This window comes from Hemiscyllium ocellatum, chromosome 12, assembly GCF_020745735.1.
Source record: "Hemiscyllium ocellatum isolate sHemOce1 chromosome 12, sHemOce1.pat.X.cur, whole genome shotgun sequence".
Lineage (NCBI taxonomy): Eukaryota > Metazoa > Chordata > Chondrichthyes > Orectolobiformes > Hemiscylliidae > Hemiscyllium > Hemiscyllium ocellatum.
In genome coordinates, this window is record NC_083412.1 from 29,238,116 (window position 1) to 29,526,473 (window position 288,358).

Here is a 288,358-nt window from a genome sequence, read left to right on the forward strand (position 1 = left end):
CAAGCAGTTTATATTAATCTCATCTCATTAAAGGGCTTGGAATTGATAGAAATTGATCAAATAAAAAGGCCATTGAAATAGTTGATACTGTTCTTCACTCCATCAGGATTGAGACTGTGCGAGAAGCCTGGTGGTATTAGCCTGCACAAATCTAATTTATTCTCTCAATTCCCACTTGACTCCACTGTGTTGATTTGACTTTACATTGCCAATAGATGGGTTGCTGCTCATGAAGATTGATGGTAGTGATTTGATCGAGGAGAGATAGTTGTTCATTGTGAGAAACTGCAATGATGAGCAGTAGTTGGTTAGGAGCAGAAAAATAGAAATGCAACAGTGTGATTTTAATAAAACATATCCTTTTACAGCTGACTGCTTCAGGCTAATACAACAATTCAGCAGCATTTTAGTGTCATATCCTTGGCAGTTAACCTGAGCTTTCAGTTATATATGATAAATACTATTTAATATCTGAAAACCATGGTTATATTGCATAAGATCTAGGCTCCATACTGTAACTAATATTTATACATTGCACTACTTATAAAATACATGGCTACATTCTAACACCTTTAAGAGAGTCTGATTAATTATGTGATACTGCAGGAAATGAGCTTTATCTTGTTGCATTGTTTTCAAAAGGTAATACATCAACTAGAAGCTTCACTACTTCATTTATTCCATTTTTCCTTGCTTCACATGATCTTCTGCTTTACCTTTGAACCTACAGAAGGTCTCCAGGTTATGAATGGATTTCATCCCTGTCTATGTTCCTAGGTCAATTGTAAGCAATTCAGAACATACAGTGCAGTACAAAATATCCATTTGTAACAATATGTAAACGTTTGCACATTGGATTCTTAAAATCAAAAGTAAAATGGGATCTCATTTGTAAATATGTGTGACCGTAAGATCCCTTTTAAAGGACAAACTTGATATTATCTGACAAAATGTCTGAATCATTTAAGGTTCTTTCTTTTAAGAAAAGAGAAGACATGAAAGATGACATAATTAAAATTGTTAAAACTGTGAAGGGTTTTGGTAAGAGAGATAAGGAAACAGTATTTCACTTATGTAGGTGCTAAACCCCTATAAAAGCCCTTTCTGGGATTAAAGGTTCTTGCCCAGATAGTAATGGCACACAACAACTCAGATACCATCCCATTTAACGTGGCACACATTAGCATTAGTACATACTCACAACGACAATGGTTGCCGAAACTTAGAAACTAGGAGGAATAGGCCATTCAGCCTTTCAAGCTTATTCTTGTCATTCAGAAGATAATGGTTGATCCTATATCTCAGTGCCATATTCTTGCTTTCTCTCCATACCCATTCATTCCTTTAAAATAAAAATAAAGTATATATATTTTTATATTGAATGTATTCTGTTACTTAGCCTCCACAGCCTTCTTGGTAGAAAATTCCACAAGTTCACTACTTTTTGAATGAGGTAACCTTTCCATATATCATTTCTAAATAGCTTCCCCTATATCCCAAGACTGGGATTCCTGATTGTAGACCAGCAAAAATATTCTCGCCTGCATCTACTCTGGCCAGCCCTGTTAAAATCTTATATATTTCAATCAGGTCCTCTTCATCCTTCTCAACTCGAGTAATTATGGGCACAGTCAAACCAATCACTCCTCATAGAGCAGACCTGCAAACCCAAAATGTCAATCTAGTGAACCTCCATTGAACTCCCTCAGTGCTAAGTACATCCATTCTTAGGCAGGGAGATAAAAACTGCACCAATACTCCAGGTGTGGTTTCCCCAGGCCCTGTATAACTGCACGAGACATCCTTAGTTCTGAACTCAAATTCTCTTGGAATGAAGGCCAATATGCTATCTGCCTTCTTAATTGCTTGCTACACTGCCTGTCTACTTTCACTGAATGATGTACAAAGACATCCTTTTGTGCATCCACACTTCTCAATATATCACTAAAGAGAATTCTTCAGTTCGGTTTTTCCACACCAAAGTGTATAACTTCACATTTAGCTTCTGCAATGTGGCTGTCCACTCACTCATTGTATTCTTTTCAGAACTTATGATCAAGTTCAGCTTTGTCGTTAGCGAATTTAGAAATATTGCATTTGATTCCCTGTTCCTGGTCATTTATATAGTGTGACTAACTGCTATCCTAGCAATGATCCTTACAGTACTCTATGATTCATTGCCTGTCTTTTGTAAAAAGACTTATTTATTCCTTTTTTTTTCCTGTGTATCAATTAGTTCTTGATCATAGAGTCATAGAGATGTACAGTATGGAAACAGACCCTTCGGTCCAACCTGTCCATGCCTGACCAGATATCCCAACCCAATCTGGTCCCACCTGCCAGCACCCGGCCCACATCCCTCCAAACCCTTCCTATTCATATACCCATCCAGATGCCTTTTAAATATTGCAATTTTAGCAGCCTCCACCACTTCCTCTGGTAGCTCATTCCATACACATACCACACTCTGGCATGAAAAAGTTGCCCCTTAAGTCTCTTTTATATCTTTCCCCTCTCACCCTAAACCTATGCCCTCTAGTTCTGCACTCCCCGACCCCAGGGAAAAGACTTGGTCTATTTTTCCTATCCATGCCCCTCATGATTTTATAAACCTCTATAAGGTCACCCCTCAGCCTCCGACACTCCAGGGAAAACAGCCCCAGCCTGTTCAGCTTCTCCTTATAGCTCAAATCCTTCAACCCTGGCAACATCCTTGTAAATCTTTTTTGAATCCTTTCAAGTTTCACAACATCTTTCCAATAGGAAGGAGACCAGAATTGCATGCAATATTCCAACAGTGGCCTAACCAATGTCCTGTACAGCTGAAACATGACCTCCCAATCCCTGTACTCAATACTCTGACCAATAAAGGAAAGTATACCAAACACCTTCCTACCTGCGACTCCACTTTCAAGGAGCCATGAACCTGCACTCCAAGGTCTCTTTGTTTAACAACACTCCCTAGGACCTGACCATTAAGTGTATAAGTCCTGCTTAGATTTGCTTTCCCAAAATGCAGCACCTCGCTGCAGCACCTCTGTATTAAACTCATCTACCACTTTTCAGCCCATTGGCCCACTATCAAGATCCCGTTTTAATCTGAGGTAATCTTCTTTGCTGTCCACTACACCTCCAATTTTAGTATCATCTGCAAACTTACTAATTGTACCTCTTATGCTTGCATCCAAATCATTGAAATAAATGATGAAAAGTAGAGGATCCAGCACCGATCCTTGTGGCACACCACTGGTCACAGGCCTCCAGTCTGAAAAACAACTCTCCACCATCACCCTCTGTCTTCTACCTTTGAGCCAGTTTTGTATCCAATTGGCTAGTTTTCCCTGTATTCCTTGAGATCGAACCTTGCTAACCAGTCTCCCGTGGGGAACTTTGTCGAATGCCTTACTGAAGTCCATATAGATCACATCTACTGCTCTGCCCTCATCAATCCTCTTTGTTATTTCTTCCAAAAAATCATCAAGTTTGTGAGACATGATTTCCCACGCACAAAGCCATGTTGACTATCCCTGATCAGTCTTTGCCTTTCGAAATTGATCAGGTTCCCGGGATTTATCCACCTTTATGCATTTCAAGACATCCAGCACTTCTTCCTCTGTAATTTAGACATATTTCAAGGTATCACCATCCTTTTCCCTACATTCTACATCTTTGATATCCTTTTCCATGGTAAATACTAATGCAATATACTCATTTAGTATCTCCCCATTTTCTGCGGCTCCACACAAAGGCCGCCTTGCTGATTTTGAGGGGACCTATTCTCTCCCTAGTTACCCTTTAGTCCTTAATGTATTTGTAAAAACCCTTTGAGATCTCCTTAATTCTATTTGCCATAACTATCTCATGTCCCCTTTTTGCCCTCCTGATTTCCCTCTTAAGTTTACTCCTACAGCTTTTATACTTTAATGATTCACTCGATCTATCCTTTCTGTACCTGACATATGCTTCCTTCTTCTTCTTAACCAATTTCTTTAGTCATCCAGCATTCCCTTTACCTACCAGCTTTTCCTTTCACCCTAACATGAATAGACTTTCTCTGGATTCTCGTTACCTCATTTCTGAAGGCTTCCTATTTTCCAGCCGTCCCTTTACCTGTGAACATCTGCGCCCAATCAGCTTTTGAAAGTTCTTGCCTAATACCGATCAGTGCTGATATATTGCCCATAGCTCTTGTGTTTTAATTTACAGTCATAGAGTCATAGAGATGTACAGCACGGAAGCAGACCCTTCTGTCCAAACCGTCCATACCGACCAGCTATCCTAACTCAATCTAGTCCCACCTGCCAGCACCCGACCCATATCCCTCTAAACCTTTCCTATTCATATACCCATCCAGATGCCCTTTAAATGTTGCAATTGTACTAGTCTCTACCACATTCTCTGCCAGCTCATTCCATACATGGACCATCCTCTGAGTGAAAAAGTTGCCACTTAGGTCTCTTGCATATCTTTCCCCTCTCACCTTAAACCTATGTCCTCTAGTTTTGCACTCTCTCATCCCAGGGTATATAGCCTATTTATCCTACCTATGCCCCTCAGGATGTTATAAACCTCTATAAGGTCACCCCTCAACCTCCGACGCTCCAGGGAAAACAGCCCAGCCTATTCAACCTCTCCCTATAGCTCAAACCCTCCAACTCTGGCAACATCCTTGTAAATCTTTTCTGAACCCTTTCAAGTTTCACAACATCTTTCCGATAGGAAGGAGACCAAAATTGCACAGAATATTCCAACTGTGGCCTAACCAATGTCCTGTACAGCCATAACATGACGTCCCAACTCCTGTACTCGATACACTGACCGAGAAAGGAAAGCATACCAAACACCTTCTTCTCTATCCTATCTATCTGCGACTCCACTTCCAAGGAGCCATGAACCTCCACTCCAACGAATCTATGTTCAGCAACAGTGGCCGTGAACCTCCACTCCAAGGTCTCTTTGTTCAGCAACAGTGCATAAGTCTTGCTAAGATTTGCTCTCCCAAAATGTAGCACCTCGCATTTATCTGTATTAAACTCCAACTGCCACTTATCAGCACACTGGCACATCTGGGCAAGATCCCATTGTAATCTGAGGTGACCTTCTTCGCTGTCCACTACAGCTCCACTAAACTTATAAGTGACCTGATCAAAAGCCTTCTAAAAAAAATCAAAATATACTACATCCATTGGTTCTCCCTTATTTAATCTATGAGATTTGTTAAGCCTCATTTGCTTTTCATTAACTCATGCTGGCTTTGCCCAGTCCCTTTAATGCATTCCAAATGTTCATCAATACATTTTTTACAATAAACTAGCATTGTACCCACTCCTGATGTTCGGCTAATTCTGTAATTCTTTCACATTTTCACCTGGCAAGATTATACTTGCCATCCTTCAATCCAAAAGAGCCCTGAGGATAATCAGGGTTAAAAATCTAACATTGTCAAAGCATTTTCAGACTTAGATTTATTAAAAAATTTCAAAACAAATCTCTTCTGTTATACGAATATCTGCCATCAATATATTTTTGCATGATGTAGTACTTGGAGTGAAATTAATATTTTCAATGCATATCGTGGCTTATTTGGAGATTTCTGACTTCCATTCAGCTGCTAATTGCACACACAAGTTATGGTTTGCAACAGCCTTACCTCAGAAGTTAGTGTGCTACATTCTTCCAGGCAATTGCAAAGTAAACCAATGTCATTTGAAAGTTGTTTTTAAGACAGAAAATTAGATTAACATCTTTTTTTAAAAACGTGACAGGAATGGCAATTAACATTTCACACCTCTGTTATGAAAGGTAATTTGTTTAGCCAAGATAGGACCTGGTAAGTAGCTTTAACAAGATGTGAATCAAGACGTTTCATTAACGGACCCAGCAGTGCATCACTATTTATTTCACAGTATAAGAGAAGGATATTTGCAAAGAATTTAAAGTCAGCTGAACAATGACAATAGCACAAATCAAGACAGTTGATGTTTGAAGGAATTGAGAGTCACTTTAGGTGTCGATGATAAAGTTAATCTTCTAACAAAAATTCAGACTGAGTCAATGCAGTTTCTATTAGGTCCATTATTTGTAACTGCATTTAAAATTCTGTAATCACTCAAAACAGTTCCATAAGAGGTGTGAATTCATCTCTTTTGAAGTAGGGCTACCTTCCAAAATATTTTGAAATTTGTTAGTTAATGCACGAAAAAAAATAATATTCACTGCCAAGAGTACAACTATTTGGCAAGGCGTGGAGCAGATTTTCTAATTTGTGCACTTAATAATAGAGCAGAAAGTCATTTTATACTAAAAATACTATTAATCTGATTCCTATCCTTCAGCCTATTTTTATCTGTCCATTGCTACTGTCGCTTATATTCCATGAGCTGTAAAACTTCTCACACATCCAGAGTGTGTTCGTGTACTGGTAACAAAGAAGTATACACACATTAAAAGTCCATTGTACAAATCAATGAAGTTTTTTTTGTTACTTTTAAAGACTGGAAAATAACACCGGCTACACGTGCTGCACAGACTCAGTTATCTGCTATTGTTTGAACCCAGCTAGTTGGACGGTACGGGTAAACTCCACGTAGCATGTTCTGCCACCAACACCTTCTGGCACTGTATACATTTTTGCCTGTCTGGTTTAGTGTGGCTGAGTGTAGCCAATGTGTGGTCTAACCAGACTCTTACAGTAAACATTATACAATTTCTTGCATCTCTGTAACTACTTACCTGTTTCAGGGATGAAGTAGGTTATTCCAGAGAATTTTTGGAGAGTCTGATTTTTGGTTTGACTCTCAGAATTGTTATAGAGCAGGAGGAGGATATTTGGCCCATTATGTCTACACTGGCTCTGTGAATATTTTAACTGAGTGCCATTTCTCACCTTTCTCCCATAACCTTGCATGTTTTGATATTTCAATAATTATTGAATGTCCTCTTGCATGTCTCCATTGAATCTGCCTCCATCACACTTTCAGGCAGTGCATTCCATACCCTAACTACATGCTGCGCAAAGAGATTTTACTCACCTTGCATTTGCTGCTTGTACAAAACATTTTTAATCTATGCTCTCTTGTTCTCAATCCACGTGCACATGGGAACAGTTTCTCCCTATCCAATCTATCCAGACTTCAGATTTTCTCTTATTTCTCCTTAGAGGGAAAAACTTTCTCCAACCTATCCTCCTAGCTGAGGTTTCTCATCGCTGGAATCATCCTCCTGAACCTTTCCTCCATTCTCGCCAATGCATTCACATCCTTCAAACAGTTTGGCTCTCAGAACTGTACACAATGCTCCTACTGAGGTCTAACTAGTATTTTATGACTTTGGAATAATGTCCCTGATCTTGTATTCAATTCTTGTATTAATGAAGTCAGGAATACTGTATACGTTATTACCAGCTTTCTCTCTACCTGTCCTGCCACCTGAATAAATTATATACAAATACACGCAGGTCTCTTTTGCTCCTGCACACCCTATGAAATAGTACTCTATTTTGGTCACTCTCACCATATTCTTTATACAAAATGTGTCACCCACACTAAACTTTCTGACACTAATCCACCCATCCCACTAACTTGCCAATGTGCTCTTGAAGTTCCACATTATCCTCCTCTGTTTACAATGCTCCTGAGCTTTCTATTGCCTGAAATCTTTGAAATTGTCTCCTGCATAACAAAGTTTAAATCAAATTTTTATGTAGGTGAAAAAAAGAGTCTCAATACTGATCGTAGGTGATCTGTTGAGGTAAATTTCATTCTGGGAACTAAATCGTCGACTAATAACGCCAGCTGGGATCACAACAACTGGTTATTGGACACAATGGAAGCAAGGGGTTTTGGGACACAGCGAGATAGTGTGGTTACGGGAGAAGATCAACCACAACCTTATTTCATGACAATGAGCTTTAAGGATCACATTGCCTTTGTTCCCATTTCTGAAGCTCTAATGTACTTAACATACTTGTGAACTGTGGACCATTGTTCAATAAATTTCTATAGTTATGACCTGAAAAATCACAAATATTACAGTAATTCATGAACTAGCATCATTCTAGAATTTGCTTGTTACACATCCCATTCAATTTATCTTTCCACTGATTGCAATGTTGAATGGATTCCCAGGTGGACGAGTAGAAGTAATCACCATGCATTAATTTGAAGAACACAGAGGGAGGAAAGAACATTTCTGTGTGAATCAGTAAAATTTGGACTGAATGGTCTGACTTTGAGAACAGGCCTTTAATCATTTGAAAACAAACATCGAGTCCACTCACCTTTGCAGCACCAAAAATGGCCTCAATGCCCTTTGGTAGGAGAGTAAATTGGCTACTGTTCCTGCTCTTAACTGACATGCAGTAAACTCTGGTGAAACTGTATGGTTGTCCTTCTATGGTAAAATAACCTGCTGCCCTTTAATACAAAAGCTCACACTTGGGTACTTGGATGAAGTATCAAAACAACAATGGTGCCTTGGACACCATGCCCACCAAGAATGCAACGTAAAAGCAGGAAATAAAATATCATCTTGTGTACAAATATAGATCATCAGAGATGTACAGCACTGAAATAGACCCTTCGGTCCAACTTGTCCATGCCGATCAGATATCCTAACCTAATCTAGCACCATTTACCAGCTCTTGGCCCATATCCCTCCAAACCCTTCCTATTCATAGATCTATTCAGATACCTTTTAAATGTTGTAATTGTACCAGATTCCACCACTTCCTCTGGCAGTTCTTCCCATACACGCACCACCTTCTGTGTGAAAAGGTTGCCCTTTAGGTCTCTTTTATATCTTTCTCCTCTCACCCTAAACCTATGCCGTCTAGTTCTGGACTTCCCCAGGGAAAAGATCTTGTCTATTTATCCTATCCAAGCCCTTCATGATTTTATAAACCTCTATAAGGTCACCCCTCAGCTTCCGATGCTCCAGGGGAAAAAAAGTCCCAGCCTATTCAGTCTCTCCCTATAGCTCAAATCCTCCAACCCTGGCAGCATCCTTGTAAATCTTTTCTGAACCCTTTCAAGTTTCGCAAGTTTTGTCCCTACGATAGGAAGGAGACCAGATTTGGATGCAATATTCCAAAAGTGGCCTAACCAATGCCCTGTGCAGCCACAACATGACCTCCCAACTCCTATATCCATTGCTCTGTCCAATAAAGGAAAGCATACCAAACACCTTCTTCACTATCCTATCTACCTACAACTCCAGTTTCAAGGAACTATGAACCTGCACTCCAAGGTCTTTGTCAGCAATGCTCCCTAGGACCTTACCATTAAGTGTACAAGTCCTGCTCGAGGCACCTCGCATTTATCTAAATCAAACTCCAACTGCCACTTCTCAGCCCATTGGCCCATCTGATCAAGATCCCATTGTAATCTGAAGTAACTTTCTTCACTGTCCACTACACCTCCAATTTTGGTGTCATCAGCAAACTTACTAACTATACCTCTTACACTCACATCCAAATCATTAATATAAATGATAAAAGTAGTGGACCCAGCACCGATTCTTGTGGCACTCCACTGGTCACAGGCCTCCAGTCCGAAAAGTAACCCTCCACCATCCTCTGTCTTCTACCTTTGAGCCAGTTCTGTATCCAAATGGCTTGTTCTCCCTGTATTCAATATGATTTAATTTTTCTAACCAGTATCCCATGAGGAACCTTGTTGAACACCTTACTGATGTCTATATAGATTACATCTACCACTCTGCTCTCATCAATCCTCTTTGTTACTTCTTCAAAAAACTCAATCAACTTCATGAGACATGGTTTCCCACCCATAAAGGCACGATGACTACCCCAATCAGTCCTTGCCCTTCTAAATACAAGTAACTCCTGTCCCACAAGGTTCCCTCCAACAACTTGCCCATCACTGATGTCAGGCTCACTGGTTAATAGTTCTCTGGCTTTTCCCTAACACCTTTCTTAAAAAGTGGCACCACGTTATCCACCCAGTCTTCCAGCACCTCACCTGTGACTATCAATGATACAAATATCTCAGCAAGAGGCCCAGCAATCACTTCTCTAACTTTCCAGAGGAGTTCGAAAGTACGCCTGATCAGGTCCTGGGGATTTATCCACATTTACCCATTTCAAGACATCCAGCACTTCCTCCTCTGTAATGTGGACATTTTTCAAGGTATCACCATCTATTTCCCTACAGAATATATCTTCCATGTATTTTTCCATAGTAGAAACTGATGCAAAATACTCGTTTAGTAGTTCCCCCATCCCCTGCCGCTCCACATAAAAGGATCCCTTGCTGATCTTTGAGGGGCTGAAAATGTGTTGCTGGAAAAGCGCAGCAGGTCAGGCAGCATCCAAGGAGCAGAAGAGTCAACATTTCGGGCATGAGCCTTTCTTCAGGAATAGTTCATGCCCGAAACGTCGACTCTCTTGCTCCTTGGATGCTGCCTGACCTGCTGCGCTTTTCCAGCAACACATTTTCAGCTCTGATCTCCAACATCTGCAGTCCTCACTTTCTCCTTGATATTTGAGGGGCTCAATTCACTCCCTAGTTACCATTTTGTCCTTAAATCTATTTATAAATTCCTTTTATAAGATTCGCCTTAACCTTATTTGCCAAAGCTATCTCATGTTCCCTTTTTGCCCTCCTGATTTCCCTCTTAACTATACTCCTGCTACCTTTATACTCTAAGGATTCACTCTATCTATTCTGTCTATATCTGACATATGCTTCCTTCTTTTTCTTTATCAAACCCTCAATTTCTCTCGTCATCCAGCATTCCCTACACCTACTAGCCTTTCCTTTCACCCTAACAGCTGTATACTGTCTCTGGACAGTCATTATCTCATTTCTGAAGGCTTGCCATTTTCCAACTGTCCCTTTACCGGCAAACATCTGCCCCCAATCAGCTTTTGATAGTTCTTGCCCTATACTTTTCTCCAATTTAGAACTTCAACTTTTATATCTGGTCTATCCTTTTCCATTATTATTTTAAAACTAATAGAATTATGGTCACTGGCCCGAAAGTGCTCCTCACTGACACCTCAATCACCTACCCTGCCTTATTTCCCAAGAGTAGGTCAAGTTTTGCACCTTCTCCAGTAGGTACATTTACAGACTGAATCAAAGTTTTCTTGTACATATTTAATTTCCTGTCCATCTAAACCCTTAACACCATGGCAGTCCAAGTCTATGTTTGGAAAGTTACCATACCATAACCACCCTATTATTCTTACAGATATCTGAAATCTTACAAATTTGTTTCTCAATTTCCTGATGACTATTAGGGGGTCTATAATACTATCCCAACAAGGTGATCATCCTTTTATGTCTCACTTCCACCCAAATCATTCCCTGGATGTATTCCCAGGAATGTCCTCTCTAAGTACAGCAGTGATGCTACCCCTGATCAAAAACTGTACTGCCCCTCCTCTCTTGCCCCTCCTTAACCTCTCCCCCCCCACTCCCCCACCCCCGCATCCTTCCCGTAGCATTTGTAACCTGAAACATTAAGCTGTCAGTCCTGTCCATCCATGAGCCATGTTTCTGTAATTGCTATGATAGCCCAGTCTCATGTTCTAACCTCTTGCATTGAAGTAAATGTAGTTTAATTTATCAGTCCTACCTTATTCTCTCCTTTGTTCATGCTTGCCCTGACTGTTGAATTCACTTCTTTTCCCAACTGTACCAATCTCAGATTAATCTCTTTCCTCACTACCTCTCTGGTTCCCATGCCTAAACCCACCCCCGAGCAGTCTAGAAAATCTGCCAGTTTACTAGTCACCTTCCAATTCAATTGCAATCTGCCCTTCTTGTCCACATCACCTCTACCCCGGAAGAGATTCCAATGATCCAAGAAAATGTTAATCTTTATCCCCTGCACCAGCTCCTCAGCCATGCATTCATCTGTTCTATCCTCCTATTCCTATCCTCACTAGCTTGTAGTAGCAGGAGTGATCCAGATATTACTACCCTCAAGGACCTCCTTTCCAAAATTCCTGCCTAACTTTCTATATTCTCCCTTCAGAATCTCATCCTTTTCCCTTCCTATGTCATTAGTTCCAATGTGTACAACGACTTCCTTCTGGTCCCTCTCCCCTGTGAGAACATTCTGCACCCTCTGAGACATCCTTGATCCTGGCCCCAGGGAGGCAGCACACCATCCTGATTTTTAGCTGCTGGCCACAGAAATACCCCTGACTAGAGAGAGTCCCCTATCACAAAGCAATTGCTTGGAACCTGATGTACACCTCATTACATCAGAGACGTTGTTTCAATACCAGAAACTTGGCTGTTCATTCTACCTTTCCTTAACACTTTACAAAACAGCAGACATGTTAGAAATGGAGATAGCCACAGGAGACTCCTGCACTACCTGCCTACCTTTCCTGGAGTTAACCCATTTACCTGACTGTATCTGTGGCTTTTCTCCCTTTCTAAATTGCCATCCATCACACCTCCTAGCTCTTGTAAATTCCTTATTGCCTCTAACTGCCACTCCAACCAATCCATGCAATCTGATAGGATTCACAACCAAAGACACTTGCTGTAGACAATCAATAACATGGAAATTCTCCCTAAATTCCCACATACGAAGAGCATTTCACTGTACTGAAAGCCATCTTTGCTCCTTCACAATCTTCAGACCCAGAAAATAGCATCCACTTTTTACTCCAAAAAGAGTGCTCCAGGCTAACCTAGTCCTTATGGTTTATATTTTCAAAATGTAATCAAGAGACAGATCTCAATAATATATAATCAAGAAAAAGCCTGCTTTACTCATTACTATAGACTTACAGCAAGGTTACATCTAAAAACCATGCACGTATCTGTTCCTGTGCTGTGTTGTCACCCACACTGGTCCCTCCAAGGTCAGCTGTGAATTTTGCAATTTGTTAAATCTTTCCTTGACGCACTTTGATGTCCAGAGGTACATGAACTCAAACAGCAAGTGCAGTAGCTGTGCAGATTCACTGCTGTGTCAGACAGCAGTGTAGATTTCTATCTCTTTCTCTCTCTCCCTCACTGACCATGTGGTCACTGCCTCTTGTATGTCTGCTTCCTTTTAAAAAGTGCCATTGTTTTGATCTTTCTCCCCACTAAAGTTCCAAAACAATGCAACAGCATATAAAAACTAATTACTGCTCCTAGAATTTAGGGAAATCAACTCCAACACTAAAATACCTCAAAAACGAAAAAAAAGGAGCAACTTGTACAGCCACAAGTTTTTTTTATTTGTACAAATCTGCTTAATGATGACAATACTATAACTTAGCACTCAGGATTTGCATTAAGCTCTTTAAAGTAAGAGGCAATATGACCAGCTATTTCTTTGTTCAATTAAGAGTAGAGAGGAATGTCTAGTTCACATTGTTCCAACTTCAAACTCTCTATTCCTCTGCATCCAACTTTCATACTGGATTAGTGTCAAACATGAAGCAGCTTGTATTGTTATGGATAAAGATGTTGACTGACAGATTAGAAAGCACTGCGTGATATTTAAGCTTATGTAATAATACACAGCATGCGGTGGTATCCCTACGGTAATTACATACAAACCATGCTGCTGAATGTCTAAGATTTCAAGTGCAGTGTTTACTAATTTTCTTCACGATTGTTGTGTTCAGTGTTGTACAAATTTTTTTTTAGTATCAAATCAAACAAGCACATAAAACAATACCCATAACATTTACATTTAATTTAGTATTAAACACTGAATGCAAGGTAAATATGCTGAAGAGCATTCGATTCACAAAATGTATAGTCCTCATTTCTCACCATTTATAAAAGTACTCCAATTTATCTATTTTAGATTACTTTACATATTCCCATAATGAACTCCATTTACCATGGCTTGCCCACTCACTTAATCTAATGACATCGCTTTGCAATGTTCTATTCCCATTTGCACTACTTATTGTGTCACTTAATTTAGTGCCATTTGTAAACTTGGATATCTGTCCTAACAGTGCTCTCCTCTCCTGTGGATCACTGAGGATTCAGTGTGGTTGGTCCTCTGATTGGACCAAAACCATACAGAGTCCACCAGCCATCTTAACCGGGCCACACAATTGTGGTAAAATGGCTGAGGCAGCACTGCCACCTTGCTGCTGACAAGAACAAGATCAACATTTGCTTTTCAGCCAGAAATTGTGCTCCTGAGCCTTTTATGCATACTCTGAGTCTTCCACTTGATAATTTCCAACCCTACTCTAATGGCTACCTTCAACTCCATCTGCTCTCATATTTGCAAACATCTGGTGTTGATCCTCACAAATGCTTACTGGAAGTCCATTCTTGTCACATCAGTTCACATGAGAGCCATTCCATTCCATGAGTGCTGTGCCTGAAGTTCAATCATTGGCTTATAATCTGCTGATACTTTATCCGGTGTCTCTTGGCAGTCTTTTTTTGTCATTGGTGGTTTGCCATTGCCTTCCATTCTTAGGGACAGGTTACAGAGGCAGGTCCCAAGACTATCTCAGCCAGAACGGGAATCAAACACATGCTGATGGCATTACCATGATCTACATGCTGGCTATGATGTTAGTAATGTTAGTAACCTTCTTCAAAGATTTAGCTCAATTAGTTAGGCATAACATTATAAAGCTATTTGACCCTCTTATTAAGTTTTTTTTACATAGAGGGTGATTCGCATGAGAAATTAACTTCCTGAGGAAGTGGTGGGTGTGGGTACAATTACAACATTTAAAAGACATTTGAAAAATTACATGAATAGGTCAGGGTTGGAGGGATGTGGAGCAGGCAGGTGGGACTAGTTTGGTTTGGGATTCTGGTTGGCATGAACTGGTTGGTTCAAGGAGTCTGTTTCTGTGCTGTATGACTGAGTGCTCCATCACTTTCATTTAATAGTTTTGTCCACAACTGACTAGGCCAGGTGTGTCAATGATAACTTGGGACAGCTTTTATTTTCCATGTATATTTGTCTTTTAAGATACTCTAAAACATAACTAGAAAAAATGCATAGAATCCCTACAGTGTGGAAACTGACTATTTGGCCCAACAAGTCCACACAAAGAGTATCCCACCCAGGCCCATTCCCCTACGCTATTACTCTACATTTCCCCTGACTAATACACCACGCTTAGACATCCCTGAACACTATGGGAAACTTAGCATGGCCAATACAGCTAATCTGAACATCTTTGGACCGTGGGAGGAAACTGGAACACCCAGAGGAAACCCACGCAGACAAGGGGAGAATGTGCAAACTGTAAACAGGCAGTCGGCAGAAGCTGGAATCGAACCTGGGTCCCTGGCGCTGTATGGCACTGTACCGTCCACAAATGTTGTGGTTGTTAACTTTACGTTATTAACGGTGGTTTTCTAGTATAGTGGAAATTCGAATCCACGTTTTAAAACAATTGCTACACCATAAAAGTTCCAAACCTTATCCTTTCTTGCAAATATTTTCCAAAACAGTACATTCCAATAGATTAATGACTAATGGTTGCTAAACATTATCATAGATTTTTAATAAATAAACTTGGCTTTTTTTAAGATTGCTTTGTGAATGTTAAGCTCAGCAGGTCACCATAAGCTGAATTTCCAAAATCAAAACAGAAGCTTGACTAGGAACTAGAAAATTCATCATAGATTTTTGGAAGAAAATCTATTTGAGTTTTAAAATTTATAGTACTCTTGATCAGATGATTTTAGACATGAATAGGATCATTGACCAATTGCTTGGAACTTGTGGTTGAGCAGGATCTTGAGTTCCCATTTTAAATTGTTTCTACCATGTTAAAACAGATCTGTAAAAGCAGATCAGACAGAAGAGTTACAGTGCAACAAGGTTTTGAATGTGGCCTGTGCTCAGTCCAGCTTGTGCAGGTGATGCACACATATACTGACACTTTATGTCACCATTTTTTACTTTCACTTCAAGCCAGCCTTCAGTCCTATCAACAAGATGACAGATGATTTGCGAAGCTCTGACTGTCATATTTGGAATAATGCCTTGTGCCATACGCCGTGTGACAGCATGAAGGCTATTTTATACAAGCCAGATATTTTTAAATCCCTCAGACAGAATACAAAAAGGCTACTGCATGTGATCCCTGATCATTTTGATCGCAACTGGCAGATCTCTCATGCTTCTGTTCATACTAAGTCAAAGGTGATGGTATTTTGCAAAAGATGGAATCAATACACCATACAATACACAATATATGAATGAACTGTGGATGTGAATCATCACACAGTAAGTATCATCGCTGCAAGTAGTTCCATGCTGAAATCAATTAGAATTTGTTGATTTTTAAATAGATCATCAGGTCAATTACAGGATTTTTCTATATTCTTTATTGATTACCAGTTACTTGTAAATTCCTAGCTCCTTCTTGAAATCATAGACTCAGATATACAGCACGGCACAGACCTATTGGTCCAATTCGTCCATGCCTACTAGATATTCTATATAAATCTAGTCCCATTTGCCAGCACTTGGCCCATATTCCTCCAAACCCTTCCTATTCATATACGCATCCAGATGCCTTTTAAATGTTGTAATTGTACCAGCCTCCACCACTTCCTCTGGTAGCTCATTCCATACATGTACCACCTTCTGCATGAAAAAGTTGTCCCTTAGGTCTCTTTTAAATCTTTCCCCTCTCACCCTAAACCTATGCCCCCTAGTTCTGGACTCCCCCAACCCAGGGAAAAGATCTTGTCTATTTACCCTATCCATGCTCCTCATGATTTTATCAACCTCTGTAAGGTCACTTCTCGGCCTCCAATGCTCTAAGGAAAATAGCCCCAGCCTACTCAGCCTCGGCCTTTAGCTCAAATCTCCAACCCGGGAAATATCCTTGTGAATCTTTTCTGAACATTTTCAAGTTTCACAACATCCTTTCGATTGGAGGGAGACCAGAATTGCACACGATACTCCAAAAGTGGCCAAACCAATGTCCTGTATAGCTGCAACTTGACCTTCCCACTCCAAAATTCAATGCACTGACCAATAAAGGCAACAGATGAATCAAATTGCAAACTATTGCATTTCTTTAAGCCTTCTTTTAGCGAAGTGCAACATGTTGGTTTGCATACCTGACAGTGTGAGGGTTCATCTGTCGCAGACATTTCTCAAAACTTTCTTAGAGATAAGGGGTAAAATCTGGATGTTTGATCATTTTCAATGTAGAAAATTTGACACGTTCCAAAGATTCAATGGAACACTCATGACTTAATTTTCAGTGCACAAATGTGTGCACTCTCTCGACAATATATTAACCAGAAGCATGGACAGAATCTTCCTAGACCTTGAATGTTGTGAGCACAGTGAGAAAATAGTGAACATTAAATGAGATCAGCAGTAGGAAGCCTTTTGATATTGAGCAAAATGTCCTACGTTGCAGGCCGGTATTGAAGGGCAAGATAAGTTTCTCATGAGTGGGTAGAGATCCATCAACATCTCACAATTAATGTCACCTCATTGCTTTGTAGCTTCCCATTCTCGACAATAGCCATCCTGAAAGTCAGAGCAGTTCCTTAGCAACTCCGGCTTACACCTTGCTCCTGTGGACCTCCATGTGGACTGCAGTCAGAGGCCTGTGACCAGTGGTGTGCCACAAGGATCGGTGCTTGGTCTCTACTTTTTGTCATTTATATAAATGATTTGGATGTAAGCTTAAGAGGTTTAGTTAGTAAGTTTGCAGATGACACCAAAATTGGAGGTGTAGTGGGCAGCGAAGGGTACCTCAGATTACAACGGAATCTTGATCAGATGGGCCAATGGGCTGAGACGTGGCAGATGGAGTTTAATTTCGATAAATGCGTGATGCTGCATTTTGGGAAAACAAATCTTAGCAGGACTTGTAAACTTAATGGTAAGGTACTTGGGAGTGTTGCTGAACAAAGAAACCTTGGAGTGCAGGTTCATAGCTCCTTGAAAATGGAGTCGCAGATAGATAGGGTAGTGAAGAAGGCATTTGGTATGCTTTCCTTTGCTGGTCAGAGTATTGAGTACATGGGAGGTCATGTTTTGGCTGTACAGGACATTGGTTAGGCCACTGTTGAAATATTGCATGCAATTCGGTCTCCTTCCTATTGGAAAAATGTTGTGAAACTTGAAAGGGTTCAGAAAAGATTTACAAGGATGTTGCCAGGGTTGGAGAATTTGAGCTATAGGGGAAGCTGAACAAGCTGGGGCTGTTTTTCCCGGAGTATCGTAGGCTGAGGGGTGACCTTATAGAGGTTTACAAAATCATGGATAGAATAAATAGACAAAGTCTTTTCCCTGGGATGGGGGAGACTAGAACTAGAGGGCATAGGTTTAGGGTGAGAGAGAAAATATATAAAAGAGACCTACAGTGCAACTTTTTCACACAGAGGGTGGTACATGTATGGAATGAGCCGCCAGGGGAAGTGGTGGAGGCTGGCACAATTGCAACATTTAAAAGGCATTTGGATGGGTATATGAATAGGAAGGGTTTGGAGGGATATGGGCCGGGTGCTGGCAGGTGGGTTGCGATATCTGATCAGCATTGACGGGCTGGACCGAAGGGTCTGTTTCCCTGTAAACATCTCTATGATTCTATGACCTCAGGGCATACTTCATGGGCATACACCCCATTCACACATGGCATTGGGCATGTATCAGCATTATCGAATCAATATCATTGACACAATTCCCATTCTTCTGCCATTCTGATTGACATTCCAATGCTGAAGTTTGGAGTGCACTGACACCTTTCATTGGAACACTAATGTCAGAATACTTCACACATCACATGGATTCAACTAGAGTGTATCATTGCTCGCCATTAAAGCTGTCACTCACTTTTCATCTATGTTAACACTCAGCATTTCTGCTTTGCCTTGCTGAATCTTGGTTTTGGTGAATTGTACCCTCAGCCAGAGCTGGTTAGAACAGACAAAAGGCCAGGTAGCTTGTCATAGCTGTCAGCTGTCAAGGGGCTAAGTTTGGAGATAGCGAGGACTGCAGAGGTGGGCAAGTAAGAGTTGATAAGGAGTGGAGCTGGGAAAGGCACAACAGGTCAAGCAGCAGCAGAGGAACAGGAGAGTCGATGTTTCAGGCAGGACCCTTCATCAGGAGAGGGGAGGGGGAAGGGGGCTGAGAAATAAATCAGGGGAGGGGGATGGAGCTGGAGAAGGTACTTGGGATGAAGATAAGTGGTTGTGATTGGTCAGTGGTAAGTGTGGAGCAGATAGATGAGAAGGAAGATGGGCAGATTGGGTCAAGTTATGGGGTAGGCAAAGATCCTAATGTTGATTTAGGTAGCTTCCTCAATCTCATGTATTGTGGTGTACACAGCAAGCACACTGCATGTGCTTCACCCAAGTAGATGGAGTAATTCTCAGTCAAAACAAGCTGGACATCCAACAGTCAGAGGTTCCAGGCACAATAAGTGCAGGAATAGGCAATTCAACTCCTTAAAGTCTGCTCCACCATTCTAACAATCATAACTGATCTTACGTTGGCCTCAACACCACTTTCCTGCCTGTTCTCCATTATCTTTAGCCAGTTACTAATTAAAATTCTCTCCCCCCCCACCACCCCCACAAACTTATTCAGTGTCTCAGACTCAAAAGCTGTCACTCATTGCATCGAGAGTGACCGCTGTTCCCTTCCATTGTGATGCAGATTCCGAGTGTGCAATGGGCTTGCAAATGGAGGCCATAACACCCTGAGAGAGGAGGGTAAGAGTTTCTTTCTGTGAGGGGAAGCACTCCCGCCCAGGTTATTAAAGTTTCCAGAAGAAGTAATAGGACAGAGAGTACAGAAAGGTTCATGGATCTTACTTCAAGCATGGCAGATAAGGGGACAGTCAACCCAGGAGTGAGGTTGTTGTACTTAAATTCACACCATAAACATAGTGGGGAGGTTTGCTAGTGCGACTTGAGAAAGTTTAGAGGAGTTTTGGGGGCGGGGGGGGCGGGGTGGAGGTAATCAGAACATGTGGGAGCAGAGTAAGTCAGCCTGTGAGTGAATGAGGAGAAGGTAGAGTTGGCAAGTTGGATACAAACTTGTCTTGGCCAAAGAAGGTAGAGGGGTAGTGGTGGGGAGGGGTGTTTTTGATTTGAGTTATTACTGTCAAGTGTACAGACATAGTGAAAAGTATTGTTTTGCGTGCTAACCAGAAAACTCATACCTTACGTAAGCACTGCAGGGTACCAGAACAAAATGTAGAATGTAGTCTTATGCTATAGAGAAGGATCAACTTTCATTTATGAGAGGTCCATTCATAAGTCTGATAACAGCTGGGAAGAAGCTGTTCTTATCTGTTGGCATATGCTTTCAAACTCATCTAATAGAGGAGAGTGGAAAAGAGTATAAGCAGAGTGGGAGGGGCCTTTGATTATGTTTTTTATCATTGAGTATTTTATTTACATTTATATTAAATTTGACCGGACGTTTATGACCAGTGCTGTTCTGCAGGGATCAGTGCTGGGACCTCTGACTGACTTGAATGAAAAATGTCAGTGGTCTGATTAGAAAGTTTGCAGATGACATAAAAATTGGTGGAGTCATGAGGAAGGTTATCAAAGGATTCAAGCGGGATATAGATCATCTGGAAATTTGGACAGAGAAATGACAGATTGAGGTGGACAAAAATCAGAAAATTGCTGCAAAAATTCAGCAGGGCTGGCAGCATCTGTGGAAAGAAAGCAGAGTTAATGTTTCAGATCCAGTGAGGTGTGAGGTGATGCATTTTGGGAGGTCAAATGCGAGAGGGCAAGTATATGTCCGGATTCTGAGGAGTATTGATATACAGAGTCCAAGTCCATAGATCCCTGAAACTATCAACATCTGTGGATAAGGTGGTTAAGAATACATACATCAGATTTGTCTTCATTGGTCAGAGCACTGAGTATAAGAATTGGCAAGTCATGCTGCAGATGTATGTGACTTTGGTCAGGCCACATTTGGAGTCCTTTACACAGGCAGCTCTGCAAAGAGTGCAGAAGAGATTTATCAGGATGGTGCCTGGATTGGAGTGTATGATAAAGGAGAGGTTGAACAAACTTGAATTGTTTGCACTAGAGTGACAGACGCTGAGGGGTGACCTGATAGGAGTATTTAAAAATGATGAGAGGTAGGGACAGGGTGGATTTGTTGGAGTCTCCTTCCAATGGTAAAAATGTCAAGTAATAGGGGGGCATAGGTTTAAAATGAAAGGGGGAAGGTTGAAAGGAGATGTGCGAGTAAAATATTTTACAGAGTGTAGTAGGTTGAAAAATGCGGTGCTGGAAAAACACAGCATGATGCATCCGAGGAGCAGGAGAATCGACGTTTCGGGCTTAAGCCCTTCTTCAGGGGGCTTATGCCTGAAATGTCGATTCTCCTGCTCCTTGGATGCTGCCTGGTCTGCTGCGTTTTTCCAGCACCAAATTTTTCAACTCTGGTACTCCAGCATCTGCAGTCCTCACTTTCTCCTAGAGTGTGGGAGTGCATTCCAGGCACCTACTAAGGGGAGGTGATAGAAGCAGATATGATAGCAATGTTTAAGAGGCATTTAGAAAGACATGAACAGGAAGAGAACCAACCCACATGCAGGCTGATGGGGTTAGTTTAGAATAGCATGTCAACACGGACATGTTGAGTCAAAGGACCTGTTATTGTGCTGTATTGTTCTATGTTCTTGTTCAATGGTTCTAAGATGTCCCACAAGAGGAAACAATTTCTCAGCATCTACCCTGTCAAGTCCCCTACGAACCTTACATGTTTCAAGATCACTTCTTACTGTAGTATGAACACAGACTAGAAAGACGATGATTTGTTTTAAAACAAGTCACTAACAGATATGAGGGCTTTGTTGTTCCTCTCAGAGGGTTGAGAGTCAGAGTTCCTTTCCTTAAAAGGCCGTGGGTGCAGAAATCTTAAAGCAGAATCCATCTACATCTGCCTTATTTATAGGTTGCAAGATCATTGGGATACAGAGGAATGTGTGGCTTAGATGAAAAATCAGATCAACCATAAATTTTGTTGAATTTTGGAGCAGGTTCAAAGGGCTAATTAGCCACCTCATCTTAAAAATCCCTCTAAATCCTGGATCAACAAGGTGAGCCTTCTCAGATAGTTTACAGTGCCAGTGCCTTGGATAATATGATGAAAACTCTTCACAATATGCCAGGTGTAGTCTACTTGGTTTCTTGTATAGTTTGAGTAAGACTTTACTTTTATATTCCATTTGCATGAAAATAAGAAACATTCCATCCGCCTTTCCGATTACCTGCTGAATTTGCATGCTAACTTTGGAGAGATTCATGCATGAGAATGCCCAAATCCCTCTATGCTGCAGCTTCCTGCAGAACATAAATAATATCCATCTCCTCTATTCTTCCTGCCAAATAGCATCACCTCACATTTTCCCAACTTATATGTATTTTAAACCCGACTCACTTAATCTGTCCCTCTGCAGACTCTTACCAAATGCCTTCCCAATTACTTTTGTGTCATGTGCAAACTTGAGTAAATTCACTTCTCACTCAAGTTCACAAATATATTGTGAATAATGAAGGCCTTAAGCATTCATTTCAATGGCACAAAACTCCACTAGTTACAGGTTACCATCTTGAAAATGCCTGCTAACCCTAATTCTGCCTTCTACTAGTTAGTATAAATTTTGTTGAATGTTGGAGCAGGTTCAAAGGGCTAATTAGCCAACCCACTCCACCTCACCTTAAAAATCCCTCTAAATCCTGGATCAACATAGTGAGCCTTCTTGGACAGTCTACAGTGACAGTGCTTTGGATAATTTTAGCAAGTACAGAGGATTTACGATCTCAACACCCTGGACTCTTCTTAAGCAGCTTTGTGTGGTACCAGGATCATAACCATGTGGAGATCCAAGTATTTTACACCTCCTGGCTCCATGTATCCATCCTGTTTGTTACTTTCTCAAAAAATTGATTACATGAAGGCATGCTGACTCCAATTCTGTATTTCTAAGTGTACCACTATTGCATCCCTCATAGCTAACACTTTCATTTTCCCAATGACAGATGGTATGCTAAGTGGCCTAAAATTAACAGCTATTGGTCTCTTTTCCTGTTTGAAGAAGAGTGTCACATTGGCAAATTTTCAATCCTTGGGGACTTTCCCAAAACTTAAGATTCTTGTAAGATTGCTACCAGGGCTTCACTAATTCCAACTACTCCAATTAAAATCCTCAGATGCAACCTATCAGGTCCAGAGGACATTTTGATCATTTGCTCCATTACTTCCCTATTAATTTTCCCTAGTGTTGGCAGTGTGTTTGTTTCTTTGCTCCATTTTGCCTCTGGGTTATTTAGTATTTTTGAAATATAGTTTGTCTTCAAACTGTGAAGAGTGATGCAAAGTATTTATTCAGCTCCTCTGACATTTCCAAGTTCCTTAATATTATTTCTCCAGCCTCATTCTCTAAAAGATCTATGTTTACTTGGTCTCTGACCTTTTTTTTTAATATTAAAAAAAAGTGAACTCTATTGGTCTCATTTGACATTACCTTGCGAGTTTACTTTCAAAGTTTAATTTCTCCTTTTTTGGGTTATCTTTTGTTGATGCTTAAATGCTTTGCAAATTTCTGGTTTACCACTGATCTTTGCGACTTTAACATGATTGTTAACTTCCCTGGTTAACCAATGTTGGTTCACCCCCTCCCTAGAATCCCTTTCCCTCACTGAAGTATCATTGCAGGGAATCATGATAGATGTTTCGGAAACATCTGCCATCGTTCAATCATCTTTTTTTACTAGCTACCTTATTCTACTAGTTATCTGTCTACTCCAGCCAATTCTGCCCTCATTCCTTCCTATTTACCCTTAGAATTAACCCAAGTTTCACTCAGACTGAATGCTGTATGTTATGGTCACATTTTCCTTGGAAATTTCTTATTCTGAGACCATTTATTAAAACTGCTTCACCACACATTACTAAATTCAAAAATAGCTTGATCCCTAGTTAGATCTACAACATGTTGCACTAGGAAACTATCCTGAATACACTATGAATTCTTGCTCATGTCTACCTCTACCAATTTTAATTTTCCTGATCCACATGAAAATTAAAGGCATCCAAGATTAATGTAGTGCTTTTTGCTTGCTCCAAATCCTGATTTGTTATCGATCCAATGTATAGCTAATCTTAGGAGTTTTATAGATTACTCTCAATGACTCTTCCTCTTATTCGTTAACTCTACTAATAGACATCTGGTTCCTTCCAGCTTGATAAGTGTAACATTTATAATAATTTCCAGTTTGCTGTTTACTGCTACATGAGGAAGGTCCCAGAGTTCCACTCTTGCAAGTGATCTACCTGCCAGCCTATTCACTTACCTCACCCACCCTAATGCTCCTTTCATTCAAGCACAGTGACACCAGGCATTGAAAATTTGCCATATGCAAACTGGTGCTGCAAGACTGTTTCTTTTTACCTGAAATCGTCTAGCACTGCAATAGAGTTCAGAGGGTCACCACACTCCATTTCAAGGGAAGCTGAACTTAAACCAACGGCAAACATGGCACAACATCAGCATGTGGGAAAATTCAAGCAAAACTGCAAACCGAATAGGATTGCTGCTGTTTGAAAAATCTAGACTATCATTTACCGTGATTAACTATCTTCATGTAGCAAGCACATTGCTGGAAGAACTATTTCACAAATCAATTTCTTTATTAGAGTTATGTTAACAAAACCATGATATGAAATACTCTGAAAGGAGGATGAAGTATTGCACCATAATGCTACATGACTACAATGTGAAACGATACACATGATATCAACATTCTTCTGCATAAATGCAAAGGATGGAAAATTCACTTCCATCGTTTGAGTAATGGACCTGTTACTTGAGAGAATTTTTGAAGTCGAAAGTTAATAATTCAGCCTGATGGCTACGAAGATGGAATAAATTAGAATAAACTAGTGCAGGTTGGAAACATGATTTTATGAAGAAATAGGGAGATAAACCAAAATAGGAGTTCCATGTTTTTAATTCCATGTCATTATGCAGCTAATGTAGGAATAATCAAATACAATATTATGCAATGTCACCAGTTGATATGTCTGTAGCTCTTAAATAACATTGCTGTATTTTATAGTGATCAGGAATAAAGCACAAAGAAACTTTTAAGCTAGGATTTGGGTTTTGAAACAAGTATAGTCAGATGTACAGCATGAAAACAGATCCTTTGGTCCAACTCATCCGAGCTGACCAGATACCCTAAGTTAATCTAGTCCCATTTGCCAGTATTTGGCCTATATTCGTCTAAACCCTTCCTATACACATACCCATCCAGATGCCTTTTAAATGCTGCAATTGTACTAGCCTCCACCACCTCCTCTGGCCGCTCATTCCATACCCTGCACTTGATATTCTAACAATGTTTGAATCTAGGCAGACTACACATACAAGAATATCTCTGCCAAAAGACAATTGGATACTACTTGGCTTGAACTTTCACAGGCAGGCAGAGTGCAGAGGTGGAGTGAATAGCCACTTCTGACGTGTCCTGAGAGGAGGTGTATGTGGTTGCTCATCTAGTTGGGTACTTCCATGGAACCACACAGTCTATGAGAGTTAGGGGCACCTGGACTGAGACCTAGGTACAGGTTGCTATGTTTTCATGTCAGAGCTCTAATGGCTAGGGTGATGGAGTGCAGGTATATGTATTTCCCCAGGAAGCCATGAGACTACAGAAGCTGCAAGCTGTCCATTGCAGACAACCAGATTATTCTCAATACAATGGATCTGCACTCGTGCAGCCTCTAGGCCACATCTCCCACATTCCTGTCTGGTGTTCCTGTTCCTCCCTGTGCATGTCAGCACAGCCCCCAATTGTTAATATGAGGTTCCTCTCCTGCCTGGAGCATTTTCTTCCTGAGGAGGGCTGTTTCAGCAAGGTCCAGGTTACAGTCTAACAGGTTTATTTGAAGGCACTTGTGCTCCTAAACATTCCACACCTGATCCTCCCACAGAGAAGCAAAATGAGTTAGCAGGGGGTGATTAGGAAGCAGAGTTGCAATGCTGCCTGAGGCCCATGAACTCTCTTCCTGAGGAGTCAGGAGGCTACCTTCTGGTGAGCCAGCCCATTTCCCCGCTGTTGTCGTGGACATCCTGCTGGTAGCTGAGAGACGAGAAAGAAGGCATCATCGCTTATGGTTAGAAGTGGTATGTAATGAGTGAGACTGATCACAGGGTTACTGTGCAAATGAAGAACAGTACTTACACTGTTGGCAGGACGTGGATGTTTCAGCATTCCTGCAGGAATGGTCCTGGGTCTTCTCCTGCAGAGATCAGGAGTCTCTCCTTATAGGGTGAGGAACTCAACATCAGGCACTCTTCCTCCTGTCTTGGCTGTTATTTTTCCTGCATTGGAAGTGAACGAGGCTGGCACAGCATTTGTTGCTAGTGCCGGAGAGAGTAGGGGTGGATATGTTGAGGTACTCAGAGGGAGAGTAAAGACACCAGGGAGGCCATGGAGGGCTAGCGGGATGGAGAGTTCAGAACCCTGTTACAGAATCACAACTATTTCTCTTTGCTTAACACTTTCCGAATACCTGTCCTCTGCTCAGTAGGATGGCTTCAATATATCAGTACGGAATAGGGAACACCTCTGCCTTGAGATGCCACATGTATATGGATGCTGGTCCTTCAGTAATTATCCTGTGATTGGGTACTGCAAGTGGGGCACCAAAACAATGGGTGGGTACTTTAAGAGGCACATAAGATGCAGTGTGAAAGCCCATTAGGTCTCAGAGATAATACCAGGTTACAGTCTAACAGGTTTATTTGTAGGCACTAGCTTTCAAAGCACTGCTTCTTCATCAGGTGATGAAGAACCTGAAGGTGATCAACCACCTGATGAAGGAGCAGCACTCCAAAAGCTAGTGCTTCCAAATAAACCTGTTGGACGAAAACCTGGTGTTGTGAAATTTTTAGCTTTGTCCACCCCAGTTCAACACTGGCTCCTCCAAGTCAGGTCTCAGAGTATCCCTCCTTGAAACTCAACAAAACTGACAGCCAAATAAAAAGGAGGATACAACCTTTCATCTACTTTGCCAATAACTTAAAGGCTAACCTTTAAGTATGTTGACATCTCAAAATTAATTAGTATTGGTAATGAACAGTGGCTTTGTTTTTAACTTGAGATGTAGCTCTTTTCTTGCAGTGTATGCTTGCGGATTTTTAAAAAAATCCTTTCAGGAGGAGGGCATCATTGTCTAGGCAAACATTTACTGCCCAGAAGGTAGTTCAAAGTCAAAGTCAAATCACATTGCTATGATCTGGAGTTCACATGCTGGCCAGACTAAAACAAGAGAGATTACTTCCCCAGATGGGTTTTACCCAACAATCAATTCATGATCTTCTTTCCAGATTTTTAATTGAATTTAAATTTCACTACCTGCCATGGGAGGATTTGAACCGAGATCCCCAGATATTAGTATTGTCTCTGTATTCATGGGCCAGCAATAATGGCTTTAAGCTGTAGCCTCCCCATTGACTGTTTCAGGGAGAGTTGAAAATGCGTTGCTGGTTAAAGCACAGCAGGTCAGGCAGCATCCAAGGAATAGGAAATTCAACATTTCGGGCATAAGCCCTTCATCAGGAATGCCCGAAATGTTGAATTTCCTATTCCTTGGATGCTGCCTGACCTGCTGTGCTTTAACCAGCAACGCATTTTCAACTGTGATCTCCAGCATCTGCAGACCTCATTTTTTACCCGATGTTTCAGGGGAGATATGATTAATGGTCTTGGAAGGCTTACTACAGGGAACAAAAGAAAATGGAGCAGACAGTCCCAGCCTTATCAAGGCTCCTTTTACTCTTGAATAGGAGAATGGAAATGGTGTCATCATCAATCAAAATCAGATGCCAACTCAAGACCTTAATTATTTAACTATGGTAAATACTGGGTGAAAAGAGTGCTGGACGATATATCTGTGCTCTGACCTCCAGTCAAGACAGAAGTGGAAAATAATTAGCAGCCTATCTTCAAAAGAGTGGATATTTTTAAAATCAACTTGTTCAGAGATGTTATGCCACCTCTGGAACAGGTGGCACATGAACCTGGACCTTCCAGTGATTTGCAAATACTCCAACTGGGAGAAAGTGAGGACGGCAGATGCTGGAGATAAGAGTTGAGGAGTGTGGCTCTGGAAAAGCACTACCAGTCAGGCAGCATCCAGGAAGCAGGAGAATCAACATTCCAAACATAAGCTCTTCACCAGAAGTAACAGGTTAAATATTTTGAATTCCAGGTTAATTAAGAAAGGATATGCTCCTTTCCAGAAAGCCCAGATGTAGGGGCACTCCAACTGTGTCCAGCATTGTGATGGTTACTTATAACAATCATGTGCATGTATGTTCGACGAAAGAGGAGTGCGTGTAAATCAGTAGTTACTAAGCCTACTCACTCACTTCAACAGTTAGTTATAAAATAATCACCAGATTAAAGAGTTAAAAGCTGATTTAGATCAAAATAATTCCTTTTAGCAAATAAAAGGTTTCAATGCTCTCCTTTATTCTCATTGCCTTAAAAGTAACAGCTTTTGTAACTGTGCTACAGTGCACCATTAGATGGCAGCAAATACAGCTCAATTTCCAAACGCATCCATATGGTAATATGAAAACACCGATTTTATTAACAGTATTTCACAGATCAAGAAATTATTAAGCTTTTGCAAGAAAACGAGCCACAGAGGTAATGTGCACACATGGTCAAGTGGTGTGACCTTGACATCCCAATTTACCAGTACACGATGCTGTATTGATAAGCCACAACTGAGGAAGATTCACATTCAAAAGGAAAGCAAGTCATGGTGGGATTTCAAGTTAAAAGCAATTACTTTTCTCATTTATGTCTAAGATCCGGAGACAACAGCTCAATATCATTTAGCCAAATTTTACACAATAGTTCAAACTGGAGAGGTCATGAAAATTTAATAAGATTGCTAAGGACTTGCAAAATAGGCTATCTAATGTGCGTATGCAGACATGGTAACAGTTATTCAATAAGTGCAAGCACTGTAACAATTGGAGGGGAAAAAAAAATGGGTGGCATGTTTAATCCCCGAGACATGTTGAATTAAGTGACAGTTGGTGCTCAGCATCAGTAAGTCTAACAAACAGGAAAATACAAGACAATACTGGGCTGGATTGCCAAAGTAGAGCAGGGAAGTAATGTTTAAAATATACAGCATGTTGCAGGGCCCAGATCTTGATTATGTTTCCTGGTTTTTGTCACAGATGCACAAATGAAGCAGTCAAGCTTTTAGAGAGAGTGGAAAGGGAGACAAAGCAATTGCAAAATCTAAATGCCAAGGATTGATGTGTATTTCTGACTGACCTTTCCAAAAATTCATGGGGTCAAGAGAGTTCCTACATTTAAACGTCTTCAGTGGGAAGGTAATACAAGGCACATAGTTTAAGAAACTCCTGCAGAAGTGTATAAGACTGAAGCTTGACCAGAGAGAGACTGAAGGTGTGGTAGGGACTTCCAAGACACCTCCCAGAGATTTTAGCTAGCCCAAGAACTTCATACAAAGGAAATGTCTAAAATATATTATTTCCAGGCATCAATTCTGTTTTTATCCTGAATTCCAAATTGGACTCTCCCATATGCCAGTTATTCAACAAACAATTCAGGCTCCACAAGAGTATTGTATTGGTACACCACATCCTTAAGTAAATCTGACATACAATATTTACAATCATAAGACCATTCCAGAAACATCAGAACTCCCAGAATAATATCCTACCCAACTTCTATTTGGGATTTGCAGAAATTGTAAATTTTCAGCCTTTGCAGTTTTATTGGGTGTCAGAGGACTCACTTATGTAAAGACAGAAGGGTAGGAAAAAAAGGATATTTTATAAAGATAGATAATATGGTGAATAACAGAAGAGGTAAATCGAGAAGATTATTTGAGGCGCACGGTCACAGCAGAGCAAAGTGAAGCACGTTCAAATTGAAAAACAGCTAATTTAAAATGAGATCCTGAAACCTTCTCTGCAAAAGGTCAGCATGTGGAATAGGCTTTTGGGTAGGGTATTAAAGAGCAGCACATCATTTAAGAGATCATGTTATGGTGGAGAGGTGTGTAGGCTTTGAGATGAATGACATTCTTATTTTTATATGCATTATTTAAAAAAGGTACAAGCTGAATAAATTTGGGGAGGGTCAAAAGCAGCCAACATTTCTTAGAAGTTATTTTTGTCAATGAAAACAGTAATAAAGAACATAATAGACCTTGCAAATCTTCCAAATATGCATTGTTCACCATTTGGGAATTCACCAGATGGAGACTAACATCTTGAAGGGGAAAGAACACAGCAAAGAATTTTAATTCTAAAGCTTTGGGAGTTTTCTGTATTGATTATGCTGCATTACAAAGGCATGATATCCTTCTACTAAGAGGTTTGCTTGATGCAGAACCTTTAATCAAAAATAATGTCCTTCCTTTGGACTGGTTTAAATCATTTGAAGTTTACTCAAGGCATTCAGTATTGTTATAAAGCAGAGGGTGACTCCTCTCTGAAAACTAACACACCTGAAGGAGGTGCACCTGTCCCATAATCTGTAGAAAGTGAAAAGTGAGGTAACCTGCTCTTCAGCAATGTCTAGTGGTTAAAAATAAATCCATGGCACTCACTTTAAAATCAACAAGTAACAACTTAATAATCTAACACTTAGTGAGCAAATTAAACTATTACCACACCAAATAAAATCACTTCTAACAACTATTCACCAATGGAACAACATACCAGTAGGATGTTGTTTTAATAAATGCAAGTCCCACTAACACAAAAATAATTAGAATTTAGTCTCAAAATTATAGTCAGGTTACAGGTGTCCTCCAGAGTGTTTTCTGCCTTCTTCTATCAGGAAGATCTTCGTTGTTGGTACCATTATTAGTTAGATGGTGCTTTCTCTAATACATAGATAACTGAGAACCAATTTCTCTCCTTGAGCCGAGGACTGGCTGATGGCAGTTAGCTCTGGGGTCTTTGTCCAACTGCCCCTGTTTTTTTAATACCTGCAATGACAATATTTCTTACATAGGATTGGCCCTATGTTGTCAAAACCACCAGATTTAAAATTAAATTAGGTGTTTTGTACCCAAGTGCCTGGTTCAAATTTATTGGCTAAATTCAAAAACCTGTTGTCTTGACAGAAAATGCTACTTGGCCTACTAACTGCATGGCCTTTCGATACAAAATGTTCCAGTGCGGGCTGTGTCTTTGCAAAATTCAAGCCGGTGGTCACAGATATCCATTTTAAAAATCTCTAAGCACTGATAAACCATCTTTTCTAAAAATGGACCACACAATGCTTTCTCCATTTTTACAATTTTACTAAACACTGAATTGCAATTTCCTGCCTCCACAATTACTCTACCCAACTTCATAACAGTTTATACCCAGGAATATCTACTGAGCAATACTACTTGAATAAGCTTTCATTGATTATGTGGTCTTTGACAAACACCACACACCAAAAAGTCATTGTTTTGACTCCATTCAATGGATTAATCTTTTGTGAGGCAGCAACCTACTAACATTCTCTTTCAGCATGTTCTACAATTTTCATTTTAATTCACATCTCAAAAGGGAATGAAGCAGCCCTGACAGAACATGAACAATACCCAGACCTGGGCTAACATAGAAGATGCCATTCATACTTTCCAAGCAGTTTGTATTGATCCCTTTTACAAAAGGAATCCCAGCCATCACCTAATGCTCATCATTAACAGTAAAGGTTCCATCAGCATGCAGAAAATCACCATTGATCCAAAACCCCACTGAACCAGCCTACAAACAGTATTTCCCTAATAACTTCTCCACTCTCTGCAAAACACAAATCAGCATTGTGATGGGCTACTCGTCCATCTGTGTTGGTGCAGCTGTAATAATACTTGAGAAGCTTGCATTATCCAAGATGGAGTATTCTCATGACTAGACTTCATCTACCTCTGTCAGGTATCACTAGGAGGACACGTAACTTCAGTTGGGGCATAAAATATAGTAAACAGCTCACCATTAAACATCCCATTCTGGTTGAAATACTTTCAGAAGAGGATTTTGCATGCCATTATATTTTGAAGTATGAACTAGTATAAGAAGGCAACAACAGCTTATAACTCACATGGCAAGACTGTCATATATAGTTAGTCAGTAACATTTTATTTTCAGTATCCATAGTAACAACTACTATATGCTTTAATGCAGCAGAAACACTATAAAAGCCTGCAATAAAAAAATTCAATACTGTGGAAAAGAACAGCTTCAACCAAACAGTTAGTGAAAATGCCTTGTGATAGTTATAAAGGAGGAGTTGACCAATGCCATTGGAGTCCACTACAAATTAAAATGTAATCATTGATTTAAATCAAGTGTATGTGTGGGTCCAGCACAGATGCCTATGGAGTATTATTTCTGACCCTTCACCAATGTGAGCAGGAGCCATTTTCTCCAGTTCTGCTGCTGGTCAAACTTTCTATCTGCATTACTACACTGTAGATCCAGTGACTCCCATTGGAAAATGCTTGGATATTTATGTCAAATAAAAGGGAAGATCAACCTGGTGTGCAAATTCAGCCACATTCAAGTAGCCTGCCAATCATCACTGACTAAACTCACATACCAGAATGACCAAGGGCTGCTATGCCCATGAAACCTTGGATTCAATCTTCAAAACCCAAACACCAACTGCAGAATCCTGTTTAACAAATCAGGAACTCAGCAAAGAAGACTGCACAGACCTCTTACCAAATCCCAGCTAATCTCTCCTGTTTGTATAAAGAGGTGCGTTACTTCATAGAAGTTCTTCCCAAACCTCACCATAAAGCCACAGGCTACCAAAGAGGAAGGTCAGAAACAAAATAAGCTAATGCACACTCTAGCATCTCCCACCTCTAACCATCTGCTGCTCCTAGAACATGGCCAGCATCATTTTGCTGAGTAGGTACCTCATTAAAAGCCTGGCCTGTTTTCAAATCCCAGGGAGGATTCAACACAGGTGAACAGATGCTAGTTAATTAAAGTCAATGGGATCATGATCCTGGTGGTGTAACCTAATAGATTTATTCAAGGCTTCCAGGTGACTGTCAGTTTAATTCTCCACTTGGACCTCTGTCCTCAGACAAGCACTTTCCTGTTTCAATTAAGCTCAGAATTAGCTCAAGAGGCAGCATCTTCTGATTAAATATTCTAAAAACATAGAATTCACCAATTTTACATCATGATTTCTGCCCTCTTATTGGGTATCAGTTGTTGGTAATGCTTTCCCCCTCTGCATTTAGACATCCTTCAGAAGTACCTTTTGTCTCTCAGTAAGCATCACTGATTCAGTAGCATTTATTTGCACATCCCCAACTGCACTTGGGAAAAGGGTGGTGAGCTGCCTTCTTGAACTGCTGCAGTCGTTACAGTGAGACCTACTGGGCTGCTAGGAAGTGGGAGTGTGTGATGACTCCAGGATTTTGACCCAGTGACATTGAATGACTGGATGGTGATATAGTTCCAAGCCAGAATGGTGTGTGGCCTGGAGGGGAGATTGCAAATGTGGCGGTTGCATACATCCACATCTAGTCCTTTGAAGTAGTAAAGGTCATGCATTTAGAAAGTATTGTTGAAGGATCTTGGTGTTTTGCTGCAATGTGCAACTTACAAATGGTACACGCACATGAAGCTGGCCAGTACTTGTGTAGGAAGTGAATGATAAAAGTGATGTCCAGGTGCCAGTCAAATGCACTGTTTCACTTTGATGTTGTTGAACTCTTTGTGGAGCTGCACTTATCCAGGCAAGTGTGGAATATTCCATCACACCCCTGACTTGTGCTTTGTGAATGGCAGCAATCTAGGCACAGGACACTACCCTATGAGATAAATTATATGGGCTGGTCAGACATAACCTTCCCTTTGCCATAGAACTCCTATCTTCTAACTCCTGTTCTTATTTTGGAAGTATTCTAATTTCTCAGATTGCTCCCAGAAGTGTATCAGCATCAACATAACTTGTGAATGTTGCATACCATACTTTCTGGAGTGCACAGACACACCGTTGTATGTAAAAAGCCCAACGATCATTGATTTAATCATACCGGTCATCTGTTGGCATCTCTAGATGGGTTGAGTTTGGCTGAGGAGTTGGGTTATTCTAGTTGTTCACAAGCTTAGAGAAAGTGTTCACATATATCCGCCCAAGCTCATGTTCCAACCCAGTTGTGATGTATCTCGTGATTGGCACTGTTAGCTCTCGTTCCTTCTGATTGAAAAGAACTGATAAAGCAGTCAGCCTTTTTACATAGATGTTGAAGAGAAGTTGAATGGAGGCAGCTAAGATGCTTGGGGAAAAAAGAAGTCCTGTAAAGGGAGAACTTCTGAAAAACCGTAATCTGAAACTCAGCTGAATTTTACCAGGAATTGGCTAATGGTTAATTTCAGGGTGTTTCACAGAGTGTTTCTCTCTGAGAGCTCTAACCAGTTCTTTCACACAATTCTTTGCTGCTTGCCTCATTCTGTGTGTACTGTGTCTCTAGGACATCATTCTCGTGCTACCTTGTGCTCACCAGAGATTTCAGGCATTTCTGCCATTGCCATATTTAAACCCATTGCACACAGATCGATTGCTCCCAATCACTAAAAGCTCATACTGTGGGAGGGAAATGAAAGAGAAAAGCTTCTACGAGCACATAAGTGGCATCAATAAAAACGGAAGCTGACAGTCATAAATTTCCAATTCACATTATCTGATGTCTGACCAACTGTCATAGTGACTGTAGTTACAAGAATCAAGTTACAAAGGCTGCCTATCCTTACCATGTTTAAACCTTGTCTAGGGGAGCATTGTTGTTTCTCAGCATTGCTTTTCATCTTGTTATTAATAAGGAATTACTTTGGCCTGCTCCTCGACTAAGTTTGACATATAGTCCTGATGTTTCAGGCAAAAGGAATTCTTTCCTATGAAGGTCTTTTGCCCGAAACATCAACTTTCCTGCTCTTCAGATGCTGTCTGACCTGTTGTGCTTTTCCAGCACCACTCTAATCTTGACTCTAATCTCCAGCATCTGCAGTACCCACTTTTGCCTATATAGTCCTGACTGTTGAATGACTAGCACCTTGATTGATCTCTGCAAAGCTCCTGATTGACCTGCCATGGCCTAGCCCTGTCAGGTTGCCCATTACCTGTGGGACTGTCAATGGCTAACTCTTGATACCCATCCTCTGGCCCTGACTGCCCCAAGTAGCTGACTGACCATGACCAAGTACCTTGATTGATCTTGGACAGCGCACATGACTTACGGTGCCAGTACTACCTTACTGACGAGGGTTCCCTTTAACCTGACTGAAGAATCCTCCCCTTACATTCACAGACACAGTCACTCAGCTGAAGTACATGCAATATGTTTGTCGCATTAGCTGCTGGCATGTGCACTGGTGTGACATTGATGTATCATAGTGTCATAAAGCAACATATTTGACCCTTGACTGATCACTGTAGCCAGACATAACAAGCTATCTGGCTTTGTGTCTGCACTAAAAGGAAAGGCCAGTGAGATGGAAGGGAAGTCTGTACATTCTGAATGATGCAGCAATGTACAACAAACGATGCTTTGAGTATCCAAGTGAGTGTACAATCAGTGAGCACTGTAAGAGAGCAAGTTAAGACCCATGAGATGAACTCCACTCCGGAATGAGCTGCCAGAGAAAGTGGTGGAGGCTGGTATGGCTGCAATATTTAAAAAGCATTTGGATGGGTATATGAATAGGAAGGGTTTAGAGGGATATGGGCCGGGTGCTGGCAGGTGGGACTAGATTGGGTTGGGATATGTGGTCGGCATGGACAGGTTGGACTGAAGGATAACCCAGGAGATGTGTGCCAGTCCCTGCATATAAAGCAGTTTGCAGCAGGATTGCAATGAAAGATTTACAAGGATGTTGCCAAGTTTGGAGGGTTTGAGCTATAGGGAGAGGCTGAATAGGCTGGAGCTGTTTTTCCTGGAGCGTCAGAGGCTGAGAGGTAACTTTATAGAAGTTTATAAAATCATGAGGGGCATGGATAGGGTAACTAGACAAGTCTTTTTCCTGGGGTGGGGGAGTCCAGAACTCAGCTAGAGAGTGAGAGGGGAAAACGTTAAAAGGGATTTAAGGGGCAACTTTTTCATGCAGAGGGTGGTGCGTGTATGGAATGAGCTGCCAGAGGAAGTGGTGGAGGCTGGTACAATTACAACATTTAAAAGACATTTGGATGAGTAAATGAATAGGAAGGGTTTGGAGGGATATGGACCAAGTGCTGGCAAATGGGACTAGATTACTTTCGTACATCTGGTCAGCGTGGATGAGTTGAACCGGAGGGTCTGTTTCCGTGCTGTACAGCTCTGTGACTCTGTGAAAGGTGTCAGTGCAATCCAAAGTGCACTGTTGACATGTATGGTTGTAGTCTATGTGAGATGGTGGTCTGTCATGGCGATGCGATGAGGTAGGTGCGTGTCCAATGCTAACCTCCATAGGACTGGGAGAGGAGGGAAGCGTAATCGGGTACTCACTACCTGTGATACCGACAAGGCTTGCCCTGAGAAGTAAGGCACTGCCAGCCAAGATGGATTCCCAGAGAAACAAGCAGCTTGTTCTGGTTTCCATGTTGGGAATTGTTGCCACCAGGTTTTTCTCTGCCATGTGCAAGCTGCATACAAATGAGGTAGAGGAAATAATAATGAGATATTACAGCTTGCAGTTCAAATGGTCTGTGCAAAATCAGAGTCTTCCTCTGCAATGGTTCTCACTTTTCTTTACTCGTCATATTTTCCCAACTCATGCACCATTGTCTATGTCATTTGGAACTGGAAAACTTTCACCTTTAACTCTTCATTCTCAGCTGCTATCTGACCTGCTCAGTAGTTCCAGCATTTTATGTTTTTATTATCGATTTCAAGCATCTGAGATATTTCACTGCTGCTTTGAGGTGATTATAATATTCAGTTCAGCTATCCAACTGTACTAAATGGTGTAAACATTGCTTTTCTCACTAAGGCTGAGATGGTGAAGATTAGACCAGTTTTAATAGAATGATGCCATAAATTTTGGGCTGGGGCACAGAAAAATCTATAGTGAGTTATATTAGACTTTAAGCAAACATTAGCCCAATTCACAATAAGCTTCCACTTCAGCATATCGATCTTGTCCAATTGTATTCCACATCTGATCAAGACAAACAATCTCCTGCTAATGCATTTTCAGGATTAATTGTACCTGTTAGACACCTAAGGAGTCCAGTGTGGTTTGTTAGTGCCATTCGTTCAGTAACTGTCTTTAATTACTAATTGGTGGCTGATGTGAGGGCACCAATAGAAAATTGTAACAATCCAACCAGATCAAGTCAAGATTTTTCATAAATTTGACCCTAATTCCAGAAGATTGAAGATTGCAGCAGACTGTGCCATTGATTTGCAGTGGGTTATTTTTCAGTATAAATAACCCTGCAGCTATGGACAGAGGTAAAAGCCTCAAAACAAATAGATAATTGGGGATGAATATATTTATGAGTGCTGAATAAGAATATGGAGAGGTTTTTGAAGCATGAGTGACTAATATAAGTGAAATGGGGGTAAAGAAGGCAGCAAACAGAGACAGGGAAATACAGGCTGATTAGCTTCACTCTCATTCCATTTAAATTTGTGTAATCAATTATCAGGAATAAATTTAATTTTATCCAAAACAATAACCTAATAAATAGGAACCAACATGAATTCAGAAGAGAAGGTAGTGTCTGAGCAAGCTACATAACTTATTTGAAAGAGTAATGTCCTGTGCCTAGATTTCCAAAAAAATATTTGACAAAGAGCTGCATAAAATGCTATTAGATTCCCTACAGTATGGAAACAGGCTCTCTGGCTCAACAAGTCCACACTGATATTCCAAAGAGTAACCCACCCAGACCCATTCCCCTAGCCTATATTTACCCTTGACTAAGGCACCGATCACTGTGGGCAATTTAGCATAGCCAATTCACCAGGCCTGCACATCTTTGTGTGAAGAAGGGTTTATGCCCAAAACGTCGATTCTCCTGCTCCTCCGATGCTGTCTGGCCTGCTGCGCTTTTCAACAATTGTGGGACAAAACCCATAGAGACAAGGGAGAATTTGCAAACTCCACACAGTCACCCAAGGCAGGAATTGAACCCAGATCCCTGGTGCTGTAAGGTAGTAGTGCTAACCACTGAGCCACCATGCCACCCCTGTTCACTAGGTTAAAAGTAGTGGAGAATCAGGCTAAGTCTTGGAAATGAGTGAGTAATTTGCTGAGCATATTGTAATATGTAATGAGCATTTGCTGGAGGTGGTTATGTTATGACAGATTTATTGATGTTCGCACGATTACTCTTCCCATTTTTCGTTATTTAACTGGATTCAAGAATTACATGCGAATTAGGATAAATTTACAAATAATATCAAACTTTGAAAGGAAGTGGGATCAGAGCAGTTAACTTAAAAATCGAGTTGCACAAAATATCTACCTGAGGAAAAACAACATGGTAGATGGAATGCAATTAGACAAGTCCAAAGTCTTCACATTGAATGAATTATATGTCTTCCATCAGTGATAGCTGTGTGAAAATGTACCCTTTACTTCTCACTTACAAATAAAATGAGCTAGCAGAATATTTAATTCAAGACATTTTGATTTTTCTTGTTGAGTTTTTTGTATTGCATCGTTTTATTTCCTGTCATGATACCTGGGGTCTTCCAATATGTTCTATATTTCTCCCTTGATGTATTCTCAAGATCACGGGGTATTAATAGATGTGAAAGGCAGTTCATCAGTTCAGAAAGATCCTGAAGTCCCTTTTGCAATATCTAATTGTTCCTTAAATGGCTTTCAACCACTTGATTTTGTTATTCTATCTGAAAATCTATTCCAAATATTGAGGATGATCTGTGTGGAGAAGAATTTCCTGATATTTTTCCTAAACTTATTTCCCCACAGTTTGTACCAGATTTATTGTTCTATTGATACAATATACAACAAAGGTTCCATGGTTCCCCTTATCTAACAGATATATATATCATCCTCTAAAGATTACAAGAGAGAGCAAAGAGAAATTCTTCAGAACAAAAATAATGTACAATAGTAGTGTAAAGAACAAACGAGACCACAAAGGACCCATTTAAGTAACTTGGTGTAAAAAGGCAGCTTTTCTAATAAGATCTTTTGAAACTATTGTTTGGTAATACTGTTAGGCTCATGTTAAGAAAACAATCCAAACTCAATCATAACTCTCATGTCTGTCAAATCAAGAAGGCTGAAAAGGAACTCAGTGTCACACTTGTATCTGCCCAAGTTGTCAAGAGGTAAAATCTTTGATTTTAATTTTGCTCGTCTCTCAACCCTATTCATTTGACGGAGGTGAGATTATGGTTAGAATTTCCACAATGTTAAACAAAATGCTGTCGTCAAGTTGATTGCGAAAACCACGGCATTCCTCAAACAACCTCAAAATAACAGCACAGGAATTTCAATTCAGGGTCACAACGTGAGGATTGGGATGGAGGATGTAGAGAGATAGTGGAATTATTTCATGTATTTGACAATGGTATACGATTTACAATGAGAGGCTACCAGCTAGCCACAGATATCCTAATGACTTTGACCAAGGTGTAAATCAGGCATAATCAGTAATATTTTGGATGGACTGAGGGATATGCTGTATACTGCAAGGAGAGACCTATCATGTCACCTCTCTCTCCAAGGAAAACAGTCTCCAGCCCCTCAGCCTTTCCTTGTAAGACCTTCTCTCCACACTAGACAACATCCTAGTAAATCTCCTCTGAACGCTTTTCAAAGCTTCCACATCCTTCCTACAATGCGATGACCAGAACTGTACACAATACTCCAAGTGCGACCCCACCAGAGTTTTGTACAGCTGCAGCATGATCTCATGGTTCCAAAACTCAATCCTGCTACTAATAAAAGCTAACATGCCTATCAACCAGGGGTGGCAACTTTCAAGGATCCATGTACATGGACACCGAGATCTCTCTGCTCACCTACACTACCAAGAATCTTACCCTTAGTCCAGTACTCTGCTTTCCTGTTGCTCCTTTCAAAGTGAATCCCCTCACACTTTTCCACATTAAACTCCATTTGCTATCTCTCAGCCAAGCTCTGCAGATTATCTATTTCGCAATCAACTTGACGACAGCATTTTGTTTAGCATTGTGGAAATTCTAACCATAATCTCACCTCCCTCAAATAAATAGGGTTGAAAGACGAGCAAAACTAAAATCAAATATATTACCTCTTGACAACTTGGGCAGATACAAGTGTGACACTGAGTTCCTTTTCAACCTTCTTGATTTGACAGACATGAGATTTATGATTGAGTTTGGATTGTTCTCTTAACATGAGCATAACAGTATTACCAAACAATAGTTTCAAAAGATCTTATTAGAAAAGCTGCCTTTTTACACCAAGTTACTTAATTGGGTCCTTCTGCACAATCCACAATCTACCAACCTCAGTGTAATGCTTACACTAGAATAGTGAACCAAGAACAATAACACAAAACCATGCCAAGATTTATTTGTTGTTAAAAATATAAAAAATTATTCCATTACAGGGCATTTTCACTGAACATGGTGCCCCTGCAGAGCAATTTCAGATTTTCTGTGATCAATATATCAAAACATCCTTTGAGATATGGAACCAGTGTGTGGACATCTGGAGCAGATAAACTCACCAAGTTGGCTTTACACCAAGTACAGGACAACTGTACCATTGCATTTTTCAAAAGTTAGAACTGAAGCTTAAAGTTAGAAAATCTAGATAGTTCATTCAGCTTCTTTCAGTTTTGTAAATAAAGTGTTGACAGTCTAATAGGTCTGACACAAAATGAGAATATCACAGCCTTTTGCCAATGGGTAGACCTCCATAGTTATGGGTAATTCTAAACATACAGGATCTTTCTCACCCCAGAGGCAAAGCCCACACTGCTCTTACTAGAGAGCCCAGGCTCTGCTGTATAACTGGAACATTAATGTTAACAATGTTATCGAATATATTTCTACTCCTAATATCTTATTAACCCAGCTCCATTGTCATTGTTGGATAATTTCCCATTGTCTACTGTAAACCTCACCTTGTATGGATTTTCCAAACAGGGTAAAGTAAGGATTGATTCTAAAGAAGCAAGACAGCTGTTTGCCTTTCAGAAGTGGACTGTCTTGTAGATTTCAAGTCCAATGCCTTTATATCAAGTTTCCAGCAGTTGACCTCTTAAAAGATATCTTTATTCTGAATGAATCATGCTCCATTAACTATCATACTCAGACAATGTGATGTTACTAAATCTTCCTCTCCCAACTCTGTAACATCTAGTTGGTTATGTTTGGCTGCTGTGCGTGGTGAGACTGATGATCAAGGTGATGTCCTTCACCTTTTGCAGTGAATGAAAATTCCCCAGGAGATTGCTTCAAACTCATTCAAGAACAAAAAATGTAAGAGTGATTAATGGCTGCACTAATGTTCTTTATCGCAACCAAGAAAGAACAAATACTTATAACAGCATGAGTGGAGTAGATAGCAGCATGTTTGAAAGAATAAAAGACACTGGTAAGATAATCATTTTGTGCATGCAGGACAAAGGAACTTAAGTAAGTTTAGCGTGCAACTAGATGACCCAATTGTTCATAATTTTCTGAAGAATAATGTCAGGGCCACAAAATGTGAATCAGCAAGATGACAAACACAAGATTGTCAGGGAACAGCCAGGGAATTCCTAGAGGCATGGCATTCATCCACAGATTCAATCAATAAGCACATCGACCTGGACCCAATATACCGGCCACTGCAGCGGACAGCTGGAACTGACAACCGGAAGCCAGAAGAAAGATCACAGAAGCTCACAGGAGGCTCCCAAGAACTGAGGATGTCACCTAGACAGGGGACGAAATGTCTGCAACACAAATTCCCAGCTCGGCGAATAGAAGCACAACAACAAGATTGTCATTTTCAGCCTGAGTTGTGTTGGGACAGGGGAGAGCAAGACATATCTCATGAATATTCAGGTTTTAGAACAATGATTTCGATGATATTTCCCTCCCTCCAGCTGCCACTTTAAAATGCTTCAACAATAAATATGAACAATGTATAATCAAATTAATCCCCATAATCCACTGTCTGCAACAAACAGGCAAACAATTATATCCAATCCATTAGGTTCCCTCACCACTTTACTGATCGTCTCTTAATACCTTGCACTCACTTTATGACTTACTCCCCTTTAGTGAACCCTGGTCTTGTTCCCATGATTGTAATTTCCTTCCTGGATCCAGTGACAATTTTTCTCCATGTCCTATCCCCTTCAAATGTCACCTCCTGCTTCCTGCTCCCAGTGAGTGAGTGAGTGAGTGCAGGATACGAAACCCAACCATAGTCAAAGGTCAATAAAAGAGTTTCCGGGAAGATCATAAAGTTTGAATGAACCAAGACTTCATACACTCAAGCCCAGGGACCAGCCTTTAGATATTTATTTAAAACAAGCTGTTTAGATGTGAAATGATACCGCTATAGAGCAGATGTGGCTTGAACCCAGGCCTTCTGACTTAGATAACAAACACTACCACTGTACAACATCAGGACTCTGGCATTAGTCTTCAGACTTAAACTAACTGCTCTTCACCTCCTATGTCACATGTTTTGGCACAAATACCATTGTGTTGATATGGTCCAATAATTGTTAGCAAAAAGCTGTTAAAACCTACCACATTGTGCCATTATCTTTATTGAAGATAGAGCAAGAACGTATATAACCAACCTTGAAAATAATACTTCTCCATTGATTCATGCAGCGCTCAAACAAAATGGTAAATGATTTTTGAAAATGATCAAATTGGCTTTTCTATTTTGCACCTATGATGATACTTTCCAAAAATGAGTTTGTTTCGCAAAATTATCATGAATATATTATTTTCAATAAGGAAAAGCAGCCCAGAAAACTGAGGGGTGTATTTATCACATGCAAACTGTAATGGCCATTTGTAATGTTGTCAATGGGGCTGTGAGGAGGTGAGCCGCGCAATTACACCCTTGAATAATTAACAGACTTTGTGTTGAAGGGAGGATGTGACATAAGAAATAAGGACAAAAGTAGGTTGAATCCCCCTCAGCCTGCTCTGTCAGTCAAAAAGGTTGTGAAATGAGATGAAAATACAGTAAAAACACTGAAAAATGAAGGGATCGGTTGCGGTCGACTCCATTTTGATGAATACATGCTGAGTTGGATTGCTATTGAATGAAGACCTAATCAATTTAGATGTTCTCAGTAAGTTAATCCCTTCACCCCAGGAGTCAGCCTGGTCATTTGAACTGTCTCTAATGCAAGTGTGTTCATTCTTAAAAAATTATTTGAAGGTGCCATTGTTGGACAGGGATGTGGAAAGTTAAAAATCACACAACACTAGGTTATAGTTCAATGGGTTTATTTGGAAGCACTAGCTTTTGGAGCACTGCTCCTTCATCAGGTGGGTGTGGATTATAAGCTTATTCTCCACAACCACCTGATGAAGGAGCAGTGCTCTGAAAGCTAGTGCTTCCAAATAAACCTGTTGGACGGTGATTTTTATAGTTTTCATCCCTGTATTTAAGAATTTTATGTGGTAGAATGCCTCATCAGTCTTGTATATTTGTAAAATGCCTTTCCTATTTTTAATTTTTGGCCACCCTTGTTAAGATTTATGTGCTTCAGTTGCTGTCACCTCTTTCTGTAGCCCAATCAAATGCAAATGTACAGTTCATTTACCTAGGGACTGCTGCATTTGGCTGGTCTATATCAGGAGTTTTCTTTCTTACATGTTTTAAAAAAATGTTTCTGTCCTGAAACTCATTTTTTAAAAAAACATTCTTTTAATTGGGAGGTTTCAGATTGCCACTTTCTTTTTGTCCTGATTATTTATCGTTATCTTTTGTTCTTTCTTTTATCCCTGCAAATTAGATTCAGATATCAGTCAAACCTGCAAATTGGTTTCAATGCTGCAACCAGGACATATACACAACAGCTGCAAAGGCCTTACTCAATAGCCCAGAGCAAACTAGGCGGCACGGTGGCACAGTGGTTAGCACTGCTGCCTCACAGCACCTGAGACCTGGGTTCAATTCCCGACTCAGGTGACTGACTGTGTGGAGTTTGCACGTTCTCCCCGTGTCTGCGTGGGTTTCCTCCGGGTGCTCCGGTTTCCTCCCACAGTCCAAAGATGTGCGGGTCAGGTGAATTGGCCATGCTAAATTGCCCGTAGTGTTAGGTAAGGGGTAAATGTAGGGGTATGGGTGGGTTTCGCTTCGGCGGGTCGGTGTGGACTTGTTGGGCCGAAGGGCCTGTTTCCACACTGTAAGTCTAATCTAAAAAACCTCTCTTCATGTTTACATTGTCAAGGGACTCCATTAACCTGCAATTCTAAAATTAATAACGAGCTGCTGCTAATCTGTGAAAAATATTTGATTAATGAAATTCTGTCGTTTCACAGGAATGTATCAATGGGAGAGGGATGAAAGAAAAAACAAGCTGCTTTAAAATTTTGGTTTGTATTAGAAATGCTAAACAATAAAAGCAACAGTTTGCAATTATGCAGCATTGGTATCAGAATAAAAAAAAGAATTCCAAGGCATTTGAAAGGAGGGCAATTTAATAAAATGGATAGTGAGTCCAAGGAGCTATTAGAAAAGTCACTAAGAACTTGGTCAGAGAAGTAACTTTTAGGGAGAGTCTTTTGGAGCAGACAGAGATTTGGAGAAATTAAAGAATTAATTCCAGCCTTTACATGTTAAAAGCATAGTGGTCAATAGTGGGACAAAGGGAATGGGGTGCACGAAGCCACATGATGCAAAGTTTGTGATCAAGGTTTAAGATGCTTATTTCAGTCTTCTAATATTTAATTTGAGGAAATTACAGGTCCTGCTAAGTTTGGCTGTGAGAAGTTTGAAAACAGAGGTATAGCAGGGGCCAAGGGTTATGGCATATAGGTAGATTAGAGTGTCTGCCTTCTGAAGGGTCACTGGACCCAAAATGTTAACTCTGCTTTCTCTCCACAGATCCTACCAGACCTGCTGAGATTTCCCAGCTAGTTCTGTTAGTGTTTTAGATTTGGATGTCACTGGTGTACATGCATAGTCTGAACCCACAGCTACGGATAATGCCACCAGGACCTGAAATGTAGATGAGAAGGGGATGAAGGATATAGCATTGGATTAGTTTCAGAGGTAATAATGTAGGGGTAAGATGAGAAGCTATTGCTGAACATGTTCTGGCTTAACTGGATTGGTAAGAGTGGAACCAGCTGAGAATGGTGCCACTCGAGATGGGTAATGGAGGAGAGGTGTTGGACATAGATGGTGTGGTTGACCATCAGGCAGTTTGAAACTGATCAGTGTAGTAAAGTGAAAAAGGTATTTGGAAACTGTTGCACTGTTTGGGAACAGGACTGTCCTATGCAATAGATTCACAGGTTGCCAGGCTATGTGGCATGGAGAAAATGGTTTTGGTTGAATGTTTTTTGTTTGCAGTATCTGTTTAGGGCTGCTTTTAACTTGACCGATTACACTTCAGCCCCACATTCCTAATCTACGAATCCTCTGCGAGGTTGGGGTAGGGGAGGTGGCGCAGGTTGGAGTGCGTGCCTGGGTCTGGCCAAAGTAGCCAAGAGCAAGCCCAGGCCGATATCCCAGTAAGGGATGCGGTACATGGCTGTTTGTCCCTTATTCAGGTCCAGCTGCCCATTGAAAGGATGCAACAATGTCTGCTGGCACAATGGAGGCGTTTAGACACTGGGCACTACAGGCACTGCAGCATATCATCACCCCGATGTTACAATTTCATTTTGATATATTTTTGACATAGTTCTGTAAGTTTCCATTGACTGTTTGATCTTGTTTCAGTTCCAGTGGCCTACAGAGGCTGTTTAACATTTTAAAGTTTTGTTTAAAAAAAAACAAGAAAGATACCTGGAGAGATTCCACTAACTTTATCTTTATATATCAGATCCTTTATTAGTTGTCCCTCCTTGCAAAAAAATCAGTGATCCAATGAGGGAGGACTTACAGTTTCTTACACATGTCTGCACTCAGTGATGGATGAAAGCTCATTTATCTTTGCATGTGTGACAGCATCACCCACATTCTCGCTCTTCAATCCTGCAGCTGCAGTGAAACTTGGGTAGGATGGATTGAGTGTAAAATTGCACAGGTTCAAATTTAATTGACACTCCCTGCAATGTCACAACCACCCCAGTCACAAGGTATCCCGTGGAGAAGCAGCAACAAATGAGGGCACCATTCAGCGATGCCAACTGTGCACCACAACCTTCAGTCTCATTTCTGCTGGCTACATAGCACGCTCCTGTTTGACTTACAATGAATTAGCGGCATGGAGTCGAGAAAAATGGGGTGATAATTTTTTGAATTGCTCCTTCTCCAGCTGGGTTGATATCAAAAGAGACAATAACACTGTCACTGCAGCCTCATAAAATATGCACAGTGAAAGAAGATTTCCTGATCTTTCTGTCAGTCTCACAGCAGAGTGCCTTTACCAGCTGAGTAGGATTAGCTGAATTTTGACTTGTTTGATTATGTCTGGAACATGATTTAATTTCGAAGTGCTCATGTATTTGACATGGTCTAGGATGGCGTTAGACTGATTATTTATGAGCCTACATTGCGCAGGCCTCCATTAATACCTTTGTTGACACTTGCCTGATTCAACCAGAGATTTATTATTGTTAAGTCCCATAAACTCAATGCAAGAAGATTACCATATACTACTGGCTAGCCATGTGAAGGAAGAGGTTGCTTGAACCTAAGAGAGGTTCTGAAATTTATAACGCGTAGAATGACCTTGTGCTTGCTACGAGGGGCAGGTTTATCATATTTTACTGGGCTGTGGTCATAGGGAAAATCTTAGCAATGAGGCATTGATTTCCTGCTTTTTCTGGTAATTCAGTCCAAGAAAGACACTGGGGTTGTTCTTGAAGATGCTTCTGGGGCTGGTAATTACCTTCCAGACAGTACAATATAGAGCAGTTTTAACTAAGAGGGAAAAAGTGTGAAGTTATAGACATATCATTCAATAAAGAAAACTAACAAAAGGGTTCCTCTTCAGTAAAAACTTGTTGTCAAAGGGCAAATCATCCCTTTCCCACATTAAACCAAAAACTGTTCATTAGAGAAAAGCACAGATTTGGAACATAATGCCCACTGCTCAATTTAATAACATTATATATCTTGTGTTCCAAAATAGAAAGAAAGAATCTACACCTCTCACAAGTACAGAATATTCTAAAGTGCCTTAGTTTTGAATGTAGTCCCAATTGTTATGTAGCAAAAGGTGTGCGCTGCCACACCGATGTCTCCTCCCTTTATAGCATCTGCAGATCTTACAGTTTTTATTCCATACAGGTTGAGGTTGTTTTCCTCAAGGTAGTGAAATCTGAGAATGGACTTGGTTGAGGCACAAAATTATTAGGGGCATAGGTAAGGTTGACAGGAGGAAACTCTACCCTCAGTAGTGAGGTCAATGATGTGATGCTATAGGTTAAAAGTAAGGGACAGGAAATTTAGAAGGGATATAAGTTTATTTTGAGCCAGAGGGTGATTGGTATTTGGGACTTATTGCTTGAAAGATGGTGGATGCAGGAGCCATTAAAATATGGAAGAATTATTTAGGTGTACTACTGAGGTCACAGGGATAATGCAGCTTATATCAGAAGCTCATATTCAGTAAACCTCCACTTTACACAAAATATCACTAATCTCTGGTGATTTAATGGGGTGACCGATTCATTGTCAGTAATTCCTAATGGTTTTGAATATTAGTCCTCTTAGCAAAGGTAAAATCACTCGAGTGAACCTTACCAAACCTATCTCAGCCTTATCAGGAAAGACTACAATATGTATCTTCATTTCATTATTTACTGCAGTATTAGCAGAATTAAGGTACCAAATTTACATGGTTGCAAAAAACTTTGAAGTTAAGCAGAGCAAATTATTTCAAACAACTGTGAAAAAAGAATCTAACATAAGAGGTACAGTTAGAAAGTTTGCAGATGATACCAAAATTGGAGGTGTAATGAACAGCGAAGAAGGTTACCTCAGATTACAATGGGATCTTGGTCAGATGGGACAATGGGATTAGGAGTGGCAGAGGGAGTTTAATTTAATTAAATGCAAGGTGTTGCATTTTGGGAAAGCAAATCTTAGCAGGTCTTGTACACTTAATGGTAAGGTCCTGGACAGTGTTGCTGAACAAAGAGACAGGTGCAGGAGTGCAGGTTCATAGCTCCTTGAAAGTAGAGTCGCAAGTAGGTGGGATAGTGAAGAAGGCATTTGGTATGCTTTCCTTTATTGATCAGAGTATTGAGTACAGGAATTGGGAGGTCATGTTGTGTCTGTACAGGGCATTGGTTGGAATATTGTGTGCAGTTCTGGTCTCCTTCCTATTGGAAAGATGTTGTGAAGTTTTAAAGGGTTCAGAAAAGATTTACAAGGACGTTGCCAGGGTTGGAGGATTTGAACGAGGCTAGCGCTGTTTTTCTTGGAGCATCGGAGACTGAGGGGTGACCTTATAGAGGTTTATAAAATCATGAGGGGCATGGATAGGATAAATAGACAAAGTCTTTTCCCTAGTGTGGGGAAGTCCAGAACTAAAGGGCATAGATTTAGTGTGAGAGGAAGTGGTGGAGGCTAGAAGAAGTGCAACATTTAGAAGGCACCTGGATGGGTGTATGAATAGGAAGAGGTTCAAGGGATATCAGCTGGGTGCTGGCAGGTGGAACTAGATTAGGTTGGGCTCTCTGGTCGGCATGGACAAGCTGGACCAAAGGGTCTGTTTTCATGCTGAACATCTCGATGACTCTATGTTGCTGTGGATTCCCCAAAGACTTCACAGTTTCGAATGTTTTCATAACATCTATTAACATTTCAATCCAGATGTGTTGTGCAACTTGGCAGGAATGTGAAATGGGATACTAGGGAGGGTTTAGAGGTAAGGTTGTGGGGATCTCTATTTACAAGTGCACTCATCTTTTTGCCATGGATAGGGTCAGTTGGAGAATTTACAGGAGGTCTGGAGCAGCAATTTAACTTCAGGGCGTTCAGTCCTATACCATTAATTCGTCAAGAATGCATTTCTGCCTCTGCCTCTAACTTACACTCTTTCACTGGCAATACATTCATTCCTGTGATGATTTGTGTTCTCATGTTGTTATAAAGCTCCTCTGTCATTTCTTGATTAAACCTTCTTCTTGCCAGACTGAAGGGAAATGGTGGTGCAAGTTTTCAGAAAGCCATTTTCAAACAAGTTGAGAAATGTCCAGAACGGTGCAATTGCTGCTATTCCAGCCTCACTGCAGTAGGAAGTCCATGTATTTCATTGATCCTAATTTATTTCTGTTCCATTTTCCTTGTTGTAAAGCAAAGATGAGTTCTTTGTAAAACAGCAGTGAGTCTAGATTCTTGGTAAAGAAGCCACCTTTCCTGGAGCTGGGCACTAAATTAAAAAGCAAAGCACAAAGGTTATAATCCGTGGGTTATGACCTTAACCACATCTTCTATCGGTTGCCCCATTAAGAGGACCATGTGAAGGTGCCACCATGCAGGGTCATCCTTTGGCCTAATGCCTCCCACTATTCTGGCACTGTATTCTCCTATAAGAATCTCACCTTGTTCAATCCCTCTCGTCATTCTTCAAAATAATCATTTAGTATTGTCCTCCCAGGTATGTTAATCTTTTTTCAGAGATTTTGTCTCTGCTTTGCTCCCTCAGTGCATTGAAAAACTTCTTGTGGTGAGAGATTTTAATTTCCAATTGAACGCATCATGTTCTTTCTCTTCAGAGTTCACTACCCTCTTATCCCCCCTAAATCTCTCTCTTCATGTAAATTCCCAAACCATATTTAACTCCCACTCTCTTGACTTTACTTGTATGGTCCTTGTCTCCACTCACATCATTCCCAGGATGTAGCTTTGAAATGATATACCTGTAGTGCACAAATGGCTTAGACATTCATCGCCAAACCATGATGGACCATTCAAAACACCACAGGATTCTCCTCCTGTCTACTAAAACTGCTCACTATCCCAGGATCACACTGAAATGTCAAGGTAGCTCCAGTCTTTCTTTCTCAATTGCAGGTCTTTTTCTTAAACCCCAATTCACCTCCTCTTAACTCCAACAACAAGCGTAAGGAACAGTCTCATGAATATCCCTTCTGAACTGCTTTGTCATGAAGATTGAGACCATCCGGTGATGAAACATGGCCTCTGTTACCCTGCCTCCTTTTCACTAGCCTACTTAGAACAAAAGAACAGCAAAGAACAGACAACCATACAGCACAGAAACAGGCCTTTTGGCTCTCTAAGCCTGTGCTTTTTCCCTTCCATACTAAAAACTGACTTTACTTACAGTATCCATAACCCTCTATTCCCTTCTTATTCATGTATTTGTCCAGGTGCTTCCTGAATGCTGCTATTGTGTCTGTTCCACCATTTCCTCTGGCAGCGCATTCCAAGCACTCACCAGTATTTGTATGTAAAACTTGCCTCGCACGTTCCTTTTAAACGTCCCCCCTGCACTGTGTGTATCCTAGTAATTGCCCCTTCCACCTTCGGAAAAGACTTCATACTTGCCGCTCTACCCATGCCATTCACAATCTTATAGACTTCAATCAGGTCGCCCCTCAACCTCCTGCATTCCAGTGAAAACAAACCCAGTCTAGCCAACCTTTCTTCATAGCTAAAATCCCCCATACCAGGCAACATCTTGGTAATCTTTTCTGTACTCTGTCCAAAGCATCCATATCCTTCTGGTAGTGTGGTGACCAGAGCTGTATGCAATATTTCAAGGGTGGCCTAACTAAAATCGAGAAGCTGCAGCATAACTTTATCCTTATACTCAAAGCCCCTTCCAGTGAAAGGAAGCATGCCATAGGCCTTTTTTACTATCTTATCAGCCTGTCTGCCACCTTCAGTGATCTGTGGACCTGCACATCCAGATCCCTCTGCATATCAATTCTCCTAAGGGTTCTGCCATTCACTGTATAATTTCTATCTGTACTTGACCTTCCAAAATGCACCATCTCACATTTGTCTGGATTAAACTCGATCTGCCATTTTTCTGCCCATGCCTCCAACTGATCTATATCCTGTTGTATCCTGTGACAGTTCTCCTCTCTATCCATAACTCCACCAATATTTGTATCATCCACAAACATACTAATTAGACCAGTCATGTTTTCCTCCAAATCATTTATGTAGACCACGAACAGCAGAGGTCCCAGCACTGATCCCGAAACACTACTCATAATTACACTCCATTCCAAAAAGCATCCTTCCACCGCTACCCTCGGTCTCCTATGACTAAGCCAGTTCTTATCCATCACTCATAATACCACGTGACTTCACCTTTTGTACCAGTCTGCTATGTAGGACCTTGTCAAAGGTTTTACTGAAGTCCATATAGACAACATCAACCATTTTTCCCTTCATCAATCATCTTCATCACATCCTCAAAAAACTCAATCAAGTTAGTGAGGCATGACCTAATTCTGCACAAAACCATGCTGTCTGTCGCTAATCACTCCATTTGCTTCTAAATGTGTACAGATCTTGTCCCTGAGAATGTTTTCCAATAATTTCCCTACCACTGATGTGAGGATTATCCCTGCTACCCTTCTTGAATAATGGGACAACATTGGCTCTTCCCCAGTCCTGGCCTCACCTGTGGCCAAAGAGGTAATACTGACACAAAGTACTCATTTAGAATCTCACCTAATTCTTCCAGCTCCACACAGAGATTCCCTCCTTTACCTTTGAATGGGTCAATCGTTTTCCCTGGCTACCCTCTTGCTTTTTATATAAAAGCTTGGGATTCTCCTTCATCCTGTGACTTAGCCAAAATAAGACCATCAGACCATAAGACATAGGAGTGGAAGTAAGGCCATTCGGCCCATCGAGTCCACTCCGCCATTCAATCATGGCTGATGGACATTTCAACTCCACTTACCCGCATTCACCCCGTAGCCCTTAATTCCTTGAGACATCAAGAATCTATCAATCTCTGCCTTGAAGACATTTAGTGTCCCGGCCTCCACTGCACTCCGTGGCAATGAATTCCACAGGCCCACCACTCTCTGCCTGAAGAAATGTCTCCACATTTCTGTTCTGAACTGACCCCCTTTAATTTTAAGGCTGTGTCCACGGGTCCTAGTCTCCTCGCCCAACGGAAAAAATTTCCTAGCTTCCACCCTTTCCAAGCCATGTAAGTTTCTATTAAGTCTCCCCTTACTTTTTTTTTGAATTGGTATTAAATCCCTTTGTCCTTCAGTCAGTAATGAAGTCCAATATCTAATCTGGCTGAATTCAGCATTCATTACACCTCCTGACAATATTGCAAGTAATAGATGGGGCAGAACTAAGTGCAGTACAAATAAACTGTCCCGAATTTCAGACAGGCGTGAGTCTTCCAGACAACACGTGTGAATACGTCAAAGGCATTAAAATACTTTTAATGCCCAATACTACCCTGGCCTAGAACTTGCATCTTTCTTTAGTTTCTCCTCTGTCATACCTCATGCGCTATTTCAGCTTATCGTGCCCATGAGACCCACCTTCGTTTCCGTCAACCCAACTCCCAATAAACTGCTGGCCACTCAACCTCCTCTACAGATTCCCATGTTAATCAATATTGTAAGTGACATCTTTTTCAGGTGCCGTTTGTCTTTTTTTTTATGCTCGCCCTTTCTTCAATATCCCAACACTCGACCCCAACATCCCTTACCAACCATCGTCCCATCTCTCACCAGCTTTCCAGATCTCCTTGAAAATGGCCAAAACCATTTCCATGTTTCCCAGTTAGGTTTCAAACCAGGCAGAATATTGAAACAGCTCCTCACAAAGTTACACCTTACATCCTGCGTCACTGTTGCCAAAGTAAACTGCTCCTCAACTCTTTTTCCAAAGAAGAACCATATCAAAATATTAACGCTGCTTCTTTTTGGGGTCTTTGACATGTTTGACCAGACTATCCTTATCCAAAGCCTCTCCACTGTCATCTATCTGTGTGCGATTACCCACATGCTGTTCCATTCTGGTCTATCTAATTAAAGCCACTTCTGTGGCTTCTCTTTCTGTTACTTCTGGTGTCCCCCGGTCTCCTTTTTTTTCTCTCATCTTCACGGTGCCCCTTGGCTTGCACAGCATAAGTTTTCACATGTTCATTCGCAACACCCAATTCTACTTCACCAGAGCTTCTCAAAAGTCTTTGACTGTTGCTAAATGATCAGAATGCTGATATGATATCCAGCACTGCATAAGCAGAACTGTTTTCCAATTAGATGTGGGGAAGAGTGAAGCCATTGATTTTTGGTCACTGCAGCAAAGTGTGATAATCCAGACAGCTGTGTGCCCGGGTTTGGGACATCTGCTCAGGGCTGAAAAGGAACGTTTAGGCAGAGGAGAAAGGATCCAGTGGTCATGGTCCACGTAGGTGACAAAACTTCATTACAGCAAGGAGTTTTTCTAGTTCTGCACAGAGAGCTTGAGGAGATAGGCACTAAATTGAAAGCAGAACCACAAAGGTTACATTTTCTGGGTTATCTTCTGAGCAAATTGGCAAAGGGCACACAAAATCAAAGAGATAAATACACAGTAGTTGTGGGAGAAGTGACTTCAGTTTCGTGGGCACTGGCATTAGGGCTGGGGAAAGTAAAGGCTGTACTCTTGGGATGGGCTGCATTTGAATCATGCTGGGGCCAGTGTTCTTGTGACTCACATAATTATAGAAGTGGAGAGGGCTTTAAACTCAATTGTATGGTCAAGGGGTCAAATATGGAAAGAAAAATTAGGACTTCGCCAGAAATCAAAACTAGATGCTTTGATGATACAAACTGTGTCCTGAATATTGAGTGATAGATGACATTCAAAAAGAATACGAAACATGGTAAAAGCGGTGGGGTAGCACCATTAATTAAAGATGGCTTTGGTGCAATCTGATCTTAGTCCAGCCGCTCTGGGTGTAGAACTGGTTTGGGTAGAGATCAGGAATTACGGGAAAGAAGTCACTAGTGAGAGTGGTTTACAGACCTCCTAACAGTTATTACAATGTGAGAAGAAGCATATAATAAGAAATACTGAGTGATTGTGCAAAAAGAACAACACTTACGAAGGATAACTTTAATCTGCAAATAAACTGGAAAAATCAGATTGGCAGAGGGAGCCTAGATAAGGAGTTCAAAGATTGCTTTTGAGATAGTTTCTAAGAGCAGTATGTCTTGGAACTGAGCAGAGAGCAGATTATATTAAACTCTAGCATTGTGGATTAATTTACGGCCTCTGAATAAAGACACCCTGAAGTAGTAGTGATCATATGATTGTATTTTACATCCCATTTGAAAGGGAGAAAATTGAATCCAAGATGAGTATTTTTAAACCTAAATAAGGGAAAGAACATTGTCAGCAAAGTTAAGGTTGTTGGTGAACTGGCATATTAGGTTAGTGAGAAGAAAGTGAGGCCTGCAGATGCTGGAGGTCAGAATCGAGAGGGTGCTGCTAGAACAGCACAGTAGGTCAGGCAGCATCCTGAGCAGGAGAATCGACTTTTCGGGCATAAGCTCTTCATCAGGCTAGTGCACAGATTGATCGAGAAACAGAGGCAGTCATTTATGGAGATATTTCAGGCAAGTAGATTCTTATGATAAATAAAAAAACATCCAAAATGAGAACCCTCTATCTGTGGTTAACCAAAGAAGTTAGGAATAGCACAAGCTTTAGGAAAAAGCATACAACAGCTTATAGATGAGTGGCAGGTCAGATGATTGGTTAGACTACAAAGAACAACAGAAAATGTAGCTACGGGTTCTGTAGGCCAGTCAGCATAAGGTATGTTTTTACAAAAACATATTAGAGTCTATTCAAATGGATGTTATAGCAGAATAGTTAGAAATACAAGATATGATCAAGCAGAGTCAGCACAGCTTCACAAAGAGGAAATTATACCTGACAAATGAATTAGAATAAAGTTAACAAGCAGGATATACTAAAGAGAAGAATGTAATATTTATTGTATTTTTAGGTGTTTGATAAAGTTCCAGAATTTGGCTACTTAATATAGGAAGAGTTCTTGGAGTTGGAGGAGTGTATTAGGTTGGATAGAGTATTGGCTAACTAATAAAAGACAGAGAGTAATGAGGATATTTTTAGGCTGGCAACTAGCAGAATGCCATAGAGAACAGACCAAGGGTCATACCTTTTTACAGTATATATTAATGACTTGGATGAGGAAAGTGAATACACTATCGCCAAGTTAGTGGAGAACACAGAAAATAGGCGGGAAGGCAAGCAGTACGCATGACACAAACAGTCTATAGACAGATGATGACAGATTAAGCGAGAGAGCATAACATTGGCAAATAGAACATCATGTGGAAAAACGTGAAGTCATACACTCTGGCAGGAAAATTAGAAGAACTGAATATTATTTAAATGGAGAAAGACCCCAGAAAATTACAACAAGAGGGATGTGGGATTCCTTGTCCATAAATCACAACAGGTTAGTATTCAAGTTCAGCAGATATAGGGAAGGCAAATGGAACGGTGTACAAAAAGAGGGAAGTCTTGTTAAAACCAAGCAAGGCATTAGTTAGATTTCAGTTAGAATACATGAATAATTTTGGACCCCAATCTAAACAACAATATATTGACATTGGAGGCAGTTCAGAGAAAGCTTACTAGGCTGAGCTGGAATTTGGAAGAACTATCTTATAAGATGTGTCGTTGTTCCTCTGCTCATTGGAGTTTAGAAGAATGAAGGACAATCTTATTGAAACATACAAGATCTTAAGGAACTTGACGGGGTAGATGCGGAAAGATTGTTTTCCCTTCTAGCAGAACCAGAGAGCAAAATTTCAGATTAAAGGATTGTATATTTAATCCAAAGAACAGATTCAATGGTCTAAATGGTCTGCTTATGCTCCTATATCTTATGATCTTAAAGTTTCGTCAAGGGGAAATCCTGTTTAGCCAATGTATCATAGCTTTTTGAAGGTGAAACATACATTGTGTATAAACAGGGGCTCATTATGTATCCAGGTGATATCTTATATAATTAAAGATTATTGTGGAAAATAAATGTTCAAGATAAAAGGGGTTACATATTCGAAGATTGGCTGTGAGGAAGAGAACAGAGAATATACATAATCAAATCTTTGTCTGATTGGCAGAATGTGATGAGTGAAGTCCTACAGGGAATGTGCTGGGATTTCATCGTTTTAGAAATTACATTGATGGCTCACGTGAGGGTGGTGAATACATAGTGGCTGAATTCACAGAAGACACCAAGATAGATTGGAAGTATGTTGTAAAGAAGATATAAGGAGGTTGCAGACTAATATACATAGTTTGAGAGAGTGGACAAAAATCTAGAAATGGAGCGTAACATTCCAAACTGTTCACTTTGACAGGAAGACTGAAAAACCATACTATTAATTAAATTGTGATTGACTGCAGAATTCTAAGGTGCAGAGGGATTTAGGTGTTCTAGTGCATTACATACAATTTTTTAGCATGCAGTTACAGCATATAATTAAGAAGGCTAATAGGATGCTCTCCTTTATTATAACAGAACTTGCACATAAATGTAAAGTTGTTATGCTTTGGGGATTTTTATTAATTTAAGGAAGTTGGGATAAGCAGCATTAATTGAATATCTTTAGTGGCGTTTGAGAACATGGTGATGAGCTGCCTTTGCGAGTGGCTTTTGCATGATTGTATGTTCCTACGTACGTATTCCAAACTTTGTTCCCCAGTTAACAAATTTACCCCTTTCCCAGACTGCAATCTATGTTAAATCAATCTCTTCATAACCCACATTTCATAGCTGATTCTGAGATGCAACCTTAACATTACGAACCTTGCCCCTATCTCAGTTGATCTAAACTGAAACCCTCAATATGCCTTCACAATCTCTGTACTTGACTATTCTAACTCACTGTTGGCTGGTTTCCCACACTCTACTCTCTGTAAACTTGAAGTTATCCAAACTCTGCCTGAATTTTAACTCACAGTGAGTCTCGCTCTCCTATCACCCTTCTATTCGTTGGTCTACATTGGTTCCCAGTTAACAAGTCACTGGTTTTAAAGTTCATTTTGTTTTCAACACCGTCCATGTGTGAAACCAAGTTCTGTGTTTGTAAGCATGGACTGATTGATAATGGCTGTTACTTTATGTATAAAGTGAGGTCTGCAGATGCTGGAGATCAGAGCTGAAAATGTGTTGCTGGTTAAAGCACAGCAGGTCAGGCAGCATCCAAGGAACAGGAAATTCGATGTTTCGGGCCAGAGCCCTTCATCAGGAATGAATGGTGAAGGGCCCTTCATTCCTGATGAAGGGCTCTGGCCCGAAACGTCGAATTTCCTGTTCCTTGGATGCTGACTAACCTGCTGTGCTTTAACCAGCAACACATTTTCAATAATGGCTGTTACTTTGTCTATTATAGCCAGAGGGGCATTTTTTTTTCATACAGTCAGTCATTGGAATGTAAGGCTTTCATATTTGACATTCCACCGGCATTGACATTCATCGTAATAATAATCTACACAGTAGAAAGAACACTTTATTTGTTTGACAGCTGCATCCTGTTAGTGGAGAACAGCAATTGTGTGGCTACTGTGCAGTAACAATGTTAAAAGGGAAGCTTTGGTGTACAAATGTTTGGGTAACTTTACTCTTCCCGTGTAAGCTGAGGCATATTCTGGACATTTCAGGATTGAATGCTGTGGCCTTAGGCTCATTCCTGAGTTTGTGCAATACATAATGAGCAAAGATCTGATCACAGTTGTCTTGATGAGCTTGATTTTGGCATCAAGTTTGCGCAACGAGCAAATGGCTTGGTCCATATCACTAGGTTGGGAGGCAGGCGGATTTTATGATCCACAGAAGTGTAGTAACCCCATTGTGTATGTAGTGGAAATAAACTTGCAATAGGCAGTAGTAGGGAACACATGACTAAGTTTCTTAACTCACTTATCAATGAAGCAGCAGTTAAATAAGCTTCCTCTGTCAATGGTGCAGGAGAGAGCCTATTAAGGAGTAAGGAAAGTTTTTTGCATGCAGCAGCAGATTCATATACAGTGAATGGACTACCTATATGTCAAAAATACATAAGGAGTTTTCCTGTATTTCAATTCCGATGAGTGCAATGTGAAAAGCCTTGATATTTTGATTCATTTTTTCAGCCATTCTCAACTTCTGTACTACCAAACAACTGCCTGTATACATGGAAATGCATACAAAGTTTAGTTGCTTTGCTTAATTTATTCATTCAGAATGTGAGTAGCATAAATGGATGTAAGTATACCTGATAGATCTGGCATGATTAGACTCCAACACATCTATGAATAATTTGATAAAGACAAGACGTGAAGTATTATTTTCCTACATTTCAAAAATGACTGTACAAAATCATTCCTTGAATGTGAAGTACATTGTGATGTCCTGGCTCACAAAAGGTGCTCTATAAACGAGTGCAATTTATTTAATATGAAGAGTTGAAGTCACACAATGTCATTGACTAGTAACATGCCCTGCAGAGCTGCTGTTGTCAGTCTCATCAATATCAAACAGAGCACTCGACAGAATGAAGTCAAATTACATCTGTGTGACAGCAGTGTAAAATCATCAAATTGTTAATCTTCATGCAAACACCCTGTCAAGCCATCAACTAATTATTTTGAAAATTTTGACACAAGATTTGAAAGACTGAAAATGGAGAAAGAACTGCAGAATACTAAAATATTAACATTTTCAGAACACAATGCAGATAAGGATTCTGTAAGTGTAAAGTAAATGAAATGAATATTATGGGGTTAGGGAAGCTAGAGGTTATGTTAACCAGTGAGTGAAGGAATGAATAAATGATCAGCCAAGGACACACTCCAAGATAAGGGTTGCATGGTGGCTCAGTGGTTAGCACTGCTGCCTTACAGCACCAGGGATGCAGATTCAATTCTATCCTCAGGCGACTGTGTGTGGAGTTTCCTCCCACAGTCCAAAGATGTGCAAGTTAGGTGGATTGGCCATGTTAAATTGGCTGTGGTGTGCAGCATAGGTGCATTAGCCATGGGAAATGCAGGGTTACAGGGATAGGGTAGAGGACTGGATCCAGGTGGGATGCTCTTTGGAGAGTTGGTGCGAACTCGATAGGTCAAATGACCTGCTTCCACACAGTAGGGATTTTAAAATTCAATTTTCGTAATTGAAATTGCCCCAGTTTAGATTGCTACTTCAGGTTGATAGGTTTAGTTGAACAGTTCAGCATGGAAAGACTGGGAACAAAACCTAAATTTGTGTTTGAGTTTGAAGTCAAAGGGCTGGATCCATCCCATATTAGAAAGTAAGGAAAAATACAAATAATACAAAACCAAAATATTGAAATAAAACTGCTTAAAAAGCAGAGCAGGTTAATCAACATCTGAAATACAGTATTGGTCTTGCTGGAGAAGCTAACATGTTTTTTTTTCTCATGTGCTGATTGTTCTGCTTGCTTTATTCTACAGTTTTGACTCCAAAATCCCTACAGGGAATTTTAGATTAAAGATCTGAATCTGATTTCCTTCAGCTTCTCATTCTGAATGACAGAGTTTATAATGCTGGAAATCAACCTGAATTTCCAGGTGGGCTGCTCTATTCCCTTGTCGGAATACCTGGAATTTTGGTATCATGTTCTAACTACTGCACTATCTTTCATAATGTTCAATGCTTTGTGACAGACCTTTTATCTGATAACTCCACTGTAAGTTTGAAAGCAGTAACCCTTGGATGTTAACTTTGAAGCATATCCTCAAACAACTAATGTAAGTCATACTTTATAGGTAGTGAATTTAACTGGAGCCATACTGTGTTGTACTGCCTACAACAGGCAAAAGTGTGCACTGAGAATCTCCACTCATGGAGCCTGATCACACTGTTTAGTATTTGGCATACATTTCTTTCAAAAATTGTGCAGGCACATGTTATTTATTGTCTGAGCCAACCATTTCCAGCTTCTAACAACCATAGTCTTTTAATAAAGTTTAAAATCTGTACAGGCAATCAAACAGCACAAGGGAGACCATTCAGCCATTGTGCCTGTGTGAGCACTTTGAAAATTTCACTTTTTCTACATAGCCCAATATTATTTTTCTCCTTGTTAAATGTTGTTGGATAAGACTGAAGATAACAGAACTGTTAAGAGACTGTACAATGAGATGTTATGCGAATAGAATTATACTGAGTCATTCAGGTCTACAGGCCATGAGTTAAAACTGCAGGAAATCAGTAACTGCTGTCTCTACCAAATAAAGCATGCATTTAGCCAAAACATTCAGGATGGCTCACGTGCAGAGATACTTCCAAATAAAGTCAAAAAACATACAACACCAGTTTATAGTCCAACAGGTTTATTTAGAAGCACTAGCTTGGAAGCACTAGCTTTCGGAGCTTGGATCCTTCATCAGGTGATTGACAATCACCTGATAATGGAGCAGCGCTCCGAAAGCTCGTGCTTCCAAATAAACCTGTTGGATTATAACCTGGAGTTGTATGATTTTTGCCTTTGTACACCCCAGTCCAACAGCGGCGTCTCCAAATCATGATTTCCAAATAAGGCATATACTTGGTACAGAGCCTTGTATATGAAGAGCCTGTTCAGTAGCACTTCGAAGATTTGTGTAGTGAGAGGTACCCTACACCAGGAGGCGTGATGAAGATGTCAAGCAGAGGTTCAGCCTGGCCAGCTGCCAACTCTCCCAGGTAATAATGTTTGGATTTAGTTACAGAAATCAGGGTAGTGATAGATAGTGATCGAAATATACCTCGTAGTTAAAAGTGTGTGTTATTCGTTCAAGTACTTAATAAATGAATTGTGTTTTATAGAGTTCTAAGTGTCTCCACTGTATCTTCGCCTGTGTATGTACTGTTGTCTCTCAAGTGACAGGTAACAATGTACATCCAAGGCCTTTCTGAAAGTTACTATTGAACCTGCTTCCATCAACACTTCAGACAGTGTGTTCCACAGCATAACAATTCAGTAAAACAAAGCTTCCCTCTGTTTACAACTATCACATGATGTATTCAAATATAAACTCTCCTGTGTATTTTTTTTAAATGGAGAGTAAGAGGTGTCTAGATAGGATGAAGCAATCTGACTGCTCACTCTTACAGCTTCTGTTGACATTCATTTTAATTGCAACAATTCATCATATTATAATTTATCTGAGGATCTCATGCCTGCCTGTGCTGTGTGAATGCTTGTCAGATATTAAATTGAGAGTCAGAAGTTTTAACATGATTTAAACCAAAGCAATCACTTCCAACTCTTGTGTGAAATTTTGTTCGCCTATTGGGGAAGCATGTCATTAATCAAGACCCCCTATTCTTGGAATCACATGAAACGTCAAAGGCTTTTTAAAGTATGTATTGTAATCTAATTTAACGGAGTTTCAGATCAATGTTGACAGAAAGCATGGACCAGGGTTTCTGCACTAAACAAGAATTATTATTTATTATAAGTATTCGAATTACTGCTAATAATAAACACTATGAACCAAAATTCTAAGTCCCTCATGGACACTACCTTACAACTATGTATGAGTGTATGAGAGCAAGATTGTGTATGAGAGAGGGTCTGCGTGAGTGTATGGGTCTGTAGAAATGTGTGTGTGTGTAGTGCAGCCCTCCTACACACAGACCCATACACTCATGCAGACCCTCTCTCATACACGAGCTCTCTCTCATACGCTCACATATATACTCCCACACTCACACACAAACCGTCTCACAGACTTATACCCCTTTACACTCACACTCACTCACATACACATACACACACTCTCACACACTCATACATCCCTACCCCACCATACACATAAGTTTGTGGGGTGAATTTGTATTTGCAGAATTACACTTTATTATGCTCAAAAACTACATGATTTCATGGAAGATTCTATAAATCCCTTTTTAGATTAGAATCAGCTTCACACAGGGAACCTCACACCTTCAATGCATTATCTGGGCCGACATGGCACTTGTTGTTAAATTTCACTTGAGAATGTAACTTAAAGAAAGTTCTGGGATTTACATATTAAAGAACTGAAACCAACATGTTCATTCTAAAAGATGAGAGACTTAACAAACAATCCAGGTCTTTTTCAATATATAATTTCTGTTACATCACACTGTAAACTTTTACAATCAATTCTGTGTCCAACAATTTTATACTCCACAACCACCTAATGAAGGAGCAGCACTCTGAAAGCTAGTGCTTCCAAATTAACCTGTTGGACTATAACCTGGTGTTGTGTGATTTTTAACTTTGTACACTCCAGTCAAACACCTGCACTTCCAAATCAAAAACAGAGTTCACAATAGATAGCAACTTACTGGGAAATTATACAATAATCCTAGTAAATCCCAATTTTCAACACAGTTCTTTTTCTTTGCAGTCCATGGTTTTCAAAGACTCAAAAATACAAAAAAGACATGGTTCTTACAATTTTGAACATCAGCATCCACAAAAACCTACTTTCGAAACCATGTTATCAGTAGTCCAAACCTCCCTTGTAGATCAGGAACAGATGACTGTGCTGTTAAGTTGACCTTTGTTGGCAAATGTTTAGGTCAGAAAAATGGGTTCAACCATGCTATGTTTTGGTCACATGGTATTTTGCATCATATTTAAGTTTCATGACTAAAGTATATTGCCTGATAAAGAATGCAAATAATATTGTTCGCATCGAATCCACTTTCAACCCTGCCTTAATTTACTGTAATCAAAGATGCAACATGATGTTTTTACTTAAGTGAAAGCTACAGTATAAATGATTAAGGTCATAGATTGAATTTGGGTTGATCGATGGAAGTTGACCCAAAACAATAGTTAAAGTTGAGGATCCTTCTGCCTATAGACTAGTGTGCTTTGAGGATAGATGCATGGAAGTTATGTCACTCGACCTGTAATCCCTAGTATTGATAAACTAAGGAATGTAAATTCAGTTTTAGAAATACCTTGTATAAGTGAACAAAAACTCAACCTGCTTATTCATGTTTTGACTCCTACTTACAAATGTAATCATCCAAATTTTCTTAGGTTCTGGGAATGGCCCAGGAAATTGGAAAACTGCAAATGAAATTCAAGAAAGGAGGGAGACACAAAGCAAAGTCACAATAGCCCCACTCTTTTGTTACAGGGAAAAAAAACAGTGGTAGTTTAACCTAAGGGCTCATCATACCTCAGGTAAGGATCAAGGTTGAGAAGGTAGGACCTTCATGAAAACCTCCCCTCTAGCAATAATTGCCTGGTTGTCACCACCCAACATAATAAACCAGCTGCCCAGCCAACTGAGCTAACCAACTCGCAAACCGACAGTTGGACATTGGAATAGCCATCAGTGTTGGAATCCATTACCAAAGAAGTAGTGACCAAACATTATAATGCAATTAGGTAGAGTCAACATGATTTTGTGAAAGTGGAAATATGCTTGACAGCTTTTCATTATGTTGTTTGAGGATGCAACACACAAGTTGGTTAAAGAATACCGGTTGATGCTATGCATTTGGACTACCAAAAGGGCATTCATCAACAAGGTGCCATGAAGGCTGATAAAAACTCATGGTATTAGAAACAATATATTCTTATGGTTAGAGAATTGGCTAACCAATAGACAACAGAGTTTGGAGTATTTGGGTCATTTTTCTGCTTAATCAAAGTGGGCGGCACGGTGGCATAGTGGTTAGCACTGCTGTCTCACAGCGCCTGAGACCCGGGTTCAATTGCCGACTCAAGCGACTGACTGTGTGGAGTTTGCACATTCTCCCCGTGTCTGCGTGGGTTTCCTCCCGGTGCTCCGGTTTCCTCCCACAATCCAAAGATTTGCGGGTCAGGTGAATTGGCCATGCTAAATTGACCGTAGTGTTAGGTAAGGGGTAAATGTAGGGGTATGGGTGGGTTGCGCTTCGGCGTTTCGATGTGGACTTGTTGGGCCGAAGGGCCTGTTTCCACACTGTAAGTCTAATTTAAAAAAAAGTTGTCACTCAACTATTTGCGATCTTCATTAATCACTTAGATGAAGAGATTAACTGTGTTATAATAAAATTTGCATAGATACAAAGATAGGTAAGAAAGCAATTTGTGAAGGTAGAAACAACATGCAAAGGAATATAGATAGGTTTTAACAAGTGGACAAAAGATGGAGTATAATAAGAAAAAATGAGAGGAGGAGGAAGGGCCACTAGATGTGGAATGTTGACTCTGTTTTCTCTTCACAGATGCTGTCAGATCTGCTGAGTTTCTCCAGCAATTTCTGTTATTGTTTCAGGCTTTGGTAAGAACAATAGAAAAACAAAATATTTCTTAAATGAGAAGACTCTAAAGAATGCTGCGTACTGAGAGATCTGAATCAACATATTTGTGCATGAAGCACAATCGCTGAAAGTACAAATATTGAGGAAGGGATGTCACATTTTATCGTGAAGAGGAATAGAATATGGAAGAAGGGAAGATTTGTTATAACCTTACAGGGCATTAATGAGCCCATACCTGGAATATTGTCTATTGTTTCAGCTTTTGTATTTAAAGAGGAACATACCTCCAATAGGGGAAGTTGAATGAAGGTCCATTAAGGTAATCCTGGGGTGAAGAGGTTATTTTATGATGAAAGGTTGAGCAGAGTGAGCACTCATTCATTGGAATTTAGAAGAATGAGCAGTGGCCTTATTGAAGTAGCTAAGTGTCTGAAGAGTTTAACAAAGCAAATGCTTAGAGGATGGTTCCTTTCATGTGGAACCTAAAACCAGAGAGTACAATATCAAAATAATGGGTCTCTCATTTAAGACAGAAATGAAGCAAAATTGTTTCTCTCAGAGGGTTGTTAATCTTTGGAATTCTCGACCCCAGAGTGCAGTGGAAGTTGGGTCATTGAAAATGCACAAGGTTGAGTTAGACAGACAAAAGAGATCCACTTCAGACCATTCAGCATCCTGAGTTGTAAATATATCACCATTCTTTCACTGTTGCTGGATCAAAATCCTGAAATTCCATTCTATAGGCCTTGGTGAACAACCTACAGCCTTGCGAGGTTCAAGAAGGCAGTTCACCAGTACCCTCTCAAGGATGACTAGGGACAGACAATATCTGCTAGCACAGCTGGTGATGCCCCCATCCAAGTAAAAGAAAATGTTACAAAAACTTTATCATTTTGCAGTGCAGCTCAACTGATGAGCTGACACAAATTGATGGGCAGCATGGCTTTCTTATTTGCCCTCCTGTATCAGATATCAATCAGGAATCTTGGTCACTGATGATATTTTCTGTCTAGCCATTGGAAGGGAAGGCGAGGACTTTCTGCTGTTTCCAAGACAGTTCAGCATACAGCTCAGGATGAAATCTTGGATTGTACTTGGAGTGTTCTTCATCTGCGTGGCAAGAGGACTTATCAACTGAATCATCATAGTGTTGCCACATAGATTTGCAACAAAGTATTGAGTATTCCAACGCTATTTTCATTGTATTGCTGTCATCTTTTTACAAAGCTTTTTTTTTCACAGTATTCTGTTGTTTTGCCATTGGACATGTCCCTGCTGCAGGATGGAACCTCACCATTGCTCATCCAGTTATATGAGCTTTCTGGATGACTGGTCAGCATAAGATCCATATGCTACCATCTTCCTCCTTTTAGTTTGGGATTTACAGAGCCCATCTAGTCCAGCATGGTTGGAGGAAAAAAAATCACTTGATGTTGCATTGCTATGACAGACATTCTAGCAAAAGGTTATGGTGGTGAGCTTAGTGCTGGACCTGTTTCTTCTGTGATACAAAGCTGCTCTTCCATTCAAATCCCTCTTACTTCATTATTTTGAGTGATGCTTAATGTAATCCTCAGCATTAATCCTTTCAGAGCCTGACACTATATAACAACAGATCCCTCTTGCTCTTGACAGAGCTCACCTCAACAGGCACTAGCTTTTGTCAATGCTGCTGCTGAGTTGGCTGTGCCATACAATCTGGCACTCTTCACAATGTTGCTCCACCACAAATGGAAACATTCTGCTTTGTCTCCCATTTCTTTAATCCCAACTGAGATTGAAAAGTCACCACATGTTTGATGCAAGGGATGTGGCCATGTGTTGTGTCAGTGAATAAAACCATACTTTGTCACTCGGTATGAGTACCATGAATGAAAATATGGATTTACCATATCTTGAATATTTCATTTTGGCTGGTCACTTTTCTCAAGTAGATATGCAGGAGGCTGGAGGAGCACAGCATACCAGGCAACATCAGGAGGTGGAGAAGTCAGCATTTTGGGTGTAACCCTTCTTCACCTCCTAATGCTGCTTGGCTTGCTGTGTTCTTCCAGCCTCCTGCCTGTCTACCATGGATTCCAGCATCCACAGTTTTTTTTGTCTCTAACACTTTTCTCAAATAGACAGGCTTCATAAACTAGAATGAAGTAAGAGCAGAAATAAATCAGTGAACTCTTAAGGCCAACATGAATAAAGAAAGGAGGTAGATCAACCAGATAATTCATCCAATATATTCTTGCTGATGGCAAACCTGAATTAACATTGGCAGACTCCATCCATACACTACTTCTTGGCAACTAGGCAGGTAATTTTCACCTTCACTGCTTGGGCTATTAACTGGTGGAATGTATTATCCAGCTGTTATGGAACCCGAGGTCAATGTAAATGGAAGTTAGATCAGTTGCATAACAAGCAGTTGACCAGTTAGACCAATTCATTACCTGAGCAGTCACTATGAAAATCACACTCTGTTAGTGGTCAATCCATCCATGCAATTGTTTAATTTAGTGTCATAGGTAAGGATGGGCTTTGTTTGAAGCCAGCACCAGAACATGTTTGAGAGATACAGACCAGAAACAGGAGTGCGACTGGGGAAAAAGGGGATTGACATTCACATACATGTTTCTAATATTAATAGTTGAGGTAAAGCAATGTCCCATGTGCACAATGTCCTGTATTAAGAAACAAAAACAGAATCTGGTCTGAGGAAGGGTCATTCAACCCGAAATGTGAACTCTGATTCTCTCCACCGTTGCTGCAATGGAGCTGCTGAGCTTTTCCAGCAGTTTCAGTTTTTGTTTCTGATTTACCAGCGCCTGGAGTGCTTTTGGTTTTTGTATCATATTAAGAGATTGATGCTTATATCACTCATTTAAAAAAAAACACTCAGTAGGGTGGAGGAGTCATAACATTTAGCAGTGCCACTCAATTCTGTGACCAGCCAGGTCCAGGCCAGCAAACTTGCTCTATGTCACCTGAGTTGATAATTTATGAGAATATTCTGCATGTCATTTTAGCAACATACACAGTTATGGTTTATTGATGACAAGCTATGTAGGCAGCATCTTCATTATTTGCTGATAATGCTCTACGTAAACAAGATAATCCAGGAGGGTTAGTTAAAGAATGAAGTTTAAAATTAATTTTGCGTCAGTGACTATGGTGTCCTTATTACTTTGCCTGCAGTAATTATCTTTTCAATTAAAAAGGAATGAGCTGCAAAAATTAATTCTGATCTTCAATGAAGCTAAGCACTCATGTTCTACAGATCTCGAGCACATAAGTATAAAGGCTTCCACAATTTTAATAATTGATCAGACACCGCAAGTTTGAACTTTCTTGTTTACCATTAAACCCAAGAATTTGTTGCTAAGCGTTTGAGAGCTTCTTCCATAACAATGTGATGTCCTGCTAATTGAGTATCTCCTGATTAAAACTGCCAAAATGAATACCTGCCCTGATAGAAATTGACATTGTCAACACAAGTACAGTTACAATGTTTAAAAGATACTTGGATAAGGTCATGAATAGGAATGGTTTGGAGAGACATGGGCTATATGCAGGCAGTCGGGACTAGTCTAGTTTAGGAACATGGTTAGTGAGGACTGCTTGGACCGAAGGGTCTGTTTCCTTGCTGTGTGACCCCAGGACTTTCAAACGCAGCTTTCATTCAAGTACAGTAACAATGCTATGGAAAATACAAGGCTAGGTGCTTGAGATTATACATTTATAATTTTTATCATAATTTTATATAGTTTATACTTTTAAAATTAAAATAACATATCTCCAGCACTAGTTGGATAGCAATCCAAAAGGTCTGGAATTGAACATCATGTCAAATACAGTTCTGAGACTGCATTGTTTTACAATGCATTGAGTGTTATTGATCTAGTATGGAGAACAGTAGGTTTTTTTATTACAAAGCTTCAGACAGTTCAATCCTTTGCTGCTTACAAATAGAAATGATAGATGTATGCACTATTTGGTGCTTCCTTGTGATATCCTTAAATCCCCATGTTTAATGATGATTTGAGTGATCAAATGACCCTGATTTCACGAAGAAACAAGATACCAGACTGGAATAAGCATGGGAAGAGAGAGGTCTTAGACATGACACTACAAAGCTGTATTTGATAAACTATGATGTATAGATGTAAGTAAAGGTGTGTTAAAGTACATAGAGAGTAAAAACCTTAAAGACTGGGTAACAAACAGGATCAGGGACTGTGTTTTTACAGTAACCCAGCACCCGAGATGCTCCAGACCTCTTAAAGTACAGACAGAAATATTAACTTAAAACACAAGGTGAAGATTGATGGCAGCCAGAGAAAATGAAATATCCACAGCAGGATTTGAATGGAAAACCAAGTCCAAGTGACACAACTGAGAATGGAAGACTCTCAAAGCAGGACAGGACTTCGAAGGTTTCAAAAGTCTCCCTGAGTAAAAAGCAGGAAGACTCTTCCTGAAGAAGGGCTTCTGTCCGAAACGTCGATTCTCCTGCTCCTTGGATGCTGCCTGACCTGCTGTGTTTTTCCAGCACCACATTTTTCAACTCTGGTCTCCAGCATCTGCAGTCCTCACTTTTTCCTAGACTCCAAGGGCAGGCCAAGATCTCAAACATCTTTGAGGGAAATGCTGGAAAAACTGAAGACTCCATGGGAAAGGCCTCAGGAGACTTCAATTACAGAATTAAAAATAAGAAGTGTCCAAAATGAGGGAAAAGGAATCTTGGTACACTAGCCACAAACTGGCAATACTCTGGACAGTAAAAACACAGGATGGGTACACTTCAACAGGAAGAAGGAAACTCCCAATGTTTCAGTTAGGTCAGTCAGTCAGACATATTGTTAAAGAGCTTGCCATCGCTTCAGCTACTTGATAATACATAAGGCTGACAGTGAGAGTTCTGGAAGCAAAAATTTCAATGCTATAAACCAGCCTACTCACAGGGGAGCACATTCCGCCATTCAATAAGATTATAGGTGATCTGCTTTTAACTCTACCGCTACATTCCTGCATACCCCTGATAATTTTTCACCCTCTTGGTGATCAAAAGTCTTGCTATCATAGATTCCCTATTGTGTGGAAACAGGTCCCTTGGCCCAACAAGTCCACATCGACCCTCCGAACAGTAACCTACCCAGATCCATTCCTGTTCATTTACCATCGACTAATGCACCTCGTCTACACTTCCCTGAACACCATAGGCAATTCACCTAACCTGCACATCTTTGGATTGGGGGAGGATACCAGAGCACCCAGAGGAAACCCATGCAGGCATGGAGAGAATGTGCAAACTACAGATAGACAGTTGCCTGAGGCAGGAATCGAATCCAGGTCCCTGATGCTGTGAGGCAGCAGTGCTAACCAATAAGCCACTGTGCAGTCCGGGCTAGCTCTGCTTTAAAAATAGTTTTGAGATTCTTCATCCACTGCATTTTGAGGAAAGGAATTCCAAAGATTCACAATCCCTGAGAGAAAAAAAAGGTTCCTTCACCTCAGAAATAAATGGGAATCCCCATATTTTTAACCGTGACCCTAAGTTTTAGATTCCCCCATAAGAGGAAACATCCACTCAACTCCACCAGGTCAAGTTCCCTCACGATTCTGTATGTTTCTCATATGTTTGTGCATATATCCAGCAGCCCCAAAGTGCACTAGATTTGGCTCTGCATGGCAAATGCCAACCTGTCCATGGAGGTAGCCAAGTGATCATATGCTGGGGAGTACAGAATTTGTCGTGTCCTCCAACCTTCGAGTCAGTTTGTCCAATGCCTCAGACAAACCTGCAGGCTGTTCCTGTGCTTGCCAGTGCATTTTTATGAAGTTATTAATGGCTGACACCATATTGTCCTCATGTGCCTGGTCTTTAGCCATCCTCTGAGTGATCTGGAGCACCTCTTCCTTGACCAGCTGGTGAGACAATAGCAGAGATGTGCCCACGCAGACGTTTAGGGTCACTCTAATCTAGATAAACACCCCACTGAGATGTCAGGATCTGAGCTTCAGGAGAGAACCTTGCTGATGCTCCCTCTGAGTGATTTGTAACTCCTTCCTCAGAGGTGGAGGAGGGAACATATTGCAAGGCTGGCCTCTTGATGGTGCAAGCTGTGCCAACACCACAATTGCTGGCAGACATGAACAGGCAGGGAATAGAGGGGTATGGACCATGTGCAGGCAGATGGGATTAGTTTGGAATGGCACCACAGTCGGCCCAGATGTGGTCGACCATAGGGTGTGTTCCTGTACTGTACTGTTTCCATGTTCTTTGTGTAATAATTAGATCACACGGGTTTGTTTCCAGGCAGATTTTCTAAGAGTTTACATCTCCCTTTCTAAACTATTCTATTTTACCTTGAATTGCAAGACATGGTTTAAAGCATGGGTATCTTATACAGTTCAAGACAAATAACCAAAAGATGGAACTTCCATGCAGATACTGTCAGGTGAGGTGTTGAATGTCAGTGCTACTCAAAGCCTGAGTTATCTTTCTTCATAATCATGGAAAATTGCCCGATACCACAATGCTGCATTGCATTGCTACTCCATTGTAGATTCACACTCGATACAAATCTTAACTCTGGAATCAATGAAGGAGATGAAACAGTTGCTAGAGAGAGAGAGGAGGGACAAAAATTAAATAACAAGACATCATATACTGGTGGCAAGCCAAACTGATGGGAATTTCAACTAGGAAAAGATACATAGACAAGGGTGACTTGAAGTAAGTGAACAAGTATAAAAAAAGTTTACCCCTTCTGTCGTATGCTTCCCTTTAGTGTTACATGGTTAATCTACATGAAGTACCTTCTGGGATTGTGCAGTTTAAAATAGGATGCAATAAATATGTGTTTATAATATACAAATTCCACTTTATGAATTCATACTGCGCACATCAGTGAGAGACAATCTCAAAAATTGGGGTATGTGTCAAATGTGATTTTCATTCCATTAATTTTAAGATGCTACAATTATTTTCCACATAATGGCCCATGCCCAAAATCACTGTCCTTTTAAGGTGGTCATATAAAAGGTGCAATGAGCAACTGAGAGTAGGAAAATTCTGAACTATGTCAGGCATTTATATGAGTTAGATTGCCACCACAAACAGGAAGCCTGATGATGGTTTTGGGAACCTACTTCCCTGATTGCAAACTCATGCCAGTGCCAATCTGTGCCATGGTAGAGTGACCTGAGCATAAAGGAAGAAACAGGAAAGGTTGTTCTTATCCCACTCTAATAACTGAGCCCACTTCCAGTCAACATGCAAGTGCAGTTCCTCACTGGAAAATTATGATCATTGGGTGCACATTATTATTCAGAGTGGTCAGCAACTTAATTTATAAAACATTTTGTCAGGTTTCTTTAGAAAATGTATTTTAGCAATTTTTAAACTCTATTAGATTTTAATATACTGTGGTTCCTGATCATTGAGTTTTCTAACCTATAATGTTTAGCAATAGGGACTACACTTCAAAGTTCATTCACTCTGTACTTTTCTTGGATTCTCTTTCCTCCAGGATATGATAATAAGCTGAATCTATCATGTTTTGCTCAGTTATTACTTGTAGAATCTATGTTGTGCTCAATTTATTTTATAACTGATCGCTTCCTCCATTTTGTTCATTAATGTAAGTTGTGTTTTTGACAAGTCTAATCTGTTTTTACAAAAATTAGCATTACAAGCAAATTAAGTAGGTTTCTTTATGTAATTGATGGCAAATAAAAGCTTTTTTAAGCACTTTAGATATTTTCAGGCACTTCATTCAATTCCTGTCAACTATTTGACTTGAATTAATCAAGAGGTCTGTGGCCATTATATTAGGGAACATGCATTAACTTATGAGGAAACTGTTTTAGAACAGGTATTTAGAGAGATCTCAAGAAAAAAGTAACCAATTCTTAAAACAATCTTTGCAGACAGATAATAGCAGAAGAAACCAATAGGAAAATTCAAAGTTCAACTTGATGTTTCAGTGAAACAGTTTGGTGCAAGAGAGAAATAGATTAATCTTTTTCATTTGTGATTATTCTTGTCTGCTTATATCCTCAGTTAAGTATTCAACAACTAAACAAAATCTTCAAATTGTTATTGAAAAGGACAACACATCCAAGCTTCCAAAATGGAGAATCATTGTTTTTCAGAGCAAAGGTTTAGTTTTTGTTTTAGTAGTGGGTAAGAGGTGCGGTTGGAGGAAGGTCATCAACATGAGCAATATTAATGTTGCAGCCTAGAATCTTTTTCCCATTTTGTCTTCAGCATTGCATTTCTAGTTTAAGATCTGAAGACATCCAGAACATTTTTACTTGTATGCGAGCTTGCACCAAGTTCAACTTAACCATCATCGATTTACATTTACATAATCCAGCAACACCAGCATTTAAAAATTCTCTAGCTTGTGTTCAAAATCCCTGTGACTTCACCAATTCCTGTCTCCAAAGCATCTTCCAATCCTATGATACTCATGAACACCTCATTCTGGTTTCTTGCGCATTCCACAATGTCCTTCAAGCCACTACTGGTAGTCATACCTTCAACTCTTCAAGCCTTAGCTCTGGATCCCCACCCCAAAGCTCTCAACTTCTTATTTCAATCATTTCCTTTATAATGCTCTTAAGACAAATCATTTGATCATTGGCCCTTTTAGTCCGTAATGTTAAATTTTGTCTGATTATGTCCCCAAGAATTACTGAAACACATTAGGAGGTTTCACAATATTGAAATTGTTATTGCCATTTAAGTTGTTTTGCTGTTCAGCAAGAAAGAATTCCCAATTTTTTTTGTTTTCATGAACTGTTTGATAAGGAGTTTTGGAAGGGGTGTATAAAGTTTCAACTCAGGTTCACATCAATTTGCACAAGTCGTATGTTGTGAATACTGAACAGTTTGGGTCTTCTGATCTTGTGTTTATGCATCACAAGGCAACAGCCCATTATTCAGTCCTTTCAAAACCTCTAAACCCACAAATTTCAAACAAGATAGAGCTATAAGTAAGAAATGTAACCACAGGTAGGATTGAAGTGGAGGAGCTCTGTGCTCAGATTTTCACAATTTAGGGAGAGCTTTTAGTCGTAACTTTGCAGTTTAGAAGCCCCTGGAATATCTTACAGATTAAATTCAGGATGAATTTTGATCTACTGTGTCTCCATTGCACAATTTGTTTCTCCCACACCAACCTGATGAGCAACATACCAATTTCATGCTTTGTACGCTGTTGGATGGATAGCCATTAAATTGAACTCGACCAACCAAGCTCACTTTCCCTTAGGCTATTAAAAAAAATTTAAACATCTTCTTTAACTTAGTGATTTGATCCAAATAATGAATGTCAAATGCAATGAAAGCATTCAAGGTGCATAATTCACAATTCTATGTTATGGAGGACTCAGTGTTTCTATCATGTTATATTCCACAGTTAAGTCAATTAAGTTTCGTATTTTCCATAATGTAACCTTATTAGATATTAAATATTTGCATGAAATATTGTGTAACTTTCAAAACAATTTCATTGTCAAGGAATATTGAGTAACACTACAAACTGCATTCATAATAATAAAATGTTTCATGTTCAACTCTGAGACAGATGCCAACAACCCAATGAATGGTATACTAACATAAGGCCTAACAAGCAGAAGTAGACATTCAGCCCAGTGATTGTGCTCAGCCGTTCAATGGGATCATAGCTGATCTGATAATCCTCAACTCCACTTTCCAACCTCTTCCCTAAAACCCTTGATTGTATTTCATTACTTTCACTTTTATGAAATTAATCCACATCAGGAAGTACATGTCTCTAAACATCATGTACATCTGGCTGTTTAAACCTTGAAAAAAATTAGATCAGTTTCGCAAGCTGTAGATGGTTTCATGCACATTCACAATGCAGCCATATCATTCAATGTGGCTGCTTTTATTATCCATCTTACATTACAGCTATTTCAGTTGTTTTAGTTAATGGAGTTTAGCATATCACTGGTGCAGAACTCCAAAGTAAAGAATGGCTCACGAAGGAGATGAATTCCTTTATCTTACAATGAAAACATTCTGCTGTTTCTGTTGCTCATTGGGAGAATACATTTGTTTAGCTCAGTGGATAGTTAGCAGCATATTCATCACAGTAATATAATTAAGCAATAACAGAAAAGTGAATTCAGATCTAAATTCTACCATACATTTCAGTTAATCCTATATGTCAAGTATACTCAAGCTAGAAAGCATCATTTGAATAACAATAACCTACTTTTGAATTTAAGTTGTTTATTTCCATGTAACAACATTTTGGTATCTTATTTACATCAATACTAGCATAGTTTTTCACAATATTCTTCCAATCTCTCTCACAAATCCTGGATTGGATACTAAGATTAGATACTACCTCTCCCTCTCTCAACTTCTCACTCTCTTTCTAGTGTGATTTTTATTATTCACTTGTAGGACATGGGTGTTGTTGGCTGGCCAGCATTTATTGCCCATCCCTAGTTCTCCTTGAGAAGGTGTTGCAAAGCTGCTTCTTAAACTGCTGCAGTCCACATGTTAAATCAATGTTGTTATGATCTTTATTGCATGGAACCTACTTCCTTGTTACTTCAAAGTTCCAAACATTAAGCCCTAAATGCTCCTCTTCCCTATCGCTCCCATTTCATTGAGAGTCACACCAGTGTCAATTCTAACATATTCCTTCCCAGGATTTGAAATCTATGAGGTTCCTTACTCACAGAAATCACTTCTTCTGCAAGATTCTGTATCCTCAGCCCCAATTTTGTTGCTATCTCTCCCTTATTTCTCTCCAAATGTCTTTGAAATTGGTAACCAGACCTTCAAGGAAAAAATGGATGCTGTAAACCAGAAATTTAAACAGGAGTTGCTGGAAAAGCTCAGCAGGTCTGGCAGCATCTGTGAAGAGAAAGCAGAGTTAATGCTTCAGGTCCAGAGACCTTTCCTCAGAAGCGAGTTCATTGGACCCGGAATGTTAACTTTGATTTCTCTTCACAAATGCTGCCAAACCTGCTGAGTCATAACACTTCAGGCTTTGCTTTTCAGCTAACTCTTATTTAATAAAAGTAAACAACATTGCATATTTTGTAAATTGTATAATAAGCAGACAACATTTTTTTTAGGATTCAGTTGAGGACTGGAAGTTGGTCTGGAGATCAGTTTTATAGGCAATGGGTAAGTTTATCGTTGGCTTACAGGATGCCTTCTGTTAAAGTATGCAAAGGAATTGTTGTGTTAGTCAGTGACCCTTCAGGTTGACAGCAGGTGAGAAAGGTTTAAGAATGGAAAGCTTGTAATGCAAATAACAAAAGAATGCTATAAACACAGATATCCAAAAGGGGAAAAGATGAACTTTAGGTAGATTACTTAACAATCAAACACAGCTTTAACAAACAAATTCCAAAGGTCAAAGCAATATATACCAGTGATGCTTATTCCTTGTGTAAAGACAGCTTGATTAGAGTGAAACATGACTGACTTTGAAATGGAAATAATTTACATGAGGTTTTATTAAAATAGGAATTGGAATAAATTCTAAAATGCTTATCGGCATTCTGTCAAAGGGGTGAAGTTTTCCAGCATTGAACTTGCGCATCATCAACTTGGCACACAGTCGTCTGTCCAATTCTGTAAGACATGGAATATATATGGTTGTATGCAAAATGTTCAATTATTGACTCGAATGCAGAGACAGCAAAATTATCTGAAAGATACAGGGAGAAATAAGAAGACTGAAAATATAAAGATAAAGAAAGAGAGAGGAGGTGAAAGAATAGCTTACAGTGCAAATGGTAGACAAGAAGAAATTAATTTGGAGTGTGAATGAGAAAGTCATTTGGTTCATCAAGTCCGTTTCATCTCCCTGCAGAGTAATCCAATTAGTCCTATTCCATTGCTTTATTGCCTTAGCCCTTAAAATCTATCTCCCTCAAATACACATTTAAGTTTTGTTTTGAAATCATTCATCATCTGTATTCCCACTGATCTGGAAAACAACAAGGTCTAGGTCAATGTCACTAGCTGCATAAAAATGTTGTCCCTCATATTCCATCTGGATCTCTTGCTCTCAACCTTACATCTGTGTCCCCTAGTCCATATATCAAAAGAAACAGACTTTTTTGGCCTATCTTTTCTAAATATGATATTATATTGTAAACCTCTATCAATTCTCCCCTACATCTTCTGTGTTTCAAGGAGAACAACTTTAACTTCTCCAACTGAACCTGCAGCTAAAAGTCACCATCCCTCGAATCATTCTGGTTAAGGTCCATCTGCACGCTCTCAGGGACTCTCATATTCTCTCCAGAGCGTGATGACCAGTCCCGCTTAAATGGTGGCATAATCTGAACTTCAAGCAGGCTCAACATACTTTCCGAAACTACTGAAGAAACTCCACAGATCTGTCAGCATGTGTGAAGAGAGAAACAAAGTTAAAGTGTTGAATACTGTTTTGACTCTCCTTGAGTCTCTCCAGCACTCTCCACTTTTACTTCAGAACTTCAGCAGGTCACACTTGCTTTTATTTCATCACAATTGCCTGTCTTTTGGCTCAATGCCTCTATTCATGAATTCCAAGTTGGCAGTGTTGGCCTTCAATGAGAAAGTAAACCACGTGGTGTATAAATGGCGCTGTCCATTCACTTTCAACTAATATGTAGCATTGCCTGAGGTCGTTCATGTAAAATACTGAAGCATGGGAACAGACATTGGCTACGGACACAGTTACTGCGGACAGAGAATGAACATTGTCCCTAAGAAATGCCACTGAGGATGAATAGCATCACAAAAACGGCTTGATTTACCACGAACAACACCTCACAATATCTGTGAGCGAAATATGAAATGATATAGATGAGCTGAAGCACGGGCATCACTACAAAGTAAGCTTGAAAAGTAGGACCGACAGAACATTGGTTAATTTTGTGCAGAGTTTAGGAAAATGTTTAAATGTTTGGAATAATTCCTCCACTCCATAAGTGGCCTTGGAAATCCATGCTGGTCCCTGCTATCTGTGAAATAGTATGAGATCATGAGGATTAAGGATGAGCACTACTGTGGGTGACCACTAGTATCCTTCTATGAGTTTTCTTTTCACCAGACAGGCAGAATTTAGGATCAGAAAGCACCGTGCTGTGCTGAGAAGAGTCAAATTATTTTGATCAATCTGACTGAATAGATTTGACAAACAAAGCAAATCTCTAGGTTGCCGTAATCTCAATGGTAACGCGTCCCTTTGCAAATGAATTCTCTTACAAAAACTGCTAATGTGGGAGCTGCACCAATGAATGAGGGGTGAAGGAGACAAGGTTTTCTGCTGGGCAATTTCATCTTTTCAGTCCCACCTCAGCTTCTCGTATTCACTGGTACCACTGTGCCCCTTCCCCCCCACGCTCCCAACCTTTGAGTCAGGATTTAGCTGTGGTGGAATAAAGTTTGTGGATGAATAGAACTGAACCCTGCTCTATTTCTGTTTCTGCCAGTAAGGAGTTTCTGTGCATAAGCACTACATTGGTTGAACAAATGACCTCACATTTTTCATTTCATTTTGATATATCTTTTTTTTTAATATTGAAACAATTACAGTTTACAAAGTGGTTATATTGAATTGGTTATGAAACTATTTTCAACTACTTCACAAACAGTTAAATCTCCCAAATAAAAGATGAAATATTTGTAATGAAAGACAAAGGCATACATGATTTATCCAACTATCCTTCCTGCGACTTCCTAACAGTAAGAATTTTCATTTATCTAAGAAAATTTTGAAAACTGAGAGCAATTTGTTAATGATAAACTGGTGAACAAGGTTAGGTGTAAAACAAGTCAGTTGACGCAATAGAACAAGAATGACTATCTTTATAATCTTCACTTCAACAATAGTGTCCCAAGGCACCCTGTCATCACTTAGTTTCCTCTACTATTGACGTAAGAAAATATTGACGTGAGAAAACCTTTCCAAATGACAGAGAGACAGAGCTGGATTTGTGCTGATGTTGTTAGGCCCCTAAAGGAGGACTCAAGCCCATATATCTTTTATATGTTTTGTGAACTTGAACTCTACCAGTAGGTGAAATCCAACTAAGTTTGAATAGATATTGCAAATCCAACTATTTTAATAGTCTGATGATGAGGAGTCTGATACCTTCACTTGTTATTTTACAATCACATGCTTTTTTTCTGATTAGTTTACATTTAAGTCTTGAAAGTCATTCTGGATGCAGGGAAAAGGAAGATTAAAATAAGACAGAAGTAAACATAGATGAGAAGAGAGCTTGTTAACCCTCTGCATGTTCTGGCCATAAACCATACTACTCAAATTACTTTGTTTTGTATTTGAATTAGGAGTAAATGTGCATTTATACAGAACCTTTAAGGTTTCAGGACATCCAAAAGTGCTTCACGGCTTATTTTTTTAGTTTGATCACTGTTATGCATAGAAATGGTAAAGATTTCATAGATGTGTTCAAATTCATGTGCAGTCTGTAACTAGAGGACACAAAATAGTTAGGCGGAAGAGAAGATGCTTCTATGTATAGCAAATTGTTATCATCTGGAAGTAATGCTCTCTGCAATGTTCTTACCAGCCATTCAGACCTGAAGTTAATGCTGTCACCAATGTGCTGACACCAATCGCTGTGCTTTGCTGGAAGAAGACAGAGGGTAGTAGTTGATGGTAAAGGTTCATCTTGGAGTGCAGTTACCAGCAGTGTTCCGCAAGGATCTGTTTTGGGACCATTGCTGTTTGTCAATTTTACAAATGACCTGGAGGAGGGGCTAGAAGGTTGGGTGAGCAAGTTTGCGGATGATACGAAAGTTGGTGGAGTTGTTTACAGTGAGGAAGAATGTGGCAGGTTACAGCAGGATATAGATAAGCTGCAGAGCTGGACAGAAAGGTGGCAAATGGAGTTCAATGTCGCTAAGTGTGAAGTGATTCACTTTGGTAAGAGTAACAAGAAGATGGAGTACTGGGCTAATGGTCGGATACTTGGTAGTGTGGATGAGCAGAGGGATCTTGGTGTCCATGTATACAGATCTCTGAAAGTTGCCACCCAGGTAAATAATGCTGTGAAGAAGGCATATGGTGTACTGGCTTTTATTGGTAGAGGAATTGAGTTCCGGGGTCCTGAAGTCATGTTGCAGTTGTATAAGACTCTGGTGCGGCCGCATCTGGAGTATTGTGTGCAGTTTTGGTCGCCATACTATAGGAAGGATGTGGAGGCACTGGAACGGGTGCAGAGGAGGTTTACCAGGATGTTGCCTGGTATGGTAGGAAGATCGTATGAGGAATGGCTGAGGCACTTGGGGCTGTTTTCATTGGAGAAAAGAAGGTTTAGGGGTGACTTTATAGAGGTGTACAAGATGATTAGGGGTTTAGATAGAGTTGACCATGAGAACCTTTTTCCACGTATGGAGTCAGATATTACGAGGGGGCATAGCTTTAAATTAAGGGGTGGTAGGTATAGGACAGACGTTAGGGGTAGATTCTTTACTCAGCGAGTCATGAGTTCATGGAATGCCCTGCCAGTAACAGTGGTGGACTCTCCCTCTTTATAGGCATTTAAACGGGCATTGGATAGGCATATGGAGAAAAGTGGGCTAGTGTAGGTTAGGTGGACTTGGATCGGCGCAACATTGAGGGCCGAAGGGCCTGTACTGCGCTGTATTTTTCTATGTTCTAACCTTGAAGCGGCTATGTGCATGCATAGTCATGCAGCTTTCAGGGAATGTTGAAAGATACAATGGGCTGAATCACACCAACTGTACTGTGCAATTCTATGAGAAAATGATAGTCAATATTTACATAGTAATTTCACACAGGCAGCAATCAGATAAGTAACCGGTTAGTCCGTTACGGTGGTGTTTGGCAAAGCTTCCTGAGCGAATCTTCAAAATTTCTCTGAAATCCTATAATTTCCCATACTTAACTTGGATCAATAGCATGCACATGTTACCAATTCATTGGTATCAGCAGTATGTGTCCCTCATTTCTGACTTTAGAAATTGCTTTAACTTCCATTTCCATTTCTTATGCCTCTTCAAATAAACTGGAATATTAAGGTAGAAAGAAATGCAGCATACCACAAAAGCGATATGCTCGGACCGACTCTCATTACCAGTTAGGTACAGAATAGCATTGGGAGACAGAAACTAAAACAAGCTGCATAGAAAATCATTTGAAAAGAAAAATTAGCAAAGTGCGAAACAGACTATTGATTCATGTTTATCCACTTTTCATCACTTCCAAAGACAAGCAGATTAGATTAGATTAGACTTACAGTGTGGAAACAGGCCCTTCGGCCCAACAAGTCCACACCGACCCGCTGAAGCGCAACCCACCCATACCCCTACATTTACCCCTTACCTAACACTACGGGCAATTTAGCGTGGCCAATTCACCTGACCCGCACATCTTTGTGACTGTGGGAGGAAACCGGAGCACCCGGAGGAAACCCACGCAGACACGGGGAGAACGTGCAAACTCCACACAGTCAGTCGCCTGAGTCGGGTCGACAGGCGCTGTGAGGCAGCAGTGCTATCCACTGTGCCACCGTGCCGCCCAAATGCGCTGTGTATTTTTGTTTACCTAAGTAGAAATCGAGAAAGGCTATTGTCCCGATTTACTGAGTGAATACTCAAATATCTTGCAAATTATCCAAAGACTGCCATTAATAATAATAATTAATCGCAATATTTTGGAAATTTTCAATTTCAGTGGAATTTTTTTGCGAATAACTGACAGGAAATTTTAAAGGTGAGATGGTGAAAATGGGTTCAAACAATGTAATTTAACTTTACTTTGAATCAGACCCATATCAAAGCATTAATCTATTTCAGCATGTCCTCATGATATATATTTGAACTATTAACATTTCTGAGTACAACATTACTTATGTATTTGATAATTACATTCTAGATCAACAAAATCCAAGTCATTAAAGTATATCTATAAGAACTGTGTTCCTACTGACAACCCATAACGGATGCCACTATATGAAAATCAATTATTTGCTATCCCTTAACCAATTTCACTTTCATACAACATTGCTACCTTAATTCTGTTGGCTTCAGTTCAATAATATTACATACATTATTAGATGTTCATGTTATCTGTCTGCTGACAATATTCCTACCAAGTAATTTCAATGCAAGGCAACAATTCAGGTCCTCCTTTATTATTCCTTATTTGATAAACATTATTTGTAACACTTTCTCCTCACTATTTATGAAACAAAGTGAAAGATTGAGTGATGTTTTGCTCAGTATTTAGCTGGGGTTCCCTCTAGGCATCTGATGACACGAGGGTTCCACTCATTGGAGAAACTAGTGAGTCAGTACAAGATAGTTTCCCAACTCCACGTGCAGTTTATAAAGTACTCGCTCTGATTAGCAAGTGCCTCACAATTGCCTTATCTGCACGCAAATTATGAGTTTTCAGATGGTAGCACACTTCCTCCCTCTATCATTACAAAGTATCTGTAACAACCATTAGCATTGAAGTCAACTGTCAATATTACACTTTAAGATTGTAATGATCAGTTTAAGATTCTTAATTTTAACAAGTTTTTTAAAAATTCACTCATACATGGACATCTTTGGCTGACCAGTCCCTAGTTGCGCTTGAGAAGGTAGTGGTAAACTGCCTTTTTGATTCGCTGCAGTCCACATGCTGTGGGATAGACCCGCAAAGCCCTTAGGGAGAGAATTCCAAGATTTTGACCCAGCGACAATGAAGGAATGGCGATATTTTTCCAAGTCAGGATGGCGAGTGGCTCAGTGGGGAACTTACAGATGGTGGTGTTCCCTGTATCTGTTGCCTTGAACTTCTAGATGAGTCATAGGTTTGGAAGGTGCTGTCCACAGATCTTTGGTGCATTTTGTAGATAGTACACACTGCAGCTACTGAGTGTCAGTGGTGGAGGGACTGGGTGCTTGCTGATGGGACCAGATTCTACCCTCCTCAAAATATTCAGAAGATAGACTACACCTTAATCTTTTCTTCTTTTAAAGGTAACTGTCAGGTGTTGCATTCCAGATGCAATTCACTTTGTCAACATAACGGATTTAAAGCAAAACACGCTTTATTCATCCACGATTGTTAAAATACAACAAAAGAAAGGAATTGGAATAACTTAACACTATCGGAAAACTTATCAGAATAATAGACAATGTAACTAATTAAGTGTTCTAATATACTAACGTCCCATAAACAGATCCTCAGCAAAAGGCAAATTCAGAAAACAGATTGTCTCACATGCAACTCCTATGGCAGGCAGAGAACCCCCAGGTTTTGACTGTAAACAAGAGAGGAAAAACAAATAGCTTTCACTTCTTCCAAACCCCAATAACTTCTGTTAAAAGCTAAACTAAAAATCCTGGCTAGGGAGCATCATCAGTGCTGTTGGAGCCTCGTGTGAAGTGCTGCTTTGATGTTTCTTCCGGTATTTATATTGGTTTGTTCTTGCCGCTTCCGGGTGTCAGTTTCAGCTGCAGTGATTTGTATGTGGGGTCCAGGTCGATGTGTCTGTTGATGGATGTTCTTGCCGTTTCCGGGTGTCAGTTTCAGCTGTAGTGGTTTGTATATGGTGTCCAGGTCAATGTGTCTGTTGATGGAGTTTGGGGATGAATGCCATGCTTCTAGGAATTCTCTGGCTGTTCTCTGTCTGGCTTGTCCTATGATAGTGGTGTTTTCCCAGTCAAATTCATGTTGCTGGTTGTCTGAGTGTATGGCTACTAGAGATAGCTGGTCGTGTCGTTTTGCGGCTAGCTGATGTTCATGGATGCGGATTGTTAGCTGTCTTCCTGTTTGTCCTATATAGTGTTTTGTGCAGTCCTTGCATGGTATTTTGTAAACTACGTTAGTTTGGCTCATGCTGGGTATTGGGTCCTTTGTTCTAGTGAGTTGTTGTCTGAGCGTGGATGTTGGCTTGTGTGCCGTTATGAGTCCTAAGGGTCGCAGTAGTCTGGCTGTCAGTTCTGAGACGCTCCTGACGTATGGTAGAGTGGCTAGTCCTTTTGGTTGTGGCATGTCCTCGTTCCTCGGTCTATCTCTTAGGCATCTGGTGATAAAGTTGCGTGGGTATCCGTTGTTGGCGAATACCTTGTATAGATGTTCCTCTTCCTCTTTTCGCAGTTCTGGTGTACTGCAGTGTGTTGTGGCCCTTTTGAATAGTGTCCTGATGCAGCTTCGTTTGTGTGTGTTGGGGTGGTTACTTTCATAGTTTAAGACTTGGTCTGTGTGTGTTGGTTTCCTGTGTACCCTTGTGGTGAATTCTCCGTTGGGTGTTCTCAAGAACACCCAATGGAGAATTTACCACAAGGGTACACAGGAAACCAACACACACAGACCAAGTCTTAAACTATGAAAGTAACCACCCCAACACACACAAACGAAGCTGCATCAGGACACTATTCAAAAGGGCCACAACACACTGCAGTACACCAGAACTGCGAAAAGAGGAAGAGGAACATCTATACAAGGTATTCGCCAACAACGGATACCCACGCAACTTTATCACCAGATGCCTAAGAGATAGACCGAGGAACGAGGACATGCCACAACCAAAAGGACTAGCCACTCTACCATACGTCAGGAGCGTCTCAGAACTGACAGCCAGACTACTGCGACCCTTAGGACTCATAACGGCACACAAGCCAACATCCACGCTCAGACAACAACTCACTAGAACAAAGGACCCAATACCCAGCATGAGCCAAACTAACGTAGTTTACAAAATACCATGCAAGGACTGCACAAAACACTATATAGGACAAACAGGAAGACAGCTAACAATCCGCATCCATGAACATCAGCTAGCCACAAAACGACACGACCAGCTATCTCTAGTAGCCATACACTCAGACAACCAGCAACATGAATTTGACTGGGAAAACACCACTATCATAGGACAAGCCAGACAGAGAACAGCCAGAGAATTCCTAGAAGCATGGCATTCATCCCCAAACTCCATCAACAGACACATTGACCTGGACACCATATACAAACCACTACAGCTGAAACTGACACCCGGAAACGGCAAGAACATCCATCAACAGACACACCGACCTGGACCCCACATACAAATCACTGCAGCTGAAACTGACACCCAGAAGCGGCAAGAACAAACCAATATAAATACCGGAAGAAACATCAAAACAGCACTTCACACGAGGCTCCAACAGCACTGATGATGTTCCCTAGCCAGGGAACGAAATGTTTGCAGCAAAAACTTCCAGCTCGGCGAGCAGAACCACAACAACGGATACCCGAGCTACAAATCTTCAATCGGTATATCTGCCTTAAAGCCTCACTTCAAAAAAACAAGGGCAAAGTAACCCTTTAAGGCACAGCATCTTCACATTGTGGATGTAGTGCCAATCAAGTGGGCTGCTTTCTCCTGGATGGTGTCAGGCTTCTTGGGTTTGTTGGAGATGCACTCATCCAGGCAGGTGGAGAATATTCCATCAGACTCCTAACTTGTGTCTTATAGCTGGATCCTCCCTCACCTCCATCCAAGGCCCCAAAGGATCCTTCCACATCCAGCAGAGATTTCCCTGCACACCCAGCCACTTCATCTACTGTATCTGTTGCTCTTGATGTGGTCTTCTCTACATTGGGGAGACAGGTCGCCAACTCGTGGAATGTTTCAGAGAATACCTCTGGGACATAGGGACCTAACAACCCCATTGTCCTGTGGCCGACCACTTCAACTCCCTCTCCCAATCCACCAAGGACATGCAAGTCCTGGGCCTTCTCCACTACTACCTCCGAGCCACCTAACACCTGGAGGAAGAACACCTCATCTTCTGCCTTGGGACCCTCCAACCACATGGCATCAACATTGGGAAACTAGTGAAGTCAATCACCCCTCCACCCACCTCATCCCAGATCCATCCCTTCAACTCAGCACCGCACTCTTCACATGTCCTACTTGTTCATCTTCTTTCCCAACCTTTGGTTCCACCCTCCCCACTGACTGATCACAATTTCCTCCCACCTGAGTCCACCTATCGCCTTCCCAGCTACCTTCACCCCAGCCTCACTCTCCTGTTTATCTCTCAGCCCCCTTCCACCTACCCCTTCCCCACATTCCTGATGAAGGGCCTGAAACATCAACTCTCCTGCTCCTTGGATGCTGCCTGACCTGCTGTGCTTTTCCAGCACCATACTTTTTGACTCAGGTTCTGGGGAATCAGGAGGTGCGTTACTTGCTGCAGTATTCCTAGCTTCTGACTTGTTCTTGTAGCCCCTGTGTTTATGTGGCAAGTCCAGTTGAGTTTCTGGTCAAATGATAACCCAGCAATTTGATAGTGGGGGATTGAGTGATGGTAACACCATTGATTAATAAGGGGTGATGTTTAGATTGTCTCTTGTTGGAGATGATCATTGCCTGGCATTTGTGTGACAGAAATGTTACTTGTCACTTGTCAGCCCAAGCCTGGATATCGTCCAGATCTTGTTGTACTTTAACGTGGACTGCTTCAGGATCTGAGGAGTCGCGAATGGTGTGGAACATTGCGCAGTGTTCAGTGAATATCCCTACCTCTGACCTTATGATGGAAGGAAGATCATCAATGAAGCAGCTGAATATGGTTGGGCCTAGGACACTACCCTGAGGAACTCCTGAAGTGATGTCCTGGAGCTGAGATGACTGACCTCCAACAACCACAATCATCTCCGCTTGTGCCAGATCTAACTCAAACCAATGGAGAGTTTATCCCTGATTCCCACTGATTCCAGATTTATTAGGGCTCCTTGATCATAGAATCCCTACAGTGTGGAAACAGGCCCTTCAGCCCAACAAGTCCACACAGATCCTCCAAAGAGTAACCCACCCAGACTACATTTCCACCTGACTAATGCACCTAACCTACACATCTCTGAACACTATGGGAAACTTAGCATGGCCAACTCACCTAACCTGCACAACTTTGGATTGTGGGAGGAAACCGGAACACCCAGAGGAAACCCACACAGACACGAGGAGAATGTGCAAACTCCACACAGATAGTTACCCGAGGTTGGAATCCTATACCCAGTTAAATGCGGCCTTGATGTCAAGGGTTGTCACTCACATTTCTATACCTTTTCCAGTTAAAATGTAGGGAACTATTCCTACTATCTACAATAAGGAGCCAGGAGAAAGTGAGGACTGCAGCTGCTGGAGATCAGAGTCAAGAATGTGGTGTTGGAAAAGCACAACAGGTCAGGCAGCATCTGAAGAGCTAGTCACAATGAGTTCTTGAAGGGAAGGGCAATTTCAATCCCTACTAATAAAGAAATATATAAAGAGGCAACCTTAGGCATATAGCCTTCAAGCAGTCCCTGAGGCACAAAAACATCCACAGTTGAAAGGAAATAATGTCCACTATCTAGAAGGATAAAATTATGTTGACTTTACTGCCTTTTGGGCATCGTTGAGGATAAGATGTTTTAAAATGAGACCATGATACATTGTTTTCTTGGATACCAGTACTGGGTATTACAGTTAACCTTTAAGTTCTGGGTTTTCTGATGTTTCTATTTAATCAGGGCTGTGAAACCAGACACTTCCATCATGTGAAAGAAAGAGAGGGACTTGAATCTTCTGAGTCAGTGTTAGAGCTGCACAGTGGCTCAGCTGTTAGGACTGCTGTCATACAGCACCATAGATCCAGGGTTATCCCAGCCTTGGGTGGATATCTGTGTGGAGTTGGCACACTCTCCCAGTGTCTGTGTGGGTTTCCTCAGGATGCTCCGGTTTCTTCCCACAGCCCAAAATGTGCAGGTTAGGTGGACTACCCATGGGAAATGCTGGGTAAATGGGATCGGGTAAGGGACTGACTGATCATAGGTCAGTATGGACTCGATGGGTCAAATGGCCTGCTTCCACAGTGTAGGGATTCTATGAATCTGGTTTTGTAAGTTCACCTCTTAGTCTGCCAAATAGATCTCTTCAAGTAGCAGTTGGTTTGTATATTCATGTTTGCTGGGGTTACGTTTTCCATGCTTGGTAATGGCAGATGATGGTTCATCTCCAACATGTGCAGATTCTCATAATGATGTAAATCAAATAGTTAATAAGAACCTTTCTCATCGATGGGGATAATGTTGATTTCAGTTCTGACTATGTTTGATCTAGTTCCTGTTGATTTTAAGACCCTGACAAGCCTATGTGAGTCAGGTCATCTTAGGTTAGTGTTTCGGCCTCTTTTTAAAATGGTTTCAGTCTATGACATTAAATGAGCCAAGAGGGACAATATCTTGGGATGCTGAAGACACCCTCCAAAGGAGGTACTCAACATTCCTGTCTGGCAACTGCCTAGCTGTTCGTCATGCTCCTACTGTGCTCCTCAAACTGAAAGCCGAGGTGAATTGGAAGTTAATCATCCACTTCATGTCCTTAGTTGTTCTATGGGAAGATGGGCTAATCCTTATCCACCTCCTCAGAATGAGGGAGAGGTCTGTGGTGGGTATAAAGGCTGTGGCCTGGCAGCTTGCTTCAGTTGCTGATTCCTTGCCCTAACAACTTTGAAGTACACTGGCAGGGAGCTGTAAAATTCACGCCAAGGAGGCATAACTTCAACATCAGGGCATTCGGGATCAACGGTGGAAATACCTCTTCATAAAAAGAAGTGCAAAGTTGTCTCCCAAGTAATAGGTGCAAGCTCAGTTCACACTTTAAAATCTGAAATTGACATACCTCTGCTATCTACTGTGTTCAGGGATATGGAGTTAAGTCAGATAAATGTGTGGCCAAACAAAGAGACCTTGGGGTGCAAGTTCATAGTTCCTTGAAAGAGGAGTCACAGGTAGACAGGATAGTGAAGAAGGCTTTAGGCTTGCTTGCCTTCATTGATCAATGCATTGATCAATTGGAGTTGGGAGGTCATGTTGAAGCTGTACGGGGCATTGGTTAGGCCATTTTTGTTCATTTCTGGTCTCCCTGCTGTAGGAAAGATGTTGTTAAACTTGAAAGGGTTCAGAAAGGATTTACAAACACATTGCTAGGGTTGGAGAGTTTGAGCTATAAGGAGAGGTTGAATAGGCTGGGGCTATTTTCCCTGGAGCATCGAAGGCTGGGGGAATGATCTTAGAGATATTTATAAAATCATAAGGGGCATGGATAAGGTGAATAGCCAAGATCCTTTTTCCAGGGTAGGGGAGTCCAAAACTAGAGGGCAGAGATTTAAGATAAGAGGGGAAAGACACAAAAGGGACCTAATGGGTAACCTTTTCACACAGAAGGTAGTGTGTGGGTAGAATGAGCTTTCAGAGGAAGTGGTGGATGCTGGTACAATTACAACATTTAAAAGGCATTTGGATTGTTATATGAATTGAAAGTGTTTAGAGGGATATGGGCCAAATGCTGATAAATAGAACTAAGTTAATTTAGAATATCTGATTGGCATGAACAAGTTGGACTGAAGAGTCTGTTTACCTGCTGTACAACTCTATGACTCTAAATAGAGTTCGAATGTGGACCAGCCACAATCTGATTGAATGGTAGAATAAGCTGGAAGAGTTTAGTAGCCGACATCAATATTCCTGTGTGCTGATGTCTGAGTACATTGTACAAGGCTGTTAATCAAGCCACTATCATGGTTACAACCCACAGCAAGAGGCATACTGCGCAAGGTAAATAACAAATAGAACAGTACTCCTGCTAACAAGGCTGAGGTGAACTTTTAACATAATGCATAGTCACTTCTTTTAAATATTTATTCATAACTCTAATAGACACATGTGCTGTCAGTATGCAAATACAGCATGATAGGAAGAGTAAACAGCTGTCATTTTCCATGCACCTCAGCCCAGGGCAGTGTCTTGCAATAACTAATTTTTGTCACTTTACTATCAGTAGAAATAATGGAAAGGCAAAATATTTCCCTGTGTAAACATTGCATAAAAATTGAGCTGGAGAATTCTCAAAAGGGCTGGCTGATTTATATCATTCTGAAATGTGTGAACAGGCAGTTTAAACATTTCCCAGTCAAACACAGTGAAATCTTTCATGTCTCAGATACAGCTTTGTTTAAAGGACATGGTAGGTGATTCACAAACCTTAGAAGGTCAAGAGTATCGGGAACCATTGTAAAAAAAAGTTGGAAGGAACATTTCTAATGACCCTCATCATATCCTCAGGATTTTGACAGCCAATATTTGGAAGGGGTGTCATCATTATAATTTTGCTGAATGCAGCAGCCAATTTATATGCAGAACATTCCCCATCCCCAAACATAAAACAGCAAGCAAGGTGAATCAATGCTTTCTTAATGGTCTTGATCAAGTGTGTAATATTGGACATAGTTTCTAGAAAGCTCCTTGTTCTTCAAGTGACAGCATGGACTGTTAGACCAGCTTAGCAGACAGATACAACAAGGATACAGCATCTCATCTGAATGAAAATACTCCTGAAGGTTATCCTATTTAGCTTGGAGGTAAGATATGGATCCACAGCTTGGAGAGATTGCTATTGTTACAAGTTGGCAGCAGTGTAGGACACTCCAGCCAGAGCTCATCCATTCTACCTGTTCTTCTTTTTCTTCTCTTTTCCTTCCTCTTAATGTTTTTTTTCCCTCTTCTTCTCCTTTCTTTCTCTTTGAGTCCGGTCCTGCAGCAATGAGTCCCGGTCTCTGGTGACGATTCCCGGCCTCCAATGACACCCGGCCTCTGATGACACTTGGTCTCTGGTGACGATTCCCAGCCTCTGATGACACTTGGTCTCTGGTGACACCTGGTCTCTGGTGACGCCTTCCGGCCTGGCACAGCAACCTCGTATCAGGGTCTCCCGGCATTGGTGTGGCGACTTCCCAGCCTGGCGCAATGGCCTCCTGCTGCAAATGTGTTGCTGGTCAAAGCACAGCAGGTTAGGCAGCATCTCAGGAATAGAGAATTCGACGTTTCGAGCATAAGCCCTTCATCAGGAATGGCCTCCTGACCTGGCACATTGGCTTCCCAGTGTGGTGCATTGCTGGCACCGTGTGGAGACAGGGCCCGGTGAGGACTGAAAGCTAAGTGCTAGTGTGGTCACTTGTACTGAACTTTTATTTCTGTAATGATGGACGTTTAATTTCTCTATTGTTTAAGATTTTGAAACAGGAGAAGCCGTGCCTAGTGCAACGATGCTGTTCCTTTAACAAGGTGATGTTGTCCTTGTTTTTTTTTCAGAGAGGTTGTAAAGACAGAGGTTCTGATACGTCTGGTTTATCTATTTGAAGAAACTTTTAAGTGTATTTTTTTAAAAACACACTTGCACAATGAAAGGGTGTAGCCAGTTCTCCTAGTTCAGGATTTAGTTTGGTTTTAGCAAGCTGTTCTATCTGCAGCTGGTGGTCAAGTTTTAGCTGGGAATATAGAGAAACTACTGGGACCCAAAGATGTTCCATGATGATCCTCTTTCTCTGACATCTCTCCTGAAAGAACCTTTGTTTGATTTTACCTTTTTTTTGCCAAGGGGGTGTTTACGGGGATATTGCAATTATTTGGAACAGCACCATCAAGTTGCGATAGAGTCGATTGGGTTTTCAGATAAGTCATGTCATTCTACAGGTGAAAGTAAGGACTGCAAAGGCTGGAGCTTAGAGTCAAGATTAGAGTGGTGCTGGAAATGTACAGCAGGTCAGGCAGCAGCCAAGGAGCAGGAAAATCGACATTTCAGGGAGAAGCCATTCATCAGGAATTCTACAGTCTATTCTCTTTTGTTTGCATATAAATAAATTGTTTTGTTTAAAATGGAATGGTTGGGCCAGCTGCATCACTCCTGGAATATCCACTGAACACCTGCTTAATACACCTAGAAGAGTTAGGGTCTAGGGTACCTTCTTGAAATATTTTGAGGGGTTCTGGCCTGGTTCATAAGGCTATGTACTTTTGTATCCAAATGGGTGCTGTATTCAGCAACACCCACTCAAGGAATATAGTGAAAAGTTTACATGTGATAATAAAGTCTATTCTATTCTATTGAATCAAGCGACCGGAAAGCAGGGACGCAGTGTAGGATATTTCTGGACTGATCAAATCCCATGATTACCCTACAAGTTATTGTTTAGGAGATGATGATTTGGAGACGCCGGTGTTGGACTGGGCTGTACAAAGTTAAAAATCACGCAACACCAGGTTGTAGTCCAACAGGTTTATTTGATAATCACCTTATGAAGGAGCAGCACTCCAAAAGCTAGTGCTTCCAAATAAACCTGTTGGACTATATCTTGGTGATGTGTGATTTTTATCTTTGCTTAGGAGACATTGACTTTTCTGGATTTAATATGATAAAATATGGCATTTTGTCTGAAAAGGTCTGAATCAAAATATTTTCATAACTCATGTTAAACACTAAAATTTGCTAAAATAACCTATAATGGACAAAATAAAGAACTTTCAAACCGGGTCCTCAGGCACTAGATGCTGCATTTTTGGGTGCCACTATGGTTGGGATTGAGGCTGAAGAGCCTGGAAGTTTTAACATGGTCAGGCTGCTGGTTTCTCAACACTATTCCCAACATAGACCCCTTTCACCAGAAGTTGGTCTGTGACTGGCAGAGCTACCCACGCCCCCTTGTGGTGGGTAGCCACATAGGCTTGTTATGCCTTGTTCAGTGCAGTTACACCAGCTAGAATTTTTCAGTCAGTCTCCAGTTTCCCAACCACTGCAGCAATACAGGTCAACACTGGGTGGTGGGCAGGGACGGGCTGTCTCCACGAAGTCCTGGGAGAGCATCTCATGCCTACCTCAAGCGAGAGAACAGCTACATGTTGCCCAGTAGTGGGTCTCTTCCTGTGCCAACACAATAGTGATGACCTGCCTGAAACAATCGTTCCTCACTCTAAGTTTTGAAAACATTGTGAGAGGATGCCTGTGTGTTGTTGAAGTGTCCTCTCCTCTATCTATCTACTGTCACAACCTGTCAGTTGGAAGATCTTTGACTGGCTTTCCAGCTTGGAGTGCCCATGGGGAATTCTTAATTGGACAAGGCTATGTCTCATGCTTTGCCATTCTGTTAACGTTTACAGTGTCTTTCCCCAATTGCTCTCTTGCACCTCAAACACCCAGGTTAGTAACTTGCATACCTGTACCCACCAAGAGCAACTAAGGAGTGGCAAAAAATATTTGACGGCCAGCAACACCCAAGTTCCAAGAGTGAAAGAAAAATGATGCCATGTCGGGGCAGTGCTGTAACTATCTCAATAAGGGACACGAACCAACCTGAACCCTCAGAGAATTTCCAAAGCTGCTGAACTAAATTAAATTTTGTAACATTAGTCATTACCACCATGAAAATAAACATCTTCTATGTTCTTACGAAATATCCTGTGAAGCCAAATTTCAAGAATTTAATGTAAATTATGGCAGGATTTTCACATTATCTTTTGAATAAATTGAAAACACTGTAATCTCTTACTTTTACTTCATTACATGAATAGACTTGTAATCTTTGACAGGCTACTATAATCCTTGTGATAAATCTCTTGGGTCATTTCAAGAATAGTTACATATGCTTCCCCTGAATAGCCTGTGGCTTCTTCCTGTTCAATATCTCCCACCCCACGTCAGACTGGATTAGTTCTCTGTATGCCAGTAACATTTCATTCCTCACTCTGATATTACTGCAAGGATATTAGAAGGTCTTGCAAGCCCTCTAGGTTTCTAATGAATGATCAACACAATTCCCGTATCCACTATGAATATCCAGAACACAGCAACAACTAGCTGCCACATCAGATGTAAGAATGTCATTTTATGAAAGCTGATTCAGTCTAAAGCAACTTCCTAAACTGCAGCTTTGCAATACCTTTCCGTTTCTTCGATATATCCACTGGTGGTTCACAGTGACCCTGCAAAGGCGAAATGGTTAGCATAATTAATAGCCAACATTTAACAATGCTTAATCGCATAATTTCAACTCAACAGGTTGGACCAACTTTAAGGATTCAGAACAATTGTTCTTGGAAGGTCAGAAACTGCATAATTTTCTATGGAAATCATTATTCTACTATGCACATGAGAGAATTACACAAGAATAGTAGAATACATGAAAGAATAGAATATATAGAATATATCAACAGGTTTATAATAAAAGCCAAGCTGTTCAAAACCATGACAAACAACAAAAGCCTGCACTGTGAGACTGCTGTCCCTTTTAGATGGGCGGCACGGTGGCACAGTGGTTAGCACTGCTGCCTCACAGCGCCAGAGACCGGGTTCAATTCCTGCCTCTGGTGACTGACTGTGTGGAGTTTGCACGTTCTCCCCGTGTCAGCGTGGGTTTCCTCCGGGTGCTCCGGTTTCCTCCCACAGTCCAAAGATGTGCAGGTCAGGTGAATTGGCCATGCTAAATTGTCCGTAGTGTTAGGTAAGGGGTAAATGTAGGGGTATAGGTGGGTTACGCTTCGGCGGGTCGGTGTGGACTTGTTGGGCCGAAGGGCCTATTTCCACACTATAATCTAATCTAATCTAAACCCTTAATGGTACATGACCATTTCTTCCATGACAATGTTCCATGAAGGGTTTAACTTGTTGAGTTACATGACGAGTTATAGACAGTAATGTCCAAGGTGATGCAGCTCTGTGAAAACTATTCAAGTCCCAGAGCAAGATTGCAAAAAAAAGGGACAGCAGTCTCACAGTGCAGGCTTTTGTTGTTTGTCATGGTTTTGAACAGCCTGGCTTTTATTATAAAAATCTATTATTATTTGACTGTGTTTTCCTTTAGCTTAAACAAACTTTGAAATCTATGGTACCCTCTTGGCAAGGGGACTTCCGGTGCGTAAAGTGGCACAGGGCTCCCACTGTTATTTATGGGACTGTTTGAAATAATCCTGAAAACAGAGACAAAATTGATGTCAAACCTGAACATATCTTCTACAAAATCTGTTGAGGCATAGGATTAATGGAAACATTAATAACTGAGATTGACAGATTTTTGTTATGCAAGGATAGTCAGAGTTATAAATCCAGGGTGGCTTGCTGGTATCAAGATACAGATCACCTTCAAAAGTGGAACAGGCTGAATAAGCTCCTCCTATACTTTTTAAGGCTTGGCTTAGGAACAGAGCATGGCTAATTTGAAATCCTTTTTGTTTAAATGAAATCTCCTCTTTCTGCAATACATTCTGTGGTAATAAGTTCACAAATCTAGAGATACAAACTTTTCACGGCAACAGGAGATAATGATGCAGAAAGCTACTTAACCGGAGAGTGAATGGTTACTTTGCAAAATCCTGAACTGCCTGTTGTTTATTCAGATATCATCTGAGTCAATTTGAATCTAAGCACGGAAATGTGAAGGGGAGAAGAATGAGCAATCTGTTTGAAATTAAACTTCTCAACAGGTTTTTATAAACAAACACAAGGGAAACTGGGGAATTGAACATAATTAAGTCTAATTTAGAGATATAATGAAAGTGTCAAGCACACTGGATACAGCATGCAATTATGTAGCTTTACCAGCTTTTATTGAATCTCCACAATGTTCAAAACTCAAACAGCAAGTTATTTTAAAGCAAAACTTTTGACCATTTAAAAACATTCTCCATATTCAACCTCCTTTTGATTTAGGCATCCAGTGTAATGCCAATGGCATGGAGGAAAACACAAGCCAATCACTGGCAAAATGACGGTGGTTTAACTAGTCCAATTCAGAGATTGTCGTTTACAGTGGTTTATTTTCTTCAGCTGATCCCCCCATTTATGGCTCCTAATGACTATGAACTGATTTCTGGTGCCTCATCTAAATAGCTGGGCTTTGGGTGATTTACACCTGGAGTCCACCAAGGCTATGTCGTTGGCTTCCACTTCTTTCTTGTCCCGCTTCTGACTTAATATTGCATGTAATTTGAGTTTACAACCATATGTACTCTTCACCAGCATGCAAGGTACTTCCACCTCCATAATATTGCACATCTTCAACATTACCCCAGTCTATCTTTTGCCCTTAACTTTGCCTTTAGCATCTTCGGACTCAAGTATTCTATTGCTCCCCTGGCTGGTTTCCAGTTTTCCTTCGCTATTGGACAGACGGTGGTAGAATGGTGACGTCATTAAGACCAGTAATCCAGAGGCCCAGGCAAATGCCCTGATAGCAAGAGTTCAAATGCAATATGGCAACTGGTGGAATTTATATTCAATTCATAAATTTGGATTATAATGCTTGTCCCAGGTATAGTGACCATGACAACCATCATTGATTATTACAACACAAAAACAGCCCTTTAGTTAAGGAAATCTTTACCTAGTGTTGGGATCCATTATTAAGGTTAGGTAGTGTAAGAAACTTTATTGTTAGGTAGTGCTCACGTAAGGTAGTATTAGCAAGTCTGGAACTTGTTAGCTTCACTAGACAACTGTAAGCCATTATGTTACACTAAGAACAGACTGAAAAGCTGATGGCATAGCCTGAAGAGGCCCCAGGGAGGGTGAGAGATAACAGGACATTGGAGCCGTGTCAAAATGCACGTAGCTCAAACTGAGGTAATAGAATGTTATCAGGTGAGAACCAATGACATACCAAAATTCTGCATTTTACCAAATAAGGATGTAACTCTGGAATGTGAGAGAACAAAAGGATAGACAAATTAAAATATAGGCAGAACGCGCCTTCTCCAGTGAGCTAGACACCTCACTGTACTGTGTACGATTCTCTCTCATTAAACCTGTTTATACTTTTAATCAGACCCGGTGTCTCTCTCCTCCAAACGAACACGGGGACAGAAGATCTGTCCCAACACTAGTTTGGCTTATGTCTGATTCCAGACCCAAAGCAACATGATTGAATCTTAATCTGAAATATTTCATTCAAGGGCATTTAAGGATGGGCAACAAGTGATAGCTTTACCAAGTGATGCTCACATCCCATGAAAAATGAAGAAATATTCAAATATCAACAGTCTTCTGCCCTATCACACAACTAGTTCCACTCATCCTTTACCCCTGCATTCACAGACCTCTTTATTACCTTAAAATTAACACTTCCATCCTCCGGTTCAAATTCTTCCATGGCATCCATCCTTCCCAATGCAGTAACTTTCCTCCAGCCCTACAAAACTCCCAGAATTTATTGTTCCTCAGATTTTGAAGGGCAGAAAAGTAGTGCTTGGTATAGAAGTAGCTGAGCAGTTTAAAGGTGAGGGATATGAAAGATGGTGGGGATTTTTGGAGGATGGTTGCACCACATTCTGAATTCAGACATGAGAATTGTGTCCCAGAAGTGCGGGAGCCTAATTTAAAGTCAAATCCCAATTATGTCAATTCGATTTGCTTTGATTTGATTTATTGTCACGTGTACCTAAGTACAGAGAAAAACATTGTCAGTGAGTGATATAGGCAGATCATAACAAGTGAGGACATGCAGATCACAGGGCATTTGGACAGAGTAAGGCATACAGGTTATACTGCACAGGAGATGCACAAAGCAAGATCAACATTAACAAGGTCAGCATTATTTGAAGGCGGAGGACATACATACTGTTTTAACCAGGAGTCCTGCAGTGATACAGTCTCAAACCCCTATCTGTTTTGAAAGGGTCCTTGAGAATTAGCACTGTTGTTCTACAAGGATAGCTTGGACAGTCCCCCACCACCCCATTCTCTTGATCATGAACAGTTTCTAAATCTTCTCGTCCCTAACTTATTTTGCCAGGGACTGTTTCCATAGCATCCCAAGAACAGCCTAACATCATTAAATTTCAATTGTCATCCACAGCTGGCAATATCATTCACCTCAACCTTGGGCATGAATCATCACTCATTCATGTTATTTGAGCCCAGGTATTTATTCTCTCAAGTTTCAATTTCCAGAGCTCAGAATGATCGTTGCCTACTTAGTCCTTGCATGCCCTGAGTTAACCACCAGCGATTAATTTGACCATTAGAGCTTTGTCACCAAACACATAATGATAGTGTATTTGGTGAAGATGTTATGTTTAACCTGACAGTACCATGCGAGTGCTCATAGACAATAAGATCAATACCTTGCTGGCTGGATTGATATTAACCAACCCAATTCAGAGTCCATAAGAAGTAGGAACAGGAGTAGACCAGTTAGCTCTCAAGCCTTCTCTGCTATTCAATGGGATCATGGCTGATCGAAACAGCATTTGAGTTGGGAGTTCTGATTTATTCATTTTCTGCCCAATTTTTTGACATCAGATAAAGCTGGAAACCAAGCTCTCTCTTCTGATGCGAGGCTGAAGGATGTCAAATCTAACAAAGCTTTACAGTTCAACAATTTAACTTTTACAAGAAAACCATGCAAGAATCTTCTTATATAATAAATAGACAAATGTGATGCAGTCTTTGATAGCCATCAGTGTAATCTTGCAAACCTCTCTGCTCTTCAGAAAGGGGAGAATAGTGACCAGTACAAAGCTAACTATAAGTTTAAAGTAGGGTGAAATGGCGTGTACTTAAGGTTTGGATGTAAAGAAATGACATTGGGCATAGAAGTGAAAATGGATTTAAAGTGTTAATTTATGCGGATGAGTTGCATAAATGTGGCTTATTCTCCCAAAAATATAAAAAAAAAGACTGATGGTTTGATCAAGGTGGTTAATTGTTCAAAGGATTCAACAAGGCAGATACTATCGTGAAACTGAGCTCACCCATAGCAGTTAACTTAGAGGAATACTTAAAAAGCTCTGTCAGTTGGCATGGAATGAAAAGGGATAAACACAAAAATAAAGAATAGGAAAAGGGATCAAGTTAATTGTTCATAGTCCACAGCTATTGGGTAGGTCAGCTCCAGGGAGACAGTCATCCTTTTCATGTGACTTCAGCTATCAGGTTCCAGGTGAGAAGGTCCATGGACTTTTTCTACCACCATCAACAACTCACACTGACCCTGTTTGCTGCCTTCTCAGAAGAGAGAAACCAGGGTGATCTGCCTGTTGTTTTAAGATAGGGGTTGAGCTCTGTTTTCCCCAATCAAGAAACATTTGCGGGCAGTGATGGGGGCTGAGTTGGCTATCGAAAGCCACCCCTACTGCCTTGCCCCTGACACATCAGTTGCCTCCTCTCCCAGGACCCCAAGCCAATATTACACTTTTCTCAAAACAAGCCGTACTTGGTTTTTGTGCCCATTCAGCCTGGGCTTCGAATAATGTTCTCCACCTCCCTGAGCTGCCAGTCTCAAACTCACCAGCAGCCTCAGGCAAGGTGGAACTTTAGTGATAAAGTTCTGCATTGAACAAAGAGCTCAGAGACACCACTTAAGTATCAAATTGGTGTTCAACATGATGAGTATTCTCAATTTTATTTGTTTGGGGGGGGGGGGGGGGGGGGGGCGGCAGGGTGAAAAGATGAGATAAGCCAGTCCTCATACTTCATGCACAGGGCACTAAATCCCACTTCACTACTGGAAAGCAAATATAAGCAGTCACATTTTATTTGGTTTATAACTTTAGTATAGCCCTCACTCAATGTATTTAAATGACCCTGTTGAAAAACTAAATAATCCAACTTTCAAAAAAAAATATTAAGAGATAAAACGTTTTATCTCAGTTGGAATATCTGATTTTAATTTGACTTGCAGGTGCTAATAAACAAACTGGTGGAATGGATTCTGTTTTCCATCACTCTCCATCAAGTACCCTTAAAACTACAATGCTTCAAATCTGTTTAAAACATCCATGCTTATGAATTAATTTCAAAGATAAAAATTCTTGCATGATTTCATATTTTAATACTTTGAACTTTATGCACAAGAATCTAGATTTCCTGGACTTATGTTCCTTTTCCTTAGACTTTTAGTTTTGAGAGTTTTGAGGTTCAAGGATATTATCCATCTTCAGCATCAGGTTGGATCTTTTTGCTCGAGGTTAAAGGCAGCTGATTGGTGACCTAAAACAGTTACTAATAAACCTAAAAACAAAATTAAGGAGAAACGTCTTTACCTACAGTTGTGAGACATACAATCGCAGAATGTGAGGTAAATAGCATATGTGACTTTAAAAGGATGATGGGCAAGTATGCAGGTGAGAAGAAGAATGTTCTGACTGGGTTAGAAGTAGTAGAATGGGAGGAAGTTCATGCGGATCCAAAACAGCAGTCTGAAGGTTTCTAATCAACCTTGTCTGGAACTAGGCAGTCAAGAAAATTTCAGATTTTCTTTGTCCAGCCGAGACTACTTAAATTCATTGAACGTTAGGTTCTTGTAGCCAATAGACAAAGACGACATCGAGTTGCTTCAATCTGTGCTAGATCCAAGTCGAGTCCCTTGAGGAGATGCACAAGTGTCTATTTTAATATGTTTCTGGACCCTCTAAAAATAAACCAGTTTGTGTGCTGCTCTGCACAAAATCATTGACAAACAAAGTATGCTGGACACTAAAAATGCTTTAAGTTTGTAACTATTCTTTATTGTTGGATAGCAAGGCTTTATTTTCCTCCCATTTTCATTCTTCTCAGTTTTGGCAGCCATCAAATGGCATGACAGCCAAGGTATGACATTACAAGAATTATGATTCTACTCACATAAACACAAGTTACTACATATCATCTTCTATTCTGTCATCAATAAAGCATACAAGTCAGGTTTTAAGACTTAGTGTCATAATGTATTAGAGCATTCGTACTAAAGTGGATAAAGTCAGAAACAGGGGAATTTGTAGTGGGGTACAAAGAAATGGCTCACTAACTTATTACACACTTATGACTGGGTTCACAAAAGAGGTCACAAATGACATACCAAAAATGTTGGGGAATATAGGGTTTAGTGAAGGAGGCAACTGAGGGTAGTAGGGAAAGGGTTTTGTGGAAATTGATGGGATCGAAGGCTAATAAATCGCCACTGTTTGATAATCAACATCCCAGAGTGCTTAAGTGATCCTGGAAATAATGTTCGCATTGACAGCCATCTTCCAAACTTCTGCAAACTGTGGAACAGCTCCTACAGGTTGGAAGGTAAAATAAAAAAAATGAGGTGGAGAGAATGGCAATTATAGAGCAGTCAGCCTGATTTTGGTAATGGGAAAAGTGCTAGAGTCCAGTATAAAAGAATTAATAGCTGAGCATGTGAACACAGTGGCAGGATTGGAAACAGTCAGCATGGATTTACTAAACAGAAATCATGCTTGACACATGTAATGGTATTCTTAGAGGATATAATTAGTAGAGTTGATGAAGGGGAGACATTGGAAATGGTTTATTTAGACTTGCAGAAAACTTTTGTAAAAAGTCCCACATAAGAAATTGGTGTGTTAAATTAACATGCATGTGACTTGGGGGTAGTTATTGAGATGGATAGAAAAGTGATCGTCAGACAGGAAACAAACAGTAGTAATAAATGGGTCCTCTTCAAATGGTAGGCAATGACTAGTGGGATACACCAGGCAACTGTGCTAAGATCCTAGGCTACTAACAATATACATATATTAATGATTTGGATGAGCATGAATGTAATAACTCCAAATGTCCAGATAAGATAAAACTGCGTGGGAGGGTGAGCTATGTGGAGGATGCAGAGATGCTGCAATGAGATTTGGACAACCTAAGAGGTCGGCAAGTACATAGCAGGTACAGTACAACGTGGGTTAAGTGCGAGGTTATCTACTTTGGTACCAGATACAAGAAAGGCAATTATTATTTGGCTATATATTGAGAGAGAAATGTAAAATAAAAAGCATTGGTTGACCTTGTATGGGAGTTGAAGCTAAGTACAGAATTTGCTAGAAAAACTCAGGTCTGGCAGTATTTATTAAAGTTTTGGGCCCAGAACATATTAGGTTCTGAAGCAGGGTCCTTGACCTACAATGTTAACTGTGCTTTATCTGCAAACACTGCCAGACTTGCTGAGATTTTACAGCGATTTAATTTATGATTTCCAACATCTGGAATTCTTTTGCTGAAGCATGCAGGTGTGGCAGACTGTCGTATGAAGAGAAATTGAACTGGTTAGGAACATATTCACTGGAGCTCAGGCGAACGAGGAGCATGTCTCACAGAAGTCTATATATCTAACAGCATTAGGCAACATAGTTGTAGAATGCGCCCGATAGCAGGGAAATCTAGAATCAGGAGTCAAGATTAAGAATGTGGGGTAAACCATTTTGGGCTGAGATGAGGAATAATTTCTTAACCCAGAGAGCTTGTGGAATATGTTACCATGGAAAGCAGTCAAGGCAAATACATATAGGATTTCAAAAAGGAGTTGGATATGGCACTTCTGGCTAAAGAGATCAAAGAATTTAGGGGAAAGATGCGAACATAGTATTGAGGTAGATAATCAGCCATGATTATGATGAAAGGTGGAGCAGGATAAAAGAGCTAAATGACTTGCTCCTGCTCTTACATTCTATGCCTCTTATCCTGTCTGTCTATCATCAATTTATTAAACCTCTTGCAGGAGTCAACTGCTTGTCGAGACATGGGAGGAGCAAATACCTTCATTGTACAACCATCATGAAATGTTGAAATTACTTATTTTCCTTACTGTGGTCACTGATTTCTCCTATATATCCTCGGCTGCACCAAAACACCATCTTCCTCTTCCACGTGATGATTTTCTAGAACTTATCTCTATTTTCCACCCTTATTCTTCTAACCAAGTCCTGCAAGCAGTGATCTATCCACAGGTAAAGAACTTGGCCCAATGAGGAAGTAACCTGACCTCAGGGAAAGCAATCAGGGTGGATGGTGCATCATCCATTATTGTTCTGCAAGTGTAGAAAACAAATGGAAAATATGTTATATAGTCCAGTTATAAAGTCAGCATGTCACTCATCAAGTCAGATGCTTGATCTCTCAAATTCTAAATTTACACAACTGTACCAAGTAGTTATTTAACTCTAATTAATGGAATTGGTTTCAGAAGGCAGTTATTTGCATACATAGAACAGGCTTTAAAATCTAAATGACTTAGCATGGATAACTGGGGTGGGAAATACCACTGAAAATTGAAACTAAAACTGAAGTGACTTTCACAACATTTCAGAATGCTGGCATGAAACACAGATAAGCAGTAAAACCTTTGGGAAATTGGTGATTTTGAGCAGCTCTTTTAAATTGTAATTGATTGCCTTTGCATTCTTAATATTAAAAAAAGGTACCTAATGCATGAATGATTCATACATTTTACATGTAAGATTTTGCGTATGTTTTATTCTTTGCCAGTTAGTTCATGCAGAACATATTTGGCCTTTAGATAAGAAAAACCCTTGCTCAATTTCTTCCCATTTTGTAGAGTCGGCTGATAGTGAAGGTGCTACAATTGGTTTCAGCACTTTGGACCAAAGGGGTAAAAAATCAATTCGTGCACCCTACTTTTCAAAGTAGACATTGAACAATATGTTCAATAGGCAGTTGAAAGTGGAGATTGGATGCAAACAATACTCAACCACTGAACAATGTCACAAAGTTGGTCCTCTTACAAGGTTGTCCTTGATTTTTTTTTCCCAGAGAGGTTCTTAACGACCCAAATTCCCATCATTTTTGAAGTTTAAATAGCTTATTGCGGTCCTTTTGTTTATAACCAACAGATAATGCTCCAGCAGAAAGCTTTCAAGTCTTTAACACAGACTGGTATCAAGGGGGTGTGGCCAGCTCTCTAGCTGTGCAGGTCAGTTCGGTCCAGGGGTTAGTTGAGTCAGGGTCACAGTTGAAACTGGAAGGTCTCCCCCTCATTCTGCCCTTTTCACTGCGTAACCTGTATGCGTTTTATGTCACTTTTACTCTCCGTGCTAAGGGGTTTGTTTATTGGGAGTTGCAGTATCTTGGAACAGCATCATTAAATCAGGATAGAATGCGATGTTCGGATAGGATAAGGTTTTAAGAGTATTCTGTTTGTTAAAAACTCAACAGTCTGACCAGCTAATTCACTCTGGGAGTATCCATTATACACTTACCTGAAACAAATAGCAAAGTTACGGTCTGGGCTACTTGCTTAAAAATATTTTGAGGGGTCAGAGGCCTGATCCACAACAGTGATATTAAGATTTACCCAACTAATCATTTTTACATTAGACTTACAGTGTGGAAACAGGCCCTTCGGCCCAACAAGTCCACACCGACCCACCGAAGCGCAACCCACCCATACCCCTTACCTAACACTACGGGCAATTTAGCATGGCCAATTCACCTGACCCGCACATCTTTGTGACTGTGGGAGGAAACCGGAGCACCCGGAGGAAACCCACGCAGACACGGGGAGAACGTGCAAACTCCACACAGTCAGTCGCCTGAGTCGGGAATTGAACCCAGGTCTACAGGCGCTGTGAGGCAGCAGTGCTAACCACTGTGCCACCGTGCCACCCAAAGATTTTCAAATCCTAAGATTTGAAAATTCAAAGTCATCAGAATGGGACAAGTTGAACAACAGCACTTACATTTTTATTCCTCGCAATTTTCATAATGAATTTTAATGGGTGCCAGTTGCCGACCAAGATTTCTTTTTTTTTGGAATATGGACAGCACAGGCAATACCAACATTTGTTGCCCATCCATGTGACCTTAAAGTCGCTGAGTCACTGTTTTTTGATCACCACAGCCTAACTAAAACTACAATTTTGTTAAGGAGGAGATTCCAAGTTTTATTCCCATGAAACAACTTGGGTGATATGTATTTAAGATGGCGAGGCACTCAGAGCGAAACGTATGGTGGTGACATTGCCATATGGGGGGGTAGAAGCAATAGTTTAGTACATTCTGTCAAAATAAAAACCTTTGGTGAGTTCCTGAGTGCATCTTGTTGACAGTACATATTGCTTCCTCTGTGCAGTGGTATGGAGAAAAGGAATGTTTGAGGTAGTGAATGAGGTACTGATCAAGCAGGCTGCACGCCATGGATGTTCAGACTCAAGTGTTGCTGACGATAATAAACTCAACCAGGAAAGGGAAGAGTATGATATCTTGTTTAACTTGTGACTTGTAGATAATGGAAAGGCTTTGGGGAGTAAGGAGAGTTACTCAGTATAAAAGTAACCTGCTTGTGACCCGCTCTTGTAATCTGTGTATTTGTATGGCTGATCAAGTTGTTTTTAGCCAGTTCTGATCTGCAGGATGCTGCCGATGGGGTACCATTGTACATCAAGAAGAGTTGATTAATTTTCTCATGTTGAAGATGATCATTGTTTGGCAATTGTGTGGCATAGATTTTTCATATCATTTATCAGCCTAAACTTAAAGGTTGATCAGGTTTTCCTTCATATTAATATGGGCTGCATCAGTAGGAAGATGAATGAATAGTACTGAATACATTGCAATCATTAGCTGGCTTCATGGAGGCAAGGGCTGCTCTAAGGAACTCCTGCAGCAAAGTCCTGGGGCCAAGATGTTTGGTCTCCACCTTTCTTTGGGCATGATTTTAGCCAGCAGATATTCCTCGCCAATTCAGACTTCCATTCATACCTTGATGTCAAGAAACTTTACACGTCACCACTGAAATTCAGCACTATCTTTGGACCAAGGCTACAATGAGGTCTGGAGCTGAGTGGTCATGGTGGAACTGAAATGGAGCAGCAATGAACAACTACACAAATGCAACTTGAGAGCATGGTCAACAAAACCTTCCATCACTTCACTGATAGGGTGGTAGTGGTTAGTTGCAAGCGCTGTATCTACTGGCTAGAGACGCAGCTAGGTCTGGAGCACAATCTTCAGCATTATTGACACGGTGTTGATCTGTGTTGATTGTGCCCTCTGCCTTCAGCCGTTTCTCGATATCACGTGGAGTACTGATTTGTCTGAAGACCAGTATCTGTGATAATGGGGACCTCAGAAGGACATAGAGATGGATCATTCATTGTACACTTCTGTTTGAAAATAATTGCAAATTATTCTGCCTTCACTAACATGTGGAGTTCCGCAATGTTCTCTAGCTACATGCTTAGCTATACTCTTCATTGGACTAGGAATTGTCCCCCAGCTTAGTGATGGTGAAATGAGGGATAGGTTAAGTCATGAAGTCAGATTGTCATGTTCTGTTGCAGGTGATGATGCACAGTGCTCACGGAATCACAGTTCTGAGCTATGTCTGTTCTGAATTCACCCCAATTTGCATAGTGTTAGTGGCACACATCGTGGTCGTGGATGCACAATGTGAAGACCTATCTGAATTAAACTTTGTGCTTTGCTACCCTTAGTTTTATTAATTCCCTAATACATATTTGCCAATTTAAATTGTGAACATTAGCTACCTGGCTACAAAGGACATGACAGTTCCGCCTAGCCCAAAAGAGGAGCTTTCCTCTTCTTAATCATGGGAATTGCAGCCAAATCTAGTAATACAATGCCTCAGCTGCTTGTTTTAAAACTTAACCTCAAGCTGGCATGGTTCGTGGCCTCCAGGCAAATATAAAATCTCAATATTTTATACATAGAGCACAGCACATAAGCGGTTTTATGCATGACAAGCTAGTAGTGGAGACAAAGATTGCAAACAAAAGGTCCTCAATAGAAACAACAAAATGCTGCAGCTTTGTTATTTAAGGATATCAAACTAAGATGCTGTTCACAATGTTTGTAGAGGAATGAGTGTGAGCTGTGTACTATGTTGATTTTTACTCTTATAACATTTGCTTTTGTATTGCAAGGTCATAGCTCTTATGTACTAAAAGGGAACATATCATTAATGTGCAAAATACACGGGGAAAATTATTATTATACTTAAGCTCCTCTTTTGGGCTAGGCGGAACTGTCATGTCCTTTGTAGCCAGGTAGGTAATGTTCACAATTTAAGTTGGCAAATATGTATTAGGGAATTAATAAAACTAAGGGTAGCAAAGCACAAAGTTTAATCCAGATAATTTAAATGTTAATTCAGATAGGTCTTCACATTGTGCATCCACGACCACGATGTGTGCCACTAACACGATGTAAAATGGGGTGAATTCAGAACAGACATAGCTCAGAACTGTGATTCCGTGAGCACTGTGCATCATCACCTGCAACAGAACATGACAATCTGACTTCATGACTTATCTAAGTACTGGAGATCTCCAAATTTTACTTAGATGCACTTCTCTACAACTTTAAAACAGCACAGTAACCTCGATTATTCCCGAAATATGATTACAAACAATATTTATTTTCAAACAATATAAAACACTAGCAAACAATCGATTTGCAGTGATTGTCAATGGCAATATGATCAGTAATTTCATACCATAAAGTGCATTTTATTCTAAATTGCCAGCTTTTTATATTGATAATCAGTCCACCAGCATACCACAAATTATTATACAATTCTACGGGAAGTTTTTAAATCGAATACAGCTTCATAAGTGATGTGACTTTTATGTCTGTTTGCATTAAACTATGAACCTCAAATAATGTGCTGATTAATCACCAAAGGATTGTTTTCAGCTGTACTGCTACATAATATTTTGATTTGAAACAAAATATCTGGAAAAAAGTAGTGAATACTGCCACACTGCTATCACTACAATTCAGTCAGGCTCTTGCTTGCTTATTGAAGTGATTAACTTCACATTTTATACATTAGTTAACTTATCTCCAATGCATTGCTACTTGAAACTTAAAAATGCACTCTATTTTGATTTGCTACCCTTTAGAATTACAATCAGTGTATCAATGAAGCATGTGTTGTATTGCATTCATAAAGCTGATAGCTATACCTGGTCCAACATTTTCAGTATGCATTTACTAACATAAAGTATCCTTTACTGCACTTGGCACTAAAATGGAGTTCAAATGAAATCCTTATGGCAATACAACCTTCAATTTTGATCATTTTGACATTTGTATTAAGTAGTCTATTGCCACTAAGTGACCTGTTCATTAAGTACATGATTGTCCATGGCACAAAATTCTGAACAGGATTCAGGTGTACCTATGAAACCAGTCTATAGGAGATGCTGTTGTTATTAGGGCAATCTGGTTTCTCTATGAGATACCTAATTTCTCCACAGTGACACGAGTGTCTAAAGTCTCAAGTCTACGTCAGCACAAAACCACCAAGCACTGAAAATCCAAATCCAGATCAAAAATTCAAAGGAAAGTGCACATTAGGCACAAGCAAGATGGAGGTAACTTGCATTTCAAGAGGTCCCTTGCATCAATTTGGACACACTTGGGTCTTCCTATGTGCTTATTCCAGAAGGAAATAAGCTCAACTAAGTAAACTGTTGGATTCAAATAAATGGCTATCTGCGCACAGGATCTTTTGATTCAGTGCTCAACATTAGACTTAGATCAACAAGAAAAATTGCCTTCCAAATGGAAAACAAGATAAAACATGATAATTTACAAGTCACCCAGCATATTAAACCTCCACTTGTTTACACAAATTTGACCTGTAGGCGTACTAAATTAAATGCTGCGAGAATGTTTCAGGCAAACTACAATCTTATAGTAAATCTGAGAGATTTCATTTAATAACTGCATTCACAGTGACGAAACTCATAAGGCTGCCAAACAGGCTCAACTTCAATTATTTAGTAAATGACATTATTTCCTAATATCTTTTTGATTATATAGATGCATCGATAGCCACATCATTTCATTTAAACAGGTACAACCACTATTCCCTCCAGAATCTAAATTTACCAGGTGGTCCAATGTTCTTATAACTTCAGTATCTAGCACATATATTAAGGAACTACTAGAAGGATGCTTCTTCATAACATGTTACAAGTACTAAATACCAAATTGCAATTTGACATGGAAGTCCATGATTATGGAACAGACTCCAGAACCTTACCCAAATATTCCTAGGGAGAACAGTCAATTAATCATTTTGGTTAATGTCTATTAGTAGCACCAAAGATATATTACAAATCAACTTCAAATTACACAATTATTCATGACTCATCATATAGTCATCATTACACAGGATCTTTCAGAGATGAAAATTAATTTTTTATGTACAAATTGTATCAAATAGTTTAAAAAACAGCAGTTACAACAAACAAAAATTGGTCAGCTGTCACCTCCAATATATGAAATATTGGCAATTTGAAAACAAACAAAAAAAAGAGATCAGTGACTTTGGTTTACAAAGGTCTTGTGTGGATCAAGCAGCTTGATTAGTTACTGTTTGTCCTTGTCTGGGGAACGGACATACAGGGACAGACTGATAACAGCCACTAACAACGTAACCAAGGCAGTTAATAGTTGTTGAAACCAGATGCAACGGTTGATCTGCTCCTCCAGTCGCCTATTGGACACCATTAATTTAGTCATCTGTAAAACAAAAATTTAGTATCAAAGTTAAAATACCACCAATTGACTAAAGTGCACATTATTACAATTTGAATGCAAAACCACTAATAAGGTCACACATAATGCGTCAGCATACAAGCTATAAGTACACTCAATCAACAGAAATTTCAACAAATCTGCTGCTTTCTCAAACAAAAGTCTGAACACTTTAATGAAACAATTGCAATAGGCTACATAACACCACTACACCTGGAAGGTGCGGTAAATATTACACTAACTTATCAAGTCTAAATTTAGCTTTTGGTGCCTTGACAACACTACACCAAACAACCTTATATTGGCAATCTTTGTCAGCAATGTTAGGAAAGTATACATAGCCAGAATGAAGATAGGTATTTGAGAGGTTGAGACAAAAAACACATTACCAGAGTAGGAAGTAATTTACTCTACAACTGACTGTAGGGAGTGTTTGAAGGTTATACTAAAAACAAGCAAAACATATCTCTAATTGTTGAAAGGATGCAAAACCATTTATACCTACCCAGTGCTGTCAAAGGTAAAGGAGGATCCCATGTTGTGTCAGATAAAGGAAAACTGAGCCAGAAGGAGAATTTGAGGTATAACTGATGGTTTGGTCAAGGGTGCCCTTGAACAATAGTTTATAAATGGTATAAGGGAGTCAAGTAAGCTCGGTTGACTGTGTGGTTGGTTTGCAATGCAGAGTGATGCCAATTGCGCAAGTTCATTTACTGCAGTGGCTGGGGTTACCATGAAGGCTCTGCTCAACTTATCCCTCACCTGAGGCAATGTGATCCTAAGGTGAAACCACCATAAGTTAGTCTCAAATGAGATTGGGAGTGCGGCACCTTTATTATTACTTTATACATGGCATAACTTGTGAACACTCCATTCTAGTTATGCCACGAAATCTGTATTTCCCTTTATATTTCTATTACATAAAGAATCTGGGGCTACACTGGCAAGGTTGTGTGGAGGGAATAAGTAATACTGGTATGTTTCTTATACAAGATGGATAAATAGCTAATGAAGATCATTTTTTGCATATCTTGACTTCTGAAAACAATGGAAAAATTTATTCTCAACAGAATTGGCATGCCAGTGAAATGAGCAGATCACATTTGACATAGTTTGCCACTGTTAAGGGGCTTAAAACTACAAAATCAGATTCAATCTATTCTTTAGTACTTCAGGAACAGGGATAAAAATCATATTCGACACTGATATTTTAAATTGGTTATAATAGATCATGATGGTTTCAAAGCATTTTCATTTGAAGTGCAAGTACTAAAAACTACTGAGTAATGAATTCACACTCAGTTGAATGGAACTTTTAAAGGCAGTATCAGAAGAATAATTATAAACAAATACTTAAGTACTAGCACATTACTAATGTGGCACTAGCTGGCACAGGCTGAGTTCCACCAATACCCTCCTTCAAAACACTCAGCCTTGCCCCTCTGGCCACACAAACCAGCAACTCAAACCTTATTTTCCTTCCTAGAGTACTTCAGTCTGTTGTCACCTTCCAAATATGTGCCCATTTTCCCCATGATTCCACAACATTGAAACAGTCTCCAAAGTCAGATTGCGGCAAATTATTTCTCCTCCTCCTCCTCAACAAATCTCCAGTCTTCGGTACAGTTGACTATTCTATTCCCCTGTAATACCTCACTTAATTCCCTGGGTGGAATAGCACTTGCCTGGTGCTGTGCCTAACTATGAATTCTTAACCAGAAAATCTCTTCCTGGTCTCACAGCATTATCTCCAAGTCTAAAGATCGATCCTGAGTTGCAAACTTCTCAACATGAAGTGAATGCATATCACGTTTGTATGATGACCACATCCAGCTCTCTCTCTCTCGACCTTCCACTGCCTCGGACTTGTCATATACAGACTTTCAACATGCACCCTTTGACTTGAGCTCTTGCAAAAATCTTTGCTACCCTTATCTCAACCCTCATCAACCCTGTGATCACTGATTTCTAGCGTTCCAATATTAAGAATGAAAATGTTTTTATCAAGTTATTATCAAATCGCTGCACCTACTCATCCAGGCCAATCTCTGACTGCCCCAGCCCCAACCCCATCACCTTCCAAGTTGCTCCAATTCTGACCTTTTGCTTATTCCAGATTTCATCTCCTCAGCCACTGCTGAATATCCCTTTAGCTCCCCCTCACTAATCCTTGCAATTTCTCTCCTTACTTCATGAAGTCATCTTTTGCTCATCCACTTCCTTATGTGTCAAAGTTTAGTTGATAACACTCCTAGAAAATGCCTAGAAAGGAGCAATATTAATGTAATACGTTGTCAAAACAACTTTTAAATTCTGCATATACAACTATTAGAAAAGAACACGAGGCATACTGTTATTGGGCAAACAGTGAAATTGGTTGAAAGTTGATTAAATTTGCAAGGAAGATTTAGTGCGCAAAAGGTCTTATTTTCTTCATTTAAGCTCGATAATGGTTTTTCTTTTAGTTTAGTGACAAGACATGAGCCCTGAAATTCCATCACCTGGGATATAAATAAAAGTATTCTGGGTGAGAACAGAATCAATTCATGCCACAACCTTTTATCCACCATGACAGACATACAAATGAGGGGATTACACAATTTTCACCACAGTTACATGTGACACATGGGATAGTACAGATTCTGTCAGGCCAGCGCTCATGAGGTCTATGGGGAGATGATTAAAATGGGGATTTTTAGCAATGCATTCAAAACAAAAGGGAGACAATAGGGACTGCAGATGCTACCAACATCAGTTGATAAAGCAGTCCTGAAGAAGGGTCCTGCCCGAAACATTGACTCTTGCTCCTCAAGATGCTGCCTGATCTGCTGTGCCTTTTCCAGCACCACACTTTAATCAACTCTCGTTCAACACAAAAGCACATTACACTGTTGTACATTACGGGAGTCATAACATTGGGCTTGACTTTTGCTAGTAATTAGGAGTAGCAACCCCCCACCAAGGAATGGCCTCATTGGATCCAGAGATGATGGTAGGCCCTGGGCAATTGATCCCTAGCTTCTCAGGCTTCACTACAGCTTACTGTAAGCAGAACATTTTGTTAACAGGTGTTTTAGACTTTATTTCAACAGGTATTTCATTTAGTAACATGGAAATTTAATCATTGAAAGTACTATATTCCAACTTAGGCAGTACAGGTATAATCTTCTTTCTGCTAAATAAGTCCCCACAGTTTTAACTCCAGTTTAAATATTGATTCCTATGGGAATTACATTCTGCTTCTAATATTTTGTGGCTGCAGAACAATGAACAGACAAAATGTTTAAATTAGTCCAATAATCTATTTCTACTCTGCCTATCCATGTCAATTGTAACAATTAATCCCTACCCTTTGCACTGTAATGTTTAATCTGTTTACAGATTATACTGCTTCCTTATTTATCACAATATTGCAAAAATAACTGTACAAAATGTTAATTTCTATCATGAAAAGAACTGTAATGTTGCAAAGTTTAAAATTACAACTAGGGAAAATGGATCCAAAAAAGCACAATTATGCTGACTAAGTTTCTTTCCACTCACATATGGCTGAAAAGCAAAAATGATGTTTCCGTGGCACAATTGACCAACTGCTAATAAATGTCAACTGATCAATTCACCTTAAATGCTTTATTTCCTCTAATAAATAGAATTTTACTTCTATTCTGCAAGCAAAAATATCCCATACTCTACCACAGTACATCACTAAGCGATTGCAACCTAAACTGTATAGAAACTGTATTCAACTGGTTATTGAACCATATTGTAGACCAGTCCATGTACTGAATTGAACTGTACAGTGGTTCACACTGGATGAGTAGTCCCATTTGCCTGCTGCAAGCTAAGATAGCTGCAGGCACTGTGGAGTTTTGCATATTTCCCTACCCTTCTCCTGCCTCCAGCTCTGTTCTCACAGGTCGTCTCCCCACCACCATTTCAGAGAAGTTGTAATAATTTTCCAAGTGCCAAAGTGGAATCAAAGTAGAAAAAAATTAAGAAGCTATGCACAGTATAAGAAATAAGAGGAAAATATAACTTTGGTATTGGAGGGGTGAGGATTTATCATTTCAAATCTTGCCTTGCATCAACACAGCTGGTAACAGCTTTCCCCGGCAGGGTCCCAGATGTTAAACTTCAGGTTTTCTACAATAGCAGCTCCTTAACAGCAGAACAACATTGTACCACAAATGTAAACATGACGGTTATTATCCAGGGATCAAAACTAGTAAGATGATACCCAGCAGCTGGCAAAATGTCTTTTAAGATGTGCATATGCACTGTTTTCTCTTCCATTTGCTGCCTTTTTCGTAGACCTAGCATGAAATTTTCCTTGAAATTATCCACTGTAAACAAATAATTAAAACGATTCAGAGCACCAATGTCACCCAGATATCACAATTTAAAATGATATTTAAACCTCAAGGCATGTGCACCTGTTTGATGGCCTGAAAAGAATTAATTGTGCAACATAAACTGCAGTAGCATTCTCTTGAAAATGAAAGTCAAGTTATGGTTCAACCATTGTGAAGGAGGAAGGGTATACATTCAAACTACAGATCTGCATTCTCTCTTCAGATGTTGACTTGTGTCCTGCTGCACACTTTCAACATTATTATTTGTTCCCAATCACAGCATGTGCAATCTGCCCAAATATGTATTAAATCATACGCCTTACAGGACAATAAAGATGAGTACGAATACAGTCTATTTCAATCTTCAGTTACAAGGCACAAGTGCATTTTTCTCCCCCTCAAAAAGGTCTGGATATTAAAGCCAGAAATTAATTCTGCTAATATAATGTAATAGACTGATCTAAGCTTTCACCAGAGATTAAGGTTCAGAAAGAATGATGCAAAATACAACAGTCCTTGGTCAGTGCCCTTGCGCAAACTAAACAGAACTTTGTCATAGATGGAAAGGGAAAAAGGGGACAAGGGGTTGAGAATCTGAATGAGAGAAATGCTCTAAACAAATATTAGAAACATTCAGCACCTTGTGCACTTCAGTTCTTTTTGTTAATCTTTCACAAGAAATGGATATTCCTGGTCTAGTGTACATTCACTGCTCATCCTTAATTGCCTTTAAGATGGTGGTACTGGGTTGCCTTAGAGAACTGCCACAATTCATGTAAAGCAGGGATACCCACAGTTGTTAAGAAGGGAGTTTCAGGATTTTGGCCTAATGAAGAATGATGATATGGTTCCAAGTCAGTGTGGTGTGCAACTTCAAGAGGAACGTGCAGGTGGTGTTTGCATGTATCTGGTGCTTGCATGTATCTGGTGCCCTTCATCTTCTAAAATGGTAGAGGTCCAAGATTTAAAGGGTGCTGAGGAAGCATCTTGGCGAGTTATAGAGACAGAGAGCTGTAAGCATGGAAACAGACCCTTTGGGACAACACGTCCATACCAAGCAGACATCTTAAAGTAATGTAGTCACAGTTGCCAGCAGTTGGCGCATATCCCTCCAAGCCCTTCCTATTCATATACCCATCTAGATGCCTTTTAAATGTTTCAATTATACCAAGATCCAACACTGCCTCTGACAGCTCATTCTATACAGGCACCACGCTCTGCATGAAAAAGTTGCCTTTTAAATCTTTCCCCTCTCACTTTAAACCTATGCCATCTAGTTTTGGACTCCCCACTCTAGGTAAAAGACTTTGGCTATTCATCCTATCCATGCCCCTCATGATTTTATAAACCTCTCTATGGTCATGGATGTAGGTTTGCTCGCGAAGCTGAAAGGTTCATTTCCAGACATTTTGTTACCTTACTAGGTAACATCTTCAGTGGACCTCAGGCGAAGCAACACTGAAAATTCCTGCTTTCTATTTATATGTTTGGGTTTCTTGGGGTTGATGTCGTCATTTCCTGTGGTGAAGTCACTTCCGGTTCATTTTCTCAGGGGGTGGTAGATGGGGTCTAACTCGATGTGTGTATTGATAAGAGTTCCAGTTGGAATGCCATGTTTCTAGGAATTCTCATGCATGTCTTTGTTTGGTTTGTCCTAGGATGGATGGTCACCCCACAGTTTCTGACACTCCAGGGTAAATAGCCCCAGCCTATTCAGCCTTTCCCTACAGCTCAAATCCTCCAACCCTGGCAACATCCTTGTAAACCTTTGCTGAACTCTTCCAAATTTCACAACATTCTTCTTCCTATAGCTGGGAGATCAGAACTGCATGCAGTACTCCGAAAGTGCTAATATTCCATCACCCAAAGTGTAGTGGGAATCTGGAAAACTCAAAAAGCTGTGGACTCTAGTTCAACTGAAAATGTTAAAATTGAGATTGATAATTTGTTTCTCAAACAAAAATATAATAATGCGTCATAATAAGAGATTTCCAGTACAGAGAAAAGCTCTTTGGTCCATCATGGCAATCAAAAACAAACTATTCTAATCCATTTTACAGCACTTAGCCCTAGCCTTGTATGCCTTGGCATTGCAATTTCCCATCTAAATACTACTTAATGTTGCGAGAGTTTCTTATTTCATTACACTTACAGGTTCCCACCACCCTCTGCATGAAAAATATTTCCTCACATCTCCTTTAAATCTTCTGCCCTTCACCTTAAATTACAGAACTGAGGCAAGACAATGCAGTTAAGATATCAATTAGATCATGACTAAATTGCAAGTGAACAAACTTAAGCAGGAATGACACACTGCAGTTCCTATGTATGACAGAATATGAACGACAGCATGCACGTAAAGGCAAATGACAAGATCATAAATTGGTAAAAACTGAATCTTTGCAGTTGCATTAGCAGAAGTCTGCCATTAACAAAAAGCAAACACAGCTGTAGTATAAAATGTGTAAGTTTTAGATCAGTTTCATACATATAGAATTAAGCATTAAGCTGACACTATTTTACATAAAGGATTAGTTCAAAGCGATTGCTTACCTACCTTTGAATGTAAATCCTCTTGGCTGGAACTAACTGCAAATCCTTTAAAGGAATTCTCTTTGGCAACAGCCTTATGACTTTCAAAAACACGGCACCTTAATCTGCAAAGTGCAAAGAACAGTCTGTAAATGATTAACATTAATATTTAAAGTGTCAATTGAGATTCGGGATACTTTGCGAAGAGGTATACTCTTAAAAACTGATAGTGAACAGAATGTTGCAAAGTAGAAAAATCTATATTAAAAAAAGGGTGCAGTCACAACAGTGCTTCTTTCACATTAACCAAAAGGTGATGTATACAACGCATGCACAGAAAAGCCAGAATTACAAAATACAGCAGAGTCAACCATTTGCATTATGACAAGCTAACAATATTTCCATCACCTCAAATTTTTAAAAAATTATTTACAGGATGACAAAAATTGAATGTGCTGTATGATTTGGTAGGAATTGCACACATTAATTGATGGCATTTTAACTGAAATCAAAAAGCACCACCTACAGTTGAAAATCTACTCAGAGGTGATCAAGTGCATAATGTATTAAAATGTGGCTAAAGCAAATTAGCAAGGCAACAGTTACCCAATAAATAACGTGGCACAGAGATTTAAATGGTATATTGTCTGGATTAAAATATAGCTAATTTCCATTCCATATAAACTTTCAGTCTACTTTAAAATATTAATGATTTCCACACTTAGGAATCATTTCATGGTTCAACTCATTTATACCAGGAACAGAAATTTCTGTTTAGAACTGGCTGATGTTTGGATATTTGATTATCTAGATGTCTGGTCTACTGCCATTGTGACTTTAACTGTCCCTTTCAATCTCAAGACACCCGTATATGAAAATATCACCAACAACTGGGCTCAATGCAATAGTTTCCAGTTGACATTACGTTTTTAAAAAAATAAAAAGTGAAGAAAATGAAGTACAGCTGGAAGAGGAGTTGATCAGGACTCTTAAATACAAGCCTAAATCTTTAAACAACACAAGCTGAATTTAGGGGGACTGGATTATCTTTAAGTTGCAGGTTTAAACTACATGGTTTTAATTCTCCTTAAATTTTATAAACACATTGGCTGTTATAGAGCCATACAACATGGTAAGATTGTCCATGTTGACCAAGTTGCCTAAACTAAACTAGTCCTACTCAACTGTGTCTGGTCTATATCCCTCTAAACCTTTTCTGTTTATGAACCTATCCAAATGTCTTTCAACTGCTGTAACTGCACCTGCATCTACCACTTCCTCTGGCAGGTCATGCCACATACAAACTATTCTGTGAGAGAAAAAGTTGCCCCTCAGGTCCCTCTTAAATCTTTCTCCTCTCACTTTAAAAATATGCCCTCTAGCTTTGAACTCCCCCACTCTCGGGAAAGTACTGTTGCTATTCACCTTATCTACACCACTCATGATTTTATAAACCTCCATAAAGGTCCCTCAACCACCCTATGCTCCAGTGGAAAAGGTCCTAGCCTATCCAGCCCATTTCTATAATTCAAATCCTCCAGTCCGGGCTATATCCTGGTAAATGTTTTCTGAGCTCTCTCCAATTTAATAATATCCTTTCTGGAGCAGGGTGACCAGAACTTTATACAGTACTTCAAAAGTGACCTCACCAATGTCCTGTATAAGCTCAATATATCATTTCAACTCCTACACTCAATAGTTTGAGCAATGAAGGCAAGCATGCTAAATGCCTACTAAACGAACCTGTCTACCTGGAATGCAACTTTCAAAGAACTACGTACCTGAACCCGTAGGTCTCTGTTTGAAAGCACTACTCAGGGCCTTTCCATTAACTGTTTAAGTCCTGCTCTTATTGCTTTATCAAAATGCAATACCGTGCGTTTATCCCAACTAAACTCCATTTGCCACTCCTCAGCCCATTGGCCCAACTGATCAAGATTCCTTTGTAATCTTAGATAACTTTCTACTGTCAACCATTAAATGAACAAGTGAAACAATGAATTTCTCGTGGGTAAAATTACATAAATAGATAATATGATTGCCTATTAATATACTCAGCCAACAGGGTGAATTAGTGGAGGAGTCTTCTGTCATCTCATGCTGTAATTTGAAAGACCCAACAGAAACTGTGTGGATTGTCTTTATATAATTTTTCTGGAGTTTCTGACACTGGAGCAGAAGATGGGGATGCCAACTGAAATATTGGGTAAAAGCCTTTTTCCATTGTTAGTCAATAGCATTAATGAATTCAAATGATTTTGGCTACTACAGGGTGTTTACACCCAGAAAACTAGAAGGCTGGGTTTATTGTGAATGACAACACCAAGCGGTGCAGCAACAGCCCACCTGCACAAACACAGCTCAGCAGTGGAACAGCAGCTGCCTGGAATATAATGCTGTCTATATAATCAATCACAGTGCAGGGCAAAGTCAAACCCCAGTGCCAGCTCTCTGAAATCAATAGACATTACACCTCCTGCTGCAATGAGATTTAAAATATTCAATACGTATTTCAGAATTGTGAAAGAAGTTCTTACTAGGTTGGTTTGAGAGAGAAATACCCTTGTTGGGTTAGACCTTAACTGTTTGCCCTGTCCCAGTGCTACAAATACTGACTGGGAAGGAGCTGGGCTCACACCATGGGCTGCTTGTGCACAAGTAATCTGTCTGATTAATGGGTTTCTGCTGTCTGTGTTGTAAAGTACGTGTTTCACTGCCTGCAAGATGCTCTCTTTTTAACGGAAGGAAAACTCACAGTTTAACAGACTGTACACGCGCAATGCATCCTGGTAAAGATGGCAGCATCAGGATAATGTGCGCGCATCAGTGGTCATTCTGTGTGCCATGCTGGAATTTTGAGTAATCTTTCTATAATCTGGATAATAACGCTACATGAATTAACTTTCCAAATGAACATGACGTGTAAAGTTCCAGATAGTTCATTAATGCCCTGATCTTAAGTCATCTGAATCACATACTCTGATCTCCAATTCACGAGAGAGATCTGGTGCAACTTGTATTCATAATTTTCCAACTATAAAGTGCCAACATATTTTAGGATATATTAAAAACTTCAAGTTACTGAATGTGGTTACATATGACCTTTTGCACAGCAATCTGGACCTCAAAACCAAGTGAATTGCATAATAGACATCACAGACCACTGGGTGATTGAGTGCGCATGTTCCCTCAAACAAAACTGAGCAACTGCTCATGCGCCACACAGCCTGAACCAGGAAATGTTAAATGAGGTACATACAGGAAAACAGCAGAGGGGAAGAAACAAAATGAAATGTGAGAATGTAAACAACTTTCATTTCCATTTCTGACAGTTGTTTCTAAAGAAATGACATTCAACAGTTGCAAGTGTTATATTTCAGTGCTGGAGGAGCTACAAATAAAAATTAAGAATAATCACACCATTAGGAATGATACTTAAACTGTTTGCAGCAACTTTGATGCAAATCGATGATCTAAACAGAAACATCATGCCATTCAAGATATTTGGATGAGACAGCCAGATGATAAGATGTCACAACTTGTGTATTTATGGAGCAGCAACCTGGAGAAATATTTTGGCATTTGAATTCAATTGTGCACCTGTTTCACGCAGCAAGTGATTAGTATTGGAGGAAAATGAACAGATTCAACAGTAGTTTTCAGGCAGAACCTGAACAAAGAAAAAACGCTGATGAAGGAGAACAATATTGCAATGATATAGGGAAATGACTGGATTGTACCTGTGTCTGCAACTGAATGAAACAAATGGTTTTGTTCCTTTCTGCACTAGGACATAAAAGCAATGAAAATCTGAGCTCACATAAAATTGCTACCTGACTTGCACATCAATAGCAGGGAGTGGGCTTGCCTTTCCATTATTCATACAATAAATGCAGCTCCATGGTTATCTTAAATTGAGATTCCAAATTTCAACACTGCTTTCATTCCAATAGATTCAGTTTACTCTCACTGCTGTGACATCCCAACAGTATTGAATGTCACTATAATTTAAATACAGATTGCTGTTTTTAATTGCACTTTCTACCGTGAAGTAGGTTCACATCGAAGCATATTCTTCACATAATAAACCATTTATTTGAACAGTCACACACAAATACAATTTAGTAGAAGTGTCATGCCTTACTAGAGGATAAATTGATTGTGCTGAATGATTACCAAAGTACACCATGGTTTGCTCCTGATACTTTAAAGCTGCATACTTTTGAAATGAGAAATAGAATTATCCAAAACTCTGAATTAAATACTTTAAGTAACGCAGCAAAAATAATTTGTGCTTAAGTCCTGAATTATCAGATCATTTAAATTAGAGGCATATTGAATTTACTTGAGTGATAGAAGCTGTAGTTTTGATGAATTGATTAAATGTAATGAAAATGCTTTCACCCAGTAAGTGACATACTGTTGTCAGTTCAGCCAGAGTTAGAAATTTGAAAATCAAATTTAGAATTAGAATCAAGGTTATTGTACTCATGAGTGCAGTGGAAAGTTTGCAAAGTTGCCACTTACTGCACTACCTTAGGCATGAAGGCACCTAGGTACAAAATCTTAGGAATAAATCATGTAAATAGACAAATAAAAAGATCAGCATTTTACTTGTATCCAGGCCGCACCAGGCCTCACTTCCAGATGGCGCTGAACTCAACCTGGGGCTATTTGGTCTCACTGTCACCTCAGGGCCTCACTCTAAGCCATGCTGGGCTCACACTCCCCACGATGGCTCAGTTCCAACGCACTGGGCTCACTTTCTTTTGTGCTGCACAAATTCCCTTTCCAAAAAATGTAAATAGTTTAAAGAAAAAGTGAAAAGAAGAAAAAAAAGTAAAAGCAGGTAAGCTCTGGCCATGCTATGATGCTACTCCACCACCATCTTAAAGACCAGACCATCTCTACACAAATATACTGCACTTTCGGGCCTATTTCAACACTGATTTAACCAGCTACAAATACATGCAGCTCATCAGCCAATTTCTTACACAAGTTTATTTTGTTTGCACCAGGGATAACTGATAGTTAAATTACAGTTTTAGAGTTGCTTTTGGAATCCTATTAAATTAGCAGTAATGTAGCAATCTGTTTTGAAAAATAAAATCATCCTGGCAGTACACAAAAACCTAATAACAATTTGCCTCAGCCCAGCCACTGATACTACACCACTGAGCAGAAGACTTTTTTTCTTTTAATTGGGTGTAGGTGGATAGCATATATTGTCCATCCGTGGTTGCTCTCAAGAAAGTGATGATGAGCTGCCTTCTTGAACTGATGTAGTCACGTGCTCTGGGTAAATGCAAATGCCACTCGGGAAGGAATTTCAGAATTTGACCCAGTGACAGTGAAGGAATGGCAATATATTTCCAAGTCAGGACAGTAAGTAGCTCGGAGAAAAACTTGCAGGCGGTAGTACTCTCATGTATCTGCTGCCCAGTTCTTTACACGGATGTGATCCAAGGTGCTGTCTAAGGATCTTTGGTGAATTTCTGCAGTGCGTCTTTGTAGATACTACACTGCTGTTACTGGGCATCAGAGTTGGAGAGAGTACACGCTTGTGAGTGAAGTATCAATCAAGCAGGCAACTTTGTTCTGGATGGTGTCAAGCTTCTTAATTTAAGAATCGCAGCTGCACTCATTAAGGAAAGGGAATGGGGAGTATTCCATTACACTCCTGACTGATGCCCTGTGGATGCTGGATGGGCTTTGGGGAGCCAGGTTGAGAGTTACTTGCCAAAGTATTCTTAGTCTCTGACCTGCTCTTGTAGCCACTGTGTTTATGTGGCAAGTTCAGTTGAGCTCCTAGTCAATTGTAGACCCCACAGAATGTTGTTAATTGGGGATTACAGATGATAACACCATTGAATGTCAAGGGGTATTGGTTAGATTGTATCTTACTGGAAATGCTCATTGCCTGGCATTTGTGTGGCATGAATGTTACTTGTCGCTTGTCTGTTTAAATCTGGATATTGTCTAGGTTTTGTTGCATTTAAACATGGATTGCTTCAGTTTCTGAAGAGTCACAAAGGGTGCTGAACATTGTGCAATCATTGGTGAACTGCTGACCTTATGATGGAGGGAAGATCATTGACGAAGCAGCCGAAGATGATTGTGCCCAAGACACTATCCTGAGAAACTCCTGCAGAGACAACTCCAGGTCAGATGACTGACCTCCAACAACCGCAATCATTTTTTCCTATGTGCCAGGTAAGACTCCAACCACTGGAGGGTTTGCCAGTTGATACCTATTAAATCCAGTTTTGCTACAGCTGCTTGATACCACACTCAATCAAATCAGGCCTTTCAAAGGTTGTCATGCTCACCTCATACCTGGACTTCTGCCCTTTTGTCCATGTTTGAACCAAGACTATATTGAGGTCTGGGGCTGCTTCCCGCTCCTCCGCCCTTGAGCCCCGCCCCTCCAACCGCCACCAAGACAGAACCCCACTGGTTCTCACCTACCAACCCACCAACCTCCGTATACAGCGTATCATCCGCCGTCATTTCCGCCAACTCCAAACAGACCCCACCCACCAGGGATATATTTCCCTCCCCTCCCCTATCAGCGTTCCGCAAAGACCACTCCCTTCGTGACTCCCTCGTCAGGTCCACACCCCCCACCAACCCAACCTCCACTCCCGGCACCTTCCCCTGCAACCGCAGGAAATGCAAAACTTGCGCCCACACCTCCTCCCTTACTTCTCTCCAAGGCCCCAAGGGATCCTTCCATATCTGCCACAAATTCACCTGCACCTCCACACACATCATCTGCTGCACCCGATGTGGCCTCCTCTATATTGGAGAGACGGGCCGCCTACTTGCGGAATGCTTCAGGGAACACCTCTGGGATGCCCGGACCAACCAACCCAACCACCCCGTGGCTCAACACTAACTCTCCCTCCCACTCCACCGAGGACATGCAGGTCCTTGGACTCCTCCATTGCCAGAACATAACAACACGACGTTTGGAGGAAGAGCGCCTCATCTTCCGCCTGGGAACCCTTCAACCACAAGGGATGAACTCAGATTTCTCCAGTTTCCTCATTTCCCCTCCCCCCACCTTGTCTCAGTCGATTCCCTTGAACTCAGCACCGCCCTCCTAACCTGCAATCTTCTTCCTGACCTCTCCGCCCCCACCCCATTCCGACCTATCACCCTCACCTTGACCTCCTTCCACCTATCACATCTCCATCGCCCCTCCCCCAAGTCCCTCCTCCCTACCTTTTATCTTAGCCTGCCTGGCACCCTCTCCTCATTCCTGATGAAGGGCTCTGGCCCGAAATGTCAAATTTCCTGTTCCTTGGATGCTGCCTGACCTACTGTGCTTTAACCAGCAATACATTTTTCAGCTCTGATCTCCAGCATCTGCAGACCTCACTTTTTACTGGGGCTGAGTGGCCCTGGCAACCTAAAGCAGGCATTACTGAGCAGGATATTGTTGAGCAGGTGCTGCTTGACAGCACTATTACCGACACCTTCCATCATTTTAATGATGATCAAGTGTAGATTAATGGGGCAGTAATTGGCTGGGCTGAATTTGTCCTGCTTTTTCTGGGATGTACCTGGGCAATTTCCACATTGTTGAGTATATGTCAATGTTACAGCTCGACTGGAATAGCTTGGCTAGTGAGGAGAGAAGTTCTGGAGCACAATTTCTTCAGTACTATTGCAAGAATGTTTTCAGGGTCCATAGCCTTTGTAGCATCTAGTGCCTCTAACCTTTTCATAATATCAAATGGAGTAAATTGAATTGCTGAGCATTGACATCTGCGATGCTGGGGATCACAGGGGGAAGCTGAGATAAGATCATTGGCACTTCTGGCTGGTGCGAATGCTTTAGCCTTATCCTTCACATTAATGTTCGAGGCTCTAATATCATTGGGTGGCCTGGTGGCTTCGTGATTAGCCCTGCTGCCTCACAGCACCAGGGTGGCAGGTTTGATTCCACCCTCGGGTGACTGTGTGCTGTTGCACATTTTCCTGTGTAGATTTCCTCCCAGAGTCCAAAGATGTGCAGGTTAGGTGGATTGGCCGTGCTAAATTGCCGATAGTGTTCAGGGTTGTGCAGACTAGGTGGCTAATCCACGGAAAATGCTGTGCTACAGGAATGGGGCGTGTCTCGGTGAGATGTTCTTCAGAAGATCAGTGCAGACTCGATGGACTGAATAGCCTGCTTCGATAGTGTAGGATTCTATGATTCTAAAGTTGAGGTATTTGTGGAGCCTCCTCCTCCAGTGAATTCTTTAATACTATTCCTGACTGGATTGTCAATGTTAACATGTGACTTCATTTCAAGGTCTGTGCTGTCATCACTCTCATCAATACTGCTAAGGACAAATGTATTTATGGCAGTGAGAATGAGGTCAACTTATTTTCTCCCCCTCAGAGTCATAGAGATGTACAACACGGAAACAGACCCATTAGTCCAACCCGCCCATGCCGACCAGATATCCCAACGCAATCTAGTTCCATCTGCCAGTACCCAGCCCATATCCCTCCACACCCTTCCTATTCATATACCCATCCAAATGATTTTTACATGTTGCAATTGTACCAGCCTCCACCACTTCATCTGGCAGCTCATTCCATACTCGTGTCGCCCTGTGTGGAAAAATTGCCCCATAGGTCTCTTTTATATCATTCTCCTCTCACCCTAAACCTATGCCCTCTAGTTCTGGACTCACCCACCCCAGGGAAAAGACTTTGTCTATTTATCCTATCCATGCCCCTCACAGTTTTGTAAACTTCTATAAGGTCACCCCTCAGCCTCCGATGCTCCAGGGAAAACAGCCCCAGCCTGTTCAGCTTCTCCCCATAGCGCAAATCCTCCAACCCTGGCAACATTCTTGTAAATCTTTTCTGAACCCTTTCAAGTTTCGCAACATCCTGCCGATAGGAAGGAGACCAGAATTGCATGCAATATTCCAACAGTGGCCTAACCAATATCCTGTACAGCCACAACATGACCTCCTAATTCCTGTACTCAATACTCTGATCAATAAAGGAAAGCATACCAAACACCACCTCACTAACCTATCTACCTGCAACACCACTTTCAAGGAGCTATGAACCTGCACTCCAAGGTCTCTTTGTTCAGCAACACTCTCTAGGACATTACCATTAAGTGTGGAAGTCCTGCTAAGATTTGCTTTCCCAAAGTGCAGCACCTCGCATTTATCTGAACTAAACTCCATCTGCCACTTCTTGGTCCATTGGCCTGTCTGATCAAGATCCTGATGTAATCTGAGATAACCTTCTTCGCTGTCCACTACACCTCCAAATTTGGTGTCATCTGCAAACTTATTAACTACACCTCTTATGCGTGTATCCAAATCACTTATATAAGTGACAAAAAGCAGAGGACCCAGCACTGATCCTTGTGGCACTCCACTGATCACAAGCCTCCAGTCTGAAAAACAACCCTCTGTCATCTGCTGGTTCCCTCGTTACCTGCTGCAAACTCAATCTAGCAGTTAAACTCTTTAGGATTTGATTATATCGATCAATAGAGCCACGTTTGGGGGTGGAAATTCAAATCCCTCATGAGTACAGTTTGCACCCTTGCTTCCCACCCCCAAGCTGGGAGTTTTTGTTGCAAACGTTTTGTCCCCTTTCTAGGTGACATCTTCAGTGCTTGGGAACCTCCTGTGAAGCACTTCTGTGCTGATTCCTCCGGCATTTATACTGGTTTGAATCTGCCGCTTCCGGTTGTCAGTTGCTGTCCGCTGCAGTGGCCGGTATATAGGGTCTAGGTCGATGTGTCTGTTGATAGAATTTGTGGATGAGTGCCATGCCTCTAGGAATTCCCTGGCTGTTTTCTGTTTGGCCTGCCCTATAATAGTGGTGTTGTCCCAATCGAATTCGTGATGTTTGTCATCTGAGTGTATGGCTACTAGGGATAGCTGGTTGTGTCGTTTCGTGGCTAGTTGGTGTTCATGGATGCGGGTTGTTAGCTGTCTTCCTGTTTGTCCTATGTAGTGTTTTGTGCAGTCCTTGCATGGGATTTTGTACACTACGTTGGTTTTGCTCATGCTGGGTATTGGGTCCTTTGTCCTGGTGAGTTGTTGTCTGATGGTGGCTGTTGGTTTGTGTGCTGCTATGAGTCCTAGTGGTCGCAGCAGTCTGGCTGTCAGTTCAGAAATGCTCCTGATGTATGGGAGTGTGGCCAGTCCTTTGGGTTGCGGCATGTCCTCGTTTCACCGGATCATCAACGCCACACTCACAGGAATCCGATTCACGAGAGAGGAAGAAAAGGACAACCAGCTCCCCTTCCTAGACGTGATGGTACAAAGAACACTGAACGGAGAATTCACAACAAAGGTATACAGGAAAGCCACACACACAGACCAAGTCCTGAACTATGAAAGCAACCACCCCAACACACGCAAACGAAGTTGCATCAGGACATTATTCAAAAGGGCCACAACACACTGCAGCACACCTGAACTACAAAAAAAGAGGAAGAAGAGCACCTATACAAGGTATTCACCAAGAACGGATACCCGCGCAGATGCCTTAAGGAAAGACAATGAAACGAGGACATGCCGCAACCCAAAGGACTGGCCAACTCCCATACATCAGGAGCATTTCTGAACTGACAGCCAGACTGCTGCGACCACTAGGACTCATAGCAGCACACAAAGCAACAGCCACCATCAGACAACAACTCACCAGGACAAAGGACCCGATACCCAGCATGAGCAAAACCAACGTAGTGTACAAAATCCCATGCAAGGACTGCACAAAACACTACATAGGACAAACAGGGAGACAGCTAACAACCCGCATCCATGAACACCAACTAGCCACGAAACGACACAACCAGCTATCCCTAGTAGCCATACACTCAGATGACAAACAACACGAATTCGATTGGGCCAACACCACTATTATAGGGCAGGCCAAACAGAAAACAGCCAGGGAATTCCTAGAGGCATGGCACTCATCCACAAATTCTATCAACAGACACATCGACCTAGACCCTATATATCGGCCACTGCAGCGGACAGCAATTGACAACCGGAAGCGGCAGATTCAAACCAGTATAAATGCCGGAGGAATCAACACAGAGGCGCTTCACAGGAGGCTCCCAAGCACTGAAGATGTCACCTAGAAATGGGACGAAACGTTTGCAACAAAAACTCCCAGCTTGGCGAACAGAACCACAACAGCATTAAAGAACTAGATGGGTGTCTTCTGACAATCGTCACTAGATAATAAATTCCAGATAGGTTTTTGAATTCAAATTTCACGGTCTGCCATGGCAGATTTGAACCAAGTCACCAGAAAATTAGCTGACATTCTGAATTAACAGTCTAGTGATAATACCACTAGGCCATCACCTCCCCACGTGGACTAAAGGCACTTCACAAACTTTCTCACTCTCTACACTTTCCCCAAGCTGGGAGGAAAGCAACTGTGGTGCTGAAACAAGGACATAACAGGATACTATTGTGATGTAGTTAAAAAAAAGACAGTCATAGCTCAGTTTCAAGTTAAGAATTTGCAGCTTAAGACTGTAAACCATTTGCAAACTCGATGAAGAACCCACAACACTGGCAGGCTCAGAAATTAGGAATGGGAGTATATTGCCAGTGTTACCCTTACTGGGACCAAAAAGAGGGTGCAGTTTGCAGCCAGGAGTTTTTGTTGTCTCGGCATAACAATGAGGAGGTTTAGTAATTCTACTGCCTAGTGTGGAACATTCAGATTGAGAAGACCATTTCACATAAAAGAAGGGGAGCCATGATGAATGGCCAGTTTTTCTTTTTCTCGTTTCAGCCAGGTTTTGATGAATCAGCTGGAATTTGTACTGAACCATCTGATATCACAGCTGTTCTGTGTCAATAAATACATACTTTTCTTTAAACCCCATCGGTAATGGCAGGAACTGTTATTCAAGTAATTTTTGGGTAACAAAACTTTGTCTCGCGAGTGGATTGATGGATAACTATTGCTTAGAATATTGTACACAAGAATTCTCTCCCACCCCTTCTTCACAAGTTCCACAGAATTTATTAGCAACTAACCAGGATAATGCAGTTTTATAGTTTAATATCTCACCTGTACCAGAAATACAACATTTCACTACATTGAAATATCAGCTTAAATCACGTACTCAAATGTCAGATGTATAGCTTGGGTATATTTTGGGTTTCCCTGAACCAAGACTAACAGAATACTTAATTTGAAGAAATTTGATGATGAAAAGAAAGCATAATAACAAGCTCGTTAGCCTCTCTCTGAAGGCCCAATCCACAGTACGGTGACAGCCACTAGAGGAAGGAGAAGGCGACTGGCTCTGAATTCGTTCCACCCAGAAAGGAATCAAAACTCATGCTATTAGTATCAATGTGATTAACTGTCCAAACCAGTTCCCCCCAAGGAGCCAGAGTCGCTGAAGTGTCATGCTATCAGCTTAAGACTTTATGGTGAACGTGTGTCTGTGTGTGTGTGTGCGCGCGCGTGTAATAGTCCTGAACTACGAAGTGATATTGGAGGTTCAAATTTAATTTCTATTACATGGCTGATCAGGAATTTCTCCTGCTTTTGCGGACTACCATTGACATACTTCGGAAGTATTTAAAGTTGATACTTAATCTGTTTGGCCATGATATGAACACTCCTTACCTGGCCTTCAAGGAGCTAATGCCAAGAAGCGAGTAGAAAATTTTGCTGGTGATACTAGTTCATAAAGTCTTTAAGGCTTTGCGTTGATTTGAAGGAGGACAGTGAGGTTTCTGAGGCACAGGGAGGAACTGAAGCTTGGTGAGGTCAAAGCAAAAGACGTGACAATTTGTGCAGGTGAAATCAGAGTATTGAGAATGAACTATTTGTGAAGGATTACAGTCAGGAGTATGTTGCAGAACTCGACATTCAAGTTAATGAAAACTTGGATTAAAGTCAATGTGGTGTAAGTATTTAATATTTTTAAAAAGACGTAACATGTCATAACTGTGAATCTAATGTGGCTGCAACCTTAACTCAGGATCATAAAGAAATTCGAAGTGATGTATTTCCAGAACACAAGTGATTAAAAGGATGATGATAAAAATGGATTACTTGGCCTACAAAAAAATTCCAATTCTTCGCTACCTGTGCTCCATCACGAGATCTCTAGAAACTTCCTTCCAGAATTGACTCAAATCAGGAGGACCACCTCCCGCAGCTTGGTTCATTTCTGCTGCCATCACCAGAAACCTATCCTGAGGAGATGCTTCAACACCTGAAAATACAAAAAGAGTTTTAAATCTTGGTAATTTAATAATATAAAATATTACATTGTCACATATATGTATAGGAGGGGCCTTAAACCCAAGATAAATTCTCAATTCTAACCAATTGTGTGATTTTAAATATTTCTAAAAAGAACCAACAGAAATAACTTGGATTATATTAGAGGGTTAAAAACTCGTTGCGATCCGGATCAGAATTTGAACTATTCACTCATCGATATTGCAGCACTAGCATTTTTAATTAACTTAAATTTACAAATGAACCTTTGGGAAGAAAAAAAGGCTTCAGATGAAATCTATTAGCCCTTGCTTTTCACATTATAAATGAAGCTCTTAGTTACGTGATAGCTTAAAAATTGATTAGGTGCACATGAAGACAAAACATGCACAATGCTCAAAGTAGAGATTTCATTAGACCAGAAACATTTAGAAACAGGGTTTCAAACTTCATGCAAAATTAATCTTTACTGTTTATTCACAAAATGGTAGCATATAAGAAGTTTCAAATTTCATTTACCTCAGCAACTTATTTAATGTTAAAGTTTTGATTGGCTTGATTTAAACAAAACACCAACAGCTAAATAACAGGTCATTCGTGATATGAATTAGATCAAGCATGCCAGTACAAAGTAGTTTCCACTTAAGGGAATTCAAGAAAATCCTCCCATTTGTCTCCCCACCCCCGAGGCTCCCAGGACATTGGTTAGGCAACTTTTAGAGTGCTGTACATCTCTAGGACTCTAAATAGCTGCAATTTACAATAGTAACAAATAACACCTGAGAAATAGATGAGATATTTATTCAGTTCTGTAAAATTTCCAAAGGTTATTTTGAACATATATGAACATATAACAAAGTAACAGACGATGATGAAAAGGTGAGGAAGGCAATGTTATTTTAATGACTAGAAAGTCCCATTCCAAGAATGGAGCACAAAGGTCATGGCTCAGACAGAGGGAGCTAATATTTTGGAAGATACTTGACAAAGAGTCATAAAAGAGATGTATTAAGTTGAAGGAAGCCCTTTAATGATGGGGAAACTCATGGATATCAAGTTGACTCAGTGAGAGATGGAAAGATGGTGGATGAATGCAGCTGAGACAGGGCAGGGCTTGAGTTCCAGTGTGCACTGGCGATCCCCAAGAGTCAGTTTTAAGTCTAGGCATTTCCTCAATTTTCATAAGTGATTTACGGTCCAAAAGAGGGAGAGGCAAGAAGGATAGAATTCAAGATATCAGATAAGATGCTGAAATGGGTTAAGCATGGCATTTAATATTAAAATAATTTGGTTACTTAAAATAAATCTTTATTTTTCAACATAATTCAAAGAGACCTCAGTGTCAATTGACAAACATCCTTAAAACATGGCAGAACAAGCTGATAAGGCCTCAGCTGGAATGAGACAATTCTGGGGACCACATTTTAGAAAAGATGTAATTGCCTCAAAAGTTCAGGAGAAATTTACCAACATGCTACAAAGAACGTGACACTTAAGTTACAAAAAGAGGGTGAAAACTTTACAAATTTTTCTTGAAATGAAGGAGAACAAGATGTGACCCAAGAGAGGTCTTCATAGCGTGAAAACATATTTCCTCTAGATGGATTCAAAATCACTAGCAAAAGGTCTAGTGAAATGCAAAATTTTTCCACACAGTTGTCAAGATCCGGATCATGTGAAAAAGTTTTGTTGGAACAGATTCCATAAAACATTTCAAGGACAGATTTGGATCGGTAGTGGATAATGAGCCCGTTTAATGATGCTAAGGACAAAACTGGGGATGCAGAATTAAGTACAGTTTTGTTTCCAAGAGCTAGCAAAGGTGCAATGGGTTGACTGGACTCTTATGCTGTTACTTCCATGCTTTCATCTCTCCATTTTTGTCTGAGTCAATAAAAAAGGCAAGTGCTATAAATCATGGTTGTATTGGAAAAGCATTTATTTGTAACACACTTGTTCCTAATTTTACTACATCTAGCATTCAAAACAAAGCAAAATTACACAGTATTGCACCAGCTACATGGCTCATAATCAAATAAGCTGTAAATAACAGCAAAGTAAACCAAATACATTCTAATAAAGCAGAAAACATTAGTCACACATTTAGGAGGACACATTCATAATTTTCTTATTTTTAGGTGCTCTGCCTAAGCTTACTACTATTGGATTTGTCAAATTAGATTTACTTTAGATTTATTTTTCTAGAGCTCAAGGAGAAATGGGCAGCTTGTGAAAAGTTATCGTGTGTTAAAGAGCAGGTATTAGGTACAGAGTTATTTGGTTTGATCAAATATCCATAGCAACCAATGTCAATATAATTGAAAGATTGCTACAAAATGTTGTACTAATGAGATCAGGTGCCCTAGTCTCAGCACAGAGCCGAAGGCAGCCAACGCTTGATTTACCTCACAGGGTGCAAAAGTAGAAGACTTTCAGTTTAATTTATCTTCGATGTGGAAAATAGCCTATTCCATTTAATGCCCAATATTAATAATCGCAGTAATTAAATTTAAGGAAAAAAACATCATTGGGTGACTTTTTTTGAAAAAAAAAGAAACAATTCATTATAGCTAAGAGAAAAAAGGCAATTCTTGCTGGAAATAATCAAAGAGGCTAAGTGGCTGAAGAAAATAGAAACTTCAGACCATGGAGTTGTTGTACGATTGCTACTACCAAGAACTTGGACACCAGAAGAGTGGGAACACCATAACCTGCAAGTTCCTATGTCACACCACCTTCCTGCTTGAACAATATCACTGTTGCTGGGTCAAGATTCTGGAACTGCCTAAGGAACACTGAGGGAGTATTACACCTTCGGGATTGTAGCCATTCACAATAGGGGCTCACTAGGATCACCTGAAAGGATATTAGAGATAGGGGCTAACTCATGACTTTGCGGGTAACATCCACATCCTATGAACAAGAAAATAAAATCTTTCAATATGCTGGTATGAAAATTTAAGAGACGTCACCCTTTGGAATCATAAACCCTATTTCCCCTCCCCTCCACTTCCAAACACCAATTGGGATGGTCTGAGTTCAGTGATAAGAAGTGAAGTGCTTAAATAAATGACAGCTTAAAAACATTTTTTTTAAGTAAACTGTTCAATTGTTACATACAGAGGTTCCACTGTCCAAGTATTAGGGGGGAACAAAAACTTCATTACAAGTTATTCCTGCACATCTAATTATTTACGCAAGTCTCATACAGCAGAATTACTTTAGCAAATACATTTGCAAAAGAAAACAAACCAGTTTCAAATGATGCATTTGTCTTAATACTCTAACTCTGTTGGGAATAGTGTGGAACTTTAAAAAATATTATAAGCAATACAATTGATAAATAAAACACAGGTTTAGATCTAGGAAACTCTCAGGATAAGACTGGTGGCTTCAGGAGATGATTAATTTGAAACTTATCAATAGTTAATTGTTATTCTGAGCGGCACTAGCATTTCTATTATTAGCTCAGGTATGTGTTATTTCACAAGGAAACGTGGCACGTTTTGGGGAAAAAAAAATTCCATAAGACCATAAAACAGAGGAGCAGAAATTAGGCCATTCAGCCCTTCGAGTCGGCTCTGCCATTCAATCAAGGCTGATAAATTTTTCAACCCCATTCTCCCAGTAACCTTTGATCCCTCTGACAATCAAAAACCTATCTATTTCTGTCTTAAATATACTCAATGTCCTGGTCTCCACAGACTTCTGTGGCAGTGAATTCCACAGATTCACCACTCTCTGGCTGAAAAGTTTCCCCTTATCTCTATTCTAATAGCTCTTCCCTTTACACTAAGGCTGTGCCTTCGGATCCTAGTCTCTCCGACCAACGGAAACATCTTCCCTACATCTACTCTGTCTAGGCCATTCAGTATTCCGTAAATTTCAATTAGACCTCCCTTCATCCTTCGAAACTCAGAGTACTGACCTGGAGTCCTCAAATGTTCCTAATATCATATGCTTTTCAATCCTAGGACTACTCTTGTGAAACTCCTCTGAACACGTTCCGGGGCAGTACATCCTTCATGAGATATGGGACCCAAAACTGCACACAATACTCCAAACCTGGCCTTATAGTACCTGGGAAGTACATCCCTGCTTTTATATTCAAGTCCTCTCAAAATAAATGCCATCATTGTATTTGCCTTCCTAACTACAGACTCAACGTGTAAGTTTACCTTGAGAGAATCCTGGACTAGTACTCCCAAGTCTCTTTGCACTTCAGACTTCTGAATTTTCTCCCCATTTAGAAAATTAATTTCAAAGGTTCTCTTTAAATGTTTTAAAAGAAAATCTTTCACAAAGTAAATATCTGCTCAATAAAAATGCTACAAGCATCGCTACAAAATGTATGGGAACCTGAGTGCAAGAATTTTTAAAACCGTTAATTATAGGAGTTATAGTTATTTATGAAATTAGATTGTAGTTTGCAAGCTGACAATGCTTCACATGCTAAAAGTTGAAAAATGTAATTCTTGATAGGGAAACTCACTGTGGGTGCACTATAGGTAGGGAGGGAATGTCAGAGATTGTAGAAAAGGAACTTACTTGAAAAATAAGTCGAGCTCAAGGAGGATAATTATGACACTGGATGGTATTCACCCCAATTTTCTTTTGTCAGATATTAAGAGATAACCAAAACTTTGATTAGAATTCTTTACTCCGAAAGAGAATTATGGTAGGGAATTGCAATTAAACTTAAAACAAAAGCAAAATATTGTGGGACCTGAAAAATAAAACATGCTGGAAATAGTCTGCTAGGTGGTACCAATGGAGAGAAAGAAACAGTTAATGCTTCAGAGTTTTGATCTTTCATCAACATCTCTCTGGAAGCAAAACAGCACAAAACAGAGTGATCGTAAACCAGCTAATTCTGGGAATATTCAAGATAATGGGAGGAGATACTTAAAGATGAAAGGTCAGACGAAGAGAGAGAGAAAAAAAAGATTCAGATAAACAAATTCCTTGATGGTTTAGTGCAAGTAAAACCCTTTAAAAGGTCAAACCCTTTAAATAGAGGCAACAAGTACTTAGCAAAATAGTTACGATCAATTTATAAAGCCGGGAATTAGGCAAATTCAGAGGACTCTATGTGTTGCATCATAGGAAAGACAACAAGCCAAAGAGAGTATTCAATAGAATTATCACAGAATAGGAAACTGCAGGATCATTAGTTTGGCATTTCCACAGCTATTTCTTGATTTTTTTCTGCATTCTTCCTAAATGTCAGCTTCACCTTTACTATCTCCAATTCATCTGTTCTGACAATTCTTCTCACGAATATCTGAAAATATGTTTTATTTCAATTGGTCAAGAATGTCCTGCATTGTCACTGCACAATTTTCAAGTCCTCACTGCTCACAATGACAGATTCATAGAAAACAACAGGCAGCAGATTTAACTCTTTTATGTCATTCCATTGTTTAATTCCAGCATTACTCATCAGTGTTGTAACTCTATGATGCCCTTATCTTTCAACTTAATATCCTTTCTAGTCAGATAATCTCACGTTTCCAAATCTTTACATAATTTAAATGAATTTCTCCTTGGCACTCAATGATGCAATTTTCCAATAACATACCCATTGTTGTTCTGAGGCAGATTAGATAGAATACTTGACCAGCTTTCTCTTTCTCGCAAACCCTCAGAATTTCAAAATAGTTCCACAGGAATAAATTCTGACTTCAAAAGGTCTCAACTTCCTGAGTACCTTGCAGAAACTTGAAATCTTAGCTAATTTTGTTTCTTTAAACATTAATTCTAACTGCTGCACTGTAAAACATTCACTAGAAGCCATCTAATCTACACCATGATTTGGAGGAGCCAGTGTTAGAGTGAAGTGGACAAAGTTAAAAATCACACAACACCAAGTTATAGATAAACAGGTTTAGTTGGAGACACTAGCTTTCAGAGCACTGCTTCTTCATCAGTTGATTGTGAACAACCTGATGAAGAAGCAGTGCATCAAAAGCTAGTGCCTCCAAATAAACCTGTTGGACTATAACCTGGTGCTGTGTCAGTTTTAACTTAATCTACACCAATTTGTTTTCCATTGGGAAAATTTGATTCACAGTTGAATTTACTAATCTCTAATAAAGATTTAAGAAAGATCACAACAATAAAGTTGAACAATTGTCTAGGTTGTTTATCTATTGTTTTTACATTTTCCATGTGGAAGCTCCTTACAGATAATAATTTTTTGCACTAACTTCCTACAGATAACTTCAGCTACCCTGAAATAGGCACCAGAATTTACAAGCTAGCACATTAAAAAAGTGACTTTCTCTGAAAACCTGCAAATGGCTGTACTTATGATGTATCACAAGTACAGTCATCAGGTAAAATTTATTGAAGACAGAAGATATTCATTCTGACGAATAGTATTAGTTTGGATTTAAAAAAATATTTATATAATTCCTGTCAATTGCAAATGTGCAAAGACAATTCATCAGAACTGCAGTTTTGTGGACTTCAAGAGATAAGCACAAATTCTAATTAGTAGGTCTATAATTCAGTGATTCAGATTAGAGAGATTACATTCATTATTAGAAATAGCATATTTCATAAAGGAAACTGGAAATGCTGCAAAAGCGTTTTTCAGATACACTCTACAAATCTGTCACACTTTTACCAGTTATCTCTACTCACGCAAGTTAAAATTAAAATACATGTTATAAAAACCACATCCAAAAAATAGGAAGAGGCAGATCACTAAATATACCAGGAGAGCAGTTCTCAAAAATAGCAAAAAAGATAAACATTTTTATATATATTAGCGACTGCATCACTACCTTACACAAACTGCACGGGTTTTAAATAATTTGTCCAACCGATACCATTAGAAATGGTAATAAAATGGACATAGGTATCTGCAGCATGTCATTTTGCAGTTGTAAAGGGAGCACATTAAGTTTTAAGGAGGTCTAAATCATTGGTGTTAAAACCTGACACTAATTTTCTATACAGAAGTTGAACATTCCAAATGCATAAGTCATGTTTATTGCCATCTACTAATTTATATCTCCTGAAATCTGAAACTTTACAAATGAATAGATACATGAAATGGAAATCTTAACATTTATACAAGATTTTATAAAGTTATCATATTTTTGTGCTATTCACTGAGTCAGGTTGATTAAATTTTGGCACTCAATCATCACCAATTTATTTAATTGATAAATAGTAATTAAGCAGAAACTTTGATACTTCATGGAGCTAATATCATGTTGACATTTACTGTTATGAATCACAGGAGTAGGTACTATGTGAGTGAATTACCAGCAGCTGACCTGAAAAACTATTTCCAATCATATACCAATTTTACTTTCCCAAAGCTATGGATGAGAGGGCAGGAGAGTTTATTGTTTACTGTTAACTTTAAACATTTGCATATATATGTTTGAAGTTAAGATATTTTATAAAATAGGTGCAGAAGGCTAAGCAAGCAAATATTTAGCAACTTTCTATTGTCTAACATTTCTGCTATTTGTCAAAAACAGCTTCAGTACAAACATCTACTGCTGAACTTGAACTTGGTTTTCTAAACCAAAATCAACTCTCTTAAGAGAAAATTCCACATGGAACATCTGCTCCTGGATGGATTTATTTTTAAAGCACAATGGGGACTAAGAATCAAGAGGCATAAATAGACATACAGAGATCACAGTTAACAATTAAGACCATGTCACAATTCAGTAAAATCCTGTTTTTTTTTTTACACGTACTCTGGATTAGTGTACCATTACCTAGTGGCAGTAAACACAGTTCCAATTGCTTGAGCATCAGAATCAGTGTGTTAAAGGGAAGTATAAAATTTTTAGCAAAATGATCAATTGGAGTGTAAAAGTCAAATATTGCTGGAAATCAAACAGGAACAAAAAAACTTCTGGATGAGCTCAGCAGGTTAGGCAACATCTATGGAGATAAACAGATCTAAATAATTAACTTTTGAAAATATTTATTACAGCATGCATGCAAAGCTGAATAGGTTCACATTTATTGTTCATGTCTCATTTTACAGATGGCAGTTAAGAGTCAACCACTTTTCCGTGAGTCTCGAATCATACGGCAGGACAGCCCAAATGTAGTAGATTTCCTTTCCAAAAAGGACATCAATTAACTAGATGGCATTTTATGACAATTGACAGCAGTTACTTGTTTGCCTTTAGGCTAGATTTTTATTCCAGATTTTTAGTGAATTCAAATTTCACCAGCTGCCATGGTGGGATTTGAAAACATGCGCCCAAAACACTAACCTAGGGTTCTGGATTGAGTGTCCAGTGGCATTGCCGTTACGCAACCACTTGCCCCTAACTGAATAACCTGTAAGACTTCAAAATAAATTTATACTGATTAAATTCCTGTTAATTCTATTCATTTTTCAAACTGTTTCACAATGACCTATAATCTAAGATTGTTGACTGTATCACATCTCCATGACACTGGACTCCTTTGGGCTATAAAAATTCCACAACCACCTGATAAAGGAGCAGCACTCTGAAAGCTAGTGTTTCCAAATAAACCTGTTGGACTATAACCTGGTGTTGTGTGATTTTTAACTTTGTCCACCCCATTCCAACACTGGCTTCTCCAAATCATAATGACCAAATCAGCTTACTGATCACATTAAATCTAATATTAAATGCACTATTTACAGACAATAAGAGGAGGACATGCCATACCTCCATGGAGTGATACAAGAATATCCAGGGAATTGCCTGGTTCAAAGCTGCCATTGCTCGGTTTCACTCTGTATTTCTCTGGAGCTGTTGTTCTAACCTTGTTTGGGGAAAGAGGAATAAAAAAGGTAGACGGCTTGAATACCACTATCACTTTATTCTCCATTGATTCCTGGGAAGAGATTTTTCCCAACATGCTACATGTACTATTTTACAGAGAAATAACTGTCTAAAAGCATTAATGCAAAGAAGATCCATTTTATAAAAGGTATTTTTAAGCACTTGACATTAATCGTTATAAACAGCTTCAAATTTTTCAAAAAATGTTTAGAAATAATGTTCTAATACTGTATTGAATTAAATTCATAAAGTGCACCCAGAGCTCAAATACTTCGCACTTACTCAAATTAAATTCTGAAGGTATGAGTAGCAAACTTCTGTCTTTGAGAAGAGAATAATGAATGCCTCTTTGGATAGTCTATTCTGAATGGTATACTGGTTGTTCCCACTCCTCAGATTCAAGAACAAAGTCTAGACTGATATTTCAGCCCAATACAGATTTGAATGTTACAATGTCAGAAATTTCTTAGATAAAAAAGTCATTACTACGAAAGATCCCCCTGCAAATATTTAGCAGGGAATCTCACCAAATCATTATCTGATGTTAAGATAGATTACTTGCTATTATCGAATTGCTTTTAATGGAATATGCAGCAACTAAATTGGCTTCTTTATTTCTTAGAAGCCAAATTTTATAAATGTAGTTATTAAAAATCAGATGATGCTGGAGAAATTCAGATCTGGCAACATCTATGGAGAGAGAAGCAGAGTTAAATGTTCAGGTCCAAAGACTTTAAAAGCAGTTAATCGACTATAAAGCACTTTGGGACATCCAATGGTGAAGAAAGTAGTAATATAAATTTAAGACAGAATATAGGAGGCATGGGTTAGTAAGTTTGTGGATGACACCGAAATTGGTGGTATAGTGTGCATTGAAGAAGATTATCTAAGATAATAAGGAGATTTGATCTGTTGGGTCAATGGGTTGAGTGGCAGATGGAGTTTAATTTGGATAAATGTGTGGTATTGAATTTTGATAAAACAAACAAAGGCAGGACTGATACAATTAATGGTAAAGGCTTGGGTCACGTTGTAAACAGAGAGATCTAGGGTTTCAGGTGCACAATTCTTTGAAGTTTGCATCATGTATAGGTAGGGTGGTTAAGAAGGTGTTTAGCACGCATGTTTTCATCGATCAGACCTTTGAGCATAGGAGTTGGTATGTCATGTTTAAGTTGTACAGGATGTGCCGTTCTGGTTGCCACGTGTTGGAAAGTTGGGTAGAGTAATTGTGTATGGGGAGGCAGGAAGTTAGAATTTGGCATTTGTAAAATTGTAAAATGCTAGGCGTGGGGGGGGGGGGAAGCATTGTGTGGTCTCTTTAAAAGATGGTGTTTTTTCTGTTACAGATTAAAATTAACATCTGTGAGCAATAACTTGAGTTTGTAAGGACACAGAGCCCAAACTGAAATGTTTCTTTAAAAGGCCATACAGTCAGCAGGCCAAGCAGCAGTTTTCACCAAGACAACAGACTTTCGAATTTACCCAATTTGAACAAGGCACTTAGATACCAAATACCTTTTAAATTTAACTCTGATGGTTTTGATAACGTAGGACTAATCCTATTGTCAGAAATACTGATATGTCATCATGAGTATAAAAGATGGGGGTCGTTGGACAAAGATCCCAGAACAAGCTGCCGTCAGTCAGAGCTAACAGTCCTCAGCTCTTGACAGAGAATCGCTAGCTGTCACAGTCATCTATGCATTAGAGAAAGCATCATCTAAATAATAACGGTATTAACAACGGAGAAAGTGTTCCTGACAGAAGAAGCAAGAGAGAAGGCACAGAACATTCTGGGAGACATGTAACCTGACAGTAATGTTGAGAGTCTAAATTTTGTTTTTTTGTATATGAGTGGGACTTTATTTATTAGAACAGCATACCATTAGAATCTTGTTTTATTCAGTAATAGATGGAAGTTATAAGGGATTTATTCAGTTTGTTAATAGTTTAGATAATTTGTTCACTGTTAGAGTTAGATAAATAAATTGTTACTTGTTGATTTTGGAGTGTCAGGGATTTATTTTATTCAACCACTAGAAGGTGCTGAAAAACAGGTTACACCACTTTTCACACTTTTTTTGTTACAGATTATAGGGAGGTGGGTGTTTTGGTTTCAGTTGTTGGGGGGGCGGGGGGGGGGGGGTCAACCTCCCGTTTTATAACACCTGCGAAAAGGATATCATTAAATTGGAGAAGGTTCAGAAAGGATTTACCAGGATGTTGTTGGGAATGGAAGGCTTGAGTTATAAAATTAGGCTGGGACCTTTTTCAATTGGGGCTTGAGGGGTGACCTCAGATTTACAAAATCATGACAAGCGTAGATAAGGTGAATAGTGTGGGGGTCTTTTCCCTAGTGTGGGAGAATTCAAAACTAGGGGAAATATTTTTAAGGTGAGAGGAGAAGATTTTAAAAAGGACATGAGGGGCAACCTTTTTACACATGTGTGGTTTGAACTGGCAGAGGAAGTGGTGGATGCAGGTACAGTTACAACATTTAAAGGAATTTGGATAAGTACATGAATCGGAAAGATTTGGAGGGATATGGGCCAAATGCAAGGAAGTGGCACTAGTTTATTCTGGGGACATGATCAGTATGGACTAACTGGACTGAAGGGTCAGCTTCCATGCTGTATGACTCAATGACTCCATAAGTAATTGTATATGTGAGACCAGATAGTATTCATGCAATCATTTTGGAATAAGTTAGTTTATATGGAAAGACAAACTATTTTGGGAAAAATATGGATTTTTGCCTTCATAATAGCTTCACTTTCACAAAAGTGATAACCAATTACCAAGAGATAGAAGCAGTTCTAGCCATGTGACCAGAGTCAGCTCCACCATTCTAAAATCAAAACATTAACAGCAAAGAATAGTTGAGTTTCTATTTTAACTCCACTCTTCTGTCTCATGACTATTTTCCTTCCACTTCCTTAGTATCCAAAACAAAAAATCTCAGCTTTGAATATACTCAATAACTAGCCATCCTCATCTCTCTTGGGTAGAGAGGTTCAAGGAAATTCTTCTCATCTCAGTGCTATGTAGCCTCCTCCTTATGACCATTCCGACTGGAGAGCCCAATGACTCAACATCTATCTCATCAAAGTCTCTCAGAACTTCTGAAGTTTCATTGGTATCCCTATTCAGTTCTTCTGAACCTTACAGAAATGGGTGTACAATTCTCAATTCTATAACTACACAATTAAAAGCCTTTGTTTTTATTGGTAATTAAACATGATAGCTTCTTTACACAAATAATCAAATCCAACTCTCCAACGATCACTAAGCTAAAGAACTTACCTTAAATGCTACAGGGTTTTTTGTCACGTTGGTAAGCACTATCAAACACTTAGTTTCTCCACTTTCTTTAGAACCAAACTGAATATCTTCAGCAGGACTATTTTTAAAACAAAAACAGATAATACATGTAACTGCTTGGAAAGAGAGATTATGCATCAAAGTTTGTATGACAGAAGAAATTTCTGCAACACGCAAGTTATTCCTCTGTACCCTATATAGAAGACAGAGCTCAGCATATATACCTACCAATATTTTAAATCAAAAAACTAAGATTCAAAACTTGCATAAGACTTTTAAAAGGTTAGACAAGAAACAGTACAATGAATGACTCAACATTTTTCAGATGAATTAAAGCACCTTTACTGTGATGGCAGATTTGAAGACACAAAAGCTAAACTACCTAGTACCAGTACCACCATTTTAACACTTGTGTTGCACTTCATTTGCTACATACAAATGTGGTGAAGCACATAGAGGGTTCCTTCCTCAAAAAAAATAGTGCACAATAAAAGCAACAATAGGGCTGAAGCCACACTCAGTTTAGATTGGAGGTCCAAAGTTGACTTTTCAAGTTTTATTCCCTCAAGTCAGAATTACTGAGCTGATATGCACGTTCTAACAATTTGCAAATACTATAGTACATCTACTTTGAAAGTCATAGTCCTATAACTGCACACATCTCCAATTCCACAAGGTTTAGCTGTGGAATTCAATAATGCCTGAATGCAGACATGGACAATTGCAGTGCACAATTAACTTGCAGCTATAACGACATGCAAACTTCAGACCACATTTTCATATAAAAGAATGTAGCTTATAGCCAAAATTAAATGTGCTGTTAAGTGGCTGCAAGCCAAGCAACAAATTTGACAGACACAAACAGGAACTCAAATTAGTTTGAGTTATTTAAAGTCACTGGTCTCCCAGGATAGGTGCATCTTGGCCTAAGTATGTGCTGAAAGTAACTTTTAAAGAGTGGGCAGAAAAAAATTGAAGAAAATACTTTAGGATTTTCCTGAGTGCAGAGGAAGTAGAGGTTGAGGCAAGCAAGAGAAATATCCACAAGAATCTGTCTAGACAAAATCTTGCACATTTCAATAGTGCCTCTAATAACTTAATGCAAACAACATCAAACTACTACTAGAGGGGATCAGTTAGTATGCACAGTGTAAGTATGATGAATCACCTTATGTGTAGCAACGATCCCCTGAACACTGTTTGTGGTTTTTTCATCGATTTTATCTTTAAATCCAAACGTTCAGTGTCATCAAAAGAAACCTAAGAAATAAAAGAAAATCATAGCCTGCTAGTGACTAAGATCTTACATTATATTATAAGCATCCTATTGAACTTTCATTCGACAATTCATTTAGAGAATGCAAATTTAAAGTGCAAAAAGCAGTAACTGACATTAGATGATACAACGCAAGAAAAAGTAATCAAAGCAAACAGTCAATTCAATGTTTTTACATGTAAACTAAAATACATACTTTGCTAAGGGAAACAACACACTTGTTGCACAATGTAGCACCTCACTTCATTGTCTGACACCACAGCTCTTATATACAAAAAAATGTTACGATATTGTTCAATATGGTTTTGATTTATCAGGTGGTCAAAGTATAGATTTTTGGGTGAATATTATAATCACAACAAACCAGGAATAGAAAACTAATTCTAATAGTAACTAATGAAATGTTATCTCAATTGTTGCTTTTGGTAACAGCAATTCCGAGTAGTCTGTTGGAAAAAGGAATTAAACTTTTTCACAGCTACTCAACAAAAGCTAATTTATGGAGTCAGCTTGCAGAAGTGAAAAATAGATGATTTTGCCATACCACATTTATATTGCTGATCATAACATATCAAGATAATCACAAGACTTGCTTTAATGAATCAGCTAGGAAGACAAACAATCATAAACATAGTAGTTTTTGTTAAATACACTCATGGAATAAGGGAAGACCAGCATTGATCATCCAGCCCTAATTGCCTTTCAGAAGACAGTGGTGAATCGTGTTCTTGAATGCAAATTGAAGGCCTGCTAGATGACTTCAGAGGATTGCCAACATTGTTTGAATCTGGAGTTTATATACAGGTCAGCAAAGGCATTAAATGGCATTAGTAAAACAGCCGAACAACAACAACAATCCGGAAGATTCACAAACAATCCATTGTCAGTTTTAATATTAGAATTACTTAATTGACAATTTGATTTGATTTCCCATCTAGCATTGCTAGGATTTGACACATCTTTGAATCATTATAGTCAAAGAAACGTACAGCACGTAAACAGAACCTTCGGTCCAACTCACTCCTGCCGACCAGATATCCTAATCTGAGTTAGTCCCGTTTGGCAGTACTTGGCCCATTACCTGCTAAAGCCTTCTTTTATTCATCTACCCATCGAGATGCCTTTTAAATGTTGCAATTGTACCAGCCTTTGGCAGCTAATTCCATACACGTACCACCCTCTGTGTGAAAACGTTGCCCCTTAGGTCTCTTTTACATCTTTCCCTTCTCACTCTAAACTTATGCCCTCTGGTTCGAGACTCCCCTACCCCAAGGAAAATGCCTTGTCTATTTATCCTATCCATAACTCTCGTGATTTTATAAACCACTTCACCCTTCAAATTTCCAGGGAAAACAGCCTCAGTTTATTCAGCCTCTCACTATAGTTTAAATCCTCCAACGCTGGTAACATCCTTGTAAACCTTTTCTGAAGGGCTTATGCCTGAAACGTCGATTCTCCTGCTCCTTGGATGCTGCCTGACCTGCTGCACTTTTCCAGCAACACATTTTTCAAACCTTTTCTGAACTCTTTCAAGTTTCACAACATCCTACAGAGTCCAGATCTCTGGATTTCTAACCCAGTAACATACTGTATTGCATAATTCTATTGCAAGAATTGCAAGATGTTTAATAGTCATTAAACTATGGGTCATAAGACTGCAAAAGGAGTAGACTGCTCAATAGGGTTGCGCAAGAGATTCCACACGAGAGCCAATAATTTATTTTTCAACAAATCCCATGTAATATAATGAAAATATCAGTGTTGCATAATGGTCCTCAACACATTAGGAGGGCAAGAGAAGGCCTATTCAGTTATATGTCCCCTAAAGGTCAATATGTTAATGAGTCAAATTAAAAACTTTAATTTGTACCAGAATTCCTTCTAATATGAAAGTGCCATCATTAGAAACAGCCTGAAGTAAATTACAAAATTAATTGTTGCGGTTTGGAGAAGAACATTCACGCACATACAATTGTAACATTCTTCATTATTTTTATGTTCTCTCACATACAAAAGAGTAAAACAGGTTGTTAGTCCCTCAAACCTGTGCTGTAATTTTGTTAGCCGGTCAACATCCCAGTTGTATGCAGCTGACTGTGGTCCAGATACTTCAATGCTGAAATTTCAGAATAATTCAGTCTTGAAAAATTTCAATTGACTGAATATCCACATCTGTATAAGCGAGCAAATTTCAAAGATTTACAAGGACCTTGCCAGGGTTGGAAGATTTGAGCTATAGGGAGAGGCTGAACAGGCTGGGGCTGTTTTCCCTGTAGCATCGGAGGCTGAGGGGTGACCTTATAGAAGTTTACAAAATTATGAGGGGCATGGATAGGATAAATAGGCAAAGTCTTTTCCCTGAGATCAGCGAGTCCAGAACTAGAGGGCACAGGTTTAGGGTGAGGGGGGAAAGATATAAGACAGACCTAAGGGGCAACTTTTTCATGCAGAGGGTGGTACGTGTATGGAATGAGCTGCCAGAGGATGCGGTGGAGGGTGGTACAATTGCAACATTTAAGAGGCATTTGGATGGGTATATGAATAGGAAGGGTTTGGAGGGATATGGCCAGGTGCTGGCAGGTGGGATTAGATTGGGTTGGGATATCTGGTCAGCATGGACAGGTTGGACCGAAGGGTCTGTTTCCATGCTGTACATCTCTATGATTCTACTTGTGGGGAAAGGAAAGGCTTTGTGATCATCATTGTTTAAGACTCTCCAAAAAGGAATAATTACTTTATCGTTCCTGTATGGAGTCTCCTCACCAGTTTGAGAAACATTGATTAGATCACCCCTTAAGGTTTTAAAGTTATGGAAATGTAATGCAAGTTTATGCAACTTGGTCTCTTAATTTAATCTTTAAACTCGTGTTTTCTCTGGGAATGTGCAAAGTACGCATTCTGTGGATGATTAATGTTCCCCAAGATGTGGTGCCCAATATGGAATACAGCACTTCAGCTTAGTCTGAGTCTCTGAACAAACAAGGTAGAACACCTTCTATTCTAGCCCCCTCAATGTAATGACTACTGTTCACTTTTACATCGCTTTTTGAACATGCGCACAAACTTTAATGATGGAGATTTAAATCCCTTCACTCCTCCACATAGTTGGTTTCTCTCCATTAAGAAAAGAGTCTTATTGTTCTTTCTTAGATCTAAATTTGATGACTTCAAACTTTCTCACATTGAACACCATTTGCCATATTTTCATTCACTCAAGTTCCAGTTCCATCCACACAAGTTGGCATGCTTAATTTCCCTGTTGTTTGTCCCAAAACACCCAGTTTTTTTGTTAAGAGGATCACTTTGCACTGTCTGAAGACTGGTCAATCACTGATGGTTTTTATCTACTTTTCTAATCTATGCTATCACGATACATGTGAGCCCTATCACATACATGGATTCGGAGTGTTGCAATTAACAGCCAAATGTCTAAGAATTTTATGAAAAGTGAACAAAAGTTATTATAACACAAGTTCAATGATCACTACTTATTCCAAATTGCCTGATTAAACTAGACAAATTAGTTTAATCTGAACAAATTAGATTAAGTACTACCTTTTTTTGTTTGTGCAAGGGCTCTTCAATACTGTTAACGTCAACAGTTTCCTTGCTATCTCCATCTCCCTTCTCTTTGCCATCCAGTTCATCTTCACCTGGGATTGGACCATTTTCACATATAGGTGTTTGAAAGTCGTCATCTGGCAATGGTGGGTAGCTATATTTAAAAGGATCCTAAAAAGAGGGAGTTAAATCAAGAACAGTTCTACTTGAAGAGTCAAAACATGCTAATATTGTTGAAAAGTCTTGAGCCTTTCGCTATTAAATGGTGGAAATTAAATTGATTTTCTCATTCATTCAGTTATAAATTGTAGTAAAAACCCTAACAGTTTAAATGCTGCAGAGTGTGTGTTTTAATTTTCAAAGTAAAATGTGATTTGAAACAACGGTACTACGTATCAGCAGACTGCTAAACATCAGATATCTTAAGTGGTCATCTATTTTTACTGTAGTCAACACTAGAAATGGAAATATTGGAAAGTAAACACATTTGTCCATAAAGGACAGCAATAGTTAGGAAATCAACTGCAGCCTTGGGAAAACTGAAGGAAGGCAACATCTCAGAAATGATGGCAAAGACTGATAGCAGCAGCTCAGGGATATGACTGGATGCAAGGTCAATCAATACTGCAAGACTAGTCAACACAGCTTGAGAGAACATGACAAGAAAAAAAAGCAGAATCCTGCAAAATCTGAATTAAAATCCCAGAGGAGCTAGAAATACAGCAAAAGATAGATCATTCAGTGACTGACATCATGAAAGGATTCTATCTGAATGTGCAACCCATCTTTCCAAGTGCTGGAGGATCCCTACATTTCATTTTCACACGGTGAAACAGTACTTTTCTTTTGATAGCTTGTATCAATTGTTTTAGCTGGCAAGGAAAAATATACCTTACCTAATTTTTACCAATCTGCTGGCTGCAAGTGCATCCGTTTACGAGTATCAATAAAAATGACAGCCAACAAATGCTGGCCACCTATTGACAATCACATCCTGAGTAAATTTTTAAAAACTCTTAAAACAGTCCCCCAGGTAAAGTCTGATTTTGTCTGTGTCACATTGCTTTCTAAGAAGAGTCAAAGAGGAGCCCAGGGAATTACAGACCAGTTAGCCAACATCTGTGCTGGGAAAAATATTGGAGTCCATAATCAAGGTAACCGAATACTGAAAAATTTCAGATAATCGGGGGAGCCAGCATGGATTTGTGACAAGTACACCATGCCTGACGAATATCACCTAATTTTAAGATTACTAAAGTAGTGGACAAGAGAACGTCTAGGATGTTGTCTATGTGGACTTTATCAAATATTTTCTGAAAATCCCAGCTGTGAAGACATCAATTTTGAACCAAAAAAGGATGGAAAAGGGTACTTTGCAGAATGTATGAATTAAATATAGTGGATCTCTGAAGAGACTTGGGCGTTCACATAAATAGATCATTAAAATGTCACAATCAGGTGCAGAAAATAATCAAGAAAGATAACAGAGTGCTAGCCTTTACATCTAGAGGACTGAAGTTAAAGGATGCATAAGTTATGCTGCAATTATACAAAACCTTGGTTAGACCCCACTTGGAGAACTGACAGCAGATCTGGGCACCACACCTTACCTTTGTAGGGAGCAGCTTTACAAGAATGGCACTGGACTTCAGGGTTAAGTTGTGAGGACAGATTTTACAAAGTAGTCCCCTTTCTCAAGAGTTTAAAACGTTAAGTGGTGATCTGATCGAATTCTTCAAAATATTAAAAGGAAAGCGCAAGGTTTCAGCAAGAATTAATTCCACTGAAGTTGCGGAACAACAACTACACAATCTTACAATTTTTCTCATCCATCCATAGGTATTTTTTTCCATTCTGTACACGTCAGTGCATATAGAAACCGAAAAATACAGGGCAGTACAGGCCCTTTGGCCCTTGATGTTGCGCCGATCCAAGCCCACCTAATCTACACTAGTTCACTATCCTCCATATGCCTACCCAATGCCCGTTTAAATGCCCATAAAGAGGGAGAGCTGAAAATGTGTTGCTGGAAAAGCGCAGGTCAGGCAGCATCCAAAGAGCAGGAGAATCGACGTTTCGGGCAGGAGCCCTTCTTCATGCTCCAAACGTCGATTCTCCTGCTCTTTAGATGCTACCTGACATGTTGCGCTTTTCCAGCAACATATTTTCAGCTCTGATCTCCAGCATCTGCAGTGCTCACTTTCTCCATAAAAAGGGAGAGTCCACCACTGCTACTGGCAGGGCATTCCATGAACTCACGACTCGCTGAGTAAAGAATCTACCCCTAACATCTGTCCTATATCTACCACCCCTTAATTTAAAGCTATGCCCCCTCATAATAGCGGACTCCATACGTGGAAAAAGGTTCTCATTGTCAACCCTATCTATACCCCTAGTCATCTTGTACACCTCTATCAAGTCACCCCTAAACCTTCTTTTCTCCAAAGAAAACAGCCCTAAGTGCCTCGGCCTTTCCTCATACGATCTTCCTACCATACCAGGCAACATCCTGGTAAACCTACTCTGCACCCGTTCCAGTGCCTCCACATCCTTCTTATAGTATGGTGACCAAAACTGCACACAATACTCCAGATGCGGCCACACCAGAGTCTTATACAACTGCAACATGACCTCAGGACTCCGGAACTCAATTCCTCTACCAATAAAAGCCAGTACGCCATATGCCTTCTTCACAGCACTATTTACCTGGGTGACAACTTTCAGAGATGTGTGTACATGGACACCAAGATCCCTCTGTTCATCCATACTACCAAGTATCTGACCATTAGCCCAGTACTCCATCTTCTTGTTACTCTTACCAAAGTGAATCACTTCACACTTACCTAAATTGAACTCCATTTGCCACCTTTCTGCCCAGCTCTGCAGCTTATCTTTATCCCGCTGTAACCTGCCACATCCTTCCTCACTGTCAACAACTCCGCCGACTTTCGTATCATCCCCAAACTTGCTTACCCAACCTTCTTGCCCCTCCTCCAGGTCATTTATAAAAATGACTAACAGCAATGGTCCCAAAACAGATCCCTACGGAACACCGCTAGTAACTGCACTCCAAGATGAACCTTTACCATCAACTACTACCCTCTGTCTTCTTCCAGCCAGCCAATTCCTAATCCAAACCTCTAACGCACCCTCAATGCCATACCTCCGTATTTTTTGCAGTATATGGGGAGTTCATGCGGAAATTAAAATTTTAATTTTTAATGTTATAGACTGACGATTTCCAACTGTTTATCTGTAGCTACAGTCTTAATTGCCTAAAACTTAAGTGATTTTTAAAGTAGAAAAAGTTGGCCTGTGATTTCTATCAATGTGGGTTTGAAAGTTAGGCAAATTGGGGAAGTTTGTGTATTTATTTAAAAATCATTAACTTTTGTGATGAGTTTAGGAATAGCAGGACTCCTAGCGAGTTGTGATAAAGCTTGCAAGCTGGTCTGAGACTGGATTTGAAACAGAGGCAACAGGATTTGAGAGAGATATTATACAATATGTGTAAAGAAAATCACTAATTTCTGTACTGTGTTAACACATGGCAAAGGATTTCCTACAGGTGGCAGAATTGCTGGCAGCCTTAAAAGAAATTTCAAAATCCAGGTTGGCTAACTTGTCAGGCAAACTGACATCATCAGGCAGTGTTAAAAAGGCACTAATAATTGAGGTACAAGCTCAGAATTAGGCGAAATTCAAACGAGGCAGAGTACCTTGAATACCTGAAATATCAGAAACAGGTGATATTATTCCAATTAAGGCAACTTGAATATGACAGAATGAAATAAAAATGGAAAGAACTGTAGTTACTCTAAATCAGACAAAGATAGCAATTGCTGGAAAAACTCGGCAAGTCTGGCAGCATTGTGAACAGAAATTAGTTATCGTTTCGGGTTGACCCGAAACGTTAACTCTTATTTCTCTCCACAGATACTGCCAGACCTGTTGACCTTTTTCCAGCAAGTTCTATCTTTGGCTCTGAAGAAAAAACTGGAGATGGAATTCCAAAGAGAATGAGAAGATGAGGAAAGGGAGATGGGCTATGGAAATGAAATTGAAAAGGACTAGAATTAAAAGAACAAGAGAAAAATAAAATGATGGAACATGAATATACATTTAAAACAGTGTTATTGAAACAGGACACATCAGATGATGCAGGCCCTGGTGGGGAGTTTCAGATACATAATTTGAAGTCCAGTTTTGAAACATTTGAGGCAAAAAATGTGCAGATATTCTTTGTCATTTGAGAAAATGGCTAGACAAACAAAGTGGGCAAGGAAGGATTGAACCTTGCTTCGACAAAGTAAGTTGACAGGCAAATGGACAGGAAATTTATGCTTCACTGTCTCCCAGTTTGTACAGGAAATGGCCTGGGCAAATTCTGTTACATTTGAGATGGTTAAGCAAAATAATTTCGACAGATAAATAAGCAAACTAGAAGGTGAAACCGCAAATTAAGCTCTTAAAATCATTACTCTTAGAGGAATTTAAAAGCTTACTACCTTTTGTAAAACTATTTTGGAAGGTTTACCGCTCCTACATTAGAGGGAAGATTTCCAGTGTTATTCTTACTGTGAAGACAGTTCTAAGGTTAGAAGTTACCAGGCTGGCAAAGAAATAGAACAAAAGTAAACTCTCAAGAACCAAGAATCATTTTGGACTGATAGTATGGAAAATTGCCTATGTATGTACTGCACACAAATAGGAAGGCAAATCCTAGTACTCTCGATGTAAAGGTGGACTTGTCTCTACAACTGTGCAGTGGTCACTCTAACAGATACTATCATGGAAGGATGCATCTGCAGCCAGCAAACTGGTAAGGATGAGGTTGAGGATGTCTTTCCTTCTTGGTGGTTCCCTCACCATTTTCAACAGACTCAATCGAGCAGCTACGTTCTTTAGAACCTGACCAGCTCAATCAGTTGTGCTATTGTCAAGCCACTCTTGGTGGCTGATGTTGAAATTCTCCCACACAGAGTACATTTTGCATCTTGTCACCTCAGTGCTTTCTCCCAAGTGTTGTTCAACATGGAGGAGTACTGAGGGAAGATAGTATGTGGTAATCAGCAGGTAGTTTCCTTGCCCATGTTTAACTTGAAACCACGAGACCTCGGAGAGTTTGGAGTCAATATTGAGAACTGAGGGAACTCACTCCTGACAGTATACCACAGAGCTGCCACCTCTGCCTGATCGGTCCTAACAGTTGATCGGTGATGGTGGCGTCTGAGATATTGTTTGTAAGGGATAATTTCACAAGCATCGCAAGGTTAGGCTGTTGTTCGACTGGTCTGAAAGGCTGCTCTCCCCATTTTACCAATAGACCCCAGATGTTAGTAAGGAGGACTTTGCAGGATCAAAAGGGCTGCTTCTGTTATCTTTTCTGGTGCCTAGGTTGATGCCAGGTGGTCTGTGGGGTTTCATTTTTTTTGTTGAGACTTTGTAGCAATTGATACAACTGAGTGGCTTGCCAGGCCATTTCAGAGGGAAACTGAAAGTGAATAACCTTATTGTGGCTCTGCAGGCCAGACCAGGTGAGGATGGCAGATTTCCTTCCCTGAAGGACATCTTTAACTGACATATTGAAGTGGTGGACTCTATTTGCTCTTTACAAGAATACAACTTACAATTCCTCCCATGTGCGCCGGCAAGTATTCTGTATTTATATATTCCTGTACATCAGCCTTGTGGGTAAATTTCAGCATATTCACAGCCTCGGGTCCCAGCCATGATTTTATAATCTTCCAGGCAGCTGCAGAACAAAACAAAATCCAACAATCACAAATTGTCCACTAGGGTAAAGAAACTCAACTTAAAAGAGTTAACATTCCTTACCATTCATTATCCATGGCATTTCATAGATGACCATTTTTGCTGCAACATAAAAAAAGTTTTTAACTGCAGTAAACTACAAAATAATCCTTTGAAAAGATTACATCATAAACCTTTATGCAATATGATCAATAAGCTGAATAAATACCATCGTTAATTAGTCTGTTAGCATCAGTTTTATTTGAAACATAGCTCCTAGCTTATCAAAACATTATAGTCAAAAGCAGATCCATTATGAACCTTTCACAAATCACTCAAATGAAAATATGCAATTATGCATGGGTAACAAAGACAACCCAGGAGTTCGATTTGCACAAGCAAAATGTACCATATGTTGTGCCTTCATGTTTTGACAGATACTGCATTCCAAAGCAATCAGCCTATTTATTAAGTCAGGCTCTTGTTTTTCCATAGTAAACAAAAAGTTGCTGTTAAACTAGGATATGAAGGGTTTTATGGCATGCTTTTCAAGGAGCGCTACTTCAGTACAATTCAATAAGAGATTCTGTCAGTTTGATTTATTTGGAGACAGCAGAAAAATGGAAGCCAACATGATATACTGGGCACATTATTTCTATTTTGGTTTCTACCCCACAGGAGTTCCCTCGAGGATGGATGCATAGCACTTGAGGACACTGCAATCCAATCAGAGATGGATTCATTCTATAATTAAAATACAGTCATTTATTCTGAATATGTTGCAAAAGTCATAGTGGAAGAAGAGACATTGAATGAGCTAAAGGACTTTATTAGTGAGGTGGCTATGGTTAATGTTTATCAATCACCAGGACCAAATCAGAGGATATGGAGGGAGGTAAGGGTGGAAACTGTGGTGACACTGTCAATAATCTTTCATTTCAACTTAAATACAAAAGGACTTATGAATTATTCCTCCTGTATTCACAAGTTTGCAGACGACACCAAATTTGGTGCTGTAGTGGACAGTAAAGGAGGTTATCTCGGAGCACAGCAGATGGGCTGATAGACTGAGGAGTGGCAGATGGAATTTAATTTAGATAAATGGGAGATGTTGCATTTTGGTAAGGCAAATCAGGGCAGGACTTCTACATTTAACGGTCGGGTACTGGGGAGTGTTGCTGAACAAACAGACCTTAGGATACAGGTTCATTGTTCCAAGCAAATGAAGTCACTGGTAGACAAGTCAGTGAAGGCAGCATTTGGTGCACTTGCCTTTACTGGTCAGTGCAGAGTACAAGATTTGGGATGTCACGTTGAGGCTGTACAGGACATTGGTTAGACCAATTTTGGAGTACTACATCCAATTCCCTGCTATAGGAAACTTATTGTGAAACTTGAAAGGGTTCAGAAAAGATTTATGAGGATGTTGCCAGGGTCGGAGAGTTTGAGCTATAGGGAGAGGCTGAATAGGCTGGGGCTATTTTCCCTGGAGAGTCGGAAGCTGAGGGGTACCTTACAGAAGTTTATAAAATCATGAGGGGCATGCATAGGGTGAACAGACAAAGTCTTTTTCCCAGGGTAGGGGAGTCCAAAACTAGAGGGCATTGGTTTAAAGTGAGAGGAGAAAGATTTAAAAAAGGGACCCAAGGGGCAACTTTTGCACACGGGGGTGGTGCAAGTGTAGAATGAGCCACCAGTAGTAGTGGAGGCTGGTACAATCAAAACATTTAAAAGGCATCTGGATAGGTATATGAATGGGAAGGGTTTAGGGGGGTATGGACCAAATGTTGGCAAATGAGATTAGATTATTTTAAGATACCTGGTTGGCATGGACAAGTTGGTCTGAAGGGTCTGTTTCCACGCTGTATAACTCTATAACTTATGACTGAAAAATAGCAAATGACACACCCTTGTTTTCAACAAGTGTTCAAGGATTAAACCCAGCAACGAAAGATCAGTAAATTTAAACCTCAGCAATTGGAAAGCTTTAGAATAATCAATTACTTTGGATAAATGTGGATGAACTAAGAAAAGCTAGCATAGAGTTGTTACAGATAAATTGTGCTTGACCAATTTGATTGAGTTTTTGGATGCAGTAACAGAGTAAGCTCAAGAGGACTTATGGTGCATGTGGACTTCCAAAATGTATTTGACAAAGTAAAAAACAAACAGGCTTGCTAGCAAAGCTGAATTTGCTGAAATAAATTGGACAGTAGCTACATGGATAAGGAGTGGCTGAATGACAGGAAAGAGGAGCAGTTGAGAGTGGCTGTTTTTCAGAAAGAAGGTAAATATATAATGGGTTCCCCAGGAGTCATTATTAAAATGGTTGCTTCTCGTACATCTGTGTTAATGACCTTGACTTCAGTGTTTAGGGCATAATTTCAAAATTTGCACAACAAAACCTGGAAGTATTGTGAAGTGAATACAGCGATATACTCCAAGAGGACAGAAACAGCTTGGTGAATAGACACGCATGACAGATGTAATCTATCACTGAGAAGCGTGGTGTGATACACATTGGGTCAGAAGAATGAGAGGAGAGGAGGTAATATAATATAAAACAATATAGTATAGAACAGAGAATCATTGTATAGGGGATAATGGCACAAAAATCATTGAAGGTGGTAGGGAAATGTGAGACAAAGTGATTTATAAGGGATATGGGAGATGACCCTGATTTTTGCCAGGATTGAGGGAATGTCTGGCATGACAAAAATGTTCAATGACATTGGAAATCATACATCCCTTTTCCTCTGAACCGATAATTTCTCATTTTTGCAGGGGAGAAACTCGGGGAAGGCTACATTTCACGCACACATAATTCTCAAAGGTAGCTGGCCATTTAAATGACTGGATGCCTCCAATAATATGGGACTTTAGAAAACCCTCATGATATAAACCCAGAGTGTGGAAAATAGGCCAGGTAAGAACAGGCCTGTTCTCAATATATTTCTTTTGAATAATCAGGGAATTACTTTAGCATTAGACTTTAGTCAATAGTTAGAGGGACAGATAGGTGGTTTTGTGGGAACGAGAGACTCACGGTTGGTGTGTTGCCTCCCACATGCCAGGGTTCATGATGTCTCTGATCATGTTTTCGGGATCCTTGAAGGGGAGGGGGAGCATATAGGTACCAACGATATAGGTAGGAATAAAGGTGGGGATCTAAGACAGAAATTCAGGAAGTTAGAACGAGAACAAACAGAGTTGTTATCTCTGGTTTGTTGCCCACACCACATGCTCCTGAGCAAGGAATAGGGAGAGCGCGGAGCTGAATACATGGCTGCAGGGATGGTGCAGGAAGAAGGGTTTTGGATTCTTGGATAATTGGAGCTCTTTCTGAGGAAGGTGGGACCTCTACAAACAGGATTTTCTTTACCTGAACCAGAGGGGTATAATATCCTGGGGGGAAATTTGCTAATGCTTTTCAGGTGGGTTTAAACTAATGGAGCAAGGGATGGGAACCTGAATTGTAGTTACAGTGTATAAGAGGTTGAGGGTAGTGAGGTCAAGGATAGGTTTACAAGGACGTAAGGGGGCATCGGCAATCAGTATGTTGGGTTAAATGTGCACACGTCAATGCCAGGAGTATCCGGAATAAAGTGGGTGAACTTGCAGCATGGGTTGGTAACTGGGATTTCAATGTTGTGGCTATTTCAGAGACATGGCTAGAGGTCTTGATTAGTATGGAGATCAAAAATTATCGAGAGAAGACAGGTGTGGTTGACAAACACATCAGCCATGGTCAAATGGCAGACCAGACACGATGGGTTGAAAGACCTAATTCTGCTCCGATAGCGAATGATTTCAAAGGGTAAAGGGGACAGTTTGATTGATTTCCTAGACGTAGTTCAAAGAAACAGCTACCTCAGGAGCAGAGTCTAGTTTGTGAAACTTTCAAGCCAAGGGAGTTGGTTCTTTCTACTCCAATCTCTTTGAAATAAAAAAAGGGTAAAATTCCATTTGCCTTCACTTTTAGTCAATGGACTTGAATGCTCACTTTTTGTGATTTATGTACAAGGACCACCGAAGTCCTTTGTGCTGCACATGTGCAATCTTGCTCCATTAAAGTAATATTCAGCTCTTCAACTTTTCCTGCTAAAGTTTACCCACACTATACTCCATCTGCCAATTTTTTATCCATTCACTTAAACGGTCTTTATTCCTCTGTGGATACAGTGGCTTTCCTACCAACTTCTTTTTGCCATCCACAAATTTGGTGATAGTGCTTTCCTCATCCAACCCATTCAGATATATTGTAAACAACTCCGGCCCCAGCACTGATTCCCGTGTCACTTTCCTAGTTACAGGTTGCAATTATGAATGTGCCTCATTTATCCGAAATCCATCTTCTACTGGTTAGCCAATTCTCTAACTAGTCATGCTAATATACTACCCCTAATTATGTGGACTTTATCTTATCAAACTAGCTTATTTGTAATTTCTTATCAAAATCTTTTTGGATTTCCAATTACATGATATATATTACCAGATCCCCTTTACCCATCCTGCTAGTTTTATCCTCAAAAGCATTCTAATAAATGACAGGCCTGATTTCCCTTACATAAAGCCATTCTGACTCTATATGATTACATTATGTAATTCTAAACACTCTCCTATTAACCCTTTATAATAGACTAACTTTTTGTAATGACAAATAATAAGCCAATTGGCCAATTTTTGACACTACCATTTTCAATAAGGGTTTTCCATTTGCTGTCATTCAATTTTCTGTGATTCTCCTGAATCTATGAATTATTTGAAGATTACTATCAATGCATCCACCACTTCTGTAGCCACTTTCTTCAAAATCCTAATACATGATCCATCAGGACCAGAGACTTCACGATCTTTAGCCCCATTAATTTGCCTAGTACTTTTGCTCTAGTGATGGATATTGTATTCCTTTTTAATACAATACCCCATCCCCTTTCTCCTTTAGCCCCTTAATAATTAAAGGATTTTGGAATGCTAGAATCTTCTATCATGAAGAGTATATTCTTAACTCCTTGTACATTACTATACTAGACCATAAACAGTGGTTAACATTGATATAAACAAAAGTTCATGATTTGATATTCAATAATTTAAACTGGCAAGCATAAATGAGCTATGACTGATGAACTCATCTCAAATTACAAGAAAGGTGATACCAGATCAATGAATACATTTGGTACCAAGAAACAGGGAAATGAACTGTACTTACAAAGGTACTTAGGATAATAGATCTTAAAGCAGTTGATGATGAACTTCACAAAGTCCAGATCCTAGAATTAAAAAAAAATGTATAAATAAAATGGAATTCGATTGTGTCATGGAAAATGCCATGTACCGTAACAACAAAAACAAACTTTCAAACATGCTTGCAATTCTATTTTTTAGAACACCAAACAGATTCACTGCCCATCTACCAACAAACTCCAAAATCCACAACTATTTAACAAGACTACTGAAATTTAGGATTAGTGATCTGAAGATTTTCAACCTGATCTTTCAGCTGCTGCTTAACAAGTACATGTTCTGGATGAATGATGACAACAAAATCAAAAGATTCAGAGAGGTAAAACAACTTATGGGCAAAGCAATTAGCAAGACCATGTAAGCATGGTTATAAGAAACTACTTGTAAAATCAAACAAAACCAGAGATGCTGGACATAACTACTTTGGGATGAATTGGGGAAAACAAAATAAGCAAATTTTCCCATTCTTATCAGTTCCATCCACAGAGTTGGGACGGCCAAGAGACAGAATGGAAACCAAAATTCTTCTGAATGGTGTGCCAGCGTTGTGTAATCAAGCAATGTGCAATTATGTTTAATTCTCTGATGCTAGAATTCAATTTTTTTTTAAAAAAGTTACGTATGAACACTAGATTAATAAAGGCATGGAAACACTTCGTATAATGGGAATATCTGCATTTATGGTTTGCTTTTTACTAGTGTAATGCACATAGCTAAGTCCCACAAACAGCCAATGTGAAGTTACCAGTTTTGTTGACTAAGGGATAAATATTGACCAGTAAACCAGAATTCTCTTTCTTCAAAACAGTATTATAGGATTCTCAATTCCAACAGAAAAGGGCAGATGTGGCTTTAATTTAATGTCTCAATCAAAAGAGAAGATTTACAACCATGCCACATATTTTCAGACTCCTAAGTTTATGGCCTTAAATCTTTGGAGCACAACCTTTAACTCAAGAGGAAATATGGTAACATTGAGCCAAAGTTGACATCTTAACTCAAAGAATTGGTGAAGCTATTTGATGCTGTAGAATACAAATTTCCTCTGCCTTTCCATACTAATAAAAAGAATCAACAAGCTGCCAAACTAGAATCAAATGTGCCCTAAACAGCGATACCATTCTTTCTCCTGTAAGAAAAGCACCCTCAATTGCCATCTCAGCAGGATCACATTACTTAAGAACCCTAAGTTTAGCAGTAAATCAAGGTGCAACACAATGCCAATAATTAATTTTTAACTTTAAAGAACAGTTCGGAAATCAATAAGTGATTTTAATTCTCAATTCTTTAATCAATTTATCAAGTCATTAATAGATAATTAAGTGAATTTGACACAGTTAAGAGAGGTATAACCCAAGAGACAAAAAATCTCCAAAGTAATCTGTAAGTAAATAGTTTTTTGATACAGAAGGAAAGGGATGAAGAAATCTTACTATATTGCTTAATCCAGTTTCAGTCAGATCAAACACCACTGTTAGAGGTTTTCCTTGCTCTCTTTTGGCGTAACGTTCTAACCAGAAGGCTACATACTTCTTTTTATCCAAAGCTGTCTTTGCATCCTTGACATGCAATTTTACTCGAAACCAAACTACAAGACAGTAGAGAATAAGAAAGATGAAGAACTCTTAATTGATTATAGCTGCATGAATCAAGTCAACATCAAATGTTATTTGCTATTGTGTCACTGAACTTTGGGAGGAATACTGTTCACTCTTCAACGGAGCCACATAAGTAGCTCATTTAAAATATAAGTAAAATCTCACCCTTTGGCTTTTCTTTGTTTATATATTTTATCACACACACCATCAACCAGAATAATTGCCTGGAAGGAGGGAAATGGCTATCAACAAGAAAAAAAATGCATTTCTACAGTGCCACTTAAGTTCAAAATTGGTTCAATATCCTTGCAAGACGATGCTGAGTAACTCCTGCAAATGGCAATATTTAGTTTGACAGATGGAAAAGACAACAGAAAGTCTGACTTTGCCAGAGAAATGACGATGAAGTCATTCATTCTCATTGTTATTGAGTAAGTTAAAACACCAAATTCCCACATCTCATATACAAACAAATAGTAAATTTAGTCATTTAACATGTAAGTTAGAGACATCATGGTGACCCAGTGGTTAGCACTGCTGCCTCACAGCACCAAGGACCTGAGTTCAATTCCAGCTGCAGACGACCGTCCGTGTGGAGTTTGCACATTTTCCGTGTCTGCATGGGTTTCCTCCTACAGCCCAAAGATGTGCAGTTTGGTGGATTGACCATGGATTAGCCATGGGAAGTGCAGGACTACAGTGTTAGCATAGGAGGCATGGGATGCTCATCAGAGGGTCAGTGTGAACTCCATGGGCCGAATAGCCTGCTTCCACACTGTACGGGCTCTATGATAATATACAATTTTGCTTTGCCCTGCTCTTTGAATAGCTTCATTGGTACCTCACCAAAGGTTTCAGCTTTCAAAGACATGAAGGTCATGACAATACAGTGTACACACAAACACTTAAAAAAGTAAATATTTAAATTTAAGTTAATTTTTAAAATTTTAATCAGTTATAATTACTATCAAATAACCTTGTCATTGAAAGTTGGCTATGAGTCATACAGATGTACAGCACGAAAATAGACCCTTCGGTCCAACACGCCCATGCCGACCAGATATCCTAATCTAATCTAGTCCCATTTGCCAGCACTTTGCCCATATACCCACAAACCATTCCCATTCGTACATTTATTCAGATGCCTTTTAAATTTTGTAATTGTACCGGCCTCCATCACTTCTTCTGGCAGCTCATTCGATACACGCACCATCCTCTGTGCGCAAAGGTTGTCCCTTAGGTCCCTTTTAAATCTTGCCCATCTCATCCTAAACCTATGGCCTATAGTTCAGGACTGCTCCACCCTGGGGAAAAGACATTGGCTATTTACCCCATGCCCCTGATGATTTTAGAAACCTCTATAAGGTCACCCCTCAGCCTCCAACACCCCAGGGAAAACAGCCCCAGCCCGGTCAGCCTCTCCCTATAGCTTAAACACTCCAAACCCGATGAAGACCCCATTGTACTGAGGTAATCTTCTTCGTTGTCGACCACAACTCCAATTTTGGTGTCATCTGCAAACTTACTAACTATACCTCTTATGTTCACATCCAAATCATTTATATAAATGACAAAAAGCTGTGGATCCAGCGCTGATCCTTGTGGCACACCACTAATCACAGGCCCCCAGTCTGAAAAGCAATCCTCCATCACCACCCTCCGCCTTCTACCTTCAAGCCAGCTCTGCATCCAGATAGCTAGTTCTCCCTTTATGCTATGTGATCTAATCTTGCTAACCAGTCCACTATGAGGAACCTTGTTGAATGCCTTACAGAAGTCCATATAGATCACGCTCACTGTTCTGCCCTCATCAATCCTCTTTTACCTCTTCAAAAATCCAATCAAATTAGTGAAACATGATTTCCCATGCACGAAGACATGTTGACCATGCCTAATCAGTCCTTGTCTTTTCAAATACGTGTAAATCTTGTCCCTCAGGATTCCCTCCAACAATTTCCTCATCGTCTACGTCAGACTCACCAGCCTATAGCTCCCTGGCTTTTTCTTAACACCTTTCTTAAATGTTAGTCAACCTCTGGTCTTCCAGCACCTCACCTGTGGCTACCGATGATACAACTATCTCAGCAAGAGGCCCAGCAATCACTTCCCCAGCTTCCCACAGAATTCTAGGGTACACTGATCAGTTCCTATATGTGTTTTAAGACATCCAGCATCTTTCAGCAACATTTTTCAGGATGTCACCATCTATTTCCCACATTCTATATCTTACATTTCCTTCTCCACAGTAAGTACTGTTGAAAAATGCAAGGTTTAGTATCTTCCCCATCTTCTGTGGTTCCACACATAGGCTGCCTTATTGACCTTTGAGATGCCCTAATCTCTCCCGAGTTACCTTTTTGTCCTTAATGTATTTATAAAATCCCTTTGGATTCTCTTTCACCCTATTTGTGAAAACTCTTATGTCTTGTTTTTGCCCGGATTTCCCTCAAGTATACTCCTACTGCTTTTATACTTTTCTAAGGATTTGCTTGTTCTCTGTTGTCTATACCTGACACATGCTTCCTTTCGTCTTGACCAAAATTTCAATTTCTCTTGTTCTTGGAGTCTAGTGGCTTATCCCTTCAGATTTGCATTATTGTTAAAGATTGAGAAAAACAATGTTTATTCTTTTCCTTTTAACTCTCAATTCCATCTTGCTTTGTATTTCTCTATTTTATTTTCTGTAGATTTTACACAATTCAATCCTGGTTAAGGTTCTGCATGTGTCACTGTAGATTCTTGGAATGAGTTGGTTGCTGTCCTCATGAATATCTCAGAACCCCCAGAGGGCACTAGACAGAAATTTATTTTTAATTAATGCAAAAAGCTGTGAAAAAAATGAAAAATCTGTGGGCACCTGTAGACATAATATACAGCAAGCATAATTCCTTTGCCACTGACTGTAAAATCCAGCCGTCATGCCTTGCTTACACAACACCAAATTTCTTTCGGAGAAGTGCCTTGAAACAAATATTGCAAGAATGAGACAAATTGAGTAATGAATCTATTGAAATTAATGGGTCACTGGGTAAATTTATACTAAATGTTTTCAGGATCAACATTCTCAGCCCTGAGGGATTTAGTGTGCTTTGCCAGTAAGATCTGCAAAGTTTCTTAATCACTTGTATTTGCCATTCAAATCTAGTCTACAGATTCAGGAAGACTAGTCAGGAAACATGCTAGAAGTTAATTATGTTGACCCTCATTAAAGCAAAATAAATGAGGCACATGCAGTAGATTTCTCAAAAGCGCTGCAGGACATGACCTACATCCCGAGTTTGTTAACCTTTAAACAATGAGAGTCATCATTGAACTCCAAGTACAGCAGTCAAACCTTATGAACAAAGCAGAAGTGGATTTGAAGCAACTGTTTCCCAATATTACATTACCACTACAAAAAAATTTTAAAACATTTTCTATTCACACATACACAGGAAAATATTTTACTTCAAGGGCTTCACTTTTGGGTTAACAAAAGGAGATAGTTGTGTAACAGTTATTGCTCTTACTCCATTCTACTAGACCCAGTATTAGCCCTTTTTGGCATCCAGGTAGTTTCATGCAGAGGTCTGCTCATCACTTTAAAATATTAAATGTGAGGGGTAACAGGATCAGATGTTCAACATATAACATCTCAAAACAAAAGTACTCAGATAATCCAGTACACTTGACTTTTGAAAACAACTATAGTTCCTCACATGAGGGTAGAATATGTTAAAGCCAATAAAGTCGTTTCGAAGAGTACAATTGTACAAGTGGTCTCCAATTTCAGCATAACAAAGACCCCACCAAAAAAAATCTACTAATGACTAGATAATCTAGTTCAACGACATCGATTGAGAGAAAATATTGACCACGACAACAGAAACATATTACCTGCAATACTTCAAATTAGTGCTCTGGGATGATTCACAATGACCCAAGAGGGCAAATAAGATCTTGGTTTTCCATCGTATTCGAAAGCTGTCTTCTCCAAAATTGCAACACTCCCTCAGTACTGTGCTGAGGGTCAAACTAGATTTTTTTTGCAAGTGAACCCACTATCATCTTAAACAAAAGGTAAGCATGCTACAGTTATGATAACACATGAATTGAAAGGAAATCCAAGGATAATGAAACTACTTACAGAATGTCATTTACATTTCCTGCCGAAGAATAAAATTGGAAACTCTCTCGTCACATTATCGGCTTTGTCAACATACAAAGTCAGTGACAAAGGAGCATAATTGATCAATGTTCTTGGCAGGAAAATGATTTCAGTGTATTCCAAGTCCTCAATGTAATGTGACGAGGAATCCTTACTGTAGTGGAATACAATCTGCTGATTCCAGAAAGATCTATGCACAATTAAAAACATGCAAACTTAAGACAGATTTATGTTACATTTTCCAATAATCTCTCAGCATCGCTGCCTGCAAAAAGGGTGCTTAGAGCCAGCAATTTTCACATTCATTTGGTACATAACTACTTTAAATATTTAAATGCATCTTCCCCAAGTCCCTCACTAGAATAAAATTGCCAAAACACTGGTGGTAACAAAGCAGAATGTATTTCAGTAATTAGTTTGAAAACTTCATAAGCTAAATGCGGTAGACTCAGATTCACCTCTGAGTAATCAGACATCAGACACAATCACAGACGTCCTCCTAAATTAATAAATTCTAAGGATGTTTGCTTGCTCAATATAGACACTATTGGACATATCCAATTTGTTTGCAGGTTGGCAATTCCTGGATGTAGGTTTGCTCACTGAGCTGGAAGGTTAATTTCCAGACATTTCGTCACCCTACTAGGTAACATTTTCAGTGGGCCTCCAGGCAAAGCATTGCTGAAAATTCTTGCTTTCTATTTATTTGTTTGGGTTTCTTTGGGTTGGTGATGTCATTTCCTGTACTTTTTCTCAGGAGTTAGATGGGGTCTAACTCTATGTGCTTGCTGACAGTTGGAATGTCATGCTTCTAGGAATTCTCGTGCATGTCTCTGTTTGGCTTGTCCTAGGATGGATGTGTTGTTCCAGTCAAAGTGAAGTCCTTCCTCAAGGATACTAGTGAAAGAGGGCCATGTCATTTTGTGGCTAGATGGTGTTCATGTATCCTGGTGGCTAGTTTTCTGCCTATTTGTCTGATGTAGTGTTTGTTACAGTTGGTGCACAGTATTTTGTAAATTACATTAGTTTTGCCTGTTGTCTGTATAGGGTCTTTCAAGTTCATTAGCTGCTGTTTTAGTGTGTTGGTGGGTTTGTGGGCTACCATGATGCCAAGGGCCTGAGTAATCTGGCAGTCATTTCAGAGATGTCTTTGATATAGCAGAGAGTGTCTGGGATTTCTGGAGTGTTTTGTCTGTTTGTTTGGATTTGTTGTTGAGAAATCTGTGGGCTGTGTTCATTGGGTACTCATTCTTTTGGAATACACGGTATAGGTCATTTTCCTCTGCTCTGTGTAGTTCCTCTGTGCTGCAGTGTGTGTTGACTCATTGAAATAATGTTCTGGTGCAGCTTCGTTTGTGTTGGGATGATTGCTTCTGAAGTTCAATATTTGGTCCGTATTTGTTGTTTTCCAGTAGGCACCATTTTGAAGTTCCCCATTGGCTGTTTGCTCTACTGTGACATCTAGGAATGGCAGTTTGTTGTTTTCCTCCTCTTTAGTGAATTGTATGCCAGTAATGGTATTATTGATGGTCTTGAAAGTTTCCTTTAATTTGTTTCGGTTAGCCATGACAGAGGTGTCATCCACGGAGCGGACCCAAAGTTTGGGTTGGACTATTGGCAGAGCTGTTTGTTAGAGTCTGCATTACTGTCTCTGCTAAGAACCCTGATAACAAACCCAAACAAGCAGACAAAACACATCCAGAAACCCTAGACATTCTCCCCTACATCAAAGGCATCTCAGAAATGACTGCCAGACTACTCAGACCCATTGGCCTCATGTTAGCCCACAAACCCACCAGCGCACTAAAACAGCAGCTAATGAACTGGAGACACCCTATATAGGCAACAAGCAAAACTAAAGTCATTTACAAAATACTGTACAAGGACTGTAACAAACACTATGTTGGACAAACAGGCAGAAAATTAGCCACCAAGATACATGAACATCAACTAGCCACAAAACGACATGACACTCTCTCATTAATATCCTTACATACAGATAAGGAAGGACACCATTTCGACTGGGACAACATATCCATCCTAGGACAAGCCAAACAGACACACATGAGAACTCCTAGAAGCATGACATTCCAACTGGAACTCTCAAGAAACAGAGTTAGATCCCATCTACCACTCCTGGAGAAAAAGAACAGGAAATGACATCACCATTGGAAAGGATATCTCCAACCCAAAGAAACCCAAACACATACATAGAAACCAGAAATTATCAGCAATGCTTCGCCCGGAGACCCACTGAAGATGTTACCTAGTAGGGTGACAAAAAGTCTGGAAATGAACCTTGCAGCTCAGCAAGCAAAGTTACATCCAGAACCTCAAACTGAGCTACAAACCTTTTCAAAACTTGCTAAGGTTGGCAAGGTGTTTAACTGTTTCACCTATGGTCTGGCTAGAGTTTAACTAAAGCTCAGTAGTTTATTGGATCAGTTAATGGATTGCTTTTCTATGCACATCTAACAAGGAGCATCTTATATGTTAATGCATTCATTTTCAGCAATTGTGTCATAAAATGTGGATAAAATGTTAGTACCTTAAAATAAGTGACTACAGTCCCACTGGAGTGGGAAGTTAGAGGAGAGAGGACCTGGTGAAGAGAATATAACAATTTAAAAGGGAAGGAATGAGAATAGGTTCACAATCTGAAAATGCTGAAATCAATATTAAATCCAGAAGGTTGTAAAGTGCCTCATCTGAAGAGGAGATGTTGTTCCGCCAGTTTGTGCTGTGATTGACTAGAGCATGCAGAGGACAATTTTGTGCGCATGCTAGCAGGGTGAGGTGTTAAAATGACTGGGCCATTCTCTCTTTTCCTTTGTCTGTGTTATATCTACTTGGATAATGCCATTTTCCGAAACAGCACTGCTGATATGGCTTCTTTCTTCCATAAAAACGGTTTCCCACCCAGTGTGGTTGGCAGGGCCCTCAATCACATCTGACCTATCACCCGTCTTTCTGCCCTTGCTCCTTCCCATCACTCTCAACAATGTAAACTGGTCCCCCTTGTCTTCACTTTTCAACCTACCTGCCTTGGCATTCAAAGGGCCATCCTCTGCCATTTCAGACAACCCCAGCAGAATGACACCACCAAACACATCTTGCCCTCACTCCCCTGTCTGCACTTTGGAGGAACTATTCCCTCCGGAACACCCTAGCCCGTTCTTCGACGTGCAACATCAGCACCTCCCCACTTCCCATGGCAAGTTCTCACGTAACTAAGAAAGCGCAACACCTACCCCTTCACCATCTCCCTGCTCACCATTGAAGGGCCTTAACAGTCTTTCCAGGTGAACCAGAATTTCACCTGTACCTCTTCCAATCTGCCCGATTGCATTCGCTGCACTCAACGTGGCCTACCCTACATTGGAGAAACCAAATTCAGTCAGGGTGACTGCTTTGCAGAACACCTCTGGTCCGTGCACAAGCATGACCCAGACATTCCCACAGCTGGTCATTTTAACACAGCCCCCTATTCACATGCCCAGTTGAATGTCCTTGGTATGCTGTGGTGTTCCAGAGAATCACAGCACAAACTGGAGGAACATCTCTTCAGACAAGGAATTTTACAAATTTCTGGACTTAATACTGAGTTCAGCATTTTCAGATGGTGAACCCACTCCCACTCTTTTCCTTTCTTCAAGCTTTACTACTTGTATTCTGTCAATATGTCTTCTCGCCCCCTCCCCATAATCCAGTGGAGCTGTTCTTTTCCCCCCATCTGGTACTTAGACCATTCTTTTGCCATTCTCACATCCTGATCACTTAATGTGCACTATCTACACTCTTTCTCCCCCAGCACTCTACTCCACCCCACCCCTGCACCTCTAACCCCCAGCTATTGCATAAATATGAACCCCTCCATACTTCACGTTAGCTCTGAAGAGTCATCTCAACTCAGACCACACTCATTGAGTTCCAGAATAAGGAGTTGACCGCATTGGAGTATTGCTGACTGACACATTCCAAGGTCCAGGACTGTGTGCTGAGGGACTCACTGCAGTTTGGGGTAGCTGCCACCAAGGCACAGTTGAGAAGGATCACTGTCTGAGGCAGGCATGGAGAAGCTTTTTACATTGGAAAGCCACTTTTATTTAACTGATATCTTATTAGGCTGCATACTGAGAATTTAACAGGTATGACAAAATGTCATACTTTTGTCGATATATTTACGAAATTTTAATTAAAGCCTGCTATTACATGAGGACTTTAAACAAGTAAAAATTCAAAGACATTTATTTATTACTTAGACAATAAATCATTTAATTACTTTGTGATTGCTTATTGAGAGATAGGAATCAGATATTTGGTTCCAACATCGTTAACCATATCTTTAATTGGTCCTCCAGCTGAATATCCATTATCTGAGATCTCAAGTGCATTTTAATTTGTGTCACATATGAAAATGTTGATTCACAAAAATAGGTTGTACTAAAACAAGACAGCATTTGACAAACATGTTGATGTAGACATGGGTATTCAATGGCATTTTCCCATATTTCAATGGGATCCTTCTTTAGAAGAAAATAGAGACTTCAGAATATTATCTTCTGAGAATACAATCAATTCTATCTGTAAGTCATCAGGAGCTTTGGAGGTATCAACCAGGTGTGGTTAAAATGCTAGTTTTGGTGTAGGATCACGTTTCTCAAAATCTGCAAACCTTTCATTGTATTTTTCAATCAGGGAGTCTAGAACAGTTGTATATTCTTTCACGTTGGATTTCCTAAATGAAATGTTCGTATCCTGTTCATTAGTTACCTTTGCCAGTTCAAGAAAGTGTTCAGCTGGAAGTTCCGAACCAGTAAGGAGAGTTTTGAAAAAGTCAGCTTTTTCCAAAATGCCTGGGTTTTAGCCACATAGCATATAGAGATTTTGTTTTATATTGCAATAAAATTTCAGATCATTTTGCTTTGACATTACCTCACAAAAATGCAGTATTTCTGCAGAAGTCCTTTGATAATTCACATGGTTCAATTATTCCTCAAAAAATCTTGTGATTTGTTTTCACAAAGATACAAGATTTACAAGTATTGGTCCTTGCGACAACTAGCGCATTTTAGAATGATACAGCAGATCCACACAATGTTTTACCAAAGAACGGAAGCATGTTGCAAAATTGGTGATGCCATGATACGTTTGTTCAGATATCGCTTACAATACCTATAACTTTCTTTAATGTGCCACTTGAAACAGTAGATTTGGGAAAGCGATTCTGTTGATGCAAAGGCAATGAAAGGAAATCCAAGTATCTGAATCTGGCAATGCTTTTGTAATAAGGCAACAGGTCCTTCATGTTTTCCTCTCATGGAAGGTGCAACATCTGTACACGCACTTACTAAATTAGATAAGTTCAGTTTTGTTTTACTGTGTGTTTGATTGAAGATAGAGAAGATGTCAACTTCATAGTCCTCGCTGTAAGGGTACCCAAAACCAATAACTCCTTGTGGCCATCAAAATCTGCATTTATAACACGAATAAAAATAACACCTGCGCTGAGTCAGGAATGTTAGTGGACACATTTAAGGCAATTTAATAATAAATGCCTTCGCTTTGGCATACTGTATGAAGTTGTTCCATTACATGGAGGGCTAATTCACATTGCCGATCAGTTATGGTCCTTCTTGAGAGAGGCAGTTGTTTGTACTTATTAACCTTATCTCAATTTAAACATCCTCAAACTTAAACAATGCATTCTTTTATGATTCCCAAATGGCTTACATCTTCTTCCAAGTACTTTAGAAGTTGTTTCAATGATGTCAGTCCCTTGTCCTGACATAGTTTTAAATACTTGTTGCTGCTGCTTTTGTGCTTACACTTTCTTAATTGCAGACTTTCAGGATTTTCCTTCCAGTTTGGCATAATTGTGGTTCTGATCAGTTGCATAATGGTAACATGCATTGTATTTCTTAAATGTTGCAATTATGGCATCGCAGACCAATCACATCATTTTACCTTTCACAGCATTTACATTACACTGCAATTCCCATTCTTCATTGAATATTCTGCTCGCTTCCTTTAATGTTCTTTTCTTAGTTTTTGACATGACTGGGTTACCAGTTAAAGAAAATTAAATGGACATAGATTTAAAAAGATGGATTTAGTATTGCGGACAAATAGACAGAAGGCGCAACTAGTACCCCAAAAGGCCGGGTGTTTATTTACTTGAAATGCACCATATAGAACTGAAATGCTTTCATGACAATGCATAGGTACAAAGATTTTTTATGAATACACTCTATTTTTAAAATTTAAAAATGTTAGCTTGTTCTCTCTTCATGTACCTGTGTTACCCACTGATCTCCAGCATTTTTTTTTATTGTCGGTACAGATACCAGCATCTGCAGTCATTTGATCCTGACTACTGATTTTGATCATCAAGACCAATTTACCGCTTGGTACCAAAGTTCTCTTTTCTCAAGGTAGACAGTCATTTCAGTGTCTGCTGTAGGTCTGAACTTTTAAATTCTGATATCAAAGGTTTTTCCTGTGCTTAAAAAAAGCTTAACATCCATTTTATGAATTGGATAATACCCTGAAATTAGTGTGGCATGGAGAGGAATATTTTTCATATTAATTGTACATAGCTGAACAGAGCAAAAAGAAAAATAAAAAAAATGAGAAAAATTTGAGTGCCAAAAAAAGAATTCTACATGATCCTAAATATTACCAAGGGCAACACCGTGATTCACTGGTCTCACGTCTTTTATTTCCAAGGCAATAAATCAAACAGCGATTAAGAGATATGCTGAGAGCAGACACTGTGTAAAATGAATGACAATGGTGACAATCTAAATCCACAATGTCATAGGAGATAGGAATTTAGGTGCAATTCAAAGATCAGTTACCACCTTAATAGTTAGAATGGCTATGTTTATCTTTTGAACACAAGTTCAACATCTTGTTACATTAAGACCACTTAAAAACACATTTATAGCAAGTTCAATGAATTATACATGCAGTGAACTACTTTAAAAAGGAGTAATTGTATTTAAAGCCAAAAGATAATATCATAAGCTCATAACACCATACTTGAAATATGAGGTAGTCCTGAATTCACAGCCATTTCATTTGAAAAGGTGGAATTAATGATTGCTACAGCAAAGTTCTGGCACAGACATGGAGTGCAAAATGTGTGCTACAAATCTCTGTTATCTTAGTTTGCGGTTTGATCAGCCTGACAGACAAAAACTTTCATTAAAGCAATCCCTTCAATGTATTGCAATGCTCAATATTGTATCAAAGCCAGGAATGACAAATTTATTCATACAGATCATAAATTTGGGGGTATGTGACTCTTTGAAAGGACAGACAGGAAGGTCACAGGGTAACTTTACTAATACAGGATGGAATGAATACAATAGCAAGAAATAACCTTGGATCAGAAGACACAGAATCTACTTGACTGGAGGCAAGAAATAAAAAGGAGAAGATGACACTGGAAGGAATAGTCAAAAGCTCCCTGATGTGGTGGGACAAAGTAAATCAGGAGATAATGAGAAATAATAAAGCAGTATATTAATCATGGATTACTTTAATCTTCGTGTAGATTGGGATAGTAAGATTGGCAGAAGTAGTCGTAAGGAAGAATTCAGGAATGCATTCAGACAGTTTCCTAGACAATATGTTGCAGATCAAATCAGGGATCAGACTATTTTGGATTGATGTGTAATGAGGCAAGCTTCATAAGTTATGTCAGGGTATCAGATCCCCTCAGGTACAGTGACCATAACATGGTCAAAGTTGGCATTCAGTTTGATAGGGAGGCATTTGGGTCAGAAACATCTGTAATTATATTTACTTAAGCTTAACACAAAGGAATGACTACAGAGCTAGCTGGAGTGGATTAGAAAATGAGTTTAGCAGCAAAGACTGGTGAGGAATGATGGCAGATGTTCAAGAAAATAGTTCATGGCTCACAGCACATGTATCCCAATGAGAAAGGCGGCTTTTAGGAAGGGAATCCATTAACCCTGGTTAATCAGGGAAGATCAGGGTAGCATCAAATCAAAACAAATATACAAATGTGATAAAGATTGGTGGTGAACCACAGGATTGGAAAAGTTTTAAAAAACACAACTAAAGAGGGAGAAGATAAACTTTGAGAGTAAGCTTGCAAGTAATATCAAGACAGATAATGGACAAGGAGTTGCTTAAATATTTGAAAGGGAAGAGATGGACCAAAGTTAACACAGACCCCTCAGAGAACAAGGCTAGAAAAATAATAATGGGGAACCAAGAGCGAGCAATGGAGTTCAATGAATACTTTGCATCAGTCTTCACAGTAGAAGACATTAATAACATTCTAAAATTACTAAATAATTAAGACACAAAAGGAGGATAGGTATTTTTACAATTGCAATCATGAGAGAAAAAATGCTAGGGAATCTAATAGGGCAAATAACCAATATATCCCATGGATCTTATGATATGCACTCTAGGTAGCTAGAGAGCATGGGTGGACTTGGGAGTAATCCTCTAAGAATCCTTAGATTCTGGAGAAGTCCCACAGGATTTCTCAACTTAGCAAGTCTTATAAAGTCAAAGAGGCAAAAGGCTATTTAGCTTAACAGCTTACTGAGAACATGTTAGAGACTAGTATAAAGGACACAATCACAGAGCATTCAACAATACATAATATGATCAAGCAATGCCAGCATGGTTTCACAAAAAGGAAATCATGCCTAAAAATTAATTAGTTATCTTTGAGGCAGCAACAAACATGAATGAAGAAGGGGAAGCAGTAAAAGTAATATATTTGGGTTTTCGGATGGCTTTTAATAAGATACCACACATTAAGCTACTTAAGACCCCATGGTATGAGAGACAGTATGGATAGCAGATTGACTAATTAGTAGAAAAGAGAGAGTTGGGATAAGGAAACATTTTCAGAACAGAAAACTGCAAATTATGGACTGTAACAGGGATAGGTGCTGGGGGCACATTATTTCCAATATATTTCAATGACTCGGAAGAGGTAAGAGAATGCAGCATAGGTATGTTTGCAGATGACACAAAAATGGGTAGGAAAGCAAGCGGTGAGGATGATGCAATCTGCAGAGGGACATAAGCAAGTTAAACAAATGGACAAAATTTTGAAACATAATGTACAGCAATTGAAGCAGATAATGCTGGGTATGGATGGACTGTCTTATGAGGAGAGGTTACGCTAGTTAAGCCTGCACTCATAGGAGTTAAGAAGAATGAGAGACAACAGATTAAAACAAATTTTTTAGGGAACCTAACGGGGTAAATGTGGAAAGGTCATTTCCTCTTGTGGAAGAGTCTAGCACCAGAAGACAATCTCAGAAAAAAGGGATAGCCCATTTAAAACAGATGAAAATGGACCTCTCTTCTCGGAGTGAAGCAGTCTATGGAATACTTTACTATGCAATGCTGTTGAATCTGGGTCAATAAAGTGGAGATAAATAGATTTTTAATTAGTAATGAAATCGAGGGCTATGGGGAAAAGACAGGAAATTGGATGATCTGCTAATCCATAACTCCATGATCTCACCGAATGGCAGAGCTGATTCAATGGGCTGAATGACTTACATCTGCTTCTATTTCTCATGATCTCACTTCCTGATAATTTCAAATCAGACCTAAATAGATGACAGATTTTCCTGTGCTTCAACAACTCGATAGAGCAAAATGCTCAAAAAGCAGTGTGATCATTTTAGAATGAGTGAGAAAACTCATGTAACGCAAAATGAAGAGTCAGTTGCGCACAGTCATCTTTTGCCAAAGTCTGAAAATAGCTCAGATTACTCATGGAATTGATTTGGCACAATTTAAATTCGTGACTGCTTGTACACATTTTCCATATCTAGTTTATAACCCTTAAGGTACAGAAGGAAAACAGATACAAAACTGGCTTAGAGATAAGAAACATAGCAATGGTTAATTGACGCTTTCCAGACTGGGATAACATTTGTAATGGAGTTTCTCCAGAGTTGAGACCCTTGCTTTACCTGACATATATTAATGATCTAGACCTTGACGTGGAGGACATGATTTCAGAATTTGCAGATAATGCAAAAACTTACAAGCATTGTAAATTGTGACAAAGATAGTATTGAACTGCAGAAGGACAGAGAATTGGTGAACTGAATGGATAGGCAGCAATTGAAGTTAGAGGTGGAAAAGTGTGAGCCACAAACCCGAATACTGTATGATCAGGAAACTCCACAAAGTTATCCTCCACTGGATGTCTTTTGCTTCTTTTTAAACACTTCATAGACCCCAGAAGTCAGTGTAGAAAGAAACGGGTAGATAGGATAGTGAAGGTGACGTTGGGTATACTTTCCTTTATTGGACAGAGCACTGAGTACAGGAGTTGGAAGGTCATATTGCAGCTGTACAGAACATTCGTTAGGCCACTTTTGGAATATTATGTGCAATTCTGGTCTCCAGAAGGATGTTGTGAAACTTGAAAGGGTTCAGCAAATATTTACAAGGATTGGAGGATTTGAGCCATAGGGAGAGGCCGAATGGGCTGGTATTGTTTTCACTGGAGCATCGGAGGCTGAGGGGTGACCTTATAGAGGTGTATAAAATCATGAGGGGCATGGATAGGGTAAATAGACAAGGTATTTTCCTTGGGGTGGGGAAGTCCAGAACTACAGTCTAGAATCCAGAACTAGATTTAGGGTGAGAGAGGGAAAAATTTAAAAGGGACCAAAGCCACTTTGGTGGAGGCTGGTACAATTATAATGTTTAAAAGGTATCTGGGTGGGTATATGTACAGGAAAGGTTTAGAGGGATATGGGCTAAATGCTGGCAAATGGGACTTGATTAGGTTAGGAGGATCTGTTCGGCAAGGACGAATTGGACTGAAGAGTCTGTTTCTAGAAAACAAAGTTGGAAAAAGTGCCATATTTCATCCTGCTTTCATTTAGCTAATTTCTGGATCCTGAAAATTGGAAGAAGCAAAAATGGCCCTTAGTAGAGTGATACACTCTTCTTGTCAGATATGGGAACTTTGGGAGAGTTTACATGTTACTGAGGATTATATTTGCAATAAATGCCGTTGGTTGCGAATTCTATCAGATCGACTGGATCAGTTGGAGCGACAGATCAAGGCAATGAGGAATTTACAAGAGTAATGGGGTGTGACAGATGGCAGTTTACAGGACAGGAAAAAAGTCGCAGATACAGTCACATGGATGGGTTAACTCCTGGAAAGATAAGAGAGGAAGGCAGGTAGGACAGGAGCCTTTTGTGGCCATACTCATTGCAAACAAGTATGCTGCCTTGGAAAATGTAGGGGTTGACAGATTCTCGGGGAATGTAGCACGAACAGCCAAGTTTCTGGTATTAAGACTGACTCAAATGCAATGACAGGTACGTCAGGTTCCAAGAGAACAATCGTGTTAGGGCACTCTCTAGTCAGAGGCACAGACAGGCGTTTCCGTGGGCAGCAGCGAAAAATTAGATTGGTGTGTTGCCTCTCTGGTGCCAGGATCAAGGATGTCTCAGAGAGGGTGCAGAATGTTCTCAAAGGGGAAAGGGGGTCAGCAGGTCATTGTACATAGGAAGGTCAACGACATAGAAAGGGAAAAGGATGAGATTCTGAAGGAAGAGTATACAGAAAGTTAGGCAGGAATTTGAAAAGGAGGTCCTCAAGAGTAGTAATATCTAGACTATATCCGGTATGCAAGCCAGTGAGGGTAGGAATAGGATGATAGAGCAGATGAATGCTTTGCTGGGGAGCTGGTGCATGGGAGAATGATTCACATTTTTGGATCATTGAAATCTTTTCTGGGGTAGAAGTGACCTGTACAAAGAGGACAGATTGCACCTGAATTGGAAGAGGACTAAATACCGGCAGGGAGATTTGCTAGAGCTGCTCGGAAGAATATAAACTAGTAAAGTTGCAGGGTGGGACCAGGGAGATAGTAAGGAAAGAAATCAATCTGAGACTGATACAGTGGAGAAAGGAAGCAAGTCAAACAGTCAGGGCAGGCAGGGAAAAAGCAGGGAACAAGGTAGGACTGCTAAATTAAACAGCATTTATTTCAAAGCAAGAGGCCTAACAGGGAAGGCAGATGAACTCAGGGTATGGTTAAGAACATGGGACCGAGATATTATAGCAATTACAGAAACATGGCTCAGGGATGGGCAGGACTGGCAGCTTAATGTTCCAGGTTACAAATGCTCCAGGAAGAACAGAAAGGGAGGCAAGAGAGGGGGAGGAGTGGCGTTTTTGATAAGTGATAGCATTACAGCTGTACAGAGGGAGGATATTCCCAGAAATACATCTAGGGAAGCTATTTGGGTGGAACTGAAAAATAAGAAAGAGATGATCACGTTGTTTGGATTGTAATATAGACCCTCCCCGATAGTCAGCGGGAAATTGAAAAACAAATTTATAAGGAAATCTCTTATCTGCAAGAATAATAGGGTGCTTATGGTAGGAGATTTTAACTTTCCAAAAATAGATTGGGGCTGTCATAGTGTCAAGGGTTTAGATGGAGAGGAATTTATCAAGAAAATATCATTCAGTTTGTGGATGTACCAACTAGAGAATGTGAAAAACTTGATCTACTCTTGGCAAATAAGGCAGGGCAGGTGACTATGGTGTCAGTGGGGGAGCACTTTGGGGCCAGCGACCATAATTCTATTAGTTTTAAAAAGAGATGGAAAAGGATAGACCAAATCTAAAAGTTGAAGTCCTAAATTGAAGGCTAACTCTGACAGTATTAGGCAAGAACTTTCAAAAGCTGATAGGGGGCAGATGTTCGCAAATAAAGGGACAGTTGGAATGTGAGAAGCCTTCAGAAATGAGATAACAAAAGTCCACAGACAGTATATCCCCATTAGGGTGAAACAAAAAGGTTGGTAGGTGTAGAGAATGCTTGATGACTAAAGAAACTGAGGGTTTGGTTAAGAAAAAGAAGGAAACATATATCAGGAATAGACAGATAAATCAAAAGAATCCTTAGAAGAGTATAAAGAAAGTAAGAGTATACTTAAGAGGGAAATCAGGAGGGCAAAAAGGGGACATGAGATAGCTTTGGCAGATAGAATAAAGGAGAATCCAAAGGGTTTTTACAAATACATTAAGGATAAAAGAGTAACTAGGGAGAGAATAGGGCCCCTCAAAGATCAGCAAGGCAGCCTATGGGTGGAGCCGCAGCAGATGGGGGAGATACTAAATGAGTATTTTGCATCAATAATTTACTGTGGAAAAGGATATGGAAGATATAGAATGTAGGGAGATAGATGGTGACATCTTGAAAAATGTCCGTATTACAGAGGAGGAAGTGCTGGATGTCTTGAAACATATAAAAGTGGATAAATCCCCAAGACCTGATCAGGTGTACCCGAGAACTCTGTGGGAAGCTAGTGAAGTGATTACTGGGCCTCTTGCTGAGACATTAGTATCATCAATAGTCACAGGTGAGGTGCCGGAAGACTGGAGGTTGGCTAACGTGGTGCCACTATTTAAGAAAGGTGCTAAGGACAAGCCAGGGAACTATAGCCCAGTGAGCCTGGTGTCAGTGGTAGGCAGATTGTTGAAGGGATTCCTGAGGGACAGGATGTACATGTATTTGGAAAGGCAAGAATTGATTAGGGATAGTCAGCATGGCTTTGAGTGGGAAATCATGTCTCACAAACTTGATTGAGTTTTTTTGAAGAAGTAACACAGGATTGATGAGGACAGAGCAGTAAATGTGATCTATATGGACTCCAGTAAGGTGCTCAACAAGGTTTCCCAGGGGAGATTGGTTAACAAGGTTACATCTCATGGAATACAGGAAGAAATAGCCATTTGGATGCAGAACTGACTCAAAGATAGAAGACAGAGGGTGGTGATGGAAGGTTGCTTTTCAGACTGGTGGCCTGTGACCAATGGAGTGCCACAAGGATCGGTGTTGGGTCCACTACTTTTCATCATTTATATAAATGATTTGGATGTGATCATAAGAGGTATAAGTTAGTAAGTTTGCAGATGACACCAAAATTGGAGGTGTAGTGGACAGTGAAGAAAGTTACCTCAGAATGCAACGGGATCTTGATCAAATGGGCCAACCTTAGCAGGACTTCCACACTTAATGGTAAGGTCCTAGGGAGTGTTGCTGAACAAAGAGTCCTTGGAGTGCAGGTTCATAGCGCCTTGAAAGTGGAGTCAATGGTAGATAGGACAGTGAAGACAACGTTTGGAATGCTTTCCTTTACTGGCCAGAGTACTGAGGACTGGAGTTGGGAGGTCACGTTGCGGCTATACAGCACATTAGCTCAACCACTTTTGGTTGATTGCGTGCAGTTCTGGTCTCCTTCCTATCGGCAGGATGTTGTGAAACGTGAAGGGGTTCAGAAAAGATTTAGAAGGATGTTGCCAGGGTTGGAGGGTTTGAGCTACAGGGAGAGGTTGAATAACTGGGGCTGTTTTCCCTGGAGCATTGGAGGCTGAGGTGTGGCCTTTTAGAGGATTATAAAATCAGGAGGAGAATGGATGGAATAAATAGACAAAGTCTTTTCTCTGTAGTGGGGAGTCCAGAATTAGAGGGCATAAGTTTAGGGTGAGAGGGAAAAGATATAAAAAAGACTTAAGGGGCAACCTTTTCACACAGAGGGTGGTACGTGTATGGAATGAGCTGCCAGAGGAAGTGGTGGAGGCAAATACAATTGCAACATTTAAAAGGCATCTGGATGGTATATGAATAGAAAGAGTTTGGAAGGATATGGGCCGGGTGCTGGCAGGTGGGACTAGATTGGGTTGGGATATCTAGTTGGTATGGATGAGTTGGACCAAAGTGTCCATGACTCTTAATCAAATGGTATAGGATTATCAGAATAGCACTCAAATCAACACAAGATGCAGTCGATTTTCCTTAAAAAAACCCCTAAATTTGAAATGTGGTAAAACCTCCAGGTTGAAGAATCAATTTTACAGGTCGTCAACTATGAACAGGGTCAGATAAGAGATCATTTTATAACAAATGTGTCCTATAAACAAGATCAAGGTTCATTTGTATCTTAATTCCATTTATCTACTTAGTCTACAAACCTTACCACATAAATAAACAAGCTTTAACTCACACATTTTGTTGCCTTCTTTGTCATATCCATGAAGATAAACAGCTCCTGTTTCAAAGGTCCATCGAGGAAGGTTGGACTCACTTAAATCTGTCATCCAAGTGAAAATATAATCATACAGAAGATTGATCTCAATTTACAGAGCATAGTATATACTCCACCGGCTGACACTAACTACAAAACAATTTAATATACAAGTATATCTTTAAATTCAAAGATTACTGAACTGCTTTGCGAGTATATGAGTCTCAAATGTGAACAACTTCATACTTACACTGAGCTAGCTGACATCACCTTTACTACAATAACTGAAGTCTCAATAACTTTAACTTTGGTAGCACCAGTTACTGCAGAAATATACTACCTGCATTAACAAAGTATTATCCTTCTACAAACCATTCACGTTCTAAGTTGCAGTTTTGCTTCATGTGTTTCCTACACATTGATTTTTAGTCAATATTGTGAGGTTTCCTCCTGACCTCACCTCACCTGCAGCCAACCCTCCAACTTTGTTGGACCCAATAATTTCCCCTCAACAGGCAGCACAAACAACAGATTCACTGCTTATTTACCTCATTGCAGCTTGTGGGGTCTTGTTACATGCAGAATGGCCAACATACACCTAGTAAATAAATTTACTACAGTGGAACATTACAAGACTTTTCTCAAGCATATGGTATTTTAGTGAGATGTTAACAATTGCCAAGCCTTTATTTCCTCAATAAGATGCAGTCAGAACAAATGTAAACATAGACAATTGGTCTTGAAGTCAAATTTGCAAAATATACTGTGAAAAAAATTGGAAGTAATTGTCATTTTACATATATTTCCATATGCTAGCAGCTTACCATGAACAGAAAATTCTTTTCTCCATTGAAAGCTGTCATCAATCATTTTCAACGTGTCATCCACATTGTTATGTCTCCATTGCAGATAACTGTCAACCCAGCCATCATCTTGTTTTAGTCGTTCAACATCTCGGGAATCATATTTCTCAGTCTTGTCTGCAGGAAAAGACACTGCTATTAGAAAACTGAAGGAATCTTCCCAAAATACAAATTCTTGATTTTTGTTTACTTTGTCTCTTTTTTAAAAACTAAGTGCAGTAACAATCTACAGGCATCCTCTATTTCAGACAGTGTAGCTAAAATCAAGCAGTTCACACTCATCTGTTATTCAAATTCTTAATTTGTCCAGGTCAGAAAATTTGCTCGGAATTACCTACAAAATTGGGGAATGAGGAAATCTCAGAGCACTAAAAATGTCAGATACAGATAACATCCATGTAAAAGCAGATTAAAAGCATTCCTTAAAACACTAGTGGTTTAAAATGATTAGGATTATTCAGGCCTTGCCACAAAAGTACAAATTACAAAGATAGCTGTTGAATGCATCAAGCTCTTTGGATACTGTGGGTTTTCACAGGGAGCAAAGCAGAAAGTAATACTATAGCAGGAAGAAAATTTCCAAAACTTGTATGCATGAAACAAAGTCAACAGTGTGAACTTTTATCATATTTATCATGTTATCAGAATTTGACGTAGACTTCCATTAAGATGGCAGCAAAATAGGTTGCTCCAGCTGGAGCTCCTCCACTCCACCCATTCTTTTTGATCTTTTCTTACTCATTCCCCCCCACCCCCACCAACTTCTGTTGGCCTCAGACTCCCAGCCGCTGCATCCAAAACGTGAACAATGGTCAGCAGCCCGAAACAGCGACAGTGACCCATTCTGGAGCAGCAGTAGTGACATAGTGTGATGCGTGGAGGTCCCCTGTACTGGTCTGCTGCGGAGATCCCTTAGAGACAGACTGTGATGGTCATCTTCTTAACGCCTTGTTTTTGTGACCTTCTAACCTATGGTTATATTGTGTACAGCTGTAATGTAACTTTTTTCTTCATTCTGTAACAAAGGATTGTATTAGGTTTCTTTCTACCCAAGACGGCACTATAAGTAGCGACTTAAAAACTTTTCGCTGTATTCATTTGAGTACACGACAATAAAGCCAATTCAATTCAATGCTTTGCAATCTCAGCTCCAACTTATGAACTGGTGGTCACTGGTGCAAGAGACATCAAAACCAATAAGAACTTTATAGTTACAGAGAGAGAGCAGGTAGTCAGGAGCAATGTTAGCCTACTAAAGACAAAGTGTGAATATTGTCAATGACTATGGGGAAATGTAAGTAACACTGAATAATTACTTAGCTGCAGTATTTACAGTAGAAAATTAAGTTAGCTTGACAAAGGTCTCATGGAAATTAATAGTTGGTCAGAAACAGAAACTGCATTATCAATGTTTTACTTATGAGGAAATTAATAAATTCAAAGTGTGACAAAACCCCAGGACCTGACTATTTCCAACTGAGAGTATTAAAGGAAGTCGACAACACATTGTAGACAACCTATTTTCCAGAGTTCCCTAGATACAGGGGGTGTCCACCTAGATTGGAAAACTGCACGTCACTCCCTTTTGAAGAAGGGAGAAAGAAGAGAACCAGGGAATTACAGATCAGTGAGCCTAACATCTATGGTGAGTAAATCGTTATAATGTTTGATTAAGGATTGGGTAAGCGAACACCTCGAAAATTTTCAGTTAGTCAGGGTGCGCCAGCATTGTTCATGCCAGCAGGTATGCCTGACAAATTTCACTGAATTTTTTTTGGAAAAGGTGATTGAAGTAGTGGATAGAAAAATATCTATGGAAGTTGTTTGTACAGACATCTGAGGGCTTTAGTTAACCTTCTCTTGTACAAAGATACAAGCCCTTGGATTTGAGGGAAAATTACTGATATGACTGGGAAATTGGTTAAGTGGCAGGCAACAAAAGTAGGGATGTTGGCTATGTACTCAAGTTGACTGGGTGTGATCAGCAGTATCCCATAACGATCTGTTTTAGGTACTTAATTATTCACATCATTTATAAATGATTTGGATAACAGACTAGACAAAGTCATATATCCAAATTTGCTGGTAACACTGAGTGAGATAGCACTATCAACAGTGTAGATGATAGCATTAAATTACAAAGAGATACTGACAGATTAGGTTAAAACTGGACAGATAGTGTTTAACATAAGCAAGTATAAGGTTATCCATTTGGGATTGAGAAAGGATAGGTCAGGGTACTTTCTAGAATCCATCAAGTTAAATACAGTGGATGCTGAAAGAGACCCAAGGGTTCAGGTGTATAGATCTTCAAAATGCCATTGACACGACACAGGAAAGAATCGAGAAAGGTAATGGAATGCTGCCAGTTATATCTAGAGGACTGGAGTATGAGGATACAGAAGCTCTGCTGCACTTATATAAAATCCTAGTTAGATCCCCATTTAGACTACTGCAGGCAGATTTAGGCACCATACTGAGGTAGGATATATTGGCCTTATAGGGAGTAGCTTTACAAGAATGATACATGGTTTTCAGTGTTTAAGCAACAAAGAGAAATTGTAAAAGTTAGGCCTACTTCCTCTGGGATTTAGAAGGTTAAAGGGTAATCTGATCAAAGGGACAATCATGAGAGTAGATAAACCGTTTTTGAGGTTGAGGATTCGAGAACGAGGGTGCATAGTCTGAGAATTAGGACTAGACCATTCAGGAGAGATGTTAGGAAGCACTTCTATTTATAAAGGATAGTCAATGTTTGGAACTGTTTTCCACAGATGGCATGAATGTGAGATCAGCTGTTAATTTTAACTCTGAGATGGATACATTTTTGCTGATCATACATTTTAAGGGATACAGGCTAAAGGCAGGTGTTTGCATTTAGGCTGCATTTTAACCATAATGTCATTGAATAGCAGAACTGGCTTGAGGGGTTGAATGGCCTGTTTATCCCATCAGAGAAACAGGGACAGATTTCAAATCAAACCTGAAAACTTTCTCGTGGTTATGCATCCTAAGTATCTTTGGGTCTATTGATTTAACTGGGAAATTGCGGTCTTATGCAAAAAACTTCCATTACATCTCAATGTAGGGCAATTATTTAAATTTTTTTGGAAATGAAGTGAAATTCCAAAAATGATTTTTAAATATATATGTTGAGTGTAAAAACCCAAGATTTGTAGTCTGGTTGAAATAATACTCCCAATATGCCTTCTGACAGAAAATAAACACAACCAGAGTCTTAGCCTGATTTATTTGGTACTTCAACAGGCATTCTAATAAGCTTTCTTAGAATGCAGATTTTTTTTCATTGAGGGATGTGGGCATTGCTGGTTGGGCCAACATTTATTTCCCATCCCCATATGCTTTCAAAAATGTGATGATGAGATGCTTCTTGAACTGCTGCAGTCCACTTGATGTGAGTACACTCACAATGTTGTTAGTGAGGGAGTTCCAGGATTTTGGCCCAGTGACATTAACAGTAATTTATTTTCACGGCAGGTTGTTGAGCGTCTTGGAGTTCCCAGTGTATCTGTTGCTCTTTTCCTTCTAGGTGCTAGTGATCGTGGGTTGGAAGGTGTTGGCTAAGGAGAATTGCTGAGTTTCTCCAGTGCATCTTGTGAATGACAAAATTAAAGTTCATTACTTTTCTGCAGTATTTTATTTTTAACACTGGGTGGTGCTCCAACAAATCTTCACTTGTTCAGCAGCACAAATTGAGCTTCCTAGTATAGTTTACTCCTCTTAAATGAGTAATCTAGCCATAATTACCTGATCATTCAATTTGGCTAACATTAATTATCAATTTTGCAGGGTTATTTAAGTTATTTCATTCAAAGTATTAAATAATCCTTCTTTACACTCATCAGAAATACATAGCATTGACTGGATAGTTAAATTTCATGATTCAATAGCATTACTATCACTGAATTTCCCCCTCAAAATAGCAGGGATTATCAATGACCAGAAGGATAATTGACCCAGCTTTATGAAGTAATAAGGCCACAGAGCAGATCAGAGGTTGGGTAGTTGCTTGCCATAAAATTCCTAATGGACACCAAACAAGCATCAGTAATGCGACAGAATATTCTCAAACTGTCTGGATACGTGCAGCTGTATGGTTCAAGAAGCTTGACGCTATCCCAGAGTGAAGCAATTTGCTTGCTTGGCACCTCTCTTTCCTTCCACCACCAGCGCTCATCACTACAAGATGCTCTGCAGCAACTCACCAATCCTGCTCGACAGCACCTTCTGAACTGTAACTTCCATCAACAAACACGAGGACAGCAGGAACACAGAAACACCACCACCTGCAGGTGCATTTCCAAGCCACACAAAATCCTGACTTTGAACTACGTCACTGTTCCCTTGCTGTTACTGAGATAAAGACCTGGAATTCCTTAACATCACAATGTGTATATGTACATTATTTAGATGGGGAGAAATTATTTAGATGGGCAGCACACCATTGCCTTCAAGGAAAATAAGGGATTGTAAACAGAAAATAGCCTTTAATACCAAACAGGTTCATATTAGACGAATGAATTTAAATGAAAACTCTCCCCAGTAGTTTCAATGAGACATGGCGATGTTTTGAGTATATGACTTTTCCAACTGGTAATAATTTGAAGTTTATAGCATATTTAAAATCTCAAATATCTTTATATGTTAGAACTATCCTTGCAATAAATCAAGGTAGTCATAATACCCTGTAAGGTTTTGGCTTGCTGTTTTCTGTAATTGTCAAATTTCAAACAGCAAAACACTGCACAACTGCCTGCCCATATCAGTTTTCAATATAATTGCCAAGCAGCTTGCTTCTTGAATCAAAGATACCCATTAAAACATAGCTGCCAACTGACACAGTAAGTGTGCTGTCCACATTGTCACAGGAAATCACCAGCTTATATCAACCTTCCCAGGTACATACAATGGCAAACATATCTCAACCTTAACTTAAAAGAAAGATGTGCAGCCGTTTTATGTTGTATTTACACTGCAACACTGTCTACAGAGGGTAGACCTGAGGCGGCGATGGCTTAGTGGTATTATCACTGGATTGTTAATGCAGAAACTCAAATAACATTCTGGGGATCCATATTCTGGGAATCTGGAATTAAGGGTTTAATGACAACCATGAAACCATTGTTGGGAAAACCTATCTGATCCACTAATATTCTTTACAGTAGAAAACTGCCATCCTTACCTGATCTGGTCTACATGTGACCCCAGATCCATAGCAACATGGTTGTCTCTTAACTGCCCTCCGGGCAATTAGAAATGGGTAATAAATGCTGGGCTTGCCAGAGATGCCCACATCCCGTGAATAAGTTTAAGAAATGGTCACTATATCAGTTAAGGTTGGGCATTTCTCTGCAAGCAAGAAATAAGACATCTGTAATTTTGATTGCAATCTGATGGAGAAAAATATCAATGGCAAAGAGAAATGGCTTTCCTAATTAGATTGAAGTTACAAGAAAAACTACACAAATTTAAACAAGAGCAGGTCAGTTGGCCATTAGTGTCTTCGTTGTTAAAGCAACTCAAAGTTAATTCACTGCCCCATTCTTTCTGCTTCAAATACAGACCCAGCAGTCCCTTTAAAATTGGGAACGCATCACAAAGTTAATTTTCTCTTTCAGCTATAAATTATGAGAAAAGAATAAAGGCAGTGACCATCACTAAATATTAATTTAACAGAGATCAGTGGTTTCTCAATAATCTAAGCTAATTTACCAAGTAATTATTGGTTGTAATCTTACTGTACTTAAGATATATAGCACACAATCACAGGAGAAAGAGGAGAATTATAGTGCCCAGATTGAGTTCAAAATCACAATATGGCAAGCTAGTTGAAGAAATCTGATCAATTATAGCTAGAACCAGGAAGATTTGCTTGAACGTTGTAAAGAATCATCTTGTATATTCCCGAAGATTACCTCATAAACAGGGTTCTTCCTGGGCATAACATCCTTTATATTCTAATCCCCATGCAGGATAGAGAGATAGAGTAGTTATATTACTTAACTAAAACTGGACATCTGGACTAGTAAAGCATCAGAACTATAATTCAAATTCTATCAAGCCAGATTTAAAATTGTTTTCAATTTACACAAACATTGATCACTAAACTGTTGAATATTCATAAAATCCAGATAGATTTTATGTCCTTGCTGAAAGAAAACAAACTTGTTACAGTCTGATGTGATTCGACTCTGATTCTTGGATTCACCAAGAAACCTAATTGTATAAATTCGATAAATACTTCAGAAAGACAACCCACTATTTTCTCAGGGCAAGTACCAGAAGCAATAATTCTGCTTTTGCCAGCATCCCAGGCCTTCAGTTTATTTAAAAATGAAATGGTATAACAGCATACAAACCTCTGGACCCCAAAGAGGAGATGACATTACTCATGAAGAAATATGTTACAAACTCATTTCAGTTTCAACCTATCCAGGTAAGAGGGGACAAACACTCTTATTTTGCGTATAATTCTAACAGAATACAAACTTTGATTTATTATAGGCCAGTTATCCATGAGATTAGCATTGCATCATAAGCTTTATCAAAACACCCTTTAACACAATCACATCCTGTTCATCATCAGGATGAAGTATTTTCAATTCTTTGAAATGTGAAATGATAGTGTCAAAATGGAAGAGGCTACAATCTATAAACTACATGCATTTCACTTCCAAGGTTGATGATATTAATTGAACTTTTGTATGAACTTCAATCTTTACCGATCTCTGTTGTTTGACTTTTCTTAAAAAAACCTTCAGGAGGAAATCTCTGCAGCATGATAACAAGGCTAAATTATATAACCAAATTGCAATAACTTAGCCTGATTTTGAGTTGAGAAGGCTGAGATGATCTACAAGACCATCAGATGTAGGAGCAGAATTAGGCCACTCAGTCCATTGAGTGTCCATCATTCAATGAGATCTCAGCTGATCTGAATCCTCAACTCCATGTTCCTAATATTTTCCCATAATCCTCGATTCCCTTACTGATTAGAAAACTGTCCATCTCAGCCTGTAATATACTTAACAGCCCAGCATTAACAGCACTCTGCAGTAAAGAATACCATAGAAGAAATTAGCAAGGTTAGATTTTATGGAATGCAGGGAGAACTAGCCATTTGAATACAGAACTGGCTCAAAGGTTGAAGACAGAGGGTGGTGGTGGAGGGTTGTTTTTCAGACTGGAGGCCTGTGACCAGTGGAGTGCCACAAGGATTGGTGCTGGGTCCTCTACTTTTTGCCATTTCCATAAATGATTTGAATGCGAGCATAAGAGGTACAGTTAGTAAGTTTGGAGATGACACCAAAATTGGAAGCGTAGTGGTCAGCGAAAAGGGATACCTCAGATTACAAAAGGATCTTGACCAGATGGGCTGAGAAGTGACAGATGGAGTTTAATTCAGATAAATTCGAGGTGCTGCACTTTGGAAAAGCAAATCTTAGCAGGACTTCCACACTTAATGGTAAAGTCCTCCGGAGTGTTGCTGAACAAAGAGACCTTGAAGTGCAGGTTCATAGCTCCTTCAAAGTGGAGTCGCAGGTAGATAGGATAGTGAAGGCTGTGTTTGGTATGTTTTCCTTTATTGGTCAGAGTATTGAGTACAGGAGTTGGGAGGTCATGTTGCGGCTGGACAGGACATTGGTTAGGCCACTGTTGGAATATTGTGTGCAATTCTGGTCTCCTTCCTGTTGGCAGGATGTTGTGAAACTTGAAAGGATTCAGAAAAGATTTACAAGGATGTTGTCAGGGTTGGAGGATTTGAGCTATAGGGAAAGGCTGAACAGGCTGGGGCCGTTTTCCCAGGAGCGTCAGAGGCTGAGGGGTGACCTTATAGAGGTTTACAAAATTATAAGGGACATGCAAAGGGAAAATAACAAAGTGTTTTTTCTGAGGTGCGGGAGTCCAGAACTAGAGGGCATAAGTTCAGGGTGAGAGGGGAAAGATATAAGAGAAACCTAAGCGGCAACTTTTTCACACAGAGGGTGGTACATGTATGGAATGAGTTGCCAGAGGAAATAGTGGAGGCTAGTACAACTGCAACATTTAAAAGGCATTTGGATGGGTATATGAATAGGAAGGGTTTGGAGGGATATGAGGCCAGGTGCTGGCAGGTGGGACTAGATTGGGTTGGGATATCTGGTCGGCATGGACGGGTTGGACCGAAGGGTCTGTTTCCATGCTGTATATTCCTATGACTCTAACTGTGTCTGTCTATATGAATGAAGACTAGAATCAAAGAAGATTGGGTATAAATCAAAGACTTATTTAAATTACCTTGATTAACTTCACTCTGTTAACCTACTGTATTGATGAAGTGTTCATTAATTTATTTAAACTATAAACTTGTCTGGTGTTGGTTATTCAAGAAGTCGGATTAGGAACCATTGGTGTAATTTTGAGGGTATTTTTAGTTTTGCTACGTTGTAAACACAGGATAGGGAGGTTGTTTCAATTTGAGGGCTGTCAGTCTCGGTATCATAATACCAACTTGATACCTTATCAGAAGTCAGGTGACACCAGGCTATAGCCCAATAGGTTTACTTGAAATCACAAGCCTTTGGAGGTTGCCCCTTCTGATCTTGCCCACTCGAATCCAACACTGGCTCCTCTACATCAGTAGTACCTTATCAATCACCTTCTGAAAATCCAAATATATTGTACCCACTGCTTCTTGTTTATCTATTCGATTAGTTACCTCCAAGAATTCTTGGAAGCATGTCAGGCATGATTTCTCCTTTGTGAAGGCATACTTACTTTGGTTGATCATATGATGCATTTTGAAATGCTCTGCTCTTCCATCCTTTAAAGCAGACTAACATTTTTTCAATAACAGACATTAGGCTAACTGCCCTTTACTTACATAGAACAATACAGCACAGAACAGGCCCTTCAGCCCTCGATGTTACGCCGACCTGTGAACTATTCTCAGCTCGATCCCCCTACACTATCCCAAAATCATCCATATGCTTATCTAAGAATTGTTTAAATCTCCCTAATGTGGCTGAGTTGACTATCTTAGCAGGCAGGGCATTCTACACCCTTACCTTTTGTATATGAAAGCACTGCATCAGCAGATCCTGAATTCTTGGGAACTTTTCCAGAATCTAAGGATTCTTGGAACATTGCTACCACTGCATTTACTATTTCTGTAGCTACTTCCTTTAATACCTTGGGATATTAGGTCCAGGGGGCTTATCGGCCTTTAGGCCCATTAGTTTCCTGGGCACTTTTTCTCTGATATGATTGTAGTTATTTCCCTTCCTCCTTTTGCCCCTTTATTATTTAAGCATTTGGAATGATACCAATGTCTTTTACTGTGAAGACTAATGCAAAATATTCTTTTAACGCTTTGCCATTTCCTGATCGTCCAGTGTTATTTCCCCAGCCTCATTCGCTAAGGGGCCTATGCTCACTTTGGCTTTTCTCTTCTTTCTTCATTCCCCTTGCTGTTACTTGCACATTTATTATTTATGGTGGCTTAAAATTATGAAGATGTAAATAAACTATTTTCTCTGGTAGGAAATTCATAATCACTCAACTTTGCAAGGACATAACAGACGTTAAAGTCAGACATAGGCCACTTAGAACTGAGAGAAGGAGAACTTTTATCCACAAAAGATGCTGGAAATCTGGAACCTTCTGCTCAATTTTGTGGATGCTGGATTAATTGAAATTTTAAAGAATGTGATCCAACACCTTTTTTTGTCAGGTAAGGGATACTGATCAAAATTGAGCAAATGGCATCAAAGTACAGGTGAGGCAGTATCTAACTGAGGAGCAGAACAGGCTGAAGGAGCTGATTGGCTACTGAATGAAAAAATGTGGAGTGTCTTAACAGGAGTAGCCAATCATGTACAACTACACAAAGTGGATGGCTGGAGAACTGGCTTCCAACTGGTGATCCTGACAATCAGAAGTAAATGGCAATGGAACAGTTTCTTAAAGGTTTATGTATTTTTTTCAGTTACGTAGTTTAATTGGTTTTAATTATGGTGCTCACTTCCTTTTAAAATATCTAAGGTGACAGAATGTGAGTCAGATACTTTACTTTCCGCTTTGGTCTAATTTCAGCAAAAACTGAAAGAAACATTATGTTTACAACAATACTGACTCCAACATCATATGTACTTCATTTCAAGGCTGTAAATCCTGATAAAATTTCAGCACAGGTATTCAAAATTTGGTCAAAAACTTTCAAGTTTTAAAACAGTTAAAAGGAAAATGTGAAATAATGCCCATAAATAAGATAAAGAAACTTTATTTAGAATCTGCATGACACTTATTTCCTTCCTCTCCATGATCTTTTCTAAGTTCTCTGTTCAGCGTGTCTTCAGACTTAAATTTACATATGTCTACAACAAAGTGATTTTTGTCAATGACTTTCTTTTTTAAGCTTGTAAAAAGCCTGCGATCCTAGAATGAGCACGTTAGGAGTTAAGGTCCAAAGCGGTTTTTCAGAAAATGCTACAGGCCCAGATTTTGCAGTCAGCAACAAAGTAAGGTCAGACAGCTGCAAAGAGATTTGTCAACAAGAAATGAATAGTGGCATTATTTTTTTTCATGTCCCAACAGAATCTTACATCTGGTATCAAGTTGATGGGATGACTTGTTGTGCCAAAATAGTTATATCAACAGGCAAGTAAACAGCCAATTACACTGAAGAGTCCAAATTTGAAAGTTGATTTAATTTAAAAAGTGAGATAGTGAAATAAATGATGATTGGATTAAGTTGGAAACAAAGAGAAGATTAAATAAATTTAGAAACAAAAACTTAGAATCGTGAATTTATTATGGAGAAATTTGACATTCCACAAACAAAATGACCTTCGCAGGGCCAGTGAGGGTATTGTTAGTACATTGTTTAAAAACCTAGTTACATCTCAATCAACAAGATGCAATGTTAGGGTTCTTGTAGTGCAGTGGTAGTGACCCTACTTCTGAATTAGGAAACCTGGGCTCTTGCCGGACCTGCTGAATGTGTAATGTCATCTCTGGACATAAAACAAATGTAACTTCTCAAGCAGTTTTACAATGAGATTAAAAATATTAGGGTGGACATTCTCAGAAAGTTAAGTGATTTCCCAGTCATTGCATTCAGGACCTACCTCAAAAGGTACCACATCCTTTGAAGAAATTTCCAGATTTAAGTGTTGTTCTCTAAATGCTAGTGTCAGTTTCACTGGAGTAATGACAACAAATGCTGACTGTTCTGTGATCATCGGTAACACAGATTCTATGATATTTATACAAGATAGGGTATTCTCTGTGGTGATTTTCAAGTAGGGGACATTTCTGACTTGTGGTAGAGGGGTGAGAACTAGATGTCTACCTCAAACATGATTTGGCATTGCTGGAGTTGACATTTTTTTCCTAAAACAAACCTAAAACCGAAGAAAATATCTAGAATATCATGCCAAGGCTGTAACAAATGTGTGCATGTACACATGCAAGAACAAAAGTTAAATGCAAGGGTTTATTTTACACTAGGTTCAACATTGCCCGGGACTGTGGCTCCCAACAAGTGAAATGGGTCAAAACAATATATGTAAATATAGTTAAAACAATTCCATCTGATATTGATCACAACTGTAAACACAATACATACTTTTAGCACAAATGCTGACTGATCTCATGCATTTAGTGTGTTAATTAGTAATTGGTTACTTGGCCTTTGACTGAAAAGTTATGCTGTTTGAACAAAACTACCTACAAACATTTAGATACCAATTACTTAAATAAGTTAAATTTCCTAGAAACATAATCACTAAATACCGAATAGTATTATAATCGAGATTAATTTGTTGTTAGTGTGGCGAGAAGAAAGTTGCAACACTTACTAGAATGATACCAGGAATGAGTAATTTTAATTACAAGGGAATATTGCAGAGTTTGGAGCAGGGAAGATTAAGAGGTGTTTAAAATTGTGAACAATTTTGACAGAGTAAAGGAGGATATTCAATTTCCTCATAGCAAGTCAGTAACCAGCAATTACAAATTCAGGATTGTCAACAATAGAGGTAGGAGCAAGATGAGGAGAAACTTCTTTACTCAGAATTGTTAGGATTTGGAATGCACTGCAGTGGGAGATTCCGTAGTGGAGGCGAATTCCATAGGAAGTTTCAAAAAGGAGCTTGAAATATATTTGAAAGGAATGAATTTAGAGGGTACGAAGATAAAGCTGGAGAACGGGACTAACTGGGTGGCTATTTCCAGAGTCAGTACATTCATGATAGTCAAATAGCCTGCTATCGTACTGTAAACCTCTATTATATTTCAACACGATCTGTCTGAACAACATTGTAACCATTAGTGGTTATACATTTGATTCCGATCCAGTAGCATCAAAAACTGCTCCAAATGTAACCTACAGATCTTATGTGTGGATTCAGGCTACTCTGCACCTATTTATATGATGATAGCATACCCAGAGCTTTGAAAATAGGAGGTCTGAGAGATTTAATGCAGATGTGACCATACCGCACCAACCATTTGAAGACAGGCCAAGTAGGTTCCAGTGAAGTCAGATAAAAATGGGTTTTTCACAGTTAGTAACCAAAGTCAGAAGTCACACGATACCAGGTTATAATCCAATAGCTCTACTTAAAATCACAAGTGCTGCACCTTCATCACTTTACCTGATAAAGGAGCAGTGCTCCAAAAGCTTTTGATTTTAAATAAACCTGTTGGATTACAGCCTGGTGTCCACATCACAGGAACCATAGAGTTCTGTGATAATCACTTTCAGAAATGTACTGATAAAATATATCTTCACATAATGTCACCACTGTCAGTAGGTAGCAATCTTGCAAATGTCAGAAGGTCCTGGGTTCAATTCACATCCTAGAGACTTGAGCACTAAAAACAAAATTGTAACATTGCAATACTGAGGGAGATGCTAAACCAAGATCGCTCTGATCTTTAAGTTTAGTGTAAAAAATCCAATAATGCTATTTTGAAGAGGGAGAAGAAATATAATCAAAACAAGAGCAAGAATTGCTATAGAATTGGAAGGTGTAGAACCTGTGCAGACAAAGTTAAGGAACTGCAAAGGAAAAACAATGCTGATTGCAGTTGTGTACAAGCCTCTTGGTAGTAATTAGGATGTGGGGAAGAAATTAAAAGAAATTGTCAAGGGGAGGTTATGCCTGACAAATCTATTAGAATTCTTTGAGGAGATAATGAGCAAATTAGATGAAGGAGATCCAATGGATGTTATCTATTTGGACTTCCAGAAGGCCTTTGACAAGGTGCCACACAGGAGGCTGTTAAGAAAAAACGCGCGTAGGGGTCAAAACACTGGCATAGATCAAGGAGTAAATGACTGGGAGAGAGCAGAAAGTGGGGATCAAGAGTTTTTTTTCCCCAGGATGGCAGCATCTGCGGTCCTCACTTCCACCTAGATTCCTGCAGGGGTCAGAATTGGAACTACAGCTATTCATGTTGCATACGTTAATGATCTTTACAAAGAAACTGAAGACATTGTTGCTATGCTGGTAGAAAATACAAAGACAGATGGAGGGGCAAGTAATGCAGAGGTGGCAGGGAAGCTGCAGAAGGACTTGTACAGGTTAGAAGAGAGGGCAAAGAAGTGGCAGATGGAATACAATAGTGGAGAGTGGTGTTGTGCACTTTGATAGGAAGAATTGTAGAATATTTTCTAGATGGGGAAAGGCTTCAGAATTCTGAAGTACAAGGGACTTAAGAGTCCAGCTTCAGGATTCTATTAACCTTAATACGCAGATTCATTTGGCAATTAGGAAGGCAAATGCAATGTTAGCATTAATTTCAAGAGAGCTAGAATACAATATCGGAGATGTACTACTGAGGCTATACAAAGTTCTGGTCAGATTACAATATTCAAGACATTTGGATGAGTATATGAACGGGAAGGGTTTAGAGGGACATGGGCCAAGTGCTAGCAAATGGGACTAGATTAGGTTAGGAGGAGTTGGACCGAAAGGTCTGTTTCCGTGCTGTACATCTCTATGACTCTACAAAAGATTGATTAAGTAGCCCTAATAAATGCTAACCATGAACTAAGTAAAATCTGCCTTCATTAACTTTCTTTTAAGCAGTTAAAGAATCAAGAAGCATGGCAACATTAGAAAAAAATCTCCCAGCCATAACTACAACAGCTTATAAATTGAATGAAGAAACTTGTATTTACATTGCTTTCCAAGTCTTAATACATCTCAAAGAACTCTGCAGTCCGCGAAGTATTTCTGAAGTTTAATTATAATAGCTACAACTATTACCACAGATTGAGATCTTTAAAATGATAATGAAAAACTAGAATTATCTATTTAACCCCTCTTCAAATCATTCCAGACGGACCTTTTGCTTTCATCCAAGTAATCTTAATCTCATCTAAAAAAGCATCCTTGATAGTAAATCAATTTCTTGTCACTATATTTTAGTGTCAGACTCTGGAGCACTGAAGTAGGATTGAACTCCACACATTTCTGATTCAGCTCAAACTGTACCTAGTTCTTCTTTTGCTAATAACTAACATTTTCCTACCCAGAATTCAACTACTTATTGCATTATATTCCAAGGACACCAGCAGTCAATAAATAATCTGCCTATCTGGTCAAATGTCATACATGATAGACTTTTTAAAACAGACCTTCCTCAGACCAAACACTACTGTTCACACCCATAGCAGACATTATCCGCCTGTAACCTGGAGGTGCCACTACTGTCCAACATCCAGTTAAATTCAAACATATCCGAGATGATGCAATATGAAAGCTGAAATAAAGGATACACCAGTACAGAATTAGAAGGAAAACTGAAGCAGCATAACTGCAAGTTGCACATATTGGAACAAAGTCAAGAGTGTGGTGTTGGAAAAGCACAGCAGGTCAGGCAGCATCTGAAGAACAAGAGAATCAACGTTTCAGGCATAATCCCTTAAGAAGGACTTATGCCTGAAACATATATTCTCCTGGTCCTCGGATGCTGCCTGATCTCGCTGTGCTTTTCCAGCACCACACTCTCGACTCTGATCTCCAGCATCCGCAGTCCTCACTTTCTCCATATTGAAACAAACCCCAACGACAAAGATAAAAATGTGAAATAGATGGTCTTGATATAACAGATGAGAGATTTGAAACTTTACATCACGATCAGAGGACAGAGATCATCTACTGCCACACTCAGCTACAGTATGCACCCAGAGAGAGGGGTGAAACTGACAGCTAGGATTCATGTATGGAATAAGTATCTATATCATACAAATCAATAACTAAATAAACCAAGGAATGGTAGGAAGTAATGTGTATAGACACAGATTAAACCCAGGCCTGGTGCATATAGGTTTTAAGTCAGGCCTATTTTCATGAAAAGAAGCCAGAGACCTTCCACTGGACAGTATTCTGGGTTATGCAATTCGTGCTTTGACATCCCTGCTCTTTATAATTTCAACAAACTGAATCGATTAAACAATCTATCTGGAAACTTTGCTGCAATAAGACATCAGCAGCAATTGGACAAAATAGTTGTAATTTATTACAGTCGGTTTCAATCCCTTGATTGAACAGAGTTTCAGTTTGGGGAAAATCATCGTCTTAGAGAGTAACGAAGTTTCTGAATTTTTTCCCCCCGGCAAGTAGCAGGACACTCAGGTTTTAACAGTTGCTACAAACCCAGATGGTTCAGGACTGGATGGGTAGTAGGGCGACGAAGGGAGAGAGAGAGAAGGGTGTGGGGGAGACCTACAAACGGAGGAAGAGGCGAGGTGTCCAGTCACAACCTCCCGCCTGCATGAAACGGGGAGTGGGCAGTCGGTGACCTTCCACAATTTCCAGCCACCAACATTAACAGTGGGGGCAGAAGAGGGAGCCAGCACAGCCAAGACTTGGCAAACGTGAAGGGCAAAGCCGGGTGGCCCTGTGGCTGCAGACCCCTGGCCCATTCGCTCGGACCCGGAGCCTGAAAGTCCCTCCCAGCCAGAGCGCGGGCGGGCACGGTACCTTGTAAACACTCGCTGGTAAAACGCTGCCTCGTCTCCTCTATCAACTTCTGCTTCTCCTACAGAACAAGAAAAACACACACACACACACAAGTGGTTATTATCGGCGTGACTGAGCCGCTGCTTCCCCCCCCAAACCCCCTCGAGAGGAGCTGCACTGACTGAGCTCTCACCTCCCGCGGCTCCGCAGCCATCCCTCTCGCAGCACCGGTAGCAACACCATCAAGCACGGGCCAACCGGCCGGCCGCAGCGCTCATGTGACCCGCCTGCCTGACCTCTCACCCCCGACCCCTCACCCCCACTCCCCGCAGCTTTGATGTTCAAACAACAAAAAAACAACCGAGAACGGAGACGTCTCACCTTCAGGTACGAAGATGAGGTGATGTATGTTCTCACCGTGTTTTACTCACACCCCCCTGTGTCTGTCTGTCCGTCCGCCCGCCCGCTCGGGGCCTGCGGTTGAGCGCGCGGGGACCAACCGTTCGGTTTGAATTGTGGGTGCGCGCGGGAACAGACCGATCGCAGAGACAGAGTCCGGACAATGGAGACAGATGGAGGGACACCGGATAATGGAGAAGTGGGGGTGGTCTCCGGATAATGGAGACGGATGGAGGGACACCGGATAATGGAGAAGTGGGGGTGGTCTCCGGATAATGGAGACGGATGGAGGGACACCGGATAATGGAGAAGTGGGGGTGGTCTCCGGATAATGGAGACGGATGGAGGGACACCGGATAATGGAGAAGTGGGGGTGGTCTCCGGATAATGGAGACGGATGGAGGGACACCGGATAATGGAGAAGTGGGGGTGGTCTCCGGATAATGGAGACGGGGGTGGGGGGCTGCGGTTAATGGGAAAGTGAGGGGAACTCTGGATAGTGGAGATGGGGGGAGGGGGCAGTGGGGGAAACTCCAGGTAATGGAGACGGGGGGGGCGGAGACTCCAGGTAATGGGGGGGGCGCAGTGGGGGAGGTCCAGGTAATGGGGCGGGGGGGGGCGCAGTGGGAGAGGCTCCGGGTAATGGGGCGGGGGGGTTCCAGGTAATAGGGCGGGGGAGGCTCCAGGTAATGGGGCGGGGGGGTGCAGTGGGGGAGGCTCCAGGTAATGGGGCGGGGGATGCAGTGGGGGAGGCTCCAGGTAATGGGGCGGGGGGGTGCAGTGGGGGAGGCTCCAGGTAATGGGGCGGGGGGGTGCAGTGGGGGAGGCTCCAGGTAATGGGGCGGGAGGGCGCAGTGGGGGAGGCTCCAGGTAATGGGGCGGGGGGGGCGCAGTGGGGGAGGCTCCAGGTAATGGGGCGGGGGGGCGCAGTGGGGGAGGCTCCAGGTAATGGGGCGGGGGGACGCAGTGCGGGAGGCTCCAGGTAATGGGGCGGGGGGGCACAGTGGGGGAGGCTCCAGGTTATGGTGCGGGGGGGGCACAGTGGGGGAGGCTCCAGGTTATGGGGCGGGGGGGTTGCAGTGGGGAAGGCACCAGGTAATGGGGCGGGGGACGCAGTGGGGGAGGTTCCAGGTAATGGAGACGGGGGAGGGGGTAGTGGGGGAGATTCCAGATAATGTAGACGGTGGGGTAGGCTCCAAATAATGGAGACGGGTGGGCGGTGGGGCGGCTCCAGATAAAGGCAACATGCGGGAGGCTGGGGAGGCTCCAGATAATGAAGACGGTGGAGGGGAGGGGTCTCTGAATAATGTAGATGGGGGTTTGCTGTGGATGATGGTGGTGAGAGTGTTCTTGGGAGGGGGAGCGGCTCAGATTAATGGAGATGGTAGATCTGAATAATGGAAGTGGGGAGCAGAATGGGGACGGTGTTGCTCCAGATAATGGTGATGGGGAAGGAGGTGTGGCTTTAGATAATGGAGACAGGGAGGGGTGTGGATCTGGATAATGGAGACGGGGGAGCAGGCGGATCCAGATAATGGAGATGGTGAAGGAGGTATATCCAAGTAATGGAAAGGGGGGAGATGTAGTTCCGAATCATGGAAATGGGGAGAGGACGGCTCTGGATAATGGACATGGGGAGGGGTGGCTCTGGATAATGGACATGGGGAGGGGTGGCTCTGGATAATGGAGATGGAGGCTCAACGTCAGATACAGTCATAGAGATGTACAGCATTCCAAGGTCTCTTTGTTCAGCAGCACTCCTGGGACTTTTACTATTAAGTGCATAAATCCTGCTAAGATTTGCTTTCCCAAAATACAGCACCTCGCATTTATCTAAATTAAACTCCATCTGCCACTTCTCAGCCCATTGGGCCCACCTGATCAAGATCCCATTGTAATTGGAGGTAACCTCCTTTGCTGTCCGCTACGCCTCCAATTTTGGTGTAATCTGCAAACTTACTGACTATACCTCTTATGCTCACATCCAAATCATTTATATAAATGACGAAAAGTAATGGACCCAGCACCGATCCTTGTGGCGCTCCACTGGTCACAGGCCTCCAGTCTGAAAAACAACCCCCCACCACCACCCTCTGTCTTCTACCTTTGAGCCAGTTCTGTATCCAAATGGCTAGTTCTCCCTGTGGACCATGAGATCTAACCTTGCTAACCAGTGGGGAACCTTGTCGAACGCCTTACTGAAATCCATATAGATCACGTCCACCGCTCTGCCCTCATCAATCCTCTTTGTTACTTCTTCAAAAAAACTATCAATTTGTGAGAAATGATTTCCCACGCACAAAGCCATGTTGACTATCCCTAATCAATCCTTGCCTTTCCAAATACATATATATCCTGTCCCTCAGGATTCCATCCAACAACTTGCCCACCACTGACGTCAGGCTCACTGGTCGATACCTCCCTGGCTTGTCCTTATTACCCTTCTTAAACAGTGGCACCACGATAGCCAACCACCAGTCTTCTGGCACTTCATTTGTGACTACCGATGATACAAATATTTCAGCAAAGGGCCCAGCAATCACTTCCCTAGCTTCCCACAGAGTTCTAGGGTACACCTGATCAGGTTCGGAGGATTTATCCATTTTTATGCGTTTCAAGACATCCAGCACTTTCCCCTGTTTAATATGGGCATTTTTCAAGATGTCACCATTCACTTTCCTACATTCTATACCTTCCATGTCCTTTTCCACAGTAAACACTGATGCAAAATACCCGTTTAGTATCTCCCCCATCTCCTGTGGCTCCACACAAAGGCCGCCTTGCTGATCTTTGAGGGGCCCTATTCCCTCCCTTGTTACCCTTTTGTCCTTAATGTATTTGTAAAAACTCTTTGGCAAATAGAGTTAAGGAAAATCCAAAGTTATTTCATGTATCCTTTTTGCCCTCCTGATTTGCCTCTTAAGTATACTTCTATTGTATTTGTCCTCTTGGAAGTATTCATTTGATTTATCTTGTCTATACTTGACACATGCTTCCTTCTTTTTCTTAACCAAATCCTCAATTTCTTTAGTCTTCCAGCATTCCCTACAGCAACCAACCTTTTGTTTCACCCTAACAGGAATATATGGAGGGGGCAACTCCAGCTATCAGAAATGGTGAGGGTACAGCTCTAGATAATTGAGATAGGGAAGACAGTATATAGGAGGAGAGCTCTGGATAATAGAGGTAGGGATAATAGAGATATTAGATAATAAGGTAGGGGTCTCCTGATTATGGGGATGGGTGGGGTCATGGACTTTGGATAATGGAGACAGGAGAGGGGGAAAGGTGTAAAAATAGAAGGGAGCTCCAAATAATGAGTGTGGGGGTTTCGGGGGAGGTGCAGTTGAAGAAAGCTCTTGATAATGGAGAGGTATGATTGGGGGAAGCTCTATATTATGGTGGGGGTGATGGAGAACATCTGATAATAGAGACAGTCGAAAGAATGTGGATGAGAAGAGAGGCGAGCTAGGATAATGGAGATGGTGAGGGAGGGGAAGGCAGGGCACGGGTGGGTTAGAGAAAGTTAGGGATGAGGGTGTATTGTTAGGGAATGGGAGACTTGGTGGGGAAGGTGGGTATGGGAGGAATGGGGTCAGTTGGCTTCAGTTAGTGGAAAGGTGTGGAGGGTGCACGACTAGATTTTGGAAGCAGTAAGCTGCTACGATCTTATATGTGTTACTGCTTGTTGTATATATTACAAAATCCACATGATGTTTGTTTTAGTCATATCTCCATACACTGAGTGTGTTATGTATGTGTTGTTTTTTTTTTAGAATTTGGAAATAACATCTACTGAAGTGAGGATTCCACATCACAAAATAATGTAACATATCTGGTGAAAATGAGGGCACCACATTATTGGAGGAGCTGCAATGTTGTGTTCTCTACAAGAGATTCACGCACATTAATGATATACCATCATATCCTGTGAAGCAGATCAAACTTCATGAGGATCATATATTCTTACATCTTTGGAGTGAGGTCTCACAAGTGAAGTTGACGTGCTGTTGTATCTGCTGAGGAAAATCCCCACTCGCTTTATCCTGTTAGAAGTAACATCCCAACATTTTGGAAATGATGCATTCATGTGACAATTTAGGAAGTTCATGAAGTGGACAGAGCTGTTAGAAATGAGTTGCTGTCATGACACTTCTCTACATAGAACATCAAAAACCTGAGAAAAGACTGGCAATTCATTTGTGCTATATCATCACACTCTACATTCAAAAACCTTGAGACCATTTCCGATTAAACATTTCTCCTCAAAATAAAGTTCAGGTTTGGTCAAAAGCAGACAACTGTTTGTAATGGAGCCAGAATCCAAAAACAAAACTATGGATGTAACAACTTTAAAAGGAGAGGTGATTTATTTTATTGTGTCCAAGGAAAAACAGCCTGGTGGGAAAATGGATGCAGTTTTGCAATTTAATAGAATGACATTTGATTCAGAAACTGGGAAATTCAAACAAAAATTTTCAGGAAAATTCATCCTCAAACAAAAATGTTCCTCCTTGCAAATTGTTGCCTGTTGTTGTGCTATTGATTCAAGAACAGGACAAAATGCCCCTTGCATTTTGCTTGAGAAGCATAGAAAGGCTCATTCTAAATTTAGATATAGTTTACTTATGCTGCACAGTTCAAATCAAGTTGAACAGTGTTTGGATTTTGAATTAGACTATGAACTGAAGGAGAACGTAACCCTGTTGACTGGACCTAGTATTTTTTGGAGCTGTGGAAACCATGTATATTATATATCTTCTGAAACTAATGGTTTTTTTAAAATTCCCATTTCATTTACTGCAGTTAAATGGATTGGAGAGATTTCTGATGGGGACATAATTGTACTGGGTGTAAGAAAAGCTATTGAACCTGTGAAAAGTGATGAAATCTCTATTCGTCACGCTGATAAATTGATCTGGGGTTGTGAATTTGTCACCTATTCTTTACAAAAGAGAGAAAACTTCTGCATCAGCCATCATTTCATTCCACATGCTTACAGTTGTGTAGTTACAAGCATACTTATTTGCCCAAGTGAAGAAATAGACAATCAAATAAAGACTATCGTTGTAGCAACCACGTGTAAGAAGCAACTGGTATTGTTTGAAAACTGTGTCCCCAAGAATGTCTGCCAGCTTCCTTTTGACGAATCTCATAAAATAAAAGTGGTAACAACAGGCAGAGAGAATTGCTTCTTTCTTGTGTCTTCGAAGGCTGGAAGAGTTTGTGCTGTCTCAAAGGAAAGTTGGCAGGTACAAATTCAATGTCTTGTTTTGGACTTGATGTTTGAGTCCACTTTAATACTACACCTGGGTCGTTAGTTGTTTATAGAATGGAGACGTCTTTAAATCATTAATTGTTTTCAAATGTTTTAGAATTTAGATGTGTTATAATTATTGTACATACAAAGTGTCATTTGGATCCTATGCAATAAACTGCTCCAAAAGCTGATGTTAATTGTCAGATACTGCAGTATCGTAATTGTAGTCTACCAATAATTCAAGTTCATTTTTGCGTTCTCAAAGAATTATTAGATAATTTCAATAATGTAAGTTATGCCATAAAGTTCATTTTTGTTCTTAAAGCATTTGAATTATCAGTAACTCGAAGCAACTGTGGCTAAATATAGAATTTATCTCTTCTTTCAATTTTACCAATATTGCATTTTTTTAAAACAATTCAATCACTTCTGACAAGCTTCAGAAGCAAGCTTCCGACTTTCTGTGGTACTTGAACACAGCAGCTTCAATGAAGTGGGAAAACAGCTTTGAACAGATTAATATGTTTCTCAAGTAAAAATACCACTGCCAGAAAATATTTCATGCTTGTTGGCAAGGAATTCAATTGATTTTAACAGCTTCCAATAAATTCTGCAAGCCGTCAACCAAATAGGATAAGAATTTGGTCATCCTTATTTGAACTTATGAAGGTTTACGCAACAGTTCTGTAGTTAATTATGTGTAATTTATCATGGTTTAAATAAAATAATGATCTTCCTTTTACCCTAGGTTGTTGCTGTTTGGCAGGAGATATGGACAGTACAATTGGATGACTTCTTAGGCCTAGGAACTGAACAAATCTTATTGCTCCCTTCGGCAGCTTGCACTGTTGAAGACTGCTTCAAAAGTTTTGTCTTAACTGATCTTGGTGAATTCATTCACAATGTATGTTTCTACTTTTATTTAATTTCTGCATTTTTTTAATTACTTCTGCAGTTTAATTTTGCTTCTCTTCTGTTCCTCCACCTACCTATATTTTCATTTCCTTGCCGCTTCAAGGAAGGCATCCCAGAAGCCTCCTTTTACCAGCTTACCTACTGTCATGCCACTTTCTGGGATCTGTAAAGGTCTCTCACTTTCTCTACTGTTCTCAATACCCACCTGCTTATTGTGTATTTTTTTGTTTGCCCTTTCCAAATGCATAACCTTACATTTCTCCAGATTGGAGTCCAATTGTCCATTTTTTTACTCACCCATGAAGAGAGATTAAATTGGCATGTGGGATCCTGGACTATAAATTGTGTTCAAGAATATAAAGACATTTCATTACAATGAACTTTTGTAGAACACTAATTCAGTTGCAACTGCAATCTGCATCCAATTCTGGGGACCATATTTCAACAGAGAGAATATAATGGTTTTAGAAAAGATGCTGGCGAGGATACCCGCATGACAACATTATGATAAATGCCGTTGTTGAATGGAGACATAAACCGGAGGAGATTTGAGGTGCCAAGCTATGCAGAAGTGTGGGAGATGGCCAGCTGGCAGTCTTCTCACAATTAAATTATGGGCCAATGCAAATTAATAAAACTAGCCCCTTGCAATATAGAAGCTTACATGTGTGCCACTTCCACAGGAACTAACAATTACTTTTACTGCTGGTCTTTTTAAATACTTCCACTGTCATTATCCTCTAATTACTTCTTAAAATATTTTTACAATCTAGGTTAACTCTGGACATGCTGAAGATAATGGAACACAAACTTATGACAAGGGACATGTAAATTATTACCACACGGTCCAAGCTCTGGAGGCAAGATTACAGGTTTGTATAATATATAAAATGTATCTTTTGTTTGTCACTTCAATAATCCAGTTTTTTAAATAACATAACAAAGCAGATGTAGACCAGTCAACCCCTCAAGAATTTTCATACCATTTAATAAATCATAGTGAATTTCTGAATCAACTCCACTTTCCTGCCAAGTCTCTATTGCTTCTTGACTTCCTCAATACCCAAGTTGCCTGTGACCAATGGAGTGCCACAAGGATTGGTGCTGGGTCCACTACGTTTTGTCATTTACATAAATGATTTGGATGCGAGCATAAGAGGTACAGTTAGTAAGTTTGCAGATGACACCAAAATTGGACGTGTAGTGGGCAGCGAAGAGGGTTACCTCAGATTACAACAGGATCTGGACCAGATGGGCCAGTGGGCTGAGAAGTGGCAGCTGGAGTTTAATTTAGATAAATGTGAGATGCTGCATTTTGGGAAAGCAAATCTTAGCAGGATTTATACGCTTAATGGTAAGGTCCTAGGGAGTGTTGCTGAACAAAGAGACCTTGGAGTGCAGGTTCATAGCTCCTTGAAAGTGGAGTCGCAGGTAGATAGGATAATAAAGAAGGCGTTTGGTATGCTTTCCTTTTTTGGTCAGAGTATTGAGTACAGGAGTTGGGAGGTCATGTTGAGACTGTACAGGACATTGGTTAGGCCACTGTTGGAATATTGTGTGCAATTCTGGTCTTCCTCTCGGAAAGATGTTGTGAAACTTGAAAGGGTTCAGAAAAGATTTCCAAGGGACCGAAGGGTCTGTTTCCATGCTGTACATCTCTATGACACTATGACTCTATGTGTAGATTGAAGATTTAATATGCTCATCAACTGGGTATGCATGACCATTTGGGTCGAGAATTCAGAAGTTTTACAATGTTCTGTATGAAGACATATTTCTCCTTAACACAGTTGTAAGTGGCCAACCCTTTATCCTGAAGATGTGGCACATGGTTGTAGACTCTACAATCTGGGAAACAACCTTTGGTCATTTATTTTCTTGTGTCTTTAAGAATATTACATGTTTACGTGAGATCACCAAACATTTACTAATCTTGGATAAAAACAAAGTGCTAGAAAGGATCAGCATAATTTGTGGAGACAAAAATGTCAAATTTGACTTTGTAGCAATGTAAGCTCAATATAGATAGTACATTAATAAATCAGGTGCATTTTGAAGGAGTTAAGAAAATTGTACAAGAGAAAAGTATAAAACCATGTCAGATAATATTTCTCCCAGATTGTAAATAATTTATTTTGATAACTAGAACTCGTAAAGGTAATTTAATTAAAGTTTAAGTATGTGCTGATATAATACAGGTAAAGTTGCCATTGTTTTAGTGGTGGTGGTATAACCTGAAGGTATAACATCTTTTAAGTAGGAACAGGTTGGAAAGGAGAATCCTTCAAAGTAATCTCAGCCGAAACTGGTGGAATTGAACTCTCACTGGTGGCATTACTGTGTATAACAAATCAGCCATCCAGCCACCTGAGTTAACTGACCCCCATGCTACATGTGATAAAAGAAAACTGGCTACTGACATTGAGATCTGAAACAACAGCAATTAGATTAATCCAAATTTCACTGCCAACATTTCCTAACCTGCTGCTGTTGTTTGATCTCTGCCTCTGAACCTCATGTGCTGAATAGTATTGAAGAGAAGTATTTGCATATAGATTGCAAGGAAAGTTAAAGATTACAAATTTTTGATATCATTTTAGGAAATACCATGTCATAATTTTAGTTGTTTAATTCATGTGTGAATTGGTTGTATCCTTTAGAGCTACCTCGATTCTGTTTTTTAAAAAAATAAGCACTACATTTCAGTACCTACTTCTACTTTACATAAGTCTGGATAGGGTTAGAAAAGATCACTGTAATGCAATATTGGCAGTGAGCCAACACAAAAATGGAAATGATCTACTAGTGCTGAATCTGTTCAAATGGATAATTCAAACAGCTAAACAAATGTGACAATAGATTAATTTCAATAAATTCTAATCCTTTGGAACATGCCTACTGGGGTTACCAGAAAGAATCTAATCAAAATCCATTCATGGTTCAACAGAGAAACAGAAAAGATTATGGTTATTTGGGAATGAGAAATTATTCATATGCAGTCAATTGAGATTAAACTACCTCTTCGGTGACTCCTGTTTAAAACTTGACAAATTAAATCTTCAATCTTCTGAGGTGATGACAGTTTTCCATGGAGATGGGTTTTTATACTCAAAAACAAAAATTACTGGAAAAGTTCAGTCGGTCTGGCAGCATCTGTGGTGAGAGATCAGAGTTAAGATCCGGGTCCAGCGACCCCTCCTCAGAACAGACTAGCTTTTTAGACTCCTTGCTTTGATTTTGTGTCCTTATTAAAAAAAAACTAGAGCAGAGAGTTTCTGATTTAATCTCGGCAGTCTGAATGAGTGACCTACCTGTACATGTTCTAAGTATGCTGAAGAGTCTGACATTATTTGTGAAAGTATTTAAATTTACTTCCCAGAAGCTTGTAACATGAATCAATCAGTTTTGGTAGTGGAAACCTTTCTATTATAATGAGCTTCAGAGTCACATTATGCAAGGGGTGTTCTTGGCAATGCATAATGTTCCCTTTTTTTTAAAATCAGTACGCTATAAAGAGAATCTGCTGCTTATATGTATTTATATAATTATGGTGTGTATGTATATAATTTGTGAATTTGAGAAAATCTTTTTGAAACTTTTCGAATGTTTTCCATCTGCATTCATTTATTGACTCATAGTCATAGCCAATACTTTTTAATTTTTTTAAAATGCATTTTTAATATGGTTCTTTCAAGAAAAACTAGATGGACACTTGACAAAGTCTATCTGAAGGTGGGGTGAGAGCGAAAAGAGAAATTATGGCAATTGACATTGCCAGCTGGTCTGATATATTCACACAGCTCAGTGTGCTGCCCACATACTGGAGGAATGCACAACAATGTCTTAAGAAAATTACAAGCTTTCTGCACTCCTCAAAGTGATGTGGCAACCATTATCTGTCAGCTGCCTCACTCTAACTTTGGCATTGCACCTATCTGCAGCCAAGGCTCACAGTCTATCAGTTTCACTATTGCATACAGCATCTTCCCTCAATGGCTCTCACACTCTGTTCACAAAGCATTCCTGCCCGCTATGCATCTTACTCATTCTGAACATAGCTCCTCCAATCCTGCACCATCACTAACATTATAGGAGTAATTGACAAGGCCAACACAAATCATCAAGGCTCCACCATAAGACATAAGGATCCCAAGACCGCATCTAGATGTAGTGGATGGGTAAGGAAAAATAAATCTCTGAGGTCACAGATTAATTGAAATAGGGACTCCAGGAGAACAGATAATGATTGTTTATTTCTTGCACTTATGGAGAAAAACTCTAACGCTGATCTAAGATTACTCTGCTGAATCACAGAACACCTTCAAGTTTTATATAGTTTACAGCATGTACGTTATAATTACAATTCCCACACATTAACATACTTGTGTCCCATATTGTCATTGTTTCCTACAGTTTTTGGAGACATTATGTGTTCCTCACGCAAATCTTTCAGTGGCATAGCTTTGAGATAGTCTGGACAGTCTGGATGCCTTGTTTATTAGTTTCTGTATGATCACAAAACTCAGTTAACTGGATGGTTGGTTTGCAGTGCAAAATAATATCAACAGCATGAGTTCAACTCCCACGTGAGCTAAAGTTATTATGAAGGATTCGTCTCCTCAATGTTCTGTGAAGAGGTCACCCAGTTTGCATTTGGTTTCTCAAATGTATGGTAGGCCACATTGAGTGCAGTGAATATAGTACACAAATTTGGAGGAAACACAGGTGAAGTGCTGCTTCACTTGCAAAGACTGTTAAGTATGGTTGTAGACAAACAGGACTAGAGGGCTTATGTACAGTTAATGCTTTCGTTGCCAACAAGTGGCTGATTAGTTTATGAGCTAGTGATCAGTTATCAATGACAAGGCCAACAGCTATGCAGTTGGTTCTCAAGCTGAATAACTTGGGGCTGTGAATGAGATACAGAAAAGATATCACATCTCTCAACAGTTTTGGAGCTGTCTCTGTTTTTTGCAATACAAGCACATGAAACCTGAAGATAAGCAATTTATCTTTCTTTCAGTTGCTTTAAACTGTGACTTTTAAATTATAAGTCAGGCATTTCATAAGCCTTTCTTTCTCTTTCACTGCACCTTCTCGGTGGGTGTAACACTGTATTCTATACGTTGTTCTGCTACCTGCTGCTCTTCATATTGTACGATCTGCCTGTGCAGCAGGGAAAGCAACACTGTTCACTATCTTGGTACTTGTGACAATAATAAGTCAACTCAAAGTGAACCATCTGTAATGATTATAACAAGGTCATCCAGGTGGATGAGGTAGAATGAGTTCCCTGATTGGAGCTGTTACCCTGGTCCAATCAGGGAGCCCTGGCTGACAGATATAAACAGGAGTGTCAGGTTCTGTTCACTCTGAGAGCTGGCTCTGAGGACGTCTGGCCAATGTCAAAAACTATGCACCTGTAAATAAAGGGTGACTTGGTAACAGGATACCAGACTCTGTGGAGTTATTTCAGTGGCGACGAGAGAAAAAAATACATTCCTGAAGAAATTCGCTCCAACAGTTGTCTTTGAATTGGAGTATGTACTTCTGGCATCAAGCAGTTATTTGAGAAGGTTGAGTCATTTGATCCTGCCGTTGAAGAGTCAATCTTAATATCTGAAAAGAATGTACTATTTTCTTCTAGGCAAATGATATTAGGGCAAATGAAAAGCAATGAATAATTCTTCTGACAGCCTGTGGGTCTGCAGAGTTTTAGGTTATGAGGAGCCTAACTTTTCCTGAGGCACAAGATACTAAAACCTTTTTAAGAGTTGACTAATTTGTGAAGGAATATGACTCCAAGCCGCCTCTAATTCTGAGATGTTGCCAGTTTTACTTGGCGGTTTGAGAACCAGGGAAATCTGTGTCAAACGTTTGACGACATTAAGAAGACTGGCAGAGGCATGTGACTTTGGTTTAACATTTAAGGAGATGCTGAGAGACCATGTGGTATGTGAGCTTAATTATGTAAACATGCAAAAGCACCTATTGCTGGAGTCCTACTGGACAAAATATGGCAATGGAGCATATGAGTTACAGGGTATGCTGATGGAAGTGGGCACCCTCGCCAGTCCAATTTGAGCTTAGGGGGCTCCACGTGTGTGAAGGCAATTACACAGCCTCACACAGGACGTATCCTGAACAGAGGGATTCTTGGTTCACTCACAGTAAAACTCCAAAATAAAGCCAAGCCTAAACTAAATGGTTAAAGTTTTGTTCAGGCTGCAAACCAGCAAGCCATTGTAATTGCTGCTGGTATGTGGATTTGAAATAGCAAAAGATTTCCACTATGCCTGAATTGAATAAGAGAACTAATAGTCCTATATCCAAGAGAATGCACACCTCAAAAACCCAAATACATCCAGCTTGGAATAATTAGAATTGTTTAGCAACTTTCAAATCAGAACTAATCAACATAAACATCTAGTCAGATGGTCACCTGGTACTAATGGAGGTTGATACTAGCCTGGCTGTATCAGTGATTGCAGAACCAGTCTTTAACAAAATTTGCATAGGACTCTAATCCTTGAGTTTGCGTAATACCTCTGCTCGACTGAGAAAATTAAACCAGGACATTTACAGATTAAGGGTACAACATCTGTTCTGGTCTCATAGGAAAAACAGCTGAATTAGTTATCACTGATTGTTGTAAAAGGCTCAGGCTCAAATCTTTTGGGGTGAAATTGGTTGAGAAAGTGTTACCTTGATTGGCTCAACACTCTTCCATTAGAAAATGGCTGCCCTCAGGAAGTCATAGGGACCATCAAAGGAGCCAAGGCCACTTTACAAGTTGACCAGGAAGCAATTCCATGATGCTGTGAGGTTCGTCCAGTGCTATTTTCCTCACATGCTAAAGTAGAAGCAGAAATCAGGAGGCTGAAAAGTGAAGGAATCATCACACCAGTACAGTTTATGGGATGGTTAGCACCGGTCATATCGATTGTGAAGCTTAGCGGACTGTGTTTTTTTCTTATGTGGGGATTTTAAACAAACAGTAAACTGCTTCTCGCAGCTGGATAAATACCCAGTCTCTTGCATAGAGGACTAATATGCAAAAGTTGGTGGTAGGAACTGGCCTTCACGCAGCTGGACATGAGTCACGTGTACCTGCAATTGCGGTTAGACAAGGATTTCCAGAAGTTTACTACAATTAATGCCTTTAATGCTTTGTACCAAAATGTGAGACTGCCATTTCAATGTCATCAGCCTGTGCCATTTTCAGCGATGATGGACTACATTTAACAAGGTCTATCCCAGGTCACCATTTATCTGGATGACACGCTAATAACAGTGAAGATCAATAAAGAGAAAGTAGAAAACCTGGACATCGACTCTAGTTGTTTATTCAAGGTGGACATATGCATCTTCCAGGGACCCCAAATGATTTACTTGGGCTACAGAGTTGACAAGACCGGGTTACACCTATTGCAAGATAAAGTGAGGGCACAAAAGGTGCCTGGCTCCTATTTCTGTACCAGAGCTTAGATCTTTCCTTAGATTGGTGAATTATTACGGAAAGTTCATAATTAATCTGGCCTCCATCCTGGCACCCTTACATTTGCTATTAAAAAAGAATTGGTCTCGTAGCCTTTAGGGAAGTGAAGAAGCAGCTGTCATCGTCTGCGGTATTCATATGTTATGGATCTAAGTGAGATGTGATGCTGACATGTGATGTCTCCCTAAATGGTGGCGTTGACTCACAGGTTGGAGAAGAACGTCTAGTCACTTATTCTTACCAGACTTTGTCTGATGTATTGTGCAAACTTGCCCTGATAGAGAAAGAAGGTTTGGCAGTCATCTTTGGTCTGACTAAGTCCCACCAATACCTTTATGGACATAAATTTGTAATAATAGCAGACCACAGACCCCTACTAGGACTACTCAAAGAATACAGGGCCGTGTCACCCATACTTTCAGATGGAATTCAACAATGGGCTCTCATTCTAAGTGCATAATTACAAGTTGTAACACCGTTTGGGACACCATTTAGCAAATGCAGATGCCTTGAGCTGCCTCACAATAGCAGATGCTGCAGCCACTGGAAAAATCCATTCTGGTTTTAAACTTTCTGGACATCCTTCCGGTCACCACTGACAATGTAAGACTGTGGGTATAAAAAGATGGGGCCCTGTAAAACTAAAACATCTGCTGGTGATGGGAAAAATAAAAGGGCCATCGTAACCAGAATTGAAACATTTCTGGACCTGGCGAGACTAGATCGCCATAAAGAATGGCATTTTATTGTGGGGAGCAAGAGTGATTGACCTGATCAAAGGTTGCTGCCAGACACTGGTTAAACTCTAACAGGATCATCCAGGGATATCCAAAATGAAGATATCTTCATGTCTGGTGGCCAGGATTGGATGCAGACTGAGGTAGTGCTAAGCAAGGACAAGAATTACTACTACCAGTTCCCTCCCATTCATAGCCGGGTATACCTGGACCTGGTTACAGGTGGACTATGCCCGCCCTTTAATGGGCTCAATCTTCTGAGTCATTGTGGACAACCACTCAAGTGGTTGGATGTGCATCGAGTTTATTTGTCAAAAATGAGGATAACTGTAGAAAAGTTGCAAGCATTTTTTTGCAATACAGAGGAATCTCGATTATCCGAAAGAAAAAGGCAGGGAGTATTTTGTTCGATTAATCGAATGCCAGATAATGTAGTTTAGCCAAGCATCGGGGCCTTGCAATCTTGCCAGGTTATCCAATATTCAGTTAATTGAATGCCAGATAATCTGACACTGACAGAATTATTGGTCAGCATTTACCAGCAGGGAATTGGAGTGTTTCCTAAAGTCGAATGGCATTTGGCATATAAGGACAGCTCCATACCATCCATCGTCCAATGGTCTGGTGAAAAGAACAGTACGAACTTTGAAAGCAAGCTTAAAGAAACAGCCTCTGGCTTCACTCAATACCAAACTATTCGGTTTCTATTTGATTATTGGACCATCCCTTGTGCAACTACAGGGATAGCTCCAAAAGAGTTGCTGATGGGGTGAAAACTCACTCCAGGTCCAGTCTGATTTTCCCAGACCTGGGGATGCAGGAGAGTGAAATGGCACCAGGGATGCTAGTGCTGGACACAACCCCTCTAAGGGCATTTACTTCGGGGACAGTGTTTAGATGTCGAAACACTGAAATGATTGTGCTTGTGTGAGAGGAATGGTCAATGCAAGGTCAAGTCCTGTGATGAGCAAAGTTTGAGTAGATGAGGCGGTCGTGACCAAGCAGATGGACCACATAAAAGTTGCAAACAAGATACGAGTAAAGCATGCACAGTCCCTCAGAACAGAGGGAAAGGCTGTCGGAACCTGTGGGATCTCCCCCTCCATCCAGCATCAAAGAATCTTCTCATTCTGAGATGGATACTGTGGATGTTACTGGTTCGACACTTTTACTGCCTGAAGAAGAGGATGCTTTTATTTTGAGATGTTCAGGGTGCAAGTTGCGGGCTGCACGCCATCGATATTGGAGGCTGAGTCAGAGGAACTGGACCCAGTGTGAAAATGCCCCAGGAGAGGCTGCAAGAAAAAAAAAGCCTTAAAGGGAGAAGGATAGCGTGATTGTAATGAGGGTAACCAGGTAGACCTCATAGAATATGAGATCCCTGAAAGCGGCTGTTAATCTGGCCCAATCAGGAAGCCTTGGCTAACAGATATAAACATAGTTGTAGGCTGTGAACTGAGTGTTAGGGCCGATTGCCTGCCCCTCTTCAGTCGTTATGTCAGAGCCCGGGTGTCTCTGGACTGTTTGATCACGCAGCATTGCCCTCTAAGAAGAGCACTGCTTGTCACTGGCCACTTGTGTGTTTCCTTTCTTCCTGGTGGTGGAAATTGAATAAAGAATTGTACAGAGTGTCAGAGGTTCTGCTCACTCTGGGAGCTGGCTCTGAGGAAGCTGGATCAGTATCAAGGACTCTTCTTGTGTAAATAAAGGATGACTTGGTGACAGGATACCAGCCTCTGGGAAGTTATTTCACCCAGTACCAGAGGTTCTGTTAGCTACCTCTGAAGAGACCGGACCACTGTAAAGTAATATGCATGTGTAAATAAAGGATGACTTGGTATGGGGATACCAGACTATATGAAGTTATTTCATTAACTAAGATCCAGCTTTCTGACAAGCAAGAGAATCTTAAGAATCATTTCCAGAACCTTGGAGCTGTCTTCCCAGTCTTTCATTTTGTCCAAACACCAATGTTCTTTTGTCTGTGTGTGTGTGTAAAAGATGGAGTTTATAAGAGGAGCAGAATAATATGCAGATGATTCATAATCAGTTATTTGTAGCTTGAGTACAATTACCTAGAATAAATAGCAATTTTTATTAAGTACAGGAACTTGAGCCATGCTGGGTTCAAAAACCAGTTAAATTACAGAACCTTTCCATAGTTCATAAAATGTTTCACTTTTGTGATGTCTCTTGGGAGTGGTGTGTCTTGATTTCCAGCGCATAAACCCAGTGAGGGGTAATACTCTAATATTGGCATCACTGCAATAGGACATGGAGGTTTCCAACAAGCAAGCCCCTGGGATGCCTCTGTATGGACCTCCAACTGACTTTATCCAATGTTTGCAGCACAAGCCATACCACAGAAGTACAATAAGAGATGATAAATGCAGTAGGATTGCTAACTTCTTGCCTCCCTCCCCTCCTCTCCCCCCCCCCCCCAAACTCATTCAAAATACACAGCATTTCATATAAGAACGTTTTAAAATGCTTGCAGTGCAATATGAGAAGAAAGCAGCTCCATGTCCTTGTTCAGTCAATGACACTTAGAATGCATTTGAAAATTGTTGACCACAGGTGCTGCTTTAAAAGTTGCCTGTTATCAATTCTGCACTAAAAGATTGCTACATTTCTCTCCATAGTTTCCTAACTTTCTTGTCATTTGGCACACCCTTCAGATGCTGGGAAATTTTCACCCATGATGGTTTTTGGGCATTGAGCTGTTGCAATCCTTTGCTCTCCTAATTTTTCATCCATTGCTTTCAGCTCGGCCTAGCCTCTCTTGAAGAACTACAACAACTATTAAGAGCTAAAGAAAGAGTTTTACTTCAGTCAACCAAAGCTCTAACAAGCCTTCTTGAAGGAAAGCAGTCTATCTTGCCACCAGCTGAGGAGGTATGGCATTAGTAAATACTAGTAACATTTAACTGCTCAGACAAATCTTTGAACAAATGCATAACAAGTTTGTGCTAATATATGTCATGTTGATTATAGTACCAGTAATGTATTTGTCAAACTCACATTTTAAAAAAATTACAAATCATAGTACTAAATTCAGAATTTTTTGTAATTCCATTTGACTGAAGCAGTAAATTGACATATAACAATTTTGTGTAAATTTCAAATTTAATAGTCTACCTTTGTGTGTTTTTAAATAGCTTAAAGTTATTCTCTTCAACCCAAATGAATTTAAATCTAATAATTAGTAATCAAAACCTTGTATTTTCATAGGAAGGTTTGGTTTCTCTTTGGAATGAAGAGCAGCTGGACCTGCGGCCTCTTGTAGAGCAGGCTTGTCCTACCAGTCAGGTGTTAAACTACCCAGTACAGAAGATCTGGCAACGCATTGTGGATAACAGCTGGATCGTAGGGATACAATTATCTGAATCTGTCAGCTTGTAAGTAAATTGGACAAAAACAAAGGCACATTTGTTCCAATGTTGAACGCTACCAGTGGTTAATGAAATGGAACTTCAAAATAGAAAAATAAGCAATATTAATAATCAATAGAAAAATATTAAAGTCTACAATTTTTATGTGATTCACATCAGGTGCAGATTTGCTGATTTTATTCATTTTTGTAAAACCATAATTCACGTACAAACACACAAATTATAAGCAAGAGTAAGCTGTTTGTCCCTTGAGCCTGCTACATCATTCAGTAAAATAGTGTCTGGTCTGATTGTGGACTCAATTCTGCATTCCTGCTGATTCAGAATAACGTTTGGCTCCTGTGCCAATCAAAAATGTATGTACTTCTGCCTGAACAAAAAGGATAACTCTTCCTCTACTACTCTGGAGAAGAGAGTTCCTACGACTCATGACTCTCAGAGAGAAGTATTTTTCCTTAACTTTGTTTTAAATAGAAGACCTCCTATTTTTAATTCTTCCACAGGGGAAACATTCTTACGGTATCTAGCCTGTAAGAGCCTCTCTTGTATGTCTCAATAAGATCACCTCTTATTCTTCTAAACTTCAGTGGATGGAGACTAGCTAATCTAACATTTGCTCATATGGTAACCATTACCACTCTAACTATCAGTTACATTAATCTTCTCTGTACTGGCTGTAATGCATTTACATCCTTTTTTAAATAAAGAGACCAAAACTATACACTACTTCAGATGTAGCCTCATCAATTCACTTTGTCATGAGCAAAATATCCATATTTTTATATTTCATTCCATTCGTCTTCCTAATTACTTATAACTGCATGTTATTTTTGTGATTTATGCTCCTGGACACCTAGATTGCTCTGTGTCTCTATTTAAATAACATGCAGTCAACCCAAAAATGGCCTGTTTAAGTCTACTCTCTGCTTACTGGTAACTAAATAAACCTCAGTCTACTGTATTATGTTATCCCCTATATCTTGAGGTCTTATTTTGTGCAGTAATCTTTAATATGCCACCTTATTAAACATCTTCAGGAATTCAAGTATAGCACATCTACTCCCATATGCTCCTCTTGGTCCACATTGCTTGTTGCTTCCTTAGAATAAATTAGTCCAAAATGATTTCACAAAACTTTCATCAAAACAAATTGTCTGTCTGATTTTGTTGAGATTTTCTAAATACTGCTATATCTTCCTTATTAAAAGATTCCAGCAGTTTGCCTCTGACTGATGTTAAACTAAAACAGGCGTGTAATTTCCATCTCACACTCTGTCTCTCTCAGACATTCTGTCTTGTTTTTCTCTCCCTTCCTCCCAAATTAGGGAATCACATTTGTTATTTTCTAATCCAGTGGAATCTTGCCAACATTGAGAAAGTTTGGAAGTTACAACCATTTCATCTGCTATTTTAGCAGTCTCTTTTGTTAAGACTTTAGGAGGAAATCCATCAGCATCCAGGAACTTCTCAGCTATCAGTTGTAATCGTTTTTTCAGTTTATTTGCCCTAAAAAGTGTTATTGTTTTAAGTTCCTCCTTCTTGTGTGATGTCAGTTCTAACATCTACAGTGAAAACAGACATAAAATATCTGTCCAGTACACCAGATATTTCCTTATTTTCCACTACTAATTTCCCAGATACTCATTCCAGATGATCAAAACTCACTTTTCTTTTTTAACATGTGTAGAAACTCTTGTTTTTTTGGTGTGTATTTCCAATTAGCTTTCCCTTGCACTCTTAAGTTCTCTCTCCTTATTAATTCTTTAGTCATTATTTGCTGTTCTTTGATATGTCCAATCTTCTGACTTGTCAATCACATTTGATGAACTACACACTTCGCTTTAATTTTGCTTCTATCTTTAACTTCCTTAATTAGTCACATCTTATGAATTTTTTCTAGGAGATCTTTCTCTGTTGTCAAAATTTATCGCTTCTGAGTATTCTGAAATATCTCCTTAAATGCCTGCAACTTCATTTGTGCTGACTTATCCCATTATCTAATTCCCTAGTTCACACAGGTAGTTCTGTCATCATGTCTTCACAATTGCCCTTATTTACATTTAAAACACAAATCGTCTATCCATTCTTTTCTTCCTCCCCATGAATGTAATATTCAATCACATTATCATCAGAGTCACATAGGAAGCTTACACTTTGAATCATTGATAAGATTCCCTACAGTATGGAAACGGGCCCTTCAGTCCAACACTGACCCCCTGAAGAGTAACCCACCCAGATCCATTCCCCTACTCTATATTTACCCCTGATTTATGTACCTAACACTACGGGCAATTTAGCATCACCAATTCATTTGACCTGCACATCTTTGGATTGTGGGAAGAAACCGGAGCACCCAGTGGAAACCCACACAGTCACCCAAGGTGGGAATTGAACCTGGGTCCCTGGTGCTGTGAGGCAACAGTGCTACCGATGAGCCACTGTGCTGCCCCAAAATGTCTTCACAATTGCCCTTATTTGCATTTAAAACACAAATCTTCTATCCATTCTTTTCTCCCTCCCCATGAATGTGATATTCAATCCCATTATCATCAGTCGCATTGATTAATCCAGTCTCATTGTTCATAAGCAGCAGTTCTAAAAACACACCGTGAACTCATCCTCCAGGCTACCTTTGCCAATCTGGTTCATCTACATGTAATTCTAATCACCCACACTTACCACCATACATTTCCTATAAGCCCCTATAATTTCTTCCAGTGTTGCTGTCCTACAGTGTGGTTACTTTTTAGTAGAACTACAGAGGAATCTCGATTTATCTGGTGTTCAGTTATTTAAATATTGGATTATCCGGCAAGGTCACGATGCTCAGCTAAACTACATTATTTTAGATTAGATTAGATTTACAGTGTGGAAACAGGCCCTTCGGCCCAACAAGTCCACACCGACCCGCCGAAGCGAAACCCACCCATACCCCTACATTTACCCCTTACCTAACACTATGGGCAATTTAGCATGGTCAATTCACCTAACCCGCCCATCTTTGGACTGTGGGAGGAAACCGGAGCACCCGGAGGAAACCCACGCTGACACGGGGAGAACGTGCAAACTCCACACAGTCAGTCGCCTGAGTCGGGAATTGAACCCGGGTCTCCGGCACTGTGAGGCAGCAGTGCTAACCACTGTGCCACCGTGCCGCCCCAATTTGGCATTTGATTATCCGAAATTCAATTAACCAAACAAAATTCGATTGTCCACCTGTGTCCTTCGGATAATCAAGGTTCCTCTGTGTATACCACTACTACAAACAAACTTCCCGTTTTGTATTTCTTATTTCTACTAAACCTTATTTTGCATCGTGATCTCCAGACTAAGGTTATTCCTCTTTATTATACATGTAATCTTTAACTAACAGAATTACCCCTTTTTTCATTTTTTTCCCAGCTTCCTATCCTTTCTAAATATCATATATTTAAGTCCCAGTTTTTGTCAACTTGGAGCTATGCCTCTGTAATGGCTACCAGGTCATACATATTTTTCTGTTTATCCTGTCCAATCACAGATAGTAAAAGCAACAATATTATTCACAAATCTTGGGCTTATCTTTGGCATAATTTTTAAACTAGGAGAAAGTAAGGACTGCAGATACTGGGGATCAGAATCAAAAAATGTGGCACTGGAAAAGCACAGCTGGTCCGGCAGCATCTGAGGAGCAGATGAGTCGACATTTCGAGCATAAACATAATCACATTTCTGATGAAGGGCTTAGCTCAAAACATCGACTCTCCTCCTCCTCGGATGCTGTCTAACCGGCTATAATTTTTAAACATACTAATTATATTGATTTAGTCATACAATGATGAGAACAATTCTAACTTTAGAAGTGGTATAACTCTTGATAAATATGTAATACATCGCAGTATTTAAAGTTCACCCTCTGCCTAATAAATGATTGAATGAACACATTTTTTTACTGTTCAGCGTAATACTTTGTTACATGGATATATAATCATGTGGGAAACATTAATAGTGATTGATTAACTGTAGAAGGTTTCTGGAGTGTTCGCTCCTCAATCACGTTAAAGTCTGAATTTTCAGTATTTGTTATTTTTACATAATAGTAACATCACTAAAGATAGGAATGAAAATAGATCATTCAGCCCCTCAAGCCCTTTCCGGTATTCAGTGAGATCATGCTAATCTGTGGCCTAAATGTGCCTTTGGCGGATACCCCTTAATATCTTTGTTTAACAAAAATTTATTCATCTCAAATTTAAAATTAACGACTGATGCTGTATCCTCTGCTATTTTTAAAACAGACATCTGTCTTAAACAATCTGATTCTAATTTTCATTAATGAGCTGTTACCTTTTTGCTGCAATTTGTATTTCATTCCTGCTCAAGCAATTAACTTCCTAATTTTAAATAGTGCAGGTGAGAAACTGTGCAAAGAAACCAGAATGTATTTTGCATGAAACTACACCTTAAAATGAAATTAGATATCCGAGTCAGTTATAAGAAACAGTAGTGAGAACTAAAATGTAGGCAATCCAAATGAAAAATTAAGGTAGATTGATTTCTTGAACCTTAATGTGCATTGTTGTCCTTTAGTAGTCTCAACTTAGTTTATAATGATAATACATGCAAAATCTTTGTATTGTTCTTTGCAGAAATTTTGACTATCTGAGTTTGTCGCTGGTGATGGATCATGACTTTACTGCTGCTCCAGTGATTCAATCTCAAAGTAAAGTATTGAAGGTAAGCAGATCCCCAGTGTTGGCATCATTTCACCAATATCCATCAGAACCTCCACTGAAGAAACCAAGACTGGAGATGCAAGATATACATGCTTTGAGGAGCAGCCATAAGGAAGACCCGTGTTTTCAGACTTACAAAGATCATACACAGACCATCACAGTTGTCACCGACTTGTCGCCCCTGCTGATATACAATAATATTCATTGCTGTGTATTACTACATGGTACAATGGGTCCTATTCAGAAAACTGAATTAACAACAAGAGAGAAGATTATATCATGTGGCAGAGTTTCTTTAAACCTGGAGGACATCTGGAATGAAAAGTATGCAATAAACTTGTTGCAGAATCCTTTGCTATGTACAGGTAACTATATTAGTTTTTAACTTAAAATAAGTTTTTGTAAACATAGGGAACGTTTTATTATAGAGTCTCTCAAAAGGTTAATCTTAAAATAGAAACTGATTAGATGTTTATAAAACAATTAAGTATTGTCACCTGGGGTTTCAATACGATTCCATTAGCCAACTTACAATAATTTTCATATCTAAAGCAAATGTTAATTTTCCTGACAAACTTTAAAATGACATCACAAGTTGTAAAGTCAGAATCTTATAGATGCTGAAAATCATTTCAAAGAAAACAGGAAATGCTGGAAATACTTAGCATTATCAGCAAAACGGGGGAAAAGTGTTAATTTTTCAGGTCAATGACTTCTAGTCAACCCAGAACATGGTAAGAGATTTAAGCATGTGCAAAGGCAGGGAAAGTGGGGGTAAGTATATAATTTTTGGGATTGGACACAGGATAGATGCATTGACAAGATGGACAATAGTGCAAGGTGAATGCAAATTGTTATGGAATAAGAAAGAAACAAAAGAGGGGCTAGAGAAATGTGTAAATAAAAATGAGCACCAGCATTATGATCTGATTAGATGTTGAGGTTAGAAGGCTAATTAAAATGTATAGTGATCTTTCTCAGCTCTGTTGAGCTTCATTGAAACTGTGTTAGGGCTGGGGAAAAAAAGGTCAGATTGAGAGTGGTGCAGAGAGTTAAAACAATAGGTGCCATGATGATCAAGGTAACACTTGTGGCTGTAACTGAGGTGTTTCACGAAACAACCACCCAATCTGCATTTTGGCTCCCCAGTATGGAAGAGACAACGTTGTGAGCAGTGAATGCAATGCACAAAACTGAAAGAAATGCAAATAAATCACTGTTTAACCTCAAAGGTTTGCGTGGAACTTTAGACAGTGAAAATGTCAGAAGTAGAAGGGCAAGGATGACATCTCCTAAGTGCATGAAAAAATGAAGAGATGATTGGAGATTATTCAGGAGTGACCAAGGTATTGCAGAGGGTGTAGCCCCTGTAAAATATTGAAAGGAGAGGGAAAGTTATGCTTATTAATGGGATCATGTTATAGGTGGCAGAGATATCAGAGTCAAAGACCAGAAAGCTCCCTGAATGACATGAACAATGTCAAGTTGGTTTGGAAAATGTGGCAACCTTGATAATGATGAAATTCTCAACATAGAGAAAAAAATGTCAAATTCTGCAACCAAGTTTTGAACTGCGAGACAGATTCTTGCTGGTGTGTTGGAAGAAGTCTGTTTGCATGTATAAGCATCTTATTAATACCTAATCTCACCTCAATAATATAACTTTCATAATGTCTTATTTGCTGAAGAGAAATTAGGAAAGGCAATTCATATTTGATCCTCAGCACGGTTATCTCATGACTCTAACTTGCCACTTGCTCCTCTTGCCATCCATCTTGGATAGTAGTCACCAACTGCTGCAGCCCTTACCTATGGAGGCAGGCAGTGGACACATATCAGCCTCACTGCATCGTCATGGCAAACCTCCAATCTACCTGCAATGTACAGTTCTGTGCTTCAGTGCTGTACACCACCACCATACATTACAGTGCACTTGCCAAGACATTTTGCACACAAGGGCACCCAATTCATGAATTGGACTGGATGTATCAATGGGCACCTCACTTGCTCTCTAATCACTCACTCAATTTGGGCATGCTTGGATGCTCAAAGCATTTCTACCTTGCCTTGCCTTGCCTTTCTGTACTTTCCTCCCCCTCAACCATAGGTATAAGGCTTACATCTTAGAGCAGGTACAAAGCTAAGTAACTTGCTGCGCCTGTGAGCAGCTGTCAGTCAGGCGAGTGAACATGTTGCTGTACAGCACTGTGATACATCAGCATTTGCCAGCTGCTTATGAAGCAAACACATTGCATACGCTTCAGCCAGTCAGACATGTCTCAAAAAGAAGTCACCCTCAGCAAGGGGATGGGAAACAGCTTCCAATGTAAGGGTCATGAAACAAAAAGTTAAGGACATCTTCTTATACCAGGCTAGGACATGGAAACAGTCCATCTATTCTGCTCAATGCCACATCTTCCAGATGAGCAGGCCAAAGTGTCATTGCAGACGGAGGATTTAGTAACAGTTACACAAAGTTTTATCCAACTGTGCCAGATAACATCATTCATCACATTGCCTTATTTCGAGGTTAATGCTGCAGCCTGGTCAGTAGGCTTTGACAACATAGCTGATTTCTTCTGTGATAGATTATGCACAGGTCATATTGAAAATGCCATATCATAATGCAGCTGATTTACCTATGATCATTTTTACCACATCTTAGAAGTCTGTGCCAGGTATTCTGGGACCTGTAATGATTCCTATATCCTTGTGAACCCCTGTGTTCCTACTTTGTTTCAAGAGCTGGCTGACATTACAAGATCAGTCACTGGGCGACCAGGGCTACTCATCAAACCATGGGTAATGACTTTGTTATACAACCCTTAGAATTAAAACTGATCACATACAATGCTTCTCATTATTCCACCAGGTTAATGGTGAAGCAAATGGTAGACTTGCTGAAGATGTGATTCTGATGCTTGGATTTGTCTAATGGGAGCTTATAGTACAATCCAGACAATGTGTGCCACGCAAAGTATACTGTACCCTGCACAATTGGAGTAGGCTGAAGAGGTAGGAGAGTGATAACAATTTTCTGAGGAAGAAGGCAAGGACATTGCACAGGAGGAACACCTCCTTCTGCATGATAGAGCATTGCAGTGTCAGGTGTAACAAGCCAGAAACAACTTAATTAACACCTGATTTCAATAGATGTGAGCTGGATGCAGTGATCACTTATTGACTGTAAATTTATAGTTGACCGAAAGGCAAATCGTCCCTGTCTATTCCCAGATGTAAATGCAAATTTCATTTCTTCAAGTTTGCAGTTACTAATTTAAAGCGAAAATTTTCAAACATTTGAAGGCTTTCCAATGTGTGATGCTCCTTCACTGAGCAATGAGAGGATGTGAGGCTACACTAAGCATTAGAGAAGTAGCATTCCCTTAGACAGGATTCTAACTTGGGATAACACTAAGGAATGAACCTGTGTAGCTTATTTCTTAAATAGCAATATGTTTGTAAATTGTTCTTGTATTTCGAATGAATTATCAGCCGTGCAACATGTGTGCCCTCAGAATTGTTTCTTTCTCTTTCCTTTCCCACAACATGTACAATGAAGGAAAGTTCTTGGCAGCTTTACTAGGTGCCTGGTTAGACTCTAAAATTGGTGCCAGTGCCATGAATCTCAGATGGTCTCAGCATTGGCAAATACCTCTGCCATTGCTGTGTGGAAGGAAACACAAGTGGGGCACTAGAGGGATGTGGCAGATAGCTTATGAGGTGATTTACAGAGAATAGCCTGTGAAAAACTCACTAGGCATAACTTGAGAAATCCTACATGAAACTAAATTTAGTGATACATTACGATTACTTTGTTAGCCTAGTAATTTCAAGATTTGGACTCATGATCTACAAGCGTATTTTCAAATCCCTCCATAGTAGATGGAAAATGTGTGTTGGAATTTTTCAAAATTTTACTTGGGCTGGATAGAGTAGATTGTGTGAAACATTTTCTCATAAAAGGATTAAGAATGTAAAAAATCAAGTGAATCATTAAAGAAGCAAATGTCATGTGAGAATAGCTTTTTCACATAATGAAAGAATCAGGTCTGGAATGTATTGTCTGGAAATGCAATGGAGGCAAGTTCAGTTGAGGCATTCAAAAGGGCAGTAGATGATTATTCAAGTAGAAAAGCTAGGAGAATGCCCCTATTTCATAATGCTCATTTAGAGAGTCGATGCATACACAATGGGCCATATGTCCTCTTTCTAAGCTGTAACACTTAGGTGCTTGTGAATGTGGGGCTTAGTGAGATGGATGATGAAGACATTAGGAATCCTTTTGTGATTCTGCGAACAGGAAAATGGAATGGAATTTTGTCAGTTATACTTATGGAAAGTTTTGAGTTTGCAGAAACCAAGACACAGGTACAGTGACATCTTCAGAACTACTGAGATGGAGAAGCTACAAGAATGGATTAGGGACCTTACAGGAAGCAGGATATGAGAAAGGGTAGTCACAAAGTAGCTGTAGGACATTGTCAAGGGCATTCAACTTGTTTGAAAATTCTAGAGTTGCTGCCCAAGCTAGTTCAGAATTAATATTCAATGTTCTCAAGTCTGTGGTTCGCATGCTATTGTACAAGCTGAGCTAGGTCTCAGCCAGGGTAGTGCCAAGAGAACATGAGCACAGTATCATTCGTCAGAATACTCTTTAGCTTTTTCTCTTTCATGGCATGTCGGTGCAAGGAAAGGCATACGTTTGTTGCAAATCTGTATTGACATTTAGACCGCTGCGGTGAGTTGCTGTCTTGGACCTCTGCAGAAGAGTTCCAAAGTTTTGTTCCATCAACAATGAAGGAATGGTGATGTAGTAACAAGTTAAGATGGTGTCTGGCTTGGAGGGTAACATGTAGGTAATGGTTTTTGCATGTATCTGCTGCCTTAAGGCTTTCTATGTGATGGAGATGATGGGTTTGATCTTATAGATGGTGCACACTGCTGCTATTATGCATTGGTAGTAAAATATTGAATATTTAAGATTATGGATGGGGTGTTGATAAAGTGTTGGTTGACATCCCATCCAGCAATTGAACCATTCATTCATGGCCAACACGGTGACACTGCACCAGGGACCCAGATTCAATTCCAGCCTTGGGCAACTACCTGTATGGAGTTTGTATGTTGTCTGGGTTTCCACTAGGTGCTCCGGTATCCTTGCATACTCTCAAGGTGGTTAATCAAGTAGTCTTGTTAAATTGCCCCATATGCAGGCTAGTTGGATTAACCATGGTAAATGCAGGATTGTGGAGATAGGGGATCTGGGCTGGAAAATCTTAGGAGGGTCAGTGCAGACTTGGGCTGATTGCGTCTACCTGCACTATGGGAATTCTATGATTCTTTGACTTTAGACTGCTTTGCCCTAGATCGTGTCAAATCTCTTATTTTATCAGTATCCTACCCATCCAGGCCAACAGAAAATACTTCATCATGCAATAATCCAAAGTGATTCTACATATATATCAAGAGCAAGGGGGTAACTAGAGAGCAGGTGGGGCCTGTTAAAAATCAAGGAGGTCATCTTTATGTTGAACCTCAGGATATAGGAGGGATATTAAATGAATAATTTGCATCATATTTTACTGCGGAGAAAGAAATGGAGTCTAGAGAATGCAGAGAAATAAACTTTGATGTTTTAAAATAAGTTCACATTACAGAAGAGGAAGTTCGGGAGGTCTTAAAGTATATAAAGGTGGATAAATCTCTGGGATCTGATCTAATGTATCCCAGGACATTGTGAGAAGTAACAGAGGAAATTGTGAGACTCTTTGCAGAAATATTTGCATAATCTATAACTATGGGTGAAGTGCCTGATCACTGAAGGGTGGCCAATGTTGTACATCTGTTTAAGAAAGGTTGCAAGGAGAAACTTGGGAAGTGTAGACCAATGAGTCTGACTTGGGTTGTGGGTAAATTATTGGAAGTGATTATAAAAGATAGGATTTATGGACATTTAAGAGAGGCAAAAATTGATTTGGGATAGTCGTCATGATTTTGTACAAGGAAAATCATGTCTCACAAACCTGTTTGAGTTATTTGAGGAAGTTACCAAAAAGATTGATGATGGCAGTGCAGTAGAAATTAGTTATTTGGATTTTAGTAAAGTCTTTGACAAGATTCTGCATGGTAGACTAATTAACAAAATTAGGTCCCATGGGATTCAGGGTGAGCTTGCCAATTGCATACATAATTGGATTAATGGCAGAGATAGTAATATTGAAGGATTGTTTTTCCAACTGGAGATCTGTAATCGGTGATATTCCACAGGGATTTGTTCTGGGTCCTCTTTTGTTTTTCATTTATATAAATGATTTAGATGAGAGTATAGAAAGCATGGTTAGTTTGCAGATGACACTGAAATTGGTGGCAACGTGAACAGTGTAGAAGGTTTTCTAAGATTACAAAGGAATCTTGATCACACGGCTCAAAGGGCTGAAAAATGACAGATGGAGTTCAATCTGGATAAATGCGAGGTATTCGATTTTGGTACACCAAACAAGAAGTAGGGCATACACAATTAGTGGTAGGGCCTTGGGTGGTGTTGCCGAACAGAGGGACCTAGGAGTGCAGGTACATAATTCTTTGAAGTTTGCATCACATATAGGCAGGGTAGCTAAAAAAGTGTTTGGCACCCTTGCCTTCATTGCTCAGTCCTTTGAGAATTGAGAAATCATGTTAAGGTTGTACAGGAAATTGGTGAGACCTCTACTAGAATACTGTGTCCAGTTCTGGTTGCTCAGTTATAGGAAGGATATTATCAAGCTGGAAAAGGTTCCGAAGAGATTTATGAGGATGTTGCCTTGTTTGGAAGATTTGAGTTATGAAGAAAGGCTTGATAGACTGAGACTATTTTCTGGAGCATAGGAGCTTGCGAGGCAACCTGATAAAAGTTTATAAATTAATGAGAGGTATAGATCGAGTTAATAGTAGATGTCTTTTCCCTAGAATGAGAGATTTCAAGACTAGGGAGTACGTTTTTGAGGCGAGAGGAGAGAGATTTAAAAAAGACATAAAAGACAATTCTTTTAAAGAGAGGGTCGTTCGTGTGTACAATGAACTTCCTGAGGAAGTGGCAGATGTGGATACAGTGTTTGTTTGGTTGTTCCATTTCAATTGTGGATCAGTGATACCTTCCAGATGCTGATTGTTGGTGGTTCTAAAGCGCAGAAGAAGGCCTACATCTTGCCTACACTGGCTGTTTCAGCAGATTTCATTACTTTGTAGCAATTTCCTACTTTCTCCCCATACACTTGGAAGTTATTTTTTATCCAAATAATCATTCAGTACCACCTTGAATGCCTCAATTGAATTTTCCTCCTCCACATATCTAGACAGTTTATTCTATACCTTGACTACTTGCTGTGTGAAACAGGTTTTTTTTCTCAATCACCTTTGCTTCTTTTGCACGTCACTTTAAATCTATGTCCTTGTGCACTCATTCCTTTTATGAGTGCGTGCATCTTTTCTATAGGTACTGTATTCAGATTTTGTGACAAAACTCATTTTGAAAAACTCTATCAAATTGTCTTTTAACCTTTTGTCCAAAGAGAACAGTCCTAACTTAGTCAATCAATTCTCCTATCTGAAGTTTCCCATTCTTGGGAATCTGCGCTCTTTCCAATGCATTCAGATCTTTCAGTGGCACCCACATATGTACACAATCCTCCAGCTAAGTTCTAACAAGCATCTTACAATAAAGGGAAGGTTATTGACAAAGCAATTGAAGATGTTTGGACTGAAACAATCCAACAGCTATTGTGAGGCTGGGATGATTAGTCTCAAAGAACAACAACCATCTTTCTTTTTGCTAGCTACAACTGTAACTAATTGGGGATATCTCCATTGTTGTAATTTCAGAAAGGGAAAATACCTCGGAAAGAATATGTATTTCAGGGAGCTTTTCATTTCACTAACTGCTACTGCCATATTCATTTTGTTGCAAAGCTGTAGATTATTTTCTGTCCTATGTTACCACAATGAATCAGACAGAAATGCATTGCATTTCCCTTGATCCACACAAGTTCACTGAAGAGTTTGACTCTGACTTTGTAGTCACTGTTATATTGCTTTGCTTTTCTAAATTTAATATCATTAAATATTAATTTAGTTGTAATATTGCACACAATTTGATTCAACAGTAGTTGATTTCTGTATTATCATGATAGTGTAGTGATAAAAACAGAGTGTTTTGTACCATCAATATAATTATACAAAGTTTCATCTCTGAACAGCATAGATCCTATGACATTTTTATTTCATTACAGCAACATTGGTCTTTGAAGTCAGTCAGTGAGTTAACTTGCAAAGTATTTGAACAGATCCTGATAATCCTAGAACAGAGCTGCTGTACTGTGTTTATGCCAAATTGAAATATTTTGCAACACATTAATAATTGCAGTGTAGTTGTGGTAATCTGTCTTTCCCATTCAATGACAAATCGTGATATTAACTGATGTCATTGACATCCATTTAATATTTTGTCAGTGTAATGAAGATTTAGCGCTGTATTTCTAGTTGATTGTCTTATCTTCAATAGTGTGTGTTCAAATGAGTTGGATGCTCAACCGTAATCACATTGAATATGAGGGTAGAAAGGTTGAATGGCCTACTTCTGCATTCCTTTCTTTTGGTTAAAATTATTTTTGGGTAATGGTTGTGATTGGTTTGCACAGCTTTATATACACCAATAAGGAAATCTCTCTCTTCACCTTGTCAAACCATGGTATTGTGGTCAATACTATTGTTTAAATCTGAAAAGACGTCTATCTATTTGAGTTATCTGGGAATATTGATTTTCATCCTAGTTTTCACAATATCTCCAATAGTTGCCACACTGAACTTCTTTATAAGTGAGGTCTATTCAAGGACATCAGGTAAAATGTCTACCTGTTGAACCTTGCATCCCAAAATTCAAAGATGATCTAATATTTCCCAGTCTAAGAATAATAGAAGAGTACCATGAATCAGTTACCATCTTTCGTGTCTTTCTCTGTCCATTATTCTTGCTAATTTCTAAAAATTTTTAGTCATCTGCCATAACTCCCATTGAAACAAAAAAAATGTGAAGGCCACAAAAATAACTCCTGAAACAAACAGTTAATCAGCTTCTGTATAGAGAGTAAAAAGTTTAGATTTTTGGGCCCCTGCTGATCTTCAACATTTACTCTGCAGAAGAAAATATCCTGTGGCATCCTTCTACCTTAGAAGGAAGCCAATACCAATTCACTCTTTTGAGTATGACTTCTATCTCACCTTCTGAAACATTCTAGATGTTGAAAGATTCTAAGATATAGAAAAACTCATGTCCCTCTGTAAGATCACTTTGTCTATATCTAGATCAGTAAATGAAACAATGGCTGTTGGCACTGTGAATTAGAAGCAGAAAATAAGAAATTATAACAAATTGCTTGAATTGAAAAGCTTGCACCATAGTCTGAATGGCCTTTTTGTGTACAATAATTCATCTGATGAGCAATAAGTAGAAGTGAGGAAAACTTATTCTCATCATGGATGAGTTTCATCATTAGAACACGGATTAATTTGTTATGAAGATGAACATTTATTAATAACATTTGTTATGAATATTTGTATTTTCACTTCTGTTTCCTGATTTGAAATGATTGGAATATGACATTTTTTTCTCTTGAATGAAACCTGAAGTGCATCTCGGACTGTGGGGTGTTGTGAGTCAATCCTGAATCACCTGTCAAAAGTAATCAGATGACATTTTCTGTGTGTGCAGCTTCACATGTAACTAATATAAGTATATTTTATCTTGAATGTCTCTGTTTCTTTTCATTTTTGTGGGTTATACAGAAAAGAAAATTATCTGAGGAAATAAAATTTTATTTTGAGATTTACTTTAAGAAGAAGCCTTCAGGCAAGTTCAATTTAGTCCTTTAAAATATAATTTTGTTTTAGCCAGGATGTAGATTCTTATAATGGTCTACCTTTTAAATTGATGTTGTCACTTCCATTAGTTTGCTCATAAAGAATACTGAAAAATTTAGTTTACCACTGAGCTGAATTTTTTATTTTCCTTTAAATTTAACAGTACCTGTGATCCCAGCAATATTGTTTTCTAATGTTTGAGTTGTTCTCTTCCTAATGCTCTGTGCCCAATACTCTTAGACAGATTAAGCATTTTGCTATCTGTCTAAATATTTCTGGTAAAGTCGTCTTGCAGTTTATGGATCTTTAAATATGTTTGTTGGATTAAACTGTTGTAGATTAAAAATAACTGGTATATTTTAATAAAATATTTACTATCCATTTACATGATATTTTCCTGCAGATTACCGGAAATTTTGTTTTCTATTTTTGTTTTTTTTTATCTTATTGTTTGTGTAGACAATGCAGTAGAAGATTTTTATGGCACTGTAGCTACATCGCGAAGATCATCATTCCGAATATTTTCTCCTGATTATACTCTGACTCGGGTGAAAGATTGGTTGTTGGGTTCAATGCAGTGTGATCCTTTGAAAATCTGCCCAGAATATCTACTGTGTTCTAAAAGTGGACCTCTACAGGGTATTCTACTTAACTGGCATCCACAAAATCCTTTCCAAGGAATTTTAACAGTACTTTGCAGGTATGTATTCCATCTTTTCTGCATCAAAATTTGTCTGTATCAGTTATTAGCTCACCATTGGAGAGTTCAAAATGATTTTATATAAATCTTCAAGCGATCACGTAAGTAAATTTGGAGCAATGAAGTTGTATCAGTCCCGCAGAACAGATCTCATTATATGTCAACATCGAGAAGCCTTCCAGTTATTACACATCAAGCACCTGCTGAGAGACGAGAAAATGAGAAGCAGAATGAAATTGCACCAGCTTACTTTATGTACAATGTCAAATAATACATAAAAATAATTTTAATCTCATTGCATGGTTCAGATGATGGTTATATTTCCTCCAAATTCACTGTGTTTTGATGACAACTGAATCCATAAATACTAAAATAACTCCATAGAGACCGGTATCATGTCACCAAGTCATCCTTTTATTGACACATGAACAGTTCTTGAATGTAGTCCTGCCTCATACAGAGTCAGGCACTAGAATGTCAGTCTGACACTCACCCTTTTTGTATGTCAGCCAGGGCTCGCTGATTGGTTCAGATTAACAGCATCAATCAGGGAACTCATTCTGTGATGTTCAGCTGGCTGACTTGTTAAATTCAAGTAAAATGAGTAATTGGGGGCCCCCTTGTTGTAGAGTGGCAGTGTCCCTACCTCTGGACCAAGAGGCCCAGATTCAAGTCCCACATGCTCCAGAGGTGGATAATACCTTCTCTGAACAGGTTGTTTAGAAAAATAGGTTACATGGCAAAATAAGAGTAATCACCCAAGTAATCATTATTCAGTTTTTTTTCAAATAGTACAATACAGGAACAGGCCCACCTCATGTTTGCTGACTATGATTCCAGCACCGAGGTTGATTCAGACCCAGGTTCGATTCCACCCTTGGGCAACTGTCTGTGTGGAGTTTGCACATTCTACCTGTATCTGTGTGGGTTTCCTGTGGGGGCATTGGTTTCTTCCCACAGTCCAAAGATGTGTAGGTTGATTGGCTACATTACCCATAGTTTTCAGGGATGTGTAGGTAAATGTATTCGCCATGGGAAATGGAGGGTTACAGGAATAGAGTAGGGATGATGGTTTTTGGAGGGTTGGTGTGGACTTTATATCCAAATGCCCTGTTTCCACACTGTATAGATTCTTTGTTCTAATCTCGCCTGCTTGCACACAGTCCATCTCAGTCTATCACCTTGCCTGTTCGTATTTCTGTCTAAATATCTCTTATACATTGTTTCTACCATCTCCCCTGGCAACGTGTTCCAGGCATCTACCTCTCTGTGTGGGGGAATAAAAATCTTCCTTTACGCATCTCCCTTAAAATTTCTCCTCCTCTCCTTAAACCTATGCCCACCGGCATTTGAAACTTCTACCCTGGAAAAAAGACTGAATATCCAACCAATTCATGCCTCTCATAATTTTGTATGCTTCTATCAGGTTACCCTTAGCCTGCAATGTTCTATTGAAAACGATCCAAGTCTGTCCAACCTCTAATTTATAGCTAGTACACTCAATTCTAAGGAACATCCTGGTAAAACTCTTTTGCATTCTCTATAAAGTCTTCATGTCCTTTATCACGTGGGGACAGAACTGCACACTCTCAATACTCCAAGTGTGGCCCAACTAAAGTCTTACACAGCTGCAACATGACTTACCAACTCTTAGATTCAGTGCTAGGAGAAAGTAGGGAATGCAGATGCTGGAAAGTCAGAATCGAAAAGTGTGGCACCGGAAAAGCACAGCAGGTCAAGCAGCATTCGAGGAGCAGGAGCGTCGATGTTTTAGGCATAAGCCTTTCATCAGCTGTACACCACCTTTACCACCTTATTCATTTTATGTTGTCACTGTCAACTAGCTATGGACTTGCACCCAACATCCTTTTGTATATCATTGCTCCTAAGAGTCCTAACATTATCTGTATACTTTCCACAATGCATCACCTCACAACATGTCCATATTAAATTCCAACTGCCATTTCTCTGTCCAGCTGATCTATACCCTGTTGTATCCTTTGATAACCTTCCTCACTATCAACAACTCAGGATGGCATGGTGGCTCAGTGGTTAGCACTGTTGTCTCACAGCACCAGGGCCCTGGGTTGGCTTCCCACCTTGGGCGACTGTCTGTGTGTGGAGTTTGCACATTCTCCCCGAGTCTGTGTGGGTTTCCTCCAGCTGCTCCGGTGTCTTCCCACAGTCCAAAGATGTGCAGGTCAGGTGAATTGGCCATGCTAAATTGCCCATAGTGTTATTAGTCAGGGGTAAATATAGGGTAGAGCAGTGGGTTTCTCTTCAGAGGGTTAGTGTGGACTTGTTGGACCAAATGGCCAGTTTCCGTAAGTATGGGGAATATTGCATGCAAAATGTATACGATGTGCAACATAATTTTCTGAACCAGCCTAACCACTGCTCTATCCTCAAACATTTTTGCCAAACCTCAATCGACATTGTGAGACAAGACCTCCCCAGTATAAAGCCATGCCGACAATCTTAATAAGTTTATTATTTTCCAAATGTGAGTAAATCATATCCCTGAGAATCTTCTTCAGTAATTTCCCAACCACCGATTTAGGCTTGCCAGCCTATCATTTCTTGGATTATCTGTGTTATAATTAAATAAAAGAACAGCATTGGCTATTCTCCAGTCTTCTGGGACCTCTCCAAGGACCAGAAGAGGATTCGAAGATCTCTAAAGGTCTCAGCAATCTCTTCCCTTGCCTCTTTCAGTGACCTAGGATAGATCCCATCAAGCCCTGGGACTTATCCACCTTAATGTTTTTCAATTTACTGAATATCGCCATTTCATTAATATTGACATGCCCCAAATATTAACATAAACCTCCCTAATCTTAGCATCATGCACGTCCTTCACCCTTGTGAATACCGATGCAAAGTACCTTACCTCATTCCTCTGGTTCAATACATAGGTTCCCTCTTTTGTCCATGAATGGATCTATCCTTTCCCTAGTTACCCTCTTGCTCCTAATAAATGTGTAAAATGCCTTTGCATTCTCCTTCATCCTACTTTCCAAGAATATTCTAAGGCTTCTTTTAGCACATTTCTGTTTCCTTTATACTCCTCAAGAGCTTTATTTGATTTCCGTTTTCTAAATCTTAAATATGCTTCCATTTTCTTTTATGTGCCCTTGAAATGTAAAATAATATTTCTTTAAAAACCATTGAATAGGACACTTATTGCAAAACAAATTTATTGAATCAATGGCTTTATTTTTGGCATAGTCATTGTACATCAATTAAGTTGAGAATCCTTTTATTGAGATAACCATTTTACCCTTACACTGGCCCCCATTGTGCCCTCTTTATCCTTAGTTCTAAAACTCAGAAGATTAATGCTTAATCCTAATCCAGGATTTGAACATATTTTCATGGCTAACACTTCAATACTAAAATAAACTTTGTCCATTCCAGTCCAACACTGGCACCTCCACGTCATAACTTCAATACTAAGACAGTCCTTCTGTTATTATATGTGCTGTTTATCAGATGAGCTGTGAAATTGAGGCTGTATCTCCCTATTCAGGTGCAGGTAAGGGAAAAATAATAATCCCATGGTACTTTGAGGAGGAGCAGGCATTCTCCTGAGTCCTGGGCAATACTGATTCATCAGCCAACAGCACCAAAACATCTCTCATGCGGTGCTCATGGGACTTGTTAACAAATTGCCTACGAAACAAGTGACAATATTTCAATAGACAATATATTGCTTGGCTGAACTAGACTTTATGTTCTCCTGAGGTCATAAAAAGAGTTACATAAATACAAATTTAGTTCAAACAATAATGTTGCTAATATGTGTCTCACCTCAATTAGTTCTGTTTCTTTTTTCTTCACAGAAACCAATCGTTTTTGCTGATGTTTCTTCATGGCCTAATTAAAATCCTTCCACAGGGTTGTGTAGTAACCCACGTTAGTGCTGGGACTGAAGATCAAATTGTGGACATGTTGGGGTGTGCTCTTGAGCAAGAGTGTCTTGCCTTCAGAAATGTGATCACTTCTGCTATCTCTGAAACTGAGAATGCGTTCACAATGAGAGCCAAAACAGAGAAAAAGCAGAATATTTTGGTTCATACTCCCTTATTAAATAGTGAGGAAAAGGTACAAGAGTACAGAGCAAAGTTTCAAATTGAACAAGAGCAAAGTACTTTGGGGATGAACCTGTCAATCACAGGCTTTCAGTACAGAGAAATTACAAAGAAATTGACTGATGTGCAGCTGAACACTGATAGCTCTGCATGGAGACTTGGTAGGTTCTACAGTTCAGTTTATATTTAATAATTAAAGTCAAATTTCTATGAATTCATCAGAAAAATGCATTCGATAAGACAGAAAGAACATCTTTATTTGATCTTTCCATTGTTTTACCACATTTGGCATGCTGGTGCTAAAGTACTTTGTCATGCCACTAAAGCAATTTTTACTCTTGTGCAAACAGACACATGGGATACAGTATAAGACAAACGCCTGATCTTGGTTCCTCTGAGAAGAAAACTTTGAGCTCTAATACTTCATTAAAAAGTTGTATTTAACATTGTATTTCATAAGCATAATTTGTATCGGTTATAAATTTTACATACAATTTAATGTATTTCTGGTATTTGCGTGTCTTTCTTTATGTATTATCCAATCTCCATAGAAAGTTACTCAGACAATAACAAGTACACAATGAGCAATATGTTTATGCCACAGATACCTGGCACATACCAATACAGTCTATCTCAAGAGATTAACACTTTATTGCAAATCATTAAATTTGAGATGGTAACTGAATTCAATTTTATTTTTGTACATACAACCTGTGTCACACATCTCAATAACTGCAAAAACAGAAGTATTTTCTAGCTGATGATACCTCCAGCGCAGGGCATCGTTGTCTGTACTTATTGAATTTAAAAATAGTTACCATTCCATCAGACGTGTCTCCTTGTTTACGGTGACTGTTACACAATATCTCTTAAGTCTTAGAGAACTTGCAGCTAAACCTCATTCACATCTACAATAAGTCCTCTAATATAAAGCGTAGATTTTAGTGCACAGTCTGGTAGGTACTGTTAAACGAATCAAAAGGAGGAAGAGTCCTGTAAGAGGTTAGGATGGTCAAAGCTGAATTTGCCAAGAAAAATTGAGTGTATTCAATGCTGAGTCTGTTCAGTGATAAAGTACAGTATAGAGAACTGTTGTTCTAGGATGTCAATCACTTGATACTAACAATCTAGACTTGGATGTTCTTGACTGTTCCATATTAGCCACATTACCTTCCATGTAAAAGAGGTAAATAACTTAATAAGGTGCTGAATTCTACTAGACTCCTAATGAAGTCTGTATTTCTATGCAAATTGGAATGGCACAGAATTGTCAAGCATCAATATATATCAAGTGTCCGAATTTCAGCTACCACCACTAATATTTTTTACGAGGGCTCTATGATCTCTCTACTTTCCTCATCTTTGGTGTTGTTTAGATGTGCTGAAGATGTTTTTAAGTGTGGGTGTTTGCCCCACCTGAAGATAGTAGCAGTGATTAGTTGCATGCGATGTTCTTTCAAAACAGCTAGGCTCTCTTTACGAAGAGTGTAGATGGTACGCAGAAGGTCTGCTTCGGTGGAGAAACAATATTCTCAAATTAAAAATTAGTTTTTCATAAAAGTTTTCTTCCTGAAAATAAACAAAAATCTGGAATATACATTTATCTGTTTGGCTGTCAGATGTGTTAGTACTTAATTAGTGTGAATGGATATCTTAATGCAACAAATGCGCAAATCATAGATGATAGGAGAAACATGATACTTCTACTGCAGTTCTGCTCTCCAATTTTCAAATTCCCAATACCTTTGAAATTCCTTCCATGGCATAGCTTCATTGGTATTAAGGCCTAGTCATTGCTATCTTGCATCTTCCACTCTAATTTCATTTGATTTTTGCAGGTATTTCCATATCCGCACAGTCTTTTTGACACATAGTTTATACTGCTGAAGTTTTGTAGTGTACACATATATATGACCTACTTTATGACACTATCTACACACTACTATCTGTTCCTCTTTAACTTGCATGCTTTCTCCTAGATATCAGCAGATCCTTATGTCACAGAAATAACATGAGCACGCTACAATATTTTCCACTTCACATGCTGGAGAGATAGAACTCTCAACCAACATGAGCTTTTATCACTCTATTACTGTCCACATTTCTAAACTAGTTTCATGCTTATGCTGAATAAACAGGTTGCCATGATTTGTTCACTCCACAATTTACTTTTTAAATCTGTGAGCGTCGAGCAGTCCATTAGCTGTTTCACTATCAATTTAAATCATGTTACTGTTGCATCCCAATTGCTGATACACACATTTTATCTAATAATTTCATTGATGTTTTGAAAAATTTGTTACAACTTCTGTAGAGATCGATAACTTTTTTTAAAAAATCAAACTATCTGCTAGCTTAAAAGCTGAAAGGATGCCATTTCAAGATTTTACATTTTAAGATGTTTAACAAAATACTCCCAGCACTACTGGGTAAACAGTTCCTTTAATGGCAACCTATATTTTAAGACACAGAAAGAATACCTGCTATAATTTTAATGCAAGTGAGAAAGCAACTCCACAAATGCACTGAAATTGGTACAAAATTATTCTTAGCTCTTATCGGATTACTTCTATTCATTTCTTTGTTAATTTCTAACCCCAGAACTGCCCATCATGGGGACAGTATTACTGGATATCCTCCCTCTAATGCAGTATAGGTGAACCTTACAGCTTTAATTTTACCAAATCATTTCAGTCTCTCCTTTGATCTCACTCTCATACACTTGTGTGGCCCAGTCTATTGAGAAAAACTGACGGCAATGCACCAGATAATGCCCATAAAAAATAGGAGCAGAAATAAGACATTTGGTGTCTCCAGCCTTCTGTGCTACTTCATAAGATCTTGTCTTAAGATAAGATTATGAGTTAATTCACTTTCTCACCTCCCTCTTTAATCCTTCAGTCTTATAGATAAATATCTAACTCAGCCTTGAGTATATTTGATGGTTCAATTTTCACTACTCACCTATGTTTAGGTTTTAATTTTCTGATAGTTTAACAATAATGGGAGAGGCAGTCATAGAGATGTACAGCACGGAAACAGCCCCTTCGGTTCAACTGGTCCATGCTGCCCAGATATCCCAAACCAATCTAGTCCACCTGCCAGCACCTGGCCCATATCACTCCAAACCATTCCTATTCATATACTATTCCAAATGCCTTTTAAATGTTGCAATTGTACCAGCCTCCACCACTTCCTCTGGCAGCTCATTCCATACATGTACCACCCTCTACGTGAAAACATTGCCACTTAGGTCTCTTTTACACCTTTCCCCTCTCACCCTAAACCTATGTCCTCTAGTTCTGGACTTCCCCATTCCAGGGAAGACACTTTGTTTATTTATCCTATCCGTGCACCTCATCATTTTATAAACCTCTATAAGGTCACCCGTCAGTCTCCAACACTATAGGGAAAACAGCCCCAGCCTGTTCAGCCTCTCCCTATCGCTCAAATCCTCCAACCCTGGCAACGTTCTTGTGAATCTTTTCTCAGTCTTTCAAGTTTCACACCATCCTTCCGACAGGAAGGAGACCAGAATTTCATGCAATATTCCAAAAGTGACCTAACCAATGTCCTGTACAGCTGCAACATGACCTCCCAACTTCTGTACTCAGTACTCTGACCAATGAAGGAAAGCATACCAAACGCCTTCTTCACTATCCTATCTACCTGCAACTCCAATTTCAAGGAGCTATGAACCTGCACTCAAAGGTCTCTTTGTTCAGCAACACTCCCTAGGACCTTACCTTTAAGTATAGAAGTCTTGCTAAGATTTGTTTTCCCAAAATACAGCACCTCGCATTTATCTAAATTAAACTCCAAATGCCACTTCTCAGCCCATTGGTCGATCTGATCAAGATCCCGTTGTAATCAGTGAGGCAGTAGAATTTCTTAACCATTAAGCTTTAATTTAAAGCAAAGGTCTTGATGTTATGACATTTTTATTTAACAGCAAATCCATTTATTAACAGAAATGAAAAAGCATCATTATTACGATATTATTTTCCCCTACCTTAAATTTTCAGAAAAAGTTTGATAATAGAAAACCACCCAACACACAAGTTGTATATTACCTTTGATAGCCAGAGGATAAGAAATTAAATGACAATACTTGAAATTTTGGAACAGAACCATGAAGAAATTTGCCAAATCATGAAACAGAAAATAAATGAACACCTGTCATTGAAAGATATATTTTGTAGGCTCTGCCATGATTTATTATATAATGATATAATGACTAATGAATGTGAGACAAACAGAATAGCATTAATATATCAGCCAGTGATGAAGTAGAACTGGGTATTGTTAGTGCACATGTGAAAACTAACGAAGTACTTTCAGATAAATGTCACCAAAGGGCAGCATGTAGATTAGAAACACACAGGGGTCAATGAGGGATCCTTAGGGACACCAGAAGCAACATTGCATTTGCAGGAAGAGAAGTAATTGCAAATAATTCTCTTATTGCAATTAGGTGTAAAGAATAGAACCAAGTGTGTGCAGTCCTACCATGCCGGATGACAGTGGAGTAATGTTGGAGGAGAATGGTGTGATCAATCATGTCAGATGTCACGCTGCAAACAATGGGGAGAAAAAGTATTTTTTTCCTTTGTCATTGTCACATTGATAAGCCCTATTTTGGTGCTGTGACAAGGGCACAGCATTCTGATTAGAATGTGCTCTAAAAAAGGTGGACACAAATATAGGACAAAGCTTTCATGGACTTTAGAGAGGAAAAGGAGGTTGGGATTAGGATACCAGTTTATAAGGATGGTCGGATCAAGTTTTTTTTTCTTTTGCAGACTGGAACGATGAAGGCATATTTAAGAGAGCAAGTGACAATACCAGGAGAGAGAAAACTGTTCACAATAGCAGCTAACATGGAAGTCAAAATGGACATTGAGTGCTCAGGAATAGGAATTGAAAGGCCAGGTCTCAATTATAACAGGAATTCAGAGAGGCCAAGGGGGAAAGTAAAAGATAAACTAGACATATATGTTCATAGCTAGGAATGGGAGGTGGTTACAAGGCAAGACGTTAAAGTGCATTTGGCCAAGTAGACTGGTAGAAGGAGGAATGTGGCAGAGGCAACTGATCAGAGTCTCAGTCTAGTAACAAAAAATCCCACGTGTTCCTTGCACTTATTTTTGAAATTTAGGGTAAGTGGGATAGATGATTTGTTTTTTAATGGTTTACAGTACAGAAAAAAAGCTTATTTCTGTTTTCATTCCAGGATGATCCTGGGGAGAAGGTAGCAAAGAATACAATAGCTGAATGGGGGTGGGGATGGAGGTGATAGGTCAGAGGGGAGGGTGGAGGAAGGTAGCAAAGAGTACAATAGGTGAATGGGGGTGGGGATGGAGGTGATAGGTCAGAGGGGAGGGTGGGGGAAGGTAGCAAAGAGTACAATAGGTGAATGGGGGTGGGGATGGAGGTGATAGGTCAGAGGGGAGGGTGGGGGAAGGTAGCAAAGAGTACAATAGGTGAATGGGGGTGAGGATAGAGGTGATAGGTCAGAGAGGAGGGCGGAGCGGATAGGTGGGAAGGGAGATTGGCAGGTAGGACAGGTCAACTGTCCTACCCCATTTATCTCTCCACCCTGGAGGCTTCCTGTCTCCATTCTTGATGAAGGGCTTTCACCCGAAATGTCGATTTTCCTGCTCCTTAGATGCTGCCTGACCTGCTGTGCTTTTCCAGCACCACTCTGATCTAAACTCTGGTTTCCAGCATCTGCAGCCCTCACTTTTGCCTAGCCGCCTTGATGAGAGCAGGAGCCAACATTGTTTAAAGTGGTGTAGCCAAATCAGGAAGATATATTCTTGTGTTCATCAGACATGCACAGTCACAAGTCTGTCTTGAAACATTCCTGAAGTTGTGAAAGAGAAAATAGATAGTGGGAGATGTTTGTAAAAAAAAGGAAGTGCGAGGCATGATAAGGGGGATGATGTACAAAGTAGTAAGACAGGAATACAGTGGAATGTGGAGAAACAGAGAGTAGGATGCAAATAAGAAAGAAGATAGCTTTAATAAGAAAATATCATTTTGGTGTATAAAATTGGTCAAAAGTAAAGTTCAAAGATGACAAAAGCACATAAATAATTTGATTGTGAGACTACCAGGGAGAAAGCCCTTTTTTGTTCATGTGCAACGTAAGCGTACTACATTTACATTAATTCTGGGAAGTTTCTTTCTTTAGCTGAACAGATTTATAATGTCAAATAGGCACATTTGTGATTGCAAATTAAGAAATGAGACACAAATAAATTGCCCTCTCTGAATACCATGTTATTAAATAGATTTAATTACCTCTTTATTGGCCATCAAAAACATTCTCACTGGTTTTTACAAAACAGATGTCCAGATTCTCTCCAGAAATCATACAAAATATTGATTCACAATTCTGCACTGTGTAAATATGACACTGAATCATGGATGAAACTTGAACTGATTCAAAACCCTTACACATGCACAAAGTTAAAATCTTCAATTTCTAGGACAGCTGGAGAGAGATCAGGAGCTGGATTTCATTGATTGAGCTATTGATACTCGACTGCATGTTTTCCTATTACACTACCAACTGAGATCAGGTCACTCAAAATGGATCAATGCAAAACTTAGAATCTTCCTGGTGAACCAAATTTCTATGACACTGTATCACACAGGCCTCACTATTTTATCTATGGACTAAACAAATCAATTAACCATATGTATTCTAATGTCCATTTTAAGTGTAATGGAATGAGTAGCGGTAACAAAACTGCAATGAAAATTTGTGAACATTTCCCATTACCCTCGTCTACTGAAGTTCCATGCCATAAGGATGAGATGATTTGTGTAAAGAACTTTCTCAGCTTTTTCAAAATATGATCAGTAATGCGATTCTCCTTCTGTTAGAGGAGAACGAACCTCTCTTTTCAGAGGCTCCTAAATAAGAGATACACCATGGGTTACTAATGCAAATATGTTGATGTCAGGCTCAGTTTCTTCATTTCAACAAGGAAATTCTGTACTATTTCATTTTTTTGTCCCCGAAACAGTATATTAGCAAGATCGTTTTGATGGATACTTAGGGTAGCATCCTTGGCCCAACCAGCTTCAACTGCTTCATTAATGAGCTTCCATCCATCAATATGTTAGAAGTGGGGATTTTTGCCGATGATTACACAATCTTCAGCACCATTCACAATTCTTCAGTTACTAAAACAGTCTGTGCCCAAATACAGCAAGATCTGGACAATATTCAGGTTTGGGTTGACAAGTGGCAAGTAACATTAATGCACACAAATGCCGGGCAAATGATCATCTCCAACAAGCGACTCTAACACACCACTGAGCAATCAATGACATCACCATCATGGAAGTCCCCCACTATTAACATCCTGGGGCTACCACTAAGCACAGAACTAAATTGGAGTCATAGTATAATCACAGTGGCTACAAGAGCAGGTCAGTGATTAGAAATCCCGCAGCAAGTAACTCACTTTTTAACTCCTGAAATCTGTCCACCATCTACAAGGCACAAGTCAGGAGTGTGATGAAATATTCTCCGCTTGCCTGGATGGTGTAACTCCAATAACACTCAAGAAGCTTGACACCATCCAGGACAAAGCATCCCACTTGATTTGTACCACATACACAAATATTCGTCGATTTGCCATCAGTGTTCTGTAGCAGTGTGTGTGTGTGTGTGTGTGCTATCTACAAGATACACTGCAGAAATTCACCAAGGCTCCTTAGACAGCACTTTCCAAACATATGACCACTATCATCTAGAAGATCAAAGATAATAGATATATGGGAACACTACCACTACGAAGTTCCCCTCAAATACTTTCACCATCCTGATTTGGAAATATATTGCTATTCCTTCAGTGTCATCATGTCTCCTAATGGCATCATGGTCAACCTTAGCAATTCTACTGAAACAGTTCAAGCAGACAGCTCACCACCACCTTTTCAAGGGCAACTAGGTTTAGGCAATAAATGCTGGTCCAACCAGTGAAGCCCCATCCTGACAATGAATTGAAAAAAAACCTTCCAGATCAATGTGACCCTTTTCTAAGTTGATGCCATTCTGTGAGCAGCAATGTTAATGAAATATCACATTCTTCTCTTGAAGACATGATGCAAGTTCTAGTACTTTAAGCTTTGCAAAGTAGTCATAATCAAAGAGCAGCATACAAAATATGCCTAATGAGGTTTTTAAAGATTACAGCGAACAGAAATGTTTGCATATGCACAAAGGTCCTGCAGCAATCCTGAAGTATGAAATTAGTGTCCTATGTTTTGTATGATATTTTGTATGACGGACATTATCTTTGTCCAGACATATTGCCCAAAATGACAGCAACGGTCAATGGTGACATTCTCTCATATCATCTTCCAACCAGAATGCTTTGCAGTAACTACAGATGCAATCTCGACAGACCTGACTGCAAATCCTCCAGCACAAGCAGCAATCTTTGAAGAGACTTTGGTTAATCACTCACAGTCACAACATAATGGGATACAAAATGAAGCAGAGCAAGATAGCGGACAGAAACACATCTCTCCATGATCCACTCACTGCTTTCTGTGCTCATTTCGAGCAGAACGCCAGTGGTGCGGTGTCACCTACCCCCAACAGCCCAGGATGCACCTGTTCCCTCGGTCACCACTACTGACATTAGATCGGTCTTCCTGGTCAAACCGAGGAAAGTGACGGGCCTGGACAGAGGCCTCAGCTGTGCACTCAGACCTTGTGCAGATCAGCTGGCAGACGGATTCACTGACATCTTCAACCTCTCCCTCCTACAAGCCGAATTCTCCACCTGCTTCAAGGAGACCACCATCATCCCCATACCGAAGAAAGCACATGCAATGCCTTAATGACTACTGCCCAGTGGCTCTGAACTCTATAGTCATGAAGTGCTTTGAGCAGCTGGTTATGATCCACATAAATTCCAGCCTGCCTCAATCGCGTGCAATTTGCCTACAAAAGTAACAGATCCACAGTGAATGCCATTTCCCTAGCGCTACGCCATCCCTGGAACATCTGGACAACAAGGATACCGATGTCTGTCGCCTACTCATCAACTACACTTCCACCTTCAACATGATAATCCCCTCCAGACTGATCTCAAAACTCCAAGACCTCGGTCTCAGCTCTGCCTTTTGCAATAGGATCCTCAGTTTGCTGATCCACAGACCACAATCGGCGAAGATAGACAACTGCACCTCCTCCACTATAATACTCAACACTAGAGACTTGCAAGGATCCATTCTCAACTCCTGACTGTACTCCCTGTTCATGCACCATTGTGTAGCCAAATTCCAAATGAATGCCACCTACAACTTTGTGACAACACCACTATGATAGGATGGATATAAAACAACAATGATTCAGAATCCAGGAAGGAGACAGAGGGCTTGGTGTCATGGTGCAATGATAATAACCTCTCTCTCTAATGTTGGCAAAACAAAAAAAACTGATCATTGACCTCAGGAAGAAAGAAGGAGGACATATCCCTATTTACATCCATGGAGCTGAATAGAGAGGGATCAGAGTGTCAAGTTTCTGGAGTGACAATAACTGACAACCTGTCCTGGACCACCCACATAGATGAGATGGTCAAGAAGGCACAACAATGTTTCTTCAACCTCAGGCAGCTTAGGACGTTAGGCATGTCTGTAACAACTCTCTTCAACTTTAACAGCTGCAAAATTGAAAGCATTTTATCTGGGTGTATAATAATGTGGTATGGCAACAGCTCTGCCTAGCACCATAAGAAACTACAGAAGGCTGTGTGTGCAAGCCAGACCATCATGGGAGCCAACCTCCTATTCATGGAGGTCAGGCAGCATCTAAGGAGCAAGAGAGTCGATGTTTCAGGCATGAGCCCTTCTTCAGGAAGAAGGGCTCATGCCCGAAACGTCGACTCTCCTGCTCCTTGGATGCTGCCTGACCTGCTGCGCTTTTCCACCAACACATTTTCAGCTCTGATCTCCAGCATCTGCAGTCCTCACTTTCTCTTCCTATTCATGGACTCCATTTTCACTTCTCATTGTTGCAGAAAGGAAGCTAACATCCTCAAAGACTTCTCCCACCCCAGTAATGATCTCCTACAACCTCTTCTGAGAGGCAGAAGATACAGAAGCTTTAACTCATGCACCAACAGATTGAAGAACAACTTCTTCCCTGTTATTATTAGATTGCTGAATAGACCTCCCTAACTTCAAATAATGTTGATCTTGCAAATGTTGATCTTACTTTGAGCAGCTCTTACGCCTCAACTCTGTCGAAGCACCCTATGATCTGTCTGTCCTTGTTTGTTATAATTTGCCTTCACTGCTCACAAAACAAAGCTTTCCACTGTACTTAGGTACACGTGTGTACAATAAATCAAATCAACTCCTCATGCAAGTCTTTGGAAAAAATGAATCTACACTTTGCAGTCTTCCTGATGACTCATTCCTCTATTTATCCTAATCTTTAAAATGTGGTGCAAGAATGTCAATATTTCATTGTATGTTCATTGCAATTGGATGGTACACACCTCTGCTTAGCTTTGATGGTACAGTTTCATACTTCCCTTATCAGACCTTCCTTTTGACAGAACTTATGGTCTCAAAGAACACCACCTGTCTTCACCCTGACCACAGTAGCCTCCTGGCTACAGGTCCTTTCACTATCATAAGCTTTGGGAAACTGTTACTAATCTTACTCTTTTTTTGTTGCAGCTGCTTAAAATTCAGTTCTCAGCCAATCTTCCCACTTCTGCCCTCTTATGCCGTTTGGAATGATGAGCGCTGGGAGACCAGTGAGGTCTGCACAATGGACTTTGAGAGTGGGGTTGGCATTTATTCAGTTGAAGAGGATAATTTATGTTACGATTTTCAATCAATAACGATAAGAAAATATTTTAGTTAACAATGTTGGAAACTGAGGAAACATATGGGCAGAAAGACGTACAAATAGGGTTTAATGAATATGTAGATGAGCCTCTGAGGTTAGCTGTGACATCAATGGTCATGTGATAGTATTCTACTCAACAAGACATTAGGAAGCTGTACTGCTGTTCTGTAACCTTATCACCATGGAAAGACTATCAATACATATTGTGTTCAAGTCACTTGGATGACTGGCCTGAGCTTTGAGAAGATCCAAAGAAGCCATATTAAAATATAGAACAGAATGTCTTTTGAAAGTTGTTAACAAATGCAACTTTTCCACCTATTCACATTATTTTTGGCAACTTCTTTTTGCCCGCTCCCTCCCCCACCAACAACCCCACAAAAAAAAGGCCGTGAGAGTGAGGGATTACACAGAGAATATCATTTTGCTGGTCTCTTTGGGCGCTGACTCAATGCTTTGTACCAGTTCCAGTATTGTCTGTTCTTGTTTCAAATTACCAGTATTTGCAGTTTCCTTTTCTCACCATGAAAATGGTCAATTTGATGAATATATCTTGTTCAATTTCTAATCAATGGCAGTCAATAATTCAAATTTTCCCTAGGATTTTGGTTTGTTGATACAAAATCTTCTGAAGGCACCCAACTGGCTGTTCATTATATCCATGCTGGTTCACAACCAGTGATCCAAACCTTCCCTTGCATTTTGGTTTTCTCATTAATAGATACTTTGAACAGTTTAGCCATTTAAATTCTGCATCAGCTTGCATGTCTGAGTGTCATGATCACTCACATCCAATCCCTGCAAGTTCGATATATTAACTGTCCTTTAAATCAGAGTTTGGTGAAAAGGAAGACAGGGATAAATGTATTGTTTTCAGCAGTCAATTGAAGCCTGGTTCATGATCCTCTTAAGGCACCCAACTATTTGCTCATTATATCCACGCTGACTCACCATCTGTGCTGTGCTTTCTCTTCACTAATTGAGTTTTTGATGCTTGATATAATTTGAGCAATAATTCCTTTTCCAACTGTTCGCAATGGCACAATCCAGGGCTGGGATAAACGTGAGACTGTTTTAATGCAAAAAGAAAGAGAAATTAACCTGAGTTGTTCAAATTATGTAGGAATAAGTTTCAATTTTGTATTGATATAAGCATGTGTTATACTATCTAGATAATTAACATCTGCAGTATGTTTATGTTATATAAAATGGCCAGTTTGTTTATCTTTTGTAAAAAGGTGCAATGGTATTAAAAAATAAACCTTAAATGGAACATGTTTGTTGTGCTAAATCGGTCGTAGGTTTCCGGTATATTAATTTTGTAGATGAGCTATTTAACAATGATGACTTGCATTTACATAGCATTGTTAGCCGAGAGAAATGTCCCAAAAATCTTTGGAGAGGCATAGTCAAGCATAAGTGGATGGTGAACCAAAGGAAGAATACAAACGATGTGATGAAAATGTTGGTCAGAGATATGTTTTATAGAGAAAAGGGGATCCAGAAGTGTAGAAGCTTATAAATAGAATCCCAAAGCCCAATATTCAGACTGTATCAGAATACAAAGGAAGGGTGATATATAAAACGGCCTGATGGAGTGAAACAGATGATTTTGAAGGGTTGTTGTGCTGAAGGTGATTACAGATAGGCAGAGAGATAAGACCATGGAGAGAATTAAATTCAAAGATAAGAATTTTTGACTGATTAGGAACAACATAGGCCACCAATGACAGGGATGAAAAGCACTGGCTTGGTGTAGCAATGGATGGTAAAGGTTTTGTTGAACTTTGGTTTACAACGTAGTTAGCCAGAATAGGATTGGGAATAGTTGATCATAAAGGCGCAAAGCGATGGATGAAATTTCAACAGATAAAATGAAGTATTATATAGAAGTAGGCAAAGTCGTGGATCTGGAGTGAAAAAACGTAGGAAGGAAAAAATGTGAGATGCTAAGGCTGAATATGATGCTAAGGATGCAAATGGTCTGGATTAACAAGAAAGAGTGGGGGACAGCAGGGGTGAGGATAGATGGATGGATACAGTGGTAAGGGTAGGGACAAAAGCTAACAGTTCTGATCTTAACTCTGTTTAAGTGTTTAGCTCTGTTTTGACTGAGTTGTAATATACTCCAGTATCAGACTTTCCAATGTTTAACTGGAGAAGCCTGAAAGTAATCTGAGAATGGTTATTGGTAGCAATCTAACAAAACAGAGGCATGATGATGCAAGGAGAATGGTAAAAGAAGATTGTCGTAGACACCATCAATATACATGTCGAAACTGAACTCTCATCTTTCGATGACATTACCAAGTGCCAGCACATAGATCAGAAAGAGAAGGGTACCATTAATAGACTCATGCAAGGATCCAGTATCAATGCAAATAAGAAGCAAAGCCATTGCTAGAGACACTCAGGTTACAATTATTCTGGGTCACCATACTTAGGGAAGGATGTGAGGGCCCCTGACAGGATGCAGAGGAGATTTGTCAGAATAGTTCCACATAAACGCGTGGCTACAGGGATGGTGCAGGAGGGAGGGATTCCGGTTTCTGGACAACTGGGGTTCTTTCTGGGGAAGGTGGGACCTCTATAAAAAGGATGGTCTACACCTGAACCTGAGGGGCACCAGTATCCTTGGGGGGAGGTTTGCTAGTGCTCTTTGGGAGGGTTTAAACTAACTCCGCCGGGGCATGGGAACCTTGACTGTAGCTTTAGGGTACAGGACCTTGAGTGTAGGGAGGTTATGAACAAGGCAGCAATCTCGAAGGAGGGTGCCTGTAAACAGAAGGGTGGCTTGAAGTGTGTGTACTTCAATGCCAGAAGTATAAGAAATAAGGTAGGTGAACTTGCAGCGTGGGTTGGTACCTGGGACTTCGATGTTGTGGCCATTACAGAGACGTGGGTAGAACAGGGGCAAGAATGGCTGTTGCAGGTTCCAGGGTTTAAATGTTTTAGTAGGGTCAGAGATGGGGGTAAAAGAGGAGGAGGTGTGGCATTACTTGTCAAGGATAGTATTACAGCGGTGGAAAGGACGATGGAGGAAGACTTGCCATCTGAGGTAGTTTGGGCTGAGGTTAGAAATAGGAAAGGTGAGGTCACCCTGTTAGGTGTTTTCTACAGGCCTCCTAATAGTCCGAGAGAAGTAGAGGATAGTATTGCGAGGATGATTCAGGAGAAGAGTAAAAGTAGCAGGGTGGTTGTTATGGGGGACTTTAACTTCCCAGATATTGACTGGGAAAGCTATAGCTCGAGGTCGTTAGATGGGTTGGTGTTTGTCCAATGTGTGCAGGAGGGTTTCCTGACACAATATGTAGACAGGCCAACAAGAGGTGAGGCTATACTGGATTTGGTTCTAGGTAATGAACCAGGCCAGGTGTTAGACTTGGAGGTAGGTGAGCACTTCGGGGACAGTGACCACAACTCGGTGACTTTTACTTTAGCGATGGAGAGGGATAAGTGTGCACTGCAGGGCAAGAGTTATAGCTGGGGGCAGGGAAATTATGATGCGGTGAGGCATGACTTAGGATGTGTGGATTGGAAAAACAGGCTTCAAGAGAAGAATACTAATGATATGTGGAGATTGTTCAAGGAACAGCTACTGAGTGTCCTTGATAAGTATGTACCAGTCAGGCATGGAGTTAAGAGTCTTGTGAAGGAGCCGTGGTTTAATAAGGAATTGGAATCCCTTGTGAAAGGGAAGAAGGCGGCATATGTAAAGATGAGGCGTGAAGGTTCAGTTGGGGCGATTGAGAGTTATAAGGTAGCCAGGAAGGATCTAAAGAGAGAGCTAAGAGCAGCGAGAAGGGGACATGAAAAGTCCTTAGCTGGTCGGATTAGGGAAAATCCAAAGGCTTTCTATAGGTATGTCAGGAATAAAAGGATGACTAGGGTAGGTATCGGTCCAGTCAAGGATAGTAGTGGGAAGTTATGCGTGGAGGTGGAGGAGATTGGAGAGACACTAAATCAATACTTTTCGTCAGTATTCACTCAGGAACAGGACACTGTTGCTGGTGTGAATATTGAGTCACAAGTGATTAAAATGGATGGCATTGAAGTATGTAGGGAAGAGGTTTTGGGAATACTGGAAAGGATGAAAATAGATAAGTCTCCTGGGCCTGATGGCATTTATCCTAGGATCCTCTGGGAAGCTAGGGAGGAGATAGCAGAGCCATTGGCCTGGATTTTTATGTTGTCATTGTCAACGGGAATAGTACCAGAAGACTGGAGGATGGCGAATGTGGTCCCCTTGTTCAAGAAGGGGAGTAGGGATAGCCCGAGTAACTATAGGCCAGTGAGTCTGACTTCTGTGGTGGGCAAAGTCTTAGAGAGAATTGTAAGGGATAAGATTTATGAACATCTGGATAGGAATAAGGTGATCAAGGATAGTCAGCATGGTTTTGTGAAGGGCAGGTCGTGCCTCACAAACCTTATTGAGTTCTTTGAGCAGGTGACTAAGGAGGTGGACGAGGGTAAAGCAGTAGATGTTGTGTATATGGATTTTAGTAAGGCGTTCGATAAGGTACCCCATGGTAGGCTAATGCAAAAACTACGGAGGTATGGCATTGAGGGTGCATTAGAGGTTTGGATTAGGAATTGACTGGCTGGAAGGAGACAGAGGGTAGTAGTTGATGGTATAGGTTCATCTTGGAGTGCAGTTACTAGCGGTGTACCTCAAGGATCTGTTTTGGGACCATTGCTTTTTGTTATCTTTATAAATGATCTAGAGGAAGGTCTTGAAAGCTGGGTGAGTAAGTTTGCGGATGACACAAAAGTCGGTGGAGTAGTGGATAGTGAGGAAGGATGTGGCAGGTTACAGCGGGATATAGACAAGTTGCAAAGCTGGGCAGAAAGGTGGCAAATGGAATTCAATGTAGCTAAGTGTGAAGTCATTCACTTTGGTAGGAGTAACAAGAAGATGGATTACTGTGCTAATGGTAGGCTACTTGGTAGTGTGGATGAGCAGAGGGATCTTGGTGTCCATGTACACAGATCTCTGAAAGTTGCCACCCAGGTAAATAGTGCTGTGAGGAAGGCATATGGTGTACTGGGCTTTATTGGCAGAGGAATTGAGTTCCGGAGTCCTGAGGTCATGTTGCAGTTGTATAAGACTCTGGTGCGGCCTCATCTGGAGTATTGTGTGCAGTTTTGGTCGCCATACTATAGGAAGGATGTGGAGGCATTGGAACGAGTGCAGAGGAGGTTTACCAGGATGTTGCCTGGTATGGTAGGAAAATCGTATGAGGAAAGACTGAGGCACTTGGGGCTGTTCTCATTGGAGAAAAGAAGGTTTAGGGGAGATTTGATAGAGGTGTACAAGATGATTAGGGGTTTAGATAGGGTAGACACTGAGAACCTTTTACCGCTAATGGAGTCAGCTGTTACAAGGGGACACAGCTTTAAATTAAGGGGTGGAAGGTATAGGACAGATGTTAGGGGTAGATTCTTTACACAGCGGGTTGTGAGTTCATGGAATGCCCTGCCAGTAGCAGTGGTGAACTCTCCCTCTTTATGGTCATTTAAGCGGGCATTGGATAGGCATTTGGAAGTTATTGGGCTAGTGTAGGTTAGGTAGGATTCGGTCGGCGCAACATTGAGGGCCGAAGGGCCTGTACTGCGCTGTATTTTTCTATGATCTATGTTCTATATGAAGCATTCTAGCCACAAGGTTAGCTGGAGAGACTGGAACAAAAGAGATTGAGGAGAAGTTCTGTAGAGATGTATAGGATTATGAGAAGTTTAGTTAAGAAAAACAAAATAGTGCTGTTCCCATTAGCTGAAAAAACCCAGGAGAAGGAACATAGATTTACAGTTCCAGATAAGAAATACAGGGGAGAATGTGAGGAAGAACATTTATGCACCACATGTAGTAATGCCCTGGGACCCATTGCCTGGTGTTAAGGACAGTGGAGATAATCAATGTGTTCAAAGAGAAATTAGATTGGCACTTGGGGGATATAAAATTGCAGGGCTATAGTCATAGAGCAAGGGAATATAATTGATTAGACTGTTACACAATAAAACATCACACACAAACAGATCAAACGGCCTCTTCATGCCCCTTAATTACCTCTATGTATTGAATTTTAAGAGACGCTATATTTCAACCCCCTGCCCACACAACCTTTAAATGTGCCAGCAGGAGAGCATTAATTACACTATGGTTTAATGGGGCAATGTAAATAAAGTAAAGAAGCATTGGGTTAGACAAAGGAGGAGGAGCTTTGGAGGAGGAAGGAAATTGCACCATCATCACAACCACAGGGCCTGTGAATCTGTTACCGCTATTAGGTTCATTTCAATCCATGGGCAGGTGTAGGAAGCTAATTGATTGGATTTAAACATGGGTTGTCGACAAGACAGAGATAGATTTTAGAGACACATTCAAGGTCTTTGGATAGATGATATTATGGTTGAAAAGATTGACAGCTGGAGAAGTGTTGGTGCAAACGGAAGGCCAGAGGTTAAGCAGCCAGCAGATTGAAGGTAAAGTTCAGGTAAGTTGCAAGTGACTTGGCAGAGAGATTTGTTTTTGTAGACACAGGGACAATGTGGTTGGAAGTGATCGAGGTTCCCTGAAAAAGCCACTAAAATTCTGATTAAAATAGAATTATCTACACAACAACATGGATGGCAAGTATCTTGCAGACAAATTGCTTTGGAAGTGAAGAGAGATGATTATCCTGCTGGAAGAATCCAAGAAGCCAATAGTAGACGGTGTGAGTTGGACAGGAATGAGGCTGACAGCATTCAGACTCAACAGGAACACTGGGTAGATAATAAAGACCAAGTAGTTGAGGGTGCTGTTCTTAAGGAGTTAGTGATGAGTACCTTCTTGGATCTGTCAGAGAATGCTAAGAAAAGATTTATCTAAGGATAATCAGAACCAAGTTGTTGACAGGAAAGTTGGAAGTCAGAGGCATAACAGAATGACAGGAGGGGTAGACTGCAGAGAGGAGAATTCTGGAAGGCAGCAGAAGACAAAAGACTGGAAAATCGAGGTAAAGTGCTCAGAACTAAAGCAGCAGTTAAATGTGGATGCAAATAAAGTCGGAGAGCACCAAGATTAAAGAGTCACGACAGAGCTTAAGATAGACTTTATGATATTTCATTTGTTGAAGAATTTAGTTATGAGCTTACAGTTGTGGACAAAATTAATAAGGTTTGAGCAGAGTTTCAATTCAGAAAAATGCCCTTCACCAGCTTGTACACGATATTAAGAATATTACAAAAGATATTCAGAGAGGGCTGTTCAATTGATGTCTTAGAAGTGATATCTGTTGAGAAGGATTATGGTTTACAAACACAACAGTTCTGCTTGATTGTATTTTCAAGTGAGATTAGTGATACTTTAGTAGGGAATGAAATGTTAGTGTTAATGGAAGAAGGCAAAAGTTCCTGCACAAATAAGCATGCACAAATTCTGGACAATACTTGGCTGGTTGAGACTCATAACCATTGTTGTTCAATCTTCTATTGCTGGAGAGTGTCTGTTTGCCATTCAGCAATGAGAAACCTTAAATGTTGCTCTAAACCACACGTAAAATCAATTATTGTTTTGCATTATTGACTGCCTTTATCTAATTTTGGGTCTAATGCAATGCAATTATTTTTAGCAAATACCTTCATAACTATTACTCCATAGAATACATGTGTAATTATAATTACAACTTCAAATTTTGGCAATAATGGCGATATCTTTTAACTTCACATGACACAATTTACAGCTAAAATTATCACTAAATTATTTCCCATTGATTGGAATGGTAAATGTTCTCAACCAAGGTGAAGTTCAAATAGAGGGCAAACTTGCATGGGAATGACAATGAAAAGAGATAATATTGTGGCAATTAATTAAACAGATTTGCATCACAATGATTCATTAATAATATATTCTAGTGCTCTCGTGAGCACTGACATACTCTTTTCTACAATTCTCTTTTCTTTATAACACCGTAAGATTGGTACCACTCTGTAATTATATTTATGTGCCAGTCTTGAGCTATATTAGCAATGGAGTGCGTCACAAAATCTGTTTACTTTGTCCAAATTATAAATGGAGGTAAAGAAAATAAATCGTTGTTTAGCTGATATCATGCAGTACTGCATTTTTTTACAAATTTGATGTCTATTTTTAGCATTGCTAGTATACCTCGCATCTGAAGAGCAAAATAAAATTTGATTTTATAACGTTTACTTTCCATTCTCCCAAATGAATTAACAGAAGCCTGGACTTCTTCCTGTAATATAGCAGATGTTTCTCATCAGCTGTTGTATATTTTTTCATTAGCTGTCTAGTCTGCTAGCACATCAAACTGTTTCAAATTCATGCTTCAATTTTGATTCATAGGGCTGAATTTTCTCACAGCTCTGTGGGCAGACAAGGAGGTAGGGATGGACAGTTAAGTGGTGCGGTGGGGTGTGGGTATAGCGTCCATATGTCTTCTTGTTGCTGTGCTAGCTTCCCAACACTGCACTTGGTGGCTGACAGCTCTCCTGCCCTGAAATCAATTGAGCCACTTGAGTTGTCAATTACAGACCTCTTCCCACCATCAGTGGTATTTTACCAGCATTGAATGTGCCCTCTGTTGTGTTCTTGAGTTTATTTACACAACTGACCAATCTCACACCAGCCTGCTAAATGGATGTGGATTTCGTTTGTATGAGGATTCACTGCAGAGTTGCTCAGCAGACAGATTTGTTACAAAATTTCAGCAACTATTGTTACAGGAGCAGTCAACGACACTTCATACTGTGGCAAGTAAGACTGACGATGGCTGCTGGTCACATGTTCTACATTCTGGTTACTTGCTCATACTTGGAGTGAATGGGTTGTCTTATGAGAATATGTTAAACAGGCTACACATGGTGGAGGGTAGGGGTGGGAGGTTTCCACTGGAGTCTTGAAGAGTGAGAGACAATTTGATCAAAGTATGTATGATCCGGAATGACCTTGACATGGCAGACATGGAAAGGATTTTTCCTCTCGTCGCTCCGTCCAGAATTAGGGGACACTATTTCAAAATTAGGGATTATCCTGTTAGGATAGAGATGAGGAGTTTTGTTTTTCTCCCTCAGAGAGCTTTGGAATGTTCTTCCTCAGAAAGTGATGGAGGCGAGGTCATTAAATATTTTTCAGGTAGAGGTAGATATGTCCTTTGAAAAGGAAAATCTACCCTTAGGCAAGAGAATCAAAGGTTGTCAGGTGTAAACAGAAAGTAGAATTCAAATGCAAATAGATCAGTGGTGAAGCAAGCTCAAGGAGTTCAGTGGTCTATTTCTACTCCTGTTCCATATATTTGTCTATTCGTGAACATGTGGTTTTCTTAAATTGATACAACAACATCCCCTGCCAAGTGGAGAAAGTGTCAGGTAAACCCTGGCATGTTGGCAATGGGCTTGTAAAACCCTTCTCACTGGATGGTACCTGACTTGACCCAACTGCCACCAAAACCCTTCACCTCAACAGATCTTCCCTTGGAACCTACTTGCTTGGTTCAGAGGGCTATGTTCACCAATGTGCCCTCTTCTCTCAGATGCACCCCAATATCATTGTTCCATCGGGCTAAGGGCTTTGAGAGGCGTGTAGTCACCTTTAGTAGGAAGGGCCATCCTAACCACAACCTTTTAATTGTCTGATGCCCTTAAAGTCCTAGTGACAGTTGAGGTAATTCCTTGCTGTCAGGCCTGTGAGAACAAACTTCAAAGTACCAATTATCACTCAATCATTGTAAGAAATGATATGATTTATTCCCTTTTGGTTGCTTCTGCAATAATGCAGTAATTCCATTCTCATGCAATCCTGTGCTATAAGAAAATAAGTAATTAGCAGCATCATTTATAATGCCAGATTTGCGTTATAACCAATACAAGCTTTACAACTTGGCACTTTCTAAACAGTGTCCCTAATTCGTCAACTGTGTTATAGCGAACCTGTGTTAACAAATACACATTATAGCAGAACAACCTGCACTTACGAGGTAAAAGGGTTTTAATTATAGATATCACAATCACTTTTCTGATCATCGAGAAAGGACATAGGAGATAATAAAACATCAAGTTCACTACTTCCATATTAATTTTACAATCTTCCTAAATATAAAGTCTATTGTATTCCCTCCACTCTGCGCAGAGGAATATTTTCCCTCTCATAGAGTCATAGAGTCACACAGCGTGGAAATAGACCCTTCGTTCCAACTAGTCCATGCCAACCATAATCCCAAACTAAAGTAGCCCCAAGTGCCTGCTCCTGGCCCATATCCCTCCAAACCTTCCATATTCATGTGCTTATCCAAATGTCTTTTAAATATTGTAACAGTCCCCGCATCCACCACTTTCTCAGGAGGTTCATTCCACATGCAAACCACCCTCTGTGTGAAAACTCATACGATAAAAGTGTACACTATATATTATTTTCATTTTCTATAGGACAGCCTAATGGTATTAATGTTAGACTGCTCATCCCAAGACCCAGGTATTGTTCTTGGGACCCAAATCCAAGTCCCAGATTTGTATGGCAGATAGTGGAGTTTGAATTCAATGAAAACCAAATCTGGAATTAAGAGTCTAATAATCAACCATTGTTGATTGTAAGGAAAAACCCATCTACTTCATTGATGCCCTTTAGGGAAGGAAACTGCCACCCTCACCTGGTCTGGCCTCACAGTGCCAGGGACCTGGGTTCAATTCCACTCTTAGGCGACTGCCTGTGTGGAGTTTGTGTGTTCTCCCTTTGTCTGTGTGGGTTTCCTTCGGATGCTCTGGTTTCTTCCAACAATCCAAAGATGTGCAGCGGAGGTGGATTGGCCTTGCCAAATTACCCATTGTATCCAGGGGTGTGCAAGCTAGGTGGAAGGGCCATGGGAAGTGCAGAGTTATCAGGATCAGGTAGGAAGGGGTTGGTTCTGTGTAGGATGCTCTTCGGAGGGTCAGTGTGGACTCAATGGGCCAAATAGCCTGCTTCCATACAATAGCGATTCTATGACTCTATGATACATATGACTTCAGACATACAGTAATGTTGTTGACTGATTACTGCCTCTAGGCAATTAGGGATGGTTGATAAATGCTGGCCTTGCCATGACCCTCATCCTGTTCGTGAATAAAAAAATAGAATTTGGATTTTAGTCAATTCTGTGAAAATTAATTTTTTGAAAAGATTAGTAGGTCATCCAAAACAGTAACCTAAATATATTATTTCTAAGAAGACATGGGATTCTGTCAAGACCCCTATGGTGTCAATGAATGGGATGTTTAAACGATTGGTTTTACAGACCAATGGCTATTGGCTTTGCTTTCACTTTAGAGTAGAATATTCAGGGTTTCCATTTAGAAGACTTAGGAACTCAGTTCAGAAAGGAAATTGAATTCCTCCGGGCAAAAGAATCTTCTCGAGACTGATTACTAAACTTTGTGATCTCGGACTAAACCCTACTCTCTGCAACTGGTTCATCAGTTTCCTGACCCACAGGCCACAATCAGTGAAGATTAGGGACAATATTTCATCCTCATTAATACTCAGCACTGGAGCCCCCCAGGGGTGTGTACTTAGCCCCCTACTGTACTCACTGTATACCCATGACTGCATCACCAAATACCAGACTAATGCCATTTACAAGTTCACTGATAACACCACCATAGTCGGTCTAATCTCAATTGGCGACAAAAAAGACTACAGATGGGAGATGGAAGACTTAGAAAAATGATGCACTGAGAACAACCTAGCTCTCAATGCCGGCAAAACCAAGGAACTCATTATTGACTTTCGGCTGGAGGTTACTCATGCTCCCCCTACACATTAACAGCACAGAGGTGGAATGAGTGGAGAGCAAGCTCCTGAGACTGGTCATCCACAACAAGCTTTCTTGGACTCTTCATGTGGATGCACTGGTTACAAAGGCCCAACAATGTCTCTTCTTCCTCAGGCAGCTGAGGAAATTTGGTATGATGGCGAATACCCTTGCCAACTTTTATAGGTGCGCCATTGAGAGCATTCTGTCTGGATGTATCACTACCTGGTATGGCAGCTGTACCATTCAAGATCAGAGATGGTTACAGAGAGTGGTGTACTCAGCATAGACAATCACAAAGGACAACCTCCCATCTATAGAATCCATCTAGCAGGCCCGCTGTCAAGGGAAGACTAGCAGCATTCTTAAAGATCCATCCCACCCTGGCAATGTTTAACTACAACCTCTACAATCGAGGAGAAGGTATAGAAGCCTGAACACATACACCAGCTGGTTTAGAAACAATTTCTACCCTACTGTTAGAATACTGAATGGACTCACAAACTCTTAACATTCTCCTGTACTTGTGTTTTTGTTTTTGCTGCTGTTTTCCTATTATTTACTATCTATGCTACTTAACTCTGTGATCTGCCTGTATTGCTCGCGAGACAAAGCTTTTCACTGTGTGTCAGTACACATGACAATAAATTCATTTAAATTCAATTCAAATTCCAAAGAAGTGTCATTGGACTTGAAACTTTAACTCTGCTTTCATTTCTCAGCTGCTGCTCCATCTGCTGAATTTCTGTAGCAATTTCTGTTCTTGTTTCAGATTTTCAACATCTGCAGTTCCTTGTTTCATAAAAGAATCATATTATTTGTTCAAGGGAAGCAGTAACCTTGGCAGAAGTGTTTCTAGTCTAAAAAATATCCAGGTTGTAAGAATATGTAATATATAATCTAGCTATTTGAACTGAAAAGAGGTTTAGGTTACCATAATCGAAAAACTGACAATATTCAATTAACTAAGAAATAAAGTAATAACATGAGTGATATTTCTCTGTGATTGAGTATTTGTAAAAGGAGAGTACTGAGAAATATGTTGAAACTTTATTTTGATGCTCATGTTAATATATTTCTAAACCGTCATATTTTTTGTTTATGGTTTTGTTTTTGTTTAGTTTTGTATAATAAATTTATATTCTGTTGTTTAAGAACGTCTCGTGCGAATATGTTGCAGTGATGAACCACCATAATTTATGTAAAACAGAAGTATATATGACCTATCAAGTCAGGTTCTATTCTAAGATCAGACTTGTCCAACGTCGCTGGGATCGTAAATCTCAATACCGGACTGTGTCCTTCAGGCAAGTTACAACCTTCTTTCCAATTCTTGCCTACCCTTTCCAAGCCACTGGGGATAATTTACCTTTCAAAAGATATTGCAAATTAATTATCCTTTCGACCAGCAGTTACACGCCTGATTTTCCATTTCAATTGACTTCAGTGAAAGCAAAAATCATGAGACATATTTAATGAATGAGAGAGTTGATATTTCCCATTTTACACTATTGTTCACAATCAGAATTACGTGTATCGTGTCCAATGGAGCATTTATTGTCCTTCATATTTTAAATAATAGCTTAAAAGAAGAAAGCAATTGCATCAACTGCCTGGAGTATATAAGAGCTTTCACTGCAACAGTATTGTTGAGCAGTTTCGATGATTGGTTATAAAGTATTATCATGCATTTCAGCTCTAAATATCATGAATTAAACAAGCTGGATCGGCATGGTACAAACAGCTTCCATCAATCTGCCAGTCTTGCACTTTGTAAACCACTGGGAAATGTGTGTACAGATTACAAATGTATTATCTCATCTTGGTGATAGATTCTCTGCCTGCAGGATGAATCGGCCAATCATATAATAAAAATGATCTGTCATACACTAGAGGTTTTATACCTATCCACAGTAAGCCTACAAGCATCTTTCTGAACACATGTAACCATGAGGTCGACGCTCTGCTTACGTCACCACATCGCCAATAAACTGCTGTTCAACTAACACTCCTTCCTATCCCACCATTATTATAGCTTGTTTCCTTTGAGAACAAGATTTTAGAGTGGTGTTGGAAAAGCAGGTCAGGCAGCATCCGAGGGGCAGGAAAATTGAAGTTTCGGGCAAAATCCCTTGAAACCATCATCACCAATTCCATCCTCAAAACTAACTATTGGTCTATCTGTCCCTAAGACCATTAGATTCGGAAACAGGAGTAGGCTGTTCAGCACCTCAAGCCTGCTCCATCATTTAGTAGATTCATGGTTGATCTAATGTTTCTCACCAACTTTCTTGCATTTTCCCATTACCCCTGAAGCCCATGCTGATCAAGCATCTACCTATCTCAGCCTTACATATGCAGGCCCCCAAGCCTCTCTCTGTGGCAAACAGTTCCAAAGACTCACAGCCATCTCAGAGAAGAAATGCCTTCTCATCTCAGTCTTAACTTGGCACCCTTTACTCAGAGACTAGGCACACCAGTCCTAGATTCTCCCATGAGGGGAAACACTCTCTCACCCTGTCAAGCACCTTAAGGGTCCTAAATCTTTTAATGAGGTCCCATCGTCTGTGGGTCGATTGGTTCCTTGCAATTGAGGAGTGTAGCCGATTTCATCTCTTTAGATATCTTTTTGAATGTCTTCTGAGTAAGTGCTGTTGAAATGTAGCTTCTGCTTCACTGTTAGAGGGGACAAAAGTTGATGACTTGTAGAGACCATAAACACATGTTGTTGGCTATGCTTTACAGGCCGGATGCTTTTATATTATAACCTGGATTTATGGTTTTGAAACCAGCAGCAGGCAGTATCTGGAGCAACATTGTCCATTTAACTGACTACTATTTCAAAATGGTACTCCACTTCAGATTTTATCTGTGACCTTTGCCCTCCAGTGAGCTTGCAAATGAACCAGACTTTATCTGTGACTTAGTGAAGGAGGAGGCCGCAAGTTTAAGATTGAGTCAGTGCTGTGTTGTCCATCTCCCTTCTCCTCTTGGGGATGCTGTGTCTGAGTTGGGAGCAGTCTGTGGATATCTGAAAACAGGAACTGTGAACTGTCAAACAAGGGAATGGTTGAGATGAGGGAAGCTGGATTAGGATGGGGAGCAAGATGTCAATGGACCCACTATTACCAACATGCTCGTCAAGCCAAGCAGGATGAAAGGGAGCTGAGAGTTGAGGAAAGGCCCTCATCACTGTTCTCAGTACTTCTGGATGCAATTGGCTCTTCCACAGTCAACATCATTATGTAGAAAACCAACAGTTTCATAATGAAGAGACTCTGAAGTTCTTGACGGTTATGTTTTGCTTCCTTCTGCTATGTGTTCTGCAAAGAGTGGGCAGAATGTGAATGATTATTGTTGAGTATGCTTTGGTGATTGTCGACCATAGTTGAATAATCGAGGCATTGTAGAGGTGGCTGTGAGACTATCAGCATTGATTCACATGTGAGTTTAAGTGTGAAGGTATCTGAATGCTAAGGGTGATTTCTGAGTGTGTGCACTTGATGCTAAATGAATGTTGGAGGTGTGAATACTTTGAGCAGTGTGTAAGGATGGTGGGGTGTAGGAGATTTAATGTTTTCATACCTATGCAATTCCCCTGATTTAAGTTTGACATCCTACTCTCAAACCCCAAGTGAAATCTAGGTTCTGAACCTAGTGTTCTAAATCTAAATCTAAATCAAGTAAATTGCATGGGCATGAAGACATGATCTGATGCTAGCACACTCCTACTCAAGATAAAGGATTGCTTGTTTGTCAACTAACTGAAGGTTAAATTAAAACCGGGCCCAGATATGGCAGAGGGCATAATGCAGAGCTTTCCTTTCTCTAAAGTATACTGCAAAAATAGATTATTTCAGGAGAGAAACAAACAGACATTGAAGGAGATACTTTATAACACTCAGCAAATAAATATTTCACTGAGAAAGCGTGTCTGGGAGTAGGGAAACCCAAACTGCTCATGTTTGCAGCTCCAAAACTGCATGCTGCCTTATGAATTTCACATGCAATAGTCCTCACATGCAAGGATTATGCTTGTCAATTCTCCAGCACAGCAGCTCAGCTCCCAACATTAGTTAAAGGTTGTAGTGGTTCTGTTTGCCGAGCCGGGAATTTGTGTTGCAGACGTTTCGTCCCCTGTCTAGGTGACATCCTCAGTGCTTGGGAGCCTCCTGTGAAGCGCTTCTGTTGTCTTTCTTCCGACATTTGTAGAGGTTTTAATCTGCCATTTCCGGGTGTCAGTTCCAGCTGTCCGCTGTAGTGGTTGGTATATTGGGTCCAGGTCGATGTGCTTATTGATTGAATCTGTGGATGAGTGCCATGCCTCTAGGAATTCCCTGGCTGTTCTCTGTTTGGCTTGTCCTATAATAGAGTGTTATACTATAGTAGTGTTAACACTACTATTATAGGACAAGCCAAACAGAGAACAGCCAGGGAATTCCTAGAGGCATGGCACTCATCCACAGATTCAATCAATAAGCACATCGACCTGGATCCAATATACCGACCACTGCAGCGGACAGCTGGAACTGACAAGCGGAAGTGGCAGATTCAAACCACTACAAATGCCGGAGGAAAGATCACATAAGCACTTCACAGGAGGCTCCCAAGCACTGAGGATGTCACCTAGACAGGGGACGAAATGTCTGCAACACAAATTCTCGGCTCGGCAAACAGAACCACAACAATGAGCACCTGAGCTACAAATCTTCTCACAAACTTCGAATTAGTTAAAGGTATCTAAACCACCCCCCGCCACCCCCACCTCATCTACCTTAGCACTCTTAAACTTATGTTCCTTTTAATGGGCTTCGATAATCCTGCCTCATCAGATGCAAACTGTGCTTGCGAGAATTTCAAGTTTTGCTGTCCCTTTAAATTAGGAACCTGTGAGCAATGTTTGTATATTTGGCATTCCAACCAATAAAAAAGAACAAGGGAAAATGGCGGGTGGAAGGAAGTGCATCCCGTTCCTAACAATGTAACGAGAAGTATATTCCACTTCTGATCTCTTACAGTTCCACTTTCCCTCAGTAGTACAATTAAAATGGGAAGTACCAGTGTCCCTCACGGTACACACATACAATCCCACAATGGCAGAAGAGTTTTATAGTGAAATTCACTCTCTGTTGACTATGCTGCAACTGCTGGTGGGCTTTAGAAGAAACCCCTTGTCAAATAGGGAGGCTCTGCATTACTGCCAACACATTAACATAACACTCACTGAGAGCAAAAGGATGTATCTCAATTGCTCTTGTCAAAACTTCACATTACAATTCTTTGGCTTCATTTTATTCATACATATATCACCATTATTTGTTGAGGCTAACTGTGACAGAGAGATAAGTTGCTGAGCACGTTTATTATTCACTGCGTTATGGAGCTTTTCCATTGGTAAAGCATGGGAATGCCTGTGCCACTTTTATGCATTGATGGTTATGTGGGAGTTGGGGGCATTTCTTTCATTGTGGAAGAAACAGAACTGTGTTTTATTTTGTTTATTCATTGCTGAATGTTGTGTTCTATCCATCACTCAGTGGTCTTTGCAGAATCTGTAAGCTCAACTGAACCATCATTCTATGAATTGTAAAACTATGGTGATGATTGATATGTTGAGTTTTTAAATAACTTTTTCAAATTGGAGAGGGCAGTTAAGAATCAACTACATTGCTGTGTGTTTCAAGCCATACTTTGACCAAATCAGGTAAGAACAGCAGAATTCATTCCTTAAATGATATTAGTGAACCAGGTAGGATTTTACAACCACCGCCGATAGTTGTCATAGTTGCCATTACTGAGACTTGCTTTATATCTAGATTCATTAATTAGATTTAAGTTTTACCAGAGGCTGTGCAGGATCTGAACCCAACGCCTCAGAGAGTTAGGAGAAAGTGAGGACTGTAGATGCTGGAGATCAGAGTCGAGAGCATGAGCGCTTCCTGATGAAGACCTTACGCTCGAAACGGCGATTCTCCTGCTCCTTGGATGCTGCCTGATCAGCTGTGCTTCTCCAGCACCACACTTTTCAGCTCCCTAGAGTGATAGCCATGGCCTCTGGATTAATGATACACATCACCAACTTCCCATCGGTGAATTCAAAGCCCCACTGGGACTGTACCCGTCAATACCCTGACAGGCACTTATTTAGACAATATGGACATTATCATTTAGGCTCCCATTTTCTTATCTTGAGACTTTCACTACAGTTACCACACCCAGGAGACCAAGCCATTCCCAGTTAACTCTTTCATGCCTCTGTCCTGATCTCTGATTTCCCCTAATTGACTCATTATACCCCAACTTCATTCCACTCTGCACACCTACCCATCATCACACTTTTGTTGATTTCTTGCTTTTGTTGATTTATCTTCAACAAGTTAATGATTCTGAAGGGGTTATCACATGTAATCCAGAACCAGAGATAAGGAGTTCTACTTTACTCTTTAGAGAGAGTAAATGCAGTTGTACCAACTCCTTAATGTCCTAGTAATTACGACTGACCAAATGTAGTCATGCTCAAGCAATAAAGCCTCTTGCTTTCAAAGAACAATGCCTTGTTCATAGATGCTCCATGGTGGTGTATCCTCTGACACTAGTCAGTAAATATAGGTCCAAGACAAAGCAAAGACGAGAGATTTGGTGGCAGTGAACTGTCTTAAGCAACACTTACCCAGTGCAATATGCTGGTTTAGGATGGCAAATGCTCCCGGATACCAGGGTGATAAAACTGGCATATATGGTCAGCATATGGTACTTGGATTTTCAAAAGGTATTTGATAAGGTGCCAGACCAAAGTTGTTGTGGAAAATATAGCTGATATTGTAGGGGCTAGAATGTTAACATGGATAGACAATTGACTGGCTGGCAGGAAAATGAAAGTATGCATACATTGGTCTTTGTCTGATTGGCAGAATGTGATAAGTCGGGTCTTGCAAGGATCATTGCTGGGTGGTCAACATTTAATAAACTCCATAGAGGAATTAGAAAAATGAAGCAAAGACATGGTAGCTAAATTCAAGATGACACAAAGATAGATAGAAATGAAGACTTCAGGAGTTTGTACAAAGATGTGGCCATGTTGAGTGAATGGGCAAAAATCTGGCAGATGGAGAATAATATGGAAAAACATACAATTGTTCACTTTGGTAGGAAGAAAGAAAAACTGAGTGTTACTCAAACAGGCAACAACTGTGGAAATCCAAGGTGCAGCGGGATCAAGGTGTTCCAGTACATGTGTCACAATAAATTAATAGCTACAGCATAAAATGAAGAAGATTAGAGTGATGCTGGAAAAGCACAGCAGTTTAGGCAGCATCTGAGGAGCAGTAACATCAAAATTTCAGGCAAAAGCCCTTCATCAGGAATACAGGCAGAGTGCCTGAAGGGTGGAAAGATAAAGAAGAGGAGGGTGGGGATGGGGAGAAATTGGCATAGAATACAATAGGTGAGTGGGGGAGGGGATGAAGGTGATAGGTCAGGGAGGAGGGTGGAGTGGATAGGTGGAAAGGAAGATAGGCAGGTAGGAAATGACCTGGGAGTTGCAGTGGGAGAGGGACTCCCTGAGATTCTTGTAAAGAGAGGAGGAAAACATCTTCAAGGCAGGCATCCTTGCAAGAGGATTCACAGTAGGGTTCAAATCAACTAGGTAAAAACAATGATTGCAGATGCTGGAAAACAGATTCTGGATTAGAGTGATGCTGGAAAAGCACAGCAGTTCAGACAGCATCCGAAGAGCAGTAAAATCGACATTTCGGGCAAAAGCCCTTCATCAGGAATACAGGCAGAGAGCCTGAAGCATGGAGAGATAAACTAGAGAAGGGTGGGGGTGGGGAGAAAGTAGCATAGAGTACAATAGGTGAGTGGGGGAGGGGATGAAGGTGATAGATCAGGGAGGAGGGTGGAGTGGATAGGTAGAAAGGAAGATAGGCAGGTAGGAAATGACCTGGGAATTGCAGTGGGAGAGGGACTCCCTAAGATTCTTGCTGGCAGGTGGGACTAGATTGGGTTGGGATAACTGGTCGGCATGGACAGGTTGGACCGAAGGGTCTGTTTTCATGCTGTACATCTCTATGACTGTATGACTCTACTGCTTGTGGTTTTCCAATTAACTGACATGTATGACAAGTCTGGCAAAATTCAACTACATCCTAGTACAGTCCAGGCCAGTCAAAATATTTTTGTATTTTAGCCTGCGTTTTCCTCACTCTTAAATGACCCCCAAGTGATAGCTCATGCGTCATTTGCAACCCTTTCTTTTTATAACTCAGGGGCAATATGATTTGATGAACTTCTGCCATTTCTTATCTGCCTGAATATGTGATGGCCTCCATTTCCTCACAAAGGTATCATTTTTAAGATAATAACATTCAGGGATACATTTGGATTCTTTTTCTGTTAATGCCTATTGAATCAATTGCTTTAAATTTTCATCTTTCTGCTGTAATGCAGTTAAACTATCTGAGCTAAAGATGTCTGCATTATCATCTATCTGCTCCTGCTTTGTCTCAACCATCTGATCGAACACTTCAACCTTCTTATCTGTACTCTTTGATCTCTTCTGTTTCAGCTGGTGACTTTGTGACCTCACTACTACACAGTCAGGTAAAATTCCAGGATATGTGGCCTGCAATAGTTCAGTTGCCTGAGTTTCCACTGGCTTTTCAACCACAGTAGGCAGCACTCCTACCGGTGAATCAGCCATATCATTAGCATGGACAAATTGTATTCCTGGAGCTGAGCGTTTGTCCAGTACTCTTACCACACATTCTCCACTCTTCTCTGGACACTGCAACCTCACTTTACATAACTGAGTGCTTTTTGTCTCACCATGAATTTCTGTTACTAATACCTTTACTGCCAATAGTCCTTTAGAGGTACATATCCCCTTATCTTTCAACATCACAGATTGAGAGATCCTGTGTCTCTTAATATTGTAACCTCTTTACCTGCTGCTCCTGGCCAATGCAAATAAGCTTTACTGTTGCAGGTATATGGCTTGAGAATAGACAAAAGACAATAGACAATAGACAATAGACAGTAGGTGCAGGAGTAGGCCATTCTGCCCTTTGAGCCAGCACCACCATTCATTATGATCATTGCTGATCATCCTCAATCAGTATCCTGTTCCTACCTTATCCCCATAACACTCGATTCCACTATCCTTAAGAGCTCTATTCAACTCTCTTGAAAATCCAACTCTTTCTTGAAAAGATCTGGTACTTCCTCCTTAATCAACCTCTGACCAGCTTGTACATTCTGGTGCAGATTTCTTGCCTTCACTGTGCTTTCTGTTACCACTCCAACAAAATCCAATGGCTTATCTTGTTTTCCTACATCTGGCTTTCTAGTGGTTTTCCTAACCCACCAACACTGTGATTTCGTGTGGCATATTTTATTGCAGTGAAAATACTTGAATTTCTTAACTTCTCTGTCCCCTTCAAGGGTTTCTTTCTTACCCTGTGATAAGTTATCCTTATGATCTTCACCGAGATTTACCTTTCCTTTTCCACATGAGGATTTCTCTTTTCCCCAGTTTCTATCCCTCATGGATTGAAATTGATTCTGGAAGCCAGACTTTGCTTTATGGACCAAGTCATAATCATCAGCCATTTCAGCTGCTAATCTTGCTGTTTTAACTCTCTGCTCTTGCTCACTAAGCTTATCTTCAGCCTTCATCTCCATCCCTTTAAGCTGACTTTCCTGTCTAAGTGCCAAGTTCTGAAGTTCAAATGCTCTCTCTTTTTCTCGCTCTTCGGAAGCCATTCATTCTTTTTCTCTTTCCTCTGCTTCCAAACATAATTCAAACTGTTTCATTTCTGTTGCCCTTTCCCTGTCTTTTGTCTCTAACTCAAGCTTCTTCACTTTCAATTGAACTTTAGCCATCTTTAAAGATTCTGATGGTGTTTCTACCAAAGTTAAATGCTGAGCTACTGCTGTAATTATCACTCCTTGCCTCACAGAAGGAGGCAGCTTTGCCTTTTGTAAAACCCCCAAGGTCACTTTTTTCCATCCCCAGAAAACTCCTGGTGACTGAAGCACTGTTTAAATCAACCAAATTCAGCACCTGGAACAAAAGACACCCTCACCTACCACTTGTTGCCTTCGAGTCCACCAACCCTAATCCCAATTTGGAACTACAAAACAAATCCCACAAAGAGCCTCAATCTGTTTTGAACCAGGCTAGACAACTCAAAATGTTTCAAGAATGTAGCCCAGACCCTAACTTTGCTGTTTGTTTTAAGCAAGTGAACAGTGGATATTCCAGGAGAGAATCAGCTGGTCAAACCATTTCATTTGAAACAAAACAGAATTTATGTTCAAGATTACTGAATGAAACACAAAGAACAGAAAAAACAGAATACCAAATAACCTATCCTATCCAAAAATACAACAGATTAGCCCAATGTAATGACGCTGTTCCTGATACATGCAACAATCCCATAAATGCTCCTTGCCACAAAAGGTAAAATCAAACTCAAGTTTTGACAAGAATAAAGTCAGAAAGAGAGAACCAGCTGGTATCTGCATCTGGGTCCAGCCTTTCTTCACAACTACTGCCAAAACCAAACCAAACCAGGAATAGGAGAGCTGGAAGAACTGGCCACTCTCCTTTCATTATGCAGGAGATTTTTGTTTGAAACTTGAAAGCCTTCTGTCTGAGGCAGTATCTGTTAGCTATTATCAAATTGGCTCTAAAACCCAGCCAAACTCAAACTTTTCAGAGCCTGTGTCTTTTACATGCTCTCTAAAAGAAACCAAGGACAACTTAACCTTGTTAAAGGAGCAGCATCATCACAAAGCAAAATGGAACATCAAGGCAGAGAGGACTTTCAGGCTCATATATATGGTGCTGGAGCCCTTGGCGGAGTTGGGAAGCTAAAGAAATGCCATGCTTCCCAAGAAGACCAAAAGGCCAGATTGTACTTATAAAGTCAAAGAGTTAGAGAGCTGTGCAGCACGGAAACAGACCCTTTGGTCCAACTCGTCCATACCGACTAGATTTCCTAAATTAATCTTGTACCATTTACCAGCATGTGGCCCATATCCCTCCAAACCCTTGCTATTCATATACCCATCCAAATGCTGTTTAAATGTTGCAATTGTACCAGCCTCTATCATATCCTCTGGCAGCTCATTCTATACACATACCACCCGTTGCGTGACAAAGTTGCCCCTTCGATCTCTTTTATATCTTTCTCATCTCACCCTAAACCTATGCCCTCTAGTTCTCAACTCCCCCACCCCAGGGAAAAGACCTTGTCCATTTATCCTATCCATACCCCTCATGATTTTTTAAACCTCTATAAGGTCAACACTCACCCTATGACTCTCCAGAGAAAACTGCCCCAGCCTGTTCAGCCTCTCCCTATAGCTCAAATCCTTCAACCCTGGCAACATCCTTGTAAATCTTTTCTGAACCCTCTCAGATTTCACAACATCTTTCCAATAGGAAGGAGACTAGAACCGCTCACAATATTCCAACAGTGGCCTAACCAATGTCCTGTACAGCCGCAATATGACCTCCCAACTCCTGTACTCAATAATCTGACCAATAAAGGAAAGCATAACAAACGCCGCCTTCACTATCCTATCTACCTGCGACTCCACTTTCAAGGAGCTATGAACCTGCACTCCAAGGTCTCTTTGTTCAGCAACACTCCCTTGGAACTTACCATTAAGTGTATAAGTCCTGCTAAGATTTGCTTTCCCAAAATTTATCACCTCGCATTTATCCGAATTAAACTCTATCTGCCACTTCTCAGCCCATTGGCCCATCTGATCAAGATCCCATTATAAACGGAGGTAAACCTCAATAAAACCCGCACCATTAATACCTATTTCTGTATTTGAGGAACCTTTTGCAAGAGTCTTAATTGATTGTGTAGTCCGCTACTTCAAACAAAAAGTGCAAAATCAGAATTTTTCACTAGATTTGGACTACCGACAGAGATACAATCAGATCAAGGATCAAACATCACATCAAAATTATTCAAGGAAGTTATGGACAGTTTGGGAATAAGACAATTCAAATCTATTGCAGGGAGCGCTGGAAAGATGGCATCAGACATTAAAGACCATGTTGAGGGGCTTATAGTCAAGACTATCCAGATGATTGGGATAAGGGAATTCTGTTTGTGTTTTTTGCACTCAAAGATGCACCAAATACAATCCATTTGAATTAGTTTTTGGGCATGAAGTGAGAGGACTGTTAAAATTGATTAAGGAGAAATTGGTAAGTCAGAATTCAGAGACCACATGTTCAGACAATGTATCAATTTTTTGGGAATGATTAAACAGAGCCAGGGAGTCAGCTATTCAGCATTTAAAAGTACCACTGCATACAATGAAACAAGGAGCAGACAAGAAATCACAAATTCGCACTTTTGCTATTGGGGATAGGATGTTCGTCTTACTTCCAGTGATAGATGAATCTTTACAAACAAGATTTAGTGAACCTTATCAAAACAAATGGAAATTGAATGAGGTAAACTACTTGACAGGAACTCTAGACAGAAAGAAATCTCACAGAGTGTGTCATGTGAATATGCTCAAAAGGTACTTTGAGAGAAAAGGAAAGCAAGAGGGGAAGGTGTTAATGATTACAGCACAGAAAGAACCAAGTTCAGAGGATTCTGAATTGGACATTCCTCAAATCAAATTGGACAATGAGGAAGTTGTCAAAAATTGGGATAAATGATTGAGTTACTTTCCAGAGGAATATCAAAATGACCAGAAAGAGTTATTACTATCACATGGAGAGATATTCGGAAATAAGCTGGGAAGTACTAATCTAATTATAGATATAGGAGATGCTATTCCGATTAAGCAACATCCGTATAGGCATAACCCTCGAAAGTTGATATAGGTTCAAAAGGAGACTGAACACATGCTCCAAGATGACGTTATCGAAGTGAATTACATTGGCTGGAGCTCACCCATAGTCATGGTGCCAAAATCAAATGGTACCCAATGATTATGTGTGGACTATCACAAAGTCAATGCAGTTATGCAGACTGACGCACATCTGATTCCGCGTTTGGAAGATTGTGTTGAGAAAGTGAGACAAGCAACTTATATTTCTAATTTGGACTTGCACAGAGGAGAATAGCAGGCATCTTTGTCAGAAAGAACAAAGGCAATTTTGGCTTTTGTAATGCCAAATGGACTGTATCAGTTTAAAGTTATGCCATTTGGTATGAAAATTGCACCAGCCACATTTCAGAGACTAATCAATGAGTTCATTGCCAGATTACCCAACTGTGTCATTTATATAGATGACCTGGTGATTTTTAGTCACACACAGAAGGAACATTTGCAACATTTATCAGACTTGTTCAATCGACTTCAGAAGGCAGGCTTGGTGATAAACCTGGCTAGAAGTGAATTTGCCAAAGCCCAAGTCACTTTCCTGGGCCATGTTATCAGACAGGGACAAATTGCCCCATGGGATGCAAAAACAAAAGTAATTGGAGAGTTTCCCATGCCGTCGACAAAAAGAGCAGTACTACAGTTCATCTGATTGAGTCAACTTTAAGGAAAATTTGTATCAAATTTTAGCAGTGTGGCTGCTCCACTCACTGAATGGCGAAAGAAAAGTGAGAAGTTTTGGTGGACAGTGGACTGTCAGAAGGCATTTGACAGCCTGAAAACTGCGTTCACCATTGCTCCAGTATTAACCACACCTGATAGCCATTCAAGGCGGCTATCGATGCAAGTGATGTGGGTGTTGGAGCTGTGCTCTTGCAAGAAGACAACAAGAAGATAGAAAGGCTATAGGATATTTCTCCAGGAAGTTGAATATTCATCAGCAGAAATATTCACTAGTTGAGAAATAGACTTTGAGCTTGGTGTTGGCATTACAACATTTCAGTGTTTATATTACCAGTAACATATCTGAGACAACCATTTACATTGATCATAACCAATTGAAGTTAGTGGAGAAATCTAAGGACAAAAACACCAGACTGTTTAGATGGAGCTTGTTGTTACAGCCTTTCAATTTCAAAATTGTGCATGTGACAGGACGAAGAAAACATGATTGCTGGCACATTGTCAAGACTTGAATGAGAAACAGAAGCGTTCGGTGGCAGGAGTACAACAGACTGAAATGCATTGTATTTGCACATGTTTGCACGTTTGTAGTCAATACAACTTTCTATGTGAGTTTTAGAGTGCAAACTAAGCTTTTTAAGGGGTTTTAAAATGAAGCCATCTTTGGATATTGATGGTTCATTTCTGTATTAAAGGGCAAGGTGTGATAATGCTGCTCCTTTAACAAGGTTATGATTTTTTTTTCAGAGAGGTCACAAACGACACAGGTTCTGAAACGTTTCAGTTGGAATGGGCTTTAGGACCAATTTGATAATAGCTAACAGATACTGACTCAGGAAGAAGGCTTTCAAGATTCAAAAAATCTTTTGTATAAGGAAAGGGGAGTGGCCAGTTCTTCCAGCTTTGCTATTCTTTGGTTTGGTTTGGTTTTAGCAGTAGTAGCGAAGAAAGGCTGGACCCAAATGCAGGTCTCAGCTGGGTCTCTCTTTCTGACTTTTTTTCTGTAAAAACTTGTGTTTGATTTTACCTTTTGTGCCAAAGAATGTTTATGGGGATTGTTGCATGTATCAGGAACAGGATCATTACATTGGGATAGTCTGTTGGGTTTTTGGATAGGATAGGTTATTTGGTATTCTGTTTTCTGTTCTTTGTGTTTCATTCAGTAATCTTGAACATAACTTCTGTGTGGTTTAAAATAAAAAAGGTTTGACCAGCTGATTCTCTCCTGGAATATCCACTTTACACCTGCTTAAAACAGTTAGCAATGTTAGGGTCTGGGCTACCTTCTTGAAATGTTTTGCAAGGGCTGGCCTGGTCTATAACACCTTATTTACAATTGCAGCAATTATGTTCGGAAGCAGCTCTTTGACATTTAGTGCAGCTTCTCTTTAAGAAGGTTAGAATGCTTTAAGGGCCAAAGGCTGACAAAATCCATATGCTGTAGACACATGTAATTTGTTGCTCTGTTGAGCGCTGAGGCAGATGACAGTCAAGTAAGTGAGATGGGAGCACATAAATTGTGTACTTCCTACCTTATCTTCAACATGGTGTATCATAACTCTGGTGCCTAAAGAATGACAATTTTTAGCCCTAAGATGTTTATGAACCTTCAGTGACTATTTGTTTCATGAGCCATATTAACCACTGCTTTAGAAATAACTTTGGGTAGCATTTTATTCCGAGTGAGATGCGTTGGGCAAACTTTCTAGGCTAAGTCACTTCTATCCCATTTTATATGAACAGTTAAAACAGAAGGTTTTATGAAAAATTAATCAGAAGTATATGTTTCTCAATGATGATTTTTTAAAAAAGTTATCAACTTTGATAAAGTATCATTTGAAGAGGGAATATGGTTGGTTTTCAGTGTATAAAACAGTTTACGTATCCAGCAGCTGTCTTATGTGATTTATTTCCTGGCCATAAGAAAATCAGCAGATTCCGAGCCATAAGTAAATCAGTATCTCCTCATTTTAAACCACCATGAACTGTCAAAACTCAATTGGAAATATCTTTGATATTAATTTTGATTAAATGTTTTTTTAAAAAATATAGAACAGTGTGAATGTTGGAATTTTAATAATTTAAGTTATCAGCACAGGAGCTGAATTTTCTTTTATTGTGTCCGTAACTTAGTGCTCACCTCCTCACTCCCCAAAACATGTCCACTATCAACAAGGCTCAAATCAGCAGCGCATTGAAGAATTCTCCTCACTCACCTGGATGAGTACAACTCCAACAACATTCAATAAATTTGATTCTATCTAGGACAAAGCAGCCAGCTTGATTGGCACCTTATCTGCAATCATTCACTTCCTCCACACCAACATTAGTAGCAGTCGTGTGTACAATTTACACGATGCACTGCAGAAATTCACCTAACCCACAAATATTTCCAAGACAGCAGGTACATGGGAGCGCCACCCGCTGCAAGTTCCCCTCCAAGCTAGACATCCTGACTTGGAAGTACATGTTCCTTCAGTGTCACTTGGTCAAAATCCTAGAACTCCTTCCCTAATGGCATTGTGGGAATTTCTAAAGTATATGGGACTACAGTGATTCCAGGGCGCTTAAGGAAAGAAACTAAAAGCTGACCCAGCCAATTACACCTAAATCCTACAAGTGAATAAAAACATTTTTCAGAAGAGGCAAGGGAATGGCAATAAAGTTCCAGGTCAGCTTGGAGTATGATTTGAATTAGAACTTGCTGGTGGTGCTACACCCATTGTCTGTTACCCTTGTCATTCTCGATGTTAGGTTTTGAGGTATGACCGGTGGTGCTGAAAGATCCTGAAGAGTTGCTGCAGTCCACCCTCTATAAGGCACTGCTGTCAGTCTCAGCCAATGGGTGAGGGAGTGAATATTGAAAATGGTGAAAGGAGTGGGAATCAAATGGTCTATTGTTTCAAACTTCTAGAACTTGTTGAAACTGGACTCAACCAGGCAAGTGGAGAGTATTCCAACACACTTGAATGTGAACAGATTTTGAGGAGGTTACTCATTGCAGAATCCCCAAGTCTAACTGCTCTTGTAGCCATACTATTAATGCTACTGGTCAAGTTTGGTTTGTGGTCAACGTTAACACCCAGTTTGCTGATAGCAGGGGACTCTAGGATGGTAACACAATTGAATTTCAAGGGGATTTTTTTTTCTCACTCATTGGCAACCATCATTGCTGGGATACGAATGACACCAATGTTAGCTGAAGCGATCAAAGAGCTACACTACCATAGATAACTGCATGTTTTACCATTCCACCTTGTATGAGGAAGATAATGTGAATGCGTGGTCTGGGAAGGAGTAATGGGAATAGAGAAAGAAGTATTTTGAAAATTCACATTATTTTATGAAATTCTATATTTTTGGTTTGGGGTAATTGTGTTTTTTTTAATGGTTCATATAGCACAGTCACATGTATCTTTGACTTTAATCACACTGTCAGAGGCTGTTAAACTCTAAACGTTTTTGTGTCAACCTTAGCCAACATGGTAAAAATCTCATAAACAACATTGCAGGATTGTTTCTGACAGCTTTCATTCATCAAATAAATAGGCTCTGAGATATTTTATTACTGAATAATGTATTCTGTGACAAAATAGTAGTCAGGTATTGTATAGAAATGGCCTGCATTAACCCATTTAGTGCTGTAAAGCTGGGTTGTTAGAGCTGGAATATGAGTTTAGATTAGATTAGACTTACAGTGTGGAAACAGGCCCTTCGGCCCAACAAGTCCACACCGACCCGCCGAAGCGCAACCCACCCATACCCCTACATTTACCCCTTACCTAACACTACGGGCAATTTAGCTTGGCCAATTCACCTGACCCGCACATCTTTGGACTGTGGGAGGAAACCGGAGGACCCGGAGGAAACCCACACAGACACGGGGAGAACGTGCAAACTCCACACAGTCAGTCGCCTGAGTCGGGAATTGAACCCGGGTCTACAGGCGCTGTGAGGCAGCAGTGCTAACCACTGTGCCACCGTGCCGCCCTGAAAAGATTAGGTTATTTGTCATTTATTATAACAACTACAGTATGTTAACATCAGTTGGGTAAAAGAACAACTTATATTGTCTGATAACTAGTTACTATTTTCATTTTTCGAATCAAATTTGCCATTTTATGATCTTTTGAATGCTGATGAGAATGGACATTAATAGCAAATGCTGGAGTCTGAAAGAAATTGCTACAATTTGTAGCATTTGTAAAAACAAAGCATACAAGTCCACATTTTCAATATGTACTTGAACAAATGTGAAAATGTGGCTCTTAGTTTTACTTTTAGCAACAGATATATTTAATGTGACACCTTAATATGTAATTTGATTCAAACATAGTCCATGAAGGACTTCATTAAAACTGAACCTTAAATGATGGGGAAGCAAATTAATAAGGCTGAAAAACACAGAAAACAAAACAGCAAAGTGTGAATCAAAGGTCAATCCATTGAATAAAAGAGAGTTCATGATTTGGGTGGATGACATTATTTAATTTAATCCGTGATTACAGAACTGTGGTCAATGCATGGTGATCACTGAGGCTGTTGTTGTTCATGGACTATATTTGAATCAAATTACATATTAAGGTGTCACATTAAATATATCTGTTGCTAAAAGTAAAACTAATGGCCACACTTTCACATTTGCTCAAGTACACAATTCAAGTATGCACATTCTCTGCAGAATAAATCAACAAAGGTGCACAGAAACCCATAGAAAAGCACTCTGCTTGAATTATGCAATTCTAACATATCCTGCCACATTAGCACACTTCATTTTTTAAAGTGGTAATTTTTGTTTCTATTCCAGCTAAAGATATGAGCAAGGAAATACTCATGCCAAACAATCATAAAGTGTCTTTGTCATTGGTGTGGCTATCTAGATCATAACTTTTATATGTTTACGAATATAGCTTCTAATTTCTAAGAATTGAAGTTTTAACTGTAGAAGACCTAATCAAGAAATTGATAAGCGATTCTGAAACAAATTCAAACAAGCCTGGAGCTTATTAGGTTTAAAAGTTTGAGATTTCATTGACTCAAGTGGTTAGTAGCTTTACAAATGGCTCCTGAATGCTTTTGGCAGGTGATAGTATGCAGTACTTGTGAAAACAAATGAACAATTTTAATTATTTATGCAACGTACAGTAACCTGGTTGAGCAGGATGTTACTAGAACCTTCTTACTTAGGTCCCAGTTCCCTGTAAGCAGACATTGTTTGACATTTGACATAATAGCTAATAGCATATTGCTGTTAAGCCAACCCATTATACCCACATAAGTCTTTCACTCTACCTGCCATAACAACAGATCAGAACCTTAAAGTACCATGGACAATGTTAATTTTTACTCCTAAATATATTCTTTAAAAGAAGTCTTCTACAGCCACAAAAATGGCTAAAAATGTAAATTAATAACTGTCTGGCAAATTCCTGGGTGAGACCCAAGGTATATTGTACCTGTAGAATGTCAGGGAAACTTCAAACAGAAGAGAAACATAATAGGAAGAAATAATGCAAGAGCTGACTGTCTCATCTCTTACAGAATTTACGTGTCTTAGCCTTCCAGGAATATACAAATGAAGGGTTTAAAAATCAATTGCAATGTTAGTCTATCTGTTAGTGGCCTGACAATATAATGTGTGGAGTCGTGCACTGTGAGGATCGCATCTCTGATTGCAACCATTTAAACATTCCTGCATTGCAGGTACAGCAAACAAAACCTCTCAGTTTGAGTGCTGTAAGTCAGTCATTGCCAAAAGAATCAGAACAGAAAAGCTTCGATCAACCTACAAATCCAAGAATCTCAAAACTGACTGTTCAGCTATAAATGTTAATGCTACTGGTGACATCCACTGCAAAGACAAAATGCTCTCTGTGCCAAATTGAAAGACTAATGTGTAGCCTTTTTAAAATGCACTTGAACATAGCTCTTATTTCTAATCTCCATACTTGTGTGTTGTGTTACTTTTTTTTTATTCTTGTGATTAATAATTAATAAACTCTATTGTTTTGTACCTGGGGCTTGGAGCTAAGATGGTGCCACATGTTGACAACATTGCACACTTTTCACTGTACTCCTGTTCATTTGTAATCTCAGCATGTGACAATAAATCTAATTCTAATACTAACTGTCCTTTGTTAATTTGAGGAAATATGGTTAAAATGGCTCCTTTTAAAAGAGAAATTCATTTGGACTTGGGAGAAATTGAACATTCTGAGGAAAGAACTTTCTGCTCATCACAGTCCAAAAGAAATTATCTCACACCCTGAGACCAAGACTTTTTGTGCCCTACATCCAGGGAAAACATTATCCCTGCATCCAATCTGTCTAGCCCTGTCAGAATTTAACATGTTTCTTATTCTTCTAAAATGTAGTCACATACATTGCATTGAGCTGTCTGTTACATGGGATGTGGCCTTACTCAAAGCAATGTAAACTTACGTCATTCAGTAAATAAACTGTTTGAGCGCATTCTTTGTATAGTCTAACTTGTCAATCTAGCTCAGGGCTAGGGTTTGGATGATGCTATTCTGGCCTGATCTTGACTTTGTATTTTTATAAATAAATTCAAGCCCTTTCTTTCTTCCTTTCCACAGTCTCTGAGCCCCACTCAAAAGTCTCTTCCTTCATTATTCCAAAAGGTGTTTTAAATTTCTGCTATTTTATGAGGAGGAGAACTCCAGCTGCAAATTGAGACTTTTCTACCTTACAAAAGCTTAATTTTGCTCAATGTTTCATAACTTTACTGTAATGGATTTGATTGTGTATTCATTGAAACCATGCTAGGAGACTGCTCTAACAATCACTTTCTGGGATCCGATCACAATTCTAGAATAAAGAACAAAAAAGATGACAGCTCAGGAACAGGCCCTTCGGCCCTCCAAGCCTGCGCTGATCCAGATCCTCTATCTGAATCTGTTGTCTATTTTCTAAAGATCTGTATCCCTCTGCTTCCTACCCATTCATGTATCTGTCTAGATCCATCTTAAATGACACTATAGTGCCCGCCTCTACTACCGCCACTGGCAACATGTTCCAGGCACCCACTAGCCTCTGCGTAAAGAATTTACAACACAAAACTCCCTTGAATTTTTCCACCTCTCACCTTGAACTAGTGACCCCTAGTAATTGAGACCCCCACTCTGGGAAGAAAACTTCCTGCTATCCACCTTGTCTATACCTCTCATGATTTTGTAGACCTCAGTCAGGTTCCCTGTCAAACCCTGTCTTTCTAATGAAAATAATCCTAATCTATTAAACCTCTCTTCATAGCTAACACCCTCCATTCTAGGCAACATCCTGGTGAACTTCCACTGCACCCTCTCCAAAGCATCCACATCCTTTTGGTAATGTGGTGACCAGAACTGTACACTGTATTCCAAATGTGACCCAACCAAAATCTTATTCAACTGTAACATGACCTACCAACTCTTGTACTCAATACCCCGTCTGATGAAGGAAAAGAGGCCATATGCCTTCTTAACCTTCTATCAATCTGCTACCTTCAGGAAACAATGGACTTGAACACCCAGATCTCTCTGGACATCAATTTCCCCAGGGCTTTTCCATTTACTGTACAGTTCGCTCTAGAATTGGATTCTCTAAAATGCATCACTTCGCATTTGCCCGGATTGAACTCCATCCACTATTTCTCCATCCAACTCTCCAATCTATTTATATTCTGCTGCATTCTCTGACAGTCCCCTTCACTATCTGCTACTCCACCAATCTTAGTGTCATCTGCAAACTTGTTAATCAGACCGTCTATACCTTTCTCCAGATCATTTATCTATATCACAAACAAAAATGGTCCCAGCAGGGATCCCTATGGAATACCACTGCTCACAGTTCTCCATTTTGAGGAACTCCCTTCCACTACTACTCTCTGTCTCCTGTTGCCCAACTAGTTCTCTATCCATTTAGCTAGTATACCCTGGACCCCATGTGCCTTTACTTTCTCTATCAGCCTACCATGGATAGACCCTTAACAGATATCTTTGCAGCATCCTTGAACACAGGTGAGGTCTCGGAGAATTGGAGAATTGCTAATGTTGTCCTTTTGTTTAAGAAGGGGAGCAGGGATAATGCAGGTAATTATAGACCAGTGAGCCTGACATCAATGGTAGGGAGTTGGGAATGTGGTGCCGGAAAAGCACAGCAGGTTAGGCAGCATCTGAGGAGCAGGAAAATCAACGTTCCTGGCAAAAGACCTACATCAGGAATGAGGCTGTGAGCTTCATGGGTGGAGGGAGGTGAAGGGATAAATGGGAGGGGATGGGCCTGGGGGGTTATCAAATGCCTTACTGAAGTCCATGCATATGACATCTACAGCCCTTCTCTCATCAATCAACTTTGTCACTTTGTCAAAGAATTCTATTAAGTTGGTATGACATGACCTTCCCTGCACAATACCATGTTGCCTGTCACTGATAAGCCTTTGTTTTTCAAATAGGAATAGATCCTATCACTCAGTACCTTCTCCAACAGCTTTCCTCACCTTACCTCAGTTCCAAACCTCCAGCTCAGCACCGTCCTTCCCACCTATCCGCTCCACCTTCCTCTCTAACCTATCACTTTTACCCCCACCTCCATTCACCTATCACACTCTAGTAATCTTCAGCCCCACCCCTCTCCCATTTATCTCTCCACCTTCCCGCCCAAGGCTCACAGCCTCAGTCCTGATGAAGGGTTTTTGCCTGAAACATCAATTTTCCTGCTCCTTGGATGCTGCCTGACCTGCTGTGCTTTTCCAGCACCAAATTCCTGACTCCCTACCATTGATGTCAAGCTCACTGGTCTATAATTACCTGCATTATCCCTTCTATCCATTTTAAACAAGGGGACAACGTTAGCAATTCTCCAGTCCTCTGGGACCCCACCTGTGTTCAAAGATGCTGTAAAGGTATCTGTTAATACCCCAGCTATTTCCTCTTTCACTTCCCTCAGTAACCTGGGGTAGATCCTATTCCAACCTGGGTATTTGTCCGCCTTTTAGAATATCCAACACTTCCTCCCTCCTTATGCTGACTTGACCTAGAGTAATCAAACATCTATCCCTAACCTCAACATCTCTCTCCTCGGTGAATACCAATGCAAAGTACTTGTTAAGAATCTGACTCCACCCATGACTTTCCTCCTTTGTCCTTGAGTGAGCCAACTTTACTCTCGTTACCCTCTTGCTCCTTATATATGAGTAAAAACCTTAAACCCTGTTTGCCAAAGATATTCCATGATCCCTTTCAGCCCTCTTAATTCTTCATTTCAGATTGGCCCTACATTCCTGATATTCTTCCAAAGCTTTATCTGCCTTCAGTCACCTCGATCTTATGTATGCTTCCTTTTCCCTCTTAGCTAGTCTCACAATTTCACCTGTAATCCATGGTTCCCTAATCTTGCCTTTTCTATCCCTCACTTTCAACGGAGTCTCTCCTGCACTCTAATCAACCTCTCTTTAAAAGTCTCCCACATATCATATATCACGTATCCCATCTTCAAACAGTTGCTGCTAATCGACTTTCCCCAGCTCCTGCTGAATTTTGGTATGGTTGGCCTCCCCCCAATTTGTCTTTAGAATTATAATTCCTATAGTATGGGAACAGGCCCTTAAGCCCAAAAAGTCCACACTGACCCTCCGATGAGTAACCCACCCAGACCCATTCCCCTACCATTTATTTACTCCTGACTAATGCACCTAACCTGCACATCTTTGGACTGTGGGAGCAAACCAGAGCACCTGGAGGAAACCCGCGCAGACATGGGGAGAACGTGCAAACTCCACACAGACAGTCGCTCGAGGCTGGAATCAAACCTGGGTCCCTGCCACTGTGAGGCAGCTGTGCTAACCACAGAGTCCCATGCTGCCCTTTCGCACTCTTCCTTTGGGACCAATTTCCTTTTTGTCCATGAGTATTCTAAAACTTACAGAATTGTGGTCACCATTCTCAAAGTAATCCCCTGCTGAAACTCTAACCACCTGGCTGGGCTCACTCCCCAACATCAGGTCCAGTTTGGTCCTTTCCTGAGTTGGACTGTTTACATACTGCTCTAGAAAAGCCTCCTGGATGCTCCTTACAAATTCTGCTCCATCTAGACCTCTAACACTAAGTGAATCCCAGTCAATTTTGAAGAAGAGCTTATGCCCGAAACAGCGATTCTCCTGCTCTTTTGATGCTGCCTGACCTGCTGTGCTTTTCCAGCAACACACTTTTCAGCTCTGATCTCCAGTATCTGCAGTCCTCACTTTCTTCCAATGTTGGGAAAGTTAAAATCTCCTGTCTCCACTACCCTGTTGCTCCTACATGTTTCCATAACCTGTTTACATACTTGTACCTCTATCTCATGCTCACTGTTGGAAGTCCTGTAGTACAGCCCCAACATTGTTACCCCACTCTTCCTATTTCTCAGCTCATTGCCTCACTGCTCGAGTCCTCCACAGTGCCCCCCTGTATAGATGGATTTGCAAAGAGTCAGCTCAATAATAAGAAACTTAACTGTGGACATCCCCTGGTAATGTTTTGCTTATTAAATCATTCATCAACGTAGGAGATTAAAGATCAATATGAAATCTCTATCTCGAAGAAACTATGCATTATCTGCATCCATGTTGAGATTTGGCAATATTTAATCTGCTTTGAAATGTTCCTAACATCATATAACTTGAATCAAAACCAAGGAGAACTATTTTAATACGATCAATCATCCCCTTCTTAAGTATTCTTTCATTATTCTTCCTTTAGAAGGTAATTTAAATCTGCTCACCCCTTAGTCATTAGATTTTTTGATTAGATTAGATTAGACTTACAGTGTGGAAACAGGCCCTTCGGCCCAACAAGTCCACACCGACCCGCCGAAGCGCAACCCACCCATACCCCTACATTTACCCCTTACCTAACACTACGGGCAATTTAGCTTGGCCAATTCACCTGACCCGCACATCTTTGTGACTGTGGGAGGAAACCGGAGCACCCGGAGGAAACCCACGCAGACACGGGGAGAATGTGCAAACTCCACACAGTCAGTCGCCTGAGTCGGGAATTGAACCCAGATCTACAGGCGCTGTGAGGCAGCAGTGCTAACCACTGTGCCACCATGCCGCCCGTGGCAACTGTTAAATTATAATTGTCTAAATTCATTAAATGTATTCTCCTCCCTAGACTGATTATTCATATATTTAGTCTCAAAGGAGTTACCTGACAGTAATGAATGCAAATCTCACTGTGTGATACATTTGATAGTAATCTCTCGAGATAAGGAAATGTTTTGAAAAATGGCAAAGTCCTGATCCCATTAGCACTCAGTTCAGAATGCCTGCCTCCTAGCTGTACTCAAGCCCTTGCACACAACAGCTAATGTTACACTCTGTATAAATCATAGTAATATTGGCTTAAATCACTGCAACATTACCCCAGACCACAACCTGAAGCTACAATAGCTGTCACTTTTGAGGATAACAACTGACCTATGAAGTCTCTTAATGCAGATGCTTTTCTGAAACTGCAGAACTTCCATCGGTATGATTCAATCAGAATATTCATTCAGTTGAGTTTTGAACATACTGAGCTAGCACCACATGATTTCCTCTCATAGCCACTTTCTAATTGACACTGCCATGGCTTTGGATTGTTTTGCCTGCCCTAGTGCCAAGGTTCAGGACATCTTGTGGATGAGGAGAAATGTGGAGTGGGGAAAGAGAGACGCAGTTGTACTGGTCCACATGGGAACCAACAACATAGGTAGAAACAGAAAGGATGTGTTACTTAAGAAAACTAAAATGCAGATTAGTAAAAGTAATCATCTTTGAATTGCTATGTGAGCTACCTCCCATTTAGTGTACTTTCATGAAGGTTGGAGAATTAAATACCTGTCTCAGATGCCTGGTGTGAGAAGCAAGTGTGGGTTTCGAGTCATAAGGCACTGGTATCAGTACATAGAGCTATTCCATTTGGATTGGCTTCATCTACAATGGACTAGGACCAGAATTCTAAACAACCACGTAACCAGACTTGGGAGCTTTAAACTAACAAATTGGAAGAGGAAGGATTTATGTGAAGGCAGATTTAGAAACACAAACAAAATGGCTGAAGTAACACAGCTGTGTAGAAATAGGGATAAAAGCAAGCAGAATGTGACAGAAAGGAACAGAGAGTTTACCATAAATTGGACATTAGTGAATAGGATCATTGCAGGAAACAAAAGTACAGCAACTAAAATGACACTTTTTTTTAATGCACAAAGGGTTTGCAATGAGATGAATGATCTGGTGGCACTAGCGAGAGAAATGGATTAGACCATCTTTCCCAAGACTGAGGCAAGATTACAAGGTGATCAAGTTTGGGAAATAAATATTAAAGGGCACATAATATTTAAAAAGGTAGACAGAGTAGCAAGGATAGTAAACAATGGCATTGGATGCTATGAGAAAAGATCTGGCTTCAGAAGGTCATGAAGTAGAATCTGTCTGGGTGGAATGGTGGGAATAGCAAGAGCCAGAAAATGGAAATAGTTTAAGGAGGGGTAACTGGGTAGGGGCGAATTCTCGGTCTAACAAAAGGAGGGCTGTTGTCTATCAGTGAGTCTGGTACCACAGTCAGACTGCACACAGTCCAGGGGCTTGACCACGGTTAGGCATCCGCTCAGGCTAGGCACATTCAGGGATGTGTCTGACTACAGTACAGGGAGTGGGTAGCTGACAGAAGAATTACAAACACACTAATTAAGGGGTTCTGGTCAGTCATGGCTCAGGATTGCTCATCAAAATCCATCAGAGACCTGAGGCAAAATACAACCCTTGGGATCTGTCCATTGATTATTTGGGATAGTGAAAGGAGGGCCTACAAAAGCAACAGATGGTGAGAGGGGTGTTCATTGCGAGAAGGTATAGGGCACCACTGGGGATAGGGAGGCAGAGGCATTTGTAGAGATGAGGACAAGGATGGTGACAGGGGGACATCAAGGTGATGGGGGAAATGGGTAGCGGAGAATTGCATCAGAGGGTATCTTGGTGATGGGCATTGTGGCAGTGACTATCAGTATGGCTTCCACAGGGGAACATGGAGGGTCAGTGTTCAGAAGACAGGGAGGACAGTTGGAGACAAATTTCAATGTCATGTGTCTCCCTATGGGGTGGGGGAAGGGGCAGAGATGGTCTGTTGGTGTAGAGTGAAGTAAAAATGGACATGGAGGATTAGGTGGGATGGGGACCTGGGACCAAGCAGAGCACAGTGATGATGATGTCCACAGTGAGCTGCATTCCCTACTGTCATGCACCATTCTCTACATGTGAAATGGAAAACATCTAGGACAACACGCAGGGTGGGTGGAGCCAGGGTCTGTGTGAAGGGTGAAAGCACAGGGTCCACACCTGCTGGACACCAGGACAATGAAGGGGGAAAGGACATGACCCACATCCTTGAAAACTACAATTACATTTAATCTGTAATCATTTCATTGGCCCATTTGCAGAGTGAATGTGTTTTGAGTCTAAATGTTGGCCAGAGGCAATTTGAACCATGTTTATTGGTCCTTGCAAATTCAACATTAACACCTAAATGATGGTGAAGTTCGTAGCGATGATTTAAAAAGAAATGAACACTTGACAAAAGCAATCCATAATTTATGCAATTCCACCGCTACCATGGGAGACAAAGACCATCACCTCATCATCTGTCATGTAAATTCAATAATATAAGTTTAATCTATCATGTAAGTTAAATAAGGGCCTGTACTGAATACAATGGAAAGTTGAATGATTGAAGGGGGTCTTGGATGGGAAGGGGTCAGAGCACAGCAGGCAATCCCTTTCACATGTAATGTACAGCTCCCCCTGCCGATGCCTCATCTTCTCCAGGTTAGTGCATGAGCTGAGGCTGTAACTGAATGAACAATGGAGACATAACTCGCATTATCAGCCCAGTGTCTGTCTCATCGTGTGGAAGAGTGTATACAGTCTTTTAGCTGCAGGGTATGACACCACTGACTGCTCTGAGACGTAAGAATGTCTTTCCCAACTCAGATCATTTCCCCAGGCAGTCCTGCACCTGGCCTCTAATGGCCTGTTGATTACTGTGGCTATCTTCTTAAGAAGCTGAAGATAGGATGCAGGAGGAGCAGGACCAGGAGCTGCATTAGGCCACTACAGAGAATAAGGAGCTCTCAGCTCGTGGACAGGTCACAGAGGCAGGACCCCTCAGGACGGGTGGGGTCAGTTAAAGACCAGAGTTTATCAGTCCCAACTTCATTTACTGGAAATGAGTGAGACGCACAGTTGAAGCAAACTCCACATGTCTCAAAACATTGGCAGAGATGTGCCACATGCTGGAATGGGACCTGAGGGCTGCAGAAGTGGGTGCCATCTTGTCCCAGTGGCTGTGAAAGTGACAGCTGCTTTGAGTCTGAATGCAACTAACTCCTTCCAGAAGAGCGAAGGATAACCTGTCTGGGATCTCTCAGTCACGCACCCTCTAATACAGCAGGACAGTGGCCAATACTATCTATATACAGATCACACTAGTTCATTTTGATCCCCCCAAACACAGTCAGTGCTGCAGCCCGGGCAGTAGGGTTCAGGAACACAGCTAACATCCTCTGGGTGCAGGGTGCCATCGACTATACACACGTAGTACTGAGAGGGCAGTATCACAATGCTGCAGAATTCATCAATAGGTCAATAGCAAATACTAGTCACCCTCAAGTTATCCAGATTTGTCCTCAAATGACATGACAATTTTTTTTAGCAACTCCAGCACCAATCTGTTCACTGGCTAATTTATTATATTCCCCATCATCTACCTATCAAATATCCTGAATGACCACTTTGTGGCTCTGCTTCACCTCACCCACTGTAGTTGCTGGGCACATCCTTTTACCCTGATTGTGCTGCTGTGTGTATGTATGTCTCACTTTCCAATGTTAGGAGGTCTCAGAGCACCTAAACAGGAGGCTAATACAGAGTACTATTAATTACTTTTCCCTTTGCTAGCTACAGGTCCCTCACAATTTAGGTAAAAGATAAAAAATGACAAAGTAGTGTTTCTTCTCTCCCATATACTTTGAGCAGCTAGTCAAAAAAGTATTACTCCTGTAGGGACTGCTTTCCAGATCTAAATTTTCCTGATGAAGGGCTTATGCCCGAAGTGTCGATTCTCCTGCTCCTCGGATGCTGCCGAACCTGCTGTGTTTTTCCAGTGCCACACTTTTCGATCCCAGATCTGAATGCTTATTTTATTTTCTAGCTTTTCAAAATTGTTCAAAACAGTTTATACAGAGAATGTTTTCTGTGTGTACTCTTTCTTCAGCTCAACAATTCTGTTAGTCTCTATGTGAAGATCCTGATGTATTCTTTCACTTCATCTGCTGTCTTCATCATGCAAGATTTGATAGCAACACAACAGTTCAGGTTATAGAAAGACGGTTAACAGATGATATATGATCGGGCTCGGCTTGGTTAGATTTGCTTCCCCAGTTCTGCCCTTAGACATCAACAAACATTTACAAAATGCAATATCCTGAAATCATATTTTGTCAGTTCAAATGGTTAACTTTATGAAAGACTGTCAGGACAACTCACGCTCTGCATCCATCTTCCTGTATTGCATCATGTGATCATCCACTAGTGGGGTGATAATATAATGTTGGTTATCCTTCCACCTGGCAGAAAATATTAGGAAGGATCTTTTGACTTATGGCAATGAAATGATAGAAGGAGATGGAAAAAAAGGCCCTCCTAAACAATGATGGAGGATTTGTGGTTGAGCAGGAGAGTATTCTATAAGCATAATACAATAGTTCACTGTATAAGTCTATTTAACTTAATATTTCATTAAGATTGAATTGGAAAATTTCCCTTGTGCATTTTACCTGCAACATTTGTACAACATTAAGAAATTGCATTTATATAATGCCTTAAAGGTGGGAAAAGTTTAAATCAAACAATGAGTGTATAAGTACGAACAAAAAAAATGAATTTTTTAAACTAGTTTTTCTCAGTCTTCTTAAACTAAATTTCATTGAAAACTAAAAGTTGCACTCATTTTCCCAAATAAATAACTAATGAAATTCAATATGTAATGATGGGAAACGATCACTCTTATTGGTTAATAAATCTTCCCCTTTCTTTTATTCTCCAGATCGGTGAAGAGCTACCTCTGCACAATCTCTGTGAGATTGATATCTGGTCTCCAAGTTGACAACTCTTTCCATTATTTTACAAACTTAAATTATAGAATGGACTTTAATTAGAGCAGCCCCCTTTCCAATTCTCTGAGAATTAGCTGTGGACTGAAATTTCTGTTCAAAAAACAGGGAGAAGTTCTCGGTATTGTCTCTTTGTCTTTCCTACCTATTCTTTCTGAATATGCTACACATTGTCATTATACATAAACACTTTAATCTAGTCTCCAGCATGCATTTCTGGTAAATATCACATTTAGATGCTGTTACACCTCAGATGTGAAGAATTTCCATGGGCTCTTTCTTGTCATGAGCAACCCTATGAGACATCATAGGGTTATTAAATTTATCTTATTCATACATTTTAGATTCATCAATAAAAATAACTATAGGGTCCATCCACTCTGGTGCTCATTTTATAGTAATTAGAAATAAGATCATGCAAAAGAAAAACAGTATAAAGATATATATAGGCACATTAAGTCGGGCCTTGAAAATGTATGAGATAATTATAAATGATTTTCTACTATTTTAAACAATTAGGCAGCATTAAAGCTATTTTAAAAATGAAAGGGCCAATATTGTCATCCTTGTGCATATTTTGCAGGATCCCACACTGTCAGCAAATGATGGCTATAGAACATAACTCAGTTTTGCCACCATAGTCCATTTATTCTCAGGGGTGAGCGCAATGGTACAACTGGCATTGCAACATTGGGCTAGAATTACACACACACAGAGCGTGCTTTTGGCATCCATGTATTAAGGTCAGGGGCCAACCCATGTCCACTTGATTTGCTCACCCATTTTTATGGGGCGAGACCTCCACAGATGGTATACCAACATGATTCCCCCAAAACCTAAGGAAGTCCAGAATTGTGCCACAGCTAGCCTGACAGGAACTGGTGAGAGGGCTCCATGGCAGCAAGTTGAATGGGCAAACAGAGGGTGGAATTTGGGATGGAAGTCTGGGAGTTGAGCAGGATGGAGTTTGATCTGCGATTGGCATCGTGTGCTCAGAATGAAGGCATACCATTTTCTTGTAAGCTCAAACCTGCTGGGGCATTGGTCATCTGTGCAGCAGGGGGAGCAAGCTCCGCAATGACCATTAAGGACTTAATTGTATCATAGGCAGGTGTCTCATATAATGTCTCTCTGGCTGCTCATAACATTATACTGACACAGCAGGCATGCAGTCAATGGCATTAGACCCTGTTTTACCAGCCAACTTGTAGCAGGCCTGTAATATCCAGCTTACTGTGTCCTGAATGACAAAAATGATCCTGATCATCTCGGTTTGAATGGGTAAACATTGAAGTATCACAACGATGTACAATATTCTGATTGTAGTAGACAGTAGGGCATCTGAGGGGGCAGCCAGTGTGAATTTTCAAACCAGTCTGTTCCATGCCCCGATCCTATCCAGACGTTCTACTGCACGTTGATGGTTTTACTTTGTCAGTTTAAATTAATCACTTTTTCTCTCTCCTTCAGTTCTTCTTTCATTCTGACTGGGACTTGTTACAAGTCAGGTTAGATATTCACCTTGAGCTGTCAGAGTCAATTGAACAGCAGAACAATGGAAGGCGCATAAACCAGCGATCCACGTGATGCCACTCAAGTTGAATTTCTATTCCCAAGAGTTTATGCTTCAAAGCATTTGTAGTCTGATTTATATAATTCTTGCTGAACAGCTCTTTCCATCGTCAGAGATTTTAAAGAAAATATGTAAATTATAAGTGAAGTTCCCTCTCTCACAAAATACCTCCAAAGGCTAGAACTAGTAACAGTGCAATTATTTTTACAGAATTTAACATCTGATGATGAATTATTCCTCATGATATCTTCTTGCAATGGTGTTCAAAATAATGGCAACAATTTTGAAATTTTCATATAAAAATGCGAGTTATCTGAAGACAAATTGGAAACAGCAGCTCAATAAAGTCAATACGACTTGAACAATTTGTTGCACCACTGCATAGATATTTCTATAATAACAATTTTCATGTGAATCATGTATCTGAACAGTTTCAATATATGGCTTTCAAATAATATTGCCAAGTCAGCGCGATTATAGCTTATTGGATACAAGCACAAGAGAGAGAGATGGCTGATATCAGAAAAAAGAGGAAGAGAGAGATGAAACAGATAACAGATAAAATGGCATGAAGAAAGAGGAAGTAGACATCACATAAAGCAGCATAAGGAGGGAGGGAGAGGACATCAGATAAGCCAGCGCTTGAGAGAGAGAAAGAAAACAGCAGATAAAACAGCATGCAGGAGAAAATAGACACCAGATAAAACAGTGTACATGTGAGAGAGATAGAGAGGGAGAGAAAGCGAGAAAAGAAGAAAATACCAAATAACTAGTATGAGGAGAGACAGGAAGCAGACTTCAGATGAAATAGAATGAGAGAGAGTGAGGACAGCAGATAAAGCAACATGAGTGAGAGGGAGCATACTTACCAGATTTGACGTTGTGGGAGAGACAGTGGGCAGCAAGTGAAACTATGTGAGAAGTGGAGGAACATTCCAGTGGTGCTATTATAAGGAAGCCATGAGTTGATGGCCACAAGCCAGATGGGTTGCATTTAAACAGAGCTAGATTTGAGTTTCTTGTGGGGTGTTTTGTCAGTGTTACTGGGGAGGGTTTAAACTACTCAACATGGGTTTCAGTCCCAAGAGAAAATATTAGAAAATAATAAGTATGCTCAAAATGCTGAGAGAGGTAGATAGCACAAAAGTACAGATTAAGTTAATAGGCATAGCTGAAGTAAGGGAGAAAGTAATGAAGCCTAAATCCAAGTTATGCTGCATTTATGTGAATGCACAGAGAATGCTCATAAGACTGAGGAGTTACAGGCAGAGATTACTTTGTGGGATTATGGCATTGTGGTGCTAAGAGACACGTGAATAAGGAATGTTAAATATTCCAGGCTGCAATGTGTGCAGAAAAGAAAGGAAAGGAAAATTTGGAGGAGCAGTGGCACTTTTGGTTAAGGAAAGTATTACAATATTGGAGAAAGGATGTTTCAGATGGTTCCCAGACAAAATTGATAACGTAGCTAAGGTGACAATGGGGCGTATCTATTCAATAGTGATCATTGTGTCAAATGGTTCAGGATGACAGTGATCGTTGGTTTAGGATGACGGAAGATCGTTGTGTCAAATGGTTTAGGATGATGGTGAAAAATCAGGACAAATCAAATAAACTGACAATGAGTCAACTTCAGTGGACAAGAATGGAGCTGGGCTGGATAGACTGGAGCCAAAGATTGTCTGGGAAAAATGGAAAATAAACAGTGGGCTACCTTCAAAGATGAGATGGATTGAGCATTGTCAAAATATATTCCCATCAAAAGGGAAAGGTAGGGCAACAAATGCAACACTCCCTGAATGACAAAGGAGATAGAAATTAAATTAAAGAGGAGAAAAGTTCACTTATGACTGGTGAAGAGTAATCAGAGTTAATGTTTCGGGTTCAGTGACCCTTCCTCAGATTCTCCAGTAATTTCTGTTTCTGATTTATACAGCATCCTCAGTTCTTTTGGTTTTGACTTATGACAGTTTTTACTTATGACAGGTGTCAGGCAGTAAATGCAATTTAGAGCTAAGCTGAATGCAGAAAGTTCAGAAAGGAGGTGAAAATTCAAATGCAAGAAGCAAAGAAGGATTATGACAAAAAAAATTACAGCTAATATGCAGGGGAATCCCAAAGTCTTTGATTGTCACACCAATATTTAAAGGGTGGTAAAAGGCAAGGAAGGCCAATCAGCAATCTAAAAGTGGACTTTACACACAGAGACAAAAAACAAAGCTGCAGTGTTACAAACATGGAACAGAGAACAGTACAGCTGAGGAACAGGCCCTTCGGCCCACCATATCAGTGCCAACCATGATGGCGTTCTAATTTAATCCTATCTGCTTGCCTGTGATCCACATCCTTCTATTCCCTGCCTGTTTATGTGTATGTTCAAATGGCCCTTAAACATTGCTATCATATCTGCTCTATCAACTCCCTGGCAGCACCTACCAGGCTCTTACCACTTCCTGCATAAAAACCTTGCTTCACACATCTTCTTTAAACTTTCCCCCTCTAACTTTAAACCTATACCTCCTAGTATTTGACATCTCCACTCTGCAAAAAAGACACAGACTATCCATCCTATC

At 40.0% G+C, this 288,358-nt stretch overlaps 2 protein-coding genes across 6 annotated transcripts; one reads left to right on the plus strand and one right to left on the minus strand.

Moving 5' to 3' along the window:
• Nucleotides 1-106,373: 106,373 nt before the first annotated feature.
• On the minus strand, nucleotides 106,374-194,605 carry mospd2 (motile sperm domain containing 2). Of its 3 annotated transcripts, none has more exons than XM_060833467.1 (15): nucleotides 194,571-194,605; nucleotides 194,211-194,268; nucleotides 178,174-178,329; nucleotides 177,329-177,415; nucleotides 157,957-158,111; nucleotides 156,489-156,549; nucleotides 151,364-151,402; nucleotides 151,156-151,280; nucleotides 145,520-145,696; nucleotides 141,857-141,948; nucleotides 140,671-140,767; nucleotides 137,248-137,344; nucleotides 128,429-128,558; nucleotides 115,353-115,452; nucleotides 106,374-108,428 (listed from the first exon to the last, which is right to left on the minus strand). In XM_060833467.1, exons 3-15 carry the CDS (start codon nucleotides 178,217-178,219, stop codon nucleotides 108,276-108,278), a joined length of 1,359 nt encoding a protein of 452 aa, XP_060689450.1. In that variant the 5' UTR covers nucleotides 178,220-178,329; nucleotides 194,211-194,268; nucleotides 194,571-194,605; the 3' UTR covers nucleotides 106,374-108,275. The 3 variants fall into 3 exon arrangements, with proteins under 3 accessions (XP_060689450.1, XP_060689448.1, XP_060689449.1); XM_060833465.1 differs by lacking the exon at nucleotides 194,571-194,605 and adding an exon at nucleotides 194,383-194,487; XM_060833466.1 differs by lacking the exon at nucleotides 194,571-194,605 and adding an exon at nucleotides 194,383-194,487 and having other exon boundaries at nucleotides 108,348-108,428; nucleotides 115,349-115,452.
• Nucleotides 194,502-232,262, plus strand: fancb (FA complementation group B). 3 transcript variants are annotated; one of them, XM_060833463.1, is made up of 9 exons: nucleotides 194,502-194,576; nucleotides 198,365-199,840; nucleotides 200,597-200,752; nucleotides 201,537-201,635; nucleotides 211,765-211,893; nucleotides 212,230-212,396; nucleotides 217,019-217,470; nucleotides 227,459-227,699; nucleotides 231,542-232,262. In XM_060833463.1, the coding sequence occupies exons 2-9, from the start codon at nucleotides 198,899-198,901 to the stop codon at nucleotides 231,978-231,980; spliced, it is 2,625 nt and encodes an 874-aa protein (XP_060689446.1). In that variant the 5' UTR covers nucleotides 194,502-194,576; nucleotides 198,365-198,898; the 3' UTR covers nucleotides 231,981-232,262. The 3 variants fall into 3 exon arrangements, with proteins under 3 accessions (XP_060689446.1, XP_060689444.1, XP_060689447.1); XM_060833461.1 differs by having other exon boundaries at nucleotides 194,529-194,594; XM_060833464.1 differs by lacking the exon at nucleotides 194,502-194,576 and adding an exon at nucleotides 197,657-197,704.
• Nucleotides 232,263-288,358: the final 56,096 nt, after the last annotated feature.

Excerpts from the sequence above, each read along its gene's own strand:
- fancb (XM_060833463.1), top strand. The coding sequence starts at position 198,899 with ATGGAGCCAGAATCCAAAAACAAAACTATGGATGTAACAACTTTAAAA. Across the intron at positions 200,753-201,536 it reads TTGGTGAATTCATTCACAAT|GTTAACTCTGGACATGCTGA; the intron begins GTATGTTTCTAC and ends TTTACAATCTAG. Across the intron at positions 217,471-227,458 it reads GAATCCTTTGCTATGTACAG|ACAATGCAGTAGAAGATTTT; the intron begins GTAACTATATTA and ends TTGTTTGTGTAG.
- mospd2 (XM_060833465.1), bottom strand. The coding sequence starts at position 194,403 with ATGGCTGCGGAGCCGCGGGAG. Across the intron at positions 194,269-194,382 it reads TGGCTGCGGAGCCGCGGGAG|GAGAAGCAGAAGTTGATAGA; the intron begins GTGAGAGCTCAG and ends CTTGTTCTGTAG. Across the intron at positions 137,345-140,670 it reads AAAACCCTGTAGCATTTAAG|GTTAGAACAACAGCTCCAGA; the intron begins GTAAGTTCTTTA and ends TCCCCAAACAAG.